Raw genomic sequence first — 263,048 nt, 5'->3', positions numbered from 1 at the left:
AAATGACTAGACAGATACTAACAAAAAAGTCAGTATTTGTGATATTAGTCCTGTCTCCTACATAGACTGGCTTTATTGTGCAAAAGCCCAGCTTTTAATGGTACTTTGAGCAGGGTACTCTGCCACTTGTCAAGTCAAACCCAGATACCTGCCAAGTTGCCCTCAGCATGCTGGCTGTTGTAGATACCATTCTGGAATGCTCAGCTCCCCCCTATAATATACAGGGAACCTGAGTTTGGAAATGAGCACAGTGGAATGTTTTACCTCTACTCAGCAGTCTACTTTCTTTCCCCATTCTGTACCTGGAGGGGCATAATGTGCCCATGTTTGCTACTCCACCACTACTCATTGATGGAAGCTGAAATCAATGTGGTGTTTAAGATAAGTGGGCTGACGAATGGGCATATTTTTCGATATTCCTAAAAAGATTAATATGGACAGCGCACCTTTGGGCATAGAAACTTGGAAGAACTCCTGGATCAGCTTATTTCTGTTTGAAGCACTTGAAAATTAAGTTAATGAAGCACCATGGGACTAGGCACGGAGCAAAAGCATATCTTATCTCTTGATTAATATTCTAGAGGGATTTAATCAATCCCAGTGGTTTATCGCCACACTTATTCAAAGTAAAATAAGATGGAAAGAAACAGTGAGGAAACTGAGATGGAAATATAGTCAAAAGTTTGGTGCTCTTTGTTCAGTACTCTGAAACTAACCTGCCCATAGCACTTAGAAGTTATGAATTACTGCTTTGAGACATTTTATAGTCTTCCAGTGTGCCTGCAGCTTGGACAGGACATTATGACTCCTAAACACACAATAGCAGCAGCCAAAGGACATAGGAAACCTTTATTCAAGAGTAGATTACAGTTATGATAAATGCATAAAATGCTATTCTTGTTCCTATACAGAATTGTTTAGGTCACTTTGCAGGCAAAGCCATTTCACTAAACCAAAAATGTTCAATAAACCAAAAGCAGGAAAAGTTAATGCTTCTTTTCTATGCTTTAGTGGAAAATCTTCTACTAATCAAAGTACTATAATTTTTTTTTCTTATTTCTGAGCTGGGAGAAATGTCTGAAAGTTTTTTTTTCAATACATTTGCCTGAATAAACAAACTGGGTTTTGATATGCAAATCTTAGGCAATGTTTTGGTTATGTATTATCCCTTCACATATAATTTATCATGACAGTTTTCCTTACGTCCAATTGAAACCAATTTCATGTGACTCTTAGGAGCTGTACTTGCAAGGTGTTGAGGAACCCAGTTGTGTGTTAAGATGCTGTTCAAACACAGATAGAGTAAGATCAACTCTGTGCTGCTTTCTTTTGATATACCTGCAGGATTGCTCCTTTATTCTTTGCTAGCCCTTCAGCATGTGAAAATGTTGTCACATTAATTTACACAAATAAGGGTTACAAATATTGTGGAGAGGGTTCTTGATGTACCTACTAAATGCATCCTGTGCATTTACTCGTTTGGGATTTGGGAAGTGTGGGGAAAAGTTGTCTCAGTGGCAGTTTCTGCAGTAGCATTTCATTCTTCTGAGTCACAAAGCTAGTTTGATAGGTGATTGGGACAGGAGTTTCCACACACTTTTGATTAGAGCATAAAGTGAAGAAGGTGAAACCAGTCATGTCATTTAAACCCACTGGAGGAACAGCCAGTTTAACGTGGAGGTAATGTTACTGTAGTGTCTGAGGACAGTTTATATAACTTGTCAAATACAGGTGTATTTACTTATGGCTGCCGGTCTCTGTTACAGTTTTAACTGTGAGAGAGTAGATGCAAAGGATATACTCAAATGCATGGAATTGTACCGTGGAATTGGTGATAGGCTGCCTGAGAGCCCATGTGTCAGGGTTTGAGAAGAGGCCAACAAGGGGACATTATGTCAGTCATCTGCTACTGACTGCTCTCTCGAGGTAAGAAAATGGATGAAACCTTTTTCAAACAACTAGAAGCAGTCTCGTGATTACAGGTCCTTCATCACGAGATTGAGTAAGCACTGGAACAAGCTGCCCCAAAATGTGGCATATACCTGAAGAAAGCCCTGTACAACCTTACCTAACTAGGATGTGAGCTGTTTTGAGCAGCAGTTGGTCTGGATTGACCTCCTAGGATCCCTTCTAACATTTACCTACAATTCTGTGGTTTTAATGGAGAGCTGCTTCTGGATTAACTCGTGGCCTACTTTATAAACGGTAAAGTCTGTGTTTCTCTGTTAGGGATTTGCCATACAGATGATAAAATGAAAAGACTTGCCTAGCTCCCAAGGGTTCTGTAGGATTAAATCATCTATTTTGAAAAAAAAAAAAAAAATAATGAGTTCCGATTAAATTTGAAGTGTTTCTGGTATAAGTTATTGTTACATCACGAGTGAATTACATTAGATGTATTGTTGTAAAGTGTCAATGCAAGAGCAGGAAATGAAACCTTGAAGACTTTTCACCTAGGAAATTTTCCTTACACTTTAGCTTTGTATTTTCAAACTATTCAAAATACCAGCTTCACACTTTTTACTTATGTAAGGCATGCAGATGTTTGCTTTGCCCTTTTGTATACTCTTCTCATTGTATTTGCAACAGACATTGCATACATAAAACTTTTTCAGGTGTCTAGAAATCATGCTGCTTTTTTCACAAGCTCTTACAGTGCTTCTGAAACATCCCATTCTGCAAGGTGCCACATGTGCCTATGTACCTGAAACAAAACTTAGTTTCTTAATATCTTTCTCCCTGTAGGTGTCTATATAAGAAGTTGGAATGCTGTCTCTGCGCCTACATGAAGCACTGAACAATCATAGAATAGTCTAGTTGGAAGGGACCTTTAGGGGTCACCTAGTCCAACCCCCCTGCAGTGGAACAGGGACATCTTCAACTAGATCAGGTTGCTCAGAGCTTCATCCAATCTGATCTTGTATGTTCCCAGGGATGGGGCATCTACCACCTCTCTGGGCAACCTGTGCCAGTGTTTAACCACCTGCATTGTAAAAAATTTCTTCCTCATATCTAGCCTGAACCTACGCTCCTTTAGTTTAAAACCATTACCCCTTGTCCTATCAGAACAAGCCCTACTGAAAAGTCTGTCCCCATCTCTCTCATAAGCCCCCTTTAAGGACTGAAAGGCTGCTATAAAAGCCTTCTCTTCTCCAGGCTAAACCACTCTATTTGGCTCAGCCTGTCTTCATGGGAGAGGTGCTCCAGCCCTCTGATCATCTTTGTGGCCTCCTCTGGACTCGCTGCAAAAGGTCCATGACCTTCGTATGCTGGGGACCACAGAGCTGAATGCAGCACTGCAGGTGGGATCTCATGAGAGCAGAATAGAGGGACAAAATCACCTCCCAGCACCTCCCTGATTTTAATTTTTGGTAGTTAAGTTTATTACCTTTCCATGTCGAGTCTGTGCCTTGTCCCTATGCAGTGTGCTTAGAGATTTGTGGAGTGATCATTGCAGTGATAACATTCCTTCAGCTGAGGCTCTGGTAACTGCCTGAAAAAGCAGGGGTGGCAGAGCTGTTTTCCTACCATAATGGTTCACTCATTTGCCCTTCCTCTGTCTTCTGAGTTCTTTTCGAGTCCTCTTTCCTCCTCTCCCAGCTCTTAAAACTCTGCAAGGAAATCAATTCTTATGCCCTAGTGAAAGTGGTAATGAATTGGCTGTAGTAACTACCTGCCCAGGTGTGCTGTGCTGTTGACTCCCTTCTATCTTTAATGGTGACCGCAGTTACTCTATCAGAAGTAATTATGCTTCTATCTTCCGGGGCTTGCTAATGAAATGCTGGAACCCTTTAGCTTCTACAGAAGTCATAGTAGTAAATATCCATCTATTTGCAGAAGGAAGTCTAGTTATTCAAATAATATAGCATTTAGGGTAGTACATTGTAGAAGAAGGTACTGTGAACTAGTGTGAAGGTTCTAAGGATCTGTGCTCCACAGGGAAAGACCTGAGATAATTCTGAATTGTAACACTCAGCCCCAGTGTTGCAAGATGCAGAAGGATAAAGCTAAATGAAGATGCCTGCCCTGATTTAACAGCTTGTCATATTGAATGAGGGAGCTTTTGCTTTTGCTCTTGGTTTCACAAGTTGGTTCTCTCCCAGTCGTAGTGCTCACTGGACTGCTCATGAACTGATTGATTGGGCTTAATCAGTATGGCACAGAAGAGTATTTAGTTCTCTCAAGTTCAGTTTCCATCTGGATTATGGTGTTGAATTGATCTGTGGAGGAGTCAGACAAGCTGCAGATATGGCAAAAGGTAATCCAGGGAGTATCTTCCCCTTTTGTGGCAGCAAAATATTAAATCAAGCTTCTCTGTGTTAATGTCACCGTGAGAAGATAAGTGGCTTGTTATTACTGTAGAATTAACCCTACATGTATGAACTGCTTTAAATGTTTCTATGGATTGAGAACAAGTTTTTACAGAAAGGCAGTTCCTTCTGTGGCTGTTTCCAGCTTTTTCCTTCCCAGGGCATTGATCTTTTGCATGTAGCAAGCACAATTTCTTCTGGCAAAGACCGGGATGTCAATGTGGAAAACAAGCAGAATGGAGTAGATTTAATGGAAATCCATGGAAATCCTTTCAGGTGTTAGGGCATAGCTGATGTTAAAATATGTGCCCTTCTGCTCTGAGAAATCAATAAATGCAATTTAGTCATGTTGCAACTGCCTTAAGATGAGCATTCTGACCATTTTTGCTTTCCTCCTAGCTGCACTGGAGCGCTCTGAAGCCTACTAATATCCTAGATTTTGCGTGCTACAGGAGAAAAGAATAACGGGGGTTTTTTCTGCGCTTACCCATACAGACTTGAATTGTATTTTCTGTTAAATACCCATCTTTACTGATGCTGAGTGTCAGTTAACCAATATGTATTCTTTGAATATTACAGAATAGTGGTGTTGGTGTGGTTATCACTGTTGTATATGTTTTGGCAATTTTGTGTGCTCCTAGCTGTTTATTCTTTAAGATCTTCTGTTGCAGCTGGAAGAGTTTTAGTATATGTAGTCAGAAGCAGGGAACCATTTCAATTCTGTCAGTGAATAAGACATAGTGGCTTTAAATTTTAAAAACAAGTTAAAAATAGGCACCACTGTTATGGACATTTGTGTTTGTTGTGTGATTGCATTGTAATGCAAAGTATGAAGCTCATTTTTTAATAGTTTCCTGTTGTGAATTTCATTTTCTCAGAAATGAGAGGCTAATAATTCTCAGTGGGATTTTTTTGTGGTCAGATGTAAGAACTAAATGTTTGCTCCAGAAGTTTACAATGGCTGTTTCAATTTTTGTCCTATTCAGGATAATTCTGTGGTTGGAGATTTCATGCTCTTTTATTTCTTTTATTATATGGAGAAATTAGAGTACTTGCCTTAAACAGCACCATTTCTCCTGCGTGGTTTGAAGCACTTTATGCAGGGTCCTCTCTGGGTCTGAAGTGGAATCTTTCTAACTTGTCTGAGGTCATTGTAGTAGACAGGAAGGTCTCTGATTTCTCAGCCCTGGGTCCTGACCACAAGACTACAAGAACTTCCCTGAATCCAAAGCCTACAGTATTCCTGAAGTCTACATCTGATTTTCAGATGATGAGCTAATTAGTCCTTGGTCTTTGCAATTGCTGTTAATGGAAAGGCAAATTTGACAAAGTTAGTTATGTACTGTGCACATGTAGAAAAAAATGCTACCAGGGAAATTTCCACTTACTGTATCATAATTTCTGCTGTCAGTAAAAGTGGCAAGGTTTTTTTCCCCCATTTGTCTGCATATTTCAAGCATTTCCTTGAAGAATATCCCAGTGGCTCAAATGAACTGTCCCTTAAACAGACACCTAAATACTTAGCTGATTTTCTGTACTGCATACAAATCTGTAGTGTCGGCCTGAATTACATGCGCGCTACTCTCTAATCTCTTTATAAAGAAACTGCACTGGTGTGAAATTGGAATGATACAGAAGTAAATCACACTCCTGAACTTTGTGTGATCACCATGCGAAGGACAAATTAAAGTACACCCATCCTCCAGATAAACAAACAAACAAAAAAAGCAATTGAGAGAGCAATAAAAGGATATGCAGCTGTAGAAAAAATATGAGCAAAGGACAGAGTTCAGATTAAAGACAGAAGCTGAAGAAAGGCAAGGCAAGAAATAAACAACTCTTTACAATAACTCGTGAAAGTCCTGGAGTGTAAGGGGGAAAATTCTTTCTGCTGCCCTGACCTCTAAAAAGAAGCCATCAGTTCTCTGAAATTCTGTGTGAAAAGGAAGTGCTAACAGCTGTTTCTCCATGTTCAGTCAGTGCATATGATGTTGTTTGAAGCAAGAAATTAACTTCAAGAATTCAGTCACGTTGGTAGTCCTACCCAGCAGTGTAAGCAAAGCCCACTTCTGCTGAGCCCTTTTATGTTGAAAATGCATCGTTGTAGCTGAGCTTAAAACAAGCACTAAACTAAATTGATTGAAAATAGAGTCTAGCAGATTGGAGGGTGAGTGAAACTGGATCTGTGGGGTCCACTTCTTACCTCAGTCACTACAAGATTAATTACTTCATTTGTAAATGCCTCTCCTTCTTCTTTTGTGAAGAGATACCATAATAATTCATATATCTCTGTGGTTCAGTTAAAATTACACCTATGTCTCAACTTCAAGTATCAAGTCAATGAAATCAGCAATTCTGAGGAGACCTCCCATGTTTATTTTTCCGTTTCTTTGTATGTGAATGGCAGGCATGAGAGGGCAGGTCCCATTCATGTCTTGGTCTGTTTTAATTGCTGAATATCATTATCATGTAAAAGATCTCCTCTCACATGCTTCAGTGGCTATGCAAGAAGGGCAAACCAAACACATTTCCTGCACCTCTGTAGTGGAAGACTGAAGTGAAAGGATGTATGGCAGTAGGTACGTATGGGGTACTGACGTTGACCATGTCCTGCCTGAATCTTACTGGTGACACAGACTTTAGCTCTGTTGATGTATTTAGTGTAACAGCCTTTAACTCACAGGTTCTGGCCCTTCAGCAGCTGGTGATGGTCAGTGAAATTGATGCAGACTTTAGGTTTTGTTGCTAAAAGACTACTAAAGCAAACAAGTTGGTGAAAACTTACTGGATCTTTCTAGGATGCTAAGAAAGACCTGCAAAGGTTGTCTGTATCCTGCAACCAAACCTGTAAATGTGATCATCTGAATAAAATTACATGTTTTCTGTAGAACATACATGACATTTCATATGCTATGTTATTAATTTGTGTTTTATGGGCACCTACAGCCTGAGATGGGGCTGGTGCTATGCATACATAGGGATGCCTGTGAAATACGGCACTGTGACTATACATACTTGACTGCAGGTTTTATATGAGTATTTTACCAAAATGTGTAATCATTTCTTCCTCACCTGAAGAGCTTAGATAAAGACAGCCTGACTTACTATAGCATTTCATTGAGTCCTCAGAGAAATTATGCTTTACATTCTGAACCCACAGGGTGAATCCTTTAGACAGTCCTGCAGAGGAGAGTTAAAAAAGAAATGTTGCCAATAGCAACTTGTTCTTCTGTTGGAACAAGCTGAAGTTATTTGAAAAGACAGCATAGAAATAAGGGAGCTGTGGAGAATGCGTGGAAAGCTTGTATATTGGTATTTTGAAGATATAAGTGACAAGGCCTTAAATTGCAGGGGTTTTGATAGGAAAATGGAAGTGAACATTCTCTCCTACATAGATTTTATAGAATTGCATCCTGACTAACATCACACTTCAGTCACCCGCCTTCCTCACAATGTCCATATTATCAGTCCCTCTTCTGATGCTCTTAGCCTCCTCAATATCAGCTTCCCAGACATGAAAATCAATCACCACCATCTGTTATTCTCTAACAATGTTGTCTAAATTCTACAGGATCTAGTGATGTGCTGGTACAGGGGTGGTGAGCGAGGCAATGGTCTGTAGGGTTGGTGTTCTACTAGGCAAAGGGTGAGGACCACATGAGAATCTCTTGCTCTTCTACATGCAGTTACTTTTAAGTCTTTTTAGAGCTAGTCTGCAGAGAATTAAGTTACATGAGGGAGAGTGCCATAATTGATGATTTCTGGAAGCAAAAGGTAAAAGAGAATAATTAAATTTCTGAGAATTCGCAGATATAGGTAATGAATCTTGGACTTTTACTTACATATTACTAACCCCGAAACAAATGACACCAGTGGTAATGCACGACCGTTCTTTAAAAATGCTAAGCAAGCACGCTGGAGAGGTGGGAGTATTTCCTTATTTTCCTGTACTATTTAGAATGAGCCACCAGATGGCAACCACAGCCTGCCCACCGATCTGAGCATCCCCACTTCCTATTTATGTAACTTCTATGACCCGAGTTCAGCATCCAACAGAGCCACTTTGCTTTCAAGGAAGTCAGCAAAAAGAAATACAACTGTAAAATTAACATCACGGGTTTGCTTCTTCTGATTTTCACTTGCTTTATATAAATGCAGCTACAGCATTTGAGAAAGTGAAGAATCAGGCCTGCTACATTCGTGTGTGTGCAAAGATGTGCCTGTGTAATGCATTTAAATCCACAGAGGAAATTAGTTCTTTGACAGCTACATTCTTCTCACAACTCTTTTTCTGGTCGCGTCTGGTTAGGTCAGGTCAGGTCCTCAGCTTGCAGAAAGACACAATGATACATATTTAATCGAGTTATATTGGCCTAAGCTTGTGAAAACAATAGTCCTAGTTTTACAGCAACTGGTGTCATGCAGCCTACCAACTACACTGACACTCGTTAAATTTCATACATTCAATGTGAGAGACTCTGTTTAACTTTCTTTACCGTCATTCATTCTTTCATTCTTTCTCATGCCTTCTTTCTTCCCCCATCAAGCCTACTGAGCAAGAGATACGGCAGTACTATAGCTTACTTAGAGTATTCCTCCTATGGGAACCCTGTTAGGATGCCATATCCTTGTTTCAGCCCAGCCTTCCACTCTTGCATACTAATGTTAAAAAAATATCTCCATTCTTCCACTCTGACATCATCAGTAGCATGAATGTTGAAGCCTGTGTTATGTACCTTGAAAACAGATGCTTAAATTCTTCAGTCAGATGACTGACAGCATTTTGCAGACATTGAGTTGTGCTGGACTGGACCCTTTGCAAATTTGTCATGGGACAGAACCTTAGAAGCAAACTTAGAATCTAAATACTGTGGGAGAATTATCACCAGGATAAGTAGGGAGACATCCAAGATCTTTTTCAAGACAGAACTGAGAGAGATCCCAGGTATTCTGGGTTACTGGCACTATAGCATTCACTGAACAAGCAATATCACTTCAGTCTATTGTTTTCCTGAGCTGTTAGAACTGTTTTCAATTTTGGTGTAGTGGCTACTTAATTTAGTAATTATTGTCTAAGGAGGGCACAAGAACAGCAACACAAGAAGCTGCCTTTTCCTGTGAGCTGCTAGATGCGTGCTTTGGATTTGGCTTTTATTTTGCCTGTGTGCTCTAGGTTGTTCTGAGCTGGCAGGGTCTGGGGAACATACAAAACCCTTGCATTTTTATACCTTTGTTGCTCCAGTGGATAATTTGGGTAGGCAGCTGGGAGGGCCCATAGGTAACAAAGATGTGCACTAACTAAAATGAGGCCTAGTGGCTAAATGATATTTGTTTATTTCCAGAGGAAATCTTGTTATATTAGCGTAGTTTTTCTGGATTTCCTGAATGCAAAGAAGGGTAGCAAATGGCACTCTAAAACTAATTGGACTTTGGCCAGCCTTCAGGGTATTAAACTAAACTGATTGTGGGATTTTTATTTGGTTCCTTAAACACCTTTTATCTTTGAAAGGAAAAAAAAAAGAAAAAAAAAGAAAGAAAATAAGCCTTCAAAGGAGGTTTAAATCCAGAGAAAAAGTTGCATGGCTGAGTGGCCGGCAAAAAATGATGCTAAAACTCCACCAAAACTGCTTTGTAATGTGGAATGGTGCATTGTGGGTGGTGTGTGTCCTTTCCTCTGTGGAACAAAAATTGAAACTTTCTCCACAGCTAGGGATTTAGGATGTGATGGTGACTGGGGAATCCTGGGAATCTTGCACTTGTGTAGTCTGAGGAAGTGATAAGCCAAGTAACATAATTTTATTTTATTCAGTCACCGTGTGATGTGGATGAACAAAGAGGGGGGTTTCCTCCTTGCTGCAGAACTACTTTTCTATAGATACATCTAATTACTCTCCAGCATGACATCCTGGCCATCAGCAAGCTGCTGGCTCAGCAGGCTGTAGTGCCACCCTGAGGTTATTCCAGGCTGATGGAAATCAAGTCATGTACAAGCTCAAATGGAAAATTGTATTAAAGTACTAGGATCACAGTGTCTCATAGTAGGACAGTGTGCTCTTTAGCAGGGTCCTGTTGGATTGTAAATCTGTAGTTGAAGTACAGTGCCACAGGCTTTTCTTTTGTTCTGTTTACCTGATGGAAAGGTGCAGCATGGTGGTGGGATGCACTGGTCAGCTAGTTGCAGCCAACACATTAAATCAATTAGCAGGAAGGAAGCTATGATGATGTACCTAGGAGGGAGGTGAGAGCCACTTGTATGGGTCCCTTGTATTTCTGCCCTTTCTCTTACACATTGAAGGAGAGTGCAAGAGGCTGAAGCACGGTGCAGTCTTGATTCTGCCAGCAGCTATTTCAGTTTTCTTATCCTTGGTTTTGATCTGAGGACTGGCCTTCAAAAGGGACATGCATGTGAAGTTGATTCCTACGTAGCCACTTGTCTCAGTTCTACCTTAAACAGAAGCGTACAAATTTGAAATGCTACATGGATGAGAAATCGCAGGCCCACTTCTTTCCTTCCCATGTATTTCATTTGCTGGTATCTTTCCTGTTGGGCTTTACCATTGACTGCTTCTTGACCTACTTTATTTCACATGTGTAGACTGGGAAGGATTTCAGCAGTTACGGCTCATTCTCTTCTGGAAAGAAAAGCTGGCAATACTATTTTTATTTTCATGTTAGAAAAAAAGAATGTTACTCGTGTCCTAAGGCAAGGTCATTTGCCTTCCGTTTAGGGTAATGTGAAAGAATGCTCCTATTAGAACTTTTGCTTTGAATATTAACTGCCAGTGCTTTACTAAAATAAAAGATGCTGCACCCTTATATCTTCAAGATGTTTTGGGTCCAACATGGATACACCCAAGCTTTCTGTTTCCAGTCCTGAAAATCAGGTGGTCAGTCTTGAATAGCTAAGCTACAGTTCATTTCTATTAGTGCTTTTGAGATTTCCTAATGTCTTGGAAAAAAAAACCCAAAACCAAACAACCGCCCCCCCCCCCCCCCCAAAAGCAATGCCACACAGCTGAGAGTATAAAACTGACCCTCTCTGCTATGAAACAATATCATGTTTCATAATAAAATAATTGTTTTTATTCAATTTAGTATTGCACTAGACAAGTGGTAAAACCTGACCTCCTAGAATGTATATTGTATAATTTATAGATCTGTAATTGCTGCTATATTATAAACTTCTTCACTTTCAGTAGATGGATACACAGGGAAGAACAAACATGTTATATTGCTATTACTTAAGAGGGACATAGACTACAGAGCACTGCAGAAACTGTAAATTACTTGCTAGAGTCCTTTGCTGCAAAACCAGTTACATTTTAAAAATGCATTTGCAATTGTACTGTCTATGGAATATTTATATTATGAAAGATCCTTGAGGTTGCTAAGTGCTTCGGTTGGGGGTGGGAGATATTTTTTTCTGTTGGATAAAGTACTCTTGCAATCTTCTTTACCTGGTATTTTGCTAGGCTGTTGGGATACTTTGTCATTTTGTGAACGGAGTCATTAGTAAGGATGATGCTGTGGTGCTTAGCCAGCCAGTCGCTTTTTACAGGAGAAATGTTTGTGAAGCTCAGTTTGACTGTTGGTCCTTGCCTTGATCCTACTGCTTCAGGAACTGGTTGTGCAAGGACTGTACCCTTGGAACTTTTTATGTGCTCTGTGCTGCATGGCAACAGAAAAGCTCAGTGGTTATTTTTACCAGCTGTTATACACGAGGAAATTCCATCCTGCATATTTGCTTTTTTAGAGTAGAAACATCTTGAACTTTTATTATTATTACAGAAGATATCTGTTTATATTCCAGTGAGCAATACTGGTACTACTCCTGAGATCACATGAAAATGCCCCTGCCTTTACACTCCCATCAACTGTATCCGCTACAATGTATGCTCTTATATCTTTGCCTGCTTCTCATATGCTACACTCGAATGCGTGTTGCGTGGAAAAAGTGTTATCTAACAACTGCAATAGAAACCTGTGTTAAGACTTTAAAAAATGGCTACTTATTGCAAGAATTCAATTTGAGAGAAAGCAAAAGACCTTATCTTTTTGTTGTTTTTGTTGCTGTTGTTCATCTGATTTTGCAGACAGGCATGAGAGTCTACTTATGGAAAATCAGTCTCTCTGAGCTGTGTGAAGGTTTGTATCTGAGATCCTGTCTTTACTCTGGCTCTGACTTGCTATGTTAACTAGAAAATGATCCCCTTTAAAAAAAAGCGTTATTTTGGGGGCTCACTCTTTTATAGAATAAAACACAGACAATTTTGTTCAATTTTCCGTTTCATTCCCATAAGAATACAAAGCAATCCTCAAATGAAAATCGTTACAGTGAAACAGGTCTTGTTTTTTTCACTCATTTGTACTCTTACAACTATGTAGAGGACAGCAAAGGGAGAAAGTGATCAAGCTAGGAAAGAATGACTGCTTCTGCAATCATAGTGATAGCATAGCAATTGTACCTACAAGATTCTTATTGAATAACTGAATTATGCATTGGAACAAAGGGAGGAGGCAGAAAATGTGAGGGGTATAACTGAAAGGGTCTTTTGAACAGCCTAGATCAACAACAGATTGGCTACTCAGATTCACTGCCTTGAATGTCACCCCAGCATAATTCGGAGGGTAGTTTTGTTAAAGGACTGCAGTGTTTTCTGTCTGTGATACCATAATGAAAGCACTGCAGTGTTTCAGACCAATAGTTTGGAGGGTGTGAATGGTGCTATGAGGTTTGTGATGAGCACTGTAATCACATGAGGTTAAGGAATGTTGCGCTGTTGCATATACCTGTTTTCTAATGTGTGTGTCTGGTTTCTAGCAAACCCTAGGGTACCATGAGCCATACACTCCTCTGTGTATGAAATATAAAAGAATTCAGCAGAAGGTGAAAGAGTCTCAAACCAGAATATTGCCCACTACGCTGTGATGTGGCATTCTTTCCTTCTACTACACAGTTCACCCTGTCCCATCTCCACCACTGCCTCTCTCAGAAAACAAAGCTCCCCCTACCTTCACCCTTTTTTTCCTCTTTCTACCCATCATTCACCTATATACATCACTGTGTCTTAGTTGTCTCTGCAGATTGTTCACAGGTACTCAGACATTTACAAATGAGATTCTATTCTATTCTATGTCAGCAAATCTAGCTAGGCTGTGGCAATTGCATTCCAGTTGCTCTGTGCTCCTGTAGAAGTTGCTGGCATAAAATTTTACATCAGGAAGATGAGAACTTACTCCTTTCCTGGCCACAATTTGTGCCATAGTATTTATAAGAGCTTTGAATAGTCTTATTAATTCTTCAAATGATTCAGGCAGAACTTCCCAATATTTGACTTTTAATTCTGTGTATATTCTTGTACTATCCTTGTCCCCATAAATGTCTGAACTCCTTTCAGTTAAAAAATAAGACTAAAGCCTGATGTCTCTGAGGCTCCCTGTTTTCTGTCCTTGGAGGAATTTATAGTTGTGTATCCTATGTGTATCCTATCCATTGGATCATTAGGGCAGCCATAGTATTCCTGAATTTAATCTTTCTTCACACACTGCCTTAGTAATGTCTAGTAGTATTGTTGCATTAAAACCTTTTTCTATAATTCCCACCCCTGCATTCTTGTCTGGATCTGGTCCTTTATTTTTAACAGACAGCTATGAAATTATAAACTTGTCCTCAAAACTGCCGCTTTGTATATCTCCCTTATAAAATTTGCGTTGACCTTTGGACATGTATTCTGATGTCATGCTTGCAGAAGACTTTTCCTGGTGATTTTCAGAGCAGCGATATTTGGATAAACCACCTTTTTTTTTTTTTTTTTGCAATATTTTCAAGTAAGGGTATGAAGACAGATGATGCTTAGTTGCCAGATCGTGTACCTTTGTTTGAGATGAGTCAGTTACATGGTTAGATGTCTGTCTTCTTGCATCATGTTTGAATTGTGTTTAGAGACTTGAGTTCTGCTTTTAAACTCAGCAACAAATCTCAAACTGTATTGAGAGTAAAGCTATACCTCTTTGTTTAGGACTTATTTTAGGATAGCTGCCAAAGCCCACAGACAATATAAAGAAATCTTAAGATGGTGTGGTCTGATGCCACAGTAGAAGTTCAGGTTCCAAATTTTCTTATCTGTATCACATGCATACATTTTCTTGGATAGTTTTAAAAGAAAATGGTGAAACAGTTTGTTTCATTAAGAATGAAACTTCCCTGTGCAGTGTTTGTAGCTCATAAATTGCAGTTCTATGTTCAGATGAGAGAAAAAAAGTGAAACTACTAAGGAACAAATGAGCAATTCATTTGTAACAGCTTCAAATATAGAATTGCATACTTGGAGTAAAATCAGTTTGCTCTTGACAAACTAAGAAGCCAAGGATTTTTTGTGGGATTAGAGCTCTACATTAGGAAATTCACATGTTTTCCTGTAAATTGTAGCCTGTGTGGGTTATCCTTCCCATTATTAGGGTTCCCTAGGATGTTTTTTCTAAGTTAGATAAGAGTTTGATCAGATTTGATAGCCTTTTTGAAGAGCAGGACTAATGGCATTTACTCTCCAGGATTAATGTGTGTCTCATGAGTAGTTTAAGTTTGAAGATCCTGTCACAAAGTCTCCATTATGATTAAAGCTGTCACTAAGTGAAAGCCTGGTCAATCTCAAAAAGATTTTCAAATATAATGTATCATGCTGCCAACATCCTTTTCTTGCAGGACATTTATACTTGTCATTATAGTAGCTGTCTGCAAAGAACAGCAGTAGTGATACCAGTCCTTTGTGAACATTGCAAAGATGTAGTACTTCCTGCTTTTCAGAAAGGGTAGCAAGAGTGGGAAGAAGTTCTTACTACATTGAGTTTGTTTTTTAATTAGCTTTTTTTCTTCTCTGGGTAGTGGGGCACATTGGTTAGTAAGAATTTAGGGACAATAAAGTGCCAGTGTTGCCATGTATAATGAAAAGACCTTTTTGCTGCCAAAATAGGTGTGAAAAATATCAATCAGCTTCCATAAGATGGTTAGACTCTAGATTTACCTGTTGTCTGTATTTCTGCTTTCTCCTGTTATTTTCCTTATTTTGCCTTGGGTGTCATACTAAACAACTACCTTCTTATGCTTCTTTTTAGGTAGCTTCTCTTCATTATTCAGCACAATTTCTACAAAAAATAAATAGAAATTAGGGGTTGACAAGAAATTGCTTGAATCTTAGGCCATTTCAACCAGCATTTGCATTCTGTAGCATTTTTCTCTCAGTAGTATCTTAACTAAAAGTATTGGATTTTGTTTACAAATTTGTTAAGCTTGTCTTGGCATCAGATGGTTGGGTTACATTTCCGTAATCGTAATCAAGTGCCATTATCTGTCCTCCTGCATCTCTAGCATTCAGCTATGCACATTGACTCAACAGTGCCAGGAGACAATAAATGATGATGGTTTTGTTCATGAGAGACCAAGTATCTGAGATTTGTTTTCACTCACAGTTTGAAATGGGTGCAGTCCTTTCTGCAGCAATGTCTGTCGCTGAAGGGTATGTCCAGGACTTTGCTGCCAGCTTATTTGAAGTAAGCTGTATAATTTGAAGCAGGAATCCTGGGGCCTGGCCATCCCTTCCTGGGCTTAAAATGGGTGTAAGGGAAAGACTTCAAAACAAGATGACTCTCTGCTGCACATTTGACTGATGGCATCAGACAGAGTGGGTACAAAAAGAATGCCAGTACGAAAGCATTGAGCTTATAGAAGTGCAGAAAGCAGAAATGATGGTAAACTTAGATAAACCCAAGAAAGAGCTGCTTATTGGACTTGAGTATCTGTGTGCGATACACTGTGTACTCTCTCTGTTACTGGAATGCCAAGGAGGCTGTCTTGGTCGGTGTTCTTGTGGGAAAGATAATCCATCACTGACTTTACCCTTTCTTCCTCTCAGTGTTGAAAAAGGGGCAGGCATCATATCGTGTGTGCATGTATATCTGGCTGAATCTTCCTCTGCAATGACAAACTGGTGGTGAGGCCAACACTGTCAGTGAGGCTTACAGGGCTTTTGGAGTCTGGTGCAGAAATCTTGCATGCACAGAAAGTCACCAGATGTGCTGCACATTTACTTTCACTCACTTGTCCTCAACAGCTGCTGTTAGGGCTGTTTTCTGCTGGGTCCTTTTAATGTGATGGGTCTAGGACTGACATGATCCACGACTGAAAACAGCACTGACAGACTGACTAACTCTGATATCCCAAAGCATCCAGGCTGACTGAAAAAACTCAATAATCACTGGAGCTCAGAAGCCCTCACCCCAGATATCTGCTGCAAAATGGCAAACCTGTAAAAATGCATGAAGTAGTTGTTTTACTCTTTGCTTAGCTCTTGGAGTTGGTTAAAAGAAACCTTTCACAGTCTCCCAAGATTTCTTTGGAGGAGTGTAGAGGAATGAAGGTAGTGGGTTGATTAGCATTGATAACATGCAGCTGTGGCCTTGCCTCAGAGGCAGTGGGTTGATTGACATGGATGATGTGCAGCTGTGGCTCGTTCTGCTAAGTGGTTAAATAGCCCTGAGGAGTGTGGGAGAGGGGGTTGGATGGCAGGAGGGGTGGTGTGGTCTGACCTGGCCTCTGGAGGAAGGAGAAAACAGCACGGACAGTAGAATCTGACTGATGGTAAAAGCCTTGTTGCAGCCTGGTAGTTTGTTTGTGGTACAACAATTGGTGCCCTGTGTGAGGCTGACTGAGTTGGACTCCGGCTACAGCAACTGGTGCCCAATGTAGCTGAGACAAGTGGGAGAGCCTGTGACCCTTACCACTGCAAGGTGAGCCGTTGACAACTAATCAATATGGGTGTATTGCAATATTTGTTGTCCATCTTAACTCAAATTGCAACTGAGGAGGATCCCAGTTCTCCCTTCGATGTACCCACAAAATGAGCAAGCCACTGTCATCGGGCTCTTTTACTTCTCTAAGGTTGGTATGGTGTTTATACAGGATATTAGATACCTTATGTACATACAACTTGGCAGTGCTTGTCAGTTTAGCTGACAGCACTTGAACAAACTGTGTGTATGCATGTGTATTTCCTTATCTGGTCTTCAAAATAATACTTGGGGTTGTCAGCATATCCTTCTGCAATTTTGCAGAAAGCCAATTAACCCCTCGGCACCCCTTTAAAAGGAGCCAGAAATAACTTGTTAATGTTCACTGAAGTGCAACTGCTGTACTCCTGTATCTTAAAATAACATTTTTAAATTCCTGTAGTTAATAGCTTCCTTAGAATGAAACCTTCCTTTAATCAAAATAGCATTACTGAAGCTTTGCAAAGTCATGTGCCCTTTATTTCCTCTCTGGAGCCCTAAAAATGTAAGTTGTTTTCCCCTGGCTAGACCACCTTAGGTAATGAAGCCCTTGGGTATTCCAGGGTGGGAAAGCTAAGCAGGTTTGTATTCTAAAGCTGGTTTCTATAGCTGTATTTAAACATAATATTTATGTCTTTACCCTTTAAGAACACTCATTTCAATAGAGACTTTCAGTCAGGTTTTTAATTTGGTATAGGTTCCTGTGTCATTCAAAGGCATTTTCACAATTTCAGTTTATTTTTTAGAAATACAATACACAAATGCCATCATATGCTATATTATGTACATTCTACTCTTGTGTATCCAATGTGAGAAGATAAGCTATTTTCCCATGTTTTTAATTAATTAAACAGCAATAAAAAGAAACTTCTTAAGTTGGTTAAGTGCAATACACCTGTATCTAAACAAAGGGGTCTTAAGGATTTAAGTTGCCTCCCAGTATTCTTTTTCTTCAAATATTTGCCAGGACTTTCTTAAGCAACACAAATTAACATTTCTCTATTATTTTCCCCTTCATAATTTTTTTGCTCAAAGTTTTTTTGACTTAAATCCCTGTTTGTTAACTGAAGCTGTCCAAAGGGAGCCATGCTAGGAGGAGAAAAAACAGAAAACATCCAAAGAAGATTAAAATTAACTTAGCTGAAACCACCTCATAACTTGGCTTGGTTACTAGCTCTCAGCCCAGAGCATTCAGAAATCTGTGCTGCTGTTTCGTTCAGTTGGGTATTTACTAAGAGGTGAACTTGGGTTTGTTTTTTTTTTTTCCTTTTGGCAGTCCAAGTGAACTGGTAATTTATGCAGTTGCCTATCTGAAGTATGTCACTATTCAGAGGTCTTCAGACATCATAAGCCCACATCTGAAAACGAATTAATATCTATGTTGTCTCCACTGCATCTAATTTTTTTCATGTCAAGGAAGTATGCCTAGTGAATTAACAACAGGCCAGTTGTACTAAATTGACACTATTCCATGTTACTATCTCCTTAGTTGCTTCAGCTGCCTAGCCACTAGTTAAAAGCAAAACTGCATGATTCCATTTGAATACCTTCAGAGTATGCTGCAGAGCTGTTCTAAAATCTGAGAACTGTTCTTGGCATTCAGGAATCTTTATATTGAAATTGGGGAAAGTATTAGACTGCTGCATCCTCTGACTTAGCTGAGATATTCCTAGCGTCTTGTTTGCGGCAGAATGTAGCCATCTAAAGTGGTTAATCTTTACAAGAGGCAGAGATTAATCAGGCAAATCAAAATAAAGAAGAAAATCACAAGTATGATGAGATGCAACTGCAAAATGAGGATGTTAGGTCAATGCTAATTAAGTAACGATTTTTAAAAGGCACATGAGCAATAATTTTAATAAATGCAACATGGTTTTTCTTACCTCTAACACCTGTTTATATTTGTGAATACATCTTTCACTAACAATCCTTGTCATCTTACATGTGGGAAACACTGTTGGCTTTTTTGTATATTGTTTGAAGCAGAAAGCAATATATGAAAGAAAGCTGGACAGGAAGAGGAAAATTCCTATTAAAAAAAGAGAAAAGATTTTAAATACTTTTCTTTCGAAAGATTAGAAAAAGCACATTTATAATTTAGGCAAGGGTGTCTTTGTTGAAATCATAATTTTCAAATGATTATTATTTATTTTTACAAAGTCCTTTTTGCCTACTTGAAAATGAAATTGTTCCTAAACCAAAGTCACTAGTTTTAGATAACCAACTGGGGGGGGGGGGGGGGGGGGGGGGGAAGAGGAATATAGTCTTCTTCAAGCAGAGGAGGGAAGGGAATCCTATTGTACAAACTTTTAATTGACCCTTAGTTTACTCTAGGCAGCAATTTCCAAAAGCTGGTGCTCAAGTGTTTTCCTGAGCCCGATTCAGAGCACACTGAAGTCTTTTAAGAGCCGTGGCAGCAAGTGGTAGTGGTGGAGATAGATGAAATGGGATAACTGGAACTTAACTGAAACTTAATTGAATGCCTTTGAAGCATTTCAAGTGATATTCACTACAATATAAATTGCAATGCTGAATCTTGAATTAACTGTATAATTCTTCAGCATAGACTTTCCTTGTTCCACCTAAATTTACCCTTTTAGTGAATTTTAAGTTGCGTATAAAGAAAAAACAGTAAGCAGCTCTGGCTCAGTGATTTCCTAAGTCAGAATTCATTTCAACCAGTGAGTGTAGTCTGAAGAAATACTACTGCGTGTTTGTCTTGTTACACTTTTCTGTTTGTAGCTGTTGGAGATAAAATTCTGGACTATAAGGACTCTTGAGTTGACCTGGTATAACTTTTCTTAGGGAGTCTAATTAATTCTCTCATGAATGAAAAATAGAAAGAGGCTATCCACAGTGAGGGCATAATCTCCTTTTTTTGGATGCTTTTAAGGACGGGTCACAAATTCATGTGCCTTTTGAGGGGAGAGGGAATGACTAAACAGGGTGACGGGCTCTACACTTCAGCTATACTTCGTGATTACAATGTCAAAAGTCAGGAAAATGTGCCAGAAAAGGGAAAGTGTGCTATTAGAAAAAACCATAAACTGAAGTATTTTTCCACTTGTGCCAGTGACATACATCAATAATCCAGCTACTAGTGAAAATGTGATAATGGTAATGCCATTGTGGACTGCATTTGTGTCACAGATGTCCACTGCTCATGGCCTGTCTCCGTATTAGAGAACAGGGAAGATGTGTTTCCAGGTGAGCTGATAATGCTCTGTCAGGCAGAGAAGCTTTATCATTCACTGAATAAGCAATAATATATTGATCATTCAGGAAACATCTCCTGTTGAGCTGCTTGCCCTGGAAAATCAATCTTTGACTAATTGATGCATTTTGTAGAAGCAGAATCTACAATAAGTCTTAAATCACTTGCATTTCATGTTCTGTACTTTCAGCTGGGTATGGTGTTTTCTTACAGAGCATGCTGAAGTATTTGTTCTCAGTGCACTTTTTAGTGTCAGAAAATTGTACTAAAGCCTTTTTCTTAGGTCTTCAATGACTTCAGATCTTCTAAGTTTCTCAGATTTTTCTCAGAGTTGGGAAGAAAGTGGAGCTTAAGTAGGTAAACTTCCACTTTCACCTTACCATGAGGAGCAGAGAACTGGAGATGGCTTCCAGTGGTGGAGAGAGAGACTGAGCATTAGGGCAACTTTGAACTTGTATATGTACTGAAACATTTTAATAAGCTATGTAAGGTACTGTAGAATACTTTCTCTTCTGTATTGGAGCGCCCTTCAGCAAAAATACAGTTTGACTTATGTTGGTAGAGCTGGTGACTGTCCTGCTTTTGATTAATGTTCTTCATAGTAGCTGGTATGGGGCCATGTTTTGGATTTGTGCTGAAAGCAGTGTTGATAACACAGAGTTGTTTCCATTATTGCTGAGCAGGGCTTATACAGGGCCAAGGACTTTCCTGCTTCTTATGCCATCACACCAGCAAGTGGGCTGGGGGCGGGGGTCACAAGAAGCTGGGAGGGGTCATAGCTGGGACAGCTGACCCCTACTGACCCAAGGGATGTTCCATACCTTATGGCATCATGCTCGGCATATAGAGCTGGGGGAAGAAGGAGGAAAGGGGAAGCATTTGAGGTGAGATGCCATTTGTCTTCAAGTCCCCGTTGCGTGTGACGAGCCCGGCTGCCCTGGGGATGGCTGAGCCCCTGCCTGCCCGTGGGAAGCGCTGGGTGAATCCCTTGGGTTGCTTTGCTCGTGTGCGTGGCTTTTGCTTCACCCATCGAACTGTCTTTATCTCAACCCACAACTTTTCTCACTATTACTCTTCTCTCCCCCATCCCACTGAGGGGAGTGAGTGAGCAGCTGTGTGGGGCTGAATTGCCAGCTGGTGTTAAACTACAACAGTGGCTGATTGTACTTTACAGTCATCATTCAAGGGTCTAGAGCAAATTGATATGTTAATAAGTCACCTGTGAACTAGGAGTATATAATATATTGCAGCCTTGCTCGTTTCCCAGAACTGATTCAGATGAATCTTGGCAGCTTGGGATTTTCATATCAGAAAAGTCCATAAACAGTTATGAGAAAGAAAACTGATAGAAAATTAAATAAGACTTTGAGTGGAGTTACATTTGAATTTTGTGCAGCAAAAAATATGGCAAGCAAGATAAGTATAAGAAATAAAATTGGCATAATCAAAATTCTGTGCCCTGACACTGATAGAGTGCTAAAATCCACTTATCGCACAACCCCTCCTAGATTTGGTATTTATGTATCAAAATAGTCATTAGGTGCAACTCCATAGCTACTTTTTTCTACCCAGTCAATGGGAATGTCTAGAGAATAAAAATGGCATATATTGGAGAGGCTGCAATTGCATTTCAGAGCCCTAGAAAAATCTATGACTTAGACATCAAACAATGAATCTTCAACTGAAATGCTTCTTTGTATTATCTGAAAGTGGTAAAGTTGGAAGTACGTCAGAACATAGACAGATGTCTAAGTGCCTTCTGAAGCAGACAGGGCTGCCTGAGAATGTTCTCTGAACCTGACTTAAAGGGAGGACTTGATCACAGAAAACAGTTTGCAAAGGAGCACAGATAAAGAAAAGGACAGTATACATGCAGGTATACCTGAAGTAGGTGTACATGGGATGTATTTAATTTCTGAAAGGTGCTGAACCAACAGTTCCTTAAAATCTTGTATGGTGGAGATTCAACCAACTTTGAGAACTTATTCCTGTGCTTCATTGTCCTTATTACTAGGAAGATTTTCTTTTCCATTGTTGAACAAAATCTCTACTGCTGTAATTTAAACCATTAATTAATACTGGTTTTACTCATGGTAGGCATAGAGAGGAGTTTATTCCCTTTCACTTTTTATGGCTTCATATTTGAAAGTCAATACACGTCTCCCTAGCCTTCCCTTTCTAGAGAAAACAGCTCCATATTTTATTTTCTTCTAGTAAATGTTGGTTATCTTTTTATTAGTGCTGATCCATGTATTTTCTGGATTGCCATGAGGAAAATTAAGTGACTTTACATACCAGACATATGAAGAGGTATCCTGGAAGAGATACAGATGGTAGGCAAAAGTCTTTAGTCTGACAGAATGGAATGCTCCCATATTCATGCATATAGAAAACTGAAATGCAGGCATAAGTGAAGCTGTGCTTAATCAGTGCAACCACCTGTCTTTGAACTTCATTAAAATCTGATGCTGCAGATAGGGTTGTCAGGCATTCCTAGATGATATATCAATTGCATGATGAATTCAATATATCTGGAGCCAGGTTCTGATGCACCAGACCCTTGTTAAGATGAGACTTGTGTGTTTTAGAAGGTATGAAGTAAAGTATGAAGTAGCTGCAATTTATTTTGAACAAGCTGTTAGCATCAATCAGCTGGATTACCGTGCTTTGGTACACTTGACTGAGGTAGCCGTTCTAACACAGAGACATCCCAGGTGGAGTAATTGGTGATATACCAATTTTATTGTTGATTCCCTTACATTTATTAGTTCCCTCACATTTGGTACTTTTATGAAACAACATGTATTTTGAGTTCAACAGCATAGCCTTCTCCTGGAAAATAAAAGCTTTTTCTGATACCTCTTAGAAACACCTGACATTCTTGTAAATTTACAGAACAAAAGATTCTTAATGCGATGTTGTGTTTGAGAAATACCATTCAATCAAAAGCAATGTTTGTTTGACAAGACAGAGGAGCTAGAACTGTGTTTAACTTTTTTACATTAAACTCTTTTACTGTGTAAACAATGAAGTACTTAAGTTTAAAAGGCTAAGGCAAAACGTCACTGAATCATTGTTTTTCATGTAAAATAGCTACAGAAGACAGTTGAGTGTGTATTCTGCCCAAAAGAAGCTATGATGGTATTCAGTAGTTAGCATAACCTCTGTGAAGGATACTTGGTGTGCACGAAACCGAGGTGGAGAAAGGAGAGGTTGAACTGAGGCTGGAAGAAAGAATCAAATCTAAATTTAGAAATGTGGAGAATGGGTTAGAAGACTGCTTGCTGTAAGCCAGGAAACTGCTTTTGTTTGCCTTCATCCCTTGTGTTTGAGAGGGTTCAGATGCTTATAAACCACCATCAGCAGCAAACATATGCTTTCACCTAGCTTTTCCACAATGTTGTAATCTGCCTGATTTTAAAGAAGCTAACTTAGCTTTTTTTTCTGGGCCAGAAGGCCACCTGAAGAATGAGCTAGTACTCGCCTACAATAATGTGGAACAAATAGTTCTTCCAGAACTTTAAACAATGCAAAGACCATTATATCTTTATTACCATAAAGAGCAGGAAAAATTGACATTTAGTTGAATACTCTTGTTAGAACAATAAATGCAAAATGTCTAGGCAGGCTGAAATTCACAATTACAGAAGTATTTTCTGTAATGATAGCAAAGCTTAGACAGAGGGTCATGTGGCCAGAGGTCAGCATGTCCCAGCTTACATAAAAACGTGTAAGGATAGCTTATTTTCTTAGTTCAGTATTGTAGCACAAGTAAATGACTAGGTGTGAAAGTATATCTTAATGGCCAAGGTAAGTCACCCAAGTCTAATAAAACTGAAGAATTTGTTCTCAGGCAAAAGTTTGGTCCAGAAGTGATGCAAGGTCCTGGACATGCAGCAGAAAGTAAACTAGCTAAAGCATGTCAAAAGCTAAAGATTGAAGAAAGTATCAACTGTCTCTGAGTTGATGGGGGTGAAATCTAAAGAATACCAAGGACATGAGCCAGCAAACGTGCCCTTCTGGCAAAGAAGGTTAATGGTGTCCTGGGCTGCATTAGACAAAGCATTGCCAGCAGGCTGAGGGAGGTGATCCTCCCCCTTAATTCAGCACTGGTGAGACCACATCTGGAGTAAGCACTACATCCAGTTCTGGGCTCCTCAGTACAGGAGAGATATAGACATACTGGATAGAGTCCTGTGAAAGACCATGAAGATGATGAAGGGACTGGAGAATCTCTCCTATGAGGAAAGGTTGAAAAAGCTAGACTGTTCAGCCTGGAGAAGGAAAGGCTCAAGGGGATCTCACCAACGTCTATGAATACCTGAAGGGAGGGTGCAAAGAGGATGGAGCCAGGCTCTTTCCAGTGGTGCCCAGCGAGTGGACAAGGGGCAATGGGTACAAACTGAAACACAGGAGGTTTCCTCTGAATATCAGGAAACATGTTTTTACTGTGAGGGTGACTGAACAGCTTGCCCAAGGAGGTTATGAGCTCTCCATTCTTGGAGATATTCAGAAACTGTTTGGATTTGGTCCTGGGCAACCAGATCTAAGTGACACTGGTTGAGCAGAGATGTTGGACCAGATGACATCCAAAGGTACTTTCCAACTTCAGCCATTCTGTGATTCTATGACACTTGGAAAATAGAGTTTGCTATGGTGCTGAACATGAGAACAACAGAAGGTGAAAACCAATCATAAGTACAGCTCCATGTCCAGGGAAAAAAAGATTCTACCCTAGGTGTTGTGGTTTAACCAGTTATACCATCACTGAACTATTAAACATAAAGGAAATTGGCAATGCAAAAATTAAGGAAAGTAATTCCTTTAATGCTGGCAGTGTAAAAAACCAAACCAAAACAAAAAAACTAACAACCAAAAAAACCAAACCAAAAAACCCACAAAAATCCAAACCTCTTTATGAAAAGATCATTATAAATGCAAGGCTGGTTAGCAGAGAGCATCAGAAATATCCAAAGAAAGTCTCTTTCCTGGATTGAAAAACCTACCAAGTTAAATGGATAGATTTGGAAGTGCAAGGAAGTCATTAGGTCTGCAGCTCAGTAATAGTATTTGGTTTTTTAAATGCCAAAAGGAGGAGGCAAACTCCAGAGAAACTCTTGGAAAAGGCATTCTGAAAAAATGTGGGAAGGGGGATGTTCAGAGCAGAACTGCTCTAAATCAAGTTCATGATCCAAGAACTTGCAGTCACCCAAAAATGGGATGTGACTACTCAAAAACCCAAGAAAGAAGTTTGTGTCATGGAAAAACTGACTTGCATTTTAGCATGGCTAATAACTTTAGAGTCAGTCATATGGCAAGTATCTGCAGATTTGGTCTGCTGAAATTTTGGTCTGCTTTTTGAAAATCTGGCACAGGTTCAAGCAATAGTTTGTAAGCAATTAGCTTCCAGGAACTACTCTACTTCAGGGGAAAGTCATTACAGAAACTCCACTTTCTGTAATTTTTCTGTACCAAAAGAAAAAAGGGATCAAGATGTAGAAGTGAAGAAACAGTGAGAATCATAGTGCTCTGGCTGAATGTTTGAGCAACAATAGTTAGGAAAAAAGATCTGATTATAGAACATAGGTTTTGGCAAAATCTGTACATTTGTTGAACACTGGTAGAAAGGAAAATAGGAGAGGGGAGAGGATGAAGGTGAAGTTCTAAAGGTCTGCAGGGAATTTGTTTTTGTGCAAAGCCATACGATTAAATGAGGGACAGCAAAGCCATCAGGATTTTTGTTTGGGAATTATAGTTTTGACTCAAGGATCTGTGTCAATGCTTCTAGTCCAACATAAAATTGCTAATGGATATCCCAACCCATTAAGCAAACTCAGACTTTATTGGTAAGAACAAGGAATTCTAGGTCACTTAAAAAATACCATGAAGATTTCATTGAAGTTTTAGTCCATAGTTCTGGTTAAGTAAAAGGACAGGAGCACCAGACTCCCCATAGAATTGGATGAAGTAATTTTAAACACTGCTTGACTGTAAAATAGATGATAGCCTGGAGGATCTAGTAGGTCATCGCAATGTCTAACGCAGTGCTAAAACTGAGCATCGGGAAATATAAAAAGACATCAAAGATGTTGGGTAGTAATTGTTTTTGTAGCAGATAACTTAGAGATTAATTTAGGGCTGCACACCTGTCTGATCTGAGGCTTTATAGTAGTACTCTGGTGGCCTCTTCAAGGTCTAATAACATTGATAGGTCTGAAAGGGGCAGGTCTGACTTATTTGATCTCCTGTGTAAGCAGAATTTTATTGCAAGCCCTTCAGAAATCAGTGTAATGACCTTTGACTCAACACAGTCCAGATCACTAAAGCCAGTATTTCACTGCTAAAAGTGGAAGGATTAATCCACATGCCATTTCCCCCCCCCCAGGATATTTATCCTAGAACAGTATAAAACTTCTGATAAAAAGTTGATGTATTTGTAGATTGGCAGTGTGTGGAGTTGAAAGTGGACAACGTGAATCGGAATCCAAATAATAAAACTGGGTTCAGAGTCAGGAGGACGAAGGAAGATACTTTTGCCAACAAAGAGATTTAAGGCTGTATGGAGCACAGCTCTCCATAAGCTGTTGGAATCTCTCAGCTCTCCTATTAAAGAAGGTTTGGACATTTTGAGGCTTTTTTTTTTTTGGGGTGGGGTACAGTTTTGTTATTCCTACGGTGCTGCATGGACTGAGCAAATCACTGCAGCAACTGACTTGATGGTATGTAGCACTTTCAGGTTTGAGGTCTGTGCACACTATTTCTGTTTCGGACTAGCTGTGTTTTAAAAACCTTTTCATGTTAGGCAGCACAAGCCCTATTAATTTGGGGGGAAGTCTTGATGCAGGAATATAAATTATTAAAAGAAGCAATTACTTGCAACATTAAGAGTCTAAATCCCCATGAGAGAGAACATTGAACCAGATTGATGAATTCCTAGAGTTGATTAATGAGTAGAAATAAACTTTGGTCATCAGTTTTGTGGGAAGAGCCTTGTGAGTAGAGTCCCTGTAGAATTTTGCAGGGCGATTTGCCAAATGGTTAAGGAAACTGTAAAGCTGCTCTTGCAGCCAAAAGCAAGTGTAGGCACAAGTGTGGTAACTCTGATGCCTTCTTTAAGGCTTAAGTAGAAAAGAAAGGAGTTCATTGTTCAAGAACATGCATACTCAGCATAAGAGTTGTCCCTTGCTTTTTATGCATATTTTGCAGAGGTGTAAGTGGTGCTGGCCTTTTGGCTAAGAACCTGATTGCAAGGCTGCCAGCACAGACTACAGTAATAGAAGTTTTGCAGAGGTAAAAATATATGCATATCCCAAGTCTGCTATAATGTAGATGCTTCTGTACTGCTGTTTGTGGAGCTTTGATTTACTAAAAGCAGCTAATACAATGAGTTTGCATATTCTCATGTCAGTTTAGGGTTTCTGATGTTAAAATAGGTGAAATTGATTTATGCTTTTACCTGGCTCTTCCTTGCCTCCAACAATCTGTTTGTTTATTTGTATGTTCACGGCCCTGCCTTATTTCTCTTCCTTTTTTTTTATATTCAATTTACCTGTTGTGATTTCCCTGGAATCTAGGAAAAACTGATCAGCATTCAGAGTCACACGTAGACCACTCTGTTAGAAAGCGTGTTGATGAAGAATAGTCGATGAATTCCCGGCACCAGATGTTCTGTCCAACTGCTAACAGTCAAATGAGAACCGTGCAAAAGTATATTGCTGAGTCATCTTTATGATCTAACAATATCTGGTTCATTTGCAGATGCCCTTTGCCTCAGTAGCATTATATTAAATCTGTGCATTGTATTGTAAATGTAACTATTTTGTATTAGGCTGTGGGGAAAAGAGCTGCTTTTGTCAGTAAATCAGTCTACTGCTAGCTGTTGAAAGAAAATGACTGGAAATAAACTCATTTATCTGCTGCTGTTTAGATTCTCAACTTCCAGATAATCCAGAAATTTCAGAGGCTGTTTTCTGCCTAACTGAAGTTTCCCCCCTGCACAATTGTTTAAGGAAAAGAAGGAAAAAAAAAAAAACCCAAAAAACCAATCCACAAAAAAACCCCACCAAAACCCAGAAATTAGGTGCACCATTTTGCTTTTGTTGATTTTACTATTCCTGCAGATGCAGTCACAAGTTGTTAATCTCTTGATTGTGAAATTTCATAGTTCAGGAATTCAGAAAGTTATGTTTGTGGAAGATCAGATAGATAGTAGAATGTCAAACTGGGACAAAATTTATCTGCAGTGCAGTACTTTGGTAGAGGGATATGAAACTGCCTTGTCCTACGCAATATTACAAAAGGGAAAACAGCATTGCTGTTAAATCTGTTCTTGACTGGCACGTGCACAAGTGATTCCCACTGCTGGCAGTCTGAGGCACCTCAGATTCACAACTTTGTGGTGCAGAATGGAGGATGGAGTAAAGGTCCCCAGGTCAGTCCTGGTCTCAACATAGTGTCTTCTCAAACATGAATTTTGTTACCCAGTTCATTTCTTCTTAGCTCCCTAGGTCCCATAGCTGATGTTGCCTCCCTTGTATCATTAAAGAAGGGAGCTACCTTGCTAGCACTGATGCAGCTGGTACCTTAGACCTAGGCAGTGCAATATCTTCTTCATCAGTGGGGAGAGCAGAGGGAGCTGTAGGACTCCAGAATTGTAGCTGGGGAGCTCTCTCACTCTAATGGGATGTGCATTCCTACAATGTGCAAAAAGAAAGGCTGCTGTGAGGTCTAATAGAAGATGTTACAGCCTCAACAATAAGCTGTTTCTGCTGAGAATGGCAACAACTAAAACATCCCTATTGCAGGCAATCTAAAAGTGACGCTATGTTGTCCTTTCCTTGAAGACAACTGAAAAAAAAAAATCTAAAATGAATTCTGCTTCTGCGTACAAGAGGCCAGATTAAATTTTTCATCAAAAATATGTGGCTTATCCAGGGTCAAATTTTGCTCGTGTTTATCATGATGTAAAGACTTTTTCCAGCAATCTAGAGATTTGCATCCAGAGATCTGATGGAAACACAATGAAATTAAATTCTTACTTGTTCATCTGAGCACTCTGCTTTAATTTGATTCACTTACTAATCTTCTAGATTAGTAGAACACAAGGTACCTCTACAAAGGGACATGCTGCTTCTTGCTGCTGAAATAGGATTTTAGTAGTCTGTTTATTATGGGGCTTACTGTGATATCCCTTTTATTTATTTTAATAGGTCTGTTCAAATACACAGAACTACTAGGGGTACCATAGTCTGTCCACTAAGCACCACCAAAATAATCCAATGAAGTCTTGGAAGTCTAACTTCATAACTGGTTACATTGGTGCAATTACACAGGTAAAGTTTCCGTCAACTGCAGTGGGAGCTGTATCTATGGGAGTCGATCTGAACAAATTCCAACTATGAGACGGTGAATACTGCTTGGAAAAATGAGCCATATTATCCTCTTTGGGAAGCATAAATGTGGTGTATATATGAGCTGCACTTGTCCAGCAAGCTGATCACTGTTGACACAAACATCTCCTTGCTGGCCATCTGGGTTAACAGCAAAAGAAATGCTCTGCTTAGTCCTGTTCCTCACTGTGTTGAAGTACTTTTTGTTGATGCTGCCTTTCTATTAGCCCAGTCTGGAGCGGTGTGGTTAGAGCAGCTCTCGTTGATGGTTGTTCTTCAGTTCAAACACCAAATAAAAGAGGCTTCTACGTAATTAAGCCTTTCAGCTCTGCAGTGAATATTGAGACTGTAGAGCAGTACTTGACATTGATGGTTTATATACAGAACTGTGTATGAGATCCAGCTTCTGCCTCATTTAAGGCATTCTTGCGGCAGTGTAAAAGATACTCCTTCCAAAGAATCAATTAAAAATGCACTGCCCTGTCTTGCTCTTAAAGCCCTTACAGACATCTTCATGGTAACATGATGCACTTTCTGCAAATTAATTCACAAACACCACAATGAAAACACAAGGTTTTCTTCTTTGCTTCCCAGAACTGGTATCAATTAGATCACAAGCTCTTTTTACAAGATGAGAGAGAGAGGAATTTGGATGTTTGCAGTGTTGAATGCCTGTTAATAGCTTTAGAAAGAGCTGTTGTCTAGATGGGTATCTTATTTGCCAGTATTAACCTGAAGGGAAAAGCAGGCTTTATCTCTTAGAAATAACAGAAGGAAGGCAACCCAATGTGATAGAAAAATCCATGAGCTGTTGCTTGGTGCTTTTTAGACAAAGAACTTGGTTGAAATTGAGAACTATTTCTGTACATTTTTTTCCATTGGGTATAATGCGTGTTCTGATTTAGGCACCTTTTTTTCTATAAGCTCCAGTTGTCTTGGTGTGGTTAGGGTCATAGATGGGATTTTCTCTGTTAGTGACTGTGTGACTGACTCCTGTATGCTGTTTCCAGGCTGTTTCACATTCTGTGGGGAAGCAGTCTGTCAATCAGCCTGTCCCTCAGCCAGGACCAGGGCTGTCACTCAGTCCAGACCAGCCACCAAGCTCTTAAACAGGGAAGTGGTGTAAAGGACCTCTGCTTTATGCAGTTCTCCTCAGAAAGCAATTTCACAGAAAGCGTAGAGATGTGTTAGTGTTGAACACTTTTAAATCCTTATCTAGAGATACGGCTTTGAAACTGGGCAGTGTTTCTATTTGTGCTGCATTCCACTCCCTGCACCTCCCTTTGTAGCAGGAAAGGACTGAGTAGCTTAAATGTGGGAAGATGAATATGAACGCTGTTAATTTTTGGAGCAAATGAATGGCATTATTGAGGGTTTTTTACTATTAGTGGTAGTGCTTTTTCTGTCTTGGGTGATATCACCTGTGGATAAGCATCCCTTTGTTTTGTAGGTGTTAGTTCCTGTGTACTCCATTTGCTTTGAAGAATTTTACTCTACTGAGTTATATATCTGAATTAGGATAGCTGACTTAATGCTGGGGTTTTTTTGTTTTATTGACTCATCAGACAAGAATAATCTAGACATATTTCCTCATAACTGGCCTATCTGCTCTGTAAAGAAGGGGAATTACTTTAACTATTCTATGTTCCTAAGTAAGTGTTCATAATTTCTTTGTATTTCTTTGGGGCAACCAAATGGACGTCTCCTGTATTGTCCTGAAACACCTCTTCCTATATAAGTTTGTTGTGTAGGTGACAAGAAAGGTTGCAGAACAGAGGACAATACTTTAGGGTTTTCTGATGTTCTGCTGAGATTTGGGTTTCTTGTAGATTAAAAAATTGTTGCAGTCATGAATTCATTTTTACTTTTCCGTTCTGCTTTCCTTCTTGGCTGATGGCGTGCTTGGTGATTTAAAGTCAGAGGATGGGTGCTTAAGTTTAAAACGAGTGTTTCACAAACCTAAAAAATCTTAATGCAAGCACACTCTTTCTTCAGTGTTCAGCCTCTTCTTTGAGGAGTAATGCTAACAGCTGATTTGTGATACTACAGTCTCTCAGAGCTGAAGAAAACACCTATTACTAGTGTATCAGCAGGGGCTGATGTGAATCAATAGTTCCCCTGCATTGCCTAGATGTTTCTGAGGTGAAAGCACACAGCCAATGCATGGACTAATGTGTTCAGCAGAAGTTGGGGACACGTTCCCTGCACATCTGTTTTGAACACGTGAGTGCTTTGAAATCTGGGCAGCAGTTTGGGGTCATCTCTGCTTTGAGCCCCGTGTGTGTTTGAGTTACTGAAGTGGATGTGAAAGGCTTTCAAGGTGTGTAAGTGTGATTTGGGAGTTCTCTTACTGATAAATTCGATAGCTTGCTTTTGGAAAGCAACTTCATAATGAAACTTTAGTTTTGTGGCTTTTGTTTTTGAAGCATTACTCTAAAATGTCTTCTTTAAGTATCCTCAGAAAAAGAGTTGTTAAACTGCATGAGGATGGAATTAAAGCCTTTCAGGTGTCTGTGACTGATGTTATTGTTAGTATTATTTAACTTTGGTATCTGCCTGAGTGGCCTTCTCAGAATAGCCATTTCCCTTTGTCATCGTTAGAAATTAGTCTCTTGCTGTTGCTAAAGATTGGGGTAAGGTTGTTTGGGGTGTTTTTGCTCATTTTTCAAGAGAAAAGATAATGAAAGAGTAAAAAGGCAGAGAGCCAGAAATATTGTCTGAAAACAGTATCTTTACTGAAATAACTGTTTCAATAAAGCTGTCTTTTCTCATTTCCAGAATTTAATTTAAATAATAATCCTATGGATAAAGCTGCTCATCTGGAGATTAGGCCAGTTGTCTGAGATGTGGGGAAATCCAGGTCCATACAAGTGCACTGCCTGTTTTAAATTATGTATTTCCCATCTCCCACGTGAGTACATTACTTTCATGGAAACGCTTCATAACTGAAATTGCCCTTAGTTGCATGGCACTTTTTAATTTCAGCTTCCAAAGAACTTCTCAATGCCAGCCAAGTTTCACAATCCCTGTTGTTCTGGAAGATGCAATTGAAATACAAAGCAGACAGTGTGTCTTGCTGCACTTTACAGGGCGTAGGACTAGAGCCAATGTCTCTTAGAAAGCCAGTTGTCTCCTTAAGTACCCTCAGTTTTCACACAGTTATTTCTATGCACAGCAATATTAACAGGCTCTTAATCTGGAAATTATCTAGTCTATTCAGAATATTATTCATGAACAGGCATGTTAGTAGGGCACATCCTTGTTTTGGATTATTTGTTACCTCTCATGGCAATAAGGATACTTGATTTGAAGATAAAACGTATGCATGGAAGATGTTGTGAAATTGCAAGGTCCGCGGGATCTAGTTCTGACTGATGTAATTTGGTTTTGTCTGAGCAGTTATTCCTGTGCCTTGGTTTCAGCAGTTCTGATGAATAAACTGTAAACAAGGTCTGGCTCAATTGGTGCTCTGAGGCTGAAAACAAAATAACTGTATAATGTAAAAAAGTGTCCTCATGAAGAAATTATTATCACAGAGCAAACAATGCCAGAGTTCTGTTCCTAGACTTGTTGTGAGACGTTGGGAAACTCAGATGTAATTACTACCCTGCCTCAAAGGAATAACTATGTGAGGATAAGTATATTAAGACTTAAATGATCTGTGATGGTAGAAATGGTTAGCCATGGAATGTCTACATGGAATTTGAAACCAACCTTTTGTCAGCTCTTGAACTTGATTAATCAGATATAACTTTGTTCAGTGTAGAAGTCCCAATTCTAATGTATTTTTCCCTTAAAAAGAAGAGACTGTACCTCATGTTTATAGAATAAATCTCAAAAAAAATGTTCTAAGTTGCTTAGATATTTAAATGTTAAAATCTGCTTTTTTTAATTACTCTTTTTAAATTGCATTCTTTGGAGCTGACTCCGGACATATTTTTAATGTTTGAGTTTGGCAATCTTCTACTAGCTGAGTCGTCGTCTAAAGGTAAAATCAAAATAATATTAACTCTTAAACAAGGAAAATGTTTTATATAGCAAAACAAGATTAAAACTGATGTCTTGCTAAATGCAATAGAAAGAGACTTGGATGTCACTCATTTCTGAAATTTCTTGGCAGAGTTTGAAACCATTTTTTTGACATGGTCATAATTTAACTACTGTGGAATTAGTCCCTGGTGCAAAGCAAGACTATTTCAATATATGGTAAAAAAAGAGATAACTAGTCTTCTTAACCTCATTTATCTCAGTAGTTCCCCAGTCTGAGATGCATCCCGGGGATGGCTTTTTGATTTAAATAATTACTTATTAATATATTTGAATTAACAAGAAAAACTGAGCAACTACTGAATTTCTGGATACAACAGACTGAATGCTAGTTTTAGCTCTGAAGTTCTGGTTATAACATGCTGTCCTGAAAATCAGAGTTCCTCTTTTAGGGGCTGATTTTACTGTTTGGGATATGTAGACTTTTATTCTTCTTGGTTGGGGGATATTCTTGTAGAAATGATGCAAGAAACTACCTGGGTATGACAAAGGGCAGACGTGGCAGTTTCCAGTTTCCTCCTCTAGCAGCCACACGTCCAGTTGCTAGATGTGCTTCTGCTGTTGAGGTTTTGTATGAAGTACCTCAACACTCTCAGAGCTGTCACCTTTCTTCAGAGAACAGACCCCAGGGGTGACTGGACTTAGGATAGAGCCTCAGTGGAAGCAAAGTTAAGTAAAAGGGAAACACTAGTAGCAAGGGTGAACATTCTTGTCCTTCTAAGATTGCTACACTGTAGTCTCTGAGGGATTACAGGTTTGCAATGAACGTTGATTAAAAGAAATGGAGACTATAGCTTGCCTCCAACTTCCTGGTTTGTGAAGACGCCTATAGATTACATGCTCCATCAAATATTGCAATGTGAGTGATGATACCTTTATACATGTGATTTGAGTAATGAACAGAATATGATTCCGTGTTGCAGCTCTTCAGTGTTGCTGCAGTCTAAATTAAGAAAAAATTTGGCTTGCATTCTAAACTCCCATGTATCTTTCAATGAAATGTCAGAGGGCTGGAATCTGTTTAAATGCAACTCACCACTTGGATCATGTGCTTGAGGGGAAAAAAACCTGCCCTGGGCTGTGAATGGCATATCACTCCAAAAGACACCTCCTATCCCCCGAACAATGAGGGAGGTCATGGTTCAGCACAGTGAGATGAAATGAAAGGGCTTACCAGAAGGATTCCCCACTTTCCAAAGCATACTTGTTTTGCTGAAAAGAGGCTGCCTGAAAACTTCTCTTATAAAATTTCTACGAGAGGAAGTTGGGTTTTTATCTCCATCGGTGTGTTCTTGCTTTCCAAAGCTGAAAGTCTCTTCCTCTGAAGGCAGAAGTTTGGTTACTTCCCTAGTCTGAGAGAAGAAAGTTATTACCTGAACCGAAATAAACCTGTGCCCATGGATTCACAGCGCTGGGACCATTCCTCGCTGTAGCCATCTGAAACCCATTAAGTGCCAAGATGATGTGTGCATGTACTGCAAAATCAACAGTGCACCAGAACTAGATGGCTTATTGCTCTAGTAAACAATGTTTAGCTGCTGTCTCAAAATTAGGCTACCGTATACATTAAAGCTCTTCTATAAGTCTTTTAGAAGAACATAAACATCCTTCCTACATGGTGTTTGTTTAGAATAATGAAATCAAAGTACGTGTCTGAATCATGTTTCATACTGATAACATTTGGAAATGTATTTCTTAGCTGAAAGCAATAACGAAGTCTATGCACTACCTAAATCTTAATTAAGCCCAGTGACACCAGACAGAAACAATCATTTTCATTTAGGCTTTATCAGACTACACGTACTTAACTGATTTATGCTGTGGTAACTGAGGGCAGAATTTGGCCATTTACCTAAGAAAAAGGGAACTTCTCCTTAGAGTGTATACATAATCATATTTTAGGGCAACAGACCAGAGGAAGAACTAACAACTGTGTACTGAAAGTAGCTGGGATTGTGGAGCTTGGGCACCCGGAATGCATACACTGAACTCGGGAGTCCAGCAATAAGACTAAAACCACAGAACAGTGTCTCTTGCTGCTTCTCTTCAGTGTTGTTATTTCAGCCCCATGTTACAGAAACACAAATAGTTCCAAGTGGAATTATTATTGTTATAGTTAATATTATCTACCATGTTATAATTTTCAGAAAGCTAAGCACAATAGGGATAACTGGATGACTGCTCAATTTAAAGATAATATATGAAGCTATATGAACGTGGCAATGCTGAATGTAGGTGGTGTCCCCTGATCTTACAGCTGGGTCTTGTATATGCCTACTTCATATAACATCTGTTTTCTATTATATTAAGTGTATTTTAGCTACCTAACTCCTTATAGTGTTTCCAGTTGTAAAAGTGTTACTTCAGCAAATAAAACAGTTTCAATAGGCACGTCTCTGCTAAGCAATGAATCTTGATCTCTAGGGAACTGGCAACAAGCCTTACCAACACCGACAAAGTTTGAGTAACAAGCTCTGTTTGCAGAGTGCTGAAGATAATTGCTTCCTTTTTCTGGACAAGGACAGCTTGCTTCAGTCCTAGATCTCTTGCTCTGCTTTCTTTTGCACCTGCTGTGTTTTGCTCCCAGTACCCACTTCAGAAGTGCTATTGACTTATAGCAGTGTGACCAGTGATCCTTCTGCAAAGGACAGGGAATGTATAATATTCCAGTTGTTGTTATATATCATAAGTAGTGAACATTGTAAGAAAGTGAAATTGGGACCAAATAATATTAATGGGTAAATATATGGGGTTTTGCACATTCAGTTCAAGTATTACACACTGATTGCATCTTTTCAGGATAACCTGTCTCCTGTCACTGGATGAGTTCTTGATCCGTAGAGGGCAGTGACAGTTTTGTTACTTTTATCAGCTTTATACAGAAAGTTAATGGTTTTATGAAGAGAGCTTGTGAATTCCTCTGAAGATGTCTAACACATCCCATCTTGTTTATAACTTTTCTACCATACATAGAGCAAGCAAACTTCCTAGTAATTCTAGTGATTTCTAACCTACTTGTGTATGGACAAACATTGTAGAAATGTCTTTATAACTGTATTTACACATAGGGAGAGCAGAATATGGCTCTCGAGAAAACTTGGATAATATGACAGAAATCCATGTAAATAGGAACGTACCCTCTGTTGCTGTTAGTCTGCTGAACAGGCTGGTACCTTTTCTCAGTCATTAAGTCATCTTTTAACAAGGTGATGAAAGACTTTGATGTTACTGCCTTTTCTTGGCAGCTTAATTAACCAAGAAAACAAAACAGTTAATTACAAGAGCTGCAACAGAAGTAAACATCACTTCATAAGTTTTATAACTTCTTCTATTTCCAGTATCGCTTGTGCTTGCATACTGGAATGGTTGGGCGAAAGGCTCTGTGTCTCACGCTAGGATGAGGACTGTACGAGATCAAATGCATTCCTACTAATTTTTAAAATGTATAACCTTAAACTACGTTTGTAATCTGCATTCACACACTATGAAGAAGGACGTACTCTGCACATCCCATACAGTAGCCAATTTAAACTTTGTGTTTAGAACAACTAATAAAGAAAACAGATTTACAGCTGTTGACCAGAATTCTTATGGCTGTCTCGGCAATTCCTGCGGTTTCCTCATTTTGCCCTCTCAGGGTTACAGAGGAGGAAAAGCAGACATGGGCAGTGTGTCTGCCACAGATTGCTTTTACTGGGGCTTCTTTCCAGCAAAGAGACAGATGTTTGCAGTGCAAATAGCACCTACCGCAATGGGAAGCCTACTCTGTTTGAGGTCTCTCAGCACTCCACAACCCATTTAAATTCTCAGCTCCACTCCATGTCCTTCTAGACCGAGAGGCTGGCCGCCTCTGATGCAAGCTGGGCATCGCCCTTTTTCCCATGGTATGGCAAGTTAATTTCTCATTGGCAAGTGTGCGAGGAGTTATATTTCAAGGAAGAGGCATCGGGGATGAAAGAAATACCATTTATGCTGGGATTGATCCTTGGCTATTTTGGATGCTGAGCATCTTCCACGTTGTAAGGCAGTAAAAGGAATGTCAGAGTGGAAACAAATAGCAGGCTGAGAGGAGGTGAGAAGGTGAAGTAGCCAAGCATGTATGTCTTAATATGTATTTTATTTTGCTTGAGAATTCACATCTGTGGTGTAACATGGTGGAATACAACTCATGGACAGCCTTGGTTTTTTTAAGTCTCATGACATATGGCCTAGGGCAGTATTGCTGTTACTTCACTATGCAAGAATCACAGCCATAAATCACTGTCAAAACAAAAATGGATAAGCAGACATGCTTTGGGAGGTTAGCTTTTTAACACTGGGCCCCTTTTTAAACTTGTTTTCTCTGACTTGATTAAAACAACTACTATGGAGCTATTCTATTTTGCCTAAACTTCATTTTCCCTGACACCGAATGCATGACTTCCATGATATGCACTGAAATCCTAGAGATTGAACCAAGAATATCCTATGCAAAAAAAAAAAATAAAAAAATAATTACAGCTAGAATTAAGGAACCGGTGTTTCAAGTTGGTGCTAGAACTAACATCTGTGTTTGGTGATTCTGGCCCCACAGGGAGTGATCTAATGTGGAATTAGAATTCTGTAAATATTTGGGGGAGAGGATAGATCTTAACAGGCTAAGTATTTTCATGAATTCAGCTGTAGTACTAAGTTCCTGTTCTATTTTAGATCTCAGATATTTGGTTTTTGGATCAAGCTTATTTAAAGTCAAACTGTATCAACATCTATCCTTTTATTTCCACATTTGATTAGTGCTAGTACAGTTAAAAAAGATTGTTTCCTCAGGTCATGTCAAGCAAAGTTTATGAAAATCTCATGGATCAAATGTTCTGCTGTGAATCTGTCAAAATCCACTGTGTTCTGAGTTGCAGGAAGGACTGACTTTGATCAATGAAAGAAAAGAAAAAGACAAATAGACCATTAATCATTATTGGTTTTGTACAGTCTTTTTCTTGAGTTCAAGATTCTGTGTCAATCTCATGTCTCCAAGGAGGCACAAATTGCTTATATGATTGTATGTTGGATTTATTCTTTCTGATATGCTTAGGAAGTTATTAATTATAAAATGTCACTGAAATAAGAACTTTTAAGGGATAAGTGACTGCCTGGCCACTGGATAATCACCACCCCCTGTAATATAAATATTTTTACCCCATTTACAAACTTCCGTATATACCATCCCAGGTAAAAAATTGTTTACATACTTGACAGATAAACTAATGTTTAGAAGGTTTATCTAAATTAACTGTATCTCACAAAAGCAGCAAGAGGGTCTACTTGTCATATACACTTTCTCTGTAATCACTATATATTTTTAATGGAACAGGACAGGAAAAGACTGGAAAATGTGAAGAGCTCATGTTATCAGTCACACAGATGGCCTCAGAATATTATGCAGACAAATTACATGCTGCCTGCTCAGGTCAACAGATTGCACATTAAGGATAGATAATCTGATAATGATTTAGGATGCATTTGTGGGCAGAGGGGAGCAGAAGTTCTGGCCAAAGTTGTTCCCACTGACTTGGAATAATACCAGTGGATGACAATTTATCATCTAGAGCCCATGGAACTGAACTGAAGCTAGCTAGTTGGATATGCTACCTCAACCTACCATGCCAGAAATGGACAGCTGTATAAAAGCCACTGCTAAATTGCACTCTGAGGATGCTCCGTGTTGGCTCTTTTCCATAGTCAGAATTGTGAAGGGCATGCAGTAAGTTTGCTACATCACTGTAAAGTCAGATTTGTACTTACCACTTTTCACATCGACGTCTGTTCCTTTTTCTGCAAACTAAATGCTAGTGCTAATGCTGCTTGCATTCCAATCCAGGTGACTGATTTTTGGTTATCTGATGCTAGTGCCAAATGAAATATTGCCTTTTAAACACAGAAGGCACAAAACAAGGGAGCACACCACTATCTAGCCTTAAAGTCCAGCTCCTGACTTTAATCTGTATGCTTGATATATAGCACTTGAGAAGGCAATTAGTAGTTTGCAATGAGCTAAGTAATGAAATCAGTAAAGAACTTCTCTTTGGTTCAGTTATTTTATATTAGTAAATATCCTTATTTCTGGGGTTTTTTTGCTTATTTCATTAAGTGTTATCTCAACTGACAGAGATGGTATTTTATGTTGTGTCTTTCTAATGCTTATAAGACCTTTGCGCTAAAGGTCCGGATTTATGCATTACTATTGAATATGAACAGTTATTAAAGTCCTTTTCTGTGTTGAAACTGAAGTATTTAAGTCATAATCCCAGAATGCTTTGCACTGACAGTTTTGCTGCAATCATGGTGTTAGCTGTTGCTGGCAGCATGTAATTCAAAAGACTGATCAAAATGAATTCTGAATGTGTTCCCCAAGCATATACTCTGTACTGGGGACAAAAGGTGGCTTTGAAACTGCATTTCTGTTTGGTAAGCCCTCTTCAAAAGGAAACAGGAAACTGGTAGAAATATTTTTATTTATATGCTATTACAGAAATGGGATATTATAGGTATATAATTCCTATATTTAGAAATTATAGGAATGCTGCAGTACTGAACTGTGCCAGGATTGGTAATGGATCCACGGATGCTTTCTTCCATTTACTAATGACACTAAAATAACTGGATCTGATCAGTTTGGCCTTCTAAGACTTTTGCTCTGTATGCAAAATAACTAATAGTCAGCAATTTCAACTTTTCAGGCATTCAGACATTATTTAATTATTCATACAGTGATAATGCTTACAAACCTCTGATTAGATTAGGATCCCTATGGGCTTGGTACTATACTTCTCTGTTAAACTGACAACCTAAATAACAAAAATACAAAAATATTGCCCTCTTACACTGTCTCATCGGTATAATATGATATATTTTTAAATATTTTATATGAAAAAAATTATAAACGCTATAAATCAAACAACCATTAACATCATAGCGTGGCTGAGAGAATTAAAACAATGACATAAAGAATGAAAGCAAAAAAAGACTTGCTGGCATCCAGGGAGTTGTGACTATCCTGTGTAAAAGATTCACTTGTCTAGACTTACTCTGGGTGTCTGGATCCTCAAAACATCCAATGTAATTTAGATAAGACATCTGAATGAACACAGCTTCTTTTGTTTCTAAGGGCTGTGTTCAGATTCGCAGCAGGAGAAATTAGCCTGTATCAAGCTCTGACTTACTATGGCTGGGCAGCCTCCCGCAGGCAAGCTAGCTCGTTTTGTGTACACGCAGTGGCGGAGTGCAATGTAGATGTGAGGCCGAGACCACAGGAATCCTTGCCTTGAAACTTGTGCCCAGAATCTTGAAAGTCTGGTCATAGAATTAAAAATCATTGGTTCTGTTGTGGTTTCTACCTGCCTGCTGAAGAAGGGTGATGATGGACTTGATAACCAGTGTTAGATGTCTGCAGCTGAGAATTAAGGTGCCTTAGTTTTATGACTAACATGAAATAAAACTGTTACGCTGCAGGAATAAAATCACTTTTGTATACATAGCCTTACCCAAGCTGTTCTTTTCACACATTGTATTGTATTTTTTTCACTACATACAGTAGGTTTAAGAACAGCACAATGTAAGTGCATATATGCTTTGTTGAAGTAGCACCTATCCTTCTCATTTTAAAAAAAGGATTGATGCTTTTGTTTTTAATATTAAATATAAAGGTAAAAGTTGCAGAGCTCCTTTTAAAGCATGAGACAAATCAGAAAATCTGTAAGAGAGCCAGGTATGATATTCAGCCAGGAGACACTCTTGGTAGCTTTGGGACTGGGAATTCCTGATACTAAATAGTTTCACATGAATTGTTTCTCTAAAGAAATCCTATCTTTGAGAATAAGGCAGACAGAAGATGACATTTAGGCTGACCTTCCAAGAAAACAAATTTTGTTTTTATTATTTTAACAAGAGCTACAAATGTTTATCTGAACATCTGCTAAATTTACCCTGATTTTAACTTTGTTACAACACATGAATGCTCAGTACATTCATATGAATAAATAATAGGGTTTTTTAAGTAAAAGGGAAGTTTTGACCCATCCTGGGTGGGCAAAGGCTGTAAACCCCTGACCTGTGCTTCATCATATTGTGAATCCAATAAAGTATTACTGTAATGTTAATGGCATGGCCTCACTTTAAAGTGTTAGTGCCTGTAGTTAGGAGTGGTTGGGTTACTTATTTCATACTGGTGTAAAATCTGCAAATTGCGGCACCCTTCAAAAACTGCATGAAAGCTAATCAGTGGCCTGGAGAATCACACGGATGCTTGTAAACACGAGTCATTCTGGGTCATAGTAACTGAAACTATGACTAAATTAATGTCAACTATTTTTTTCCAAAATGTGCCTGTTTAAAAAGGAAAAACAATTCTGATTGCAATCACAGCATTCCAGTCACCTTAAAAATAAAATCTCAATCTAAGAATGTGTTAAAATGCTGTAAAGATTCCCACATTTTATATAAACCCGTGCATTAACTAGATGGGTTTAGTTCTGCAACCTTGTGAATTATTTTAGTCATAGCAAATGTATTAATGAAATTCAGGTGTCTTAAGGTATTTCTGTGTGTGGGTTCCCTTGGCTGTCCATGGACCTACTGAAAATCACATAGGTCCCAAAGGGAGTGAGTCTCATAGAACAGAACCATAGAATGGTCTGCATCAGAAGAGATCTTAAAGATCATCCAGTCCCACCCCCCTGCCATGGGCAGGGACCTTCCACCAGCCCAGGCTGCTCCCAGCCCCGTCCAGCCTGGCCTTGAGCCCTGCCAGGGATGGGGCACCCACAGCTGCTCTGGGCAGCCTGGGCCAGTGTCTCACCACCCGCACAGGGAAGAATTTCTTCCTAATAGCTAATCTAAATCTCCCCTCTTTCAGTCTAAAGCCATTCCCCCTTGTCTTATCACTGCCTGCCCTTGTAGAAAGCCCCTCTCCAGCGTCCTTGTCGGCCCCTTTAGGCACTGGCAGCTGCTCTAAGGTCTCCCCGGAGCCTTCTCTGCTCCAGGCTGAACAACCCCAACTCTCCCAGCCTGACTCTATAGGAGAGGGGCTCCAGCCTCTGATCATCTTTGTGGCCTCCTCTGGACTCGCTTCAACAGGTCCATGTCCTTCTCATGTTGGGGGCCTCAGAGCTAAACACTAAGGCAAAGCTTGGGACAGCTAATGAAATTACAGCCTTCCATTGTCCTTTAGGCCCTGCCACACAGGGGATGGGGGCCCTAATGGTTTATCTCTGTCACTCTAAATAAATTAAGGTAAATTGGACTCTTAATGCATGAGGCTAATTAGTCATCGGGCCACCTAAGGGGTGGAAGAGGCAATGAAGCTGGAAGCAGTGACCTGGTCAATGATGGCGTTCCTGCTTTCACCTAATTAGCTGAGAATAATTTACCAGAGCAGCATGGAACTCGTTGCTGTACAAGCAAACAACCTCAGTCTTTGTCCTGCTTCATGGTTGAGACTGTAACCTTGTTGATCTCACAACCATTGTAGCCTAGCGAGTCTGGCAATGGGATTAAAAGTTAGAAATGTGTCCCATAACTTTAAAAAAAATATACTCATCCTGTATTACAAAGTGCATACTAGTAGGCTCAGTGTTGGTTTTGTGGGTTTGAGGGCCGGGGGTTAACTTTGATTTGCCACTGGAAGTTTACAGATTGTATAATTTACAAAACGGAAAAAAGGGGGGAAAACCAAAAATACACATATGCCTACAATTTATATAGTTTATGCACAAATAAACTGGAGGTCAAGGTCCCAGTCATTATAGCTGCTTGGTTTATTTATTAAGGGTAAGAGTTCTCTCTTCCATTCTGTCCCAAATGAATTCTGTCTCAGAAGAGTTTCAGATTCCAGAAACCTGTGCAATTAGCGCTCAGCAAAGAGTATGGCAACGGTAGGAAAAGGCATAGTGGCAGATTGCCATTTGACGAGTTGATATATTCCTGCTGAGAATCTGCTGCAAAGACAGATCAACAGCCTGCTGCATTTTCCTATGAGAAAAGACCTCTGCTGATTCCTATGTGAACAGCAGTCTTGCGGTACTTTTCCTGAGTAAGGACTACACTGATTAGGCTGCTTCTGGTTTTTCCCAGTTCAGAGCGAGGGCTGTATAGCAACTGACAAGTGGTAGAGCACCATCTGGGTTGAGGTGGATGCACAGCATGGAAAGAAAACATACCTGCTGCACCAGAAACAGAGAGGATACATCCTTACGTTCGCTCAAGGACCTGAGCCATTGCATGCGTAATTGGATAACATCCCATATTTGTTGCTGAAGCTGAAGTTACACTATTATTAACAAGGGTCAGGAAATGTCTTCTTTCTCTCTCCCTGCTAAAAGATAAAAGTATATAATTTTGGGATATGTTTGTTAGCTCCTCCCTTCCAAGGGATTCATGATGGGTTTAGTGGGATGCTAAATGTTTTGATTTATACTCTGGGGTTAATTAAACCTAATTTCAAACACAGGTTTGAAGATGACGGGCCAGATCTCTGAAGGGCACATGCCTTCTGTTCCCTCAATTAGTGTGAATGCATGTTAATTGACATATTGGTAATACCTCCTAGATCTGCAGTTTTAAGGTGAAGCATAGAATTGTCTATGCAATGTTGCCTGACAGGCCCTTTCGACTTATCAACTCAATGTGTCTGGAGTAAGAACTTTGGGGTTTTTTTTCTTTATGGTGCTTAGTGGCTGAACCTTAAAAATAAGGATTATGGGTGGTAACATCAGAAGATCATTCCATTATTATATAACAAATACAACAGGTTCCAGCTTCAGAGGATTCCAAAAAAAAGTGGGAACAAGTAGAAAGAAAATAAAGAATTTCAAGGAAATAGAGTTCGGTTCTCATCAGGCTTCTAAAAGCAAGGCAGATCCTGAGAAGGAACAATTCCTGATTTTTAAATACCACAGGATAACCAATCATAACTCTTAATTTAGAGCTGAAGAAAGGGATTCATATCTTGGTATGCCTGTCCACTGTAGGTTTATTCATCTGATTTGTCAGTATTTGTAGGAGTTTGAATTTCATGGAACAAGTAAGATCAGAGGAGGCTTGGATGAGGTAGAATTTTTCCTCCTTTGCTGGGAAATTTTTACTTTACAAATATGATAACAGAGCATGAATATGTCTTGGACCAGAACAACTGCTGAAGCAATTTTTCCTTCTAGTCCCGTCTAGGAAGTGACTTTGCAATATTAACAACACCCAGTTTTTAATGTAATAACTTTCATTAAATACAAAAAATCCAACTTTTGAAATCATGTTCTCTTTCTACTAAGCCAAACAAAGACTGAATGATCAGGAGATGGAACAGAATATTTTTATTTTTTTTTGTAATGAACTGGAAATTTTTCTCTTCCCTTCACTTTGCCCTCTCCACTTTGTTGGAAAGGATTGATCAGTATTGAAAAAATGGCAGAATGATCAGGGAAGAAAACTACCCAGCTGAAACTGTATTTTGAAAGAAAGCAAACTTTTCTCCTCCGCTTCATATTTTTTTTCCTTAACATTTTACACTGGAAAAACATGGGGAGTTGAAAATTGAGCAAATTGTGAACTCTTTTCCTTCTGAAACATGAATTCCTCCCTTCTTCACCCTTCATCTGCTCTAGTTAATGTGCAAGCTTTCTTGATGCTGTAGTATGATCATGATGGAATGGTCTAAATAGTTATTTGGGACTTTAAACTTAGTCTTATACTTTCCTGTTCAACTCCTCCAGTCTCACTTCTCAGCTGCTTGTCTCTCTGGAAAGAGGTCTGAGAGAAGTAAGCAGAGGAAAGCATGAGAAATGGCTTCCAGGACCACAGGGTGCCAAGCAAACATACATGGACTTGTTTTTAAAAGTGTTCTTGACTTTTAAGGCCTCATAACTTCTGAAGGTTCCCCCTTGTTGCTGAAAAAGAGTCACATTTACTGGCCTCATCCTCCTTATCTGAAAAATTAATCATTTGTGGGGAGGTCTTCTTGGACAGAGGGGATGTTTCATGGATAAGGTTGAGATGGGACAAGGGGAGCTCACTGCTACCGGGCTGGAGGTGCCATTGCTTGTTGCGCCCCTCACCAGCTCCCTGAAAATGTGCTCCTGCTGTTCCCTATGTGCTGTCTCAAGAGTTTGCCTGATCGACTGAGCCAGGTCTGTTCTGTAACTCCAACATTTCATGTGGGTGGGTGTCTTTTTTGCTGCCTTTAGTGAGCGCTACCAGCTCATGGTGAACTCAGGAAAGCGTAAGTACAAAGCAGCACCTGAACACAGAGGAGACAGGAGTCCTGGCTGCTTTTCAGCAATCCCCTAGATTTGACGAGATTAGCTGTAGCATAATTTTGACTTTATAAATTTGCATATTCAAACAACCACTGTGTTTTCTTTAGAACTGAAAGTTTTGGAAGGTGATCAATAGGAGCAGAGATGCATCAGCTAGACCAAATGCAAATGTAATAATGACAAAACTGGACTTTTTCTACAGTCACCTTCACGTTTCTTTCATGTTAATTGAGACTTCAACCCTCTTGCCTGTTAACTGAGGTAGAGGAATATGAAGAATCTTGCCTAAGGACACATAGGAAGGAACTAGTAGCTCCCAAGAGTCTCTGCCTTGCAACAGTGAACATCCCTGCTGGAATTAGAGGAAACAACAGTGCTGCTTAATTGAATTGGCATTCTGTGCACCACTCTATTCCCTGGAAACTGCGGAAGTCTAATATCAGTAAAGGCAAAATATTCCTGCTCTCTGATCCAGGATTTTATTTGAACCAGATGCCCTTTTTGGTCCCCAATGAAGTCTTATTCGCTTTGGGAATAACTCCTTGGCATATCAAAAACTGTTTTGAAGGAAATGCTTGGCAGGTCCCAAGAGGAAGCTAAATAAAGAGAGAGAGGGAGTGGGAGAGAGGTGATGTTTCAAAGCAAGGCCAGGCTGCCTTGGAAACCTTTTCTACCCTGCAGCTGAAGCCTCCATCATCTGAAATTTGGCATCCTTGGGTGCTGATGGGGTGTTTATTTATTTTTGAGTGGTATTTTATGCTTTACGTTTCAGAAATGTGGAGTACTTTGCAGATTACCCATGAGAAATTGTCTCTTTTCCCAGGCACAGCCCAAGAAGCAGGTTTGTTGTTTTGTTTTCTTTTTTAATATGACTGTTGGCTGTCATTGTTTATCTTTCACTGGCGACCTTTCAGTCCCAGTACTGCCTCCAATCTGCAGTTAGTTAACTGTGAATATATTTAATTAAAGCTGTGTCTCACAGCAGGGGAAGTATTAGCAGTCTGTATATCATTAGGGTTTTTTTGGTTTTATTACTCTTAAAGTGTTTTAGGACTCTCACTATGAAAATATCATGACATTCCCATCTGCTTTCTCTTGACAGAAGCTGTAGCCAGCTACAAAATGTAGACTTTGTGCAGTTTGTGAGCTAAGAGAAAATTGTTCTCTCATCAACCTTGTCTTAATTGTAAAGCACTGTGACTGTGTTCATGCTTTAGGTTTGTGTCACCAGGTTTAGTACTTCCTCATGTATCATACTTTAGTGATTGAAGTTATAATAATACCTAGGGAGGAATAAACCCAGGCACCAGCAGGGGCTGGGGGTGACCTGCTGGGGGGCAGCTCTGCGGGGAAGGGCCCGGGAGTGCTGGTGGGCAGCAAGGTGCCCATGGGCCAGTGGTGTGTCCTGTGGCCAAGGGGTCAGTGGGACCCTGGGGGGCACCAGGAGGAGCGTGGTGGCCAGCAGGTCGAGGGAGGGGGTCCTCCCCCTCTGCTCTGCCCTGGTGGGGCCGCACCTGGAGTGCTGGGTCCAGTGCTGGGCTCCCCAGTTCCACAGAGACAGGGAGCTACTGGAGAGGGGCCAGCAGAGATGATGATGAGAGGAATGGAGCATCTCCCTGATGAGGGAAGGCTGAGAGAGCTGGGGCTGTTCAGCCTGGAGAAGACTGAGAGGGGATCTTATCAACACCTACAATTATCTTAAGGGCGAGTGTCAAGAGGACGGGGCCAGGCTCTTTTCAGTGGTGCCCAGGGACAAGACAAGGGGCAACAGGCACAAACTGCAACACAAGCAGTTCCATCTGTATATGAAGGAAAACTTTACTTTGAAGGTGACAGAGCCCTGGCACAGGCTGCCCAGAGAGGCTGTGGGGTCTCCTGCTTTGGAAACATGCAAAACCCACCTAGATGCAATCCTGTGCAACCTGCTCCAGGTGAACCTGCTTTAGCAGGGGGTTGGACTAGATGATCTTCAGATGTTCTTTCCAACCCTGACCATCCTGTGATTCTGTGAACCCCTGTCAATGACTTGTGTCAGCACAGTCAACAGAAAATGGGAAAGAGGGATTATGAAACAGAGAAAAGGGCATATAGAGATTTGGAGGCACCAACCAAAAAACATCAATGTTACCATATAAGCTAACAATGGGAAAAAAAGATTTTCTTTGGAGATGTAATTACCTGACAGGACTTCATTTGCTTCCCAGGCCTCTTCCCCCCACCCTTCCAAACACACTCAAGGAATTGCCACTGGTGTTCCCTGCCTGGGAGTTGAACATCTACCTGCTGGTTTAGGCCATACTCTTCCACCTGTAAATCTCAGAATCCTTCAAAACCCAGGTATGCACCCCCGTCATTATAGCCTCTGTCTGTCTTCTGCTGCATTATCAATGAACTTTCATATCAATGAAAATATCAAAGAAAACACTGTCACAATATTTTCACCTTGTACTGACTTTGTAGTAGGACAATAAGAACATAAGCCATCCCCCACATTTACTGGGAATTTAGAAATGGCATCTAATGTGCTTGCAATTTTAAGAGAAAGTGGCAGAAGTCTAAGATACTGTTAGAAATTGTCATTGATATTGATGTTTTAAAACTTTATCTAGATGCATTGCTATGCATCAGATTTGTAATAGGACAACACTGTTAATATACTAAGATAAGTAAGTTTCTTTACAAGTCGTATCTGAATGTAATGGAAATTCAAAATGGTCAAATTGGTGCAAAAGTGAAGTAACGCTTTGATAAACCACAGTTGTTGTTTTTTTTTTTTTGGGGGGGGCAGGGGAGTCATAGTCTAATGAAAATAATAAACTCTTCTCGAAGGCTATAGACTTGACATCATAATTAGTGAGAGTCCTAAAGTACTCTAAGGCTAATAAAAACAGTAAAGGAATTCTGTCTGGTGGATGCCTGCAGAAATGTTGGCTATGAAGGGGTCAAAGTCAAGGAATTATTCATGTAGATACACTATTTCCCAGCTCTTTCTCAGGTTTGTGGTGTTCATCCTTTCCCTTTTCAGGGCATCTTTTTGTCAAAGCCATGCAGTGTCTGGGATTAGGGTAGGTACTGCTTTTCAGGACCACCATGACGTTTGAGTGCACCAGCAGGCCTTAATTGTCCTCACTGACCTCACCTTGGGACCTTCACCCCATGCAGCCCCTGTGCAGTTCTCCGGGAGCTCTGTTTAAGCTCAGGCTGTGTACTTATGCCTTGCCTGAGCTGTACTTTATGTATACATTTCTAGCCCTGTCTTTTGTCTGGATTTTGGACATATCTTGCTGACTTGCCTCTAGTCTTGTCTCTAGCTGCTCTGGACCCCTTATCTACGTGCTGGATCAGATTCATCACCTTCTTTTGTCTGGGACTGCTGATGGATCCTGTTATCAGTATCTTGCACTGCTCAGATGTGAGGGACTTGCACCATGCTTCTGCTGTGGCCACCTGCAGCTTCCAGCTCATCCTCCCTTGTGCAGCAGCCCTGCTCTTGCTGCTTCCTGACATGCAAAACATTTGTTTTCCTTCCTGAAGAAATTGTAAGTAGTAGTTTAGGTATTATCTTATGAACTGACAGAACTCAAATTCCATTCAGTCAATGTCTTGATTAAATTGGTTATGAAAATTAAAATTGCCAGAACTGAAGTGAAAGCTAATCTCAAGATGCTTAGCATCTAAAGGAGAGAGTGTATGTATGGGGAGAGTGAGATAATTATTCCAGAATTTTGTTACTCAGATTACATTAAACATGAATGTATTAGTGAGGATTATTGTCAAATGGGGCGGGGCAGGGAGATGGGAAAGAGATGTTATATGCAACTTTTAGAGAGGACAAAACAGAATTTGAATGTAGTTGACTGAAACAGAATTTGAATGTAGTTGACTGAGTTGGTTATATGAAAAATTTTGCTATGTAATTTGAAGAAGAAAATCCTTTACCAGTGGGATGGTCTGTGGGAAATGCAGAAAAAGGAACATGAATTTCCCAAGAGCAAAAAATATTCAGTAACACAGCCATTTTTCCTGATAAGATTTCTGGGTTTTGCTAAATAAAGGAGATGCAATAAATTTCCCCTATCTTGCCTTCAGTAAAGAATTTTAAAACAACAAACACAATGTTGTGATGTGTTGAACAACATATTTCCACCAGAGAGAAGGAAGTTTTGATGCCATTGACCAGGGCTCTGGAAACCTGTCTGTGATTGTGGTCTCTTCCCAGCAATGAGTCATAACTCACCCTTGATATTTACCTGGGATGCAAGCCTCCAGACTACCCCAGAGAACATCTCTTCTTTCATGTTTGGCTAAGCAAAGCAGATCTTAAGTGGCCAGGTGATGGTATTGGGAAGGAACAATTTAGAAAAAGAGAAATTAAACTGATAGAGAATATTGGAACAATTTCAGGATGGATTTCAGAGAACGTAAATACATTTAAGCTGGATAACAGAAGAAAGTATCTAGGTACCTGAAGAATGAAGCTGTATGATGATCATTCAGAAGTAACAGGAGCAGCAGAACTGAAATTAGAATGAAATTTAAGATGAAGCTTAATCAGTTTATGAGATAAACCTCCCTGAATGGTTCCTCAAAGGTCTGATTACACTGACTGAAGACGTTCCTCCCAGTCATGTTGGTTCTTTTCAGTGGACTAAGAATGGATTGATTTTGACAGAGAACAAGACTATTCAGCAGCTCTGACAACTGTCATTTCTACTTTATACTTGTATATGGTCTATTGTTTACTACTGTGTCCTTCAGTTTCAGACTATTTGATCTTCCCCTGGATAATGAGAAATATTTATGTTATGCTGAATTAGCTGATCCTGTTTGTTGATTAATGAATGATTTATGGAAAAAGAGATCTTCCATTATTGAGTGGTGGTAAAACTGTGTCCACTGTGATATCCAGAAAGTCAACCAATGCAAAATTATGTTCTCTTTTCCAAACAGATGATCATACCTATTTTCACAGATACTTACCTTAAAAATACTTTCCTGACTACCAGCCTCATAGAAAGTTACAACTTCTGTTGCCTTCTTGCAGCATTTGAAGAATTACAGCAGCAATATAGAGTCAGGACAAAGATTTAGAATGAGCAAAATTCTAACTGGCCCAAATGTCTCATTTTAATACACAGGCAAAGAAAAAAAAATGAACTTATAATTTTCTGCTAGGGAAAACATCTCTTCAAGTACTAACATGAGCTATGATGAAGAAGTATATCATAAACAAACCATGATGGGACAGTTAAAATTTTTCAAACCATGATTAATGTCCTAAGTAGTTGCAGTTTTTTTTAAATTCAAGGAACTGACATTTCTTTTAAAGCAAAGAAAAAAATATTTTGTTTCTTATTTCCATGAAATGAACCAATTAAGGTCCACAAAACTGAAATAATTTGTTTCACTGTCACCCCAAAAATTAAGGTCAGTGTGTGGTGATATACAGTGGTTTGACTCCTAAGTCTTGTGTGTGACGAACTTTTACTTATCAGCAGAACTTTCTGCTTTTGAACTACTGCAAAGAAACAAACTTAAAAAGACATTTGAGATCTTTCTACTTACATTTTTCTGCCTGTACTTGAACTCAACCAACAAGCTATCGATCCATAGGATACCACAGAAATATTGCTGCTCACAGAATTCTGCTGATAAGCCCTTAAAAGCAAATATAAAACCTCACACAGTTGCCAAGAATGGACCTATTAAAATGCCCAATATTAACAAACTGAGGTTTCTTTTACTGAAGGGAAAGTAGAACCTAGGTCCTAGTCTCTTGAGCCTGAAAATGGAACAACAGAAAATTGAAGCACAGTAAAGTGCCACATGAACTTCCACGAAAATGTGCATCATAGATCCAAAGCAACATTTTTTGTAAATGCTGAGGATCTTACAGTTCTTCTAGAGCCAGGAAAATATAGCTTGAACTCCCGGGATGACTTAGAGTTAATGATATCTACCAGGGAGAAGATTTATGTTCAGGTCAGTGCAAAAGTCTCCTTTGGTATGTGTGAGGGAGTATCGGGGATATAGAACACAAGCATTAATGGCCACAGGATTTGCCTGGCAGGGGAGGAGCAGAGGGGCTGGGAGCTGGAGCAGTGGGAGGAAGGCGAATTAACAACCTGCCTCAGGCACTGAAATGCCTCAGTACAGCTCTGCCACCTCTAAACAGAGGTATGATACCTCCTCTGTGAGAGGAAGAGAAGTGGAAATTATTCCAGCTCACTCCTACACCTTTGCAAGATGAGGGTGAGAGGGTAGCATCTCTGTGAAGGAACTGAGCTGCTTATAAAAGAGAAATTCTTGTAAGGGTGCATCAAGGTGTCTGGCACCCTGCGCTGCTCAGGAGCATATAGGAAGCAACAATCTCCCATTATATAATTAACTAATTATGTTTCTCAGTAGAATTAATTATATTTAAAATTCACTCACTCATGATCATAATTTTTATGTCTCTACATGGTAGCTATGATTTTATTCTATTACAGTTTGAATTATAGCACCGTAAATCTGCTCATTTTTCCACTTCTGATCACTTTTCATCCCTTCATGTCTTCAGCACAGCTGCTATTTCTGAAGCAAAGGCAAAAGGGGAATACAACATTTTCCCTTCTTTCTATGACTTCTCAGAACTGTTTTATTGCCCCATTGGGAAAAACATTTTAGCAAGGCTACACATTATGCATAAATTGTTTTCTGTTTTCTCTGGAGGAGAATGCTTTCTGCTTTATGATCTAGAAGGTGATTCACTGTCATTACTGAGCTTGTGTAACCTAGAAACCTTATGTGCAACATAAACCTCTGCCATTACATGCAGCATCTCATGGCTGAAGGCTAGTTTTCACTATTAGAGATGAGGATGTGATGAATGAGGTACTTAAAACTCTCAAGGGGTGGGGTGGGGGAGAATCAAAATGTATTAGCTAGTTATGCAAGTGCATTGAGAATTTGTCAAAGAATCTTTCAGTCACAATATGCAGCCCTTTTACCTTCACCTCAGCTACTATCTTCCTGTGAGCATATACCCTTAGTGCAAGACAAAAGAGATTTGGTTGCACAAGCATCCGTGTACATGGGAAACATCACCTAGACATTTGAAACCAAACTGAATTTCATTTGAACTGCGGTAATCTAGAGAAATATGAATGAGTTAAATTAAATTGATTTGGATTAGACTTTGGATTAGGCAACAAAATTTAGCTCAAAGCTTACAAATCTTTTCCCTAAATTACTATAATTTTTTTCACATGTAAAAGGCTACCAAGACGAAATCATTTAAATGCCACACAGTGTTGTCTTGATTTAAAAAATCCTCACAACCCAAAATCCCCAAATAAACACCTCTGAACTGAAATAACTTTTCATTTGTTCCTTTAACAGAAAATATTATTTGCAAACCTAAAATATTTTGGGGGAATAAGTTCTGCTATGGTGTTCTGTCAGAACATTGGAGAGAGCTTATCTCTGTGTTGTGTCCCCATGCTTCACTGCAACATGGAGAAAGATGTAGCCCCATTGCGGTCTGGAACCCCTGTGGTTTTCATTTCCTTTAAAAAAGGAGAATTCTATGTCCCAGCTTGGTGGAGAAATAACTTTGTGCTGGAATCAATGCGTGTGAGCAGATGACAGTTCTGGATGTGCATAACTACAACCAAGAAGTCTGTTTCAGCTAGCGCATCGTATGGCCTTCTCCCAGCTTGCTAGAAGGGTAGTCCTGGTTAGCCTGAGAAGGTTTTTATCGGGAAGCAGGTGAGGGATACAGCTTGTTTGCTGAAACTTAAGAAACAGCTAAGAGGAAAACAGATAAGTTAAGGCTTGGGACAACGTGGCAAAATTGACTTTTGTCAAGAGAAATAGTCAATAAAGCTGAATGCTGTGTGGAGCTTTGTGGGCTTGGGATACTCATCTCAGCATGCTGGAGGACAGGAACGAAGTGTATGAACAACGTAAGATGAATCTGCAGAGACACCCTCACCAGAAAATAACTTTTAGATTAGCACTTTTTTATTTTAGTTTAATTTTTAAAGCAGATTTTTCCTTTGTTCTCCTTAGAAGAGAAAGTCAAAGCAATATTCTTGTTAAATGTGTCTTAAGAAGAATACAGGCATTCAGGAGAGAATTTATTTGCTCTGAATTGTTCATAATTTTCCCTACTGCAAAAAATATCTTGGATAATTTATCTTACTGCTTACAGTGCATATGATGATATATTCCTTTATGATGTTAATCATAATTCCTCCTTAATATTTCTATGGGTGAACTAACCTTCTGGTCTCCTTTAATTTTGGTGCATTTTAAACTTCCAAAATATCCACTGTATTCATATGGAGGAAAAGGAACTGCATTACCCCTCTTAATGCTAAACTTGAGTTCTCCAAAGTGTTGCTGGAGCAGATTCATGGCCAGCTCACTTCTTACAACCAGCCGACTCAGGCAAAAATAGGATGAGGTCATCTCTTTCCAGTGTCTGAACATTTTATGCTGTGCTACTGTCCTGAGCACATCTTCTTTTCCCTGAGGTTCATGTGCATCTCTTTCCAGACAGGCAAATATTTTTAAAAAAACAAAACAACGAACAACAACAAAGAAAAAAACCTAAACCACCACCATCCCCCCCCCCCCCCCCCCCCCCCCTTAAAAGCTGGTCTAGCAAATCAAAAACAGAGAATCTTGCCAGGAAAAAAAAAATCTTCATTATTCAGTCTCTGTTTATCTCAGTTGGAATGACTGATGACTGTTTTTCTTCTGCTCTTTGGCTGTTTCCTCTTTTCAAACTTGAGTTTAAAAACTTCATAACAATGTTTAAACTTCAAGTAATAATACTATCCAAACATCCTAAATCTTGGAGTGCAAATACTCAAGATACTTAGCTTAGTCTTCAAAATTGCTCACTGGGCAAGTTTATTAACTTGCTAAGAGTGTCTCCAGGAAAGCAATGATACTAGTTACGTTTGATATATCGATAAATTTTAATTGTTTGAAGACTAGTTAAGAAACTACACTCATATGTGCATAAGCGTAGCATATATTGAATGGTAAAAATATTCTTATTTTTCTTTAACAAAACAGAAAGCATCTGATTTTTCCTCATGATGGTGTTGGCCCAGTGCTTCTGAACAGGTAATTATGGCTCAAAACATCCTCAAATGAACACACATGCAGTTTTCAAATAAGATGCAAGTTGGAGGACAGGTCAGTCATACCAGTAGGTTTCTACAGATTGATATGAAGTGTACCTATGAATAATTTGCTTCTTAATAAAGTTATAGGAAATGCCAAGGGAAAAGGTCATATACCTATGATGAGGAAGTATCTCCTGGAAAAGTGATTCTGAGATAGGCGCTGGGACACGATCCATAGCAAATCAAGTGCAAACTTCAAGTGTGGCAGTGTAGCTGAAGGTAAACACTGTGCTTGGATCTAACATGACAGGAACTTCAGTTAGAATAAAGAGGTGTTTTAGCCATGGGCAGAAGAGAGAAGACTACTGGAATATTTTTTCTAGATCTGGTTACTCTCTTCAAAACAGAAGTATCAAGCAATTCATAAGCATTCTGAAAATAAGTGAGAGATTTTAAACTTGGTTTCAGGTGTGATAACTGAGCCTAATTTGTTTACAAACAGAAATATTGCAAAGCTGATAAAGGTACCTTTTGAATATACCAACAGAAAAAAAGAAATCCAACAGGACTGATCTAGGAGAACAAGTTGTGCCCAAGATCCAGTCTTTAGAAATTGATGACATATCAATTCAGATTGAGAATGGAAACACTTGAACATGGAAGTTAATAAACTACTAAGAACTATTACCAATGGCTGTGGAAGATTATTTATTTATTTATTTATCACTTAAGTGTTTAAATGAAAGTGGGTATAAGAAATTGGCTTTGGCATTAGGTATTTCTTCTATATGCTTGCTGTAGGAATTGCTGGATGAAGTCTTTTAATCTGTGATACTCTGAAAGTAGGGCAGAATGGCCTTAATTGTACATTGCTTTTAAAATGCTGGTTTTTGAGAAGTAGTTGCTGTTGAAATCCCCACTCTTGTACATCAGGTTTGACAGAATTTCTCAGCTGCATCTCTGTAAACCATGATTGGCCAACAACGAATGGCATCTTCTGTTGGAGACTGCGATTTAAGCCCTTTCCCAATCAAAAGCAAAGAATTCCAATACTTCACAGCAAGTCCTAAAAGAACGGAGCTAGCTGTGGAAGTAGACTGGGAAAAGACCATTGAAACCCAGCTCTTTGAAGAATGTGAACATACAAAAAATTTTAGAAGAGATGTTTCCTCAGAAACATGTTGTTGGGGAAAAAAACCAACCCAAAACAAAAAACCTATGCATAATGATTTCTAGAAATCCCTGTTGATGCTGAGGGTACTGATATGTAGCCAGTATCATTATCCACTAAATTTTTCTGAGTGTAAAGTACTTTACAACATCTTAAGGTGAGCATTATGGACACAGCAAGTGGTGATTCTTTTAAGGCTAGTAAAGAAGGGAACAACTTGCTCTCTTCTTCCTCCTAGGTCTCCCTTAATGAATCCTTTTTAAAAAAAAATGTTTTCACTTGCCCTCTGCATGTCCTGGCTCTATTCCTGTCACTTGTGCATTGACCATTTCCTCTGTCACTGCAATAAACATGTGGCACACAGTGGAGATCCCACGAAGCAGAGGGAGAGTACACCTACAGCAATATGTTATTGCAATTGCTTGCCCCCCCCCAAAAGTAAGATGTCTTTTATTGGTAAGATTCACCTGAATTCATTTTAACTAGAGCTCAAAATGCAAACAGTTTGATTTGTAGCAGAGCAAGAGATTCAGTTCTTGACTGTGAAATTATAAACACCATTTCAAAAGAAAACCTCAGAAGTAAGAAGGCATAAGCTGCAGAAACATGTTGCTGATGTCTTGTCCCACCTGGCACTTGGTGCAGACTTGGACTTGCAGGTTTCCATTTCCAGGAGCCTCTGCACATGAGTGTTATAAGAAGGCACTAAATGCAAATGAGAATTCAGAGCAGTTCCAAGGAACGCACAGTTCTTCCTCCGTAACAATGGAGTCTTATTATACAATGACTTCTATTAACCTTATTCTTTGGGAGGACAAACCCACTCTTTTATTCTGGATCTGAACTGCATTTTGAAATGCAATTAGGCTTGGTTGTGTTGCTTTCTACCTCAGGATGACTTTCCTGTTATGAAGTCAATTGCATTATAATCTGATCTGATTTTTTCCCATCCCAATGTGATTTGCCTTGTGAAACTTTGTATGGCTTCAGAACAACTGAAGATAACATAAATATTTATCCATAGATTTTGATAATCTTTCAATCCTTGACATGTCTCTGGCTTTGCAAGAAGGACCCTCGTTCCAAGTTACCGATATAAAATCCAAGGCAGTCTTTAGGGTGGCTTCGCTGTAGTGTTTCAAGGTTTTCTCCTCCTGCCTGCAATTTTTGGTTGATTTTAGGGGCCAAGCCTGATGACTCGCTCTATGAACTTCTGCAGCACCCTGATCCTTGTTTTTATGCTTTCTGTGGATTGTTTGTTATGTTTGAATGTTTTACAGAATTAAACTTAATAAAATCCCATTTAATAAAGACAAGGACTGGGAGTTCTTCGTCTCCTTATTCCCATTTCTCATTTTTTAAAATGTTGTTTACCATTTTCCTTTGGGTTTTTAGCAGCTTCACATTCTTTCAGATGACCTTTCTTCTATTTGTCTTCAGATGTGGCTAAAACCAGCTCTGTTGAGATAATTAAATCATATCCATTTTCCTCTCTTTCCCAGTCCATGTTTAGTTATCTTCTGTGCAGCTGTGTGATTGGAGCTGTCATTCTGCAGCTTCTTCCAAGCTGGCGGTAACATTTCTCTTCTCATTATTTGCTCACATATTATTTCTTCAGCCTCTTTCATGAGATCCCCAAAGTACCATCCTTCTTCAATAATGTCTCTTTTCACAGTTTGTTTCTGCATTCACATACTTTTTGATGCTGCTTATTATTGCTAAGGCTTCCTTTTCTTTAGATTTTTGTTAGTTTCTCCTCCTGTTAGGACACACTGTACCATCCACTAAGTAGGATTCTTGATGGGATTTGACAGGTAGCTAAGTGGCTCAGTACCATCCAAAATATTTGTAACTTAGGTCACATCTTTTAAGGATTCCAAATCAGCTTAGTTTTATCACCTGCAGCTCTTTGATGTTACTTAAATGTTGATGCATATCTTTTCTAATTTAGTCAACATTTTAAAAAAAGGAAAAAACCCAAGCTTTTATTTTCTGTTGTTCATTTTGTTTCATAAATTTGAGCTAAAGTGTGACATTATTCTTCTGTATTTTCTGTAAAGTTTTTCTCTGCATATTTAGTACAACCTTTACACATTATTGTATTTTTTCTTGGTTTTATTCAAGCTTTAATTGGTCCTATTCTGACTAAACCTGACAATTGTCTTAGTTGATTATACAAATCTGTTGGCACTTCTAAAATTCTTTGTTTCTTCAGTGTAAACCTTTATTCCTTACATATATTTGAATTACAGAGTCCAGAAGCAATGTCAGGCCTCTGTTGAACCAATGCTACACAGTGTCCACCTCTTTCCAAAAGGTTATAGTACTACTCAGGAGAGCAACAGAGAAGGCAACCAATGTGATTTGAGTTTGAGAAATAACTTATAGCAGAACTGAGAGGTATTGTCCAGAAAGAAACATACCTTTGGGGAGGAGAAGACATTCAGGTCTTCAAAATCCTGAGTGCTTTGATAAAAATCAGTACAGAACAATTGCACTTCTAAAAGAATAAGCAGGAAATGTCAGATGAAACTGGTAGGTAAGTGGTCTTAAGCAGGTGAAGAAAATACTCGTTGATCTAGAGTTCAGCCGTAGAATTTCTTAGCAGTGGAGGTAGTGGACACTGAAAGTCTACATGGTTCTTAAAGTGATGGACAGTCAATGGAAGGAAAAACACCTTAAGGATTAAAATAAAAAAAAAAAGACTGACTCTCAGGAACTCCCTGGACCATGAATAGTGAGATGCTGGGTGAGTATTCTGCAGAGACATCCCTAAGACTCTTGCTGTTTTCTTCTGTTTTTTTCTTAGGCATCTGACCCTGGCCGCTCTCAGAGACAGGGCAGCATATAAGGCCATTTGCTTGACCTGGAATGGATATTGCATGCTAAAGCATTCTTTTCAGGCTTTTATAATCCGAACTTGGATGCTTGGAATACAATAAATAATAATACAAATTACATGTTGTCTTTCTGCATTTTGGCTCACTTAACATTGCACAGAGACTGGAGCCTCCAGGACAGTCAACTTTGAAAACTGGAATGGGTTTGCCGTGCTAGAGAGATGTATCTGTTATGTTTAGTCTACAGAAATAAATGTACTTGTGGGCTACAGAGCACATAGTCCCTACAGCAATTCCCTTGTGAACTGAATCTGCCTGTATGTTGCATAGCCTAGAGAACTATTTTGAAAAACTGGAGGCAAAGCAAAGGTAATAAGTCCGAGTCCAAACTTTCTTCCCCAAACTGCTGTTTAACTAATACTTGACACATGCCTGGCAAGATGGCCAGAACTGCAAATTCTTTCTCAATCTGTGTGGGAAAAAAATATCTTCTATCATCCTGCTTTGTTTATTTAGCACTGACAAGGCACAAAGATGAGAAGGGCTATTGGTCTTGTAAAGCTTGTAGTGTAACAAGTGGAAAGCCAACATAATCAGAGATCAGGAGAGGGAAAATGGAAGGATGTAAGAATCAGTAAGCATTTTAGGGGACAACCACTCTAGTTTCTTACCTGTAAAATGAGGACATGTCACAAGGCTACGTGCAAATTTGTGAAAGTTAGAGACACTTATTTTCTGCAGTAATGCACACAATAAAAAAGTTCCTTAGGAAGCAGAGTATCCAGTGTGCAATGCAATGTGAAGAAGTGTGAGACCACACGCTGGATGGAGAGGATTAAAAAAAAAAAAGAAACAAAGAAATAAAAAGAAAATTCCAAAATGCAAGATGGTTCATTTGTTAAGCACCCTCCATCAAAGGGTCTAACTTAAAAAGAACCCCAAACAACAAGAGCTATTAAAAGTAGACACAGTCTTCTGAAGACAAAAAAACCAGCCTGATTAACACATCTTGTCCTACAGTGGGTCTTAGTCAATGGTCAATGTGAAAGGATGGCATGTTCTTTTGGTTGGTTTCTGGATTTATTTTGGTTCAGTGTCCCATCCCTGCCCCCCCCCCCCCCCCCCCCCCCCAATGGAAGGGATTTGTTATTCTTTTTTTCCCCTTTTTAATTCTCTTAACTAGTCAGTCTGGTACCATATTTTTAGGGATATGTACAGTCTGTCCTCTACAACCTTGTGAGGTTTCTGAAGTCTTTTTGGACCTTGTCATGCAAATGTCTGTTCCCTGGAGCTGTCCCCAAACTGCATATTTTGTTGGTGCTGTGTTAGTTTGCTCAGTCTTTGTGGTTATGGTTCTGGATGCTGAACATATGTGCATGGCCCTAATTACCACAGTTCTGACTCTCCTTCCCTGCACAATAAGATGATATCTCCATATTATCTGAGCTCAGTCACTTATTCATGCTCTTTCAGATGCATCATTTTAACACTGGCAATTCTCAAGCATCTTAAAGGTTGTGCTTCTACCCAGGCCTAGGTATCTCGTTCCTAGCAGGAATCAAGCTGTCCGTTACATAATCTCCTCTGAAAATTTTAATGACAGCTGGGCTACATCTAGTAGGTTTTGTCAAAACTCTTTATCAAACTGGGGACTTTGAAAAATGCTATTGGATTTTTTTTCCCCCCTTTCAAATACAGAGTAAGATGATACCTGTTTTCATTCAGTATTCTGATGGTGCAAGCATACAAGCAAGATGCTGAAAGATTTAATGGTGAAAGTACTCCTCAACCACAGGAAATTAAACTCACCCTACACGCTATGTGGGAGGGTACTCTAACTACCAGGCTGTCAGGCAGGCTGGGCTGGAGGCAATGTCTTCCCTCTGGTGATGTTGTGACACTTGGCTCTTCTACAGAAAGATTGTAGGATTTTGTAGGGTAGAAGACAGGTCTCTGAGCAGAGGAGGAAAATCCAGCAACCTCATTTCCAGTCTTTGCTCTAAAGTCTTTGATGTCTAAAACATCTGACTCGTTAAACAGAGTTAGAGGGTTGAAAAAAAAATGTTGTCTTGTAGTCAAAGTAGGTGCTTATTTTTGAACTGCCTTTGACTGCTACATTAGTGAGACAGAGAACCAGTGTATTAATCTCACCAACACCCCCCCCCCCCCCCCCCGTCACCTGTTTATCTAGGTTTCTACGGCTCTGATCTCATTAGGATTAGTGAAAACAGTCGTACTTCCTGCATTACGTGAATACTGAAAGATCAAGGTTCTACCACTGATCTCCTTTTACAGACAGGATGCGAATGTACTGCAGCTTGTTCCTGCCACCAGTGCAAAGTTTTTGACACCGAAACTGTCTTTCTTCATATGGAAAATTCCTCTTTATTTTTATCAACCACTGTGGTGAATTGTTCCTTTTCACTGACACATCAAACATAAAATACTCGGGCTATGAAGTACCTTGGTGCTTATTACTTCTCATCTGCTATTACAGTGTCAATCACCAGCTTTATTCAGCCAGTACTGTTGACTTTCCTGGTCCAGTTAGTAAATTCAACAGCAAACATAAACTGGGCTTTTCCCATTTTGCCTTCCTTGCTAAAAGGAGCTTGCTGTAAAACTCTTGAAAGCCATTTCACTAACCTCCTTCAAATCCTCCAGTATCATGCTTACAAAAAAACTTGACCATGCTGGTGGGCTTGTATCACCTATTATAGTTATTAATGTCCTTGATATTAATTGCCTTGACTTTAGTCTATCTTCTTGTGTGTTTTCTATCTTTGGAAAGTCACAGTCAAGGATGATGTTAGCCACTGATGGTGATGTTCTTAATGTAAGTGGTTACTTAGATATATAACAAACACTTATGTCATTCTCCTCATGTATTCACTCATTGAGAATCTTTCTTTTAAGTGTGTTTTTTAGACATAGACTCATCAATCTTGGTGTAAACTAGTGATGCCTTTTTAGATACAATATTGTCAGACCTTTTCCATATTATGTTAGCATGATCATCTCTGGAATGAACGCAATTCAAAAGCAAACTTTTCAGCCCCCAGGCTAGGTTACCCCAAGGAACTGACATGTCTAGTAAGTTTGTTGTGCTGTTCAGAGTTACTTCAGATTTGTTCATTGAAATAACAGGAAGACAATTTTAAAAGTAACAAACAGGTTAAATAACAAATGACTCTAAAAGCTATATTACAAAATGGTTTTGGTTTCCTTTCTTTCTTTATATGGCTTGATACAGGCACTCATTATACGTCAGTTTATGGCTCCTTCATGTTTCTTTCATTTAAGTGGTTTGATAATCAAAGCATGAGAAATGTCCAGCTAAATTAGAATTGCACTGAGCATACTTCAGTACGTATCTGACACTACTTTAAAATATGACTGTCTAGGCTAGCTTAAAAAACAGAAGGGCAACATTTGTGATTAGAAATGCTATATAACACCAATACTTTGTCAATTATTCTTGCTGTCAGAAATTAGATGTGCTATATGAGTTGTGTGAACTAATGCGGAGCAGTATTTCAAATCAAGTATTTGTGTTATTGTAAAAAAATTCTACAACTCTGCACAGGTAAGGTCATTCTTGCTGCCTTTGTTCCTGAAGAAGGCAGACTGAGTGAGGAAGCACTGTTCCTCAGGATGCACGGCTATTTGCTTCCTTTGAACAATGGGGTTTCTAAATTCCAGTTCTTCATTTCTACAGCAAAGACAAATAATACAGCTTAATGGGAAACCTAAAGTGAAATGTTATCTTGGCATTCAGTAGGCAATTGTGAATTCTAGAATTTAGCAATTATATGGAACAACAGGTAAACAAAACATTCCCCAGTGAGAACGACAGTTTCTCTGTGGTAGGTACAGATTCTTTGATGAGAACAATTATATTCCGAAGCACTGTGAGTTCTTTATTTAAAAATATAAAGTGTATATATTTTTATAGCTACAGCAGTCATAAAAAGGCAATAGATACAAAAAGTGTTCCTATTAAGTACTTAAAATTTAAAATAATGATGTTTACAAATAATGTGGGGCATAAAACAAATGGATAAAAATAAAAAATGCTATCAGGATCTTTAAGATGCATTTTCCAATTTATCATTGCAATGTTCTCTTTGGTTTTGGCTATAACAAAGAGATGTTACTTTCAGTAAATATATATTTGTGTTTATACATACGTGCGCACATGTACTGTGGATTTTTATTGAAGGAGGTTGACATTTAGGATTGTGGCTATACAAACAGCACTCATATGATGCACAGGTTTGCCTGGAAGATGGGACGAACTGTTGTAGCTCTCCTGTATTAGCACTGCTCAGTGAGTGATGCCTGTTTTTGTGTCCTGGGAGATGTGGTGACCACCCAGGTGCTCAGCACTCCCATCCAGGTATGACTGTCACCCTTGCAGTATATCTTACCTGAGACCTGGCTGATTGATGCATAAACAGATGATGACTGCAACATCCTAGTGGAATTACTGCACTCTGCTAAAAGGATAAGTATTTGTGTTAGTGCAACAGATGATACTGTTTAATCTTCTATGAGATACACATATATTTATGTATTTAGTAATCCTACTAAACCTCTTAGAAACGGTTCGATAGGTTTTGAGGTGACTCTGGCTGTGCACTCTTCCCCTTCTTATTTCTTGCTTCCTTCTCTGCCCAAACTTGCTAAGACACCAAAATGTTCCTTGAGAGCTTGATCTCAAGGTAAAGGCTGTAGAAGGTTGCTGGACTCTCCGTTCCTCATCCACTTTCCTAATGTGCAGGACCATCCCCGCTCTGCAAGCATCTACCTTCTTCACTCGCTTTTTGAGATTGCTAATCTCAAATGCTCAGCAGCACCGCTCTAGGGAGCGTTATTCCTCAGGGAGAAGGGATGTGTGCTTTCCTTCTAGTGCAATCTCCTTCCAGTTGCAGGATAAGGAATTTTGTGCAGATACCAGAGGGGACGGCAAGGAGACATAGATGTAGCACGGGCAGTTGGTACAGAAGTAGAACATAGGCTGGAAGTCATGGATTCTGCAGTAGACTTGGAATATATCTATGCTGGTACTACTGCTACAACAATATTACTTTATTGCCCAATTGCCCACCACTGAGTTTTTTTAGAGGTTGTTAAAAGAAAGGAAAGGGGAGGGGAGGGGAGAGGAGAGGTCTGTTTCACAGAAAATATTGGTATTTTTAATCACAATGAAAACTATCTTCAAATTTGTTCCAAAGTGGAAATTATAAAAGTCTTGTTTTGGAAAAAAAAATAATGGTGGGTTTATTTTTTATAGTTAAATTTTGTAATGCCTTGTTAACATTTATCACATCTTCTTGAAAAATATCATAGCACGTCAGAAGAAACACAGTAAAATTCTGTGTCTGAAATTACAATAGTCATTGAATACTAATAAAAATATGTGATTTTCTGAATCCATCTGCTTCTACTGCAATAGTGTGGCATGTCACACAAAAGAAGGTAACCATCTGGTGAACTAATTTAAGGAGCAGCTTTTCTCAAAAAGTTGTGTTATCTTGTTAATGTGCTGCTCAGCAGCAATGCTAGGAGCTGGGACTGCAACTGTGAATTTATACTTTCTGTTCGTGTTCTCCCATTTGTGGCAGAGTCCAGATATAACTTGTGCTCTTAGTCCTTTTTGCTGCCCAAATTTTGCATCATTTAGTGCACTGGATGAGAGTTTCAATGGCATATCCACACCCTAGCCACCCCTGGAAACTGGTGGTAGGAAAATACAGGTCTAAATCTCCTTGGACTGAGGACAAAACACCTAGGTTCAATGTCAGATGCCACTCAATGATAGGGTCTAGATCTAACAATCATCATCAGTGACCTGGGATTTGCTCAATTGTTTTCTTACTTCACTACCACCATGAACTATGTTTTGGTTTCTTGGGATGAATTGAACATATGATTCAAAAGAAACCCTTCATGAAGGACCTATTTCCAAAAAGGAGCTGAAATGTTTTCAGACCTCAACCATTATAAATTGATCAAGTTGATGTATGTCTGGAAATTTTAGATGGGTACCAAAATCCTCAGTTTCCCTCAAGAGAACATGTCTTGGTACGAGAAGATGTATCCAGGTCAGTGTAGATGACAGGTAGTGCTACTACTGGTAGAGAAACCTGATGAGAATGTACCTGTGATTTCCTTTACTAACATGTAGCAAAACAAGGGAAAGAGAGAAATGTTGAGAATGAAAGTGAGCAGCAACCAGCTAATATAAACAATTTTCTGCTGAACTAGTTTTTTCCTATCAAAAGCATTAATTCTTGTCAAATAAAATCTTACAGATTTACATACTTTAAAATGCCAGTGCCATAGTATTTCAGCACTCTCCTTGTAGATGTTGGGGAATGTTATCTGATGAAAAACTCTGGCATTGAACTGAAAAATTTATTTCCTTTGGGAAGAAATTTAATTACAGAAAAATGTTTTTCATTTTCGCAGAGAGTTGACTATATCTTTTTTGTTTATTTCTTTTTGTCTCTGTTGTCAGTCAGTTACCTTTACTGGCACAAAAATGTAAATGCATTTCATTCCTGGCAAGCATATTTCACCTTCCCCTACTGTCTCTTAATCAAATAGAAAAATTTGCTTTGTATTAAATTATTGAAAAATTATGCTGTTTACTGACCTTTGGTTTTTAAACATCTTTATAAATCTTTCCACTCGAAAGTCCTTAAAATTAATTAATATTAACTGTTTAGTTGATACTGTAATTCACATTTTTGGCTTCCAAAGTACATGATGATAGCTTAAATTCCACTGAGGGTATAGGGTAATGAAAAGAACATCCAAAAATCTGCTCAAGATTACTTGGTATATCATTCATTATTAAAATGATTTAATGTGCTTCAAACTGTGTATGTGAGGGAATTTTTTTTTTTTTTAATAACATTTAAGGATTGAACCTGCTTATAGGCCACTAATTACCAAGTAAGGAGGAGTTACTGCTGTAATTCCAAAGGCCTAGCATAATTAAAAATAGATGTTATTAATCTATTCTAGTTTATAAAGTGTTCATAATACTATAAACATAAAAGGATGAGTTATGATAGAATTCTTACTTCGGGGAACAAGAACATTTTTTTCAAGTTAGTTATATCTTATATATTTTCCCTGAGATTAAAATTTGAATTACTGAACAATTCATTTTGAATGTACATGAATTGAAGAAACTTTGTCATTATCTTCTACAGTATTCCTTTATTTTTTAATCACTGGGGCTAGACAAGGAAAAAATGTTTGAAGAAAATATGTATGAAGAAACAAAGCACTTCCTGATACAATAAATATTTGCAAAAATGTTTGTTCATAAAGAATGTACATTTATATTTTCCTAACAAGGGACCTAGTAAAAAGAAGATTGTCTTTGTATGTGGTCCATGCTTTTTTCATCAGCTACAGATCTTGGTACTTTTATTCAAGGTGTCTCTGCTTCTGTGTTTCTTCCATTTATTTGTTTTGGGTTTAGCTTGCAATACTTTCATATGCAAAAGTAAACTTTGCTTTTCTAAATTGCTGTGTAGCAAACCCTGCCCTGTAATAAATTCAGCCTTGGCACACTTGCCTTTCGGAACAGTAACATGCTCTTTTCTGAGGATATTTCTTTTCAACAACCTTTTTCATTGACGGATTTCAGCGACTTCTTCTTATGCTTCTCTTCAATGAGAGAAATGAGGGCAGTGAGTTTGGTTATAGTCCTTAGTTTCAGTGAGGCTTAACACAATCCACAGTGGCACTGTTCTCAGGAGGAAGCCTTTGGCAAGCATATATCGGACCTGCAATATGGGAAGGTGACTGCAGCATATTTTTCAGAGTCACCACATAAATAAGGAAAAAGAGAACAGTGCTGTCATAAAACATGGCTGGGGAATACTAAACCATTGTGGAAATAATTCACTTACTGTGTAGCTGAGAGGTATGACTGCCATGCAAGAATATTTATTTCTTAGTTGCAGAATTGGTCTCACAAAAATTCAAGACCCACCTGTCATGATGCTGTTCATTGGTTCAGTTTAAGCAGTCTCACCAGAAACTGTGTTTCATTAATTTGCAAGGTCTTGTGGAATGCTTGTGGCACCAGAGGAATAAAGAACATTCACTTTAATATGCGTCCTTATTATACAATGAGGAGACCTTCAGATTCTTCCAGAAGACTGTCTAGTAAGAAAGCCCAAAATAGTTTCAGATAACTAAAACCTGTCCTAACTTTCTACCTAGATATTTTGCAAAAGAATCCCAGGGTCTGAAAAAAAGTCATAGCATCACTTAGTAAGCGTATCTATCTATGCAAGCAAATCATAAACCTCTAGATATTCAATAACAATTAAATGTGTTATTAAAACTGTACATACATATAAAATCAAGGTTTTCCAGCCAGCAGCATTTTGTGTCAAGCAGTTACATAACGGCCATCTCTAATAAAACTGGTTCTGCTTACTCAATACTGAGGGGAGAACAAGGAGAAATATACATATATTGTGTTCCCAGTCTAACTGACATAATTCCATGCATTTCAGTAATGTAGCTTCTCATTTACTCCTGTGCAAGATTAAACAAAGCGCTTACATACGTGGTGAAAGCCCTCTCTGAGTAAAGAAATCCCTGAACTGTAAGCAAAGTTAGACCAGACCTCAGTGCTTGAGTTTTTTTCAAGTTAAATGTGTGCCTAAGACCTTTACTGGATGAGAGCCTAATTGAATAAAATAAAGGATTTGAGTCTATCCCCAATAATCTTCTCCATAATGTTCACAATCTTTCTTCTCTAAACTATCTTGCCTGATACTGTTTACCTTGTCTTAGCACTAAATGCAACATGAGCCGCAGAAAGTTCTACATGTTGTTGGGCTTTATCAAACTGAACAGGGGGTGGGGATCCTCTAACATTGTGAGATTGCCTCTGTAGGTCACAGGAAGCAAGGAACAGGAGTTAAATTTGCAGTGCAGTTAATTGCCAAGTAAGAATATTAAGTATTACTTCTACAAAAATAGTTGAATCCTGGAGCATGGCCCCATAAATGTGACAATAATAGGCACATTCTCAACAGTGTTCAAGAGGATTTTAATTAAGAGAAAGAAACATTGTGTTCAATATTAAATTGAAAATAAAACATCAGAAATAACTTTGCAATTCTGACCCAAAAAACTGCCACTAAAAACGGAGGGAGTGGTGAAATCAGGACGGCGCCTGACTGTTGGGAGCCCTGGGGGGCAGTCCCCAGCTGTTGTAATGATTGGTGGAAGGTGTGTTTGGACTGGAAAACATTTTCTGAAACTTTAATCATTTAACAGTCTTCCACTTACTCTGGAAGATATTATACAATCCTTTTCATAAAACAATAGAGCTCTAGCATTTAACAAGTGGTTTTTTCCCCACTATTCTTAATGGAAAGCTGTTCCAGCACTTCATTGCACCTCATCTAGTTTCCAGGCTAATTGTAATCATGAACAGGGTATAAATATTTATCCACGTACTGGTGTTCCCCTTTATTTAACGAGTGGTAGAGTACTTTGCCTCATTAGCGTTTGCATTTTTACTGCCAACTGTAGTTGCTTGTTCTGACTGAATCTCAGACCATCATTTCTCTCCAATCTAAGCAGATCTTCCTTTTTCACCATACTTGTATTACTCCTCAGCTCCCCAGCAAGTGCAGCTGTATGGCACACTCAGCTTTTTTGCCTTAAGTTCATACTACTGGTCTGGCAGGTTCCAGCCATTCCTTATGTGTTGAGGTGGGTTTTTTTATTTCTTTTTTTTTTATTTATTTTCTTTTTATTTCTTTTTTTTATTACTTTTTTCTTTTTTTTTCTTTTCTTTTTTTTTTTTTTTTTTTTGAATTGGTGCTGTTACAACCTTTCCTCTTCATGTGAGCATTTGGACATTTTCATACCTCTGGCAACAGCATGTATTGCACTTCAGATTCCCTATCTGTACAGACAGCAAGATTCGTCTTGGAGGCAGCCTAAAGGCATCCTTCAGGAGGCAAATTTTTTTTAAGACAATGTCATTAGAGGAGAAGCATCTGAATAGCTCTTTTTTTGCATTCCCATGGGAATTTCTTTCTCAAATGTGGAGACAGCAGCGATCTTCCACAAAGTAGTCTACCTGAGTGATTTGAGCAAGTTTTACAAAGACAAATGTAACCCCAGATTAAATAAGAGTAGTAAAGTTGGCTGAGGGACTTTTATAAGAGGATTCTGATGTGTGACAATGTGAATAGACAAAGAACGAACTCTTCCTCAGCTAGGAATTTATAGTATCTGGGATATCTGACCAAAATATGGTAACTTTTAATCTTGCTGTATCGAAAGTTCTTTCCTGATTTAACTTTTTTCTTTCTTATCATGGATAAAAGTCGGCTTTACTTCTCAGAGCTCCTTTGCTAGCTTTGTGCCCTCCTTTGCCCTTGCCTTTCCAATTTTTTTTCCTGCCTCACTAACTGAGCACAAAAGCAGTTTGGTAGAATTAACACGGAAGAACGTGCCAATCTCGGATCTGCAGTCTTGATGCTTGTAACTTTACACTCTTTGGAGGAAATTTTTTTTCCAAGAATCGGAAAATTATGACTGTTTACTCAATGCTGATATTTATGATGCTTACATAAGTATGTTGTTGGATGTTGTACTGTAATCATTAAGAGTTTCTGTAAACTATGTTCTGTAAACTATCAGAACTGTAGTTTGTACTGTAGTTGTTTAAAATTTTTCGGTGAACAGCGACTGATGGGTTCTCAATGAGCCTGCTGGGAAACCTGGATATTGCAGATTATTTGGTACTGACCTTTGTGTCCTGGCACCACATCAGGATGCCCTGGCACAATGTTAGGATGCTGTACGTCACTGTGGGATGCAAGCTACTGGAGGTGTAAAAGACAGTTTTATTTCTTGTCTTCAGTTATTGCTGTGCACTCGTAACCAGCTCTCCCCTTCTATCTGAGAAATGACTGTGCTGATATGAAGCATTTCTTGCCCACTTTTTACTTATTTCATGGATAATTCCAAAACTCAGTTATTAACAATCCCACTAAAGCTCTGGCCTCCCTTTGAAGGGTATAACTTTTTTATTTTATTAAGTGCATATCACAAGGGATTGTTATTCAGTGGTAGTGTATTAGTGTGGATGTTCAGTAACTTTTTTTCCACACCCACTCTGTTCAATAGCTTTTATTCATGGTCTGGAAGCACCAAAAATTTTCAGTGCAGTGCTGTAGCTAAACTGGCAAGCACATTATCTTTGCCTCAGTCTTCACTGGCCAGTGCTCCAGCCACACCACCCGAGCTGCAGAAGGCAAAGGCAGGGACTGGGAGAATGAAGAACTGGCCACTGTAGAAGATCAGGTTAGAGACCATCTAAGGAACCTGAAGGTGCAAAGATCCATGGGACCTGATGAGATGCATTCACAGGTCCTGAGAGAACTGGTGAAGTAAGTGGATAAGCCACTATCCATCACGTTTGAGAAGTTCTGGAAGTCTGGTGAAGTTTCCACTGACTGGAAAAGGGGAAACATAACTTCTATTTTTAAAAAGGGAAAAAAAGTTACTCCAAGGGAACTAAAGGCCAGACAGTGTCACCTTGGTGCCCGGCAAAATCATGGAGCAGATCCTCCTGGAAACCATGCTAAGACACATGGAAAATAAGGAGGTGATTGGTGACAGCCAGCATGGGTTCACTAAGGGCAAATGGTGCCTGAAAATTTTGGTGGCCTTCTATGATGGGGTTACAGCACTGGTGGATGAGGGAAGAGCAACTGACTTCATCTAAGTGGTCTTGTGCAAAGCATCAGATGCTGTTCTGCGTGACATCCTTGTCTCCCAACTGGAGAGACATGGATTTGACAGGTGGACCACTCAGTGGATAAAGAATTGGCTGGATGGTCACAAACAGTTGCGGTCAACAGCTCAATGTCCAAGTGGAGACCAGTGATGAGTGGTGTTCCTCAGGGGTCCGTACTGGGACCGGTACTGTTCAACATCTTTGTCAGCAACACGGACACTGGGATCGAGTGCACCCTCAGCAAGTTTGCTAATGACACCAGGCTGTGTGGTGCAGTCAACACACTGGAGGGAAGGGATGCCATCCAGAGGGACCTTGACAGGCTTGAGAGGTGGGTCTGTGTGAACCTCATGGAGTTCCACAAGGCCGAGTGCAAGGTCCTGCACATGGGGCAGGGCAGTCCCAAGCACAAATACAGGTTGGGTAGAGAATGGATTGAGAGCAGCAGCCCCAAGGAGAAGGACTTGGGGGTGTTGGTGGGCAAGAAGCTCAATATGACCTGGCAACGTGCACTTGCAGCCCAGAAAGCCAACTGAATCCTGGGGTGCATCAAAAGCAGCGTGACCAGCAGGGTGAGGGAGGTGATTCTGCCCATCCCTCTACTCTGCTCTCATAAGAACCCACCTGGAGTACTGCGTCCAGCTCTGGGACCCCCGGCATCAGAAGGACATGGACCTATTGGAGCAGGTCCAGAGGAAGCCACAAAGACGATCAGAGGCTGGAGCCCCTCTCCTATGGAGACAGGCTGGGTGAGTTGGGGTTGTTCAGCCTGGAGAAGAGAAGGGTCTGGGGAGACCTTAGAGCAGCTGCCAGTGCCTAAAGGGGCCGACAAGGACGCTGGAGAGGGGCTTTCTACAAGGGCAGGCAGTGACAGGACAAGGGGAATGGCTTTAGACTGAAAAGGGGTGGGTTTGGATCAGATATTAGGAAGAAATTTACTGTGAGTGTGGTGAGACCCGACCCAGGCTGCCCAGAGCAGCTGTGGGTGCCCCATCCCTGGCAGGGCTCAAGGCCAGGCTGGACGGGGCTGGGAGCAGCCTGGGCTGGTGGAAGGTCCAGGCAGGGGGGTGGGGACTACGTGATCTCTATGGTCTTTTCTGACCCAAACCATTCTATGATAATATGATACAAGCTGAGGAGTATCCCATGATGTATTAAGATACTTGCGCTCTTACCTATAATAGTGAGCCTGGTTTTGGACTGTTGTGTGAAAAGAAGGGGGTTCCTCTTCAGAAAGGAAGATGAAATATCTACTAAAATCCCTCCACCTCTGGAAACATTGTCTTGGAGGGAATAACTAAGAACTAAATGCACAGCCTATTCAATTAACCAGAAAAAAAGGTAAAAAGGTGACTTTATAGTAAGTTACTTGAAACAGAAGAGGGATTTCTCAGGATAGACTAATTTACATGTAACAGCAAACTACATGATAATGCCAGTGCTCCCAAAATGGTTTTAGTCCTGTTTGGTCTAAAAATAAAAAAAAAAAAGCAAAGAATTATGAATTAAGGGATCACTTAGCTTGGTAGGTTTTGTGTTTATTTCCTTCTTCAAAGGTTTTAAAATAAAGCTAACAAACTTTTAAAATAAAGCTAACAAACTTTTGTTGTTTTTTTTTTTTTTTTTTTTTTTTTAAAGATCTGTTCAAGCTGAAACAGAGTTGATTGGCCAAATACAGAAATAATTGGTTGAGAATCTCTGGAATGCCAGTTTGGGGGAATATAATAGTTCCTTTGACTTCTACATTAAATGCAGTATACATTTTAAGCCCTGTACTATCCTCATACCTGGTCTCCACTCATAGAAAAATCAAGGAAAGGCCCACAAATTCAGTGGAAGATGGATTGGACCTAAAACTTTTTAGAAGGTGCAGGATGCTGTGTGTTAATCATCCATAGATATGTAGTTTAATTCTGTAATAAGTGTTCAAGAAAGTCTTACAAACATTGGAAAAATAAATATAACTGGCATTTCTCTCAAATTGTCACGGAATGCACTCCAGCTGTATTTATTATACACATTTTCCCCATGTGCTATGTGCTTGCATTCTTTCGTGATGAACGATGGTGCCGTGTGTTGGAGTTGTCATGATATCTTTCTTGTTCCAATCAGGGATGTGTAGGAGGTTATTTGAGGACAAAATACTGTAGGACCTCCTGTCATATTTTTGAAGTTGTAGCATGGGAAGTTGTAGCATGTAGCATGTAGCAGTGGCTGAATGGCTTGGTTTAGGAGAGAGTTTGTTTGAATTGAATCAAAACACAGCCTATTAATGCTGCCAGGGCACTTGTGCCTTGCTGCCCATTTTGCTGCATCTACAAGATTCGAGGATCAGATCCCCATCTGCTGTTGTCTGACTTTTCATTTGAAGTCTTTGGGCATAAATTCTACTTTTCTGGAAAGGTAAAGTGTGGGCCTGGGCCATGTCTGATATTCTTAGACACTACAGCAGAGTAAATAATGCATTATCGTGAATCATTGCAGCTTCACTGAAATTAATAAACTTGGCTGTCACCCAAATCTGGAGAAGCATTTCACCCTAGGGAGGCCTCCGACTCCATCAGGGAGCATACAAGAAAGCAAGTTGATCTTGTGGTATGCAGCAAATGTAAAGATCCAGTTTCAAAAAAGGAAAAAAATGACACAAGATGTAATGCCATAAAAACCATATGCCATTACACAGGATATTACTCACAAGGCGCAGATCTTAAGTGACATACATTTTGATTGTCATTTTACTCTAATGTTGTGACTACACACTAGAGTTATAGGAAAAATGATAAAGGCAAATGACATGTAGCTTAAGTCTAATGTTCTAAGAAACATAGGAAGTTAATCTGTGGGGAAACCTTTCTGATTCTGGTTTCTCCTGTGATTGCAGTTTTCTCCTGAACATTCTGAATTCAAAATCTGTTCCACATTTTTTCTTCCAATGGAAACAAAAAATGAACTAGCATCCCAAAATCTCCTTTTCCTAGATGATCTTTTCCATCCACCTAAGATGCATTCCTTAGATGCATGCTGCTGCCACTTGGCCAGCATCCCTTTCTGATTTTCTTTGACCTCTCTCTTGCATTCCTGGCTGCACAGTGGCTCACTTGGAGATTGTTTCCTTCTTCAACCCCGGTGAAAGGCAGTGGTTAGGAAACTTTCCTGGGATGTGAATACAATGGCTGCAGTTCTTTGAGAAAGGTCCAGCTCTCCCACTATTGGGCAAGTGCTCTAATCATACTTGGCTGTTATGCAGAAACCACACTTTTCCCATTCTCTGTAATGAAATTGGTGCCAACATTTCCTTCTCTTCCCAAGACCTCAGTGTTAAGGGTTGATACTCTAAGAAGTCATGCTGGATCAATCCCCTTAGGGATGCACGCAGAATTTAAGGGCCCATCTGCCTAAATCTAGATTGCAACAGAGCAGATCAAGGGCCTGGATCACTCCCCAGACTGGAAGGACACAGTGTTGTGCTCACAATATGTGCAGTCACTGCAGGAACTTGCAGGATGATTACGATATGCTGAGAGGGAGACAGCTAGGAGTTTAGGTGATTTGACTCTGGATCACTCCCAGGTATGTGAGGAAAATTTCAGTACCAGATATCTTTTAAGCTACACCTGTAACATTAACTACAACACTCAGCCAAGTGTTGTGAAGTACCTGAATAAGCTCTGGGAGAGTAGATTTGAACATAGTGGATGCTGACGTGAAGTAGACTTCAAAGGTAAGTGTGCGGTCAGGATGACTTTGCTGATGCAATAGAAGCAACCTTAGCAGATCAGTCTCTTTAGAGGGACTGCCTGCCTTGACATTGCTCTGAACAGCTGGTAGGACAAAGCACAGAGGTCATCATAATTGGAGTATGGATGCTCACAAAGCAGGGGAGACATGAGCTGGTTCTCAAATGATGGTTGAGATCATGTTATAATTTCTCTAATTATTCAGGTTATAACTAGCATCTATGGCCATTCTGAGTCCTCTCACCAATAAGTTTTAAACACGTGCTTATATAAACCATCTGGAATGGTTTAAAACAAAGAAGGAAGATAGAAAACTTCCAGAGATCCCTGGGAAGGCATGATTTAGCCACCTGCAAACTCAACCTTTTTGAGGAAGAAAAACTTGTATTGGTTGTTTCCAGGGAGAAAGAAAAAGGGGTGTTTTCTACAAAAACACTCCTTGCTCTGTACCTAGATATGATGTAGGATCCAATGTTGACTGAAGCATGACTCATATACTCCACATGCATTGCAGCACTTGGTAAGTGGGCAGTGAAGTACCGTTTCTGGCTCATGAGTCATCAGCTTCATGTGAGTGGGCAGTAAAATCCTGCATAAGCTGATTTTTCAGAGACATTTCTAAGGGTATTTTGAAGTATAGCATATGGCACGGGCAAATTATTTTGGTTTTGTTTGTGCTTGCTGCAGCTTCAGCTTTGGCCAAGGCCCCATATTATTAGGCCTGACATATCCTACAAGTTTTATTTTCTGTCATTCCAGCTTTGACATGCCTGTCTAGAGAAGTTTCATCATCTGGTTCTCTGTAAGCAGTTTCCATTTCTCTTTACAATCCAACAGAAACGAGCAAGTGAATGGAAATAGCAAACAAGATAAATAAACTGTACTATTTCTTCTGCTGTTAGAGCTGCTTTGGCATGAAACTATGGTTCTGGTGAGTCCTAAATTTGAACTATGTATGTTCCCTTTCACTATTCTCCTTTTAATGTCATTTGATGATATGAAATAGCTGTAATCCTCTGTCCTGCTGGTCCAAAACTTCACCTGGCGTGTCATACAACTGCAGAAATCCTGCCACTTTCTCAGACAGGGCTCCCACTGCAGCCACAATAACCCCAACCAAGTTTCACAGGAGCCATGCCCTACTTCTACTCTTTATGTGTAGGGCCACATATGGGTCAGACACTCCCTCCATCTTTAACTGCAGAAAGATGGTACGTAGCTTCATCCCAGTTTTCTCCGGACCCTTGGTACGTGGCTCATGAGGAACAAGAAAAACGCCAACTTTCAAGTTGTAAGAGAAAGACAGCCAGCTCAAGCTGCATTGGATGAGACTGCTCGGCACTGCTCCTTGGACTTGGCAACTCCTGGAAAAACAGCCTTGCTCTGCTGCCAGTTATCATTGCTGCTGCTATCTCCAGGATCAGCCCTGTGTACCACGATGCCTGGGTTGGAGTGGAAGCTCCCCTGGTGACTCATGAGGGTGTTGTATGTAAAAGCTGCTAGCAACAAGGGGGTTGTTAAAGCCATTCCTTAATATGAAAGTCAGCACCCGGGGCAACTTCCCCTCCAAAAAAAACCCACCCAAAAACCCAACACGAAGCCTGCAACAAAAAGCAGCCTGGTTGCAAAGCATAGCAATCGGGAGTGGGGACATGGTGGGTGCAGAGGTGCCCAGAGCATCCTTCCCTGTGCCTGCGGTACGGTAGCACCCGCCGTGCCCGCACACTGGGCACCGGCGCCTGCCCGCAGGGACACCTGACGGGGCTGGAGCAACCTCGGAACATCCCCGCCTGGCCCTTCCCAGCTTTCGAGGACCTCACGTACAGCCCCGACGGTAGTTCCTTGGACAGCCTCTTTGTTTGCCCCCGGATCGCAGCACAGTTGCGCGCACGGCGGCTCCCCCACTCCTCCTGCTCGCATTGCCGCCGGGGCGGGGGGCACGGGGCAACCCCACGGACGGGACCCTCCGTGGGCAAACGCGCTTTGCAAGACGGGGGCGGGGGGGGGGGATGCGCAGCCGGCCGCACCGCTCGGCGGCGGAGGCCCCGGCGATCCCGAGCCCCTCACGGGGGTGGCTCCAGCCGAGCCCCCGGGGCAGCGCCGCGCACAAAGGGCGGCCGGCGGCAGACAAAGGGGCAGCGCCCGGTGGCCGCGGCGGGGCCGGGGGGGGCCGGAGCGCGGCGCGGCGGGGCCGGAGCGCAACGCCCCGGCGGCCGGAAGACAGGGCGGGGGGTGAGGGGTGGGGAGAGGGGAGGACCGGCTCAGCCCAGCTGAAAAGGAGGGCTCGGCCGCCCCCCCACCCCCGCGGGTCCTGCCCCGCAGGCGTCCGGCACCATGGCTCTGTCCTGGAGGAGCTGGCTGGCCAACGAGGGGAGCAAACACCTCTTTCTGGTGAGGGGGCTGCCCCGGCGGGGAAAGGGGGGGTCCCGGCGGCGGGGCTGACCTGCGGGGAAGGCTGGGGAGGGGGGCGCGGGGGTGCTGGCCCGGCGGGGGCACCGAGGAGCCGCGGGGGGGCGCGGGCAGGGATGCGCGGCCGCGGTGGCTGGGATGCGCGCCCCGCGGTGCGGCTGGCCCCGGTACCCGTCCGTGCCGTGGCCCGGGGACGGGGCAGGCGGCCGTGTCCTGCTGCGGCTCGGCACGCGCTCTGCCGGCCTCCGCTCTTTGTTGGAGCCTCTGCGGGAAAGTTTGGGGGAGAAGATGCGGCTTCTTGGAGGTCAAGTTCTTCCTGCCTTTGTCTTTGTCTCTTTGTTGCTGGTTTTCATTCTTTGAGTCCTTAACCGCGGTACCTAACTGCAGATTTGGGGTAGCGTTTCCCATGCAGAGGGTTGCCCAGCTCTCAGCCCTCTTGGGTCACAAAGGTAAAGTTTCGTGAAGTTCAGTGAAAGTGAAAATCTCTCCCATAGAGGCTGTTGCTTTTAATACATTAAAACGTTCCACGCTTTGAGTTTGTTTCCCCGTTCCATTTACATGTTTATGAAACTGCAGGCATGTGGGTTTTATGAATGAAAGAAATTACCACTGAAAAGTTTGCACATGTAACTTTCACTTACAGTCTCTTGTTTCTGTTTCATTTTAGGTTTTCTGGCTCTTCCTCAATGTATGGCTCTTCGGGAAAACCTTTCTGCTCTATAATCAAGGGCTGCAGTATTATTATCTGCATCAGATGTTAGGGGTGAGTGACCCAGACAGTACTTTTTGCCCTGGAAACTGGGATGCTGGGAGATGGGAGGGGGGCAGAACGCATTTGCTAATCAGGGATGACACAAACTGCCTGTTAACTCTGCAAAGTGGGGAAGGATCAAGTCGGAAATTACTGGGATAGGGTTGACAGTTGTTTAGGAGTAGAAAGTGAACAGTGTTGAGAAGAAAAAGGAGCCAGTCAAGTGTGGGACAGCTATCCTTCCCCCTCCTCTGCTCTCCTCCCTCCCGGTGTTCCCAGCTGCTTGCAGGCTCACAGGAACAGAAACATGCTCAACAGATGACTGGAGCTCAACTTTTTTGTCATAAAAATGTTAGCCAAGCTTATGGGCTTGTGGTGGCAAATTCTTTCTAACCTCGTTTTTGTGATACGTATTTGCTGAAGGAATTCCTTTGATAATTCTTAGTTCTTTTCAATCTTTGTCACCCTCACAGGTCCTCCATTCTGTGTAAATCATTGTAATCTATGTAGTTTCAGTTTTGTTTTCTAATAACAATTTTTTACAATATGAATGGTTTGATGAAGATTTGGCTGTTTTGATTTAGCAAGGGTAGCATCCAGCACTACCAGAAGGACCCAGAAAGATAATTTGGGGAAGTGAGATACTGGTCTGTCTTGTGAAGTTACCCAGAGCTATGCCATTGCAGTTGTTTGAAATGATTTCTGTGCAAAGGGATAGATTAAGGCTTAACGGCTTTCTGGAGGATGTTTTAGGGTTGCTCAGAATTTGAGAACCCAGGAAAAAGTAGGTGAATAACATGATGCTTTGTAACACTGTGTCTTACTCAGGAATGGATTCCAATGGGAAGTTGACATGGGGTTAAAGCACAGATGATGCACAGCCTAACCTGTTGTAGAGCCTCTGAGTTTTATCTTTGGTAGATCCAGGATATATTCTTTTATATGACTGATATCATTGCCATAGCCAGCCAGTTCCATAAACTTTTGACCTGGTACAGGTGGGTTTTTTTCTTTTCTTTTTATGGCTGACTCAGATGTGTTCAAGAAATGAATCTTAGCAAAGGTAGTGCAAAAAGAAGGGAATGTAAATACTTAAATTGTTCACGATGATGGCAGGAAAAAGCATGAAACCATTTTTAATTATACCATAATCTCTAATGGCTTTGTAGCCCAGTGCATCCATTTGAAAACTGTTTGTTCCTGACAGAGCAAGTGGGTTGTTCATAAAGCAAATGTTCTTGGTCAACATGTTTGGCCAGATTGTCAGCTGGTATCAATCAGCAAAATTCCTCTCAATTCAGAAGACTCATCTGCCTTCTGCCAGCTCATTGTCTGGGGTGTTCTTACACTTCAAAATGAAAGTCACATACAAAATAATACAATGTGTGTCTAGAACCTGTGAGATTATTCAAGCAACAGATTCCTTGTGCTGATCAGGAGACGAGGACCAGAAAGCCATGTGTTTGAGTTTGTCTAGCTGTGTTTGCAACTGTGAAATACCAAAGAAGTTTAAAGACTTTCTACAATGAGGTGGCAAGTGAAGAGCTAAGTCTTAAGGATACTTTTGGTCAAAGTTCTGAAACTAATTTCAAAAGTTTGAAAATATTAAAGACTGTAAAACATTCTTGCAATTCACTTTTTACAGTTTGCCTAAATATCATCCCTATACCCCCAAGTTAGCTTTCTCCCTTCTCTATAGTATATTTGTATATGTGTATATTTATACACATGTACAGATTATTTTGCAGGGGTTGGGAAAGCTGAACCCAATTTTAGTTTCCTCAGGAAACAAAGTAAGCATATCCATGCTAGAGCTGCTGTTACCTTCCATGGGGATTTTTGCTCCTCTTCTGTACTGGTTTGTGTAGCCACTGGTCCGTGGCCCGTCGGCGCAGCCAGTCTCCTCGCTGTTCTGTATGTGGGTGAGTGGCTTGCAGAGTCTCTGTGTGCCATTTCTTGATGTTTGAAGATTTTGAGATTTAGATTAAAATTCTTCATTTATAATTCAACAGTTGATTATTTTTTTTAGTCTTAACAATTTTACAGGTGCTTGCATGATAATTGATTCCTTTTTCCAGCAAGTTAACAAAAAATGGCAAGAAGGAATGGCATTTTTCCAATAAAAAAACGTTCTCTTTTTATTAGTGAGGTCTGCTAAGGAGGTTTTTTTTCTCTCTTTGTACGCTATGATAGCCGAAAATTCTCTTAAGAACTGTACTTGCAGCACTGAAAGATTTACACAGGTAATTTTATTGTTTACTGAGTAACAGGATGGAGAACAAGAAGAATTGCTGTGTGAAATCAGATTGTGATATGAAATAAGATCTTGGGCTGAATAGCCTGCATATATTCAATATTGCCGTGTTCTCATGCCATGTATTTTCTTTCTGATGTGAAGAAGGAGAAAGAATGAGGTTAGTCTCTCATTCAGTGGTCACTGAGGTGGTTCACCTTCCTCCAGCCTTCTAGAGAAGAAGGAGGCTCAATTTTATGCTTTTCCAATTGCATCCACTGCAATGTTAAGCAAGATACTAAGCACAGGATTTTAAAATTATTTAGGTTCCCAACTGCCGCTCAGTCTTTCAATGACAATCTTTCTGATCCTTAATGCTGTAACTGTAAAAAGACACTAAGACCATGGTGGTGTCCTGGAAGTACAAAGAGAATAAACAAGTCAAAGGTACTGATGTGCTAGGAGGAGGTTAATTAGCCTATTCTATGCTATAAAATTTAGTGGGTAAATTTATGTTGTGTCAAATGTCACTGCTTTGCTCAGTTTGAGTCTTGTTGATGAGACTACAAACTCTTCACTGTGGAATCTCCATTCCTGGAGATTTTCAAAAAGTAATTGAGCAAAACCCTGAGCAAACTTAGTCTGAGTTTGGTGTTGAACCTGTTTAGAGCAGGAGGTTGGAACAGAGACATCCCAAGGTCCATTCCAACCAGAATAATTCTGTGATTATACGATTCTTGTGGTGTAAGGTCAACCAGAACCTAGTGGATGTAAACCACTTCCCAGTACTTTTGCCTTGATGAACCATCCGTTTAGATACTTAATTGCTTGTAACACTACAATCATACTCTTACTGCATGAATGCATTCATTGCCACTGGTTCAGCAACATAATTCAGATAAAAAATCTTAGTTTTTCATAATTTAGAATCATAGAATCATTTAAGTTGGAAAAGACCTTTAAGATCATCAAGTCTCAAAATAACATTTAATGAATGTTAAATTGTGGCGTTGCATTGCAAGAAGAAGATAAGCCTTGGAAACACCGAACAGGCATGAATTTCTTATAAAAGGAATATTCTCATCTTTATGTTCATGACAGATACTAGAAGATGTAGTAGGCATGAATTAACAGAAAGGAAGATTCATAAATCAGGTGATGTGACTCCAAAATATTCATTGTTGGAGGATTTGTGTCTGCTCGGTCAGAGAAATTGTACAGGTGATTAATTTCTTTGTAGACTTCAAGATTTCTCTCTTCAGATTAGCTTGGGTGTATTTTTTTCAACAAACTTGCTTGTGTCTTACTGAGAAATTCAGTCCGAAATTCAGTACCGGCCTTATTATAGAACTCAAATCTTGCTTTTAAAAGCATTAAATGAAATACCTGTTTCTTGTTGCTTGAGTTCCCCATGAACAGAAAGAGCACCGGGCTCATTTTGTCACAGCATAAAAGGTCTCTCTTTCCCTATTCCTTCTCTAGTCCCTGCGCAAATTAATGCAGTCACATGGTTGCTAATGCAAGAGATAAACTGGGTTTCAGACCAAACTGAAGAAAATGCATTCTCAGAAGGATCTCTTTGGGAAAAGATTGAATAACTGGAAATGGGACTGAAAAGAAGTGCTGCCTCACTTGTCTATAGAATTGCTGCTTACGGTGCAGTACTGTGCATCAGTATTATGTCATCTTTATTCACTACTTGGAATATGTTCCAGATGTTCCAGTAAGTTGCATATCTCTTCTGGCTAGTAATGATAGAGATTTTACTAATTGAGGCCAAATTTTGCTTTCATTGATCCTTACACAACCGCACTGCCGTCTGCTTCCCACACAAATAAGCATTGGAGGGAGTTGTGTATCTTGACCCTTTATTTTCCTTAATTCAGCATGGTTTTGCTATTTAATTGTCTTGTAACCAGGCAATTTGGGATCTGCTCTTTAGAGTGTTATATGTAGCAAAAATGTCTAATATTAGATTTATGTTGCTATGGAAGCTATACATATCTATACCTATGTGCAAGATCCCCTAATGAAGACTGAGGGTGTTAATCCACAAGACCTTACCTTGATAGTCCCCTTGAATTTGCAAGTAAATCTCTCCTTGCATTCGCTTTACCTCGTTCTAGGTTTTTGGTGTGCCAAAACTGTTTTTCCTTCAACCTTTTGGCCTTCCTGGACAGCCTACAGTTCAGCATCACTGAGCTTGTTGTCAGTTATAAGCCAATGAAGATCTAAGGCTTTGCACCATATAGCTCTTCTGTTTTGTTCCTTTCTCTTTCTTTCTTGTTCGTTTTCTTCTTTCTTTCTCTTTTTCTTTTTCTTTCTTTCTTGCTCTTTTTCTTTCTTTCTCTCTTTCTTTTCCTTTCTCTTTCCGTCTTTTTCACTTTCTTTCTCTCTGTCTCTGTGTTTCTCTCTTCCTTCCTTTTTTTTTCTCTCTGTCTTTTTCTTTCTCTTCCTTCCTTCCTTGCTTCCTTCCTTCCTTCCTTCCTCCCTCCTTCCCTCCCTCCCTCCCTCGCTTCCTCTCCCCCTCTCTCCCTCTCTCTCTCTCCCTTTCTTCCTTTCTTTCTAGCTCAAATGGCTGTAATCCTGTGGAGGACATCTATGTTATTACTAATTATGGGAGAACTTCCACCTCTGAGAAGTTCTTGTGAAACTGTCCGTACTGGAGGCTCAATTAGTAGAGGTACATCTGAAAAGATTAACTGAAATTTTTACTACCGTATCATGTAGGCTTGTGTTAAAAAGTGTCTTCTTGTTGTCATTGCTCCTTGTTCTAAAGATGATCACGGCATAATACTCTGTGTAGAGCAGAACTGAATTGCAGCCAAAATGTTTCTTTGGCATGTTATTAATTATATTATGTATTATTGCATGCTTCCCATGGTAGTCCAACAATGGCAGGTCTTAAAATAAAAATAGCTGCATTACACTGCAGAAGACTGGTTTTACAGACCATATTGCCTACTGTGTTGTGATAAGGGGAAATAATTCAGCATAAAGGAAGCCCTTAATAGCAGACATTGCATCACTTCTGTGTAACTGTGACTCAGATGTGACAATAAACAACTTCCTGATCTGGCCATGAGTTGCACTGTGTTGTGAATCTCTTGGGGGGACTTGGGTACCCTTAATCCCTTGGTTCATGACCAAGTTTGTGAAGGTTAGGTCATGCTGCATCTTGCAGGATTAACCATTCAAGCTCTTGTTGCTAGTTAATATGTAAAATACTGACACTTTGTGATGTTGTTACAGAAGGATGCTCTGGAACACTCAAATCTGGAAGATAACTTCAGTTTCCTTCCAGTCTGTGCAAGTATCGTTCTGTGTGGTACAAAATGAAACCTGTATCTCAGAAACACTGACAAAAGTATTTTTTAAAATTGCATTTCCTGGGGTCAGGATTCTAACAGATTAAATTAACTGTTAGTAGATTAACAAAGAAGAACATTTGGTCTGAAACCTTTTAAGTGAATATGCTTTGGAGATTATCAAGAAGTTGGAAGCTAATATTGAATTCCAGGTTAAGATCGTTGCGTTCTTCAGACTGAGTGATTGATTTAAGCAAAAGGAAAGTACACCTAACACAAAGGCACTGTGTATAAAATGAGAACATGACATGACTATGTGGACAGAAAGAGAGGGAAAACCTTCAAGGAATGCCTCTTTGGTGAGTTTCAAGTGACCAGTGAGAATATTGATTCTCAGTAGTGCAGGGAAGATACCCAGCACCTCATGAAAGAGCTAAAACTTGTTGTTTCTCCCTTTCTGTAATATCATACCCAACTTGTGATTCATATATTGAAGCAGAAGACTGATGTTGAATTAGCATAGAGAATTGGGCTGCTGATAAATCCTCTTGTAGAGAATTGCTGGGGTTTGTCGTGTTTTTTTCATAATACTTAATATACTTTGTCAAACATGATTCATAAATATCACACCATTGAGTCTTAATTTTTAAAGGGTTGCAGTACATGAGGTTGGGATTTACAGAGTCCTGCCTTGAAACCTTCCATCTTCAGGAAGAAAATCAAGTCAAACTTTTGTAGAAGTTTTCACATGCGTCAATGCTACCCTTGCATTTTCCTTCCTTTCAGCTCCTTCAGGGTTTGCTTGTGGTTTTTGGTTTGTTGTGGGTTTTTTTTTTTTTTATTTTTTTAAAGATATATATTCCCAGAAAGATTTGGCAGGCCAAGGGGGCATAATTACTATCTGTACAATTGAGATCTGGCCTTCATCTTAGATTATCTGTGCTCTGTTGCTCAAAACAATGAGTACTCTATGAAGAAAAGGAAGTCAGGTCAAAAGGATGCACACTGTGTGGCACGGTTTGTCCCACTACAAAAATATGTTAAGCTGCTCCAGTACTGATTTGAGGAGGTGGTCTGTGACCTGTGTCTACAGGGCAGCATGTGGCTTATGAGTCTTCCCACAACCTTTCAAGTTGCCCTGAACCATGGAAGATTGAAGAAGTTTAAGGAAAGGCCTCCAGAGAGAGCATCAAGTGTGGTGTCTCTACTGCGCCATGACCTGCTTAGGATTCTTGCTTGTAGGTGGGGAGGTTTTGAGAAACAGGTTCACATCACTTAGGTGTGCAAGTATTTATGGTATTCCAGTTTTTTTCCTACAGGGTGGGCTTAAAAGATGAGGTAGAACAGTATTTATTGAAGCGTTCCTGCATTCTGCTGTCCCGTATGTTTTGGAGCCATATGTAGAATATTAGATTTCTGTGCACAGCAGTTGCAGGTAACATTCATCTCTGTATTTATAACTGATGAACTGTGGTGAATTTTGTAGTACACAATAAGTTACGAGCCCTCAACGAAATACTGAAGTAATTTACCTAACTACAGAGAAGCTAATTTCCCCTGCTTTGCTGCCAGCAACACACAAAACATCTCATGAGAACTGACTTTTTGCTCCTCTGCCCTACTTTGCACGTTGTATGAGCACCAGGAGTCCATCCTGATTTCTGTGGAACTGTGCATCCGACAGGGATAGCTGGAGAACTTACATTCCTGCTGTAGCTCTGGAACCCTTTCCTGCTGCTTTGGAGAAGGAAAATATGTTGGTTGCTTTGTACTTGTCTGGAGGGAAAATCTACACTACTTTTTAGGGTCCAGGTTTGTAATGAGACCGGTTCCCTGCTATCCCTGCCACAGATTTCCTCTGTGAATTTGATTAATCCTTTAGCTTTTCTATGCCTCTTTGCCCCTCCATGAAATGTGATAACAGCGTGTGTGGTACTGGGTAGGCAGAGCATAGAAGGGGGTTGGCAGGTGCTCAGATTTGATAGCAGCAGAAGTGGATAGAAGAGAGTGTCCAGCAGAGATTTTGGGGGTGTTTTTTCCTCTCTGATTCTACAGAAGTTTCATGTGCTACTAACATGAAATAACACGTTGTGTTTTTTTTTTTTTTCCCCCTGAAAACAATAATAGTCTTATGAAGAAAAGAGGACTATATTTTTCTCATTTCTTAGCTACTTAATAAGAATATATATTCCCTTCTAGAACCAGTGAGTTGCCTTGGAGCAAAAGTCATCTTTTATTGTACTATTGTTTAAAAATCCAACAATACACTGTGTTCATTTGTTACTATGCCACCCAGGCAATGTGAGGAAGTCAAGAAAGAGACCACTTGAAAACCATTTGGAAAGGATTAGTTTCATGGGGATATTTTTAGCCTTTGCATATATGTTAAGAGTGAACTTAGTACTCTGTTATTCTTCTGGGTCGTGCATGAATTATGATTCTAAGCATTGCTAAATGTATTGCTTTACCATTGTTTTCAAACTGGTCATGGACTTCTTGCAGCAAACATTGCCCAAATTGATTTCTTCAGTATAAAATCTTAAATGAATCATTGGTGGAAATATTTCAATTGCATTTTCCTCGAAGTGCACTCCATATTTGAAGAAGTTGTTTCCTGCTCTTTCTCTCTCTGGTTATTTTTTTTTCCCTTTGTGCAGATGCTGATAAAACGGAATTAGAATTAATGTAAGGGCATTCTTCAGTAGCAATTGCGTTATGAATGAATATTTACTATTTGTTAAATAGTGGCATGGAAAAACACAATGAAAGGTTAGTAGGGTAGCTGCTTCTGCTCATTATCACTGTTTTGTATTTTTTGTACCAGTTGAATTGCTTGGCATTTTACTTATTTCTTACCACAAATTATTTCATTTATTTGATACCATACAGTGTAGAATTAATTCTGTTCTAGACTCTTCGAAACTAGACTGCTTTATTCAAGTTTTGTAGGAAGAATAGTTGTTCTGATAAAGGAATTCTTGGGTAACTGATATCATGCCTGGTTTATGTTTAAACTCAAAGACAACATAAATTCTTGAGAAAGTAATGATACATCATGTTTTTGGATTGCTTATTAATTGTATTGGAATTTCTTTCAGCTGTTGGGTGTTAGTCAAGAGCTACAAAACTGATTCAATTTACTTGTGGGTTTTGTGTAACATTAATTGTAGATAATTCTTGGGTTTTTCAAGTCATGCTCATTTAATCAATGAAATACTGTAGCAAATCAGCAAGCTGTAATAAAAATGCTTAGATGTGTTTAATGATTATGTTTTTGAAGTTACTGCTTTTATGAGGTGTATAGCTAATTTTTAGCTTCCCTTTCGAGGAATAATAATTAATGAAAATAGAGACGGTCTTGTATATTCAAATGGCACATTACAGAGACATTTTACTTGCCATTAAATCCATTAATCTAAGGGTATTGCCATTTTATCCGATAGCCCAACAATATTTATGATGTTCTGAAGTAACTTTAAGCTACTGTGGACAAGGATAGATAGAGAAATACCTATTTTGGTTGTTGACATACGTGTTTTTTAATAATACTTTGAAGTGGAAAGTGACATCAGCTTTCAGTAAGGTCGCAGCTGAGTTGCTGAGGTTGTGTCCATTGTAGCTGGTGCTCAGTTGTAGTCTTCGCACTTGGGCTCTGGACCAATTGTGAGAGTCTGGAGCGAGGAGGAGAGCACGATCCAATGTCGGAAGAACATGACTTGTGAGGGAGAAGTAGCAAGAATAATCCCTTATAGTGCTTGTGAACAGAGTGTGGGGTAACAGCTGAAATGGAAGCAAGGGAGGTTTTATGTAAGGAAAAAAAGAACTAGCAGTGCCTTAGAAGAAGTAGTGGAGGAGGTCTGGAGGGTGGGAAAGAACTAAGTGATGTGGTTCATTCCACTCTTGTTTTCTGTAATTGGGTAGGTTAGAGATGCCTGTGTTGTAAGTGTCCCTCCCTTTTGTGAGGTCTGCTCGAAGGATGTTTGCCAGGGATCCCACATTTACATGGCAGGGGACAAGTTAGAGCGCATTTTGTCGGGTAATTGCCCGGGCAGCTTGTGAGAGAAGGTGCCCTTGTGGCACCTTTGTTCTGTGGCAGCTGGTGATGTCTGGTGAGGAGGCCCCTGGCACTCATGTCTAAGTAAGTAATGTAAAGCAGGCAGAAGAGGAACGGGGTTTAGGGGGAGGGCTTGATGCTTCAGGTATATTGAACATCTTTACCTTCTGTTTGCCTTCTGGTTTTGAGCCCAGATGTACTGCAGAGAAGGTGGGTGTTACTGTGAGAACTGGCAGTTTTGAAGTTTTATAGTACTTAGAAGCTCGTGTCACGCTGTTGTGCTTGTGAACTTGCTAGACATGCTGAAGTTCAATTATTTTGTTTACTTTATTTTTACTAGTTTATATATTCATCCATTTCTGTGACATGTAGATACGTCTGTAAAAACAACTAATAACAGTTACAGATTGTGAAACTACAAGGCTTTCGTGAAACTACAAGGCCTTTCTAATAATTTTGGTAAAAAAAATGTTTCCAAATAAATAAATAAATAAATAAACACTTTGTTTCTCTCCATAGCTTTCTTGATAAGCTATGAATATGTGTTGCACTGTTGAAGGTTTTTTTTGACTGAGAAATAACAAATATTCTGTTTTTGACCTAAAGTATCATTTTGAAAAAGTAATAAATCTTCATTAATTTATATTAGATAATTTGTACCTGTTCAAATAATTCATATAGCTCTGCAGTATTTGAGTTATCTTATAGTATTATAATTTTTTTTATTATTTTTTTCAGGAGTTTAAAAACTTGGGCTTCAGAGAACATTGTAAGAAATATCCTTCTAGAAATCTGTTGACAGTCTAAAAGCCTCCTTTATGTAAGCTAGTAAAATGGTAATTCAGCCTAATAACTAGGAGAACAATGGCATTTTGCTAACTTTTAAAAAAATCATAAATGAATGAGAGAATATAATAAGATTTGAAAATACAGGGTTATGACATTAATGTGTGCTTTGTTCATTTATTTGACAAGTGTTTTTGTTCTAATTATGTAAGTTCCAAATATACCAGTAAAAGCGTTAATGAAATTAGATTTCGTTATAGTTCTCAGCTACTGAGTATTTAACTGAAGAAAAGCTACTTTTCTTTAGGTCAAAATATGGCACTGCATAGTGTGAATGGGTGAGGAGTTCCGTGCAGTTCTGTAAAAGCCCTTGAAACAATATTATCATTTCAATGTGATTGAATCAGTATAATTTTTTTAACATCCTTTTCTGGCTTGTTTACTAGAAAATCATTACACTTTACCTGAGTGGCTGTCCAGTGTCTTTACAGTATTTATCCCTCTTTCTTATTTAATTATGTCTGTTGAAGCTTTTGCGTAGTTTCTTGGCGGACACTTACCGTTGTCTCTGATACTTTGTTCTCTGTGGCTTTGATCACTAATGAGGATGTTGGTTCTTTCGGTAGAAAGGTGTCATTTGCTGGCATTATTGCTGACAGATTTAATATTGAATAATTTTTGATGCAAAGGTGAGAGCCGTTTCCCTTGGAGAACAGGCTAGCAAGCTGTGTGTACAGTGGTTTTTCCAGTACATGTAAAACATCATGAAGGCCTGAAGTTAAGAGAGCATGGGAACTGCTTAGTTTGACAGCAAAGAAAAGGAGGTTGAATACTGACACCTGAATCATTAGAGTGTCTTTTCTCCCTGTAATCTAACTCTTGCTATATTTGTTCAGCTAGGATTGTGTGTTAGCAGAGCTTCAGCATCTGTCCTCAATTTCAACTGCTGCCTGGTCCTTCTACCAATGTGCCGTGTTCTCCTGGCCTTCCTGCGAGGATCTCAGAAGGTAAGAACTGTTGTCAAAGCGCAGCAGTTGAGAAGGAGAGGGCCCTAGTCTCTGTTTAGTCTAAAAATAACAGAAAAACCCTGTTATATCCCTGTTTATTATACAGTATGTGCCTGCATGGTGCAAGTATCGGGAGTTCAGCCTAGATTCATGACTCCTTTGAAGGCAATGCCTTGGTTGGAATTAGTTTCCTTGGACCTGTTGTGAGGAAGGTTTCTTCAACGCATTTTTGAAGGACAGGACGTTGCGGTGGGACTGTAACCAGATGTAGTCTCCTCCTTCCTTCCCAACTCTAATATAAAAGATGTCTGTGTCCTCTCTACTGCTTCCTGGTAGAATCCAATAGAGCAAAAAGAACTTTGTCTCTGCGTGACCAAAAATGTCCTGCTAGAGGTGGCAGGACTTTAAATAAAAATACCCAATGGGATACATTCGTTATCATGGGAGAAAAAACGTTCTGGCAAAGCTAAGAGGGTTTCTTTTCTGTACCAGTATTCAGTAAATAGTTTAGCTTGTTTGTGATTCGCCCATTGCTTATACAGAAATATAAGTAAAGCTTTGAGGAACATCTGTGTTTTCTAGATGGTTGCAGATCGAACCTGTGAGTTCTGTTCATCATGTGACAGTACCTATGAGATTTGATGCATGTGTGTATGCAAATGTATGGAAATAGATGTACACATATATGTATGCAAATGGATCTTTCCCTCTGATCCTGCTCACTAAAGAGCCAGTGATACCTACAACTATTAGTGCTGGAACTCCTAAATTTTAAGGCCAGGAGGGACATTACTTTATGTGCTCTTGACATCTATGTAATACAGACCCAACTGTAATTTCTTCATTAAGACCACAAAACTTGTTCATTGACATAATCCTGTAGTTTTTAAATTTAGGTACTTCGCTTGCAAGGGTGTTAAACCTAGTAAAAGCTAGAGCTGCTATTACATCAGCTCAGTTGCTGTTATCTTTTTTTTCATTTGCTTTGTTTTAGAAGAGCGATTGCTTAAATTATTCTCTTAATAGGTTGCCAGCAGGAAAACCAGAAGGCTGCTAGATAAAAGTAAAACTTTCCATGTGACGTGCGGGGTTACAATATGCGTCTTTTCAGGTGAGATCTCACTCTGCTGAGCAGTAGCTTGTTTTGGAAACATATCGAAGCAGTAGTTTGTGGTTTTTCTTGTACAGTACATTTGGAGGTAGTCTTGCTCTGTGCTTCTGCATCTTAAATCGTGGATACTTTCTCAGATGTGTGTGGGTTTTTGTTTATTTTTCCTTTAAACACATGTGCTTACATTCTAATGCCAAACCTTTCCTTAAAATTCCACTTTCTAAAAGGACAGGTATATGAGATAAGTTCAAAATCTGACATTACAAGTGATCCCTTACTGTGCCTGAGCAATTTGAGCAAAGAAGCAGGGTGCTACAGGCTTACTTGCAGAACAGGGAGCAGTAGAGACAAATAGCAATCACCAATTTGGTGAAGAAGAAATATTCTTGAATGGACACCTTGGAATGTTGTCTCCCAGCTGAAGCATTGCAGTATGGAAATGATTGCTGTAGTGTTAATAAATACTAAAATACATACAGTGTTCTGCCATGAATATCTATAACCTGATTTACTTCAGAAAAAGAATTCCTTAGTCCCTGATGCATCTCATACAGGTGATGTGATTACAGCTTGGCATCTGGGTAGCCAGTTTTCTTTACTTCAGGATGACGTCTACCTCTTGTTTACGGATCTCAGCTTTACTCTCTTTTTTTTAGTCTTACATGTTGCTGCTCATCTGGTGAATGCTCTTAACTTCTCTGAGAAATACAATGAAGAGTTTCTGGCACTAAATGCAGCAAACTATCGCGGTGAGGTGAGCCAGCTGTCCTTTCATATTTTACTTTTGAGGATATAATTTAAATATATGATTATTTGTATATTCAGTTCAGTTGTATGATCCATTGTGCAATCTATACAGTGCAGCTGTTTTGTGCACTGAAAACTCACCATCATGTGGATTGCTGTGGATTTTACTTCTTTCTCTGAACAAAGCATGTATTAAGCACTTTCTGTTCAAGCCAGCAGGATTCAGTCCTGTTGGATTATGAGGTGGAGAATACGGTCGTCCTTTCACCTTGCACCTTGTTCTCCTGCTTCTCTTCTGCGTCTCTCTGTTCCTTGGATGGGCCTGGTTCAGACACTTCTGCTGCCATTTGGGAAAATACATTTTGCATTTTCACTATTTAGAATATAGTGCTATGTGATGTGTACTGGGGATTTGGGGACAGTGAGATTTGAGATTGATTTTGCATTTTTAAACTGCGATAGAAACTGCAGTATATATATGCTAAGAGTGGAATTAGTTATCTGCATAAACTGCACTGGAAGCTGATTTTTACTTATGAAATACTTCATTTGCATGACTCCTCTGACCGTGGCGCAGATATCTTGCAGGCACATCAGAGTCCTGGACCCCTCTCCAGGTGCTTCCTTGTGTATTTGGCACTGGAGAGATATTTGCAGATTTCAGGAGTAAGACCAGAGTCCAGGACTCCTTCTTCTTTGGGCTACAATCAAGTTCTCTCTTGTTTATATTCATTCTAGTCTCAAGTCTGCATTTCTTTTCTACCAGCTTCATTAGGAAAGATTTAGGATGACCCTATCCCATCTGCATCCTTTCCTGGAAAAAGGAAAGCTTGACTCAGCCCAGGCGCATAAGGACCAACAACCAAGGTCTTCCACTCCCTGGGTGAATGATCTAATCACCAAGCTATCTATGGCAGACAGACATGCCAACACCAGCTATTGTGCTGATGGTCTGGGCTGAACTCTAGTGTCTGCATGTGTTAGGAGTGGTCTGAAAGACTTAACTTCCTCAGGAACATTAGCAGGAGCTTGCCTCAGGCAAGAATGTGCCAGGGCGTGCGTGGCAGCCTGTAGTAAGCAGCCTTAGGAATTTTGCAATAGCAAATGGCAATAATAACAAGTTTTTACTAACTCTAGGATCAAAACTTCCCAGATTTTAGGTAGCTCTTGAACCTTTGTGCTTCAATTCCACTTAAACCTGTTTTTTTTAATTGTGGTGGGCAGTCTGGATGCTACTGTCATCTTCTGTATGTGGGTATCACACATCTGGATGCAGACAAGGTCAAGGAGAGGGACACTTCATTTTGCCTGACCTGTATGAAGATTGCTCACCTCCCCTCACTGCATTTACTGCAAGTTTTTTTTTTTTTAAATTATCCCCAGTGAAGACAATGTCACAAGGTGTAGGGCTCGGGAGGTGGGAAGCAGTTTCCTGTGAGGCTGACATATCCCCTCTTCCTTTCATGTGTGGTGAAGGACACAGGAACATCTGTTTTTATATTGGCAGCTCCTTTGTGTCCAGTCCTGCTTCACTAGAGTCCACTGGGTGATCTAACTGGCAGAAAATGCTCACTGCTTGTCTTTCATTTAAATTAAAAATCTCTCTTTCTTCTGCTGCCTTCTGACCTCCCAAAGGTATGAGGTAACTGAGTAAAATTAAGCTTTCAAAAAAATAATCATCTGTAAAATTATCTGGATCCTAGTTTTTCATAACAGATCAGAATTGTCTTCCCCGGGGGAATGCAAAGTCTAAAGGTTTTGTTCATGTTGAATTGCAGTCAGTGTAAACTGTTACCAACTACCAAACCCATCCCTGCATCCAGATATAGGGATTGCTTATGCCTTCGAGTGTGTGAGCTTTATGAGCTACTTATTACTATTACATTATTCATATAGATATAAAATCATGTATTTTTGTTTGTTTGTTTGTTTGTTTGTTTGTTTGTTTTTGCCTGTTGCTCAGGACCCGAGGAAACTGCTTTTTGCTACTGGTAAGTAGGTTGTGAAAGAGTGAGAAAGTTTGCTGCTTCTCATCATCGTTCTGGAGACAAAACATTTTGATCCTGTGTTTGCATGCTCCGTGTGTTGTATGTCAGCTAGGTTGAGATGTGTTGTTTGTGTTAATGTAACCTGGGTTTGCTTATCCAGTAGTCAGGATGGAGGAGTTATGTAAGCCCTGTAGTAGGATGAACAGCATCTTCAAAGTTGTTGTACAGATGAGTCAGTGGAAAATCATTAGTTTCAAACAGAGATTCTGCATAATATTAAACCCAAATTCCTAAATGATCCAATTCCTAAAAAAAGAAAGAGAACAAAAAAGCGGTCTCCTTGCTTCAGCTGGTTTATTTAAGGGTTGGTTTGACATAAGAGCAATCTAAACTGTTACACAGGAATCAGGCTTCAGCACTCATAAAAAATACATAAGCAAAGACATTTTTGGTGCAGGAATTTAGAAGGGAGCAATGTTTGGGTATGGAGAGGTAGGCACAATCCCGAGGTGCAAATGCTTTCACAAGCAGGTAAAGGTCCTTCCTGATGTCAGCTTTCACCTTTATTTAGATTAAACACAAAAATCCCAACTTGGTAGCACTTAGGGCAAGGTCCAATGGGAACTATCCAAAGGACAGCAATGAGTGGGGTTCTAGATCTGTCAATCCTGATACGTTTGTTAGAATTAGCAACCCGTGAAGTGCTTTCCAGAAGCCCTAGGGAACATTTAGATTAATTGAGAGTAGAGGAAGTGGGAAAGTGAAATCATAGAAATAGACACGTAAGTTAACTGCTAACTGGAAATAGGTTCAGTGGTGGAGGCTTAAAAGAGGGTAACTGACAGAGGAGGGAGTTGAAGGTGTGGAGGGATAATCAGAACGAACAGCTAAGAATTATATTTTATATCTTGGATAAAGGAGAAGGACTTGGGGTAGAGAACCAGTGCAGAGGCCCCATCAAGTATTGTCCTGGCTTCTGGGAACACCTTGAGATCTCTAGCTGCGCAGAGGACCTGCAAGGTGGAACTCCTTTTACCCTCTGACAGCCGTGAAAATCCTGCATTTTTGAAAGTTTGAGCACAATGCTGCAAAAAGCAGTGATTCTCAGTCATCTTAAATTTAAAAATACTCAGATCACCCCCAATCCTAACAACTGGTAACTAACATTTATTATTTGTGCTGAAGAAGTGCCCAGGCAGGGACCAAGATTTTGCTGCACTGGGAGTGGTGCAAATAGGCAAAAAATGGTCTTTTCCTAAACTAGTCCAGAACTAGTTTATCGGCTGATTTTTTTTAACACAATGAAAAGAAGGAATAAGGAGTTTGAAGGAGGATTTATAGCGCCTTTTCACATCAGTCCAGGAAAGAACCTCCTTGTATAAGGGTGTGAGGCTGACAGGGGGAGGAACAAGTGTTGAAGGTGGTAGAGGTAAAGAGAGGTACGGACAGGGAGGAGAGGGAACGCTAAAAATGCACTGATGAATTGGGGCCAGGTTGTGAGTGATTTCACGTTTGCAGTTTGATGGAGAAGAGAATTGAAGAACTGGATGTAAAAGGTGACCTGTGGCTTGACTGACAGTGTGGGAAGCTGAATCAAGTTCTATAATGCAATTGGATTGGAAGTATTTGATATATAATCAGAGGGGAGACTGATTGCACACTGCATATCAAATAAGATTAAGAAAGAAGAAGAGAAGAAGCAGGCAACAGAAAGAATATGCACGGGTTTTATTGCAGCTGTTTTTAATTGTAACCTGTCCATGAAAGGGTGAAATTATGTTTCTTATGCAGTCCATGACAAAACTTCCATTGATTGTGGGACCAGGATTTTTCCTACAGTTCGTAAAACTGAGGGGTGATTTGGGATGTATCAGACTTTTCAACAAGAGGATATTGAGAAGTTTATAAAAAGTTAAGATTTGAAATTGTCTCTTTGTTGCTGAAGAGTCTAAAATCCCAATTAATTATTTAAAAAATTGGCTTGTTCTTTACCATTAGGATATGATCCTGTAAAAGATTCTGAACTATAAAAATCCATGGTTTTGCCATTTACATCCATGAAAGCTGGTTGAGATGTTTATTTTCTGACTCTAAACCAGCACTTAGTTAGCTTTGTGCTTGGTGATTGCCCTGACTTTGTTTAAACCCAAACACTTGGCTTTTAGGGTGACCAGAGACTGTGCTTAAAAACTGTCATTCTTTTTGACGTAATGCTTTATGGCTTTTAGTTTCTGAATTCTTAATTCACATTTCTTAGTTCCTGGGATTCCAGTTTTGAAGATAAGGTGCTCAGAAGAAGTGGTAGCTTTGGGATTTTTCTAGTTTATCTTTAGGCTGATGGTTTACTGTGCTTTATGGGCAGGATTCTACTTCAGGGTGAGATGAATCATGCTGTAGAAATACTTGTAACTCTCCTTTGACTTAAAAAAAGCTGAGGATAGACTAGTTTTGGTACAAGTCTGCTTTTGAGAGGATGAGTCCAATCTTTAATATTGTTAACCTTTCCTTCTCAAATGCTGGCTGTAGATCCCTGTCACAGACCTTGCTTTGTGGGCAACTTCAAGCATGATACAATGCTATGGAGAGTAATTTCAGGCACTTTCTCATTCCAGGATGAAACGGGTTGGCAAACAATTGTAGTGACAGCTTGCATAGAAATTGATTTGCTTGAAATTCTGCCTCTGACCAGGTTTTTAATTGTTGTGTTCAAGAGAGTTTAGGGTTTGGAAAAAAAGAGATATATAGAAACTTGTACAGTCAGTCTTACAAATAAACAGTCAGTCTTACAAATAAACAAATAGACAGGATTTTTTCTTGGTGACCTGCTTAGAGACAAATGTCAATGTGCAAAAGATTACAGGAGCAAAGACTGATAGGAAATCAGTGATGCATGGTGAAATGCAAGGAAAAGGGTGGTTTTCTCTGGGAAGGTGGGAAGTTACACAACAGCTTTTCTTTCTTATCTAATTTAAAACATGAATTGTCCTCAAGAGGTAAAAAGATGCAAGAGTTTGACTGAGTCATGATTTGTATGTCTAGCAGCATCCACTTTCTTAAAAGGTCATAGGAGACGTACACCTCTTCGCAGTTCAAATGTCAATTACCTTATGTCCATTTTAGTTCCAGGTCTGACTGGAGTCATTATGGTGTTAGTGTTATTCCTGATGTGTACAGCTTCTACGTATGCCATCAGGTAAGGCATAATCTGTTCATTATACTGAAAAATGCCATTTGAGTAATCATATTCTGGTACTGATTAGAGGGAATGAAAAGTAAATGCAATACAAGGCAAGAATTATTTAAATTAGTGTTAAAAATACCAGTTTTCTTGCCCTATTTTTTTTATTTTTATTTTTACTAGCTTGAAGGTAAATTAGCACAGTGAATTTTGTATTCAGAAATTATAAAACCTGATTAAATTGCCCTCAGAGAAAAATACTGTGTGAAGAATGTGCTCAGTTAAAAATCTAGACCTTTACAAATTTAAATAGTTCTTTTTTTCCTCTTTGTACAGGGAGGCAGTAAACTAAGCATATGGGAAGTTCTGTCCAATGCATAAATTAAGTCCACTGGAAGTAAAATTAGATGATATTTTTATCTTAATTATTTTCACCAATTAATTGCAATAACAAACTGTAAAAGAACAGCGCCAAAAACCCCATCGACGAAACAAATCAAAACAGAATTGTGCTACTTAAGTAGAATGTTGCCTTTTTAAAGCTCTGTTTCTGGTTGTCAGATACATTCTTTTTCATGTCGGTTATAATTCGAAACAGCAATGCAGTATTGGCTCAGAGTAGCTGCTGGGGTTTCCAAAGGTTTGGTCCTCCAGTGGGTTCACATTCTGCACCAACATTATTGAACACACATAGTCCATTTGAGTGACCGCTACCTTGGAGGATCTAGCCCAACACTGTAGCCTTTTTAAGGCTTAGATTCTCCAATTGAAGCATATAAAATCCCCCTTGATGTTTTATAGCAGTCTCTTGTGAATTCAGAGACTGATTACGTAAATGCATCATCTCAATTCAGTAAACACTGAAGGATATTTTAATTCTGTATCTTCAGACATTAATGGTGCTCCACTGATGCAAGCTAGATATGTGGTTTTGAACTTTGTTGAACTAATTTGCCTTTCCTGAGTAGTAATATTATCAGGTGCTGATTCAAGAAAGTAGTTCAGCAAATACTTGTGCACTTTTTGTTGACAAAGGTAATTCCAGGGTTGAGACCTTTGTGAGGCACTGTAGGCTGCAGAAGTGCAGGATGAGACTTCTGCAGAAGATGTCAGACATGGCTGCATGTTACATAGTCCACACAGATGGCTCTACTTGCAAAAGAAAGCCAGTTTTAGAAATATGGAAAAATAAAACAATTACTTCACTCTGCAGCAGAGAGCCAGAACAAAATCCTGTTTTCTCCAAGGCCATGATAAATTAGAAGAAAAAAAAAAAAAAAAAAGACAAGAACAGCATTTCTTAATGATTGGGAAACTTAGGAAAGTATATGTAGTTACAAACACGTTCTTGGAAATAATAATTTTGGGGTTCTTGCACTAAGGTTTTCATCTTTCAAAGTTACATGCTTGTTATTTCCTTCTTCAATTACTCTGAGTTCAAGTGCTTTCCTGTCTTTCTGCCATCTAGCCTGCAAAATCAAAGCCCTTAAGACATCATCTGCATCTCCTGTTACTCTAGCTGTAATTCTTATTTAGAAATTTTATTCTGACTTTTCCCTCAGGCATGTGGCTCAAGCTTGTCCTTATAGTGTGTTTTCCTAAGGAAACAAGCTTCCACGTGCATATTTCTGTCCCTTTTCAGTCTCCTTCTCTGTGGATTCTCACATGCCTTATGATGGCTGTGGTCACACTATAATCTTAGGAAAACTAATTGTAATTGTTCACTGCTTGTCAGAATCTGTGCTTTTTAGAAAGTATTTCGGAGGCTATTATAATTTCTTGGGATTTCATCCCTAATCCGCTCTTGCACATTGACCTGCTTAGTAATTCCTTCTTTCGTTTGTTCTTCTTGAAATTTTTCTATGCATGATTATCCTGTTATTTTTGTGCCTTTACTTGTTCAGTAAACTGTGTGAATAAATATTAGGAGGATTGAATTAACTGCGGATGTTTTAAAAGGGGAAAGTGAGTATTGTTTGAAAAATTTTCTAAATTTATGTCCTGTCATACCTGAGAATTAGACCAACGTCTTTTATTCGGTAGTTGTTTGTTGGTAGGGTTATGAAGATATTAGAAAATACAATAAATCCTGTGAATAAATGTTGGCATTTTTACTAACTTTCAAATTAATGTTGATCAAGAGTATTTCCATTAAACACAATCTCTAGTGACTTTGAAAATTGTATATTTAAAGGAACATTAATTTATAGCTACTTCAGTGCCATCCCTTTTGTAGCCAAATAGTCCAGCCTTCACTTTCATCTTCTAAACCACCACATATACCCTCTTTTTCAAAACTAACTAACAGGGTTAAAAATATTTTTCCAAAACTGTCTTCTTACTGTGTCCCTTTAAAGCATGGCGATCTCCCCTTGTATTTTTCAGCAAGTTAACTCCTGCAGGTGTTCACCTCCAAAATTCTAAAGCAGGTTAACCAAAATTAAAATTAAATATTCAGCTTGCTTTGAAATTTTCAGGACTTTGTGTTTCCAAGAAATGCATTCATTTGGTCAGTAATGTCTATTTTAAGCCTTAAGAAGAAGGGAAAGAAAGTAATAAATGTTCTGTAAAACTGTAAAAATATATATGTAGTAGTAGGGAGGTTGAATGTATTCAAATACTGTATGTATCTGTAGGATACACGGTTTAAGGATACAAGTAAGAAATACATAATTATTAAAATGTTGGAAAATATGCTTCATGGTAAGAGGTTCAAGGATCTCCATCCCTTTGGTTTAAGGAGGTGAAGTTGAGAGGACTTCATTACCTTTAGGGAAACTTGATACATATGAGGAACCAGGATTCTGTAGTAGAGGTATCTGAAGGAATGCTGAAACAAGGATAAAATGCTCAACTGGCTGGAAGCTGACACTCAGACATATTCAGACAACAGGTGTGCAGTTAATTTTAATCACTAATAATAACTAACTGTTGAAAACAGCATGTCAGAAGCTGGGATTGACTTTCCATCACTGAAATTTTGAAAAATTGATACATTCTGAAAAAAAATGCTCAAGATCCAATATAAATGAATTCAGTGTGCTGCTTTTGGTGTTGTAGCAAGATACCAGATTTAACCAGAGCTGCAAGACCTGTTTTGGGCCTGGGGGTAAATGTTACTCTCTTTGTCCCTTCCCGTTGTGCTTCCACTCCCCACACCATCATCCTTTACTTCAATCTTGCTTATATAGTTCGCTCCCACAGCTCCTTACAGATAAAGATGAGTGACTGCATGGAAATACCTACCGGAGAGTGGGTAGTTGGAAATGGTTTGAGTAGCCTCAAGGAGGAAAAAGTGTTAGTGTAGTGCTGAATGGGGGAAGGATGGCAGGGGGAAGGGGGGTGGGGGGTGTCAGAGCCCCCTGCATTTGTTGGGTTCCTTAGAACTGCCCTTGCTTGGATTTTGTTTTGGTGGCCCTCAGATTGTCAAAATTATTTTTTCTGTCATGAGAAAGAAAATAAGTCCTGTATTGACAGAAACAAATGCGGGGTGCATTCCAGATATATTGAAGCAAGGGTAGTTTGCTTTTTATGTAAAAGGCTGTGTGTGGGGGGAAATTCTGAAAAAAGTTAGCTATGTCGGAGTAGCTTCTTAAACTATGTTCTCAGAGTTTAGGTTGTTTTTTTTTCATTTAATAATTGTTTTGGCTTATAAATGGGGGTAGGTTTTTTGGTTTTGGATGGAACTCTCCTACCATGCTGTGTAATGTGAAAGGTATGTTTGTGTGCTATGAAGTAGAGTATTTTCTTAACCATTTGGTTGTTGTTGTTTTTTGGTGACTATTTTACTCAAGCAAAAAACAAACAAGCTTAACAGAAAACAGTTCCAGATGGGTATTTTCTTTGGTCTTGATTCTTTTTATGTTACCTAACCAAGTACTGATGAAAGGAAGCCCTCTTTCCCCTTCGCCTCTCCTGATCCTCACAGTGGTAATGTTCTTCTTGCTCCTCCCAAGAACATCAAACCTAGAGTCCCACGGAATGTGGCCTTCTGCCCCAGAAATTCTCCTACCTGTCCTCTTGTTGCCTTTTGGCTGTAGTTCCCTTTCCTCCTATATCTCCTTCTACTCCATACCTTCACAAGTTTCTTTTAGCTTTGTCACCAGCCCTTCTCTTGCTATGCTACCTGTTTGTGTGTTGTACTGCCGGGACACATCAAACACTGCAGCCCTGTATTGGGGCAGGGAGGACGTGAGGAGGCACTTGCTGTAAAGAGACTGAGTTTTGAGCCTGGAGACTGAAGAACTGTTCTACCTATAAGGATCTGATAGGGTCTAAGTAGGACCTATGGAAGCAGTGAAGTCTTCTAATTGAGGAGGAGTTCTTTAGCTGGCTCTGTACTTTTATGTCCTTCGTCTCTCTTCCTCAGCTTTTTACTTCTGTGCCAGTCACCTGTTCTTCTCAACATTTAATTGCTGGCAAGCACAGTGTGCCTGTAGGAATACGTACTGGGCTTTGACTATCCTACATGACTGTGTGGGGTGTATAATGATGTCCTGTGTGCACAGATCTGCTTTTAATTAGCAGTGATTCCATCTGAGTGAAACAGCATTGAAACATGGTTTATTCTTTTCAGGGTTTCAAACTATGACATCTTCTGGTATACGCACAACCTTTTCTTTGTCTTCTATATGCTGCTGATGCTGCACGTTTCTGGGTAAGTAAATGGAAAACACTGTCCCTTTTCCTGAAGCACAGGCAGAAAGAGCAGTTCCCTGGATTGCTGCCTTTCCCAAGCTTGCTTGTGCACAGTGGGCCAGCTTCTTGACAAGATGATATTCTCTCCAGGTTTTTGACAGGGCTTTGTTTAAAACACGTTCAGACTGTAGGTTAGAGAATTGTGTGTTGCTACAGCCAACTAGCACAGATTTCTTCACTTTCAAGTTTATTCCTTGTCCATTTTACCAGTTTCTAGGGGGAAATCAAGAAAACATTATTGTTTCTTTTTTACTCCTCTTACCTGGCTGCTGAGAGGAGAACATGAAGCAAAGTTGCTCATCCCTTTCTCTTTCCTCTCTACCTTCCATTTTGAGTCCTAAGGAGAGGAAAGGAACGGCCTCACCCTAATTATCTCTTTCTCATTGCTATGATACAAAATTTAGTACTTTTTCTTCTTGTTTTCAAAAACATCAGACCAGTTTTCGTGTGCCAGGAAGCTGATGGTCAGGTCTGTATTGGGCACAAACAAGCCCAGCTCTACTGCAAGGTAGAGCAGCTTCCACAAGTTACACTGGGTGAAGATCTGGTCCATTAATGGCTCTGAAGTTTCCTTTGTGGATGTAGATGCAGACAGAGGTTGGTATAGGAAAGGGAAGGTGTATTTCAATGGCGTTTATTTCTCATGTTATCAAACATCTACTGAAACACAGGGTGCTTTAACGTCTGTGCGACACAGAGTACCGCTGCTTAAAGCAAACAGGGAAAGGTAATTAGGCCTAGCAAGGTCACGGTAGGAATACATTGTTGAACAAAACAAACTCAGCTTGAGGTCTGGTGAATTGAAATAATGAGGTCAAAACAATTGAAACTCCTGGACATAATTCCAGTTCTCTGTGGGCTGGGGGTTTTGTATTGTGTGTTTGTTGGGGTTTTTTTTGTATCTATGTTGTTTGTTTGGTTGGTTGGTTTTGTTTTGGTTTTGTTTTTTGTTGTTTTTTTTCTGTGGCATAGCTCTTGTTCTTAGCTGGGGAAGATGGATCTAACCTGTTCTCCCCACCCTGGGCCTGGATGACCTTTTACTGTAAAAGTTATTCTTGACGGGTGTTTGTCTAACTTCTTGAAAACATCTAGTGACCGAGATCCTCTAACCTCCCTAGGCAATCTGTTCCAGTGATTGCCTTCGGAGTATTTTTCATGTTCAGTTTAATTCATCTCCCTCTCTGTATTATCCTTTGCTCATTGTATTCCTAACGGTGTTGTGACTTCGTGAAGGAAGAGGTCTAGTTGGAGACATTTGCAAACCAAGGCTGCGGTAATACACTGAGCACTAAACAGGCATCTTGTATGCAGCCTCTTTAGTTTTGAATTGGAAAGTCTTTCAGTGCAAATCTGAAAGAACTGAATGTCAGTTAAAAGTGGGAGAAGTATGAGTCATGGAGAGTGGGAGTCAGTTCAAGATATATAAATGTAGGACTCCGCATGTTTTCTAAGTGTTTTTTTCCATTGTAGTCTAATGAGTGCTAATAAATACAGTCAGTGGAGCCTGAATGGTGCTTCAACCAACTTGCTGCTACAAAGACCTATGTTCAAGTGAGCTGCATTGATTTCTGGGCGCTGTTGGTGGTATTGATTAGAAGATCACTTCTGAGAAGAAAGGAAGCTTAGATAGCCACGCTTAGGTGCCCAAATGACTCCTGCATGGCATCTCTTAGAGATTTGCAGACTCATGGCCAGTTACTCCACAGAGCAATGCATCTCCTGTGGCTGAACTGCGCAGGCAGGTTGGGCGAGGATTTACCTGTCTTGGAAGACTCTCCTTTTCGGTATTTCACAGTATTCCTGGATTCTTGTTTTATTTCAAACTATTATGGGTATGTTCTTACAGTATCCTCTTCTTCAGGGTAGTCAGGTTCTTCTCAGCAGTGTATAAAGTGGTATGATTCATCTCTCATGTTACTCGTTTGTTCTTTCAACCCTACCCCAAGGGAGAGGAGAATCTATCAGGGAATTATCCTTAAAGACTTTCATTGCTCTCGTACTTCTTGCAATGTGACTTTCAAATATTTTAGTGGCTTAAGGCTTGGTGCATATCTACATTAATTTATCTGTATTTTAAGCCAGTAATAGCAACAACATAAAATTGTTTACGTAAAATAGAAGCTTGATGTTTCTAGTACCAATGTAAAGATCTATAAAATGTACAAAACATTTGGAGCCAGATCCTCAGTGGATCTGAATTTGATATTAATGTGGAGTTAAATGGGTTATGTTGGTTCACAGGAGCTAAGAATAAGACCTTTGTGCTGTCACTAGAGTTATCCAAAGACTTATTTTCCAAAGGCTGAAAATTCTTGTGATTCCACCCACACTGACCTTTAGCAGACCCTTCAAGCAACTCACCTTGAGCTGAGCAGCAGAAAACAGATGAGAAGATAGGAGCAGTGCAGTTCCCCATAAGAATACTTAGAACCATTGGCCTCTAGCTTATCATCAGAAAAATATGAAGAAATAGTGATATATCATTTCCAACTCCAGCCAGATGTGAATTTTGTCTCTGTTTTGGGGATGGAAAATTGGGGCACACGTTGACGTATGCCCATGCGAGTCTTGCATGCTGTGTTGCTCAGCTCCTATGACACTTTCACATGACTTATCCTTTTTGTCTCTCCAATTTTTGTTTGCTAAAGATGTCTGTCTCCTGCTTACTGACATCCACACTGAGTTTTAGGTATACAAGTGTTGCACCAAATAAATATATGAAGATATATCTTAGGCTCCTTAAGAGTTATGCAGAACTCAACCTTTATGGGAGCCGGTCTTGGGTGTGTAAGACAACTTGCCTTTCCTTGACAGCCTCAGAAAGGGGAATCATTGCAGCTGCTGTTAACAGGCAGGTTTGTCATTCCAGTTTGCTGCTCAGTTAGCATGTTTGTAATAGTTTAAACAAAATAGATATCACTGGAGAGAATGCTCATGTTTGCAGTTCAGCTATTCATGTCTCAAGGAAAACTTTGAATCCTCTTTTGGGATGTTGTGAGAGCAGAGTAGCTGTGGGAGCAGCTGGCAGGCATGCATACAAGGTTGATTGGAAAAATATCGCATGTGCTGTGACTTCCAACTAAATCCATGAGGCACTATATCATTTGTGGAGCAGGGAACTAGCCTAATACTAGGGGTGTCTGTCACTTTGTAGATATGCAGCGACCAACAGGGATGCCAGATGCAGGTGATCTGCATGATCAGACAATAAATGCAGACAGAAGCATGGGTGGAGGTGCACAGACACCTCCCAAGTGATTCTCCCAGGGCTGAACGTGGACTTCAGAGTGAGCGGGTTTAGCTTCCAAGCTGTACATTATTCACTGGACCATGCGGGAAGCATGTTACTAGCTGTCAGGACTGCATTTCAGTAGGGAAGATTGCCAGTAGCCTGTTGGAGCCCATTTAAGTTGGGAGTATTGCAGATGTCGTACTTTGCTTTCTTTTTGTGAGTTAAACTCTGTCGCCGCTGCTGCTGTGTGTGTACATTGAGGAGAGGAGGGGGGGCCATATGTCCTTATATTTGATTGCATACTTGATGAACCTTCACCACATGGCCTCACCGTGCTCAGAGGGCACGTCTCACCAGACATTGTGTCAGTGTGCATTATTTTCCAGCCAGCACCTCCTATACAGCTGTCATTTAGCCCTTTTTTTTTTTTTCTTTCCCAAAATATTCCTTCTTGTGGTTTTACTGTCATCTAATCCAGATTTGGAGGCAAGTAGTACTTCTGAGGATTTTCATTGCTAGCATTATTGTTTCTTCCTCACTTTCAGTGATTTGTTCATGTTTGAGATACCTCAAAACATCTCCTGTTTCCATTGCTTTCTTTATTGTTTCTAGCTGCAGCTGCAAAGTTCTCACTTCATTTTACTATAAATTTAACTTTAGCTTAAAACACGAGCACAGACCCCACAAAATAATATGCAAGAAAGGTTCCTTACCTACCATGCAGGACTTTCTTCTTGGCTTCTATTTGAGAAAAATGATACTCAAAGGAGCAAGTTACACTGTTGTGTGCAAACCTAATAAACACCAAGTAGCAGGAGCATTCCTGCAGTTTATGAATTGGCAGCTTAGGCCACTTGTGATACAGGTTGCCTTAAAAAACAGGGCTTGCTGACTGTAGGGAAGACCAGGAAAACAACCTGGGTGTGACTGAACTGGAAATGTGATTATTTACTTTTTTTTCAAGGCTTCCACAATATCTTTCCCCTTTCAAGCAGTATTAAGCTTGAGGCTGTTCAGTGGGGGAGTGCCAAGTGAGCTGGAAAAGTTAAACCTTGCCTCTAGTAACAGAGGGCTCTAATGTTGCAAAGCTTCGATCTCATTGAAAGTCTTGAAAACAAATGTAATAGAATTCTTACGGAAGATGAGCCTTGTGACCACTTTCTAAAACCCTCCCCGAATTAAGATAAGTTGCTTAGTTTTGACTGTTATTTCAGTGTCTTTGCTGTTTTTATTTTCCTGTAGGGGAGTGCTCAAGTACCAGACCAACTTAGAGGAACACCCTCCTGGTTGCTTTAATCCTAACAAAACACTCCGACAGAGTATGACGGTGCCAAAGGCTTTTGAAGAGCCATTTCCTGACTATACTACTGAGCCTTTCCCAGAGGACTTACCAGTACCAGAACCCTTTGTACAAAATAACTTTATGGGAATTTGTTCTGAGGAACCCAAGTTCCAGTCACACTTCCCAGAGGTCTGTATGATCCGACGTTTCAGGTATTACAAGCCATGCCAAGTCTTTCAGTCAGCCATAACCACTAATTATTGCTTTTCCAGACCAGATGTTTTAATAATGGAAAATATTATTAAAACCTTTTCAGGCGTTCAGAGATTTGGTGGGGAAAAAAACAATCTGTATTAAACCTTGAACTGCATTACAATGTGGTGCATAGAATAGGGTGGAAAAGCGTCAAGAGGTTGGCTGTAATGTTCTTTTTTGTTCAACATGATAAGAGATGTATTGGTCTTGCTATAAATGTGACTTTAAATTACAGCATAGCACTTCAGAGCAAACATTTATATAACATATTCATAAAGTCCCCTTTGTAAGCATTGTGAGGCGGTAGTTAATTGAAATAATCAAACTTCATTTGTTCTTTTTTTTTACCGTGAGGATGCAAGTCATTTCTGGGTTGCAGTTGGTTGTGGTTTGGCTTTGTATAGCCTGTTGTTTGCAGACAGGCTTGTTTTATATGTGGCATGGGTAAATGGGTATAATGACAGTGGGGACGGAAAAGCCTTTTTCTGTTTTGCCTTTTCCTTTTGTTTCTTTATGTTATGTGGCAGCAGATTTTTCTTCATCCAAATTTTCTCTTTTCTTTTGAGAAAAGATGAGCTGGGCTGTATTGGCAAGTAGCCTGAGGAAGTTTGGGAATAGAGAGTTCACAAGTCCAAGGCCCACCATTCAAGGTGGTCCCATAACAGACCTCACAGGAGTTTTTCTTTACTATTATCATTGTTTTCTGTAGAACACATATGTCCCTTACTAGCTGCAGTGGGAACCCATTTTCTATGGATTATGTAATCATAATAAGAAACAGTCAATTCTACATTCAATTCCTCCAAGAAATTATTTGGATTTGGTTTTTTAGTAATACTGCTGCATTACAAGCATCAATTTATATCTGGCCCCATATTACCCACAGGACATCAAACAGCCTTCTTAGGGACTTCAGAGCTTTTCAGAGGAAAAGAAGAGCCATGGAAAGAAACGGCCACTCAGTGTTCTCCTGGCAGCTTGTAACATTATTTAGAACTTTTTTGGATTCGGAAGTGTTTTATGCACTTAGCTATACCAAGTCTAAAAAAAAAATAGTAAAAAAAAATGAGGCCTTAGGTCTTGTGAGCTACTGAAGTTTGTAACACCAGAGGTGCTTGAGGAAATTAAATAATCTGCTAGTTGAAAGAGATCCTGATGTGTAACTTCAAACACGGGGGAAGGAAGATGGATGCGGGTCGAGGGCACTTCAGTGCTGTGGCTTGAATGACTGAGCACATGTGGAATTAGTAGTTAGCTCTGCCATAAGCTGTCAGTAATTGAGTCGTAGGGTCAGGATGGGATTTAGCTGAGCAGCTGCAAATGTCTCTCTCTGAGGTAGTCACCCAGGGCTCCCCCTATAATCAGTGCAGAGAAACGGTTATTTCCAGGGCATTATTTGCCTAGCGTACACATCTTCCACAGGGGCAAACGAGTGGTGATTCAAAAGTGCCCGTTTCTCTCCCTTTTCTATGATTTTACACTAGTTTAGTATAAGCATAAATTCTACAGCACAAGAATGCTTCTTTCCTAGGTTTTTGCTTGTACCCAAGGTGATTAGAAAAAGTTAATAGTCAAACAATATTGCAAGTCAGACAGTGTTTTTCCATAAAGGTTAACCAGTTTTACAGTACTCTGGTCTGTTAGATTTTGAAACAGTGTACGTACTGTGTCAATCACTGCTGAAACCAGTTGCAGTCTAACTACATAAAACCAGAGTAACATGGTTGCAAATGAGGTCATTAGCATTTTGTTCCTGATGAGGTTTATGATTGAAATTGTTTGTGCTTGTGGATGCTGCCGCTGGTTGGACTGATTAAGCCTCCATAATGCGCGTGGATTTCTGCATGTAGAGAGATACAGAGGTTACTTGTGACCAAAATGCTGTTCCACAATAGATGTGAAATTAGGTCCTGCAAGCACTCATGTAGTTTTGAAATTAGAAAACATAAAATGAAAAGTCCTTGAGGTAACATATTTTTGTTCCCCCATAGACCTGGTTTTGGATTTCTGGACCTCTGTGCTTGTACTGTGTGGAGAGGCTGTACCGCTACATCCGCAGCAATAAACCAGTCACAATAACGTCAGTGTTAAGCCATCCCTCCAACGTCCTTGAAGTAAGGATGATAAAAGACAACTTTAAAGCAAGGCCTGGCCAGGTGAGTTAATGTGCCCCTAAAAAATTACTGCTCTTTGCGTAGCGTTGTCTATGAGGATGACTTTCACTCTGTAGGTACTAACCTGTCGCTGAATGTTTTGAACATATTTCTTCTATCATTTTATTTTCTCTGGCTGATTTTGTTTCAGTATGTGATTCTACATTGTCCAAGAGTGTCTGCACTGGAAAGCCATCCATTCACCCTTACAATGGTAAGAAATACAGTTTTTTTCCATACTTTTCCTTTTATTTATATTTGGTAAGCAAATGGTCTTTATTTCCTTCAAGGTGAAAATTCCTTCCAGAAGAGCTTATGTTTTCATTCATGAGGGTACCAGTGAATTCAAAATGGGATGATTATTATGTATGACAGTACTCAATACATACTTAATTTTCTCCACTGTTGAAAGAATGATAATGGGAATTTTTTTGAAAGTCTTCCGTAATTGAAAAGCAATAATAAATAAATAAATAAAGCCCATGTGATTTTGATCATTGTTTCATTACAGAGGTTTCAGCCATTTTTATAGACCTTAAGACAGAATGAGCACAAATTGCAGTGAATTTTCTGTTGTCTTTCCTGTTCAGTGAAGAGATATTCCTGCAACTCTCTTTTCCAAAGTTAGAAAAACATCAAGATTAAAAAAGAAATTTCTAAGTGTTCTGCTTTATTTTTGTATTAAGAGATATATTGATGAAAGTGATATACCAGTGAAGTCATACAACGTTGGGATTATTACTTACTCAGCTTAATTGATCTAGAATGGGAACTGGACCCCCTGGAGACAGACTGGAATACAATGAAATTGTATATGAACAGACCTGAAGTCCTCCAGGAGTGAGCAGTGCAAATGCCTGGGAGATGCTACCAAAAAAAAATCACTGTGCTGCACTGGCTGTACTGTTACAAAAAGCAGAATCTAAGGTTAAGTATTAGTGGCAGCCTTTTCCTTCCAAAGGGAATAAAGGCTTTATGATTGCCTGAAATGGATATTCTTCTGCAAGAAGACCATGGAGATAAATGCTCACAGTTGATTTTTTTCTTTGGACTGATAACTGATATCTGGACAGATGACTGCTATCTGATGCCCACTGAATTGTACTTAGTGCTATGGAACGGCTGAGACATTTTACCTGAGATAATATGTGAAATTCAGAGGGCACAAGCAGGTCCTGTCCACTTCCAGTTCTTTGGTTTTGTGGGGTGTTTTGGTTTGCTTTGTTTTTTGTGGTTTGGTTGGTTTTTTTTTAGTTTCTTTACCTATGTGCCAAGCCAGGAGGCAGTTGCTGTCATGGGGGAACCCGCACTAAGTTCCACCCAAAATAAATTTCGTGCTATACATCTGGGATTGAATCTCACTTAAGGGAAACTGCCTCTGGATAGCTTGGTGAAGCAACATTGGCACTTGCATAGCCTGATTTTTGCAGTTTTCCTGGCTGTTCGCCTTACCAGTAGAAAGCAGAGGCGTGTGGTTTTTATCTGCTGATAACTCCAGAGGGCAAATTTTAAGCCTTCCCACTGTATAGTGCATAAAGATAACAAGGTGTGCAATGCTGAAAGATAGTGTGCATTGAGTATGATGGAATGCTAGCTGTTTTTTTGAGCAGAATGATTCAGTCAGTATTATTTACATTTTTTATTAGTTTAGTGATCAGAGGATAAATTTAAAGAACTTAGTGTAAGTCTCCGATTGCTCTTTACATTCATTTGGCCCTAGCATAGCTATATTTGATAAAGTTAGCCCCGTTCGATACCAGTGGACACATTTTATTTAAACATTAATCTCAAAACGTCATGTTTTTAATTTGACTGTTCAACTCAGTGGAAATTAAAATAATGGTAATAATTTGATCAATTAGTATTAATTTCACAGTTTGGAAACTATGGGACTGTATAAAGATTTACTCTTATATTATAACACTGCTAAAAGCATGGATTGTGTGATTTTGTTTTCCAGAAATAATGCCATCAAAGAATATTAGGCCAGGTTCAGTAATCTTCTGTGGCAAAACTTACTTGTTATGAGGAGAGGTTTTATCAGAAAAGAAACTGCTGACATGGACCTACTAAGTTAGATCATAGGATTAAGTTGAATAAGTTGTTTTATTGAAGTCAGATTCTTTGCATGAGTTGAGGATTTAATGTAATATTTAAAATGGCATACTATAATAATGCATGCTATGAAAAATTATTTTTGTATAAAACCTCCTAGATCTTGGAGCTATGGAAAATATATCTGATGTTGTGAGTCTGAGTTTTCTTAGTGAATTTAAGTAGCTCATTTATATTCAGATAATGTGCAGTATATCTCCGATACATAAGTCTAGTTGATAAATTACAGTTTGTGTAATTTTTACAGTCACGTATTAAATATGTAACATTAGAACTAGCAACGTTCACTCATGCACAAGACATTATATTTTAAGTATGTAATACTAGACCAGGCAATTTCTGTTCATACTCAATGCATCATACTTTAAAATACAGTGATATCCTTTGGCATAACAGCATATCCTTCAAGACTGCATATATATTTTAACTGTTACAAGATATGAAATTACCACTGAGTTTCAGAGCTTCATTTTTATTGCCACAAACAAACTTAAGTAGAACATCAGCTATGCTGGAGAAATGCTGTTATTGGGTAAATGGCTGTTTTACAGCATAATGAGGATTTGAAATGTCTAAAGTTTATGAGTCTTTTTGCCCAGCCTAAGCAGGGGCCAGTCATTTCCACACGTCTTTCTAGGTCATACAATATGCCTCGGGCTCCTGTCCTGCTTAGAAAGCTTTTCTTTTTTGTTGTTCAACATGATGCCAAACATGGGACTGTGCTTATAGAGTGTGTAGGCAATAGCTTAACTCAGTATTTGTTCGGCTCCCATCTGACCTACTTGTAGTTAGCAAACGATCTGGAACACTACTGCTGTTTGTTTTGTTGGATGATGACAATCTCTGGATTATTTTTCTAGGCTGTTGTAGGAGAGTGGGGCTTAGAGCCACAGTGAGAGCTGCATGAGAGGCACGTGGGGCTTCAGATACGGGAAGCGCAGTGCAGTGGTGACTACAGCAGAGCTAGGGGAAAAACCACAGCCGCCTTCTGGCGCTGTTGTCCTGCTTGGAGTCATAGAATGGTTTGGGTAGGAAGCCACCTTTAAAGGTCATCTAGTCTAATCCCCCTGCAATGAGCAGGGACATCTTCAACGAGACCAGGCTGCTCAGAGCCCCATCCAACCTCACCTTGAATGTTTCCAGGGATGGGGCATCCGCCACCTCTCTGGGCAACCTGCGCCAGCGTTTCATGACTCTCAGTGTAAAACATTTCTTCCTTCTATCTAGTCCAAATGGACCCTTTTTTAGTTCAAACCCATTACCTCTTGTCCTGTCGTAACAGGCCCTACTGAAAAGCCTGTCCCCAGGCGCTGTGTCATGGCCTGTTTAAGCTGATGTAGCATCTCACTGTACCTGGAGTATGCTTAAAAGACAAGAAATGTCCAGTTCAGGCATATCTTTGTACTCTAAGTGAGGACTATAAGCAAAAGTGGAAAGGAAAGGGTGAGTCAGCGTGAAGGAGTCATGCAGATATTTTACTAGTCCCTTCCCTGTTTGAGGTTGTGTAATATTTACAGTTTAGTTCAGTTTCTTACATAACACCAGGGTGGAGGAGAACACTGGGAGGCTGTGTAAAGGGCCTGAACCCACTCCCATTACACTCTGGCAAAGCTCCCGTGTGTTTCACTTGGAGCCAGAGGGAGCTCTGAGTCGTAACCAAGTGAACATAAAGAGGTAGGCATTGTTCAGAAATGTGTGCAGTGCCGTTTATTTTCTTTTTCTTTTTGTCATTTGAAAATGTTCTTCCCCCCCTGCTGATGGAAGGAATGAGCAGAAGTCATTGGTGCAAAATGCACACGGTAATTTGGAGAAGCAAAATCCATGTTTCTCTGAACTCAGAACTGCTAGTCTGGTTTCTTTGCTAAGCTGTGACCTGGCTCTACTGTCACAGAATCACAGATTGGTTGAAATTGAAAGGGACCCCTAGAGAGCACCCAGTCCAACCCCCTTGCTCAGACAGGGCCTCCTAGACTCAGTTGTTACTGAGGACCATGTCCAGATGACTTTTGAATATCTCCAAGGATGGAGACTCCACATCCTCCTTGGGCAACTTCTTTCAGTGCTCAGTCACCCTCACAGTAAAAAAGCATTTTCTGATGTTCAGAGGGATCCTCATGTGTTTCACTTTGTGCCCATTGCCTCTTGTCATGTCACTGAGCACCACTGAAAAGAGCCTGGGTCCATCGTTTTTGAACCCTCCCTTCAGGTATTTATAGACATTGACAAGATCCCCCTGAGCCTTCTCTTCTCCAGGCTGAACAGTCCCAGTTCTCTCAGCCTTTCCTCATAAAGACACGTTCAAGACCCTTAATCATCATCATGGCCCTTGGTTGGACTCTGTCCACTATGTTCATGTCTCTCTAGGAGTGAGGATTCCACTGGACACAGGTGCTCCAAGCGTGGCCTCACCAGTGCTAAGTAGAGATGAAGGATCGCCTCCCTCAGCCTGCTGGCAGTGTCACTTGTACACTCTGAAGTTCAGGCACTCAGAGATCCCAATTTTCCCTCATGATCTATGTGGAAGCTGGCATGGTTTTAACTCCATTTTTGAAGCATGCTTCCACTTTTTTATTAATTTTTTCCCCCGCTTTTTTTTATTCACTTTGTATGCACTTCTGTGATTCCTTGACTTGTTATCCATTGGGAAGGCTGGGAATGGTGATGAAGGGATGACCCAACACCTGAGATTCCTGCAACTGACCAGCTGGCCAGTTCTAGGTAGTTCATAGTGGGCTACTTGCTTCATATAGTCTTCATTGCTCCGTTAACTTTGATTTTACTTTAACAAAATGCTTTCTTTTTAACATGTTTTACCATGCTTCTTTCACTGGTTTCGATACACAACTGTACACAACTGTTACTATGCTGTGTAAAACGGTGAGTAACATTTTCAGTCCTGTATGCCCTTGTGTCCAATTTACTTACTTTAGATAGGACATTTTTGCATCTTAGGATTGAATCTGAGCAGAATACAGTCAGCTCCAAGATATTTTATTTTCTGTAAAAAAATATTTTAGTTAAGGGTTTGTAAAGGGACAAACTATTTTTGTGTGTTTCTACTTGATGCCCTTTTCAAAGGTGATATGTCTTTCAGACCGAGTGTATAGTATGGTCTGGAGTTCAGACCATCCAAAGAAACATCAGGAATTTTCTCTTTAGTGCTATGCTTCCCAAGACTGACATTTCTTCACACTTTTGTGGAAGAAAGTATGGATCTCATCTGCTGTGGAATGCAGTTTAAATGTCATTGTCTATAACAATCTTTAAAGCCCTTGGAAAAGAAAACAAGCTTTAGCAATAGTACAGATTTCTAGTAGAAAGGATGGTCCTTCATCTTTTTTCTTTTCTTTTTTTTTTCTTTTTTAACATTTTGGAAAGTGTTTGTTTCTTCTGACTTCATTCTGGTTGCTCTTTGTTTTAACCTGTATGAACAAGAAGAGACTAAGGCTTCCAGCTTACTATAGCATTGGTTTTCTTTCCATGTCCATGTTACATTTTCCATGTGGTGTTGAGTTCCCTCTCCTTCCAGACATTTAACCACACTACCGATTATTTGCAGCAGCGTGAAGCCATAGTATTGACCATTTACGGCTGCATGCTTCATTTTTTTCGCTAATTAATGACTTCAGAAGTAGTTTCCTATTTAGAAAACATGTTAGTGTCTTACCAGAGAAGTCACTTTTTCTGCTATGTTTTTGGAATTTCTTGCATTGGCATGCAGTGTTTGGCAGTAAGCCTCATGGAAGTAGCCTTGTGTTTTGCAGATGTTAAGTGCTTCAGATGTGCTGGGTCCTTTCATGCAGCCTTTGCTGAATCTACTACAGAGTCAATGCAAGCCACAAACTCTCGTGGGCTGCAGTTTAGGCAGCTTGGCTACCAAGAGATTGGTGTCTACTCCCAGCACCTCATAAACCTTGGTAACGTTGTTGTTTTAGTAGTGTTGATTTGCTGGTGGCGAAAGAAGGTACGAAACAATTATATCACTTCATGTGGAAATTAGATTGTGACAGACCTGGAAATAAGGACAAAACCAAGAGGTGAATTCTTCTAAATTTGGAGATGGCTCAGATCTGAGGTTTGGTGAAACTTATACTCTGCAACAACCATACACATGTACAGGATCAAATGATCTGTTATCCCAAATCCTGGACAGTTTTCGTTGTCACTGGCTGCTGTCACACCTCCATTTCCCTTTGAAGATCAAGTCTGTGTTGCACAATGATAGGAGCTACCGTTCTGCCGTTGTGGCGTGAATCAGAGCTTACTTAAACTGCTGCCTGAATAGCTTAAAGTTTAAAATCCTTCTTTCTGGTGCATGCATGGAAGAGTTCAAACTGTTCAAAACCCTTCTTTCGGTGAGGGCCATCTCTAAACTAGAAATACCACTTCTAAGGGGAAAAGAAAACTTAATCCTGATGGTACATGTAGTAGTGAACTAAGTCTTTCATCAAAGCTTCATTCCTGCTGTTTTTTACAGTGGTGGCTACTGAGGAGAGCCCAGTAGGTGCTGTGGTTGTTGAATGAGTCAGTGCAGTATCCTTTTTGCTGAAGTTGAAGTGCTGATGGAAAGGCTTCATTAAGTTTTGTTTTACCCAACAGCGTAGATCTGCTGTTTTGAATAGTAATTTATTTTTTTTCCCCAGCTAAAATATTTGGAGTCAAATGATTGCCCTCTTTCATTTCTGACAATTGTGTATGTATAATAAATTATCTTGTCAGGTATTTTGACACTTCACTGTAACAAGGTACCCAAAGTATTACTTTAATACCCAAAACATGAGATATCAGAGTTTTATGCATTATATGCAGACATTGAGACAAAACCTCCTCTAGACGGGCACTCGTGGCACGCAAAGCAGACGAAGGGAAGTGCTTTTGGCTACTCAGTACTGCTGTAGTATGAGGGTAAGAGACTTTTCCAAGAGACATTCAGGGCAGGAGCCAAACTTAAATCCTGTGAACCACATTATTCCATTGACTAGAGAAGGTGCTAGAATTAGTCCCTGGGAATCCCCCCTTGGATGCTGTAGGTGCTGGGGAGGAGGGAGTTGGGACTAGATGATCTTTGAGGTCCCTTCCAACCCAAAGCATTCAGTGGTTCTGTGATTCTGTGATGTAGATGACTGGTTATAGTACTGTACCTAAATGTCTCAGAGCTATAGCTTATTCATAGATTTTCTACCTTTAAGATTTTTGTTTTGTTTTGATTTGTTTTTTTATAGATTGAGTTTTCCTTGTTACCTCCTCACCTCTCTTTAAGTCCATTTGGTGTCTGGATTTAGGCATGATGGGATTAAAAAGATGATGAACCTGATCTATACATTTACATTTGTGGCCGTGATGCCTTGTCAAAAAGGTCTCAGCAAATAATACATGAGTCTAAACAATGTCACAAGTAACACACTGATTTGTAAGAGAAAACCAGTGGTTTGTAGAGCCAAGGTTGTCTTTATCCCTGGATAATCCAGAGTTTATTTAAAATCAGTGATGGTGTCAACAGTCTAGCAGTGAAGTTTTAACTCTAAGCTTCTTTTAAGCAATGTACTTTTGTACAAGGAGCAAAACTGGAGATGATGGAGAAACGCATGTCCTGTGCTGTAAATTTGAGAAATAAACTATCCACAACAGGAAAAGCCTAGGAGCCAAATTCTGAAATACTTCATTAAAAAAAATAATTGAAAAGTTGTTGGAAGTTTGCCTGAGTAAGAAGTATGTAAGGACATCAAGAGAGTTCATACTGACAGATAAATACAATAAAACCAAAATCTAACACGATGACATTTTAATAAGTTTTTTTTTAAATATCTTGTACAAATGGTTATGAAACTTGTCTTTATGAGATGATTTACAGAGCATTTAGGGAAATGCAGATATTGTGAAGTATCTTGCTGGCAAACTAAAATCCCTAGAGCTTGCTTGTTCTTCATAGAAGTAGAAAATCTAGCAGCTGTTTGACAAAGAATTCAAGTAAAACAAAAATAGAATAGATTAATATGTCAGATGGCTTTAGTACTTCCTTGCATTTGTTTGTTTGGTTTTTGGGGTTAAGGGTTTTGGAGTCTGTATAAAAACCCTAAATAAACCTTGACTTTAATTTAAACTTACAAATCTGACCCTTGGATCAAGGTAACGCAGAAATTGTTACATTCAAGTTCACTAGATCCTGAGTTGTCCTTCAGCAGATACTTTAAACAGAAGATCCCTCTCACGAGCAGTATCTTTTTCTGATGTTATGAAAGTAAATTTACAATATATAACAAGCATCTAGTGACTTTAGCAGAGACGTGAGTTTTCTCACATCAGAGGTGTTGCTTCTAGGGTAGCTGCTAGGTCAGGTTGGAGAAATGTCTAGGAAGTGCAGGAGAATGTCAAAATGAAAAACAAACAAACAAACAAACAAAAGAAAACCAACCAAGCACAACTTTTAAACATGTGTCTGCATACCCTTGGAGGACTTGGAGAAGCAGCCTTGGGCAGAAACATTGATCTTCTGGCTTTTACTCTTTCAGGGACAAAGCCTTGCGTCCTGAGCATCCTGTGAGGTTGTGGTTTGTTTTTTCCACTAGCTAGCAATTTGAAATGCATAAACTATATGGGTTGAATATTGCTAGGATTGAAAAATTTTCACTGTTATAGGGAATTGGACTTGATGATCTTTACAGGTTCCTTCCAACTTGTGCATTCTGTGGTTCTGTGATTATATGAAAATGTAATGAGTCTGCTGGGGTGGAAGGGTAGTCAGCAAGTTTTTGCCTTGGTTTTGCTGGAGTCAAATACTGACTAGGCTGTAGGAGTGTGTCTTTGTAGTGCATCTGTAGCGGCAATAGAGGAGCAGCTGGGCTATTACAGAATTACTGGAAAACAAATAAAGTAATTTCATTTGATTTATTTCCCAATTTATATCTGTTCTGCCACTTTATATGTATTTCACAGTTATAAGTCTGTTAGTCTATTTGCAGTCCTAAGATACCTATTACAGTAAAGACTTGTGTCGTCTTGTGGTGCAAGAGTGAAATCAAGGAACTCAAAGCCTGAGATAGAGACCTAAAAAACAAAAAGGTTGTTCTGAACACAGTGTAATTTAACAACAGAGACTTCAGGGAATGAAGTAGCAAATGCTGAACGACAGACTCACAGCAATTGGTGGGTGTGGGTTTGTGGTTTGTGTTACAGAAGAAGTTAGACCTCAGATGACCAGAAGGACCTTGACACTGCAGCTCACCAGTGATGCATCCTGAGCACCCCACAGTGTTATGGTGTGTTTTTTCCACTTAGCTAGACTGCAGGTGTCTTACAACCAGGAGTATAGGGGAATGGAAAAGTGAAAGGGAAAAAGTGTTTGGGATGTATTTCTGCAGCCAGGCTTCTTGCAAGGAGTCACCTCTACAACGGGAGGGCTCTGGCTGAAGCAATAGGTATTCAAGACATGGTGGTCTCTCCATCATTCAGACACCCTTGGTACTTAAATAGTGTTCCACAGTTAGGATTTCCCCACGTTCAGAGATGTTATAATGTCTGCTGATGTCTGCCAGTTAAGTTAGGGTAGCCGTAAGACAAAGTCTAACAGGGGAAAGTTTTAGACAGTATCTGATGTGTAAAGTAACATGAAACAGAAAAATAAACAAAGCCATTTCAGAGACTCTCCTAGCCTTTGAGGCAGAAATGTGTTTAAAAGAGTAACTCCTCTGATTAACTTTTTTTTCCTATGAAATTTGCTTCTTATGGGATTCATTAGTTAAAGCAGGGGTAGCCAGTGTAACAGAGTTCACCTCCTGTGAGTCAGACTAAGTCTAGCTACTATTTTTTGGCTACCTTTATATAGCGTGTCTGTGTTTGTCATCACTCCCCTTGATTTTCTAATGTTGGGATGAATCATTTTAAGAATGTTTATATCAGTTCTGTGTGAAACCAGACAAGCTACAGCTTACTGAGCTTCAGAGGTTCACAGCTGAAAACCTTTTCTTCTTCTTGCTGCCCCCAGCTTCAGAAGGGAAAGTTCAGTTCTTTTCCCCCCCCCCCCCCAATTCTGCTGCTGTCCCAAACATGCTAAGATTTTAATGTGTTTTTCTGATGTGTAAGGGTTCATCTGAGTCTGGAGCAAGGACGGGCTGATGACACAGGGTTCGCAGTGCAGCTGGATCACCCTGGCAGGCAGACAGAGACACGGAAACAGATCAGGGGCTCAGCAGTGGTTGGGGTCCCTGCCAGGATATCTGCAAATCCATATTCGGTTCATATCGTGGATTTTTCCCCCGAGATGAAAGCCTTCTTTGAAGGAGTTTCCCTTTATTTGAACAAACTCCTCAATGAGCTTTTTAGTTCCCCAGATCAGACAAAGATGAGGTTTCACTTTGTTCTTCCCGCTGTGGCACAGATCTTTGAAACCTTGGGCACTGTTCAGGCTACCTGCTACAGCGCCAAACACAGAAGCTGGTGTTTACTGTGGTGCATCAGCTTGAAAGCAGTATCTCCACATGGAACTTGTAAGGAGCTTTATTTGCAGAACCACATGGGGGTACATAACTTGGGCATCCCTTGCATCTCCTTTTTTTCTGATGATAGGTATTCGGCAGTGTTATCCTGGTGTATGCATCAGCGCTTCCGTGGCAGTGCTGTAATCAAGACCGAACGTCAAGAGTCTTCTCAGTTCTTGTGGTAGAGATGTACAAAACTGGAAACTTTCAGGAAATAACTTTCTATTTTCTTGCTAGATTGCTGTTGACTCATCCCAACTCCCTGGAACTCAAGGTCTAAAAAGAGTTTTTACAATATTTCAGTAGTATTTAACACCATTAAATTTCAGCAAGGCTTGTTCTGTTTCTTGATCTGGCCAGGATTCTTGTCTGGGAAGAGATACCAGTAATGTTAAATATCCAGGGTATTCTAAGATGGAAACAGATGCTGATAACATAGATTTCATTTGCTACATGTTGTGCTCTCCTATGCACAGATTCCTCAACTGCTCATTGCCTCCAATAGATTTTTAAACCAGTATAAATTGGGTGTAATAGTAACTAGTGCACTCACTTTGGGGTCATATGAAAGCAAGGCACAGAGAACAACTGAGAGTCATGTTCACAATGTAAAACTGATAAATAAAATACATTTCAAGTCTGTTTTAATCTAGTAGTGCATTAAACATAAAATAGTTAAATTATTAAGATTATTAAAAATTTTAATCTTTTTTTCTCATCATAGAGGTAAATAGTAGAGCTACAGCTACTGATGAGTGCAATTAATTTGGTGGTTTATAAGCATAAAGTCCTCCAGGGATTGTTGCAAATTCCTTGTGTGATAATTTGCATTTGTATTTCAAGTTAGCTTGGAAAAAAAGGAAAAAAAAATATGGAAAGGTGTTTTTTCATCAAGATATAGAATAATCTGTATTCCATAATTTTTTCTACATATAAAATACTATTCTCAGTGCTCTGATTGTGAAAATACATACAAACCCACAGTAAAAATAGGCATTGTAAACTTGCTCACATAGGATTAATAACTCTGAGAAAATCTACCAACTTTCCAATGCTGAGAGCGTAGTTTGGTTTCTCCAGGGGTGTAAATCTGCAGAGCTCTATTAAATTTAACAGAATTCCTTTGATTTCGAGTTGTTTTTGGAGGATGGCCAGATGCTGGCAGATAACCTGATTAGTGTAGACGTTCCTACCTGTAAAATCTTTTCCTTTTTAAAGGTATAGATAGCTTGAGGTTAGAATAAGATTAACATAGCTTCATGTCATTACACTGTCTGCCACAGTTAATTTGTGTACTGTAGCATTTTAATCAAATGACTGTGGCAAACAGGGTTCATTTAACTCTTCAAAATGCGGAAAGAACTACTGACAAATGCACTTGTCAACTTCTCTTTAACCATGTCTAATGTCCTTTCTCATGACAGACTTTTCAAGTTAGTGATTTACCTGTTTGGAAAACATTATTTAAGGTAAAGGAGCTAAGAGAAAGCCTTATATATATATATATATATATATATATTTCAGGTTTGCCTAATCTTTACAATTTGCTTTTGAGCAATTAGGGAAAAATAAGGGGCTGCATGCAGCTCTTGCCACAATACGGTTAATAGTCACTGGATTGTTTCTCAGGGCTCCCAGATTAAAAGGAGCAAGGGGAAGTTCAAGTATTATTTGCCAAAACACATTTTAAAAACAATTTTAATTGTTTTTGTTCACAGCTGCAGAGAGAGGACATCATGCATTGCTGAGGCCGCTTTGATACGCCTTTATTTGACCGAGGCTTATGTGCTTATTCTCATGTTTTCCAATTCAAGAGGGTGCTTCAGCTTATGCTTGTCTTCATAGAAAATAAATAGATGTCAGTTTAAATGTGTGTATGAGCTGACTGTAATAAGGATCTTGAAACAGCGTTTAGCTGTGCAGTGTTTTAAAGATGAGATGTGGCAAATTAAAAGTAAAATAGGTGATCAGGCACTTAGACATGTAAAATGGAAAAGAGCACCATAATTCACAAGTTTTTTGACACTGTTTCTCATAAAATCCTCATAGATAAATTGATGAAGCGTGGAGTAGGTGAATGGGCAGGGAAGTGAATGGAAAACTGCATGAACTGCCGGGCTAAAAGGATTGTGATCAGTAGCACAAAGTCCAGCTGGAGGCCAGTCAGAAATGGTGAAATGGTCAGAAATGACCTCAGGGGTAAATACTGGTTTGCAAATTATACAAAACTGGGAAAAATGGTTGATACACTAGCTGGTTGTGCAGCCATTAAGGGAACTTGAGAGTCTGGAAGATTGGGTGGACAGTAATCTCATGAAGATCATGAAAGGGAATTGCCAAATCCTGCCACTGATGAGGAGTAACCCCAGGTACTAGTACACGATAGGAACTGGCTGGCTGGAAAGCAGCTCAGCAGAGAATTGACCAGGAGGTCCTGGTGGACACCAAGCTGACCATGAGCTAACAATGTGCCCTTGCAGCAAAGAGGGCCAACAGCCTTCTGGGCTGCATTAGGCAGGGCATTGCCCGTAGGTTGAGGGAGGTGACCCCTCTCCTCTGCTCAGCACTGGTGAGATATATCTGGAGGTCTGTGCCCAGTTCTTGGCTCCCTGGTACAAGAGAGACATGGACATACTGGAGCACAAAGGGCCAGAAATGGAGCATCTCTTACATGAGGAGAGGCTGAGATAACTGGAACTGATGGAGGAGTGAAGAAAACAGAGCCAGACTCTTCTCATTGGCACCTAGTGACAGGACAACACAAGCTGGAATACAGAGGTTCCATCTGAACATAAGAAAACCCCCCACTTTTTCTGGGAGGGTGAGACAGGTAGCTCAGAGAGGCTGTGGAGTCTCCATCCTTGGAGACATTCAAAGTGCAGCTGGACTCTGTTCTGAGCCACCTGCTGTTGCAGACCCTGCTTGAGCAGGAGATTGAAGCAGTCAGTCTATAGAGGTGCTTTCTAGTCTCAGCTATCCTATGATTCCGTGATTTCATGAAGAAGGTTAAATATATAAGAGGATATTTTCATTGCACTTCATTACATATGCCCAGTGGTCTGATGGGAAAGTTTACCCACTTTCATGATTAAACTTCTGAAAAACTGTCTTTGAGTATTTTCTTAAGCTTCTGGAATATATTCTCTAACAGTCTGGAAGAAGCCATAATTTGGAGACTTAATTGTGTTTACAGAGATGAGAGAGGTAAAGTAAGCGTTCTGTACAGTAAAAACATAAATACAATTTTCAGAGTTAAAATTACAGTCTATAGGAAAGTCTTAAGTTGGACGAGGCCTCTGGAGATCGTATGGTTCAACCCTCTGTTGCAAGAGCCTTAGGTTAGGTTACCCAGGGACTTGTAAACTGAATTAGCAAGAGAAATTACACCATTTCTCTGGTTACCTATTCTGTGATGAAGAATATTTTTCTTATATCTAGATGAAAGTTCCCCAAAGGCACTTGTGCCCTTGATTTCTTGTCCTGTCACCATGCATGGTGGTAAAGAGAGCACCTTCGTTTTCTCTATAGATTTTTTTTTTTTTTGTATTAGAAGACAGGGATCTCCCTGAGCCTTCTCTTCTGTGCATTACACAAGCACATTCCCTTGTTGACCTCTCTTTGTGTGTCAGGTTCTTCAGTCCTCGCATCGTCTTGGTGGCCCTTCGCTGGGCTGTCTACAGTCTTTCTTTTGAGCGGGGGGAAATTCACTCTGTGTAGCCTAGATAATGGGCATGTTTCTTCTGGTAAGATTTAGCGGCACAATATGATTTTTCTAGAACTCTCTGAGGAACTCTCATATCCAGTTACAGGTATCAAAAAAGTCTTCCTAAAGCCTGAAGATAAATTAATCTCTTTTTTTATCGGATAATTTTTCAGAGTAGTGCAGAAAGGAGTCGGTCACAAGGGTGATAAAAAGGATAACGGGTTTGGACCTACTTTGGCTGGAGCCAAGGGGTATTCTGCTATAAACTTTTATGGAAGGAGGGAATGACAGACACTTTTATAGAAGGTATGCTGACTGGGGCTGTGCCTAGTTGAACTAAGAAAATCACTCAACCTCCTATGAACAGCAGAGAGCTCTGGGACAGACCAGACTGAAAATGCGCTCTGCCAAAGGCTTTTACGGAGGCCCCCAGGAGAACAGATGTTTTTGCTGCCAGTATGCAACTATCCGGCTGAGAGGCTGCTTACCTGCTATTATATGGAGAGCTGGTCTTCACAATTTTATTGGAAGACATTGCACCTAGCCACAGAAAATACTGGCCTCATGTGAGATTGGCCTGCATCCCTCTCTTGATGCCATTTTTTTGAAGCCTGAGACTTGCAATAATTATGACTGTTACGTTTGTGTACCAAATTTTTGTAAGAAAACTTGAAAGATGACAAGAAACTAAATATAAGTATGTCTAGTAATCAGTACTCTTAACAAGAATGCTCTTCACCTTCAGGAAAATGGAATGACTAGCAGGGACATTGTATTCCCTGTTCTAGGTTTGCCAAGATGTAAAGAAAACTGACCTTTTATCTGTTATGTTTATGCTGTTAAGTAAGGAACCGATAGAAACTGATCCTCAGCGCTGAGGCCAGTAGTTTCCCACTCCACAAGAAATTGTCTTGGGAATGCTAATCGTACTGGTCCGGAACAAAGCCAAGAAGTGTCTTCACAAGCGTGGTGGATAGTTGAGTATTTGGTGCCTGGATTCACTACCTGAGCCTCCTTTATTTATAATCTAGATGTGTTCCTTGAATTTAAGCCCTCTCCTCAGAATTCATATTTGTCTGTAGCAGTATTAAAAACCAGATAGGAGCGTCATCTGTTGGGTGTTGGGTTCATGATGGAGCTTGGATCATCTTTAGTATTAAAAGGTTCTAAGGCAGGCATCAGATCTCAGTATTAATATCTTCTATCAAAAGAAATGAATGACATTGCTTTATAGAAGGAAAGTGAACAATCTTGAGGAATAGTTGCTTGTCCTGTTTATATATGAAATTTGGTGTACCTGCAAAAGCTGTCCAGACGGCACATTTGAAATCTCCTTGTAGCTAACAAGGAATGAAACTGAGGAGGCTCCTTAGACCTTTGATATGGCTTAACTGGAGTATTTTAGATACCGTAGTGTGGATAAGATTGTAATTAATATTGTTCCTGTGTTGACAGCCACAAGTAAGTAGCCTTGAGGTGAGGACATAGGTGCGGAGTGAGAGAATGGTGGCTGCAAAATGATTTTTAGCATGTGCCATGCAGTCTGGTGTTTTTCCTTTGCAAACTCTAAACTTTTGAGAAGTGCAGCAAAATCCGAGTTTCCGTTTAGAAGAAAGCATGAGTTTTGTGCGAATGATCAGCTTGAAAAGATGTGCAATGATATTTAAGAACCAGAAGTCTCTTAAGCGCCTTGATGTGATGGAGAGTGATGGGGCAGTGCCTGATTTTGAGTGAGAATTGTCAATAACAGAGGGAGTATTTGTACTGTTGTATCCTCAGTTGGTATCACTGCTGAGTAATGCTTAGCGAAGTGGCTGTTCCAAATCACATCCCCAGACAAGCTCATCCCAACCTCCTCTGTGACCAGAAGAAAGGGTTAAAACTGAGAGGAGACTAACCATGCTTGAGTTCCTGACCTGTACTGGTGATAGGCCTGCTTTTTAAAGGGTATAGCTGCTGGTATGGCTGCTCAGGAATCACCTATTTACACCAGGTTCTGTCTTAACAACTGTACTTTGAATGCATTTTGTTGTTTTCTTGTTACTTAGAAGTGGTCCTTAATATATTTAATATTTTTAGTGCCCTACAGATACCAAAGCAACGTTTGGGGTCCACCTTAAAGTAGTAGGAGACTGGACAGGTATGTAGAAAAACAATTCCTTTTCAGAGCCAAATACCTTTGCTTGAACTGTTATCCCTTTCTGGCTTCAGCACAATTGTTCCTTGATTGTGGTGTATTCTCACTACAGATTGTTCATGCTTGTTTTCCCAAAGTTGTTTTTATTACATTCTTGATGCAACCCCTGCTTTATTCAGATGTGCATTTCTTCAGATAACATATTTTTCCAACTACTAACAGATCCTGTGATTGCAATGTAATAACTTCCAATGTTCCTCTGTTTCTGCCTCTTTTTCCGATTCTTTGATAGCCTGCTGCCCCTGTGCAGAGCAGTGCCTCTGTGCGTAGTAGTGTCTGCAGAAATCCTGAAATGTGCAGCTCCCAGATAAACGGATTTTGGTGCCAGCAGTTTGGGTGGCTGCCAGGTTTATTAATGCCTGTAGTACACTGAGATTACAGGTTGCTTTCATGTTCTTCCATGCTCTTCCATTGCTCTTTGAATGGCCTCCAGACCAGGGGTGTAAGCCAGGATTCCCTGCAGAGGAGAATGGTAATTTGCTGCTCCCTGTGACAACACTGGTGACAGTTGTATACTCAAGAGATAGTTGTTGTTGTTATTCGTTGGTGGCTAACTTTATTCCTTGCTTATCATAGCATTTCCTTGTAAGGAAGACAAATACACACCACCACCTTGTTCAGTTCCTATGTGGAAACATTTTCCCTGTTAAATTTGTATCAGCTTGTGTGTTTGTGGAACCGAGTCAAGTGAGTTTGCCGCCCTGAAAGGGATTTGACCAATTCAGGAAGAGTAAGTAAGTCCATGAGTATCTGTTGAACTTTTGGTCCGGCTGCATACATGGCTGTGGGAGTCACTGAAACGTTAATAGGCAAAGGCTGGGAGGGCAGTGCCATATGCACGTATGCTCCATAATCACCCTGATTTTACGCTCTTGCTTCAACTATAGGATGTTGGCCAGAGGCAGATTATGGACCTAATTAACCTCTGGTCAGTCGCAGTATGGTGTCTCTTTTGTTGTGGCTTGTTCCTACCTGGGAGAGTACAGTGGGTTATTGGGACAAGTGGGGTGGGGAAGTACTAGCTAAATGAGTTTTCTGAAAGAAGTGGCATCTCTGAAGGTTTTTTTTGGTTGCCTCTGTGGCATGAATTGTTCTCTCTTAGCATTTAAATGTTATTTTCCCAACTCAGTACCTATATTCTCCATTGAGGGGCAGATCTGCCCAGGTAGGACTGTGTAAGATGCAGGACACTGTCACATGACAGAGACCGTTTGTTGTATTAGCTTTGCTACACAGGGATCTCTTTCCCGGGGACAAACGTGCTGCTGAGAAGCAGGCAGTTTACCTAACCCTTGATGCCCCATCTGTACCGTGGAGCCCAGTTCTCACTTGGGTCTCTTAAGCCCTGTGACAATTAATGGTCTCTAACCCACTGACCGTTTGAGGAAGGCTTATTATATTTGCCACGTTCCTTGCAATCTTGCTGAAGCATGCTCTAATGGCCACTTCTGCAGACAGGATATCGGGCTGGCGTTTTTATGCGACATACTGTCATTTGAGCTCTTCTCATGACCTCTTCTCTCAGCCTTTATCCTATTTCTTGAAATTCGCTTTCGTATTGCCTTTTCCCATTCCTGACAGGTTGTGCTGATACCAAAGACAGTTAACAGCTTATTTCAGGGAACTCAGTTACAAACCTAAATCAAAAGGCTACAAGAAGAGTGCAGTGAGATATGCTGTGAAATGTGAAGAAGAACGGGTTAGTTTGAGACATTTCTCCTCTTGCTTGGCTTCAGCTGCTGCTGCCTGCACCTGGGAGATGAAGAAAAGTGAAGCAACAATTTCCTGCCATTAGCTGCAAGGACTTGAGGGGGAATACACGGTGCTGGCAAACCAATTCTGCCAGTTATGCTTTGGGTCAAGTCACTGACACAGAGTCTTATGTTTTGAAACCTTAAAAGAATATATCGTGGCCTTAGTGACTTTTTTTTTAGGTTGGGAAAGCAACTGCATATCAAGAGAAAAGATAAGGGGTAATAGATTTGCCAACTCCTGATGAGAAGTTGCTGTTAATGGAACTTTTATTGCTCATATCCCAATGCATATCTTTTTAGGTAGCCAAAAGAAAAAGCTGCAAGAAACTGCTTCTGAAAAAGCAGTCACTCTAGAAATAATTTTTTGCATAGGAGCAGGTATTTAGTAGGTCTTCAGGCAACACTGTTACTTGCTTTTTAAAGCAATTATTTGAATAATGGAAAATGTAGGACAGAAAAAGTAGGGAAGAGAGGAAGAAACCTCAGAAATGGTAGCTCTGAGACCCTTGCAAACTAAATGGTAATCCAGACCCCTAAGTGATGTATTTCTTTCTCTGTTGAAAACAAATGGCTTTATCTGAGGTTAGAAGAGCTGAGAACCTGCTGTTCTGAGACGGAGATTTGGATAAAGGCACAACATTACCTCCCATTATATAGGCAGCACCATCTTTAGATAAATTTCCAATACAAATCTGAGCTCTTTCATTTATTGTCCGCGTTACGGTGGTATTAGTAAATGTATTGTGCTTAGCTTTCATGTGCATCACAGAAAAGAGAGACATACAGTAGAGTCTAGATACATACATCACTACCTCAGAGGGAGGTAGTTTAGTTAATTGACAGTTCTTGTGATTTTTCCCATGAAAAGGTTTCTAACATGATTTTTCCATCTTTTGCTGTGTGCGCTGGGTATTGTGAGTAGTGGAACAGCTATTATAGACCTCTTTAAACAATGTTTTTTTGATAATGTAATTACTGTCTTTGTGCTGACATGTGACTAGTGAAGCCAGCACCTATTTATTAACAAAATGTTTCATGGCATTGTGGTGGCTCGTACTATTAATGCAATTATTTTGTGATATGACAGAGGTGAAACTATGGCTGTAGACCACAGCTTCGTTACCCTGTCAGGACTTAGACACTCAAGTTATGACGGGTTTGCAGTGGTTGATCTGTGGTAGTTGCAAACGTGAAGCCCTGCAGGTTGGGTTAGCCCTGTGGCTCAGAGCTAAGTCAGTGTGTCTTCTTCTGTGGCTGCCTGGCAGATGCTGCAGCTGAGCTGGTGGATGGCGACTTTAAACCCTACAGTAACATTGAAGTCCCTGCAATGGCTCGTGCCCGGATCAGAGATGTGAGATCCATGCATGTGCTAATAGGCTGATCTTGCTATTAGCCTGCCCTCTAAAGAGTTTTTTTTCTCTTTCTCTTGTGTATCTCTGTGGTCACCTATTTCTGCTTGAGCTTTGGGGAAAAAAAAAAAAAAAAGTTGGCTTAGCATGTACAAAAGGGATTTTAGAAAGTTTTTTTTGTCCCATGTACTGTCTAGTTTGTCCTTAGTGTTGTCATCTATCAGCCTTATGCTTTTTCTGTCCTTGCTGCTGCCTCAAGTGCTACTGCTTGTTTAGTTTTAAAGCCAACATTTCATCTGGCACCTCTGGAGGGAAAAAAAGAGGCTGTAGGGCACGCCTCGTGTCCAACCACTTGACAGCAGTGAAAAAAAGCCATGGCAGTGTATCAAGACAATGTGTCTCATTGACTAGACAGGCTCCAGGGTGTGAGACAGACAGTGATATTGATGATGCTGAAATAACAGACTTCTGAAGCCGTGCAGCATGTGTTTGTGGAAAGCAGACACACAGCACTCAGAGGTATTAAGGTGAACTACATGCCTTAAGGCAATAAAACATTGCTGTTAAATTGCATTGTGTTGCTGGTACAAATTGATGAGGGACCGTGCTTAGAACACTGCTGCTGTTCTGTGCTCTACAGTAATTTTTATCTTGTGGTGACATCACCCTGCTGCGTAGTTGTATACGATCCTAGAGACGTTCACAAGGCCCGTCCACCATTCTGAGCAGTATGGTATTTATTGCGGGGATGCTCTAAGAGCACTTTAATACCACCCTTTGAATCTGAGACTTCTGTTCTGTAGGTTACTAAATGTCATGGCAGCAGGAGGTGTTGATGTGTGTGGGGACACTCCAGCTAGAGCCAGAACAGATAGATCATGGAATACCAATATGCATCACCCTAGTAAACTCTAGGTCTCATCAGGAAACACACACCTTTGCTTAATTCTTCCTGCTAGAGATGAGGATATATGCTGTCACTAGGTCATTTAGGTACTGACTACCGTATTTTGAATCTGACATGATATAGTGTGAATTTTTGTCTGATGTCATAGTCCTTTTTCTGGAAGGTCCAGATTTGAAGCAGTTTCAGGGGAAAAAACAGCAACCCACCAAAATTTTTTCAGTTACAAACAATTTTCCAGAACATAGCAAATTTATGAAAGCGTGGATCTTGTTTAACTCCCTATGGACTAAAACCTGAGACAGCGAAGAGTACATGCCCCATAGTTCTTATTTCTAAACAGATAAAAATTTTAAGGCAATTCTTTGGGATTTTAGAGGCTGACTGAGGATTTTTTGCATGCTTACAGAAGAAAATAAACAAACCTTTTGAGTGACTCTAAAGGAAGAATGATCCACAGTTGCTGGGCTGGGAGGGTTTGTCAAATTGGTCAGGAGTATCTACATGACCTTGTTAAGCCCTTGCAGCTCCAGGTTTAGAGAATGCCTGAAGCATCCCCAGGTTTGCTGTGTACTGCTGTGCTTAGCTGGAATTTATCAGCAAGCATAGGAGCTAACAAAGAAGCAATATTTTCTTTTTAGTAACCCTGGGGACAGTTTTAGAGATACTGTAGTAGTGGATCATTCAGTTTGTATCTGCTATATTCATACCAGCTCTTAATTCAGACTGGAGGAATGTGTGAAGCAGAAGATGACAAGAAAGAATAATAAGACTACAAAGTCTGCCTGCAGGATGTGACAAGGTTGTTCCAGGATCACTATAACTGCTACTGATTTTCTTTAAAAATATCTAGTCACTAGCGATGAGCACTTGGTCAACTCTTTTGCTGTTACCTCAAGCTCTGTTTGATTTGGGCCTTTTGCATTCCATAGTAACGTGTATTTTGTTGTGTTTAGTTATTCCATGAGATTCCTGGCAGTGGGTAAAGACGTTAATGACGTGGTACTGTCAGTTTTTCCAGCAAAATCAACATGGCTTTGGAAGCAGAAGACAGAGATGGGATAGAGGTTATTTTCTGCTGTTAGATCTTATGACTACCAATTCCTATATTGTCAGTGAATCCTACTGACACTTCTGAGGAAGATACCAGAATTGGCTGCTAAAAAGGTCTAATCATGTTTCTTTACATAAAATTTGACATTAGTAATAAAACTAATACTGTTACATTACTGGGAAGTTAAAATGCCTTAACGATATACTCAGGCAAAGTGCCATAAGGAGTGCTAGTTTTATTCTTTATTGCCGTTAATGTTCATTAATTTTTTTAAATTATGACTGAAAGCAGGCTCAATAAAAGACAGGATTAAGAGAATGGAGAAAAAGGAGAACAGATGTAGTTTATTGGCTTGATGCTGGAAGCCCCTTTCCTCTGATTAAATAATTAATGCTGAAGGTGAACACATCTGAATTTTGGCTCCAGACCTGGATTGTTTTATGTTATTTGAACTCCAGCTGTCTTAGTACCAAAACCAGTATAACTTGAGTCAACTCTGATTTGAACAGTTGGTGAGTTTTGCCTCTACAGGGAAAAAAGATTTTTGGGTGAGAAAGTTGCCTTGAAGGAAATTTTCTCCTACTTTGAAGTCCTTTCTTCATGCATCCTGTTATTTCCACCTGTTTGTGTATCCCAGGCTCTTTTTAATTATGGAATGATTATTAAAAATGACATGGCTGAATGATGTAAATTCTTTTTATCCTTATATAATACGCACAGGATGTGTGGATGTTGCTGTAGCTAAGAACTGGTTCGGGAATACAAGGTTGAAGGATTCTTTGTCGTGCCTCAGATGTTTCGAGTACCCTTATGAACTACAAGATTGTAACTTGTGGAGCACATTAACATGTAGTGGCTGATGGGATCTAAATGAATGTAGTGAAAAAAAGCAAAAAGCTACTTTCCACTTAGGAAAGAGAGTCAGAAGATAGAAAAGCTCTAGGACAGATATTTGAGTTTACTGCCAGGCAGATTTCTGGTTTTGTAATCACTGTTTATATGCTGTGTTTATTTAAGAAGGCAAAGTTGCTGTTCTGGAGTTGCCGGTGTGTCACCATTTTTCTATTAATCCTTGCTTAGGGAGGGAAATCTTTGCTTAGCTTCACCATATTTCTTTTAGTCTTTGCTTAGGGATGCTTAGGGAAGTCCTGTTCTCGTGGTAGTTTCTGCGCAGAGGTACATGGCTGCTTCAAGCAATGAGTATACAAAGTCTGGCTGGACTTTCTGGTTCCTTTGTGTGAGCACCTTCAACAAGCTCAGGTGTGTAACGGTTTCCAGAGAGATGGGACAGTTTGTATCCAAACACCAGCTCTTCATGCATGCCTGCACTTCCCGGGGGACAATAGTGGACTCCTCTAGATGCCACTCAAGTTTTGCTGAATAATCGCTACCAAACATCAGCTTGTTTTGTTCCCAGTTCATTGAAACTGATTTGGCAGAACAAGAAAGCACACACTCCTCAGACTTGGAATTATGAGTTACCACAGTTTAACTAAAAAATATCTGGAAAGTAGATTTGAAAGGTTTCTTTTTGGGGATCCTTTTCTAACAGATTATAAAAGTGGTGTCGTTAATTAAGTAAAACATTGCAAATTTGGAAAATTTATAAAAAAAAACCAACAACTGTTGATATTTCTAAACTTGATGATCAGAAGAGACAGTTATCTTTATGTGCTCCCAAGTCTTGCATGATGCTTAGAATTTCTTACAATAAGTTCTATGCAGAAGTTAACATAAGCCAAACCCAAAACTTGGGGTTGAAATAGTCTGCAGATTTTTCAGCTTCAACCTTTGGGTATCCATGGGCTCTTTCTGTGCTGTTTGTGAAAATGAAGCTCAGCCCTCTTTACTCCTTCCTTTCAGGACACAAACCACCCCTGGGAAATGTGTGCATTTCAGTTGTTGCCTCTGTCTGTGTGCAGATGCTTACAGAACATGAGCGTGGTGCCTTTGTGCCTTCTGTTTGGTTCATCTGTTTTACCGAGTTCAAGTTTTGAGAACTTGCATTTGACTGACACGTTGCTTTCTTCACCCTCTCCACTTCTGACTTTGCTTTTAAGTACAGAAATGGGCTTGCTTTGCAGCGGAGGTCTCACCACTGATTTGGCCTGTGGTATGATTTAAAGTGTAGCTTTCTTCTGCCATGAAGACCACCAGCAGTGGTGATTGCTGGGCTGTTCACAAGACTACCTATCATGCTACCTTGTATTGTTCCTTATTCCTTGGTCTCTCCTACCTGTCTCCTTATTTCTACAGGTGCTTTGTCTGAGCTTGGATCAGAAGGGAGAGGGGCCATCAGTTGCTCAGAATTCATTCTGAGCTCAGCAGTTAACTTGCGTAGGAGTTAATTAAAACTCCCACAACATTGCAAATGTCATCATGAGCAAATAACATAGTTAAATGACATTTTCACCCTGTTTACACAGCAAATATTGTATAACTCCTTGTTGGCATTATATTAATGTTGAAGTTCTAGTTAGGATATCCCATCTCCTTTATTGCTTTTAAAAAAAATTATTATTATTCCTTAAGTATATTTACCCCACTTTTCACCAGCTGCATGTCCTCAGCCCGAACTTCAGACTTCCTTGAAACAGCAACTGCTTGCTCCAAAATCTTTCTGCTCCAAAGCGCATTAAAATCAGTGCTGTCCTTGTTCATGTGAAGCAAATCCTACACCCCAAATTTTAGCATCAATTCCCTGTAGCCCCTTGCAACCTAGCTTTGCATTCATGTGCCTCACACACCTTTCTGTTGCGCCATCCAGTTCTTTGACCGTTCTATATACGTTGTTTCTCTGATGCATCAGGCACTAGCTGGAGAATCTGGGGTTTACCATAAGGAAATATAGCCAGTGTGTGATCCAAGAATTTTTGAGGGGCATCTTGCCAATCAGAGCTTTTCTTTGCCCCAGTCCTCCCCTGGAGCTCTGTCCCATTAAGTCATAAATACCATTAATAAAAATCTGCCACCAAGCAACTATATAGTTATCAACTGCAAAAATAGGAGTCCTGTGAAAACAATATGGGTATGTGACAGCTGCAAAAGTATTAGTTCTTCCTTTAGGGAAACAACCAAACCTCAGAACTTGCCCTGAAAGAACCATGTTGTGACAGTGGGCCAACAGCAGGTTTCCACAATTTGTCAAAATTAGTATTTTGGTATCTGTTACAAACAGAATAAAAAAGTCTAGTTTAAATTTTTTTATGGCTCCGTATTTTATGCGTACTTAAACCACACACAAAAGTACATGCTAATCACAACTCTGTACTGGACTATGAACCTTGTGGTCCTGTGCCTCAAAAAAGGAGAATATAGAACACAGATGTGGGGCAGTTCCTGATGGGAATGGAGTCAGACTGCCAGTGCAATCCTTTTTTTAATATGAACACATCCTTTTGTGAGTGTCACTCCACTAATTAATTTGTAATTAAAACCCAATTATTTTATTTTTTATCAGGCTTTGAAATTTCAAAAAGCGGTGAGGCAGAAATGCCTAAAATATTCCATAAAATTTAAGAAGCTACAAAGTAAATGAATTTCTATTGCATCCAGATTCTGACTGAAATTTGAAAGGGTGGTTGCTACGTGCTGAACATGGCATTTCTTAATGAGACAAACGACTCAATTTTCTCAGCATTAACTATAGCGCTGTGAGGAGAAACTGTAGGAGGGAATTCAAAGGCTGGAAATCACTTTCCAAGATCTGAATGGGATTGCAGTCTTTCCCGTTGTGGTACGTGGAGTAGAGTGTGCCATGACAGCAATAAACGGTGCTGTGGTATGAGCTGCAGCAGCTGATGGGCAGGGTGCCGCGTGGATTTTGTTTCACTGACATTATAACCCACGTTTCTGCAGCTCAGGCATGTTCTTGTTCTTCCTCTTTATTTAAAGCACTTTTTGCTCATAATGGGGATAAAGTGACAGAGCTTGTTTCAGAAAGGATATCGCATTACCTCTTATTTATATGGTTTGTGACATTTGTAGCAGATTAGACCAAAGTACATTATAATGAAAATAATATTCCATGAGAGGCAAGTTTTGTAGGGAGCGGTAATATCTTTTATTAGATAGCTGAAACAGCCGGAAAAAACAGGTTGTCTTTCAGGCATGCAGTGCCTTAAGCAGGATTGACAAAGAGGCAGTGTAGCCAAAGCAGAGAACAGGGAATGAAATTACATTATTCCCTGTTACTTTATAAAGCAATTTTTCCCTTGGAAATATGAGCGATAAAATAGTCTGGTAAATTAATAGAAGATGCTCGCCTTTTTTTTTTTTTTTTTTTAAAAAAAAATAGAAGTTGGTTTACCTTTTCCATGAGAAATATTGTTTGTTTCCCAAAAAATTCATATGGTCAGAAATACTGTCTGAAAGCCAAAAATACCACTTGTAAATGCTCTCCTCGCTGCCTCTTAGGATTTGTATGTCTCCAGCTTTCTTTATCTTCTCTTGGGTGGCTTCCCAGTTTAGTGTATATTTGCTGTAATATGTCACGGTCTCACACTCTCCTGGAGAGAGAAAGCACTGGCATCACGGCAGATACAGTCTGGCTGGGAGCTCTAACTGGGAAAAAAGATGGGCATGTGGGAAAAGTGTACTGTGACTTGCATGAAGTGCCGCAGTGTATTTAGATATATATGATCACACACGTCCCTAAAGTTTCAGCATTTGAGTGTGTTTTTTACATTTTAATATTTTCTCTCTCTTAAAATCTTAATATCCTATCTAAAGAACATTTTGATTGAAAACGTTTGACCATCTATAGAGAGGGAAATTTGGACAATGCTGTACTCAAAGCATCACTGTGCTTTTAGTAATTTGCAGGGACCTGTTCTGTGTGTAGAAGCCGATAAACAGTGGGTGACCGCTTAGCTTTGTGACTTACCTGGAACCGGAAAATTTTAAGTTATGCTGTAGTAAATACCATAATCATGAGAAAAAGAGAATGTGTCTCTCCTGAGGATTGAGCCTGGAAAGCCTGTGGATCCGAACAGGCACATTTGTGTTTTTATGTGTGTTGGACAAGGGGGGTTTCAGTGAAGAGTGGCATTTAGCAAGGGTTGTTGACACATTTTTCAGTGTTGAAGGGGGATTTTGGGGAGAGCAGGAGTTTCAGAGATTATTGGCTATTTTGAGTTTTGATGGAATAGCTGCTCTGATGGTTTTACTGTACTGTTGGCAATAATTAGCGCATCTACAGCTTCCAAGAAGCCTCCTTGTGTTATGTGGAATGAAAATCAGTGGGCAGTTGGTGCTCTTCATTGCGATAAGCAGTTTTAAGGACTATCTCTTGCCATGAATTTAACATATTCCCTTGTTCATTAAGCACACTGTAAGTGCCATTTCCTCAAGGAAAATATCACAGACACCCACACAAATTTTCAAAGAAGAAGCTGTGATCCTTTGCTGTGCTTTGCCAAGTGGCTGGTGCCAGCCTGACGGCACAGGGCTTTCCCTCAAGGATTTCACTTCACTGCGTTAGCTGAATGTCTCTTGAGCTTAGCTGTGACTGGCTTGAAAAAGGCAAAATTTATAATTAAAGGAAGGCATTTTTATAATTTCTGTTATTTGATGTTTGCATTTTTTAATGTGTTGAGGGGATTATGCTAATTGTGCCCCATTATTAACAAGCATGGCAAATGAAATTTTCTCAGTGCAGTTTCCAAATAAAGGAGCATTTCTTTAATCCAAAAATTTGTTTAGAAATAATATTTCTTTAAGTGTCTCCCATACTTCTCAACACCAGCATGTGCCATTTCTGCATGAAGAGGTGTTATCATTTCTGTGCTGTTTTGTATTGCTGATTTTGTGATGGTACAAGGCCTTGCTGTATGCCATTACCAGCCATGACTGGTAACTAAAAGAATGAAAAGACAGATATTTAATGACAGCTTATAGTTATAAGAATTGGCAAAATTCCTTTTTCAGAAAAGTACCTACCAAACCATTTCCTGACAATGTTGTGAGGAACTTTGTGCTCTAAATCACCTTAAACCACTGATTCTTTGTTCTAGAAAATAGTTACCGATGTAGTGTATTACATAGTAACATTTTCAAGCTTCTCTCTCCCATTCAAGGCTAGGAATACTTTTTCTGTTGACTTGAGTAGCAACAGACTTCATGTCATGTAAAACCATGTCTATTTAGCATCATAGCATCATGATAGTTGAAAGATGAAGACAACAATCTGGTAGAAAATCCCACAGCATTTGGAGGAGAGTCTACACAAGAGCTAGGGCTAAGTCAACAAATATATGTGTTTTTAAGAAGTTATTAAGAGTAAGCGAAACTACCCAGACTAGGTTACATATAGTAATTTATATTCAGGGAGTGGGCTGATTTAAGTTCTCAAGAATGACATGTCTCATTCAGATGTAAAAAGAAATAACAGAATTGTGCATATCGGGGTGAAATTAAACGAAACTTTTGATACATTTCCTGATAGACTTGTGTGCATTAGGTTTTATTGCCTACCAAAAAAAAAAAAAAAAAAAAAGGAAAAGCCGTATCTAATGGCTCATTTCATTTGCCAGTCATTCACATGATTTCCTGCTTCAGTTTTGATATTGCCCTTTGAGAGATGTTAAAAGAAATGGAGCCTCAGATGTGATTAGATCTTTGGAAAACACGTGCATTTCTTCCCAGTGGATCATCCCCAGCTGACTAGCAAAACTTACATAGAAAATAGGATCCAGCTGAGTTCTGATCACTTTATCCTGTGTTATGCTTCAAGTGCAACTAGTGCTGGGAGCGCTTTCAGAGAAAAACTTGTGTGTTCTCTGAAAGACACAGGCAGCTGAAAACACAGGAGGAATGCTTTTTATATATAAATGGAGTCCCTTAATACCCCATTTTTATTTTTTTGTTTTAATTTTGTTGTTTTGTTTCGTATTTGGAGCCTTGTTACTGTTATTTCTAGCATTTTGGTTTAGTTAAGCAACAGGCGTTTCCCCCGCAGGGTGTATGTGTATCAGTGCTGTTCTGTCTGAGCACTGTTTCTAAGCGTTCAGCATATTTCAGCTTTCTGTCTGGCCCTCAGCACAGACCCTGAGAAAAACTTAGCACCTTCTGTGTCGGTATGCACACAACTTAGCTGCGAGGAAGGAAAAGTTATGCTTCATGACCTTACTACATCAGCTAAGCCTTGGTGATTAACAACACTGTTCACAGCTGCAGGTGGAGGGAAGAGAGCTGGGCGGTCTCACCGCTACCTTACATTACAAGGCAGAGAGGGAGGATGTGTTTTTCTATTTCGCAAACTCTTTTTTTTTTCCTTTAGCATTTTTGCTTTCCTTCCCATCCCTGCCCCAACGAAGAGAATCCAGCATTGAACCTGCCCAGCATGTACAAAGCCGATGGCAGGGCAGTGGCTTGGCTCCATGTTTACCAGCTGTGGGGACAGTTGGCTCCTAACTAGCTGCCTCCCTCTCCTCAGACAGACATCGGTTTGCTGTGTTAGCCAAAGGTTGCAATCAATGGAAACAGCACAAAATATTGATATTCAAGTTTGGGTTTTTTCCCCATAAGCAGACCTGCTGGTTTTATCTGTTAGTGAAATTTTGGGTGACTGTTAAGAAAGGGGTTGACACAAAGAACAGGGATATACTTGGCAGTGTTGTGTCCGTAGGGGCATCCTTTGCTATGTCAAAACCCGTTAGCACTTCTCTTCTGTTCTGTTCTAATGGAGTTACAGTGCTTTCTATGAGACTGGCCTGTTGTGTGTTCTGGGTATGCAAAGCATTCTGTGCATCACCCACCTCAACAGCAGTGGCCAAAGATAAAATACAATCTTATCAGCCTGAAATTGCCCCTTACGTTGTGCAGGGAAAAGTTCATTAGATCTTGAATGCAAGTCTCATGGCATGTAATTGTTCCCTTCAAAATCTTTTGTCCTGCTTACTTTTACCTGGCAGGGAATAAAGCAGACAGAGCCAGGCTTTTCTCACCGGTGCCCAGTGACAGAACAAGAGTCAGCGGGCATGAACTGAAATACAGCAAATTCTTTTTAAATGTAAGGAAAAACTTTTCCACTGTGAGGGTGGTCAGACATAGGAACAGGTCGTTCAGAGAGGTTGTGGAGTCTCCATCACTGGAAATACTCACCACCAAATGGAACATTGCCATGAGCAACCTGCTCTCATTGACCCTGCTCAGTGCAAGGGGACTGGGCTAGATGATCTCCAGGGATCCCTTCTATCTTCAGCTGTTCTGTGATTCTGCAAAGTTATTATGCAGTGATGTACTTGCATGTTTGAGTGTAATAGTGAAACTGTGTCTGTATTAGTAAGAGGGTGAAACGGTCCCATGCTTACAGTCTAAACTGAGAGCAAATATGAATAAACAAAAGCCCCAGAGTGAGTTCCCAAGGACTGGTGGTGATTTTGTTATGATACAAATTTCAGCCTTGTGTGAGATTAATTCCATTATTTTGTGACTGCCATTTAAAAACATTTGATTTAAAGTTCTTGTAACTTGTTCAAATATAAAAAAATAGATTACATTTGCAAACCTATTTATAGACCTGGCTAAAAATACCAGCGCATGTATGCATTTGGGTATGTACTGATGTTTAATATATTTGGTGACAAACTGATACACAGGGCTGGAGATGATGTGACCGTGACAGCCCAAGAATAACATTTTTGGAGTCATGATAATTTTTTCCATGAAGACTTCAGCTCTGTGCTCAGCAGCAATAAAGAGAAAAGTTATTAGGGGAAAAGCAGAGAATGAAGTGGAGGAGATCGCTCTGCAGCTGGGTATTTCTGTGGTGTTCCCAGGACTTGAATCCTGCGTGCAGGTTTGGTCCTCACCTGTCAGGCAGGATACTGGACAGGGTTCAGGAAGGAATGACAGTGAGCAAAAGGATTCCAAACACAGGACAACTGAGTATGCAGGGCCTTTTCAGCCTGGAAAAGAGATAATTCAGGGGGACATAGCAGTGGTCTACAAAATCATAGGTAACACTGGAAGAGTGAGTGGGTAGAGCATGACTATTCATGGTTTCTGCCAGTATCAGAACTTTTGGCCATCACATACAGTCAGAAAGACACTATTTCAGAGCAAACATAAGATGATGGGTCTTCATATGAGACACATGGAGGCATGCGGAACTCCTTATCAGAGGATGTTGGATAGATTAGGAGGTTTACATGGGGAACTGGGCAAATGCTTCAAAGAGAAGTCGGGGCATATCTAGTAGACAAAGCACCTTAGGCTAAGGAGACCCACTGGGATAGAAATGGTTGGAAGCTGGGAAGGTGACAGCAGGAGAGTCTTGTCTTCTGCTGATTCTTCCGTAGGTGTCTGCATGTGAAGCAAGATGTTAGGGTAGAGGGGACCCTTGGTGTAAGTCAGAACAGCCTGACAAACTATGCCTTTGCTCAGCTTTTTAGAGGCATACCCTGTGGAGCTTTGCAGAGCTGGATAGTATTGTGGTAATTGCATAGCTGGATAGTAGCTCCGTTTCAGTGTTAAAATACAATGTAGCGTTTGAAAGGTTGGGCATTCTCTAGTTTCTGTATCAGATTACAAGTTACAAAGAGAGAACCAGCTGAATTCCCCCCCCCCCCCCCCCACCTTGCATAATTGGAGTCTTCTTTTTTTTTGTGAATCTAAGGGCTTTCTAGATCAAGTGTCACAGCTTTACCTTAAAGCCAAAAAACTATATACTGGTGCCTCATCATTTTTTCTGACATGTGAAAGAGGAAAGTACACCACTAGTGAAGAAGGTGGGAGCTGAGCCTCCTTACGTTGGCTCATGGGGAGTTCAAACGGAGCAATTGCAGAAATCAGTGCTAAAAAAAATCTGCATAAATAACATTTGTTTCAAAGTGTATATTTATAAAGATATTTTTTTAAAGTTACCATTTTGTGTTGTTTCTAAACCCTGTTTTGCTGTTACACTTTCTAAGTGTAGAGTTGGGAAATGAACTCTACTGTCGTGACAGAAGTAGTCTGCAAGTATAGCAAGTACCTCTGAGAACAAAATAACAACAGTTCCTTAATGAAGACATCAGTTTTGAACTCCAGCAGTCCAGCTAATCCTCAGCCCTGCCAGGGAGTTGCCGTGTAACCTATAGAAGGGTTTCTAACAGTCCTGAGCATCGAGGCTGCTTAACTTTGATGTTATGTCCACTTCTCTTCACTGGCTGGCTGGGGAACCCGAGTCTGGCAGTGTAGCTCATAATTGGCAGTCTGGGTCATTCACTGCTGCCTTGTCAAGCTCGACATACAAAATGCAGTCTAAATATGGTCCTCAGCATCTCTCTTCCCTGGTCTGAAACAAGCAAGTGATGTTTTTTTCCTTCTCATCATTCATTTCCAAACTTTTAAGGTTCCTTGGACAAGAACTGCCTTTTACTCTGTTTCTGCATCGGCTGAGATACAGGTATACACACATAAATCATGCAATGTGTGATTATAGTGTAAATGAGGGAGGTGTAGTTAGAAATAAATCCGTCCAAGCTAATTTTTGACATAGTAGGTAGGACATTTAAAAGACAGAAGAAAACACCTAGAGTTCCAGCAGGGAAACGATCTGCTGATGCCAGAATTGGGAAGGGAGAATGATTTCCAGCTGGTAAGCACACAGCTAGAGAAAGAGAAGGAGCTGACTACATTTTAGGAAGCAAATGCAGGTTAAGAGGGAAAGCAAGGTCTACCGAGACTTTCTTCAAAGAAGACCTTCTGCAGGTCCAGAGTTACTGAAAGGTTCACTGCTGGCCTCTGTAATGATTAGTTGATTTTCCTATTTTTTCCCTCTGCTTAAATAAAGTAAAATCCCACAAAAGAAAATGTTGAACAGAAGGGTGATCACTGTTTCTTTTTATTTACCTGGCTTAGAAAATGAAGAGACCAGTTGCCTTTTTGTAAAAGCTTGTCTATTTCCCTGAAGTAAATACAAACAGCAAGGTTTTTTTATATAATTTTCAACTTTCTGGGTTGTTAATAGCTTTTAATATTATTTTTTTTTAGTACCTCTGTCAATGGTGGAGTCTGATTAGTCTTTCAGATGACGGATCAGGAGGGAAGGAAATAGTAGTGAAAACACGGAAGAATTAAACTCCATGAGGCTTAATGGACTGAGAATCATGGAAGTTCAAGCAGTCAAAAAGCCTGTCTCTTTGTATCAGCAAAATATGTATGTTTCAGGGGAATTCCTGGGCTTGTGATGTAATAATTTTGGAACCTTTAGCTCATCAACATTACCTCATCATTGTTTCCTTTCCTTTTAGTCTGATGGAGGTTATTTGTAGCACTGACTCTTGAAGAGGAAAGAAGTGACAGTTCCTTAATTTCAGAAACTTTGGCCATTAATAAGCCACAGGGCAAACTAAAATATTGGACGTTTCAGTTTGATGCCATCTTGTTGCTCATCATAATTTTATAGCCCTTAATTGGCAAAGATTTCTTCTTAAATGCCTGTTGTTTTTTTTTTTTTTTGTTTTTTTTTGTTTTTTTTTTTAACAAGGCACTGAGGAAGTACTGATGACAGCATTTCCAAATTTACAGAGCTTGAAAACAAGGCAGATCAAGTCCTTTCAAATGCCATTAGCGGTTTTAACACAGTTGATTTATCTATCTATCTATCTGTCTGTCTGTCTATCTATCTATCTATCTATCCGTCTATCTATCTATCTATCTATCTATCTATCTATCTATCTATCTATCTATCTATCTATCTGTCTGTCTATCTATCTGTCTATCTATCTGTCTGTCTATCTATCTATCTATTACCGCGAGATGCTGAGGAGCTATTCATGACACAGAAGGTGTTCTGGACCACTCTGCATTTTACATAAAACTAGGCAGATATTTTTTTTAGTTTGAAATTGCAGGGCTTGGAGGTATCCCATGTGGTGAAAGATGGAACTGAGATTTGTGTCTCAGTGATTGCCGAAGTGCTACAGGTACAGAAACATGACTGTAAAATGTCCCAATGCATAAGCGTGACACTATGGATAGACCTTTTGGTAGATGGCTAGGCTTCTGCACTGCAGTGTTCTGTACTTTATTCTATTGATGAGGCTTTCTGGTCTCCCATTTTCTGGTTGCTCTCTTTCATTTTATTCTTACTAAATTTGATTTAAAAAATAATCTATAAAACTGCTATTAAAAATCCTTATCCCATAGAAAGCAATTAACGTCAGCTTTACAGTGTTCTTAGTAGAGATGACTGCTTGCAGTTCAGCCTGTTTTTATTAAAAACAGTAGTATCTCAGACTTCGGTTATATACTGCTGTGTCCTCATAGTTACAGACCCATCAAACTCTGAAAGACCTAGAATTTGATTTTTCAAGACCCTTGGAATTCAGCGGAGTTACTTTACTGTTATTTTCAGTAATGTATTTTGTAACAAGAAGGAGCAAGGAAAGAAGAGCCACAAGACCTGACTTGTAAAAGCAAACCTGACACAACTGCAGCACATGACTTTTGGCATCATTTTCGAAGTGCTAAAGCAATAAGAGCTCCAGGGATGTGACAGCTTAAAAAAACAAGGGCAGTGCTCCCTATAATAGTGTCTCTGTCACAAAATGTGAATAATGCGTTTTAATTCAAAGGGACATTCTGTACAGATATTTTTCTTTGTTTTGACAGCCCCATATAGAGAAATACTATAATAAAGTTTCCCTTTGTCTCTCTTCCCACCTTTCTAATAGTGTGTCCTGGAGAAAGGAAACTGGACTGTGTAACCAGCTGGAATGGGCTTCAGACCATGCACCCATTCTTGCTCAAATTTTTCTAGCACTATTGTTGACTCACCAAACGGAGCACAACCCCATTCTGCTTGAAAACAGCAATGACATGCTTCTAAACATTTCAAAGGGAAAAATTCCCTCAAAATGCATCCTTCTGTCCTTGTAAATTGATAACTGGTTTGTCATAAGAGGTATTATAAAGGTGTTAGTGGGTGTTCGTATGACATTCCAGTAACTGACTTGTATGTTGAGCTGAGAGTAGAGAGGAGGAGTAAAGGGTAGAAAAGAAGGAAGAAGAATTAGATGAGAGACAGGGAAAAAAGGTATACATAAGAGGACAGATTAAATCTCTAAAGCTTTCAGTGGCAGACTTTCTGTTCTCCTTCGTAGTCTACAGCCTTCCCGATTTAGGAAGACAGGGCATAAGATTGTGTTATTGCATCCAGCCCTTGGTCATAGCAGGTGACCAAGCTACAGATTTAAGTAAACATTTATGATCCCAGTAAGACTGACTAAATTTAACTGAGGACTTCTCACTGATCAAGGATTTGGAAGGAACCGTATGTTCAAAATGAAAGCCAGGAGGAAGTGGAGACACCCAGCATGCTGAAAAGATAAATCTGAGCATAAGAACGTGACTGTGCACTGAGAATTTTGTCCTGTGGTAGACTTATGGGAGAGTCAGTGAGACATGTCTGCAGTGTCACACTCAGCAGAGTGACAAAAAAATCAATGGCATAATGGATCTCAGAACATTGTAAGAATCATTAGGAGACTAGCTAGTACAGACTTAAACTAATGTAAATTGCAAATTGGATAGAATGAGGGATAGAGAAGATAATTGCAGATTTTCAGAAGTAAGCCTCTTAAAACTTGGTTAAGTAAACGTTATTCATGTTTTGGTAACAAACCAGACCAACACCTAGACAAAAGCATCACACTTCAGGTACTAAACTGTAGGAAGTGATGGAAAAGACTCAATTTTGGGAGATGTCTCTCTAAGTGAGCCAGGTAATAAGATTGTGTGTGACTTGGTTTGGTTCTTTTGATCAACTAGTGATTGCAAATCAAAATAATGTAAAAATGCTCTAGTTGTTAGTTTCATCAGTTCCCAAGTCTTCAATATTGTTGTAACATGGATTAGAAAAGAATCTTAGTTTTTTGAACAATTTCCAGTCTTGGAAGGTATCATTGGGATTTTTTTCTTGCAAATTGAAAAACATTCTCTTGTCAAGTGTTAGGCTTCTGATACTTTTGTGAAAACACCAAAAGCACCCGTGTTCTGTCAGTAGCTGCCAAAGCTCTCATCACCTTTCTCATCACTTTGCTGGACAGTCCTTAAAGGCAATAGTGCCATTTGCACCAGCGTGACTTTTGTACTGTGCACTCATATATTTAATATGAGAATATCATAGAACTGAAGGGTGAAACATGTACATAATGGTCCTATGGGACAAATTAATCCTAAAGGCTTCTGTTCAGTGTGCCATTTCTCTTAAGAGAATTTTACAGGACAAGGAGGCTACATGTGCTGAAGGAAGTTGTAGGATGCATTTGAGATTACATGGAACGCTACCATATAGTGTAAGTGTTGCCATGGAAAAATGAGTGAAGTCATATGGTAAAAAGAAAATACATCTGCCTGGAAAATTTGCCATAGCATAGGGGAGAAAAATAAAAGTTGACTTTTAACTAAAACAAGATCCAGTAGGGAAGCTGTTTACGCCAATTTCAGATGCCATAACTTGGATGCTTTCACTCCAGTACTGGCCAGCTTTGTCACATTCCTATTCAAAATATTTTCAGGATTGTTGAATTGAGTCCTGGAGTGCAGTCAAGTGGCCTAGATCAATGGGAAAGGGCAGCAGTACAAGAAAAAGAGTCATGGAGTAGGCGATACAGACGGAATATGGCACCCTGCCATCCATCTTGGGCAGAACAATGGAGCAGGACATGTCTGCACCCTCACCGAGATGTGTTTTATCTCTCCCAGAGAGTCACAGGCCCTTTGCAAGATCCGCCAAACCAGCCTCACTCACTCACGTGTAATTATGTGGTGTTGTGCCGTATTGAACTGAAGAAGAGCATGTCTCCCCATGCTTTGCATTGCCGTTGAACCTCGTTGTAGGCCCTCAAACTTAGGTAAATCAGACCACTCCAAAGACAGATCCTTAGTCGTGGTGACTTGCATCATGTTCTGGAGGTCAGAACCCTTAGATCGTGGAAGGAAGTGTTATCATTAGTGTTTGCCATTGAAAACTTCCTCTCATTCCTCCACCATGCATGCATGAAGGCTGTTGTTCTTACAGAGCCTTTCTGTAAAGGGTTCCCAGAAATGCACCAGCAGCTTGAGTTGCCTTGGGAGATTCCTGAAGTAGGAGTGGAAATTAATGTGCTTTCTTTGAAACATACACAGTTGGGTATTTTGCACCAGTGCAAACTTCCTGAAGCCTCTCAGTACTTGTCCAGTGGCTTTTGAAAATCATAGCGTCTCATCTCTAAGGATGACAGGGCATGCCCGCCTACAGTGTGCTGCTGTGTACTGGAGGTCTGAGAAAAAAAAAAATCATTGCATCTTCCTGAAAACCAAAGAGGTAGAGAAGTAGCTGTAATGACAAGCTTTTTGACAAGACGATGAGCAGGCTGTTCCTTCCCAAAAGGTGCTCACTGAGTTTCACTTCCATTTTTACAGCATTGCATTTATTGTTGTTGGCTGCATCCAGCCTGTGACCTAGTTAGGTACAGGGAAAGCCAAGTTGCATGGTGAAGATGCAGTAAGAATCTTGGAGGTACAAATTATTCTTTCAAAATTGAATCTGAAGAGGTGTAGAAATAAAGGAACGAAGACACTAAGTATTGGCCCTTGTTTCTTTGGTAGATCCTGCTATCTTCTCCAAGGTGTTTGCAAATACATCTTAATCAGTGGAGGAAAGACTAGATCAGACCATCTGAGATAACTGAGCTTTAAAACGGAGTCCTTAACAAGAGGGTTATTCTTCTGAATTTATTATGCTTTCTTCAGAGTATTATAACTTTATGAAGTGTGGGTTTGGGGTTTTGTTTCCACTTCAGAGGCTCCATAGCAGAACAGTGTCCAAATTAATGGAAGTTTAGTTACGACGACATAATAGTACATAAAACTGAACGTTAAGAAAGCCATCATGTACTAACCTGTAGGAACTAAGAAAGCTGCTATGGTTCCTTTCTGGAGCTGGGAGATTCATATTTTTTCTCCAATGATTTTCTTTCCCTTGATTTCCTTATCTGTAAACCTGGGGTTAGAGGATTTTTTTTTGAGATACATAGGGATCTAAGGGGAGGAAGGATTACAGATCCTCATGTTCAGTTCCCAGAATAAAAACATATGGAAGAAGTAGCTAGTTTAGAGAAACCCGTAGTACAGCTACTACACACAACACAGGCTACAAACTATGGTTTAGCAGCTGAAGAATAAAACATGTAGCTGAGAACTTCAAGCCACAGTTAAAAGGTATTGGAGGAAGAGCAGAAGATGCAAAGGTGGGAGGGCATCACCAGTACCCTAGGTTTCTGTGAAACTGGAGGGCTGGTTAAATAAAAGTTGCAGGTGATGGAAGGAAAGAAGGAAACGGAGCAGGTCCCATACCATGGAGAGCTACAGGGTGTGCTAAGGGGATTTGACCTGGGTGGGAAATTTGCTTCTATCCTTGAATCAGGGTATCAAGTGAATTTTGAGGAGATTCCCATCTTCCAGAAATGGAGAAATTGACACTGATAGAAGCTTCTGTAGATCCCGCTTACATATTGCATCTAACCACCTCTAGAAAAAGGCATCAGGGAAAGGCAGCTACACACACCACAGCCACCCCTTCACTTGGTGGTTGGTGAAGCTAAATTACAAAAAACTTACCTACAGCAGCTGGTCCTATAGTGCAGGTTTTTTTAAATATATACTAGTGAACAAAAAGCGATCCGGTCTTCAAACCATCCTTGAAAATACCAGTGAACTAGTTACCCAAGGACTCATACTGTTTTCTAGTTTAGATTAATTAATTAATCTATGTTTGTTTAGAATACTGTGATCCTTGAGTGGCTGGTGAATTGTTAGTGTCTTCTTTCTATTTAGACTAAGCTCTTCAAGGCAGGGACTGTTTACGGCTGTCTGTGTATGATACCCAGAAGGCCTGTAATGCAGACCTCAGAAACTTACAAGCACTACTAGAATTCAATATTGAATGAAAGAAATTACATTTTAAAATATTATTAAAAGAGTTTGCAGGAAAGAGTGATTTCTAGCCTTAGCAGCAGTTTTGTATGAATATATAAATTTTATTCCCTATATACTTAGCTTTGCCCTCTGGTAAATATTGCTGGAGAAGAGAATTGACTGATATTACTGCTTGCTTACTTGTGGCCTGAACTTATAATGCAGAGTCACAGTCTGGGTTTGTTTGTTTGTTTTTTCCCCTTTTTTTTTTTCTTTGTCCTGACAGAAAGATTTCGGGATTTACTGCTTCTACATTCAAATCAAGATACAGAGATTCTGCCCATCTTTCAGCAGAGGCGCTATCCCAAGTAAGTAAGATTGTCTTCTTGGGAGAAATAAAATCTTTGTCTATTTGCAGCAAGGGAAAGTGAAGCATTTATAGCACTGTACATGCTTTTGGTGTGAAGTCCTAAGACAGAGCTGTCAGGGAGCCACACTTGCACTGAGCTTTGCAGTCTTTCAGCGGAGTCAGGGAGAAGCAGACGTGCTTTGCAAGCTTGCCCAGCTGTCAGTGGGGAGGTGGTGGTGGAGTGCAGACATTTAGTTGCCTGGATTAGTGTCTGGTGGAGCTTTGTTTCACTTGTTGCTGTGTTGACATAGGCAGATGTTTTGTCAGGCTAATCCACACTCTTGTCTTGTGGGATTCCATCATTTATGGTGACAGATTCCCTTGGATTTTAACGGGCTCCCCTCTGGAAGCCTGTAAGCACTATAAAACATTTTTTCTGCCCTATTTAGGGATACATGTGCAGGCAAATCAAAGGAGTTTGTTGTGTGTTTAGGAGGTCTTGCATGTATTGAGTATTCTGGACAGAACCTCTTCTCCTGAGTGACATACCTGAACGAAACAATAAATGCTCCTTGTTACTACATGGGTTAAAAGAAACAGTCATGCGTCTTGAAAAGAGGCAGTGAAGGGGAAAGAAGAAGAAATAGTCCTTGCATTAACCATGACCAGACTGAGCAATGAACGAAGGCTAGTGCAGGATGGACAGAGGGAGGAGAAGGAAGAAAGAATGTCAGGAGCCAAGCCAGCAGTAATGATGGAATAAGCAAAGTTAATTATTTTAGTTAATTTTGTTAATGGGTTCCTGAAATAAGAAGCCAGTGTAGCTAAATGTTAAATACAGGTCTTAAAATTTGATAATCTGAATTTTTTTAAGAGCAGGCAACAAACAGAGGGGCTAAGTGCAGAAAAACAGTCACCTCTTCACTGTGAATACTTGAAAATAAAAGCACTCAAGGGTGAAATCCTGATTCTGAAAATGGTGAAATTTTGCACTGACTTCAAGGAAGACGGGTTTTTATCCATCTGAATTTACTGTTTGCATTATCCATTGCCACTGTTTTTCTGGAATACTATGGAGGTACAATATATGAAACTATGGGAGGCACCTTACATAGGTGGACTGGTCTGTTTGTTTCACTAGGACTACCACAAATTAGGACTTTCTCCTCACCCTTTGGAGCATTGGAACAATTATTTTTCCATGGCAGTAGAATGCTTTACTTGGCTTAGATGTTTTCACTTATGGTATGGACACTGTCAGACTAGGCTGAGAATCTAGTTTATCATCCTTCCTCAGAGAACATTATTCTTATTTCTATGTAAGTCATTCCTAAGGTGCCTGACTTTCCATTTCCTTACAGTTAAATTATTGCTAGCATTCTTGGCAAGTCCAGTCTACTAGCAATATTACAGATTGTCAGATTCATGGGTGAATGAGTGCCTCTTGTCTTCCGTTCGATGGATGCTTCAGCTCTTTGAAGATCATACAACAAATACCTTATAGTATGGAGCTTTATTGCTATTTGAAGTTATACTGGCCTTGCATCACAAAACAATACGTGTTTTCAGCCACATTACTTGGCAAGATTCGACTGATTCCTCTAATAGACAAAATCAGCCAAACTTCAGCATCCAGCTGAAAGAGAGGTTTGCGTGTGTTCTTAAATCCATTAGATTTCGGTTTATAGCATCATTAATTGGTGCAAGTTTGCTTGCTTGTTACAGAAATTTATCCTTCATTTCAGTTGATTTAGAAACTGGTTGAAGACTATTGGCATGTGCTAATTTCCCTAGGGCTTGTCTTTCAGCTGAAGTATTTGGGTTCAGGAAGGTAGAAAACCTGTTCATAATATATTTTATCTTATTCCCATGTCAGGTTTTTTCCCTTCCCTCTGCTTGTTTTCCTTGAAAGGTCAGTTAACAGAAATGAAGGTAATGAAAAGACAGATCTCATAAATCAGTGTCCCTTCATTGACTTCAGCTGAGCAATGGCTGGTGTACTACATAAGAATCTAGGCAGTAAGGTCATTTTAATGAGACATCATGGGGCACAAGCTGGAGTTTGTAACATTGAAGGAAATCCTAAGAATATGGAAGGCTATAAATAGAAGAGAAATGTTAGTAATGGCTTAGCTGGATAGCTTGACTAAGCAGTGTTTAGGTAGAAAGGGCAAAAGTTTTCACATATTTAAGACACTTATGTCCAAAGTAAGGAGATTGGATAGGAAGATGTTAGCATCTCTTGGGATACTCAGAGTGATAGTAATAAATATTGAAGGCTAAATGAGCAAGCTGTAATCCATCAATTTTTGAAAGAAATTGAAAGCTTGATGTTCTGGCCTGAATTATGTTCTTGTACATTTATTATGTTAAGACCTGAACTCTTTCCCAGATAATTTTGGGTACGATTTCTCAGAGATGCCTGTGCGTTGAAATAGCTGGAAGAACTTTTCTAGAATATGCGTGCACATCGTTCTGGATTTGTTTGGACAAATGCATCAAAGAAACACGCTTTGCACTCCTCGTTGATGAAGGGAGAAATGCAGGATCTTTTTATGGTCCTTGTGTTTGCCTGGGTTTATTCTGCTGGTCTTGGCTTAACCAGGGAGCAAATACATACTCTGGCATGTGGAGGTGATAGAAAGGTTTGAGATTACAAAGATTAAGGATCGTAAAGGCACACAGCACAACACCTTGTCTTCCTTAACTTGCCACTGTGTGTCCACAAGTCGTGTGGCATCACGCGCACTGGTTTGCGTCGTGGCCTGTGGGCTGACACGCGGTCCTACGCCAGCACATCGGTACAGCATCCGTCCAGGCAGCCCAGCCTTCAGTATGCGCCCTCTCACTGTTCTTTACAAGGTTGCAGAGCAGAAGGAGCTTGGCTTTTATCTTCGCTTCACTCACATGACAATGTAACCGTGTGTTGAAGAAATTGTAGTTACTGGGGAAGGAGTATGGAATGATGTTCTTCCATAAATGCCTACGGTAGAGTTTCTTAATGAAACATCCTGCACTGCACGTAGTTACAAGTTACTGAGCTCGCAAGACCAGTCGAATCCAGGCAAGTCTTTTTGGTACCTCAAGTGACTGTCCCAGGATGAAGGGCATGGTTCAGAAATCAGATGTCACTAGACCGCCCCTCATCCACCTCATCAGGAAACCCACCCACCCACAGAGAGAAATGTTTTGAGGAGAAAATCTGTCTCCTAGCTGGCATGAAGTCATTGCTGTGTCCATGAGGATTCACATTCCTGAAACTAAGAATAAATCCGCAGCTGTGGGCAGCCAAGTGGGTTGGGGTGCGTAGCTGCCTCCAAGCGTACCCGCCTGGGAAGAGCCTTTTCACGCGAACCAGATCACAGACATTCTTGCAGCTTGTTCCTTCTCTCTTTCACTCCATGAGTGTGCTAAAGTCACCGAGGTGAGTTGCACCAACACGATCAGGCCTGTCAACAACCTAAACTTGTTGCAGTGAGTCTTATCCGGACTCATTACTTTGGCAATGAGCGTTAGGGCTCTCATGCCTCATAAAAAACTTTTCAGAGTTTCACTGTCAGCATATTTCTGCAGGAGCTTTTCTCACATTGATATCAAGCTCATGCTTTCCTTGGTTGCCCACTTTGCTGACGGCATTCCTACCGTTTTATCACACAGATTCGCTTATAAAATGCAAGAACTGCTAAAGTGCTGACACAGGGGATTGCTTCTGACGAAGACACTGTTATGCTTATTAATTGGACTGTAGGGTCCAGCTTGTGACAGGGTGGTTGGTGCTAGCAGTGGGAGTCTAGGTCGCACCATCCCCCCAGGGTCTTTTGGTCTTTTCCCGCTGACTCCACTCACAACTCGTGACTGCCCATGCTGCGTGCGCAAGGGAAGGATGCGCAACTGCCTTGGAACACCAGAGAGGAGGGTCTCTTGTAGCTGGGCCTGATAATGTGAAAAAGAAAAAAAGAAAAGGAACAGATTGATAAGGGAAATGATAAAAGACATGTGATAGTGAGGAATGAGGTTGGTGGGTGAAAAAGGCAGGAGAAAGGCTGACACTGCACGAAACAGTGCTTGAGAGGGAGACATCAGAAACAGTACTGACTTTAGAGCTTTTTAGCAAATTTTTCTGTGTACAAGTGATTTGACAGTTCAACTGTCAACATTGCTGAAATCCTCAAATAGGTATGTGGGTTATTTAGGGGGATTATTTGCTGCTTCCCCCCACCCCTCACCCCACTTCATCTTCATTCTTATCTGCTGTGGCTTTGGTGAAAAAGTTCTTGGATGATACACAGATTTTAAGAACAGAAGGAGCTGTTACGTTCCAGCTAATTTGAGTCCCTTCTTAACATAAGCCATAGAGCATTACCTGATAATCCCTGCAGCAAGCTTCTGGTTCAGCTGGAGCACAAATTTAGAAAGACATCCAGTCTTTAAATTGAGATGTTACAAACTGGAAAATTCACAAGCCTTTAGATCAGCATGTTTCAATTGTCAACTACTTCACATATATCACATTAATTTCTTTATCTTCAGTTTCCAGTCTCTGCCATCTCATTGTACCATTTTCTGCTAAACAGTAAAGTCCTGTACCATCTGAAATGACACCTGCGTAGAAGAGTATGGAGGTCCTTTAAAAGCTTACCCTTCTCTTGGACAAATTAAATAAATAAAACTTTCTTGCATGGTAAGGTTTACTTAAAAGGTCTCTATCTAATGTTTTGGGGGTTTCTTTTTAAAACTTTTCCAATGTTATTTGCCTTTTTGTTTTTTTAAACATGGACAGGAATTCAGAAAGTATTTTGTTAACTGTTTCCATAATGTGCACATAGAGAAATAACAGCACTTGTTTGTACTCAAATAGGGAGACAATGTAAATTGAGCACTGTCTTATTATTTAAATGGAGTGACAAAGTATTGAACTTCAGAGAAAAAAAAATAACTTAGAACCTAGCAGATACAATGAAATGACAGAGTATTCCAAATACTATCAGTCATAAACTTAGAACCCTTTCTTTGGCATATATTCCTAGTAAATTATAGTAGATTTTTTGTGTATGCACAAAAATTCTGGTTATTTTCATGGTCACAAACCCCCAGAAAATACAGGATCTTGATTTTTATATATATATGTATCTTCAAATGTGTATTTGTGAAGGTCATCTTTGAAAAGCTGGTGAAAGTCTCAGTTCAGAGAAAGCCAAATGGTGTTATTCAATTCTCATCATGGAGTAGTCTAGACAAATAGGCGGCAGAAAGTTAGTGCCCTAAACCATTGTGCCATCTGGTTCCCAATTGCTACTCATTTTAATGGTAATGGATCTGTAATGGATACATGCCAATTTACTACAGCATGAGATCTGAGCCAAGAAACCGATATTATTTCATAAATAATACCCCAGGAATAAACCTTGCATCTTATTTGTAACTGTCTTGAGAACATTTTTCTTTTTAGAGGGAAATGATCTGTGTCTAAGAAAAGTAAGTAGAGAGTTTGGGATTCTGAAAGTGATGATGCTCGGACAGTGCATCCACTCAGATTCCCCCTGAATCCCAGATTTCAGCATGTATGAGAGCAGCTAGCAGGACTATGGCCTAGAAATCCAATTCAGTTTGCATTAGAAACAAAAGCAACATCTTCCTTGGTGTTCGGCAAGGGGAAAATCATGACCTACACGTTCATCACTGAGTCTTCATTGTAAAGGCAGAGATTTTTAATTTCAAAAAGAGGTGGAGAATTTTCATGGAGTGATTTTCTATAAAAGGCTTTCTGTGGAGTGCTTTACAAAAGATGTTCTCTGTTACAGAGCAGAAACTGAGGCATGGGACTCTGATGTGAGTTACCAGTGTCATTCAGGAACAGTTCTCCTGGGGATGAGGCCAGAAATAGAAATCAGGTCTTCCACAGTCCTTTCAGTTGTGTGCAATTGGTGCTTTCATCTAAAATAACATCTATCCTGTTTTCCACTGCAAAAACTCGTGGCCTGCCCATATTGCTGCAATCAGACGGGAAAGTGCCAAGTGAAGGAGCCTTTCAGAAGTGCCCACACAAGCACTTTAAATGGTTTGTGTAGCATTGTACATTAAGCATGAAAATTACTGTTTTTGAAGCGCTCCAAGATTTATTTCAAAATGCAGGCTAGAAGCTAACTATCTCACCAGCAGCACTGAGCTCTCAGAAAACCTGAGTCTCAGAGAATTTTTATTACTTGATTAAAATAAGAGATTTAAGGAATTTGTAATGACATTTAAAAGAAACTCAGGGTGCTTATAGAGAAGAATGTTTATAGGATGTTTTAGTGGTTTGGGATTTTGTCTTTCTCTCTCTTTTTTTTTTTTTTTTTATGTGACTTGCAGGACATTATCCTGTAGACTTTAGACTTTTGCAGACCAGTGCAGGGTTGACTCCATGACAGTAAAACCTCCACTATAAGTAAAGGGCATTTTCCTGTCATTCGGGATTTTTACCAAATGGTAAAACCAACAGTGACGATGGGGTAAAGGCTTCTAGCTGTTTTTTTAAAAATAACTACCATGTTATAGGAGTAAGTATGTCACTAAAAATGCAAGAACTTAATCTAGATTGTGTTGAAACCATAATGAAAATGGGAAGAAAGAGGACAGTAATTCATACTGTGCAGTATGTGTTTGGGCTCAGATCCTACAAAGACTTGTGTAGACACATCCACGTAATATCAAACAAGACCAAGTCAATATCTTGAAATATTTAGGACTGCACATTAAACTCAAATATGGGTCATAAATTCCTTGAGACAGAGGCTGGACTTGTTTAGAGTATCAGTACAATGCCCCAGTAACTTCTAGTGCAAAATAAAGACACTTTTGTTCCCTCTCCAAAGGCCTCGAGTTCAAGTGCTGACAACACAGAGCAAACCAGCCCCCTTAAAGTCAAGGGGAACTTTGCTGCTAACTTCAACAGGGCTTAGACCTGAAATCTGAGAAGCTTTGAAGAAACAAGGACAAATCTTTCAGATGGAGAGAGATGTGGGGGAAAATGTGTTTCCTCTGAGAGATTTGTGCAGCAGCATACATGCAAAACTGAAGCTCTGTGTGCATATATATGCTTTTTTAAGTACCAAACAATCTAGAATGCAAGTTTAACATAGCTCTGTTTATCGTAGCATAGTTGTGGCTCGTTAGCAGTCATGAACTGTTGTTTTATGCAGAGCATTGCAATACTCCCAATTGAGAAGGGGAAAGAGTTGACTGAAAAGATGCCTAAACCTTGCAAAATATTTGGGAGATTAAGTCATTGCTTTGTTCAAAGTGAATGGTATAAGACAAAACGTTACAGACAGTTTTCATTCTGCTGTTTGGGAGCATGAGCGTGGTAAAGCCTGTTGATTTAATTGCTGTGTACTTGCCTACTACTGAGCAGCAGTGTGAGACTGGGGAGTTATCTGCCACCAGATGTCTTGAAGGTTGTTTTTTTTTTAAACAGCTCAAACAGATGTTGGCATAGTTTGATGCAGAAATTATTAGTGAAGTTCTTTGATTCATTATGCAATAGAGAGTTACAATGACCCCTTCTGCCCTTACATTGAGTTTTACCATAGTTTTGAAAATAATGTCTTCTACTAGTTTAAAAATAGTTTCACAATTATCACAGTTTTACAGAAATCCAAGCAGCAAGGCTCTTGAAGAAGAAAAAGAAGTGCTAAAGGGTTGTGGTTGTTGACAGTAGTGACTTCCTCCTTAACTCTATGGATAAAGGGAAGAGCATCATTCATTCACTTCTATACGTGTTATTCACTCCTGTACACTCCTAGGACCCATTAAAAGAGGCAGCATCTTTTGTTAGTTTTATGAGTCATGGTGAAAAAGGGAGAAAAGAAATTCCAGCTCTAATAAAGGAGGGAATGAACAATATTATGCCCCTAAACACATGAAATAACCAGAGAGGAGAAAAGGAGTTGCCTACCATGTTATTCTTTATATTTAATATAAGACATAAGCAAAAACTCTATTTTTTGGTCTCTAAGGAGGGCAGAGATCTAGCAACACTCATTGTTCTGGCTCTTCCTCAGACAAGGTTAGAAGAAGCAGGTAGACTGTTCGGTAACTGTCTCAGCTGTGTCCCAAGTCCCTCTTAATGCTGTTTAATGCTGCAGAAACCAGCATACACTGCTGCTGGCCCTGGGGCAGCAGAGCATAGACTATATATATAGAGAGAGTATAATTCCAGAGAGAAGGACAAGTCTTCAGGCCAAAAGAGACAGTTATGATGTTCTAGTTTTGCATTAGATGGGCAAGGATGGCTTGTTCTCATCAGAGAATGAGCCTAGATTTTTGGCAACCTTTTGGTGGGTGACACTGGTGGAGTGCCAGGCTCTTCTGTATGCATGAGGGAGATGCTTCACATTTATTTTTCACACAACAAGTTGGGCTTTAAGCTCTTGGTAATACTCAGGGGCAGCAAGAGGCCGATGTTGATCTAACAGCCGTCCCCTGCCTCTTCTGAGAAATGGATAGGAGATCTGGGCTGTGGGCTGCCAGCTGGACCACCCTGAATTGAGCATCCCCAAGTAAACATGTACGTCAACCCTATTTCGTGGAGGAAGATGTCTCAGGATCTAGGCTAGAGCTCAGCTCGGAACCATCTATCAAGTCTTAAAAACTGGCAGTGGTAGACAATCCATCTCATCCTATAATATGTTATTCCAGATGTTAATTATCCTCAGTCATGGGGACGGGAGTTGGCTGTTGGGAGATTGTGCCTAGTAGGCCAGTCCTAGCCCCAAGGAAAGTTCCTCCACGACCACGTCAAGTGGTTTGTAAGAATCACAAATGCGCTTGAACGGCCAGACAGCCAGCAGCTGGAACACATTGTTAGCAGCTGCAGAACAGCAACAGCCCATGATATTAACTGCCAAATTCTTTCCGAGTGTTGCCTAATCAGCTAGCTAAGGCTGCTCATGAGCAGAATTGGAGACTAAAGCAGGTAAGTCCTAACACAAAAGCTGTTTGAATAGAAGATACGTACTGAGTTGCTGGATGGTGAAAATAAATTGGATGATAGTCAAGAATTCCTCGTTGTTGTTTTTTAGTAGAAGAATTTGTGGATTACAGATGTGGCAAAAAAATTACCAGTCTAAGCATCTGCATCTAAAGTGAGGCATTACATGTGTTGAGTGAGGTGGATAGCAATGCTTTTCTTTGGTACCATGAATATAGTGATGTTTTTTCCTCCCCTGAAAGCAATGAGAGAAGCTGTGTTATAGGCACTGACCAGAAAGAAAAGATACTAAAATAATTTGCCTAATAGCTTTCATGTAACATTTTGCTTTATGACTTAATTTTCCATTGCTGTCAAGGTATCTTTGTAATATGAGGTTTAAATTAAGTTTGTGTACGGGTGAAGCTCGTTTAAAACCAAACTGCAAGGAACTTTCCTCATTCATCTGGGAGCTTGTATAAGGCAAAGTTGCTGCACACTCCAAAAATCCACGTGGGAGCAGGGTCAGTCTTCCTACTTCAAATCCACTGGACCAGTATGGAAATGGTAAACTATACTACAGCCTTTAGAGTTGTCAGTGTCGATGTTCTCTCTTTTCAAAAAAGTACTGAAACAAATCTTAACGAAAGCCAAATACCTGAGCACTTCTGAAGACCAGGCTTTTGCTTTCCTCCGCATGATGTTTTCTAAGGATATTATAGCTTTGTATTTCTCTTCACTGTATATACCATGTCTTTAAGACTTTAAATAGTATTTTAGATGCATTATTGTTGGTGGGTTCTAATACTGACGTTTGAGATATAATTACTTCCTGTTTTAGACAATTCACCATAAGAGACTGAATTTCTTTATTATATTGATTTCCCTCTGCTAAACCAATTCTGAAGATCTTAAAATAGATTAAATTATCCTTTTTTGCACAGATAGCTGAAGCTTCCTAAACAATATTTGAAATGTGGGCATTTATTTCCAGTGTTCTCTCCAAAACAAAGGTATTTGCATCCCCTCTCAAAAGACTTTGAAAGCTATTTGGTTTTTGTGCTATATTTTTTATGTTAGGGAAAATAGAGCAATGGAAGTGGTTGGTGACAATTTCTCCATCCTTTGTTACTATTATTACCAGAGACCAAAGAAATGGTGGCAGAATTGGGCCATACATTTTCTTGTGCTTGATCCCCAGATGTATTTTCAACTTGGATGAGGCAAATCATGTAGCTGTAATGTTATCTTGTGAAGGAGTCACAAACCTGATGTTCTGGGCATTTGGGCACTGTGAAGATGAACCGCTGTGATCTTAATAATACACCAAGAGTATCTCCTGCTACTGCAGTTTTCAAGGGAAGCAGTTCTAGGATTTTGGCTAATTGCTCCATCAGTAAGTTTGAAGTGTGTTGGGGAGATCCCACTCACTTTGCTCAAATCTAGGGAACTGGCACTTTGTTCAAGCTGGTATATGATAAAATGTAGCAGAGTTGTGAACTGGACTCGGGCTTCCCATAATTTTTTAGTATAAGCTGCAAGAAGGACTAGAAAGCACCGCAATTCACTATTTAGGGTGATGCGGTAGGCAATTCGGTGGCTATGCCAGTGTTTGGGAGTGAGAAAGGCAGGGGCTGCTGTCCTGAAGGATCACAGCTGATCTGAAGAGTGTAAAAGTCACTGGTTACATATTTCAGTTATGTCCAAGTGAAATGCTATGCTGATTTCCATCCAGAAAGAGCAGACTTTTTGTGAAGGACAATCATTGCGTGCCAGCCTCTCTGTCAGCCCTGTTTTGTTTCAGGGAGATGACGTGAAATTTTGCTTCAGCTCACAGATGTCAAACTTGGTGAACTGAAGGAAAAGAAGAAAAAAGCCAAAACCAACTCTTAAGATAAGTTTGGGTTCTGAATGGCTTGGAAGGGAGCAGTGATGTTGAATATTGTGTGGTCTGAGTGGGAGGAAGGGAGGGAGGGAAGGAAAAAGAGCTGGAAGGAAGAAAAGACAGATGGAGCTTTCTGTTTTGTGCACAGTCTGCACGTTACATGGAGAAAGATACCTTAATTCAATAAAACAGGATTATCTTATGAGGTCAGCAGAGCAAAATATAATGAGTTTGTTCAGCTGCACAGGGCTGCTGTGATTGTAATGAGAGCCTCTGGGCACTGCTTTTCTGACAGGCAAGTGATGCTGGCATTGGTGGGCAACTTGAGTTCCTTCTGTCTTGTGTTGAGGAGGAGGGTGTAAGGAATTTCTTGCCAATTTATGTGTGGGTTGCTGTGTCCCCAGGAGAAAACAGGCTGTGAGTTCAGCGTCTCCAAGGCTTCTTTCACCCGTGGTGCCATTACTATGCACCTGAGAATCTAATTCCAAGCTCTAAGTGCAGCAGAAGAGCTGTCCCCTCTGGCTCAGCCCCTGCTTCCCTCTTTCAGAGTCAGCACAAGCAGCATTTCTGTGATGGGGAGCTTTCCTAGCTTTTGCTGTCCCATCTGCAGCAGCACTTTGCTGTTTGAATGCAATTATGTGTGTATGTCTATATGCATTTTGCCTTCACGTTATTAGATGGCAGTAACTAGTTGAGTAGTGGGTGACGGTTAACTTTTCTTGGTGTAGATTCGCAGTACAAGTAAGGAATCCGCTTTCAGGGATTGGTGCAAACGGTGGTTATCAAAATTTGCCCTGGCGCGCTCAAGTCAAAATAGCAAAATAGGACAGGTTGGCTGTAAGCAACTCTAAAGAGCATCCCTGGAGCTTAAGAAATCCATTTCTCTCTGCATTGGCTATGGCAGGGATACATGGTCAGATGAACCCCCCTCACTGGACTGACTTTGTTGTTAGTTATGTGGCCCTGCACTCAGATTTTGGCACCGGTGGATAGCATCTGCACTGTGTGGAAATGTTTTGGCAATTAAGGGCCCATTAAATTTGGCTTGTTCCCTTGTTCCATCCTTCTTACGATGTCCAAGGGGAAGATTCATAACTGAAATATTTAACATCTATTAAAAAACAAAAGGGGTGTCTTGATTTTGCTGAGTCTGGGGTCTGTTTTTCTCTGCACTAAAGATCCCTTGGACCGTGAAAGTTCAAGGGAACCGTAAAACTTGTTCACAGAAAAAAGTATATCAAAAGTGCTTCTATATCATGTATAGTTTTATTATCATTGGGGTCACTGGTGGTGAGTTTAACTAAACTGATGAAATCAAATTAACAAGGAAATAACAGGGCTGGTGCCTTTATCCACAGTCATCTTTACCTTTTCTTTCACTTGTTTGTCTTGGCAAGACTTCTCCAATGAGATATGAAGCTATCGGTTGCCCTTTCTTAAACTGTGTATCAGTCAGGTCTCCAGATAAAAGATGTCAGTTGGACAGATGGAAACGGTAAAACAATGGATCTCTTAGAAACACTCCTTTGTGTAATGTTGTCCTTCCTTTCCTTTTATTTGCTTATTAAGTACTGTGATCCATATATTGATGGGGTTTGTGACCACTGTTATATATGTATCTATGGGCCTCATGGGCTTTTCATAAAGTCATTGCTGCAGTGCTCTTCTCTAAGAAATATAAATATTCTTGTCTAAAGGTAGATGCTGTCACATGGTGTCAAACTGACTTGCCAGAGTTTTCCTGAGGAAAGTATGACAAAGAGCAGGTTGGATCCCAGCACAGCACCCAGGCTGCTGCATTCATCCTTCCTCTTTGCGCTCCTTAGAAAGTTCCAAACCCAAGGGGGAAAGTATCTTTTGATTAGGGGTTGAGCACATCCGCAATAGGTGCAGCAGTAATGACAGTAGCAACATGTGGTGGTAGTTTAGCAAATTGTTAATGAATGCAACCATTAGGGAAAAAGTAAATGCAGTTTTCAGAATCTCATAAAGGAACAATTAGGAAGTATTCACCTGTCAGTCCAAGTTTTACTTTACAGTTTGTTTAAATTACAATTGTTAAGGGAACTCTTAAGCAGAAAGAAAGTAAATGGTATGTGGAACACCTAAACCACTGATCACAGCTGATGGATACAGAGTGAGTTCTTAAAAAACATGAGGTTTGCTAGATACACAGAACCTTGAGCACTGGGATTTCATCCATAGTGTGCTGCCTGTGTCCTGGTGTATTTTATTGCAAATATAGGTACCACAGCAGGATAAATTGTAAAAAGTAGACTTGGTATATATATATATATATATATATATATATGTATATATATATGTATGTATAGTGGATATCTGCTTAATAATATACCTTTCAGTCCTGCGGAACTAAATCCTGCTATCATGGAATTCAGTGGCACTTTTACCATTTGTTTTGTCCTGGAATCAGGTAATTATTTTTTTACCTATAGAGAATTTAGCAAAGTATTTTCTAAATAAGAATACATACTAAAACCAAAAAAAGTCGGTGCTGACCCATGGCAAGCAGCAATCAGTTCTTAAGCAGATGGTTTTAAAAGGGGTGAGGTATCAAATATGCAGCAGTTCATCTTGGGACTTGTTCTTTTCAATATGTCAAATAATGAATGACAAGGAAGGCAGTGTAAACACCAGGTTAATCAAATCCTCAGACGATATTGAACCAGAAAGGATTTTATATTTCAGAGTAGATGGAGAGAAATTTCTTAATGATCTGGAAAATTTCAGGAGGTGGATGGAAGAAAAGGAAGATGAGTTGGAATAGGCAGAAGTGTGAGTTCACCGAGAGAAATTATCATCATCAAAGAAGAAACAGTGTGTGGGGTGGGGGAAATGTTAGGATCATACTTAGCACTCCGTAACAGCCTTTTCTCTGTGTATATCAGAGTATTAGATATATTAAATGTAGAGTTCCTGGTCTTGTGGAGGGGAGGTCTGAGAAGGTGTTGCTTCCTGCTCTCACCAAAACCAGGAGCATTTCTGAAGGTGTAAGAAGCATTCTGGAAATGACAGTGGATCAGCATGAGGGAGATGGGATTAAAAGGCCTGACTTCTTTTCCTCTCTTAACTGATTAAAACCGGCATTTCGAGGTCAGACCTGAGGCACAGTCCTGTGAGCTGCATTTCACAGTGGCAGTGATCAGCTTGGCTGGCGTGGAGCTGCAGGACACTGGTTTTGTGCAAGAAACCTCACAATGCAAGATTTGCTGGATGTCTCTAGAGTGACAAGACCAGTCACACACCGTGGGGTTTCTCTGTTTGGACACTGAGCAACTTCAGGGCGGGCTGGTCAAATGAACTGGTATTGGACCTACAGGAGAAGCTCCTTTGGCTTAGCCCCTGACTGTGTTCCAGATGTATTCTGCTGTGATGTCCAGCCTCTGTTCTCTACAGTGCCTTATAGTCATCTTGCCCTACAGCAGTGTTTCATACCCAGTGGGGTGTCAGCCTCAGGATGTTTGTGAAAAGTAAGGATAGGAAAGGTTACGAGAGGAATTATATATCTGAGTTATTTAAACACCAGTCCCCTCTCTCTGTCTCTCATGAAATCACTTGCTCATCTGTCTTGTGCAGGGTCACCTGTTCTCTAAGCTTCTTAAAACTCATAGAAATATTAAAATTAAGACTCCTCCTGTTGTCATGGATATTCTTACGGCATATAGAAAGGTAAGAGCTTGAAGCCATTTAAAAATTAGGGGGATGAAAAATTATTTTCAATAACCTAAGAGGGCTGTACAGAGGCATCTTTGTATGTCTAGAGTGGTAGTAATAATGACAGTACCACTTATGAATAATAATGCCATTATATAGAGCCTTGGCAGGACAGAAATTTGAACACTGCAGACAATAATTGGCCGTTCACTGCAAAAAACTGAACTTAAAATAAGAAGTTGGAGCATATTCAGAGAAAAACAATGAAGAGGTCATGATGGTCAGGGCTGCACTGAGCTCACCTACGATGTAATGCAGTATATTCTCTGGTAGCTTGATAAGCTTCTGCCCATGAATCTGTATGCAGACTCAACTATAGGCTTATGATGACATCATGAATTCTTTGTCCAGGGTGGGTGATCTCATCCTTAATCTGCCATTTTACTGCAACTGTGTGTGGTTCACTCTAACGCTCGGCAGGTATTCTTCCTTTCCGTGTCAGCCTTGCCAGTTTTCTATATCCCTTTCCAGATAAGAGACTGTCTGACTAAGGAAATGAACTTGTCTGACCATCACTGAACATCTGGAAGCCATCTGAAGTTGCCTTATCATTATCTTGCAGAACTCCCTCCTCAGGTGTCAGAGCACTATTTAGAGAATTTCTTTCTAGACTTCCTGGTGGTCAAGTCCAAGCAAAGATATTTTACAGCCCCCACCCCCCAAGACCAGCAATTACTTGCTTTATGAAACCTCCCTGAAGGAAACCTACTCCTGTAGGCACATTCACTGGCCTGTGTAGAATGTGAGGCTCATGGAGAGTGTCTTTCCTTAAAGGAAGTGTAGCTGTGAGAGACATTTCCTTACAAAGAGAGTTTTCCAGAGAAAAGATGGGCTTGTGACTGGACTATGTCGTTTTGCTGATCCAGAGCACACCCTAAGACAGAAAAGAGTCAGGAGTGAGGCATGGCAAATGTTTCTCGGAGGTTTATTAAATTTTTGGTAGCATAGTTGTACTTAGGTTTACTATATATTAGGGATGACATTTTATTTTATTGCAGGAATTCATTCCATCTGCAGAATTTGTTGTGAAATTTGTCCTTTTTCTTCTTCTTTTTTTTTTTTTTTTTCCCTCCATCTTACTCTCTTCATTTTGAATTCTTCATCTCTACTTAATCTAGTCCAAAGAGCCTGAGTGGGCTGCCTTTGGAGGGGATCGTGATATGCCTGGCTTTGCCTTCAGATTGATTTGCTGCCAACTTTATCTTCCAGCACTCTCTACAGCTGCTTCTCTCCTCTCCTTTTGTCTCTGCAGATACCTACCTAGGTTTTTAATTTCTGCACTTGTCATCCTTGGGATTTGTCAGTAGGTGCCAATTTTTCTTTCCGCGGCCCTAAGGTGTATTAAAGCTTGACCAGGAAAGTCTACTGGCAGTGTGGATGTCTAGTTAGAGTGGTCTTCTTTTCCCCCCCTGCATACTCTATCAAAAAATGTATTTTGACCTTTGGTATAATAGGCCCCCTGAGTATATTTCTAAGTGCAAAGCAGCTGCCAGGAGTGGAAGACTACTACATCTGCTATATGTACTAACTGTCGGGTTTTCCTGAGCCCTAAACTCCCATGTAGACTTTTCACTTAAACTGAAAATACCCAAACCCTGGCTGAAGGACCTGCATTGGACCCTCCAGTGCTAGTTAATATGTAATAATTAGGGGTGTAAAAAACTTGAATCAGCATCTGAAATCTGCAATCCAGTTGCATCAGTATGCTTTGTTATGCTTCGGGTGCTTCAGGAATCCCATAATACCCTGAGATACTGATGCTGCAGCTATTTCCACTGATGTGGGGACATGGGATGTCCTGTCTTAGTGACTACAATTTACCAAGGGAGGAAGAGGGCTCACTAGTATCAGCACTGCTTGTGAGAAAGACCCATGCCGTCTGTTAGATGGCAACTCTGAGATGACCACCAAAGTAAGCAGTATAGGCAAGAAAAAGCTTCCTGCAAATAATGAAAGAGGCCAAAGGTCAAATATGAAAGTGGATTGCTCTAAAGTAGAAATACTGTTTGCAGTGAGATGGGCAGTGAATGAGTTGTGGAGAAAAACATGGTGAACCCAGTCAACCTGATTGTGATTGCTGGTCTGCAGCATCTTACTGTTTGATGTAACAACTGAATTTTCAATTCAAGCTGCAGTAGGTGGCGCAGGCATTACAAATACTCTTTATTTTACTTTATTAGCTGAGGCAAAATAGGCAGGAGACAAGTTTACAGAGAGGCAAGGCACTTCACAAAATAGATACTGTTATTGTGAGGAGACAAGTGGAAAATTTGATTTCTTGTTACAGTAAAATTAAATCATGTGTAATCTTTAATCAAAGGTATACATTGTGGAAGCATTTTATAAAAATGACAGTAAAAAGGCTGCCATGGAGAAGAACTAATACAACACTAATTAAGAATATTGACCCAGGAATTTGGTACAGAAAGTAAGTATACTTTCAGAGAATAAAGTTGTCTGAATACATAATTGTACTTGATTATAGTTCTTATAGTAGTTTTGCAAACCTTTTTAATGAAGTCAGTGAATAATCTAAATTGTTGCTTCTCTCACATGATAGTGAGAAATACGGGTTCTTCATAAATACACTGGGCAATATTTATAGGATTTTATTCAATTCTGAGGAAAACTAACTTGATTTGAGAGATTGCCTTCTAGGAGTCCTGAACGAGGAAGAGCAGTGCTTGTAAGGCTGTCCATCAGTTGTGCAAGTCTGTTTTCTATTGCCTTCCATGGAAGTTCTGTCTCCAAACTTTTTCAAAATTTTCATTCATAGTTTTGACGTTCTTTTCTCCTCTTCTACCAGCCCCCTCACTCCTCTGTTAGAAGTCCAGCTCCCCATAGGTAGCCGTACAACTGCTGCTGCTGTAGTGTTCCCTCCTACTACAACGGGATCTTCTTTTCCTTGAAAATGCACTGTGTCTCAAAGAAAAACATGGATCTCAGTTCGGGGTTTAGAGAACGAACCTTATCCATGAAAATGCAGTTACGTGCTCTGCTTTTCCACTTTCTTGCCCTTATCATGCCTTCAACATATTTTGTCTTGCTAAGAGTGTTATGGAAATGGAAATTCTTCCATCATCTCTGGGCCCCTGAGTTGAAGAACAGGTGATTTCATTTTGTTTTGCCCAGCCAGGGAGAAATAAATTGAACTGAGATGTTCTAAAACCAATGCATTTTCTAGAATTTTAAAAATAATTATAATTTGGCATGTTTCTATGAGAAGAAGATCTGGTCCTAATTGGTTCTATAGGTTTTTGAGCTATCTACGTTGTTACAGTTGGATGTTTCAGTAACTGATAAAGGAAGCAACTTCTGTAGAAGGAAGGTTCTGCAAGCTCTAGTATATATTTCATTTGAAGTTTAAAGGAAAAACAGTGAATAATCAATTAGAAATTAAACTCAAGCTGTTAAAAAAGGAGAGGATGCCTAATGATATCTGAATTAGAATCATAACACTTTGCAGTCTTGTGCAAAATAGTATATAAAGTTAATTGGACCCGCTGGGTTTTGCAGGCTTACTTGTCTGAGGGGCTGCTGTTTTCTGTAATGAAGCCATCATCCTTCACAATGTCAGGAGAACACATGGGAATCTCTGATCTCACATGCCAGATGTCACATTTTGTTACACTTTTAAACCTTGAAAGCCATTGTAGTTTCGGAAATCCATACAAACGAAGGATGATGTGCTGTGTTTGGTGGTGGTTCTTCGTCTGTTAAAGGCTGTTGGTACTGAATTTCTGTCAATAATCACAAGCCCTCTGGAAAAATATTATTAATTGAGGCTTAAATAATGACATAAAGTGTCATATGTTGACTTCAAAAGATGAAGCGGTTGTCTTGGTTTCTGCTGCAGAAGATACTTGAAAATCTTTGATAGTATTAAGTGCAGCTTCTTTGAAAAACAAAATCATGTAATTTGTAGCTAGATTTTTACTGAAAACTGTGAATCGAGCCTTGGACTCCAAGGTGGCCTGGAACACTTCTGCAGTCAGTTCTGTTTTCTGCAAGCCTTCCTTCTGCAAGATTCCTTCTGATACAAGGTTCCAAATTGGATGGTTTCCAGTGATTCTTTGCTTACCTGTATTATCTTAGTGCCCTGGAGAAACAGTCACACATCAGGAAGCCATCCCAATATGCACAGTCACACAACAGAGAGACTGTCTTGGCCCAACCAACTTTTACTAGAAGAACAAGAGAAAACAGGTGGATTCAATCAGCAAAATTCAGGGAAACCATGAGAGTGTACTGGGCAGAATATGACTGAGCGAGGGTGAGCCCATCGGCAGCCTAACTACTGTCAACTTCTGGTTCATTGGGTTTTTTTAGATATTAGAGGAAAGAGGAGTCTTGAGAAGGAAATTGAAAGGAGATGATGAAATAGCTCTGCAGATTTTCCTCCCAGGCATGAAGGTCAGTGTGGGAGGAAGATGAAGGCACTTGTTTGAATATTGATCATGTGGGGGTGGAGGCTGGTATTGTGAGTTATCAGAGGGAGGTGATAGCATCTCTCTGGTGCATAAGAGTTACAGCAGAAGAACAGCATAAGGAGACTGTGTCAGCCATCAGACAGCTGGTTCCTTGGAGTTCTTAGGCTGTATCTATCATGGCAGTACTGAGCTGTGGTTTTGGTAGGACAAGTTACAGAGAAGAACAAACATGAGAGGAGGGCTGTTAGTTGATTTTATTGTGATTTTGGAGAACTTTATCCAAAACCTATTGAGGTCAATGACATGGGCTTTTCATAGGTAATCGTGATGGGGATTCAGCTCCAGCTGAAGACATCTAAATGTAGGTGTCTGTGTGTGAGTTAGATGTCAAAGCTCCAGTTATCTCAGTGGATATCTAGGTCTGGATTCAGGTCCCTCAGGCTCAGTGTCCAGTGCCACTTCAGTTCTGCTTGGCCTTCAGCTGCCATTCCAGAGGGATGGATCTCTAAGGTCCTATAGAATTGAATGTCTACGGTCAGTAGACATAGGCTGTAGACACAGGCAATTCATCACACCCTGAATCTCTCTCTAGGCTCTATTAACTGTACTGACTGCATCTTCTGAGTGCATCGGGGGCCTACTCAGTATGCTTACACAAAGATACCTACACATGGGCCTTAGTAACAAACTGAATACTGCTCCAAGGATATAAAATCTCGTGCTGCTGTTGACATTGTTACGAGTTTAGTCACAAACTTCAGTCAGACTAGGACTTCACTTTCTGTGCAAAGATCAGCTTGATCAGCTTGCAAATGCTTATACTTGCTTAAATAAAATTTCCTTCAGACTTTTGAATAAACTCCCCTATCCATCTGTTATTCCACTAATATCCCAGGTAATGACTCACAGTAGCTCCCAAAGAGCCTGGAAAACAATATCAGCATTTACAGTTGGATAGTGAAGTACAATATAAACATTAAACTTTTCTAAGGGCACCTACACCCTGAAGTAGAGCACAGCACTGAGGTCCAAGTCAGACAGAGGTGTGAGCAGGTGTCTCCGTACATCACTATGCAGTTCCTTATGGAAGGTAATAACTTGGATCTCAAAAGCAGTACAACTGCCTGTGTCCCTGAGACAGTGTCCCTTGGTTTAGGGACAGCCCCATGTTAATTGCAGTTGCGTTGCCCAGCGCTGGAACAAATTTTCTTGGTGCTTGCTGGGATATTGCTGTACTGCTGTACTGTGGAACGTGGTTGTGCTTCAAATAGAAAAAAATGTTCACCAGCTATCTGTAAGATGCATTGTAATAATGTGCTCTGTTATTTCTTGTGATATATTCGGTTTGGAGGAGCTTTGTTTCTGTTTATGAGCAAAGAAATTTTGCCGGAATAACAGAGCACTCCTAAGACTGGAAATGAATACATGTGAAAAGAACAACTTGTTATTTGAATAAGTTTGCCTGAAGGGGGAATTTCTGAATTTTCAGTATAATTCCATTCCCTTCCTTCATGATAATTAAATTAAGGCTGGGGGATAGGAGAGCATAGTATGGTGGTGTGATGTATGTGGGGCACAACTAAAGAAACAAAAAGTGATCTTAACCCCCTTGGCTTGTCTGTCTTTTTATTGACCTCTGTGCAATTTCATTTGCAATAATGAACTGCTTTTATGCAAAACTTTTCAGCACTACCAAATGAAAGGAACTTGTTGACAGGAAGCGAAAGCTGCATGATCTCTGCAAGAGTCCGTGACTGAATCGCTGCTCTGTTCATCACCGTGCTCTTTGATATGGCATCAGGAAGTTTCTTTCTTCCACTGACTTGAATAAAAGAAGGATCAATTCTTAAATGACCACTTCCATTAAGACATCAGCCCTACCTTTATTTTAGTTATAAATTATCCCCATAGCAAAACAGGATTAAATACTGTATGTTTATAGCATCCAACAATATCGTCCAGGGAGATCATATTATCCTTGGAATCAGTCTTTTCAGGCAGTCTTGTGGAGTGGGTTAATGCAGTAGCAATATTTCTCCAACTTTTTCCCCATTTCTCTTTCTCACACTTGGAAGTGGTGACTTCTGGCTGTTCTGTGCTGGACCACATGCAGACGCAGCAGGAAGCTCTTGGCTTCTCTGACTGCATTTGCTGTCCAAACAACTGCTCCTCGCTCCCTCGGAGGAAGACACAGTGGGCAGACAGAAATATTTTGAAGGCCAGATGGGGCTAATGGCCCACAAATCAGAGCAATCTGACCAAAATACATACTTAATTGAAGGTTGTTTCTTGAATTTCTGGCATGGAATTATGCACCATGCTTGACTGGTTTGCGGTGACCAGATCTAGTTTTGCATGTTTCAACTCCTGATCATGTCAATGGTATTCAGTGGTGCTCAGACTTTCCAGGAATTACTTAGTCCCTTCTGAGATCAGACATACATAAATACATACTTCAGACAATCCTCAAGTAGGCTTAAGTGCAATTCTGCTAAGTGGCACCCCTACTATATATGACTATTGCCTCCTCCACTTTGGTAGTTTCTGGAAAATCTGCTTTGCTAGTTTGCTTTTGCTTTGTCTTCTTGTGTTTTTCCCCAAAAATGTCGGCTTTAAGTTTGTATCTCCAAATGAAAGTTAGTGCTGCTTGTGCAGAATGCAAGGAATTTCCCTCAGGCCTGTGCTTATGCCCCTCATACCTTCAGGAGTGATTCTCCAGATTTCACCAGCTAGGCAGGTAACACATGTATAAGAGGTATGCCAGGAATGACAGTGGACTTCTGTTGCTGGTCTTCATTATCCAGTTTTGTTTGTTTTTTTTTTTTCTTTTTGCCCTACACTGATATCCCAAAATCAGATCTGTTGAGGTATACATCTGAGACCCATCACATTTGTGTACTTCTCTCAAAATGTCCTCTGGACCAGATTAATTTCAAAGTAATGACCTGCTTCTCTGGATTTCCTCTGTTGCCTATTTAAATAAGAGATGCTCCTTTACCTCCTCAGTCAAATGACAGTGCAACATTTAGAAAATCTATTAAAGCAGCTGGTTCTGCACTCTGCATCAGAAGTGTTATAATTTCATTAGTGGAAAATACATCCTTGTTAAGCAAATGGGCTATAAAGTGTTGTGTAACAGGAAACATTTAATGGCAAGATACTTAAAGATCTGTTTATATTGTATGCGCCTGTCTGGTTAAGCTTTTCTTGGCCCCATTGTGCAAAAGAATTTATCTGTCCTAAGTAAGGAGTGAATTTATTTTTCTAGCATTCTCATCATGCTGGAACTAGCATACCTGATGTTGAAAAGCTTTGAGATTCTCCAAGAGGACATTTGTAAAATACTGTAGTGACTCCAGAATATAAAGACAGAAATAAGAATAAATGTATCTAGGGTACAGATTGCTTAGTTATGAATATCAGTGATGAATTTTGGTTACTTAGAAACATCTACTGCCAGCACTTCCAATGCCTTATGATGATGGCTGTGGCTGGCCTAGTGTCTTCTCCCTTTCTTTCCAGGTAGGACACCAAGATCCAAGAAAGGCCTTTATAAGACAGGGCATAGTTAAGGATCAGTCTGTTTGCCTCCAGACCCATCAAAAAGTAGGGTACTTAGCTGCTGTTTAGAGAAAACACTGTAGAAGAAGAAGCCTAACATATGAGGCATCAAGATGTCAGCAACAGCAGAGGTATGGAAGAAATTTCCTAGAAGGGATCGTATTTGCCAAAGACACCCAGGCAAGATGTTGTCTTGACTGGTAAGATGCCAAGGGTCAGACCACAAAACTAACACAAGTTGGATCAGACTGAGATCCTAAGTTATGGCTAAGCTCCAGCCCTCAAAAGGAAAGAATCAGATGAGAGTTGGAAGACTTTGTCTGGGAAAAGAGATGTCTCCTCTGCCTTTAATTCTCTGGCTGATGTTGTAAAGAAGCTCATGCTCTTTCATTAGACATAGAGTATGCATAGCTTAGTTGTGTAATAGTACCAGTACGTGTATGTATAAAACTAGTATATGTTGGAGCTTTTTTGTGGACTCGGGCCAAAGGTTGATCTCGGTCAGCCGAGCTGTGAGCAAATACCCAGTCACTGAGCTGCCGAACACAGCGCTGGTCCCACCACACTTCACTTTATTCACCAGTCACCTAAAATTTGGTGATTCAGTGAGGCACTCATGCACAGAATAGACCTTGACTAAATGTACTGCTCAAGTTCTCTTTATAATAGTTTCTAGAAATGAATCTATTACTGAAGTAAGATATGTAGTTGGTATATCTTGGTAGTAGAGATATTAAAGCCCGTAAATTTTGAGCTATCTAGGGATGACATTGGTCAGACTTTGAGAATTGTAGGAAAGATCTGGAGGTCAAACTTCTGAAGGTACCTTAAAGCTCATTTTTAAATTATAGTCAACTGACTTTCCATCAGTATCTGAAATACTCAAAATGGTTTGGAAACGGGACTTAGTCTCCTAAATGATCTTTAAAAACAGATGGGCAAAACTGTTATAAGAATGAGAGGTGTGAGTCAAAAGAGGTCAACTCAGAGATTTTTCTCCCTCTTCAGAACTCCTGTACAACTGGGGTAGATCATATTCCCAAGGATCATACTCCCAAGGAGTAGACAGATGTTGATTTGTTCCTCTTGCACATCACAGGATGGAGATGTGTCACCTCTTATTTATTCCTTGGAGCCTGTTCAAGAGCATTATGAGAAGCCAGGAAAAACAGGGTTTTTTTAATCCTTTGTACAACTCAGCTGTTAATGATGTTCAAGAGAAGAACCTCCTAGTCAGGCGTAGCCAAACTCTTTTTCTCCCTGTGTATGACCCACCAAGTTGTTGCTGTTTCCAATGCAGCACTTCCATTGCCCTCTAATACCAGACACAAAGGGCAATCATAATTAAGTCACCTCCACTTGTTTGATTAAAAAATAGTTTGTCTAATCATGCAATGTGCCAAGAGATTTTATATAACAGTTTTTCATACCACCTGTACATTGGTTTCTTTCCACATAAAGCTTTCCAGGAAAACGATTTGCACATTCTGCATCCCAAGACTAATAAAAAATTGAAACAAATTATTTGTAGAGTTTTCATTCCAGCTCACTTTTCCTCTCTCTGATTGTAGCAGCTTGCTCTAAAAGTTTTCTTTTTGCTTTTTCTGCAGACTGTATGTGGATGGACCTTTTGGAAGTCCCTTTGAGGAATCCTTGAACTACGAGGTCAGCCTCTGCGTGGCTGGAGGTATTGGAGTTACACCATTCGCATCAGTACTCAACACACTGCTGTGAGTAAACTTAGGCCTTTTAAAGCAATTTCCTCCCAATTTATCATAGCAGTGCATATCAGAAAAACTTTCAGAGTATTTAAAAACTTCCATTGGCACAACATAAGTGAATGATCTGTTGGAAGGAGGTAGGGGACTGGGATGTGCCATGAAGAGCATAAATCATCTCATAGAGGCTTTGTAAACCAAAGAGTTGTGGCAGACTTGTGCTGTTAATGCACCAGAGCTAGGACAGCGTCACTAGCCTTTATATCCTGCCACCAGCCTGGCCTGTGATTAATGTAGTCACAGCCCTTCAGCAGGTCTTGTTCCTCTAGTCCCAGCTTAGATGAGGCTATGGACCGTGATAGTGAGCTTTTCAGAGTCAGGAAGTTGTGACAGTCTTTCTGCTGGAAATGCAGGGCCAGCTCTCCTGGTCTGTCTGTAAATGTGTAAGATTAAGGTTTTAAAGCAAAGAGATCAGCTTGGATTCAGATAGCATTTGAGTGTTTAATTCCATTTGAAAAGTTTATATTGTAGGTATGCTTTTTTTTTCCTTTTCTTGTTTGTTTCTCTCTTTTCCTTCTTCTTTTTTTTTTTTTTTTTTAATTTATTTAAAGCCTTTGCCATTCTATTCAGACCAGACAAACCTTTTACCTCTTGTTTCTCTGGCACACTGGCAAAGAAGTTAACGTGGCTCCCACCAAATCTTACGCTGTGTGAGATAGGCTTGCTTTTATGATTGCTATTGATGTTTTGTGATTGGTTTGTTGGTGTTTTTTTCTCAAGTATTGAGTAAGAGCTCCAGTCAGGTTAAGCACCTTTGTTTCATAGGCACTGTATAAAGAGCCAACCAAACCAGCAAACCTTTTCTGAAGTGCTTGAAAGGCTAGCTGGCTTTGCAAGGGTTTCACAATGCACAGCTGAAGCGTTTGTTCTAAGACGAACATGCCAATGGCCAACTCTTAACTCAAAGGTGAAGTTAAAGCCTGGAATTTAGATGCTGTGCATGTTCTTCTGTCATTGATCTGGGCTGGACCTGACAGTGCTGTTTCTGAAAATTGTGAGTCCCACCTGTTGCATAGTGCTGCAGCCCTCAAAGACCACCTTGGGCTCCCTCATTGTCTTTTCCTGAGAGTGTATTGATCATCATCTCCAAAAGAGGGTAAATTTTTGCTGAAATCTGGGGCCTAGGTAGGTAAGATGACCATTTTCCTTGTCATGGATTATCCTTGGCAATGTTTAGCAAAAATGACACAAGCCATAATGATGGGCCAGCAGCAGGTAATGAGGTGTTTGCCTCTACCAGTGTGTTATCAGAGGCTGTAGGAACTTGCACAGACATTGCCATAGAGTGTTAGCATATACTTTTGCAATGTCCATTTATCTGGATAAAGCCATAAATTGGCCTCCAAGCAGCCAATCCCCTAACCTGCTTTTGTAGCTTATCTTCCCCTTCTGCACTGTACAATACACAGGGGAAACATTCTGTGAATCTGGGAGAAAGTAACAGTCTTAGCCTGCTTCCCTTTTCAGTATTTAAATATCAACAAAGCTCTGGTTTAGTGGATGATCTGCCTGTTGTCTTTGCCCTGGCTTACAAGCAGGAATTGACAGGTGCGATATGTGCAAACTGCCTTATGATGCCAGCGCTGCGGAGCAGCAGGGCCGGTCCTGTTGTGTCAAGGACATGCAGGTCGGGGGGAGATCAGACCCCTGTCAGCATAGTCATTTGTTTCCTGTTGTATGTACACAATTTAAGTCCTGGTCCTGCTCTTCCCTCCACTCAGCTGTTGAACACTATGCCCTATTTTTAAGAAAATATAACTTAATATTAAGGAAGGCTAGTAGCTTTCAGGTAGAAGGGTCTGTAAATAGTGGCTGTTATTATGGACAGTGGTAACGCAGAAACACACAAGTGTTACATGCATGTGGCATGTGGGTTTGGTTGGGAGGGGGGATTGCACCTTTGCTGCATGGTCAGTCCTGTTGGAGATGACCCAAGCGTATGCGTCTGAGGTGCTATTTTAAATCTATCCTTGTCTTGTTTCATGAAGTCTTGCAGCCAAGTCTCTTTTCTAGCTGCAATGTTTCATCACCGAGAGTTGTGTTTTGTAACTGAACTACAACACTTCCATACAAAATGCCTTCCATGTTTCTCCTCCTTTGTTCTTTTTATGGTGAAAGGCACTTACTCTCCCTGCTATTGCTCATGGTTATCTTGTCGCATCTGACCAGACTGTGACCCTTCCTAAGGGCTTGTCTTAGTATGAGCAGTCAGAAAAAGATGGAGGGAATTCTGCTCTGCAGGTCAGCAGTTTACAAATAAAGAAGCTGAGATCAAGGCTTGAAAGACACTGTACTCCTCAGTCTTAAAGCACTTTTTTTCTCTCTGTGGGGAGTTTACACGAAAGGTGAGTTCTCAGCCTCTACGTGCTGCTGAGAGTATTTCCATCCTTCTTCTCTGGCTGACAGCGGAGGTTACGAGTAGGGGGAGGGAAGACAGCTGTTGGAGCCATCACCAATTTAGATTTACTAATACTATACCCTTGCTGGATATGCTGACCACACTAGAGTTTGACGTAATGCACAGTGGGTAAGGGGAGGTGTATCATGAAACTTTTCAACTGGGGTTGGGTCCTGGGACTAGCGTTTGAAGTTGTCAGGATATGGCTGGCCTTCTCTATCTGAAAATTATTTCAGAAGGAAACAATCTGCACTGACCATTTCAGTGGTCAGAACAACAGAAACCAACATTGGACAGCTCAGAGGATACTTCCTGGATATTTGTGCTTTATGTGCACTCATTAATCATCAAGATCTTTTTCACCTCTGTTGTCTTTCCCAGTTCATTCCAATCCTTCCTTTGTGCTGTATTTGTGTTTCATTTGAATTAGAAATCTGACACGCGAGTCCTGTTTTTCTAAATGTAATGCCAGAATCTGCCCATGACTACACTTCATCCACCAGCATTTTCTGAGGACTGTAATACATCACACAGTTCCCTAACACAATAGAGCTCTGATTTGATTTGGTCTTCGTGATTTTACTACAGTATTAATTATAATCAACCAGAACTTTTCACATATAAAGGCAGAATTAAGTCCTGACATTATTGCATTTGTCAATATTTTCCTATTACGGGTCACGTCATAAGCCTGATAAATAATTGGCATAATGCACTTAGAATTTGTGCTTTACTTTGAAATAGAAGTTTGACGATGCATGAATCCATATTTGCTGCCCAAATCTTCTGTATAGCTGACAACTTCCTAAAGTGAAAAAAGTATCTGTGAAGGGTGTTAGCTCTGTGCAAGAGATTTAATATTCTCAGGATCATCCTAATAGGCTGCGTTGGTCATTTCAGTGTCTGATGTATCGTAGGGTGAACAACAACTTAGCAGTTAGCTTCTAATGGAAATTCACATTTCCACAAATATATATAAAGCTTCTTAATTAATGTTTTCTTTTTATATTATAATTTTTAATTTCCCAAACATTTTATTTTCAAGTGATGGCTGGAAATGCTACAAGCTCAGAAGACTCTACTTCATTTGGGTGTGCAGGGACATCGAATCTTTCCGCTGGTTTGCAGATCTGCTGTGTATGTTGCATAACAAGGTAATGGGGTGTTGTTGAAGGGATACTGACAACTTAATAAATGCAAGGTATGTCCCCACCGTGCAACTGGCATGCTATCGAGAAAGGCAGCTTTGCTCAAAACAAGCAAGCTCCAGCAGTACTTCTGCTTGTGCTACCTGACCCAGACTCCGTTTATTCTTGGAGTTGCGCAAAACGGTTCAAGTATCTGTCACCAGTATTTTACTGCACAGTGTTGCCATGTACCGGTAGTCTGGACACTTATCTGTGAGATTTATGAGATGTAAAAAGAATGTGCAGGCTGGGGGACCTGAGTGTGAGTGGCCTTTAGCCATTTGGCTAGTAGACAGATCAAGAAGGGATGGGGGTTTAAAATTTCAGGTGGATTTTAAGGGCAGTGTAGCTTCCTAAAATAATATTTTGTACACAGCTTGATGTGCAACATCCTGGAGTTCACAAAGGGGTGCTATGCAGGTGTGTCTTCTTCATTTAGAAGGTTACTTCACCGATGCTGAAACCCATATCCCTCAGCACACAGTAGGCACAAGTGAATTTACACCACCATTAAGAGAAGGGATATTATTTCATTAGCTGTTTTTTATCATCCTCCCAGCTTTGGCAGGAGAATCGACCAGACTATATAAATATCCAGCTGTACCTCAGTCAAACAGATGGAATACAGGTATGTGGCTAAACACTGTTTGTAAACTGAGCTAGACCTTGGAGTAGTAGACGATGCAAACTTGTCAGTCAAAGGCAGAAGGGAATTACTGCAGATGGTAAAAACAGGAAATGAGGCCATAAACTCAACTGATTGATTCATTACTAGGGCAAGAGAGCAAGTCCATCCCCACAGCCTGAAGAGAATGTAGTCTAGTAGCCTTAACTTGATTAGATGTGGGCAGAAATCCATATCTTCCTTTTCTAGGAAAGAGGTCCTTCCAGGCCAGGCCACGGACCAGACAGTTGGCTGTGTTTGATGGGAAATCTGCATCATTTCTGGGCTAAGAGTCAAAACAGAATAGTTCTAGGAGCTTGCAGCTGAAATCTTCTTTTCAAATAAATATTTTGAGAGAAACCGGCTATTTTTAAAACTTTTGGATTTCTTTGCCTCAGATATAGACAAAAGTTACAAATTTCTTGGTGACTGAGACTGGAAATTATACTGAACTGTTGATTGTCATGTATTGCCAAGCCCAAAGCTGGGCTAATTCCCCAACTCTTGGCATCTCCTGTAGCTATTTATGCTTACGATCTTCATTTTACATTATCTAGCACATGAGCCTAGTCCTGATTCTTCACCCTGCTGTGTCTGGAAGCTTTCTATTGACTGCAGCGGACCCAGAACCAAGCCTAACAATTACTACAAAACATCAAATGCAGTGAGAAACTGTTCCCAAAGGATTGTGATCTGCCTGGTATCAGGTAGAGAGAGCATAATATTCACAGCTCTGGTAGGAGCACTATGCAATACTCTAAATGATGTGATAGCTACAGTAGTTACGAAAGCACACCACATATTTAATGACTGGACAACGTATGTTGATTGAAATGAAGTGCTTGAAAATACCAGATTGATGAACCCAGTATGTAACGGTTAGGTTAAAATTTAAACCCAAAGCAGGACTGCATTGCAATGACACAGCAAGACTGTAAAAATAACTCAAAGCAAGTTCCCTAATATTGTGTATCAAGCAGCTACTGAAATTAAGTCAGCTTTGGTTTAAGTCTTTCTTCCATGGCTATTCAACAAAACTGGCATGAACCATAATGCTGCTCGTGATTTTTCAAGGGGAAATTAAACTCAAATCTCCATTGCCCTGCAGCTTCTGTGTCCACTGACGTTAGTCCAAAGTGCTGACTGCTCCCCAAATTAGGGTAGTTTTGCTTCGTGCTCCCTTTGCTCAGCAGTAGCATGCCTGTGTGACAGCAGGGAGCCAAGCCCATCCTTCGGCAGATGCCTCTTGAATATAAAAGGCTAACGGAGGATGAGTTAGCCAGTACTCTGTGCTTGCATTGGTATGAGCAATGTTTCAGGTTATTCAGCGGCAGGGTGGATGTGGGAGCCTAGATAAGATGGAATTTCTGCCTTTCTATCGCATGAGGACAGAACCAAGGAAGGGTAATGCCCTGCAGTGGAAGGGCATTTGACCATATGAAAGTGCTGGTGAGTTAGCATTGCTGGAATGGGTCGGGTTCCATCCAGGGAGCAGTTTTGGCTGCTTTCTGCTGTTACGGCAGCTCAAAACAGCTGGCAAACTACTCTCAGGGAGAAACGTAAGATTTCCCCTGTTACTTTTCCAGACCTAGTCATCCTCTACAAAGTTAAGAAAAGACTTCAGACAGAATTATGATTTTTGCATCAGCAGTGTTTCTTCCAGCTTAGCATTAAAAGCCAATGAGGGAATGAATAATAGAGCGTGGTTATTGTTTTATGGCTTAAGTAAATTGGTTTAAAAGTAATGGGGAGATTAATGAGCAGCTGCATGAGGAGCAATGTATAACGAACACCAAGGAGAGCCATTGAAAAGGTGGTGAGCAGAGGTATTGGTGCATGGAATGGCTGCAGTTTTAATCACAACTCTCTGATAACTTGTGCTTTTACACCTCAGCGATATGCTAAGTCAGCCAATGTCAGAAATGGGAGCCCTGGGTGATATGAGCCAATCTGCAAATCAGGCAGAATGGAATTTTTTGTTTCTTGCAGAAAATAATTGGTGAAAAATATCAAGCTTTAAACTCAAGACTTTTGATTGGACGACCCCGGTGGAAACTCCTGTTTGATGAAATAGCAAAGTGTAACAGGCGGTAAGTACCAGTCCACTTGGAGGATGCCACAGTTCAAAGACTGGGGATATTATCCGTTTCTAGCTACATTTGTACAAAAATATTTTTTGGTTTTATATTAGAGTGTAATGTTAAAGCTACTGATGTTGAAATTAGCTAATGTTTTTCTGTGAGAGAGCCTGTACAAACTAAAACATCTTTTTTACACTTGGAACAGTTCAACTTCTCATGCAACTAGGATGTTCAGTGGCCCAAAAAATAAAAGTAATAGATTTCCATCTCACTGCACAGGGGTTGCATATGTTTTTATCCATGGTAATGTCTTGCTTGCAACATATGCTGGTTTTATATACAAAGTTGCATTTGTTATAACTGTTGACTTCTCCTATAATTTTCATCATTAATATGCTGGTTTAAAACCAAAATGTGTAAGGAACAGTCTGACTGTCCTGTATTGTTTTTATTCAGAGGATACATTCTCTGGAGATTCTTGGCACTTTTTTATTCTTTTTTAAGACCTGGCAATGCCTTTTTACTGTGCTAGGCGGTCATGTTATGGTCTGAAACAAAACAGTTGTAAACCAGAGAAGACATACAATTAGACTATGGAATGTCTTTGTCCAGATCGAGCTTCGTTGGTTGAGTATTACCCCCCCACACTTGTGAGTTTTCTGCCTCACAAGCCGATTTGGTAGAAGGGATTGTGTGAACATTCCCTAATCCGCTTCTGGCAAAGTCAGCGGGGTGCGAGCAAACCACCTTCAGTAGCTGTTGATAGTAATCTGGGTGCACCAGGATGAGAGGCGCTCTCATGTTCACCTCAAGTCCCCTGAAGAACTTTTGGTCCCGTTTCACTTGCAAGCTAAACATCAGTCCATGGCTTATTAACTCTTCCTGTCTGAGTCTGAATATGCTGGGGGACACTGAGCCCTGGCTCTTGAGAAATAATTGAGTGCCAGCATGTATCACTGTTGTCAGTGTAAGCTGCTGACAGTGTATATCTTGGATTCAGGTCCTAGAGAATGTTGTGGACAGGGTCCCTTGCCAGGATGCTACAGAGGAACATCCCTAGTAGGGCTCTCACACTGTGGAAACAAGTACCACTTAGAGAAAAGTTTTGTAGTAAAAAACCATGGGGAAAAAAGGGGAAATAGAGAGATGGGAGAAGCAAGTTGACTCTCTGGCTCAGAGTCCTCTGCATAGAGGGCTGCTGTCCTTTTACACTCCATTCTAATGTATTTTTGTTTAACTGTGTGAATGCAGTTTTAAAAGGTAAAAATGATGAGGTTTCTGCCACTTCCTTGCAAGGCTGTAAGTGCACATAATATAGATGAAGATATTAGTGGTAGTCATACTTGCTTTTTCTTTTGTGCTTTCCATCACTTTACTCCTAATTAGATTTCAAGTACCATTTCCTCTGCATTTTCACATCAGGTCTTTAAATTGTGCCACTATTTCCAAGCAAGGTGTCTTTTATGGTACCTAAATATGTTCTGACTTGATTATTCTGCAGCTTGCTAAGATGTAGGCTTCCTCACCCTTTGTCACCCCTTTATCAGGGTTTACAGATACAGGTCTGTATCTATAGAGGTAGTTACACGTAACATAATGGACAGTAGTGTAACCTGTAACTCAGCTATCCCACAGAAATGCACCTGTTGTAGGTAAATATTCGCCTCATTTCCCTGGATGAGATGGGAACTTCAGTTTTTCTCTATAGTCCAATTCCAAGGACTCCTACTAGGCTTTGTTTGAGTTCTTTCTTCTCCGTAACTTCCAATCTAAATGACCCTGCTGCAATAAGAAGGCAAAAAAACAAATCCAGACAAAGAAAAAAACCCAAAACAGGGCAACCAGGTTGTTTCCAGCATCTGGAGCCAGTGTCCAGGCTTTTGCATGTATTTGCAATCATCCCCTTGAGCTTGTTTATGGGCAGCCAAGCTATGTTCCACGTTTTATCTTGTGATTTTTGTAAAAACTGTGCATAAACAAACATGCAGCTGGCAAACCTCTCATCAGTTCAGCCATCTGATGGGTTTGTGGTTTGTGAATTGTTGCTGTTGTTGCTGTTTGGGTCCCAAATAAACCAAGTACATTTGTTAAGGTCTGAGCTTTGCCAGAGCTTCAGAGCAGAGCCTTACATGGGACAGCACAGCATCAGGTTCCTGAGCTTTCTTCTGGAGGAAGCGGAGCAGCCGCGTGCCATCTACTGTTGATATTTTATACGACACCTGCAGTCACAGCGGTGTGCGTTGGGACGGTTTGTATAATTAATAAAGTACTGCTCTTGGTTTTCCGGGCTGTCTTTTGGGGGATGGAGCAGCAGCCTTGTTCCTGCTCAGTTGTGCCCTGAATGAAAAGCTTACACCATGCCTTGGCTGTCAGGCTTTCTCAGTTTCACTTAGATGAAGTGGACACATGCTTTTTTCCGGGTGGAGACCGACCTAGAAAAAGACATGAATATATGTAGGAGAGAAAGGCACTGAGCACCATGATACATTTCTTGTGCAGTCTAAAGGAGAAACGTCTCTCTAGGAATGAATGTGGGATTTGAAACTGGAGCATTTCGAGTCCTGACTCTGTCCTCTCTAGGTAGCAAAGCGTTCACCTCTCCGTCACCTCCCCCTGCTCATAAAATGGATGTAAGAATACGTTCTGACCTACTCATACCATAGGAACACAGGAACATAGGAAACAGGAGTTGTTTGCTTAGTGCTCTGAATGAGTAAAATTCTGTATTAATGTTCAGATTACTACAAAGTACTAACATACTATACATATATATATGTATAGTATACACATATATATATGCCTATAACAGTTTTCCTGATTATAAAAATGTTAGTGATATTATAAAGATTTTCAGACATAGCACTACTAGCTGCCTGTTTGCATCTGAGCAACAAAGCGAGCCATTGATTCAAACAAGTGATACACAATTAAAGCCCATCAGCTCAGGGTAGTAGTATGCTGCTCCACGTAGTAGGTGCTTTCAGCTGCCTGCCCACTTGTGTCACAGGCACTGGGCAGGAGACAAGCAAGACAGGGAGGAAAGTATCTGCAAGCAAGGAAGTGAGGGGTGTAGGTGGGGAAGGACGTGGAGCATCAGCTGTGGGAGGTAAGAGGCACGTGAAGGGATGTCCATAACCGCTGCTGACGGTGGGTGTCCTGGGAAGGAAGGTTGAGAGCTTCTGGCTCACCGCATAGGACAGTGGCTCAGCTGGGTTTCAGGAGACCTTCTTAGCCACAAGTCTCTTGTGTGACCTTAGGCAAATCACTTAACCTTTCTGTGATTCTGTTCACTGGCCAAAAATTTAGTGTACCTTGGAAAGATGTGGCCGGAATGGGAATACATTAACAGTGTGTGCTGCTTAGACATGTGTTGTGGATTAACCCCAGCTGGTAATTAAGTACCACGCAGCCACTCGCTCACTCACCCCTCACCCCGAGGGATGGGGAGGAGAGTTGGAAAGGAATGTAAAACTCAGGGGTTACGATAAGAACAATTTAATAATGGAAATAGAATAAAAATGAAAGAACAATAATAACAATGATGACAATAACAGTTACAATGAAAAGGCGAAGGGAAGGAATAAAATCCAGAAGGAACGGAAGGAAGGAGCACATGGTGCAGAACACAACTGCTCACCGCCCACTGACCGATGCCCAGCCAGTCCCTGGGCGATGATCCACCTGCCCTGGCCACCCCCCAGGTATATATACCAGGCATGATCCCCGTGGTATGGAATGCCTCTTTGGCTCGTTCGCGTCAGCTGTCCTTGCTGTGTCCCCTCCCAGTTCCTTGCGCCCCTCCAGCCTTTTTGCTGGTGAAGCCTGAGGAACTGGAAAGTCCCATCAAAGCCAAAACCCAGCCCCGCACTAGCTCCTGGGAATATCATTAACTCCATCCCATCTGAGACCAGGACAATGTGTATGTGCTTTGGAGGGTATATATATGTAATGAAAGGGAGAAAGATGGACAAACTTGCTGAGTTTTATTTATCAGTTGTCTGTACTAATTAAACTAATGAAAAATAAACCCAAAAACATTAATTCTCTCAATTAATTACACAGTAGAAGACAGATTCCTGCTGGCAGCTCATGCACTGTTTTTCTCCACTGTGCATGGATTAGAGAGTTTTCAGAGTCTGCAAGTGCTGAGGAATCTTATTTGAGAGCAACAACCAATAGCAATCTCATTATTTCTGCAAATCCAGGCACCAACACAACACCCCTTGCCATTGAAAGGAGTACTACCAGGACGGGAACGTTGTATAGATACACATAAGGCTGAGCAAAATACAAGTTACGAATGTTTGCCATGGATTGATATGAGAGATGTAAATGAAGGCAACTGAAATCAGTGTTATAAGATGCCTGCACAAGGACACCGTTGCAGTTACCTGCATAACTTTGTGATGCTTTTTGATGTTTTGACTCCTCAGTTGTACCATGCCAGTGTTGCTGCGCACTGGTATGGCATGGACTGCCACGGTATTTGAGCTGCAGCCTAACATCAGGCGCATACACTTCCATCAAAGTTTTCTTCTTGTACGTATTATTTCCTTTCTCTCACCAAACACATACACAGGCTGCTTTGTGAAATTGTGCATTTGATTATCCTGCATGTGATGAGTATTTTATATTAAATAGTCACTGGATAAAATACTGAAACAGTCCTAGAGGCGGGGACCGGAACTCAAGTCTCCAGCCTCTTGGTGAGTGCTGTAAATTGCAAGAGTCATGTTCCCTCTTGCATGCTGTTTCTCCATCCTGGTAAATCTTTAAGATCTTTCTCTGTAGTGGCACAATTTCAGTAGGAACATGAAGAATTATTTTTTCCCCCGTGTTATCAAAGAGACAGCACTGCATCCTCTTTCCCTGCTCCTTTCTTTCCCTTCTCATCTTTCAGAAAACAGGGAGATGATGAATATCATAATGGCTCAGGCCCACTGTTGTGGATATGCCCTGTTCTGATGCTGGCTACTGTTGTGAGCCCTTAGATGCTGTATGACTGTAAATCTGACTTACAGCCTGTGTTTAAAGTGACCAGAGAGCAAAGAGCTGTTGTCATTGGAGTGGTGGTGTGAAAAAGTCAGGTTAACTAATGAACGTAGGCTGATAGCTTTGGATGATGAACAAGTACCATATTCTGTATTTGGCTTTTCATAAGACTTTCTGATGTAGCTGTTGAAGGGCAGATTGCATGCTAATGTAAAACTAAAGCGGTAAAATTATTCTGCTGCTGCCAGAAATAATCACGGGTTAGTAGTGCTCTGTTTTCATTAGTGTAACAAATCACCGTTAGTGACTAGATCTCCTGCTGGTGTAAATCACGAGTTACACTAATGAAGTCATTACAGTGAGACACATTTTTAATAAAAAAATGATTAATCATGGAAAAAATTGGAGTGAGAAGTAGTAATTTTTCATCACTTGGTGTCTTGAGACTAAGATGTGGCACTTTTTTCTGAGAGTTGTCTTAGTCAAATAAGTAATATGTCTTGTGGTGGGGATACCTGGGAGATCTGGTGCTTTCGGTAATGCTAACTACACGATCTAGTGAGCTGTTCTCACCTTAAAATCTATGCGTAGTTGACTTATGTATGATAGAGTGAGGCCAGAATCCAATTCTGTCTATTGTTAGAAATTACTGTTTATTTGCAACATCATAACTTTTTTCTTTTTTTTCTTTTTTTCTTTTTTTTTTAAATTTTCCTTTCTTTTTCTTTCTTTTTTTTTTTTTTTTTTTTTTTTTTTTAACAGGAAGACCATTGGAGTTTTCTGTTGTGGACCAAACAAAATCTCTAAGATACTTCATAAACTGAGCAACAGCAGCAACTCTTATGGGACAAGGTTTGAGTATAATAAAGAATCCTTCAGCTGAAAGTCTGTTGGACTAGCAAGACTCTCTGGAAGATAAAAGTGCAATTTTTTGTTTGTACAACTTAAAAGTTCAGCTGTGGTTTAAACAGAAATGTACCAAAGAATAGCACAGATTTTCTTATTTATGATTATTTAAGACTTTGGAAAATGATGGATGTGGCAGTATACCAACAAATAATAAGTGCTTAAGCTCAAACCCAAATGCACTCGCACAATATTTGTGGCAGCGGTGATTCTTTGGAGTTGTTTCTGTTAATTAAAAAGTACAGAAGCTGGGGAGAGACACAATTGCTTTAAAAGCTGACAGAACAAGAATCCGTGGAACGTTTGAACTTCTTCCACTTCAGTCCTCTGAAGCTGGATCAGTAAACCAAACCCCAGGTTAATCCAAATGACAAAACATAGTGTATTGCAAAGACTATCGCTTTTGTTGGTATACAGATCTCATGGCTTTGGGGTGAAAACACTCTGTATTAAATATTTTATACATTGCAGAATTGGGATTCTGTATTTACAATAATGACTGTTACTCTCGCTAGTCTACTTCTGTAATGGATGTGAATATTCCCACCCCAAATGGAAGAGAGTGGAATATCGGGAAAGATGTAAGTTAACCTATGGAAAAGCGAGCACAACTGTGTAGTACCTGTGGGCAGACCCCTCTGTGATGTAAATCACAGCCTTCTGGTAAGCAGACAGCTGTATGTGGAGAACTCTCTATCTTGCATCGACTCAACATTCAGTGAGTTTGCAAAATCAGTGTGATTTAGGCAGCCAGAAAGATGGAACAGGAAAAGCAATTAAAAGGAGGAGGCAGGATATGATGTTTTATTATACCACGTGCTCAGTGTGGAAGTTGCACTCACTCTGCACTCACATGCCCTGCATGTCAAATGCTTGAAGCATTCAGATGGTCTTACTGATCATTTTATAATGCAACAGGTTTAAATACAATTTTAGAGGTCCCAGCGTGTATTTGGTTGACTGTGATCCTTTGAGTACCTTCCCTGGAGTCACACTTCTTTGCACTGATGTCACTGAAGGCAGGATCAGGCTAGATCTACAGCAGAGTAAGAGCAAAGCCCTCATTACTGTGGCTCTTTGCATCATGTGTGCAGAGGGAAACCTTCCAGGAGCTACAGTGTGCTTTCAGTATGTTCCAAAGGGATCTGAAACATGCACATTTAAGATCTTCTCTTCTCCTCACAGCTGTCTCCACTCTGCTCATAGTTGCCATGGAAGGGCTAGAGGTTATGGCAGGTACTTTATAACTTTTTGGTTCTGAGGAGCAAGGTTTTTTTCCTCCACCCAGTAGCTAATCCAACTCCTTTTATTTCTTCTTTACCCCCTTCCCTTATTTTGCTGAGAAGAGGGCATTTAAGCAGGAGTCAGACACTTAGCTGGCATAAATAGGCATCATTCTAGTGCATCTTAATAGGGCAGCATCACTTTACACATGCTGAAAACCTGCCCCTCTTAATCTCCAGCAGAAGCTTGGGAGGAGTACTGTGTAATGTTTGCAGCACACACAGACATAAGATGGCTCAGCACCTCTCACACCTGTGGTTCACCTGTATTTAGCACAGTGCATTTGATTTGGTTTGCATATTTCCAGTGAACATCTTGTTGTTTTAATAGGAAAGGCACTAATTTTCAGCTCACAACACAGACCCTCTACAGGGATCTACAAGTATCAGAATCTGTTCAGAGGGAAGCATTTTTCTAGTAGGTGGTGTACAGGCATGTTGTATGTGTAACTAGTGAAAATGAGTTTGGTCTTTGTCTTGGCAGCTTCTGCTCAGGAGTTGCCCTCAGTGGAGCAGCAAGGTAGAGGTGCAGCAGCGAAGCCATGTGAGGGTCTGTTCCTCAGTGTCCGGACTTTGCACTGAAGTTTTTACCTCTGGCTGTGCCCGATTTGAAATTCAGGGGGGAAGGAAAGAGCCAGAGATGGGCATACTCATACTGATGAGAATTCTCAAAGCAGCCAAGAGGGGAGAAGACAAAATAGAAATGGAGTGTGAGACGGGAGCCTACATTGCAGCTACTGATTTTAATTTCTTTTTTTTGAGGCTGGAAGGATCATTATTTTCCCATTGGATCTCGTTCATCCATCACTGTAAAACCGGAGGTATGCAGCAAAGGATTAGAACGTTTTAATCATTAAAATTATTTCTAATACTGCCTGTATGGGGTTTATTATAAACATGACACTGATGGCAAAATGCATAGTTATTGGATATTGCTGATGCTGCAGGCTTTTTTGTTTGCTGGCAGTTAACTTAAATTATGATTGGAATTGTGACTGTATCTATTAACCACAACCAGACAGTGATCTTCTTCCTCCTGTTTTAGGGTCTAGTATCTAATTTTTTAAAAAAAATACAGTTTAGAGTCATCTAATCACAATGTTGTTTGTCGTTTCACACCTCCTGTCTGATAGATGTCGGTTCCATTACCGTATAATGAGCAGCTAGTTTTGTAGTTAGCTCTGTGCTAAAACAGATTATATTTTCTGGCTCAGCTCCTATATAGGTAGCGCTTTAGAATTAAAATAGCAATACTAGTACTGTGCTCTTGTTCTGCATTGTAGCAGGAGCTGACGCTGTGTGTAGGATTGTTAAATGCCTGTTTTTACATTAAGCAGTGCTGTCAAAGTGAGATATAAGCAGAGACAGGATCTCCTCTTTTTGCCTTTGTCCTGTACCAGCCTCAACTGACCCACTTCTGAAACAGGCTTGGGACTGTCTACCTTTCTGGAGTGCTGTGAGGCTTAATTAATGTTTTGGGATCACTTCAGTGCACTTGCAGTGAAAAGTTCTGTCTAATTGCTATGCAACCGTATTTGTGTTTTGTTTTGTGTAAACCTTTCTATTGCCGATATAAGCAATTGCTAGACCAGGTGAAGGTGAGTTTTGGGGAAAGTTAAAAGCCTCAGTTGTGGTTGGCTTTTTTTTTTTCTTTTTCCTTGAGTAATGCGTTTTAGAGAAGCAAAAAGTTTTAGGGTTGGTGACTGTCAATTGGCTTCAAGAGTGGCAGATGTTATGATAAACGCTGTCTTCCTACAAGCTGCATTGTACTTGCTGTTTCTGAGTATGTCTCCAGCTTGTAAAACCAAACCAACCCCTCTTTTAAAAAACTCCATAGCTTTTTTTATCTGTAAGCCAAGCATACATGAAAATATAACTTGGTACCAGACAAGTAAGTGAAGGCTGACAGCACTTAATTCCACATTTGCAGATCAACCGGATTTATGTAGTTCAATGTCTCTTAATGCTTTAAACTGAGTCCTGTAAGTGAGTCTGTCATAAGTGCCCTCCTGCAGGGGAGGGATCCCACCATGTATTCTGCCACTTCTCACTCTGTCCGGCACAAAACTGCAGACTGCTCAGTGTTTGCTCAGTGGGATCTTTGTGTTTTAGTCATCAGAAGTGTTTCAGGACTCCAGCCCTTGTACAGCAATGTGAGACTCGAGGCTTTACACAGCTAACAGCTGGATTAATCAGATTTACCCGAGAAATCCTGTTCCCATAGCACTGAGATTACTTGTGTAAGTGTTCACTGCTGTAGCAAAGGACTGCCGAGGTGAGCCCTGCTGGAGCGTGGGAAGGCCTGATGAGGAGCGACCTTCACCTCTGTAGTCTGCAGTGCAGCCTGTCTCTCCATGATGATTATTTCAGCCCTGAGTTTGGAGCAACACTGCCCTATTTCGATATATGGTATTAATAGCATGCGAGTTCTTCCTTGGTTCTTTGTCTGTTCTTCTAGGAGACAGATCTGAAAGGAATACAAGAGATCACAACATGCAGCCTTGAACCTGGGCTGGCCAAAGGATACCAGTGCATACCACAGACGCCTAGCCCATGACTGCACTGCTTAGGCTAGAAAGTTGATTTTCCTGCAAAATGCTGATTGTTTAGCCACAACAGACTAGGGAACAGTTGTGGTAAAGGGAAAAGAGATAAACCCTCTTGCTGTTTGACAACTCCCGCCCACGCAAGCCTGATGTGGAGATGTGTATGAAAGCACTGCGCACATTCAGCTGCCACTGCATCCCAGTCGTGGGCTTACTCCCTCAGCTCTCAATCCCCATTGTTTCCTTTGGTTGCAGATCTTCACCTGGCTTGTTAAGCAGATGTGCTTTGCAGGTGAGAGAAGTGCTCTATGTACTTCCATCCATATGTAGTCTGATATAAGCATGGAAGCAACCTGTGAGCACACTGCACAGACAGTGCAAGCTAGTGCAGTTGTCCCGTTGTTTCTAATACTTCTCGCACACAGGTGAGAATGATCTGGAGCTGGCTGAGAAGGGGCAAATAGTACGAGTGGTGGACCACTTCACCGGGAACAGTAATGTAGCTGTAACAGCCTGACAGAGCAGAGAAGTGATGGCTTGGTAAGAGATTTGCTTTTAGAACAGCAGCCTAAGAGAAAAGCCTCTACTCAACCCTAATGTACCAGGTTACAGTTTCAGACTGCAAGACATCGCTTAGAGAAGCAGGCAGGAGGCTAACTAGTCATTGCCTATAGCAGTTCAAGCCCTGCAAGTCAGAGAAGAGACATAGTTATTAAAATGCAATGTTTACTTGTTTAAAGAAGAAAAGGGCTTCTAGGAAGATTAATTTTCACTTCACCCTGGCAATCATTTCATAAACATGCCAGTGTGATTTAAGACAAGCTAGGTCTGTTCTCCTCTGGATTGTGCATCTGATTTGTCTGCAGATTACCCAGCTCTCACAAATAAAACCAGTTTTTATTGTTTTAGCAAAAAGGATTTAACAGTAAGGTTTAATCAAAATGCCAGTGGTGCCTGTGCTGAACTGAGCTTTTCTATAATGAATGTACATTTTCCAGGAATGTATATAACATAGCTGATGACTCAACTGTGAACAGTGTTTTGGGGTTTGCATCGTCTCTGCTGCTGGTGTGTTTCTTTAAGGCCACTACAGTGATGCACTGGTGAAGTGCATGGAGCCGAAATGAAACTCTTTATTCCCATAAATAGCATGATATTTCAGTGTCTGTACTAAGCATAGTAAATCCCAGAAAGTGGAATTTCTTTTGTGGGTACAGTAGATTAATTAGCCAGCATCTTCTAGGATTGCACCCTGAGTCCTCTACTGGACTGACATGTATAACACATGCTGTTACACAAAGGTTCTGACCAACAGATGCTGCTCCTTTAAAGGGCTGTTTGAGTATTTGTGAAGGTTTACTATGCCACTAATGGTATCAGCCATGGTGTAAGAGAGAAGGGATCTGGTTTGGTAGTGAGGAATGCTGTGCAGTTCCTCTGATGTTATGAATATGTCCAAACTTGCAGTGAATGCTCAAGGTTTGCCATACCTGAAGAGTTACATTCTCTAGAAGGATCGGATTTGCAAGAGGCAGCTGCTGGAGCTGTGCAAACAGCAGTGGATCTGTCCCGTTGTTACAGGGGCATGGGGAGAAAGCTGGAGAAAGCCACCCATCCCAATTGTAGATTGCCTCTTAACAGAGCCTTTGGATTTCTGAGGGTGTCAGACCTTGCAAAAAATATTTACATGCTATCTGCATCTTCGTGGCAAAGTCAGTCCATCCTACAGCCCAAAATCTGCACCTTTGTCCTAATGCTCTGTACTGTTACAACAGGAGAGGGAAGCCAAGAGTAGCTCCTGAAGCTTCAGGTAAACTGCTGTCAATTGAGGAGCAAACCGAAAAGGGCAAGAGAGGATGATGAATACCAACAGTGAAGAGGATTAATTATTTTGAACCTGAGAGCAAAGGAGAAGGAGAGAGATGTTCTTCTTGGCTTCTCAACTTTAGAAATAAAAAGCAAGTCCTATTGTCTACATGTGGATACAAATCTCCCTGGGGTTTGAGAACTAATACATGTAAATACATCGCCTTTCTGTGCACAACTCCTTGCTAAAACGCAGAAGAAAACTACTATATTTTAGCATCTTGGAAATAAGCAATTTGTTTGAAATAAATCCACCACTGACTCTTTCGAGTTAACCTGTCTCAAAAAACATCTACTTCTGCAGCTTTGGGGCTGGGGATGGCCTGTTAACAACTTTTCACAAAATACTGCAGTGTATAGTTCTCTGTGCTAGATGTAAGTAGCTTTGACAGTTCAATAAATAAATTTTGTGTTTGTTGCTGCTGACCCTAGGTAAGGACAGCCTTGAGGATGGGAAGCAGTGTTACATAAATGTCTAGTGTACATAGCAACACTGAGAAGAGAGATGCTGCTGCATTGCTTTTGGTGCACCAGTCACACATTAAAATTCTGTCATTGCAAGGTCATGCTGCTCATCTCATACTCTACAGCCCCGGGGAAGAAATTTGGCTGAGAATTGGGGGAGGAAAAGCAAAAACTTCATTGTGCTATAACCAAGAATATATTCATCGACAGCAGGGCAGGGAAATCTTTTCATTTCAAAAGAGCATGTTATTTCTTTTTCAGGAATAACGGGTTCCCTCCTAGTGATGTGTAGTGGTGTTTGCATGTTAGAAATGTAACACAGTGGTAACGGGTTGTTTCTGAGTTGAATAAGTAATGCCTCTGAGCCTTTTCTTCTCCCTTTAATAATCTGAGAGAAATGCAAAATGCCAGAGCGCATATAAAGTGGACGGTGTCCCGAGCTGCACTCACTGCAGCCTGGTTAGGAATGCTGCACAGAAACTCTGCAAGCTGCTGGAAGAAGCGAAGTTTAAGGCAAAGAGGAAAACTGTTTTAAGGAGAAACATAGCAGTGATACATGATCTGTAGTCAGAATCAGGTCATGTAACAACATTGGCTGTCACATCTTTGAACAGTGCTGAGTCAGAGCCTGTCTTAAAGGTACACTTTGGCATCAGGGAAAGTCAAGGGCTCTCGGGTTGGGTCTGCAATGTGAGATGAAAAACAGGTTTAAATGCAGCCAGGCGAGCCACCTGTGTGCACCTTCCAGCTTGGAGTTCAGACCTGTCATATCTGAGGGTGAATTGTGTAGACAATGAGCTGCTCTGAGTCCTGAGTGCAGTCTCAGTTGTGTGGTTAGCTGAGGGTATGGGCATACCCTTTGTATTTCTGTAGCTTTGTAGCAGCACGTTGTTCAGGGACTGGGGAGCAGGGGATGATGTTGTACCTCGTTAGGTGTTAGTGCTTAAAGCATATACTGTCTGGAACAGATGAGGATGGTGAATGCCAGCTTCCACTGACAACTGAATATACCCTGCCTATGTTTGCACTATTGTTCATGAGGAATAAATGGCAAAATCTCTGCAGTGAAGATACAAGTGCTGTGTTTTTCCTTTATTGCATTTTTTATGCAAATTTGAGAATTAACTCTCAAAAAGTGTTTGCTAAGAATGTGAAAATTCACCTATGGCATTACTCTTTTTGATTGCTTACGCGCTTTTAACAGTTTGATACACGCTTTTTGAGAAAAACATAATGTCCCCAAGCAGAGCTTAAAAAAGTGGCTGAGGTGCAACTTTGCAAAGGGTCTCACATGATAGTGAGGTGTCATTCCCTGTTGGAGCTGGATGCATTGGTGCTTTTGTTAATCTTAGTCTACTCCCTCTCTGTAGATTAGCTTTCATACCCATCTCTTCCTTCTGCATTACCTCAGCCTTCATCCCGAGATGTGCCCTAACCTTTGGATCACTGGAAACATCCTCATCCATGTGTCACGGAGTCCTCCTTTGTGCTCTTCCTTCCTCCGTAGCACATGATGTGTAAAGAGGCTCCTCCCACCTTCTTCTTCCCTTAACTCGAGAAAACACCACTTTGGGAAATGCAGAGTTCCTCAATTTTAATCATAGCATACACCAGCCTTTATAACGCTCCTAGTGTACACAATCAATGGGGATCTTTTAGTCACTCTGATTAGCTTTAGGAAAGTGATGAGTTGCAACATCCCAGTGCGGGAGATGCTTTTTAGAACGAGATAAGGGGCAGTGCCACAAGGACAGCTGTGAAGAAAATCAAGAAAACCCATAACAGCAAAGATTATGTCATCTGCTGAATGAGAATCAGTGATTTGGTTTTGTGAAAGTTGGCTCATTTGTGGCCATCACTGAAATTAAGTCATGTTTCTGCTTTTACACATAGGCATTTCAGGACAGCGGGCAGTGATGGAAAGGATTGCTTTTTTCAATTACATTCTCTTATTTCCATACAGCCCCTAGTTTATCAACTGCATATAAATTTCTCTTTTCACTGATTAAATATTTCCTCACCTGGTTTCTTTGCTTCAGGGAGCTTGAGAGCTCATTGTTTATAAAGGTAAAGAAGAAGTATTGTGCTGTTAAGCAGACAGCTCCCAACACATATGTTCTACTCTGCATCTTTGAGAAGGAGGCACCGATGCTGTGGTCCCTGCAGAAAGGCAGAGCATTCACTGAGATTCAGATGTGACCAAGACCCTCTTCCAGGTTTCATATATTGATGAAGTTCTGGGCTTATTAATTAGCCTTTTCTGAAACAAGTAGCCTTAGCTCATATGTGCCATGTTGTGAAACCCTTAATCCCACTGAGATTTTCTCTCCCTGTGTTTCTTCTGATCACTTGCAAGAGCAAATTTGATCAAGCACATCTGGGTAAGATATGGTTGCCTTGGTCTGTGATAATTGAGAAGAAAATGCATAATTGTGACATTTTTCCTCAACTGTTATCCAAAAAGATATTTTGACTGTGCCAGCTATATTAGTTGCATCATGTGTATGGTTTGGGGTTTTTTTCATGTTCTATGGTTTTATATTGTTTATATAAATATATATATATAAATATATTTTCATTTCAGAACAACAACAGAAAAACCCCCGCTCTTTTTACTTGGGAAATGTTACTATGTTCAAAACATGTCTGTTTTTAAAAAAAATCTTCCAAGATGCTTAGAAGGACAGCGGAAACCAGGTGAAAAATGCTATTATTTTCTAATGGCAAAGCATTCTACCTTTGTTATTGGAAGGTACTGTTCAAACTAAGCAATATTACCACAATCTGAGCTTTGACAAATTAGTATCTTCCTTTTAAAGCATGTCTCTAGGATCATGTCTACACTGTCACTGGAACTTTCAAGGCAATGTCTGCAACAGGCCTAGACTTGAGCTGCTCCATAATTTGAGTCCAGCTGCTGAGCCAGCTGCTGAGAGCTTGATGGACTCTTGGGCACACACCAGCCATCCCAGGAGAGAGCTGTGTGTACTGAGGGCAGGGAGCACATTGGGCACTTAGCCTTCTTTAGCCACAGCTTATGTTATCTCATAATAGCTTCTGAGGTGATGAGGATATAGGGTTAGGAATTATCTTGGAAAGGAAGGAGACAAATGATCCATGTTTTTCTCACTTTGAGTAGTTATTTGGCCCTCGTAAGCCATATGAGAGTTTGACATGGTAAATGTCTAAGAACTGGGCACACTACTACAAACATGGGTATCCTGGAAAGAACTTAGTCTGTGATCCCACTAGTCAAAGGACTTCTTTGAACCAGAGTGCTACACAGACAGAAAATAATAAATTAAAATCCACTCTCGGGAAGGAAGATATGTACCCCAAATGAAATTGTTGCCATCCCTAAAATCTGGAAAAAGCAATAAACTTAAGTTCAGCTTTCCCATTCTTCTTTCAAGAAATACACCTTGGAAGCAGTTATTTCCAGTTAACACATATAATGTGACAGAAAAAATGAATGCCTTGTCCTTTCTGTAGTTGAAGGTCTTGACTTCTTCACTACTGAACACGTTCTTCCCTCACTGTTTCCTGTCCCAAAAGAAAGAGCCCAGAAAATTTGTTCTGAATTCTGTAATTGATTATTTTTTTCACTAGAGCTGAAATAAAAATAATGTATTAAAAAGAAGGTGGCATTTACTTTTTAATCTCTATACAATATGCAAGATAACCATTTTGGAAAGTACTAGCATAAAAGTCCACAATTTTGAGTACTCGGTGTTCTTTTCAGAGATGCCTGTTTACATTAATGTAATTTCAATCTGTTCTTATGGGTTTTTAGATGAGGATGTGGTACAATTCTTTGAAGAGAAATGTCTGTTTAGTTTCCAAGTGGAACAGAAAGCAAAATTTCATCCTAAACTTTCATTTTGGAATTTTTTTCCCTAGGCTTGACTTTAAGAAAAAGAATAGTACTTAGTGGGTTTCTGCCCATAACAAGTCATACTCCTGTCATGTGAAACAGCCCATTTTGTACCTTCAGCTTGCTGCCCCCCAACACAACAGAGGAACTATATTTTACTGGCTGGAAGGATTTAAATAGGTCACTGTTGTAACTGCATGCCTTGTGAACCCTCAAAGAGCTTCAATAAGCTTTTCAGCTCTTCCAGTTCCCATCAAATGAAGCAAAGCTTTTACCAGTTAGCTGTATAATAAGGCAGAGCTAGAAAACAGATCGTAAATAATGTTTGGGTTGTTTTTTTTTTTTCTTCTCTCTTTTTCATGAGTCCTTTTCTTCTCTTTTTCCTGAGTCATATGCAGAAATCTTTTACCATTGTGTCCCTTTCTTAATTATACAGCCCTGTGACTCCAGTTGCAAACCATAGGCTAAAAAAGGGATCAGACAGGGAGAAATCCTGGGGTTTATCCCACAGTCTTACAGTTTCCTTACAAACCAGTCACTCTGCCTAGGATTTTCAGAGTAACATGAAGAATTCAAGTTCGCTGAGGTTTTGATACCCAGCTGCATTAAGCTCCTTTCTAAAATCCCATGTTCTTTTTTGCCTGCCCGTAAAATGAGAATGGTCACATCTGAGAAGAGTTTTATGGAACGCCTGGCAAATAGTCCTTCACTTCAAATTTGTGGAGTTAAACTGCAAAATCTTGGTTGCAGTATGGAAAGGATGCTCATTTCCAAAAAATACTAGACTGAATTAACCATTTTATCTTAATGGCAATCCTGCGAAGTGAAGTATTTGGCTGCTGAGTTCTGTTGCTGTTCAGATGTTATTTTTACATTCTGTTATATTAGCAGGACACCCTAATGTGAGTGTATGTCTTTAAATGTATTTGACAAAGCACTGTACATTTATTCGTCATGTAATTATGGCACTGTACTCTCAAGGTATTTACTTTACAGGAAACTTCATGACTTTGGAATAAACAACCATTCCAAGACAGCAAAACATGGTTGAGTTGCTGTTTGTGACCTGGTTTTAATTAATGACATACTGCTTTAATCATGGAAGCATTGTGTATGTGCATATGTGCGTATGTATTACTGCTGGCAAGGGAGGCTGGGATTTTGCTGCTTTAACAGAGGCTCTAGCACTGTTTGAGGTGCCCTAAACTAGCTGAAACATTCACACAGGGTCAGCAGATACGCTGCAGGAGACCCAGAATCCTCGGGATGACAGCAGGAAGCCACGTAGGATACCCAAAGTATGAAAATTGTACTAGGCACCCTTTTTTAGCCACCCAGAGTAATTTTCTGACTGAAAACATTAGGCACATGCTTAGTTCATATGCCATCTCTTAAAATTTCTGATAAATCCAGACCATTCAAAATGCAGGACTGTACCAAATATATTGTGTGTCTGCAACTATGAGACCATCTCAGAAACAGAATATATAATCTCATTCTCATACACAGTCATCCCACCACTGGAACTCAGAACATCAGTCCTCTGCACTCTCTCTGTCTTTGTTTAGAGCACAGTGGGAAAGGAAAACAGGACCTGCCTGCCACTAACCCACCAAAATCAAGAATAAAGTTCCTTCCTATACAAGAAGTGTGCAGAAATCCTTCTCATTTAAGATGAGCACTTGAGAGCCTGACTGAGTGAAACATGATCTGGGTATTTGCTTTAGTCTGCTCAATCTGGTAAAGTATTTCACAGTGTGTTTTGTTGGAATTACCTGTTCAGACCATACTGCTTTCTATAGATCTTAATGGAGAGCTGATATCTTATTACAATCTTCAAGACGCTGCTGATTCTACAGCAAATCTGAAACAATTGTTTTAAAACTCATAATCTACTTCCCAGTAATGTCATTAGGGGTCTTTCAGGTGCACTGAGGACTACAGCACCCACTCGATCTTTCTACAAGACATTAAATGTCCTGGTAACCATCCACCTCATCATTTCTGCCTTTGGCAGAGTTGTGGGTTTGGGTTTTTTTTAGGAAAACTACACATGAAATATTGATTAATACAAGTGTGCAGACTTCTCTGAGATTTTTCAGAATTGCTGTCAAAAGTTCTGGGTATTTATTTATTTTTGAAAAGTAATGACACACAAACTGCATATATTAATCTCAGGATTGTATTTTTTGCTTTCTCATTCCAGACTTGTGTCGATATAATGATGGCAAAAGGTACCATCCTTCCAGGATAAGGAGTTAAACTAGAGAAAAAAAAAAAAAAAGAAAGAAAAAGAAAGAAAAAAAGGCAACCCCCCCCCCAAACCTGTATATTCCTTCTTATTTATCTTTAGTTTTTAGGTTAGAAACATGTAGAGAAAGTTAATGTCTCCACTTCAGAGAAGTTTGAGCAGTGGAAATGTAAAAGGTGTTTATACATAACACAGGGTCAGTGGCATGCTGGGTAGAGCTGTCAGAGAAAAAAATTATATTTTCAAAAAATATTATTATATTTTTCATTAAGAGCAATATCCTTTCCCACTCACCTTCCCCTGGCCAAGTAATGAGGTTTGGCAAAATGTGTTTTGGCTCATGAGCTTTGATTTTCTGACTGATATTTGGAGAGTTTTTATGGGAAATGATACATTTCACAAATGCATTTGATCAAGAGGGGAATCTCATTATTCTTATAAGAAGAGCAGGGGAAGGGGAGCACAAAAACTGGGGGGGGGGTATTTTTTTTTTTGACAAAACCTGGCTAAAAATTCTGAAGCAAATAAACTCTCCTTACACTGGGCAGCAAGCAAAGTATTGCAGTTCGCAGTTTTTCTAGCAGAAGAGAAAAACTGCTTCCTCCTCCCCACTTCAGTGCTACATGGGCATCGTTGATCATTATGAAATTCTTGATAGCAAGGTGAGCAGAAGGGTGGGCAATGGCAGGCAAAGACTGCTGCCACTAATAGATGAGCCTTTCTAGAGAGAAAAACAGTAGTTGTGGGCTGAGCAGCCGCTGTCTGACCCATCCAGGCACCAACCTCTCATGAATTTCAGTTATTCAATGAACCAAATGTCCTAAAATAAATGAACACCCTTCTCATATAAACAGTGGGGAGATGTGAAAGCCTATAAAGACCTCCAGGGAGAACTGATTGACCTGACTTGGATTTTTGCATTTCAGTGTACAAAGTCTGTTTCAAAAGCTCCTTTTTCCTTCCATTGATGTTCCAGGGAACATACTCATTCATTTGGAAAACACAGCACATTATGGGCTGCAAATGCAGTTATGGCTAGGTGTGAAATGGTTCCCAGGTCCCGGAATATCTCAGCTGAAGAACCACCTGCAAAAGCAGCGTGTTACAAAATTGAGACTGTCTGAGGAGCACACACAGGTGGTTCATTACCTGTTCCTGATTCTGAATTCTTGGGTAAAAGGGATAGGTACCCATTGCTGGTCCCACCAGTCTCCTAAAAGCTGGGGAGCAGTTGTGCAATCCAGTTAAAGCCTTGTTCACTGCAAGGAACCTGATGCCTTAAACATGCCTAAAGCACATTACAGCCACGTGGATGTTACAAGGGGGCTGAAGAGTGGCACCTTGGAATAATTTCTAATCAATGCAACTTGGATTGTTTCTCTTGAAATCCCATCATCATTTTTTATGAGAAATGACTTAAAATAATACGCACTTCTCATCCATTTCCCTCTTCCAACTCCTCCCAAATTTAATTCTCATGAATTTAATGGCTCCATGATTTATCATTACTCTTTCTGGTGTCTTATTTAGCATATGCCTAAGCATTAGACTGAGCTTAATAACTCTGCACTTTCTAATCTGAAATCGTGCATTGTGGACTGATGACTGATGGCCTGAATAACCAACAACTTGTCCTGTGTCCCTTCCCAAAACTGTTCTTCTGGTTTTCCTGAAAATTAATTTTGTTAAACTAAGTTTTTGATCTCTTCACAGTTTAATTTTCCAAATAAGCCTTCCTGTAACTTTTTACAGTAGTATGTATCTTTGTAGGAGAGTGTCACCTTAATTATGGTGACTGCAGTGATTCCCAAATCTGTCATCTGTACCCAGACTGCTAAACACAATTTCTAAGTGACTGCTTCCCTGCAGATATCTCTGTTTGGTGCTGCAGAATGCTATGGCTCCTAGGATGAGACAAAAGGCTGTAAGTTTTAAGTCTTGGTGTCTAGACTTGTGGTTTTAAGCATATTTGTTCCAAGGAGAAAGTATTTCTGTCTAGAAGTGATCTGATTTTCCAAAGTGACAAGTACCTTTTCTGGTAGCAGTAGGGAAGACAGAAATGCTTCATTTTCATTTAGGCTCTCAAACGAGAGTTGTCAAGAGCCTGATTCTCCCTGAATGTTAATAGGACATTGATGCTTTGACAGTCAACCCTCTGGATTAAATAAATGGGACCACAGACTATAGAATTAAAAGACTAAAGTGAATTTTAAAGCAGCATCTCAGGTCCATGATGGTGTAAAAGAGGACATGCAGCCTGGATTCTCTGCTTGTCTGTGTCTTCCATGGTCACTGTGGCATTAACTGACAAGATCAAAGTTAAAACAAATTGCTGCTGTTCCAACTTGACAAATCATGTGTTACTTTTTCTTGATATAAATGCTTGTAATGTCATCCAGATGAAAGGGGAGCTGGAAAAAAGAGTTCTTATAGGGCTTTTCTACACACATATGCACACATTGTACAACTTGTACTACTATAGTAAGAATGCAGTTACATAGTATCTCTGTTGCCATGAGTATATGTATTTTGCTGTCAGCTAATGGATGTAGTTCTGTCACTCTGGGATGTGTGTTGTGCTTCAGTTAAAAAAAAAAATCACATTTTCTCATAATTACACCAATAGACAGTTTTGTATATAGATAATGTCATGATCTTGGTCACTTGGTATTTTTTCAACTATCTAACCGCGTATATATTTCATTCTATATAGCCAGGTCATCTGACAATGAAGTCAGTCCATAGTAAATTTAGCAGAGCACCATTCAAGACCAGTATTTTCCACCCTGCCAATCTCCCAGTAAATTTATGAGAAGAAGTCCAAACCTTCAAGTTCTTATTTGCAGATCTTCCTGATGTGTTCAGCTCTGTGACAAAATAGCCAGCACATTACTGAAATGTTCTTGTCTTTGCATGAAGGGTTTACAAGCAAAGACTTAAGCTTTTAGCTTTTCTCCCAGAAACGTATTTTCTTCTGTGGTACGTATAGACTATTTATTCGCAATAGCTTGCACACAGGAGTGAAGGTGAGTAATGACATTAATGTTGTAGAAAAGCTCATCAGCATCAGTCACTGGTAGGGAAAAACAATCTGATTACAAGGAGCATTGTTTTGGTATGCAAGGCAAGGAAAGCCTGGTGCATGGCTCTGCCCTAAGAGTTAAAAGGCTCTGCAGACTACTTGCCTTTATTCATATTTATGGCACTGTTGTCAGAAGTACTTGGAAAGATGTACAGCAGTCTAAAAAGTAGCACAGTGAAATGGTTGTGTTTAAACAGGTAGGTGGTTTTATACATCCAAAGTTCCTTTAATATCTGTATGACACAGACAGCAGCAGTTTGGGTGTTACCCCTGGGGGCTGTTTTGTGTTGCCATCTCTATACCAGCCTCAGTAATGTGGGACAATTCCACCACTGAGCCCTTGAGCAGCCCTTTTCCTGATGGATAAAGCAGTGCAGCGTGTGGTGATAGGATAGGAGAGTCACGTAAGGCTGAATGAAATTGCATGCAGGGATATGATCTGAAGTGCCAAGCCATAGTTGTGGTCCAGAATTAATGTTTATTTCTGAGTTCTTCTGTCAAAGGGGATTTTGTCTGTATGCAGGGAAAGAACTGGTTTCTCTACATATTTTACTAATCTAGCAGATTTCCAGAACTTCCTGGCACCATGTGAATTCCACATGCCTAACACTCTCAAGAGAAGGAGGTAACAGGCAGACTTCTAGGGAAATATCCATAAAATGGGACATATGAAAGCCTAATGGATACAAGATGGATATGCAGTAATAAGTTGGTTTTCCATTGTTATAATGGCTACTTCATATCTAATTCAGAGCTTATTACAAAAATTACTGTAAAAAGCCATTTTTAATGACAAGGTCTCATTGCTGAAAATTTTCAGCTCACTCTGGAGACTGATTCAAAACTACTTGCATCCCTACACGTGTGTATACACAGATATAACTCAATGGAGAGGACAGGTGTTAAAAATACAAATTTGGGGAAAATGTGGGAGGGAGAACAGAACGAAAAAAGACTGACAGCTGCTCATTGTCCTGCCTTGTCTAAGTGTGACTTTAACAGTCCAGGGAAGAAAGAGAGCAGGCTAGAAAATGAAAGATTTTACAGAGGTAACAGTCTCCTGCAAAGGCCAGAGACGTACAATACTGCATACGTTGTAATAAAGCTGACAGGTATCCTGTAGAAGATTTCTGAACATCAGCCATATGATATTTTTGTTTATTATGTGAAACAACATGGTGCTGATATTGCAGATACGTCCCTGGATGCTGAAGCTGGTGGGATCCTCACCTAAGAAGCACTTTCAGAGAAGCCTAACTTCAATGCCTACTGGGGTCAAGGTTTATGTGATTGCATGGTCTAGGTACACAGGATCTAGATTTTATGGCACCAAACACTGTAATGCCCCATTTTCAGCACTGATCCTGTTAGAAGGATCTCCCCAAGCCTAAGCCAACTGCCTAATGCCAATTAGGGAAGTTTCTTGTTTCAAGTCACCTTGAGCAGAGGAAAAAGGAAAGGCAGGGTCATATTTAAGCTCTGCCCGCTCTGGTTCAATGAGATTACATGGCAAGCACCGTCTCATGGCATTACATTATTTCCAATTAAAAAATAAAAATAAAAATAAAAATGCAGGAATCGCAGCTCCCATATCAGGGAAGAATTTTGAAGAAAGGAGGTCCTTCAACACTTAACTTACATATGTCTGAGCACAGGAGTAAGCATAACCCTGAACATGACCCCGAGAAGAAAAATGATGTGTCGTTGCATTTGTAGCTGCACACAGAAAGCACATCTGTGTCAGTGCAGATGAGGTGTGCCAAGAAAACATTTAGTGCCATGGTGCCAAAAGTCCTCTCTCTCTCTCTCTTCCTGACCCATCCAAAAACTAGATGGCTTGTCCAGACTAACATGCAGGGTACCCGAAAAGTCAATGGGAAGGATTAGGCATGCCCACAGGACAATTTTTCCTGTCCCAGAATAGTTGCTTTAAGATTGGTGCAGTCAATCCCCACCTGGCAGTGGTGTTCACCCCCCACTCTGCAGGAACCTAAACAGCTTGCTCAGAAAGGAGGATCAGTTGGGTTTTCATGTGCTCAGAGTCAGATATACTTCTGAAGAGTTTAACTCCAAACTATCATCAGGCTAGTGGTCTTAAGCAGAAACACCACAACAATGGAGGGCACCGGCATGTGTTGCTTGTATCAGTTTTGTCCTGGTTACTAAGATTAATATACACGGTACTGTTTATTCCCTGCCACAGATCTGTTTGAAACAGGGCTACTGTGTTCACTTTCAAAGGAGATGTGGTCTCCAGGTCATATGGTGAGTGGGAATTAAAAGGGAAAAGTGCTTGGGGGTATGCCTGCAAGTATGAAGAGAATAGAAATTCCCATTCATCAGTTAGAAGTAGATTGGCTCCTCTGTGATGAAACTTCTTGGGGAAGAAAGCAAGCTTTTAGATCCGCGATTGAAGAAAAGGGAAAGGAAAAAGCTTGCCTGGGAATTGCTAAATGATCTCAGTAAGGCACAAACACACTTTTACTAATAGGTCATACATTTGGTCACAATGTATGAATTATACATTCTGCACTTTTGCGGAAGAAGGGATGATCAAGAGCTGGCAAAAAGTAGGATTTAGAAGACCTGGTGAGCCAAAGCTTCACTTTCATCCTTCCATGCATGGTGAGTTGCCATGGCCAAAGGAAGGAGGCGTGCTTTCTGCTGTGGATGGCATTCAATCAAGGACAAACAGGACATTACAAGAGCTGGAGGGAAAATGTGTCTGGCCTGGAAGAAAAATGTGTCTGTGGGTTATTCAGTCTACTCGGAGGCACCACGAGTTTTGCTCTCTAAACAAGGGTTCTTTCTGCTCAAACCCAGTGAATGTAGCACTGATGATACAGTCAAGACACCTCTCACTAAATCTCACATGGATTGGGCTGCGAGATTGGAGCCTACAGTTGTAAAAAAGCAAATAAAAGAGCAGAAAATTATACATTAAAACCACCAACACATGAGCTGCTCTGGTTTCATAGAGGCACTTCTTTAATCAAGCATGGAAAATACATGGTGTTCTTTGAGTGGCGTGGTAACTTGTGTTGGATCTGAGACATTTTTGTAGGAATGGATCTGATAAGATACTACAACATCAGAATTTACAAGAGGCTTGAGAAGCAAGAGTGCCCATCCTGCTTAGGCAGCACACCTCGACAAGTTATTTGTAAACATGAATCAAAACACCGCATGCTTGATTAGCACCTGAGTAACATCACTTAGTTACTGGAGGCCTCTAGAAATTGGACTGGTAAGTGACATTGTTATAATCTTCACTTTCTATGAGCAAGGGCTGTATCTCTGAAGAAGTTCCTCTTCTTTTCTTTCGGCAGGCCAGGATGAGCCCGGTGAGCACAGCAGTAACGATGCCTCCAACCACAGCTGCTCCAACCAACCAAGCCCAGATCTGACGGGCTTGTTCAAGGTAGGGTATTAAAAATTCCTGGAAAGAATCAAGGGCTGGGGAAAAAAAGAAAAAAAAAAAGAAAAAAGAAAAAAGAAAAAAGAAAGGTCTTTCAACCTGTAGAACTTGTATCACAGATTATACTGAAAGGCTGAGTAAAAAAGGAGACTACCCTGGTAGAAATTGCCTGAAGGTTACAAATAGTTTTAAACACATCTCTTTGGCCCTTATAGTCTGTTTCTCAGTCTTCATAATAAAGGCAGGAACAGAGTTATTTGTCCCCAGTGTTTTTTATGGTTTTGTCTAAACTGTAAGACTACAACCCAAGAAGTTTGATACAGTATGGCCAAAGGTCCTGCTAGCTCAGCATCCTGTTGGCAACACTAACTGAAGCAGAGAACTAAGAAGAGTTTAAGAGCAGGTCAAGCCTATTATAATCCTTTCACAAAATACTTAACCAGCTTCCAACATTTTGCAGCTCAGGGATTTCCTGAACAAGATGTGGTGTCATTCTATGTAATAGTCATTGGAGGATTTATTTTTTCTCTTTCCACCAGTTTTTCTAGCTGCTCTGAACTTTTATCACAATTTCTTGCAGCAAAGAGATCCCTGCCTTAACTACACATTCAGTGGGAAAAAAACTCCACTTCCTTTCACTAATTTTGAATCTGCCCCCTGCTCATCTCATTTCATAGTTCTTGTGTAGGGAGAGGCAGTAGACAGTGTTCTCTGGTCACTCCCTGCACAATAAATCCTCTTTCTTTGGTGAATCCACGGCAGCTTCTCACTGGTTTGTTAATCAGCTACCTTCTTGCTTTTTGATATGGATGTGTGTGTCTGTGTCTGTTTTTCTCACTATGGTTTAATGAGTTTTAAAAACCCTGCCATACAGGGCACTCAGTTCACAATAGAGGTTGGAAAGTGACCGTTCACAATGCATGCAACAACCTGTTGGCTTGAATTTGAGAAAAGGTAATGCCTGTCCCCTTGGGCCAAGGAGGATTTGTAATCCACATCTCTCAAGTACTAACTATAATTACTATTAGTAGCTGTAATTACTAGTTCTTGGGGGGGGGGGAAACATCTTTCTGGGCAACTTCTCTGCCCCTGCCCCCCCCCCCCCCCCCCCCCCCGGTGGTTTATTTTTGAATAGTGTTTATGCATCTGGACTGATTCAGATGTACTCAACCATATTTAGTGTGGTATATCCCTACAAAGGCTATAAATGTCTTCCTGCGCTCTTGCATTTTCACTGGTGCACAGAAAAGTAGTCCCATATGCCTTCTTGGATTTTGGTGCTTCTGAGTGTATGCTGTTACATGTACTGTGCTCTGGAAAGATGCTTTTGGTTTGCAGCATCTTTAAGGTTAAGCTATCCTTAGCACTTGATGTCTGAATCACTTTCTGAGATGTAATTCCAATTTAGGCTGTGTTTGGGCTGAATATAGTTTGTGCTTACAAGTCAGCTTCGCTTTGAGGAATGTTTGGTTGCTATTTCTCTGGTCCTTGTTTTGCAGTTTATCCAGCTTTGTATTCTGAGATAGTATTTGCAAGAGTTTGCATGTTCAGCCTTCTGCTTCTGACCTCATTAGACATATAAATGCTGTATAACACTAAGAATTAGAAAAAACTAGGTTCTTGATGTTTCAGAGTGAACTCCACAAACCGCTGGGTATGAGGTACATTATCTTTTCAATATTTCATTTCTCATCTGTCAAATGAGGGCAATACCACTCACTGAATCCTTTGTATTATGACTATAAATTGATATCTCTGCAGGACTCAGCTGCTGCAGTGATCAACACCAAAGAAAAGTGTTAGAGGAAACAACTTTAGGATAGCGTATTAAAAGTGTGCAATAAATCATACATTAGGCTACACATTACTTGACTGAGAAAATGAAAATCAAAAGTAAAAAGGATTGGACATCTGGCTCTTAATGAATGTTGTCTGCACTGTGTAATGAATGAGGTGGGGGTCTGGGGAAAAATAGTGTGCAATTAAGGATAATGCATATGTATAGAGGTGGAGGGTGAATTATGGCTATATGGTTGACTTTAATGCTGGCATTTCTTACCTTTGTGCACATGACTTTGTGACTGCAATGTTTTTTAGATCAACTTTTAAATGTTTGCATAGCAAATGTCTGAATTAGAAATAATCTGGCTATTTAAACTGGAGTATGCATATGATAAAAGAAAATTTTATCTTATAAGAAAAAGATACATAACAGGAACTTGATACTGTTTTAATGTTATGGAAAAGAGAATTATCACAAAGTTCTCTTCTTCACAGAATTTATCTTGGATATGAGGATTTTCTAAGTGATGTCTTAAATTTGTACTTTGTCCTTGAACCATCTCATTCCTCCATCAATATTATTTGGGGGGTCTGAGCTATCTTCTTCCCAGTAGAACATAACATGACTTTGAGATGATGAAATGTCACATTTCACAGCAGGCCTTTTCAGAAGGGATTACTCTATATTATTATACCCCAATTACCAGTCAAACATGCCCTTCTCTTGCTTTCAGCCTCAGTCTGTACAGCTTCTGTAATTAGCTCAAAGCCAAAAGCCACCTCCCGGCATCTACAGTCTGTGTCTTTTTTCCACACAAAAGGCGTTTGGCATCGCTATCCTAAATTTGCCTTGACAACTCTTGGGTGTCAAAGGATGGAGGACCCCAGGACGTGCTTATAATCTGTTAATCTGTGGCTCTAACACAACAGTAAATCTATGACTGGACTGGCTGCTCAGCCCAAATCATGCAACCTTGGATTTCAGGTATTCTGTTACCATAATTCTTTAATCTCTAATTGTGCAAGGTCCAAGAGTGCAGCAACTATGTTTGCTAATGACTACCTAGGAAGAGTGTCAAGGAAGTGGTGGTGGTGTTGGGTGTGAGACAGCTACTTTGTGGGAGACATTAGCCAATGCCAATTCCATTCCTTTTACACCACTGTTTAGAGTGAAATGATAATCCTCCCTGAAAGCTGCCATGAACATTGATTAAAACTGCCCCGTTTAGTCAATAGCTTCATGACAAAGCAAGAGGAAGCCAGACCAGGCTGGTGTTTGATACCTTCCCTCCCATTAGTGACTAACCGACTGTATCTTCTCAGCTTGCTCTTTCTGATAGGAAAACAGCAGTGATTAACCTCAGCCATGGCCTTAGCATTCAACTCTTGACATACTCTTTCTTCTCAAAGAGTGTTAGGTCTTGGTAACAGCAACAGATAATTTCTTACTCTTAATACATCAGATCATTCTTTTAAAATGTAATTTAAACATACCAGGCAGTCCATTTTGTGTTGGTTGCTGGATGTCATTGAGAAGGTATGAAACCACAACAGTGTAATTTTAAGGTGAAGCAATGTGTGTCTCCTGTATTTAGGGTAATAACGTGGACTTTTCACAATGATTGAAGAAGAAATATGCCATGGACAATCTATTAATGAGCATCCTGAGATCTTCCTTTTGTGCTAACACCAAACTACATTATTAATATAACAGAACCCAAGGATGGAAAAAACCCACATAATATTAAAAAAAAAATTTGAAAGAATATTTCTGTATTTTAGATATTCCTTCTATGTAAACTATAGGGTGGCAAAGTCTTTCCAGGGTTGATCCCACAATTTAGAAGTAAAAATTCTGGCCAACCAGGAAATAAACAAAACAAACTTTCTATCATTTATCTATTGCCATAGCCCCACTGATATGTTTGCAGACTTGCTATTCCATTTGACATGCTTTTCTACCTCTAACATGGGTAGTTAGTGGACATTAGATTTTGAAGCAAACCTTGAGGCAGCACACACATGTCTTATTAGATCAAGCTTGCAAATATTTTCTTATCCTGGTGAGTAAGTTCTGTTTGGTTTCTGCAGTTTCTTGTATGTGCATGGTTCACTGATTGTGTCTCTCTGGGTGGTCAAAGGAAATACCAGTGAGACTTCCACAATCAAATCTACGAAGATGAGCTGGGAGGGATTCAAGTTATGGAGTCCCTCGGTCTGTTTTAAGGCAGGATTATTTGTCTTTTCAGTGATGGGAAGTTCACAGCTCCCACAGGTTTCATCAGTGTCCTCATTATTGCAGCTTGGAAAGTCTTTTGTAATCTTGTCTTCTGACAACAGTAAGAGGAAGTCTGGACAAGTCAGCCATAGTCCTCTACCTTTGGACTGCAAGAGATGCCATGCAATGGGTGGTAGTGGGTTGTTTATGGTAGAGTTACAGTATCTATCGGTGTAAACTCAAGCTGCTCCCTTTCAGTTCTGTTTTCAGCCCAGGGTGGGTAAATCAGGAAACTACATCCCACCCTTCATCATGTGGTTGTCTCTAGAAACAGTGAGAATCAGACCATTTCTGCATGGCTGACAACAGGTTTTTAATTAATTTTTCAGTGCTGAAGTTGATCAGCCTCTTACTTCTGCATAGTAACATTGCTGTGGAGTCCTGCCCACTCACTGGCAATGACGGAATATCCACAGAGTGGGCTATGTGGCAAAAAATTGATTATTTTGGGGTACTGAGGGGAGATGAATCAAATATTCCTGGGTGTATTTATAAAGCAATGCTGTTTACTTTTTGTTTGACAACCTCAGTTAACACTTGCAATTCATAAGCAGTCTTTCACAGTTTACTTGTATAAATTTCTCAGAAAAGAGGTGAGATTTGACGATAGGATACCTGATATTACCACACTAGGGTGTTAATAACTCATCAAAACATAGTTTCCTACCCCTAAATGGTTCCCAGGAAAAAATAAGAAAAAACAAACAAACAAAAAACCAACCAGTTTTAAAATCCGTATTTCTGTTCCTCCATGAAACATCATTATATAACCATCAAAACACCTGCTCATAATAATATTTTTTCTGAGGAATATATTTTTGCATCCTGTTTTCTTTGGTTTTCTCCTTCTGTTTTAGTCAACCTTAATCTACACCCCCTTACCTCTGCCTGAAGAGTACCAGGGGCCAAAATGCTCTCTTCTCATATTTTATTTAATTCAGAAATGTAAACCACTTCCTAAGTCAGCATTTCTCAATTATTTGAGAATTTAATTAAGAATTAAATTAATTTTAATTTAATTAAATAAAAATCTTAATTTAAAATTAGATTTTTTAATTACACTATATTATTTAATAGACTTCCTAACAAGACAAGTTAGATGCATTTTGACAAGAAGCACTTTAACTTTTACTTTAAAAGAAACCATGATCTATATCTATCTTGATGATCGTGATTTTATATAATCATCAAAACTCCTGTAAGCAATACATTTTAATAGAAACAGGTGATCATCTGCTATCCCCCATCTGTTTGGGAAAATATACTACGTTCTGTTTTGTAGCACTTTGCACTACAAGTTTTTCCTTCAAAAGCAGAGAAAAAGATAAACACTTCAAGTTCTTCCTGTTCCAGACATTCCAGGGTTTTCTTTAATCCATATAACCCCTGATGGAGACAGCAACTTCAGATTTCAATGTCTGCAAAGAATCACTAACTGAATCTGGTTTGTTATTAGTCATAGGGTAAATGATCAGAATGAATGTGAGGGATGAATAGCAAGCACAGATAGACATCATCCTAAACTGTCATAGGTATTACGATGTTTTCAGCTGCCATGTAACCTCTCTCCTGGGAAACGTGCAAATGGATCTAATTTAATTGTCACGTTTAATTGCCTTCTATTGTCCCAGCATCCACATTTTATTGTTCATGTCACTGTTTTGCCATAGGCTCTTACATGTATAACATCACCCTTTCACATTACGGCCAATAGTGTGTGCTCCTGAGCTGGGAGACTCAGCAGAGTCCCTCCATGCTGGTATCATATTTGCCAGCTGCCATATTTTCTACTTGCCTGGAATGTGATTTTGCAACCAAATTTCTGAAGAGCCAGAAATAGAAATGAGCTGCAGCCTGACTCTGGATCTGAGCTCCCCTCCTGCAACACATGCATGAGCAACCTGGCTTTCTATGTTGTAATCACCATGCTCTTATCCCTTGCTTTGCCCTGAGTGTCCTAATTCCTTAGTTAAGGTGTCCAAAATTTGCAGCCCATGGTTAGAACCCTGAGTTTAGAGCTGCGTAGCCTGCTTTTCAACAAAAACTGTGAATCACCCAGCTACTCAGGTAGTGGTCGCCAAATAGTTCCCAATGAGAGGGGGAGAATTTCTGGGGAAAAGTCAAGGCTGTGTTTGCAAATTTATCTGTTTCCATTTCTGGAAGAAAAAAAGAAATGGAAAAGATTTAGTCCAAGCCCTGAAATGTAAGTGCTTGGGATAGCTCTTGCTGTAGAAAATTGTTTTGACAGCTATTGCTAGGTGGTGCCATTATTCTTCCAAATCTTTTTTATTGATGCTAACAAATGTTCATTTTCAGTAAGCCATATGGGTTGTGGTAGTTTTACAGTTCACGGTTCTCATGTCAAGGAAAGCTGGGTGTCTGCTCCAGTTTCTGCTCACATCAGATCCCCAGTAACTAGACTCTGACATGTGTCTTTGATTCCTGAGGGATGGATTTCCAGGCACACTGTTTGTGACCACTTCTGCTTCAGGGCTGTTGTACATATAAAAATAAATGAAGCTGCAATTAAAATTATATACTGTAGCACACTGATTTACTTTTCAGTGGAATGCAGGGCTCCAGGTATCAGCTTTTCCTCAAGGGAACAGCAATAATATAATTTAGCATTGAAATGCTGTTTTGTCATCAGATTATTCCCGAGTTTTATTTCTTGTAACCAGTGTCGTCATGGTCTATGTAGCCCTGCTTGATCTCTACCAGGTCGCTGGTGCTGTAACTCAGAACTGCTGCCCTTTCTGCTTTCCTCCACCTACTTTCTTTAAAAGCAAACAAGCCAGGTCCTGAGAATGGGATGGAGCCAGGTCTTGTGTGCTCATTCCTCACTATGGCCTATCCTCTTCCTATGCCTTTCCTCTTCCTCCTCATTTGGAAGATCTGCAGAAATGCTGCCTCTTCCGACCACCCACATCTTTACTGCCATGGTTTATGTATTTAAAAAAAAAATATCTGTGACTTTTTCCTATTTGTCTAGAAACTTCTGTCTGCCAGTCACAAACTTTCACTTTTTCTTTGAGTACATGGGAGCCTTCAGGGAGTGTCAGCAGGCTTTCTTGCTTCAGCCCCTCTACCAAAAAGTTTCTGTTTACTCCTATGTTCCTCAGAAGAGGAATCCAGCATTCCTATCTGGAGAAGAGTCTGAGTATAAACAGGAGAGTACCGAGAAAATCCATATCTGCATTTTGAGATTCCAACCACTTTCCATTTGGAACCTGTTCTTCTCTCCAGATAAGGAATAACTTAAACTCTCTTCTCAGTGAGATTAACAAATTGAGCAACATCCGATGATTATCTGGGCTTTCTAAACGAGGTTGAATTTCACTCTTTGTGTTGATCTTTCAAAATAATTAAGGAACTACTTTCCTCATCTTTGTGTTAAAAACATGGGCAGAATTTAATAAGAATTTCATTTTCTGAAGACTTTGTGCTCCTCTGGGAAAAGGGAAGAGACCAGGAAGCAACAGAAGTGAATTGTTGAAGGGTAAATAATTAACCATTTGCTTCCTGTTGCAGTACCAGTTCAGGAATCAGTATTTCTAAAAATCAAGGTATTTGGCACTTCTGAGTGGTATGTTTCTAGGAATAGAAACATATGTTTCTAGTTTAGGAATCTAATGTCTTTCATTAAAAGTATGTATAAATATTTCTAGGCTTGAGCAGGAATGAAATTATGACAACTTAGAATCACATAGTCCTTTAGGTTGGAAAAGACCTCTGAGATCATCAAGTCCAACTGTTAACCCAGGACTGCCAAGTCCGTTACTAAACCATGTTGCTAAGCACCTCATCTATGTGTTTTTTAAATACCTCCAGGGATGGTGATTCTACCACTTCCCTGGGCAGCCTGTTCCAATGCTTCACCATCCTTTCAGTGAAAAAAAATTTCTTAATGTCCAATCTATAACCTCCCCTGGAGCAGCTTGAGGCTCTTTCCTTTTGTCCTGTCACTAGTTATCTAGAAAAAAAGACCTACGCCCACCTGCCTACTTGAACAAAAAGGCAAAAATGCTACTAATAAGACTAAAATAATAATTTTGAGAATATATTTAGAGCATTTGTTAGATTATTTTCTGTCTGGGGTTGGCCAAGTCACTTATGGTGTGTTAGGAGAAATACTCACTTCTCTTTCTGGGTTATGGTACTAAAATGGCCTTAGACAATTATGCTGGAGAGTTGCAGATTCCTTTCATTACTCATAAAATAGTCAAAATCAAGTTTTCTGAATGACTGTAAATCACAAGCTAGATCTTACATGAGATGTGAACAAACAAGCTAAATGCATGATTAGACAGTTTATCAAGTGTGCAGAAACCATACAACCCTGTTAGTAACAAAGTCTGTCAGAAAAACAGGGATGCCCTGTTTTGATATTGTTTTGATAAAGACAAAAATCAAGCTATGAGAATGTTAGCACTGCTAAATCGCCCCTGGTGCTTTTTGCTATACAGTTATTGGACTTTCAACTTTTAAATGCCTTTTAACTGAAGAGGCATGTTCGCAGAATGTTTTCTGCCTCAAACAGGAAAAGCAAACATGCCCAGTAACCTACATGTTCAGTGGCCAGTACTTTGCAAGGATAACTGCATCCCACATCCTGGGTAGCTTTTGGCAGCATTGAACATGAGACATGTCTGGTCATCCCAATGGCCCAGTTTTATAACGGATTGGGCCAAAGTTATCTGAGCAATCCTCAGTTCCAGGCAACATTTTATCTTTAGCAGAATTTAACCCTTCCCTTATACATTAAGGAAACTGGTACTACTCAGGGGAAACTATGAGGTCCACTACTATGTGCATGAGACCTGGTTTACCTGAGGTTCACCATCAACTACAGCCCCAAGGGCCTCTGCCCTCCCTGTACCTGAGGATGCCCAAGATGCCCAAGTCAAAACTACCTGTGAACTGCAATACAAGTAGAAACCATTACTAAACAGTTCAAAATTCATTTGCACTGTTTAGTGATGGTTTCTACTTGTATTAATGAATAAATGATTATTAAATTATTATATTATTGTATTAAAGATTAAATTATTAAAGTGTGTTCACACAAATAACCATAGGGCAAGCACAAAGTCAATGGATCACTCTTTTAAGTGCTGCACAGACTTTGTGTTGGCCTCTGATACCACAGTGAATTTTACTCTGGGTATTTAAGGGATCAGATTTAATTTGTAAACCAGAAAGAGAGCTTATCTGCCCTCCTTTAAACTGCGTCCAGAAATCTGAAAATCCTGCTGGTTCCCATTTCTGTTCCACTGTAACAGATGAGCTGGGCAAACGGCAGACTTGAAATGCAGCACTTTTTCTCACCAGTTCTGATCATGAGCTGAGCATTTGGGTCAGATTCTGCTCTTAATAGACTAGGAAAGGTAGCATTGATGTCAGTGACTGAACTTGGTTGGAACTTTTCTAATGTATCATGCTGACTACATCAGACCAGGAAAGTGAAAACAAGCAGTTACAATTTGGGAACAGATTCAGGGAAAAATCTGGAATAAAAGGATTTTTTATTATCTTCTAATTTTATAGGCATATTCCAGGTTGTAGGCAACAAATTTGACAATTACCCAAAATAGGGACGTTACCTGGTTCTTGCAGATAGTCATAGTCATACCCCAGCTCTCTTGAGGGTTTAAAAAATTCTCCGTTTCTGTAAAGGGGGATAAAGGGCACCATGTAATTTTCTCGATTGTGCCCAATGGGTGCGTTGGCTGCTGGGTAAACTTCTAGCATGGGCCTGTGTCTTCTTAACCATTGCTCAAAAATGCTGTAAAAGAAATAGTATGCCAATTAACGGTGGAGTTTGACAGAAATTTTCTCCCTGAACATTAAAAAAAAAGTGTTGATGCTATTTTTTGTGAACCTTGGGGATAGAGTGGCATGTAATGACTTTTGTTTGTGTGCATGTAATGCTTTCCAAATCATTTGGGGTTAGCTACTTCAGTGCTGAGTTCCTGTGCAAGCCTACAAACAGCAAAGACCTGCAGTGCTGCAGAGAGGCTGAATATGCTTTTAAATTCCATAAATGCAATTCACTGTCTCGCTGTGACCTGACTGCAATTTCTGCTCAGTAATTCACATGGCTGTGAGCGATAGAAAGAAAAGGATTAAAGACTTCAATCCTTCCTCGGCACCCTCAGAAGCATTTATAGCTGGTTGTGATTGGTCTTGTTGCCAGCTTCTTAGTCTTGTTCCCCTTCCTCTGTTTTCTTACCAATCATTTTCATGCCTGCATTGAATCATGGCTATACCATGGCTGGTTTGACATCACCATGGGGGTGGACGCCTCTGAGGAAGAAGAGGTAAGCTATATAAGTCCAGAAACTTGACAAAGCAAGTCAGCTGTCAGGAAAGAGTCTTTCTCCAGCCACAGCTTCTTCACTGACCTTGGTGTCTGCATAGTTGTTTAACATATTATCAGTTCTCTCTCCCAGCTGCTGTTGTGCAGCTCTTTTTTTACCCTTTCTTAAATATGTTATCACAGAGGCACTACCAATGTCACTGATGGGCTCAGCTTTGGCCAGCGGTGGGTCTGCCTGGAAGCCTGCTGGAAGAGGCTCCATTCAACATAGGGACAGCGTCTGCTACCTTCTGACCACCCCTGCAGCCCCCTTGCTACCAGAACCTTGCCCCGTAAACCCAATACAAGCTGTTACCCACACCTCTGACCTCAGCTGCCTCTTTCCATATTCTCTGTCAAAGTTTCTCCCTTTAGCTGTCTGTCAGCACAGGGCTGTACGTCTGTTCTGTAACTTGGAGGCAGAAATCTTAAGGGCTGCAGTATGGTAAGAGGTTGTATTGACATTTTCAAATCAACTACCGGATGTGTTTGGAAAGCAAAATTTACAATTTTCCAAAACATTCTCAGTTCTCCCCCTTTGTGCCTGAGCTTTTTCTACTCAACTCTTCACATTCTTTCAGTCCTCCAATCCTTGCCCTGATGCCCTGATCTTTACACAGTGACCATGGCTTGTCAGCAAACACCTGGATGTGCCAGGCTGGAAACAGGGGAGGGAGCAAGATGCTGCAGGGGGAGCAGACGCAGGTATCTTATGCATGAAGAAAGAGGACCCTATGGTCTATCAGATAATATTGGTAAGAGGGGATTATCGGCATCAAGCTCGGGCAGGGATCAGTGGATTCATTTATCAGTTAAGAGGGATGGAACTAGTCTAAAGAGACCTGTAGACTGTACATTAATGGAGGTCTTGGCTCAACAGCTGCTCCTTCCTGACACTGGCCACTGACAGGAGGAAACAGACTTCTCTTCCTTGTTCTGATTAATAACCAGCTGTTCAGGGACTCAAGTTACCTCAGAAACGCAGACCCTAAATGCAAGTACTTAGCAGTATCCAGATATCTGCAGAGTATCCGAGGATTCTGTTGGTAGATTTTTACCTCTTGTCTTTGGGCAGAAATGCTGAGAAACACTCTGCTTACCCCACCAAATTAAATCCCTCTCACACTCATCAAAATAGAGGAAGGACCAAAGCCTTGGTTCTTTTTTTAAGATCAAAAGATTAAATAGATGAAAACATCACTATGTTCATACACTTTGTCGACCCCTTAACAATGCAGATATTAATCTTGATTAAAATCTTCTTTGTGGCTCTCTTCTTCAGTTAATTTCATCAACCCTGTCTAGAAAAATTCCTGTCAGAATAACATTTAGCTGAAGCTTTCAGATAGGTAAATGCAAACAATGATATCAAGACTCCAGCTGCAGTTATTACAAGAAAGTTTGAACAGAAACTGTAATCAGATTACAACTGTGGGGAATGCATAGCCAAATTCAATAATCATTAAAAAAGGCATAGAATATAAAGGAAACGGGGGCATTATTTTATCTTGAGGTGGTGATGGGGGTGCTGGACTTCAATACTTTCCCAGCCTGGCTTTTACCTGTGTCTTGGGCAGGGGACCCTGACTCTCAGTGCCTTGTTTTCCTAGCAGTTGTAGGTGACAGCTGAGATAGCTCTTCTCTGCAGCACAGGACAGATGTTAGAGGTACAGAGATACTTCGGTTATGGGAACATGGTAATATTTCAAGAAGAAGGCAGAAACAGGACTTGGATCAGCTTTTCAAAATCTGGTGATGATCCACACCCAAACATTTGAATGCTTGATCTGAGGTACTTCTTGGGGCCTGAGTTTTAGAAAATGCTGAGCAGCCATGTTCTGAAAATCCGGAGGGCTGATGAGCACAAGGTTCAGAGCTAGAGTTGTCATTTGGCTGAAATAGCTTCATGTAACATGCCCTGAAATGCAGCATCCTCTCTGGGTGACTTAAATGTTGCCATTTCTTAAGCAGTTTCAAGAAGAATCCTTAGGCCAGTAATCTTTCCAGCAGAATGCAAATGCAAAGCATTTCCATGGAAATGAACATATGTACTTTTGGATTCCTTCATTTGCAGTGTGGTTCCCACATTAGATATCAAGCTTTTCGTAGAAGCAGCAGGAGTATTGAATTGTCTGCCCTTGCAGCTGATCTTTAGATTTAGACACAATCGTATGCCTCTAATTACTGATATGATGAGTTGTACTGATGCACAAGATAAATGGCACAATTCACTGAGTTATTTATGAACAGTTGTCTCCTTCAGCCAGCATAAAATCATATAATCTTTACTGAGATCTGTTTCATCTAACATATCTATATGCCACTGCAGAAATCTCAGAAACATCCGTCAAGGTTTAAGAGTCACACTTCCCATTACTCCCTTTAGAATAGCTGGCCCTGTGCACTTATCTTGGCTTTTATTTTTGGACACTTTGAAAGATTATGATCATATTCTGCTTGCTAATAAAGCAATTGGTTGAAGTTTTGTTTATTCTTTCCACTTCAAGGTTTGTTCCCAGCTTGTTCAGTAAGATGAAATCACAACACTAATATTTTCTTGGCAAGATAATGCGTGATGCTTTGTATTTTCATGAAGATCTTCATTTTTTTCTTCTTTTGGCTGAAAAACCTGTCAGATTTAGTATGTCAGTAGTATTATTTACATTGTCAACTATTTGTATTTCTCCTTTTAAAAGGGGGGCACTGCCATTTCCCTGCCTTACTCATATTTTGTAAGAAGTTATGAAAGAAGGAACCTTACCCTTACCTTTCAAGAAAGATTTCCCAGCTGAGTGGAAAAAAAACCCCTCCCAACTGCATCTGGCTGGGGAGAAAATCCACGAAGAAGGTACAACAGCTATACCTTTGCTGTGATGTACAAATAGTTCTTGTTGGGCACCATAAGCCATTTCATATCAGAGAGTTACATTTTATGACTCCCAAGTTGAGGCTGTTAACTCCCTTCATGGAGTTTTAAGGGCAGCTGAAATCCTGAAGTCGCCTATGGCTTTTGCTATCAGCCAGGTAGTGACATTGGCACAGTGCTCTTATTCTTGGGAACTTCTCTTAACTGAAAAGACTTGGGACAAAAAAGGGCATACCTGGAGAAAATAAGCACACATTATTTTGTTTCAGAGTACTGTGACCACTGAATTACACATTGTGGGATACTTTTTTTTTTCCTCAAATAAGGTGCTTTCTCCATTCCTGGCTACCTTTAAGGCAGCATCAAATGTGCTCTCCTTCATGCAGTGCTATCCTTTCCTGTAGGCAAAGAGAACACATCTTAACAGCTATGATGGATCATCTCACAGTTCTTTCGTGTGCCTTGGTCTACAGACACAGTTGCTTTATTTGCTAACAGGCATTTGCTTTCTGTGACAGAGAGAAATCAGTGCTTCCATCATCAGATGTTGATTCACTTATCTGTTTACAGAATTTTTTCTTTTCTTCCCTTAAAAAAAGCTGTGTTGTAAGTTATTTCCTCTTAGTACCTTGAAAATACATCCTTGTTTTCTTGGGGCTGTAGACTTAAAGCTACACGCAGAGAGACAAAATGCTGATGCAATTAGTTGGTCCCTTCGTGGGCTGACAAAGTTCCTGGTAGAAAAGCCAGGTTTGAGGCAGAGCAGCAGACATCAGCTCCATAAATTGTTGGTTATCTGGGCAAGCCACTGCGATCATGTTCTCTTCGTATTAACTTCTGTGTCCTCCCCTGGCCCTGAGAGCCTAACAAAGCAGGAATATGAATTAAAAGACATCTGAAGGGGCTTTTTGTTCCACATTGCCTTCCTTTCTTGACATAATGAGATTAAAGGCAACAAAAAGAGAGCTAAAGACTCAGATTGGGGTTCTGTGATATCCATTCTTCGTGTTTCTTCTATTCAAAAAAAGTACTGAGGAGAAGTTCAGTGAGAGGGAAATCTGTCTGACTCCTACAGCGGTCCGGCTGGTTACTTTCTTCCTCAACATGTAGGCAAAGAGGGCAAGCAGATAATTAGTTATTTGTATAGGTAGGAGTGATATTTTCCAGAGACAGAGACTTTTTTAGCATTGCGATCCCAGCTAGACTGCCGTCATTTGGGAGATGTTGGCACAGCTGAAGAGAACAGATGGGATACGAACATGGTGAAGAAGACAAGGCGGGATAAAGGATAGAAAAAAGCTAATCAAAAGTCATCGGGAATCTGGGATCTAGCAGTAATAAACCATAAATCTTCCAGGGTGGCAACTCTTACCTAGAAGGGTCACAGGCAATTAGGGTTTAAGAAACAGAAATCTAAAATGTGAAAATGAACTAAATGAAACGGAGTTTAGTCTCCTGATAGCCCTAATGCCCTTTGTATTTTTTCAGTGGCAAGCAAAAGTGACTTGGAAGAGGTAGCTTTTATTTAAAGGCCTTGGACAGATCAAAAATTAATTCTATTTAGATTAGAGCAAAGACTGTTTGTATCTGGGAGACTTCTTACTTCACTTGAAGAAATCAGTGCCCAAAGTGCAGTCCCAAGTATGAGGCTAAGGAACCGAGAAAGGTAAGAGAATAACTTGGATTTTGAAAGGTGCCCTGTCTCACATTTAGAACTCAAAGAGGCTTGGTATGTCTATATTGCACTTCCAAGGGAGAAATTATTTTGTAGTGGGTGTATTATTAAAGAAAATAATTAAGGTTTTAGAATGACTAGATTATGATGATCAACAGTCTATGCAAAGACTATTTTTGTGGTAAGAAATGTAATTTTTATATTGTAGAATAGGTTGGGTTTAGACAAATTTGGGCTAAAATAAGGCTCAGTGTTGGTATTTAAATATTGACAAAACTGATCTAAGGACATGATAATATCACTATCAGTTAAACCCTCTGATTCAATCAGATGCTGCATACTTGATGCAGAAATAGCTTAGGCAGGTTATCTGGTCAAAAGGATTCCCAAAAAGTCATAAAGGGAAAGAATATTCTTCTTACATATTTGAGAAATTTTAGAAAGTGTTAGAGGCCCCATTTTACTTTAGACAAAATAGGCACAGGGTAAAAACGACTTGCCTGAGTTCATACTAGACATGCTGTGGTAGAGTGGGACGTCACCTCTGGGGCCTTTTTGTGCCTATCAGACTATGATACTTCTGGAGTTAGGTTATACCATTGCAAAGCTTGGAGTCTCAATTTTATTTAATTTAATTTTTTTTGCTATATATCTGTATACAGATCTCTCTGACTGTTAATGAGCTTAATACTTGTGTGTACCAGCACTGATAGGTCTAAAGGGTTGATAAGTGGTAAAAAGTAATAGATTTCCATCTGGTATGTTGATGCTTTGATAGTTAAAATTTTCACTCAGGGGAAATATAGTTTGCTTTCACAAAGAGTTTTAGTGTGGTAAGGTGCTTTTACAGAGAAAATTAAAGCCATCTGCAAAAGACATGGATATATCACTTCCATTTAATTGCATATAAATAGATTTGAATATTTTCCTTGTTCTGCTCCATACATACCAGATTATACGAAGTGAAATGAAATGAACCTTAGTGGAAAATTAATTTGAAAATAAAATCCTTGGTTTAAAGAGTGGGGGGAAAAAGAAGATTGATTTGAGGATGATTAAAAAAAGGCCACCAATATATATTTCTGAATTCATATTATTCTATGAATAATATATGCAATGGTATTATAGCTAATGAAAGGATGAGTCAAGAAATAAATGAGTTTATGTTGCCAGTGGGAAATACCAGGCAGAGTGTAAGAGCACCACTGAATATAGGCTGGATAACTTCATACTGCTCCAGATAGTGTTGTGTACTCTGAAAGATGCTGCTCACAGGAAAGAAATCTTGAAACCTAAAAAAAGTATAGTAACAAAATAAAAGTAGGCATTTTCTTTATCATTTTGGAAAGCATCTTTCCTAAGAGCCATTTCCCAACAGTGTGCCTCCACAGTTGTAAGCAGAGCTACACTTAAGCAATTACAATGGAAGAGGAGAAACTAGACCTTAAATATCTGTTATTAAAGATCTCCTCATATTGAGCCACCACAGAGACACTGACACATAGTGTACACCTAACTGGCCCTTCAGGAAAATTTCCCTGGAGAAATTTAATCCAGTGTGTTTTACCTTGCAATTAAGGACAGCTGGAGAGAGGGGATGGGGAAAGAAAAGGATTCAGTACCCCTATATGAATTCCTCTGCCACACAACCAGGAACATGAGTGACACTGCAGGTGTCCCCAGTGGGAGGACTGCAGTCCCCTTATGGTGAAGATTTGAGGTCACTCTGGGTCCATACCGCTACAGAGGACACAATCTTGCTTTCCTTCTGCCTCCTACCTTCCTGTCCTCACTTCCCTTGTAAGCATTTGTACAACCATGCCACAACCAAGATTAAGGAACTGCTTTGGTTCAAAAAAACCCCAAAACCAACACATCTGATTTGTTTTCATTTGTTCTGGGATAGCTGAGGTGAAATAAAGTCACGGACCTATTCATTATGCTTCTGCGTGATGGCCAGTACCAGCACAAGGGAGGAACAGAGGTGAGCACCTCTGAGTAGCATTAATTGGTGAGCAGAACTGTTTCTTCTTGTTAACCTATGTGCCTTGTTAAGCTGACTGAAAGCAAGAGTGAAACTGTGCCTTTTGTTTCTCAGTAGCCTCATAAATCCATGCCTCAGCTAAGCCCGCACACCATACTAACGGTTCAGCTACTAAAAGGCAACTTTGTAAGCCACTAATAAATTTATCTCATCCTAATCTGAAGCCATGGACTAGTTTGTGCCAGATTTGACACAGAGACTTTCATTCTACAGTTGTGAGACTGAGGCTAGATTAGACTGACCATGGCAGAAGGAAAACAGAACATTGATGCTTAGAGGTCATTTATACAATTTGTTTCAGTATCATGAGATCTGACATTGTGTAGAAGAAATCTGGCAAGGAACATGTATTTGAATTTGGAAATAAAGGGAAAAGGAAACAAATTGAGGGAAGCTGAAATGCTAGTCCAAGGACTGTGATTACACAGTAGTCATCACTTTAAAAGTTGGCACTAGGTAGCCGGTATTACAAAGTCACCTCAGGTAATTCCCATCCCAAGCATTTGGGAGAAACATCAGTGCTTTAGCCCTGGAAGAGCTGCTGATGCTGAGGTTGTAAAGTCAAGGGACTGTACTGTTTGCCAATGTATGCGGTTATATTGCAGTGTCCTTTTGCTTTTTCTTCGTGTTTTAAGTTGGCTAAAGACACTACAGAGACTCTCAGGAAAGTTGTAAACAAATCACACTGGTCATAATGCAAGTGTCTGATTAAAAATTAAGACGCTGCCCTCAATTACTGTGAGAAACCCATCCAAGGTCTCTGAGGCTATGTCTCCCTGACTTTGAATCACTGCTGCATACTGCCCTGGGTTCCAGTTCTCACTCTGTGTCTGGCCTCAGGAGCTGGGGAACATCCAGCCTTCCACCATCAATTTGAAGCACGCAGCAAGCATCCTTGGGCACAGTGCCTCTTCCACAAACCCTTGCAGTACCACTGTCAAATTACTTCCCTGCCAGTTCCCCAGACCAGCTGCCAGAGAGACATGTTTGTGCATGTGTGTCTGCTTGTGAGTGAGGCAACTGGGAGATCAGGGGATCCAGGGGCAGTTAATGGGTAGACTGGGTGTCTAAGGCCAGCTACTAGGGAATCTAGACTGTGTATGTATATATCTGTATATATGTATGCCTATTTTCCATAACAGGCTTTCATCCTGGTCATCTGAAGAAGGCAAGAGGATGAAGTTGTTAGTGCTGCTGGAATTTGTGTGAGTGCTGTATTTCTTATGTTGATCTGTGTAGCTGATCAAGCACATACACATATATAACTACTCTGTGTGTATACATCTACAGGGAATACATGCTCAACCTCACTACTGGTTGGACCCAAGAATGCAGAGCTATGGCAGTTTGGGCTTCTAGATTTGTCAACCCCTAACACTTTAAACACAGGCTTGAACAAAACAGACAAAAAAAAAGACATGTTTTTAGCCCAGTGGAGCTGTTCCTCTTTATAGTGTTGTGCTTCTGATTTTTTTCTTGAAGCATATATTCCCATATAGATCAATCATATGTCTGTGAAATATGAAAATTCATTTTCAGGAAAGATCTGGCCTACTGTATTGTTTCCTTTTGCTCCAACTCCCTTTGGTTACTTCTGAAGCAAAGTTTGTTTGTTTTAGTGGACCACGGTGGAATAGACCACCTGCAACACTGAGGGGCAACGTGCAGATAACATGAAGCTCTTTACGTATCCAGCCAGATTGATATTGGCTGCAGGCTGCCTCCTAAAGGACCGTTCTCTGGATAAGACGTAACAACGTGCACAATACTGACACCTTCCCACCCGTTACAAAGTACCACCAGAGCTGGGGAGCCATGTGGTGCCTGAGGATCTTGGCACTGCTCTGCTTTCCCATCCCACTACAGACATCTGTACTTCCTTCCATCTCCTTTGTTCTCATTTATGGCACTGCACAAACTGGGACTGTAAAACCAATTTGAGTATCCATAGCCATTTGGAGAAGATGCAGCTGGATCTCTCATTGCTGCTTAACATGCTCATTTGGGTGCAGAGGGCTACATAGCTTCCAGTCATTGCTCCAATAACGTAGTGCTCCAAGTGTTTCTCTTCTAGAATAACAAAGGCAGCAGCTCCTCAAGCCTCTGTTGGGAGAAAACAGCTGCTCAGGCGTCCTAGTCCTGCAGAGGATTCAGATAAAACAACCCTGAGGAGACACTGCTGCTGGTGGTGTAGACCTAAATGCTGCTCCTCTCTCAGAGAGAGCTGCGGAAGTCCTGTATTTCTATTCCACATTTGCTGTGCCGATTTCTTGGAGTCACATTGCAAAATGCCTAACTCTTCCCAGGAAACCCATATAGCTACTTGGGGCTTCACCCCATTGCATATAAGTCTGGGGCATGGCTCCGGTACCACAAAGCCTAACATGCTGGGCACTTTCCCAGTCGATGAACCTCACAGAAATATTCTTATTTTCTGCCTTCTCAGAAAATTAGGTAGAATGAACCAACAAGTGCTGAGACCAGCTTACATTTGATCAGTTGCTGATGGATTACAACATAAAGAGCTTTATTCCTACTGGAGAGGGAGATAATGGATAAGCTGAGCATGACACTTTGCTCACGATGCTAGAGGCAGGAGCCGTGTGTTGGAAATAGTGTAGGAATCTGCAGAGGAATGTCAGTATTCTCTAGTGCAGGACTAGGTAATGCCTCATTGTAACCCTGTTATTGACAAAGCAAGCGAACTCCTGCAGAAGCTTATTCTCCACCTCTGCTGGAAAGAAACTAGGAGTTTAGGTGAGGCTTACCTGGACTGAGATTCGGTCAGATACCGGATCTAAACTCTAGCACTTTTCTTAGTGAAGCCAGACTCTGTTTTACACCAATGAAAGTCGGCAATGACTCTTCTTGAGTGGAGCAGAGAAATTCTTATTCCTTAAAATAGCTGTCATCATGTGTATTGTTTCACCTCTTGCTGTCAAACTAGGGCAATGTTTGGCTAGAAACATTTGTTTCTCATTCAGATTTAGGTCTCCAATTGTGTCCAACACTGCAAAACCTGAGATATAGAAAATACACGATGCTGTGTCCTGTGTGCTTTGTAAATAAGGAAATATAAATGCAACTATGTGTTGCATGGGAAGAAATAAGTTAACATTTTCTGGAATGTATATCCCATGTTAACTTTCTCGGGTTCATCTTTGCCATGGTTTGCAGCTACAGAAAAACATCGCTTGAAGTAAGCGATAGTACAAATGCCAGCTGCTCCAAAGTTTAATAACTAATTTCCCCTCAAGACAAAGATAACAAGCAGATTAAAATGGACTGCTGTGGAGGTAGCTGGACTGACTCTATGTAACTCACTCCTGTGCTCTGTAATTCAATTCTTTTGAGACTGAAAGATTGTCGTTATTGAAGTTCACAAGGGCATGTAATATATAAATCACATCTACGGTAGCAAAGTGATAATTTCTTTTGATGAATAGAAGGTAGCTACATGTGGGTGAGAAAAGTACCATGTTTTCCTGTGATTTTTTACAATTTGAACAGTTACATCAGCTATTATTGCAGAAGAGCTGCAGGAAGGAAATTCAACACTGTGCTAGCTGTCTGCATCAGAGCTTGTCTTGATCGCTGTGTCACAGAGAGCTTTCTCCTCCTCCAGCATTAAGAGACTAGGTGAAGACTAACCATGTGGTTCTTGCAAAGTTTCAGGACAAAGTAACCTTTCCTTTTTAAAAAAAATACTAATTGCTTGCATAATATGTAGTGTACAAAGTGATCCATTCTGTAACTGCGTTGGCTGAACTAAAATCTTGCAGTAAGAGTGATATGAAACATGCACTTTAAATGGAACTATTTGAACTAAACCTCCTATATTACTGATTTTTGAGAGCAGAATGGGTCATTACAAACATCTAGCCTAAAGAATACATGGTGGGTGAGATGGCCAGCTACTGTATTTCACATGTAATCCAGAAGATGTCTGTTTAACCTTCTTGTTGCTGTTCCCGTCAATCAAGGTGATCAGCAGCACTATAGATTTTATGTATGGTTAATTGATAAAAAAGAACATTTATCTTCAGAGCCTGTTCATTGTCCTTATTTCTGCCACTGATCCTGTATGGTGTATTTTTGGATTGCCAGAGGACTTATTTAAGAGAGTGGGTTACTTTAGACCCATATGCAACCTCAAGTGTACTATATAGACTCAGCCCCTGTCTGTCCAATGGGCAAAGCAGGGAGGTCTTCTGGGGGAGGGTTGCTCTAAACCTATACTCCTTTGCTTTGGCTTCTGGCCACCACTCCAGCCATGGTATAGGCTAGACAGACCTGTGGTGTGACCCTCCGGAGCTGTTCCTACCTTTCTTTGGGTGCTTTGCAATTGCAGTAGCAGGAATTGCCCAGGCTTACTGAAATAGATGTTGGAGTCCAGCTCCAGTATCTTGGTGTATGATTTGCCTTTCAGCCCCAGACACAGGGATATCAAATGAGAGATACTGGGGATCTGTGTTTCTCGGCAACACCCCACTTACACTCTGTTTTCCGTGGATATATTTATGTGGTATTTTGCAGTAGATGTGAACTCACTCTACCCACATACTGAGCCCACTTCGAGTGAGTCAGCTCCATCAAACAAGCTGAGTAGCTCTGGTTAACATGCTACTAAGACTGAGAGGTTAAGAGGAGAAGGTTAGAAACTCTGGTTCAGGGCCAACTGAGGGCTTGTGGTAACAGAGGGAGTGTGTGTCCTCCTGCACTTTTGTAGACACCCCTAATGGGAAGCAAAATTAAAATGAATCCTTCCCTGCTTTCATTTCTAAAATTTTCTGTGCTTGAGTTTCCCACCCCTTCAGTACTGATCTGCTCTGTACCTCATGCTTGTTGTAGGAGTTTGCATGTGCCCATAAAGCTTGTGACCAAAGTAATTCTTGACCCACCCTCATATGAAGCGCTCTGCTGGAAAGCAGTTTTCTTCCTCTATTGCCCCTCCTGGTAAAACAGCTGGTTTCTGTGACATGGTGGCTTCCAGCATAGCAGCTGCTGGTAATGTGGTGATTTTGTTAAGCATCAGAGAAGGGTGAGAGCTGGAGCCTGCTGGTGGGATGTGGGTGTGTATGCTGATCAGGGCTCTCTTCCCAGTAGGAGTCATGTAATACACTCAAGACAGGGAGAAGAGGCAACTGCCACCCAGGATGCATTCCAAAAATGTAATTAATTGCCCCAGCAGCTTGGGAGGTGGGGACGTAACTTTTCCAGGCCCGGTGTTGTTACACATACAAGTAATGGGTCGTACACCTTAAGCATTACACGTATTGTGGCTGCTGGCATTATGGTAATTTCTGAACTTGAGTTTAAACAAACCCTCTGTGCCAAGTGTTATACAGAGATATAAAGAAATCTTTTGAGCGGACTCATCTGATCAAGAGACAGAAGTGTGCCTCAGCAGAGATACTTGCATCTGAGCTGGTCACTAGACTGTAACTGACTACATTCTTACTGACTATAAGTGGGGCTCAAAAGGAGATGTGTGCAATGCAGTTCAAGAAAAGCACAGCTTAAACAAAGCTGAAGGTGGGGTTCCTTCGAGGGAGAAGCCGGCAGCTCCACCGGCTGTGGCTCTGATGCAGGGCTACGTGGAGTCAGGTAGCCAGGTGTGAGCAGGTCATCAGCTGCAGTGCTGATGCCCTCACTCACCCAGGTGCCATGGGACAGGGGAGCTCTCTGCGAGGGGAGGACCAGGGTAATCTCCTACACAGTGTGCCTCTCTACTCATCGCACTACAGACAAAATGGTTTATCAGGACTTCTTTGGATATTGTGCTGCTGCTCCACAATGATCACATTTAAGTGCTTCTCCGGCTGTCCTTGGCTTCCTGCTGCCATCCCTGTCTGCCTCTGAAGTGTTTTTTCCCCTCCTTATCCATATTGCATGTGTTCAACATATGCGTACAGTCCCACTGAAACCATCCAGCTCCCACTGATTCCATCCCACCACTCCAATGTCTGCCACACCATGAACTCAGTTCTTTTTTTTTTTTTTTTCTTCCTGCAGTAACACTTTATAATCCAGACGTTTAATTCTAAAAGGCAACCTAGAGGTTATGAACATGTATCCTGAGTAAGAAATGACTGTAACACCCACCAGCTTCAATGAGATTTCACCCAGCTGTCAGATATCAAAGGATATATCAAGAAAGTGCAAAAGCTTTTAGGAGGTAAGGTAGTATTTGGGAGCATTAGGGGCTGTCCTGCCAAACACCATCTCAGCTCTATTCTGGAAATGGTGCAAAACATCCCTAGGTCAGGAGGAAATTGCAGGGGCTTCGCTCATAAAAGCTGTACTTGCTTACCCCTGGGCACAGCAGTAGCTCAGTGATGTCCATGGTTTCACTGAGTGGAAGAACTTTAACTGTGTTTCACCTTTGTACCAGGGGCAATTGTGGAGGTGACTTTACCTCACCTGCTGCCTTTACACAGGTGTTTGGGAGGATACAGTGCTGGGCACAGACTGTAAGATCCTGAGCTGACACAATACAGAATTACTGTGGGTTATACTCTTACTGTGGGAGGAGGTATATTGCTAATTGCAACCTCCTGAACTACCTTTGTCTAACAGATTTCATGTGGCTCCAAGCCATAGTGCATTCAGCTCCAGAAAAATATAGCTTTTAGGCTGTGTCATCATTTTTTTGCAAACAGAAAGCAGTAAGAGTCTTGCTGTGCCCATATCAAGGAAGAAAATTAATCATGCACTTAATGTTTTTGCAGCGATTCCTCCATTTTTACACCGCTTTATTATTACTTGATATATCATTTTATTACAATCTGCATCTCAGCTGTGTTTAAGTCACTTGTTTTGTTGTCTCTAAGTTTCCATACACCAAATGTGGAAAATAATTCCTTGGCCTCATGCTTTCTCTGTGTTTTCTCCCATTGGAGACAGTGCAGGATAAGGAATGACTGTTATTTCATGTATTAAACAAGTCTGGGAACCTAGTATTGCCTTACAAGAATTTATAATGTTTCTTTTTGAATATTTTCTCTCCAAATGTTCCAAATTCTTGAAGCAAATAGTTCTTAACTGCTAAAAAAAGTTCTTGTTTCCTGTCAACATTTCAAAACAAGAGAACAACTTGGTTTTTCTCGTGCCATTTTTTGGTTTAAAAAAACTGAGATGACATTTAAAGAGAAAATGAAAATGTTCTGTTTCAAAAACAGAGTAAAAATAAGAAGCTTTTATTTTGACATCTCCTGGGAGTGAAAATCAAATTTCCTCTTGTTAAAGTATTTTCCAACAAAATCATTTTTGACATAATGTTAAGGGTGGGGGTTTTTTTGTTTGGTTTTTTGTTTGGGGTTTTTTTTTTTTTTTGAGTAAAAGAAGGGACTGGCATGAAAGTGAGTATATGAGGTCCACAGGTACTGAAAGTGTCCATACAGTTGGCTTAGAGAATGGGACATTGGTGGCATGAAAATTAGGATGTGTAGATTTTGGGTTCTAATATATTCTTTAACAGATTGCTCCATACATGTTTTCCAATTTAACACTTTACTGATAAGCAATGTGATAAAGAACATTTTATTGTTAGATCTTCAGATAAGCCAGAGTCTGGCATTTCCTAAAGCTCCCAGCTCCATCCTGCCACTGAAGCAGAAGAGGTTATTTTAGCATCCTGCAGAGGAGTCCATGGCAGCTGATGTTGCTGAACAGCATGAAGACATTTGCCTTGATTAGGCAGAATCTGTGACATTTTCACTGGGCTCTGAAGCTGATGCGTAGGAGAGTTTCTTCTGCACCTGCTTGGAAGTATGCATGTATGTAAAGTATCTGTAAATGAGAGTGTCTCCATTCCCTATGTGACTTTATGCTTGATTTGGATTACTTTTAGCAGAGTGCATGTACACACACACAAATACACATGCACACATCCCCAGCCCTGGAGGTTTTGTCTCTTTGCTGCAAGAATTTAGTCCTGTGTGATAGCAAGCAAAAGAGTAACTGAAGCAACAAGATCAGCGTAGGGTTGTCTGACTGTCTGATGCTGTTGGCATGTCAGATGATTGTAAGTAAAGCAGTTGCTATCACCTGTGGCTTTAATATCTAAGACTCACAGTCAGAGGCTAAGAATATGACAAGCACTGCACAGACCAGCACAATTAGGCAATCCCTTAATGCCAGAGATTATAATATACACACAGGACAAGGGACAACAGATAGATACAAACAGATGGGAAGAGAACTAGGCAAACATATAGTGGGATGGCAATAGTCCACCCACTAAGTGAAGGTTTCGGTTTACTGTTTTTTGTAAGTGTCATGTTGAAGGGAAGAACAGTGACTGAATCTGTGGATGTGTAGGGTGAACAATGCCCAGCTAGGAGGGGTATGGAGGGACTTGTGTGAATGCCAAACAGATGTACGATAGAGATACATATAATGAACTTATTGGAGGGGTGAGTGAGTTCCTTGATAATGAATAAGGAATGACTTGGGGATGGGCAGTGAACAGCCTTGAAAACAGAGACCAGCAGTTCATCTGATGTGACAGAGAACAAAGGAATTGGAGGAGGGTATGAACAGAGAGGAATACCTGGGCAGAGCATTGGGTTAATGGAATGACAGTTGCAGCACTATTCTGAGCTGTGTGGTTCTCATGAAGGCTGGAGAAAAAGGTCCTGTAGTGGTGACATCACCACAACTGACAACCTGGCTCTAGCTGTACACGTATTCTAACAAGACCAGACTTTAGAAATGCAAGAGATTGAAATCCTACACCCTATGGTATGTCTCTAGAAAATTGGTTCTAAATTAGAATCACAGAATCAACGAACTGTTTAGGTTGGAAAAGACCTTAAGATCATTGAGTCCAGCCATTAACCCAGGACTGCCAAGTCCAGCACTAAACCATGTCCCTAAGCACCACAGCTACATGTATTTTAAATACCTCCAGGGATGGTGACTCAACCACTTCCCTCAACAGCCTCTTCCAATTCTTGACAACACTTTCAGGGAAGAAATTTTTCCTAATATCCAATCTAAATCTCCCCTGGTGCAACCTGAAGCCATTTCTTCTTGTCCTATCCCTTGTCACTGGGAGAAGAGACTGACCCCCACCTGTCTACAGCCTCCTGTCAGGCAGCTGTAGAGAGCGATAAGGTCCCCCCTCAGCCTCCTCCTCTCCAGGCTGAACACCCCCAGTTCCCTCAGCTGCTCCTCATCCTGTACAGGTATAATGTAGTATGGAGATATTTAATGGCAGCTTATTTTCCTGACTGCTATTTAGTTTTTCTTGCAGTTTGCAAGAGGAATTGTTGGAGTGCGATGTGGAAGTCAAAAAGAGGAGATGTACAGAAGAAATAAGAAGAAAGATGGAAGAAACATTCAAGGGACAGAAGTGCAGGGAGAACAGATGAAGGCACTATGAGGTTATAGGCATGGAGGGTCTGAAAGAGTCAGGACAGAGGAAGGAGTTCCTTTTCAAAGCACAGAAAACACCCTAGTGAGTTCAAGTGGGATTGTGGGCCCTTGTTTTCACTGCTTGTGCAGCTGCTCCTTCCAGCTTGAGTGGGTTGACTCCTCCCTTGTTATTCCCTTGTGCTGACTGTAGAGCATATCTGAATAGCAAAGAGATTTGCAATTAAAAGAAATACTTCAGAGAGCTAAAAAAGCTCTCATATTTGCTGAATGTGTATTTTGTTGCATAATTCTTTTTTTTTTGAGCCACTCAATTAGTAATTAATAATTTTCAAGTGTGGTCACCTGCTTTTACCAAACACCGAGGTCTTCTAGCTAGCAAGTAAGAAGGCAAGGAGCCTGATTTATCATTGCTAAGAAAGTTGTTGCCTCGGTACTTTCATACTTCTGCACTGCTGAAAGGAAATTACCTTAAAAAAACCAAAAACAAAAACAAAAAACATTTGTAAGCAAATGCTTTGCTTTTCACCTGAAAAATCTCAACTGTACTGCTGCTCTGTCCATCCTTTCCCCATTTTGTGCATCAGCCCCAGGAGGAAAAGCTGGGGATAACAGATCGGAGGCTGACTGTTGCTTGGTTTGGAAAGCAGTTCCTAACATTTGGCTCACACCTGTCAGCAAACTCCGTATACACTTGTTTATCCTCCTCTGTACCATATGTTTCTATGTAAAATCAGTTCCAATGATCTATTGCCTTACTTCTATCACTCCTATTATGGTCGTAACTGAGCATTTGACAGTCGTTAATGCATTTACCCTGACAGTGTCCGTGTTACGTAGGCATCTAATATCACCCACTTTACAGATGGGTTAGCTGAAGCTCAGATCAACAGCTCCTCAGAAGTCTTGTTGAAATCAACGGGAAGGAAACACATCTCCAGGAGGTGTGCATTTGGGAGAGCAAACTACATGCTCTGTTTCACCCAAGGAATTAGCAGTGGAGTGAGGCGTCCCTCTTTTGGGTCTTCCTTGGATGCTCAAAGCACTGGACCATTCTTGGTTTCATGACACACAGCTGTTCCCTGCCTTTGCAAGAACCAGCAGACCTGTGGTGCTTGTGTCCAGTCTTTTTACAGCCTTTGCCAGTAAACCCCTGTCTCACAACTCTCCGTGTCTTCTGCCAAGGCCTGGAAGAGATGCTGTCCTTGCAGAAAATGTAGTTAAAAAGTTAGTTTAAAGCCCTTTGGCCCAAGATAGTGATAGCAATCAGCTCAAAAGTGTTCTGCTCAAATGAGAAAAGTTGATAAGGACCAAAAAAAATTATAATAAAAAAAAGTGTTTCTGCTGCTGTGGAGACTGTTTCTCCTGTTTCCTCTATTCTTTGTGTTCTTGCTTGCCTCAGAAAAGAACTTCTCAGCCCTTCAGATTTAAAGTCTATGTAGGAGAGGAACAGGGTTTTTTTAAATGTACTGTATGTACCTATCAGTCACTTATTAATTATAACTAAAAGCATGATTAATCTGTCATGGATAAGGCTGCTAAGTAACCCTGATCATGCTAATGCATTTCTGTCACTTATACAAAAGGCAGCATTATCATCAGTTTTTACATCTGTGTGTACTAAAGCCCATACACACAGCAGCTGCAGAGCACTGGCAATATCCTTTCTGCCAACAGATGGGATGAGGTTGCATCATGGATATCTGTATTGCCCCCACAGTGCCTGTGCAGTGATTTATTTCCACAACAGTAGTAGGATTTAATGATGTTATCTTTCACAAATAGTTTTGCCTTCTAAAATGGATAGTAACTACAGTTATGAGAAGTGTTTCCAGGGGTTCGTAATGACTGTGACTGAAATTCCTCTGTGGGAGGGGTCACCATGAAGACCAAGGTGCTACTTAAGCCCTGCAATGAGTGGGAGCTAGGAGATGAGTAGGTCTTATAGAAGTGTGAATGTCTTAAGAAAAATGTTTCTTTTGATATGGTGGAGCTTTTAATGCTTTCTCTTCTGCGTTCCTTTCCTCTGAATATTCAATTGATCCATTTTTTGATAGCCTAGATATTGGAAAGCTAATTTCCAGGCACCAAACTCAAAATTTGTAACCACACCTGAAACCTTGTGCATCCATCCTGTCAAACAGTGAATGGGTGGATATGCTATATTGCAGCTAAACGATACTGTTTAATGTTTAAAAAGTTATGAAGAAAAGCTTTTCAAAGAAAAGAGTTTCAAAACTGACACCCCCAGAAGGCTAATTATACCCTACGGTATTAGGATCAGAAGACAGGTGGATCACCCTTTGAAGGAACCATTCCATGGATGGCTGGGTGAACTGCTTAGACTTGATGCGCCCTATTTCTTATGGGTAAAGTATGAAGAATACAACCATTAGGCTCATTAAATGTATAAACTGAGAAGAAAAAAGCCTGACTTCAAATTTATCTTTTTACACCTACTAGCTTTTTGGTTAAATAAGGTAAAGTTTTATATAAGAGTTTCGGTGTGAACTGCGTGAAACTGGAAAACTTCACTGCAAGATGATGCCTGCAAGTAGTAATCTGCACCCCTCCTGTGCTGCATGCCTTAGTGACCCAAAATCATTTTGGTTTTCATCCGAATAAGTGCCTTGCTGCTGCAGGCAGAGTCTCAGCCAGCAGGTTTCTGAGCATACAAACTTATGAAAGAGTCCCAAAAGTTTGTACAGGGTAATATTTTGTTTGTTCTAAGCATTGCATTAGCTAAGTCACAGTCAGTGCATGGTGGGAAAGTAGGGGAAGATTAGTAAGAAGATATAAATTGCTCCAGAATGAGTATTGTTTGTGTGGTTTTACATTCCTTTGCTTAGCTAACTTCCTTTTTATTGCTCTTTAGTCACCACAGTGGTGTAATACAGTCTATAGTAAATTCTTAGTAGCCATTTGCATGTGTTATAGTGACACAGAAGTTTTTAAGGTCACGAGTAAATCTTGGAATTCTGTCCTTAACAGCAATTTCACTCTTCTCTTGCAAAACCATTTCCCCCTACTCTTTCTTATTAATAAACATTATAGCCTTCTGTTTGCTTTCATTCTCTGCAGCTGTACTCTTTTATCAAGAGACAGTCACAATTTTGTTTGTCTCACTGAAATACATTTTTTTTCTTCTTTATTTATGAATAGCATGCTTGGATTTTCCTTATGGAATAGAAATTAAAACAGCACTGACATTTAGAATGTAAGGGAATTGCTCCAACTGATTATCGTCGTGTTAAAATGAGTCACACACTTTTAGTCCAAACTTCCTGACATACGCATCCATATATATTAATCACTATGACATCACTGAAGAACTATTTTTACTTTGGTAATAAAAGCTGAATGCATTTGTCAACTTGTCAAATTATATTTCATCCAGTGAACATACCGACAGGTTAGGAAAGACAGTTGCTCTCGAATAACAGCAAAGCTCAGTTCTACATGTCTGAAAATACTGTGCATGTAAAGGCATGTGAAGTATTTGCAGTTTTGAAATATAGGTGAAAAGCACACTGTAAAAACACAGAATAAATTAGGTTTACTAAGAAGAATTAAACTCACCTGTCAACAAAAGCGTGGTGTAGTACAAAGATAGGATCATTTGCAGAGCCTTGTACTTGGGACATGGAGCCATTCATGTAGATGTGAAGTGCATTATGCAAACCACTTTGAGATATGTTTGATATTGCAGTCTGTGGATCAGCAAAGCCTGTATATTCAAGAAGAAATCATATGCTGATATGACAATGCGTATAATTCTTTTTCCAGTAAGCCTGAAGATCAAAGTACCTACTTTCACTTCATTTGCATTCAGTTTTTTAGACAAGGGCTTAAGAAAACATGTAAAGGAGTGCTAATATATTTCAAAGGCATAGCAAAGATGAAATGACAATAAGCTAAATTAAAACTTCTGCCATGTAGCTAATGCAGCATGTCAGCAAATGTACTGCTTAATTGCTTTATATTTTTAAATTTCTTTGTCCATTGTGTCTGACTGCTAAAAGGCAACATAATCCCTGCAGACATTTTTGTGTGTACATTTATTTATGTTGAAAAAATGTATTCATTTTATTTTCCTTTTTGATCTCTATACTTATAGGTTCCTAAGATAAAACAGGCTCAGTCATTTAATATTGTTTCTATAGAACACAGAATTGCGGAATCACAGAGTGGGCAGAGTTGGAAGGGACCTCTGGAGATCATTGATGTAGGAAATTTCTGTGAATATTAACTGAAAATTAGCTATCTGTACATCATTCTGAAGCAACTCTTTCACTTATATCCAGCTGCATTTTAAGTATGTTTAAGGGAAGATAAACTTTATGCAGAGTCCAGGCAGGAGGCTAGACGATTTATATCAGACTCAGGATACTTCTTAAAATTTAATGCATTGCAAACACTTGATCTAATAATTCATAAAAAATATACAGAATACTTATCCTGGCTCTGGAGAACTTCTCATGGAACATCTGCTCATGAGCAATTTATCTTAATGATCAAAAAGTCTGTAACTGGAACAGCTTTAGCAACCCCACCCTCCACCTCCCAGTTAACTGGGGCACATTCAGTCAGTGTCAAAAGTGACATCATGTTTAACCATGCACATGAGAAGTTCTAATACCTAATTTCTTGCTAAGGCAAGTCCATATAAATTGTAAAGTTAGCAGGAAGAAACCCACAATGCGATGTCACTTTACTAGTCAGGGTCATATTATTTTCTCTCAGACTTCTCAAAAGGCTTCGCTATAATCAGCTATTCAGAATGACATGCTATGAAAGGGGGTAGAGCCAATTAAAAAGAACAGGTGAAAGAATAAGGAATTTTTTTGAGTATGGGAAGCTTTGCTGAGGTGGATGTAGTAAAATCACCTCTGCAGCAAATGTGAGGCTACAGCTCTAATAGTGCAGTGTGCTGAAATAAGACCTCCCTGTGTCTAGGTAAGGGGAACTCCACCACCTTCACGTGCCTTGCCCTGTGCTCTGCCCTCCTCTCCCACGCATTGACTGCAACTCGTCAGTCCTTCTGTGAACTGATGTAACTCACTAGTCTGGCAGTAAACTGCCCTGGAGTATGGGATGTCAGGTTTTTTCCAGGCTACTAAGATACACTATCCCGCGTAAGGGTACGATGAGAACCAGTGTTGGTAAAAAAAGAGGAGGAAGAGCAACTGGCTGTTGGAGACTGCGTAGAGAAGCAGGACTGTCCCTGAGGGTGGTGAGCTGTTAAATCATCTGGCCAGTATAGGAAGCTGTAGCATTCTGACATCCTTTTAAACCCTCGTTTAATTAGAGTGCATTAGAAATAGCCATTAGGACATACATCACTGAAGGGAATGGAATTTCTACCAGTGATTTCAACAAGAGAAAAATCGCATTTTAAAGAGATCATAAACCTGATTCTGCTTCTCCTTGTGGTGTTGCAAATTAGCAACAGTAATCAGTGTATTTGAATTAGCTTCACTGGAGCCAGGCCAAATTAAATCAGGTAGGGATTTAGCCCAGAGTTTATTATAGGAGGAGCTAACGGTGCCACACAAAATTAAGGCTGCCTGACAGTTTTTAGGATGAGATATAGGTGGCTCTCACTGAACATGCAGTTAGGTCACGTGCATGTCTTTTAATGGAGTATTTAATTATATTAACTGTGGATTTTGCAATCTAATAAGGGAGACCATTTAAGTCCATGTACAATCAGTGAAGTGCAAAGCTTTATGTATTGAAAATTGGTAGTTTTTTCCTCAGTTGCTCATCTGCAACAAGTGCTGTAAGTATGCTTAGCAGAAGGTATGCAGAGCTCAGAGAGCATTAGCATTGCTCAGTGCTACAGGAATGGAGGAAACATTCCAACAATCCTATCTCCTCTGATGATCTTAGTAGACTGCTTAACAACTGTGGCATCCTTAATATCCCTAAGAAAGAAGGACATTGAGGTGCATGTTCAGGGCAGGGCAACTGAGCTGGGGAAGGGTCTGGAGCACAGCTCTGATGGGGAGCAGCTGCGGGAACTGGGGGTGTTCAGCCTGGAGAGGAGGAGGCTGAGGGGGGACCTTATCGCTCTCTACAGCTGCCTGACAGGGGCTGTGGGCAGGTGGGGGTCAGTCTCTTCTCCCAGTGACAAGGGATAGGACAAGAAGAAATGGCTTCAAGTTGCACCAGGGGAGATTTAGATTGGATATTGGGAAAAACTTCTTCCCTGAAAGTGTTGTCAAGAATTGGAAGAGGCTGTTGAGGGAAGTGATTGAGTCACCATCCCTGGAGGTATTTAAAATACATGTAGCTGTGGTGCTTAGGGACATGGTTTAGTGCTGGACTTGGCAGTCCTGGGTTAATGGCTGGATTCAGTGATCCTAAGGTCCTTTCCAACCTAGGGGATTCTATAATTCTATGTCTGAACTGAACTGGCTGATCTAGTTACTTCCACTCTCCCTGATGATGATTTTTTCTTTAATAAGGATTTCACATTTTAGAGAAGTTCATGTCAGATGCACATAAAATAGAAAGCAAAATATAGATATAAGAATTTTAAGGCCATACCCCTTGCTAGTCTTTGAAGTCAGTGATGTTCTTCTGGTTAATGTTCGTGGAGTTTTTCTGCCATTGGCTATCTCACAGAATCTTTTTCAGGGTTAAATCTTACATATTTTCTAAAACAATGTTATTACCATAACCTCTCTAGAGTGAGGTAGCTGCAAGATCTGCAGAATTTGGCCTAGGGGGCTCTAGTAAATGAAAGTTTGGGATTATCTGATTTATTCCATGTCATCATCTCAGGCTTTTTTTATAAAATGTCTCTTGTAGAGCTTCACTGTGGTCTGGGCTGAATAGTCTTTCTTGTTCTTTAGTAATGACCATCTGCAACTTGACAGCACTTTCTCAATGTGCATCTAAATTTTACCCAGAGGTTGTGGTTTGAGCTGGTTAAGGAATGTTGGCTGTAGGCTAAAACTTTTTTTAATTAGAAGGGTTTTTTTTTGCAAACTCCATTTTGAGAAACCATTTTTCATTAGCTATATGGATCCCAAAATACTGAGAGAAATTTTCCAGATTAAAATCTCTTATTTGAGAAAAAAGAGAAAATGTCCTATCAAAATGAAATTAGATTTTGAAATGTTTGATGGTTTATTCTATCATTTCATGACAGAACAGTGGCAACAATACATAAGTGTGACAGACAGTGGAATGCTGTGACATGGCTTGACTTGATACTGTGTGTCATGAGTTAATTCATGAATAATGAAAATGATATAGTTTTAGAATTTTTTTAATGTTCTTTTGTCACTTTGTGCAAACCTTAGAAGACACTGATCTTCAGTTGAAGTTGCCATGAATAAAATAATTTAAAATGTGGAATTTGCTCATAAATAAAAAGAAATTTAAATTTTTCAGCCATCTCTTATTCTTAGGAGCTGGCTTTCAAGATGTTACACCAAAACTGAACTGCATAAAGAAGAAACAACTATTTCCTTTGCAGTCACCTAATCCATTTCTGATCTCACCTGATGCTTATAAATGAGACTGATTTTCTGTTCTCTTCTTGTATCCATGAAGAATCCAGTGAAGTCAGCAGTGTTCCACAGTTAGGGTCAAGATTCAACAAATCGTATTTAAAATAATTGCTTCTACTTCAAGGGACAATGTGCAAACTGCTTTTAACCTGTTGTTTTTCAGGCAAAGCTGAAGCTGGCCTGTCCCAGAGTAAGAAGGCAACTCATGTGCTCAGCCTCAGAGGGGTGTTGTTTTACTGAACGTGATCAACCTTTGCTGTTTATGGCTGTTGTGGTTATTCTTCAGTGATGTAATTTCTGACTCTATAGCAGCATTTGCTATTAGTCAAACAGATTCATCCTGTGTTTTTGGCATCTGCTCATAATGATACTGGTATCTATCCCTTTGAAGAGTAAAACGATGTTGTCTTTGTTCCAGTGCACTCAAGCACAGAAGAGCATAAAATTTTGCCCAGAAGGAGTTCTTCTATGTGATCAGTTCTTCTAAGAGATGACAGGTGTTTGCCATTACAGAACTAAAACTGAGAAGTAAATCTCACATCAGTGTAAATTAGGAGCCACTCAATGGTTCTGGTCATCTTTTGTAAATCTAGAGTAACTCCAGTAAAGTTAATGGACTTACTTTGGATCTAAAAGAGATTAGAATTTGACCTTAGGTCTACTGGCACAAAGTTACGTAAACAAGTACAGAAGGATTTAAAAGCTTTTTGCTTAGAAAAAAAAGTAAATGTTAGGAACTATAGAGTGTTAGCAAGTTTGTAGGAATGCCGTCACACAGAAGTGGGTACTGGCACAATAAATCCAAGCTGGCAATTTAAGCTTGGCCTCTGTACAAAGAAAAAAAAAAACAAACCACCAAACAAAAAAAACCCCTAAGCAGGCCATTTGTAAGAAATAAGCTAATACAATATGGGATTTTTTGGCAGTAAAACTTGTTTAAAAACTTTCCACCATCTTTTTCAACATTAGCCATGTATTCTTGGCTTTGAATTACAGTTCACTATCTTGTTAGCTAAATAAGTTAGTTGACAGAAAAGTTTGTGGTCCTGTAGTGTAAAGCTGAGTGTTGAAATAATCCAGATTAAAAAATAAAATATCCTAAAAAACCCAACCCCCCAAAAGTGCCTCAGAATAACACTGTGTGTGATGGAATAAGCTCTGTCGCCATAGTAATACAGGTAAATGCCTGCTGAGCCGCATCTGGCTTGCATTCAGACAGATCCATCACCAAAAAAACCGCCTTATCGTGGAATGCTGTGGACACAGTTTCATTTCAGTGATCTCTGGCTCTAATTAAATATTCTTATGGAAAGAAAGGTAACATCACTCTGTTGACTTTTGCTCTCTTCCATAGCAGCTCCTGAGCACTGTAAATCTTATTTAGCTAGGTTATACAAGTTAGACAATAATACAGGATCTGGTAATTGCACTGGGAGTTGGGCTATGAGCAAACATGATCGCTTTCTTAACAGGATTTCCCCTAAAATAGAGAGATTCTAATGTATGACTGTCCTGGTTTTTTGATTTCATGTCTACAGAGCTTCTGAGGAAAGGACACTCATTGCCTTAGTTTTACCCTACAGTTTTTCCTCACTGTGCTACAGCTTCCCAGGCTTCTTCTGCATGTATCCTAGGACTTGCAAATGTCCACTTTCACTGCCATGAGAAAAGGAGCTACTCAATCTCTTTTCTTCCCGTTTAGGATCACATAGGAGGGATCCTACAGACACTCTGAAAGGGCTAGGGTGCGTGTCAGGGAGGGCACACCTGGATGGATTTATAAAACAGGCATGTTCTGCCCCTGCACTGAGCTAACTTGATGCATCCAGAGGCCATGCGGCACTGTGACCAAGATAATATATGCTGCTTCTGTAGCCACCTAAGCTGTGTGTCTTCAGAATTGTATCTGACTTGCATATGTCCTGAAGGACATGTAGGTTTCCCCCAGTCTATTAGAAGATCTATCTAAATCACATGAAAACCATTAGAACCTATTGGTGGCAACCGTGAGATGTCTTGTGTGGCATGTGGAGGGCTCCAAATGACCACAGTGGTGAGCTAGAGCTTCATAACCTCATTTAGGAGGAAGATGAACACTCTTCATCTTCTGAAGGGCTGTTACACAGAACAAAAGAACTCACTTGGAGGAAAATTTGATCCAGCAGAGCTTTTTTCAGAGTGACATTACCATTATTCAGATTAAAGCATGACCCTTTTCAAGTGTGATTGACAGATGACAGTATGATATTAACAAAGACCAGCTGTGACTGTGCTTGCTAGCCATGAAATTAACGTGACAGACAGCAACGGAGAAAAGGTTTGATAGATTGATCAGACAAAACACTGATTCTGATTTTGAAGTTAAAATAAATTCTTCCAGGCTTTTTGAGACCTCTAAGTGCTTTTTCCATTGTGCATTCTGTTGAACATCTATTATTGTTGCCCTTTTTTCAAATAGCTGCTGTTATTTTCAGTTTCAAGAAAATGTATCCATTTGTATCGAAGGGGTGTACTTGATCTGTGGCTCTGTTTATCTGCCGGTTCAGACTTAGCATTGACAAAGAGCAGGTTTTGCCCTTTTTCTGCCAGTACTCACAGAATGATTGTTATTTAATGAGCAGCCGTGATATTGAAATTTAGGCTTTATAAGTGAGCGGTCCATTTTGACTCTCCTTCTCAGTAAACCTGTACGTGGCTCTGTGCAACTTCCATAGACTGTGCCTTTGGTTTTGATTACAATACCAGCAGCATGATAGTAGACCCTCATTATTTCATGACTTGTTTACTTAAATTCCCTTTTCTCTACTCCTCCTATTCCACCCTTTGCATATATTCACATGCTTTGTGAAGGAAAATGTGAGCAAACCTCTACTCAATGTCACCTTTTTCTTTCCCATACTTCATGTGGTTTCTGTTTTCAAGAGAAAGAAAGCACAGCTATGTCCAGAGCTGGAGTCATTTCACGTCTGGATTCTCTGTTGGATTCAGCATACAAATTCCACATTTTTGACTGTTTTTAGAGCAGAAACTTGTTCACTTCACACATACACACACCCCCTACACCCCACACACACGCCAAGAAAGTTTTATGGCATTCCACACTGCATTAAGAGTAATATTGAACATATTAAAAGCTTTGCTTTCTCATCTTTGCACCACTCCTCTATTGCATTGGTTTGGCCCTTGCATAGTTCCTTGCAAACAAACATCTCTGGGACATCAAAAGTAGATCACATTTGTTTCTGCTGATATATGAAACTGTGGAAATATTTATTGATAAGTATATAATGTGCTATTCTTGTTTATTAGTAATTTGGCAAGATTCAAAAGAGATCAGGTAGGCAGATAATTAAGAATAACTCCTCCTTTTAGCAAAGAACCCTTGCAAATCAGGAACATTCAGAACAGGTTGGGTAGTTAGATAATTAAGATAAATAGCTAAATTATTTTGCAAATGATACTAAGGGTCATATACTAAGGTAGAACTTGATCCCTAATCCTTGAAGTTTGGGGAGAAGTCTGCTATGGAGTTCACAGTGGCAGGATGCAGACGCAACATGGCAACTGGCAGCACCCTCTTTCACCCTTGTTGTCCAGCCTGGCCTCTGGAAGACAGTGGATTCCAGGGAAAACCTGTAACCCACATGGACATGGTTATGATCCTGTGTAAATAGATTATTAGATGTTCTCCTTTTATGCAGTGCTGAATTTCTTTGCTGTGTCTGGTGCTGACTGTAGCAGGAGACAATATCTCCTAACAGAGGGATTTAAGGTCTGTTCTAGTCTATAGTTTCTATTTTCTTATCAAATGCCTTTAGCATGGTTCTTTCTGTCTGTTGTTATTCCAGGAGTAAGCATAACTTTTTCTTTCTTTTTGAGTGGTGCTTCATGGAATCAGCTCAAACGGCCCAGAGTTTAAAGACTCTGACCTCAGAGAGAAAAAATTTACAGATAGGAATGGCATAAAAGAATAAAACATGTTACCTTCCAAAGTGTTTCGGAAACTGTAATTGGCCATTTTATCCATGGATCCAGATTCATACTGAGTCAGGGACAGGCAAAATTCAACTTCAGCTGAGGATGGGAGCCTTGGCGTCCTTGATTTATCGTTGTTCCCAGGATTTCGTAGTATAGGCCCCTCACTTGTGGCATTGCATAAAGCCTGTTGGCTGTTGTACTCTTCAGACCGAGTACAGATTACCTGTATAAACACTTTCTATTAGCAGAGTTGCAATTGTAAAAAATAGAAGCAAACAAAAGAGGTACCTTGATTAATATTTTTTTAAAGGAGCAAAGAGGATGTACAATGCAATGTTTGTTGCAAGAACATCTATTTTTTTTTTAATTTTATATGTATGATTTTAACATAAGCTGGGTTGTTTCATAGAAGACACCCCTCTACTACAGTTCACATTTTGAAAGAATACAGTAGTCTGTATGTGAAATTACCCATGTGGACTGAGGCATCAGTTCTCATTTATGCCCTTGAAAACTCACGGAGGCTAAATTCAGTGTTACCTACGAATGCAGCAGGACACAAATGGAGTTAGATCTGCTACTGCAGTCGCTAAATGGAAGCTTTTTGGCTTCAGCAGACTACTGAACAAAACCATAATAATCAGATTTTTCTCCCCACACAGTAAGAAAGGGAATTGTTGACTTGGAATATGAAAAAATGCCACCTTTATTCTGAAAATATCTGTCTGTGCTTTGTTAGAATAAAAGGACACTTAGTTTCACCATGTTTTGATGATGTTTTATGTACAAAATGGGAAAAGGCATTCCTTACTTCCCAGGAATGTTGCAGGGGTGAACATATATCACCAACTGAGATGCCATAGTAATGTGTATTGGGAAAGGACCTTAAAGAGAGAGATGGATACAGATATTAAATACTGTCAGAATCCAGCATAATTTATAAAAATGTTCTGGGTTCAGAGGCGAAGTCTAGTTAACGTGGCATAACAAGTCATTATTTGTTAGATGATCTGTAGAAGCTGCCAGTCCAGTCTGAGATTCCTGGAAGAACAAGGTAGTCCAATATAGCTTTGAATCATAGCTAATTTTGACTGAATCAAACTCCTTTACATTTGCTGTGGGTTAAAAGTGCCTACATAGACTGTATGTCACTAAGGCCCTGCTCGATATCTTTTTAAACCACAGTAACTTAGGTTTTACCTAAGGATGTGGGTCTTCTGGTGACCATGAGCTTTTATAGTAGCTTTCACTGCATTCACTGCTTGGCCAGAGAAGTGATCGCAGTGAGAGGGAGGATTTTTGCATGTTCGGGTACAAAAACCTACAGGGAGTCAGTGCAAGGGCAAACTCATATTTCTACTTTATATTCAAGAACTTGCCTAACATGGAGGATGGAGAAAAACATAACGACACAACAACAAGCAGAAGATCGGACTAGAGGGTTTGGTGGGTATGTGTAGTGGTATGGTTGATGGGTCTATGAAAGTGAAACAGAACAACCATTGTTCAGAACTCCCAGAAGACATTCTGTATCTCTTTCACGTGAAGCTGAGGCTCTGAACCAAAACTGCTGTCTATTGGTTTGCTTTTTTTTTTCCTGAAAAACCCACCGAAACAAAATTCCAAATCACCAGAGATCCCTTCAAAATATAAGACTCTGTGGTTAGCAGGGAATCAATGTAGTTAATGAGAACTTTGTGTGGAGAAAGTCTCATTATTGAGCCAGACATCATAGCGGAAAAAACACATAACACTAAAGCTCCCAGACTTCTTTCACCCTGGAGGTGTATTTCTAGTTCATGGATTGTATCAGTGAACAAAAAGGTGAATGAAAGCCATCATCTGTTCTGTGAATGGGGTGGAAGAACACGAGATTCTCTGTTAGTGAAGGAAGTGAGTGGGAGATTCATTTCACCAGTGCTAGTGGTGTACCCATTGCCAGCCTGAAGCAACACTTTAGGATGACCTCTGCAATCAATAGAGAGAGAGGCATCTCCTGAGTGTGATTCGGCCCTCCTAAGCCAGATGTCTGGTAGGTAAGATGTACTTACCTCTAGGGGTGCCTAACTCTCTCCATTGACTAAGTCAGTGAAATAAAATGTGTAAAAAATCAATGCAGAAACTGTCTCTGGACTGCAGTTAGCAAGGGAAGCAAAATTAAGAGTGTTCGACTTAATGTTCTGCTTTAGCGTTAGGACAGGATGGATCACACCCTGGAGGCACTGATGTGCCTCTGAAGTGACTGAAGACAGAGCCAAAGGCAAGTTGCTCTGCTGCCTAACGAACTTTTGAATGAGTGGAAGGAGATGAGATGAAATCTTTTCTAAGTCATTCGACCACAAATTCACAGAAAACATATGATGGAGCTGGTGATATAACCTAGATTCTTAAGAATCTGGAATTCTTAAATGATAAGTTTCTTATGAATATGAATCTCATGAATAAATCATTCTCATCTTTTTTTGAGGAAGTAAGAAAGCTTATCAGAGAAATTTATCCTTAGAGGCTGCTCTATTAGCTGAAATCTGCCCTAGTTTGTTGAAACTACTAAGGTGCCTTTGGAGGTTGCAGGTAGTTGTCCAGCAGTTTCCTGTGCACATTCCCCCCAGAAGCTCACCAAGTGGGTCAGGACTGTGCCTCTAAGAAGTCTCTTCTAAGAATCCCCACTGAGAAAGGAGAAGTAATGACAGGGAGGAACCTGTGGTTATAGCTATGGTACTTTTTTTTTATGACTGGTTTGTGTTACTGAGGGAGTTTATTCCCATTAGAAGAAAAATAAAGGGATGATTCAGGAGATGGTCTAGTAATATCGCTTATAAAAATGCACAGTCCTGTGTCCCTAGAAGTTCATTAGTGAAGAAGGCAAGTGTGTCTTGGCTGGCGGAGCTCAATACATTTCCCAGTTGGCATTTGGCTCAGAAACTACATACACGTGGATTTTCTGTTTGGCTCTGTTCCCTGTGGACTTTAGCTAGGTCCATATCTTCCTCTGACTTCTCTGCCCTGCCATCTCCTATCTTTTAATCATCTCCCTACTGCCCTGGGGATATATCCAGAGCCATTTATTGTGTCTTAAAGAAGAATAATGTTCCCTTCAAAGCTGGCTTTTCAAACAGGGAATCTTCAAGCATGAAGTCTCAAATATATCTAAACAGAGGAACATTTCCCCTTTGTTCTGTTGATCCATTTTGGTGCGATGTAATGCATCTGTTAATGTTATGAGGCTTATAAACAGTTAGAGTGCTAAATTTTTGTTTTCCATGTGTGTGTCTGTGTAGCCCTCACTAACTATCTGACTAATCAAATCCATGCTAAACAGAAGATGGATGTTATAAGGCATTTGACAACTCATGGTCAAAAAACGCCAACATAGGAGGCAGGAACGAAAATACTTGTCAGTGACTTTCTGCTGTTTTTTCTGGACTAAAAATTAAGGTCTGGCCATAAAATTAACCAGGATGTTTTTCCAGAAAGGTGTAACTTAGGTAAAATAAATTATGGGTGTATCCTGAAACTATAATTTGCTGTTCTATCAATATGATGTGTAAGTGGTAATGGGGCATAGGTCAGTCAAATGGTTCATTCTAGATGCAATCTGCATAAAGCACACACAAAATAGGTCACATCACTGCCACCTTTTCATTCATCGGGGGTACTTTCTACTAGAAACACGCTGTTTTAAAACACAGGTTTTTTTGTTCCTTTTCAGAACAAATTTCTCAGTTCACCCCGGACAAAGCTTCATATTCAACCTGCAGTGAGTGCCTGCTCTTCTGCATGCTTAAATTCACTGGCTCCAGCGAAATTTTAGGAAGATACTCTGAGGAAAAGCTTATGTAAGTAGTTAGCAGAGCAAATGCCAGTAGATGGCAGTCCAGAATGTGCAGCATCACCCCGGGCCATGTAGCACACAGCAAAAAAATCCCTCCATGCACTGCAGCTGAGATATTTAGCACAGCTTTTTGTATAATTTCTTAACAAACAGACTGTAAATGCACAGAAGCGTTGTTGCTGTCTCGCACTTTTTCACAAATGGGAAACCCTCTTGTCTTTTAGTTCGCAACTGCTTGTGCAGAGCAGCCCCTGTGCTTAAATAAAGTGAACTGCATTGCAGGAGTCTTCAGCAGTGTTCAGTCCTTTGTCTGCTATTTTTAAATTCAAAGCTTTGGGAGTTTTGATGACAAATTCTTCGTGTTTTTTTTGTACTTATTAGATTTGAGCTCACAGGGCCATGCAATACAGCTAATATATACCTGAACCCTTGGAAAAAGGTATTTTCTAGGGTAATGAAAAAGCTGCTCACATAGAAAGTTTGTTGGGGAAATATGGCCACTCAAAGGGTTAATCCACCCTTCTGCTTCCTTTAGAGCTTGTCCCTTGCTCTGCTTCTCTTCTGAGACCACTGAGCAGAAGTCTGCCCACATCCAGAAACTACCAGCATGTTTTCATGGTGTTATGCTCCAGGTTAAAATAGCTTAAAAGAACCATTTCAGACTACAGCCAGGGCAACTACATGACTTGCTTGTCTGTGGCCCCCAACCCAGCTCTCCTAAGGTTGTAATGTGGACACTTCATGGCCCTCCTTGACACACCCACATGTCCCTGTTGGTCCTACATGAGGTCTAGACTCCTGAACTGGAGTATTGGCTCCCATTATGTGGCCAAAAGGGATTTTCCACTGATCTGTTGCCTTTCTCTGTCCTTCTCCATTTATTCTCACATCTTTGCTTGGGAATAGCATTAAAGTGCAGCCCTCACACTGGATTTAAAACATTTGGCAATTGTAAAGAGGTTTAACTTTTAGGGTTTGGGCTGCATTAGGACCTGGCATAATCTAATCCTAATTAAGTAGCATCCAGAAACCCTTTACTCACCAAACTGGGAAAATGCAAGGAAATCCCCAAATAACCTGCAACAGAACAAACTGTACTTTGGAAGCTTGCTTTTATAGGCAGAACTTTAAAACGTGATGTATCTATAGCAGAACAAAAAGTTTTTAAGAGACTGTGGATATTTACATCTGTTTCTTCATGTACTCCTGAATATCAGCAGGGATTGAAAGGTAAAACAGGAAAAGGACTGAATGAAACGAAGAAAATTTGGAAAGCAAAGCTTCAAATAAATTGTAAGAAACATCTTTGTGCAAGATAAGGTCATTAATTATCTTTCTGACCCTTACAGCGTATGCATTAACTGGATGAGCTGTGAAACTCAGGCTAAAAGGGAATGAGACAAACATGAAGTGACAGCACTGAAACAAACCCAGGGCCTTCAAGGTATTTTCTCAGCCTTTAGTAAAAGCTGGCTGAGTTTCATCTCTTTGCTCAGAGGCAGCCCAGAACTGGGATTGGAGGGTGTGTGTGTGGGTAACATACACCCCATTCAGCACTTCAAAATGGTGGTAGGGTGGAGTAGGAAACTCCGTTATCAATTACTGCTGAAACATTCATTAACACTTTCAGGTTTGGCAGTCTGTGATTCCCCTGCTTTCTGGCTGTCTCCAAGCTGTACAGTTAGTGTTACCGTCTCCATGTCTACTACAAATTCACTAAGACACATTTCTCTACAGAGAGATGGTAATCTTCTTTTTCTGGTTAATTATTAACAAAACTATTACAAAAAAAAAAATAAATCCTTAGCCATTAATTTACACACCTTTGAAAATGTTTATCTTTTACACTACACAACTCTGGAGCAGTCATGGACACGTACTAGAAAACAACCAAGCATCTACAGGCCAGACTGCTGTCATTCACTCGTGATCCCATGGAAAAAGGGGAATTACTCTGAGGTTGCAGTGGCATAAAAAGCCCGAGCATAGCCGAGTGGTTGCTCCTGCTGTGCATAGATCCTGATTCCCTCAGGCTGTGGTAGTGAGGTATGGCATGTGGAGAGTTATCTTTTTGTAACAGGATATGTTTAAGATTTATAATCCATGTCAGCATTTCATTAGTAGACCAATCTTGATAAACTCCTCTTTTATGGTTACTTGCTCCATTTGGGTTGTTGCTTTTTAATTTACCAGCCTGTAGCTGGCACCAAAACCTATTAAGTTGCAATAAAAAGGAAGTCATTGAGTTCAAGAGATATTCGAGTGTCCACAAGCTGATGGATGTAAGACTGGGTGATTTTAGAATCAAGAAATGTTGGTTTCTGGTGTTTCTATTTTTCAAGATTTCCTACAGCTTTTAAAGGTGGGCATAAAATAGTGCTTGAAATGATCCCCTCAGATGATTCCCCTAGTAATACAGCTCCCTGATAAACTGTGCTTAGAATTAAATAACTGCATCTGAATAGCTGAATTTCCTATTTCTTATGAAGTCATATCTTCATGTAATGGATCTAAAGTACTGTCATTATTAGTTCAGATTATATCCATTTTCTGTTTGTGTAACTTGTTTCCCTTTTGTAGTAGCTTTGCATTTGTGGAAGTGGTTCTGCAGGGTGATACAGAATGAAATGCTAAGGGAAATTCTCCATGCTTGCAACAAAGAATTGGCTGCAGGCTTAGAGAAGCGCTTCTGAGAGCAGACAGCTCTCCACATCATGCAATTACTTCTCTCAAGTCACTCTTCCTTTAGGACACACAAAATACAGGAGGCTAAAGTTGGTGGTGTAGTCTGCTTACCACAGCAGCAACACCAAAACAGCATTTACATTCTCCTGTTTTACTTTCTTCATCATCTGTCAGGCACACCGTGGGGATCCCCAAACTGTTAACTACCAGCAGACAGATCCTGCTTTTATTTGCAGGCAGCTTTTCATGCATTTGCAACTCCACTGACTTCAGTGATTTCTCCAAATTAGTTCTGGTGCCGAGGAAAGCAGAATTTCACCTGCTACTGTTTAAGTGAGGCAAAATAGTTAATTTTTTAACAAATCCATTATCTTGAATTATTATAGAAATGGACACTAAACCTAAAAACTCTCAAAATGGCATGCACATCTCAATCTCCCATATAGCTTTCCATTAAGTCAACATGGAATTGCAAAAATCTGCAAAGCATTAGTAGGTGTCACGCAGTCCTAATTCTGAATGCAACCCTTGAATCATCACAAACAAGTAACGGAAAACATGAGAAAATCCCTCCCACCTACCCTAAAACATGAGCCAAGCAAACAAATAAAAACATTAAAGATTCCTGATAGTGCTGCTGGTAAAACCAGAGGCAGGAATCAGAAGTGTCATGAGAAAAAAGCGGACAGATAATTCACTCAGCTAAGTGCTAACAGCAGCACATTGAAGAAAAAGTAAGGCGAAAGCAAGAATTTCAGCATGTATTCATGGGTATCCATGTTGCCATGGCAACTTCTCAATGGAATAAAGTATTTTCTCCTTTCTTTAGGGATTAAAAAAAGAGAGATGCTGTTCTGCAAATAAGCATTTTACCTTTTTTTTAAATAAATCTATAACTGTTTCCTATCATAGCAGGCATTGTTTTATTATGCCTTGGAAGGAGACTTAAAATTCTAAAAAGGACACCATATTATAGATGTGATATTCAAGAGGTTTCTCTTGCCCTCTTTTTATTTTGAATGCTTATTAAAAGCCTAAATTCCTTCACATTTCTGGATCTTCCTCTTTCTTTTTTTTTTCTTTTTTTTTTTTTTCCCTCTTGCTGTTTAGCTACAGAGCTCAGATAATCGGCGTATTCTGCAGCAGATCTGTGGCTGTTTTCTGGTTCAAACTAAGGCTATTTTTGTTCCCTTTTGATTTTCTGGGGTGAGACTCTGATCTCTTACTTTGTCCTACTGGAAGGAACTGTATTGACTGTTATTCCATCACAAACAATTGTTTAAATTTAGATTCAAGTCTAATTAAGAAATACGAGTTTGTGTTGTATCTTCACCCTAGACTCACTGACTGAAAATGCAGATCTATTCAATCTTTCATTCTTTTGCTAGATAAGACAACAGAGATATACATAGATAGCAGGTGTTAAAGGGGAAAAACACCTTATGAAGCTAAAGTTATTGTAGTCCTATTTTTGAAATTTTGATAAAAGCATAATATTTCAAGAAGTGGATGAAAAATATAAGTGGTAAGCACCCATCTTCGGAAATTACTTGGAAAACTTCCACAAATTACTTAGGTGCTTTTACATACATACACTAACACTGAATAAGTTTTAATCATAGCACAATTTCTATTGTTGCACCTATTTAAGTTATACAGAAATATCTTTAAAAGCAACTCGTTTCATAAAAGAATTTATTTTCAGAATACGTTTGTGGGAACTGACTGTAAATGAGAAGTTATAAACCTGACTGTTTCTTAAGTCTATTCATTGCTACTTGTAGATTCTTTTGGATACTTATTACCAGGCTGGAAAAATTCTAAAAATCTGGATGTGATTAATAAGACCTTTGGAAAAAAACCGAGCTAAACATAACTATCTGACCCCCTCCAGGTCTTTTAGAAAATTCTGCTAGAAACTTGCTGATTCCTTTTTGCTACCTGCCTCCTACTACCTTGGTTATTTCATCCAATATACTGTATTGATAGCTCCACTTGACACATGTAACCAGTGCAATTCTAGTTTCGTTTAATCCACTGTAACATTGATACCGTTTTCACATAACCCTTTATTCAGCTTAGTGCAGAACATCAGATCCACTTCGTTCTGGTAATATAGTCTAATTAAGTTAGCAGAGTTCATCCAAATTCATACAGTTAGAAATGAGCAGAATCTTAGAAAATGGGATGAAAGGACATGTTTATAACTATTTTATGCTATATTTATGTATGTATCTATTTTATGGCTGTACCTATACTGGCAAATTAAATGTGGCCAGGAAATTTCCTGGGCACTGAGGCCAAATGACATGAAATAATCCATGTCTATGCCAGTAAAATCATCTTAGCCTCCCAAACAGGGTGGCAGCATGCAAACATTCCCCTGGGAATGGTCCCTGAAAAGTACCTTTCTGGGGGGGAACCAGTCTACACATACAAAACGTGTGTCAGAGAATGTCCTAAAATAGGTCTGTTACAGTATCTGGGAATGCTTGAATTTACAGGGACATACGTGGCCTATATTATTCAGAGGACACACATCAAGACCAAATACAGTACAACCAGCCCTGTAAACCCAGTTAGTTGCTGGGGTTTTTATGTCAGAATATCACAGAGCTGCTGGAGCTTCTCTCTCTTTCACTTTCCATTAAATCACTAAAACTGTCCAGCCTTCATTTGGGCTGTTGCTGCAGAAATAAATAGAACAAAGATAGATTTACACCAATATAATCATAGATTTCAGTGCCAGAAGCGACTGTTGCTATTGTCATGATGGAGTGTGTCTATGGAAGCTAATAGACCTTTGTCACTGTATTTTAGGCAATGTGGCAGTAATGAGGGAGAGACAAAAAAAGTCTAGACACTCTCAGTGTTAGAACAGCATGGTATAGTTTAGTTATATAAGACAACATCACCCATGTAAATATCTAAATTTACTTTGGTTTACAGTCTAATTTGCAGTGCTTTTAAGTGGAAGGAATAGCTGTTGGGTTTACTTCTTAGTTCCTTTGAGCAACAAAGATTACTTCTTATATTTCTTTTGAATTACTGATGTGAATTACACAGCTGTTTCTTCTGTGCTCTAAAGATTTGTTTTATTTGCTTGTTTAAATTGAGAGCAGATTAGCATAATCTGATAGTTTTTAACTCTTGGGTGGAGGAATTCACTGGGAGAGGGGTAGAGCGTCTGAAAACTCTTTGCATCTATTTTCCATCATTCAGTCACCAGTTCTTTTTCCATGGTTGTGTGCTATAGCAATTTGTGCACATAAATCCTGCTTTTCCACACCTGGCTGCCAGCAGACCCAAGCTTATTTAGTCTGCTAAAAGCCATGTTTGCGCACAAAGATGTAACTTTCCTCCTTCCATCTTCATTTTAGGTTCCTAAATTTAGGTGGCCTAAATCCTACAGTCAGAGAAAGAAGAGACAAAGAGACAAACAAACTGCTCTAAATTAAGATTAAATCCACATAAAATCTGATGTGCTTTCTTTTTCTAAAGTGCCTGCTTTCTCTCCAGGAATGTCTAAGGGAATGCAGCACGGCTAAGCTCCCAGCTTATGTGCCACACTTAAGTGCCTATCGTCAGGTAGGACAATTCCATTCCCTTTCCCCTTGGCCTGTCCTTACCTGCCACGAGGAGAAAAATGATGCTGGGCTGAGTAAATTAGGGTTGGTGGGATGCCTGCCACCCATGTACTCATCAGTGCAGACCACACACTCCTCTGCATCTCTCCAGTCCCAGTAGGGGATGGTGAAGTTCTCATCACCTGTTATCTTCTGGATCTCGTGTTCCCACATCAGGAGAAAGACTCGATGCCAAGGCAGAAATCCAGGGGCTTCGTGGGCGAAGTCAATGTCCTGCCACACATTGGACCCACCTAAGAGTGTGTCTCGGGAGGCATAATAATGCATCCACACAAAGAGATCATACACATTGATGTTTCTGAACATGGGGTTGGAGCCATTGTTCATCTGAGTGTATGTGCCAGTAGCAATAACATAGTCCCGGCTAGGGGTGTTCTTTGCCAAGTTAAGGTAGGCAAGAAACCTGTCCTTCTCACTGATGGTGAGCTGGAAGATGTTTCTTCTCGTTCTCAGTCGCCTTTCAGTGCAGTTGACTCCTGAGAAACCAAACTTGCACTCCCCACAGTTGAATCCCATGAAGTTGCCTTCGCATTTACACGTTCGGTTGTAAAATACAGAGGGCCAGTCCTCTCTGTCATCCACTCCTGAGAAAGGGAACTGTGGTCCCAGCGGAGCCTGAGAGAGAAGGATGTTCTGGCAGGAGCCTCTTCTGGAAAGCTCCCCACAAGGGGACCCATCTCCATTCCAGGGGGGACAGCACTCCTTCCTCAGCAAGCTCTGCACATTTGCACAGGCTCTAGGGAACTGACCGGTGGATGGCTGAAGGCTGACTAGCAGAAAACCCATGGCAAACAGCGACATCCTCACAGAGCAGCAGGAGAGCATTGGCGTTACGCTTCAGTGCATGGAGTGCTCTCTCTGACCCCTGCAAAATCCTGGGTGTGAAAGAAATTTCTCCTTTCCACCAGGAATGCTTCACTGCTGACTTCTCTTCTAGTGGACCCTCCAATGTCCTTCCGCATTCCTACCCTGGATGCATTTACACACAAAATACACTTCAGGGTTAATCTTGTTATCACATGTTCTGGGTAAAAGCCAAGTGACATTTTCCCCCACCCCCTACATGTTTCAAAATACAGGCATTTATTATAGACCTTCATCTTCTGCCTAGCACATGATTGCTTTCCTCTGGCAATTGGAGAGGAAGTAAAATTAAAATTTGGACTCAGAAACAATTTCAGGCTCTTCAAATTCCTTGTTTGATTACATGCTTTAGAGTAAATGATTGTTTAAAAAAAGACCCAGAAGGATCTGGTGAGTTAAATAAGCACAGTGAACCTAAAAATGAGAAAATAAACAATTTGGGGGTAAACTATCTCTTTTCTTAAGATAAGACAAATATAAATTGATGTGGTCAGATTAAGTGTGAACATAGGGCACAACCAGAATAAATGGCCTGGCTTGGCGTTTTTGTATTTCAATGTAAGCTACCTTTCCCACACCAACATACGGCAAAGTAACTTCACAAGGGAAGAAATACGTTTTCCAGAAAAAATTAAATTTTTGTTCCCCTCAAATCCATAGCACTTTGACAGTTAATGGCACACCAAAACCTGCACCCAAATCCCCACAGAGAATACTGGCCACCTGCCAAGAGATTTGCAGAAAGCACTTTAAGCAGATGCCTCTGGACCTGGAAAACAAACCTTGACTCCTGTTATATTCCCATCAAGCCGTTTGCAAACACCGTATCTGTGTTCTTTGCTCGGTACATTACCGGGCAGCCTCCAGACCACCCACTCCTTTCTTATACATTAGACTGATCAGAGCTAACAGAGCTGCATGGGTGGCATCAGAAATTATATATTCTGTGAAGCTGCCCCTTGGAGCAAAGGGACAGCAATTCTTTTATTGCTGGGCAAATTGCACCTGAATGATGCAGTTTCTTTTAGCTGCCACTGTTATTAGTAAAAGTGGTTTTGTTGATATTATTTTTTTTTACTAAAAGCATTGTGACTGATTTCCTTATGTTTAGGGAGAATCTCGGCAGGGCAGGAACAATGTATAGGCAAATGAAATAACTTTGCTGGGAAATGGTGCCTTTTGCTGGGATCAGCAGGTCATCACATGGCCATGCTGAGGAGCACGAGGTGCCTTAATCCTGCTGGCTTCTACGCCTCAGGTATTCCAGGAGATTATCCCCGAGTCCTGCTGCCAGGGAGCCTGTGATGGGGGAGCTTGGAGCAAGAAGGGCAAAGGGAAAAGCATTGATTTTAAAAAAAAATATTTCTTACCACGGGCTGATGTTAACTATTGTTTGACTGATTCCTCTGGTTTCCATGTCAGGTGTGTAAAACAGATTTCATCATAGAAATGTTACATGTTTGATTTATTCTATTTTCTCTGTGCCTAGTTCTTTGGGAAACCTTTGCAATTTATTTAATTTACTGTTCTTCCTGGGGAGGCTAGTGCAAAACTACTACATGTGAAAAGGGACTTATCTCTGAGGATAACAATATATATTTTCTAATTTTTACTGAAAAGCTACAGGGATTAGGAAAGGCTTGTGCTAGAGCCTAAGAGCAAACCAGAAAACCCCTCAAATATATATTTAGGCAGACAGTCATACACACAAGTACATTCAATACTCTGTTTTTATATTCAAATAAGATTTTATGATCAGTGTTAAAAAATAATTTAGAGCCTCAACAGTTGTCATGTGACAAGTTTCTGAAGCAGCCGGTTAACAGATGAATCCCCTGTGAAAGGGCAGGAATGAGAAATGTGGCCGAGGAGCAGCACGCGCCCTTCCTGACCTGTTATTGAGCCAAGCCCTGTTTTAAGTAACTGTTGGTGATTCAGACAGTAGTTGGGAAATTCAACTTTCCATATATCAACAGCCATAACCATTAAACAAGTAATAAAATACGTGTTCCTATTCCCATGTGCGACACTAGAATCACCAAAACATGAGACAGTCACACCTCCCATGCTGCATCTGGGCAAAATTCCCTTCATTAAAAAAGCCTCAGGGGACTCTCCACCTCTCCTGTGTTCCAGCTCAGCACTCTTTATTTCATTGTTCATCTAACAGAGACATCATACCTGCATGAAGTTTGCGTGTAAGTTGACATTAGTCTTTTGGACTGAGAACTCTTTCCCTTGCGTTCTGCCAGTGGGTTGGCATCATGTTGTCGTATGCTCGGAGAAGTCCTTTTCTCTTACCTGGGTCTTTCCATTTGAGTATGGACCAAGACTTATTAGTTTAAGGTATGCCAATCCTAGGTGGACCATAAGGTCAGCATGGCTAAGGCACACCACTTTCTCTATCCAAGAACATGGAAGACAGGGGTTTGGTGGCCATAGCCAACTTTCCTTGCTTCCAAAGCATAAATGACCAGGAATCACTTCACAGTTGGGTCTCATAGAGGCAACTTTCAACAACAAACTAGCATGAGGTCTGCCTCATGTCCCCGAATCTTAACTCCACCGCAAAGTTTGCAACTAGATTAAAGTATCAGGTTTTGCCTAGTAGGCTAGCACAGTAATGACAGTATCTAAAATCTAATTTGTGTTTTCATTACAAGGTCCTTAAGTGCTTTATAGAGATGTCAATAATTATTGGAAGGAAAAACCCCAATCACAGATTAGTGAGATGTGTTCCTGAAATTCACTTGCTGGCTTGCTTATGGTGTTACGATCAGATTTTCAGCACTATGCTGCAGTGCTAAACCAACTTCATATAGGTACAGCCTGTGGCTTTCTAATGTGGATATGGACAAGGAAAAGAAACAGTCCAAATAAAAAACGGTATTGAGTCTGGCTGAGTCCCATAGCAGCCCTCATAGTTCTGTGCTTGTACTGGTAGCTGGAAAAGTGGTGATAACATACCAGTGTTCTGGCTACTGCTGAGCACCAAGGCTCTCTCCAACCTTCCCCCCCTGCCCCCCCCCCCCCCCCCCCCCCCCCCAGTAGGCTGGGGGTGGGCAAGGTCTTGGGAGGAGACACGCAGCCAAGACAGCTGGCCCACACTGACCAAAGGGATATTCCATATTGTATGACATTTGCTCAGATATAAAAGCTAAAAGAAAGGAGGAGGAAGGGGGGGACTCGTTATTTATAACATTTGTCTTCTAGAGCAACCACTGCACATACTGAAGCCCTGCTTCCCGGGAAAAGGCCAAACATTGTCTGCTGATGGGAAGTAAAGAATAACATCTTTTGTCTTCCTTCACTTCTGCACGAGCTATTTAATTTTGCTATTGCTTCATTAAACTTTTGTCTTGACCCACAAGGTTTTCTTCCCATCTTATTTTCTTGCCCCCTGTTCTGCTGAGCAGGAGACTGGTAGAGTAGTTTGGTGGGCACCAGGTGTCCAGCCAAGGTCAACCCACCAGAAAAATAATGGCATTGAAAGGGGGTTATTACCTCATCAAAATAATTCTTGGTCTCCTTAGATTTGACTGGGATGATCTTCAAAAGACCATTTCTTCCTTTTGGAAAATGTCACAGGAAATTTCAATTCTGGGCTGCTGATACTGAGGCAATCAAAGTTTCAAGTAATATTAGCAGGTTTGTAAAAACTCTGATAGCTGGATAAGATTGCAAAGGAAGTATCTCTCTATACTGCTTATTAACACTTTTTAGGAATTCTGTGGGGATTTTAAGGTCCAGCTGTCTATGTTTAGTGGGGGAAAAATGAAATCTGGGACAGGAAAATGGTGAATAATTTTTAATTGCAATTATTTTAAAAGCCAAGTATAAAACTGAAGAAATACAGGCTGGGTAGAAAAAGTTGGCACAGCTCTGTTCCAGTGGAAAGAAAAACTGGTAAGAAAAAAAGAGGGGGGAAAATGGTTATTTGAGATGGATAAGTACAAGGACCTTTTAACAATAAGAAAGCACTGATAAATGGAAGGAAAGAGTGTGTGAATCAGCCAGGAAATTTGCTCTGACAAACCAGTAGGCTCTGATTGTGCTCTCTGATCCCTACCTGTTACTTGCTGTTCAGCATCAGCATCCTTATGCATTGCATAAGGCACTTGGTTTCAGATGTTTTCCTGAGCTCCTGCTGAGCTCACATTTCATGCAGCAGCAGAACAAAGCATCATTTTTTTTCCCTTGCCCCATGACCCGTGTGCCAGATGGAGCTATCAGACTCCTCAGTGGTTTGCCAGTGAGCCAAGTCTGGCTCCTGGCCCCCAGGAGAAAGAAAACAGGAGTAGATGTAGGACAGTGACACATGTTATAGATACTATGTTGTGGTCAAAACCAGAGTGAAAAATCTTCTCCTGGTTACTGATAAATGGGGAGGGGAAGTTTAAGAAGAGTCCTGCTTATCATTAAGAACCCTGAAGCAGCTAGGCATTTAAACATTACTCAAGTTATACTGAAATATATTTAATTTCAATACTGAATATTGAAAATATTCAGTTTCTATTTATAGTCAAGCTTTTATCCTTCAGTGGAAAAAAATCAAGTTTCTGATTAGAAAGTAAGAATTTAACTAAGTTGACTCTTGTAAATCGAAACTTGTTACTAAGAAGTGGACTAGAAATTCCCACAAGCCTTTTAGCTTAAGATAAAGACCTACACACCTTGTGGCATGATATTTGAAGATACAGCTTAAACAACCATTTGGATGTATGAGAGGACAACCCCAGGCTCTAAAATGATTCTAAATGCTGTAAGTAACCAACTTGTAACTCAGGACCAGCATACCTAACGTGCAGTCCACGCAGCTGATGGTCTGGCAGATGTAACCATGGACATATTCAGCCATGAGTGTGTTGTTGGCCTGTTAATCTGAAATTCAGTGCCAGGTTCAATTCAGTTGTCTTCTGCATCAATTCAAAGCATTCCTGTCACCCTAGCTAGCCTTAGTTCTTGCAGAAAGAATTCGCAGGTGTCGTTGGTTTCCCAGTTGTGTTATCACAGTTACAAAGAGTGATTTTTGCATTAGCAGATCAACCCCCGTCCTGATCCTAATGTATTCTGGTCCATGCATGAATCCCCAGTCTCAGTGCTGTTGAATCAGTCAGAGAACACAAGGCCAGCGCTATCATTTTATGCAAAGAGGAGAAATACTTCTAGCAAAAACGTAAAGGTGTGAACAGATGATATTTGATCGGTCACAAAGCCTGCTGGCAGAAAGTTAATCTATCCATTTTAGGAACACTGGACCAGCAAATTTTACTGGGTCAGTGCTTTTATCATGTGGCCATGGTATTTTTGATCTGATACTGGGAGCCCTAGACAGAGTGCACCAGAAAATAGGTATGCAAACTGGTCTGAAAACATAGGCTAATTATTACAGGCAACTGTAGGAGTAAGAAAAAAAGTCACTGATCTGCAGTCCAAAGCAAGGGAAAAGAAGTCCTGATGCCATCAGAGCAATAGAAGTCTAGAAACGGCCGCAAAAGACATTTTTCCCCTGTTACAGACTGAAGATAATATGGAAGTAGTTACATTACTAACCTATTAATCTACAATCTACATGATTTGGGTTTTTGCTGCGGGCGACACAAAACTTATCTGATATCTATCAGTCCTGATGACGGGAAAATGTCTAAGGGGATGCTGAAGTAATATTGTCTATAGTTTTGTTACACTCCACTTACACATCACCTTTGCTTTCAGCTCTTTGCTGAAAGGCAGCTCGGCTTCTGGATTTGGGGACCATGCTGGGCAGAGTGGAAATTTTGGTAAGTGGGTCTGAGAGCTTCCCTATCAGCTTTCCGAGGACAAATATCACACAATTGTTTACTACTGTGTGGCTGATATGTGACTTTGGCCTTGATAGCAGGCTAGGGCCCAGGTTTAACTGGGTGGATAATAGCGTGCTGGTTCAGGAAATCCCTGCCTCATCTAACAGCTTGCTGAGGCTGAAAGCACAGGAAGTTTTTTTGGCAACCTACAAGGAAACCATTAATATTTTTTTTGCTGGGTTAACGTTCTACTTATTTTCCAAGGGGAACTGGCCTGCTGAGGGGTCAGACAAGCACTTTAACTCCTGCAGAAGTAGCGGTGGAAACAACTAGGGAAGAGGCAATGCTCTGCTGGAGCTTTCTTGGATGGACTCACCTGTTTTGCAAAGCTGCATCCTTTGCCCTTGTGGCAAGGACCCCACAGCTGTGTCTCAATCGACTGCAGGGTCTTACTCTTGTGGTTAAAAACCTGTAATCTTCCTCCCCCCTTCCCAGTGTCCCCTGATAAAGTTAACTCTGTTCAGGCTGACTGTGGGAACCCTCCTCGCGGGCTGCCTACCATACTTGGCTTCTTTTCAGAAACAGCTGTGTCTAAAAAGTGCCTCTAGGCCTTTCTCACAGACTTGTCCTGCTCCATTTGTCCAGCTCTGCAGAGGCACAGAAGAAGAATAAAAAATCCTAGTAGCTGTGTTGTGGGTTTTGGTTTGGTTCTTTTTTTTTTGTGCGTATGCAGGCTTTGGAAAACAGATAATCAAATAGTGTATTAAAAAACTCATGCGAGTGACATCTATCACAGAGTGGGTCTCAGCAGGTCCTGGTGGAAAGACAAACATGGCTTTGCAGTGTCAAAAACTGAGTTTAGAAAAGGAATGAGGGAATCAGTTGGGACAGGTACGTGTGCATACACCACCTGGGACCCTCTGAGGCTGAGGTCACCTCATGTAGCCTCTTCTGAGCCAGGAGCAGCTGGGCTTCCATGAAACCTTGCCTTTGCTTGTAGATAGAGGGGGGACCTGTTCATCAGATAAGCAGTTCACATGCATATTTTCCTTTTAAACACACATTATTTCAGTCATAAATTGGTCCTTTAAACATACTGTTAAAAAAACCTCGGATGGATTTCCTCACTCAGTTTTCCTCACACATTTGTCCTGCCTCAAAGATGATGAGAATTCTGCAGTTGTTCTAAGGTGTATCCCAGAGATTTGCTGAGGTAAATATAAACTTTGTGGGTGGGAAAAGATGCTGATTTTTTAATATCTATAGAATATCTTTCAAAATAATAATAATAAAAAAATAATAAAAAATTAACACCAAAAATGTGATTAAATGTGGCTACTTCTAGTGGAAAAAAATATGCACAGAAGAAATTAATCTCATATGCTGCATTCAGACTCTCTTTTGAATGCTACCCTAACCTGCAGTCAGTTTTACCTCCTTTTGGGATTGAAAAAGAGCTTGACTGGCTAGACTTGCATATACCTCAGAGAACCCCTTCAACATCATGACTTTTTATTGCTAATGGGTTCCTAAAGTTGCGGCTTTTACTCTACCTGAAATCCCCTTATCTTGGTAACTCCAACAGAAGGAGCAAATCAGATAAAACGAGCCTGATGAAGACTACAATATACAGACATTTTCCATGAGACACAATAGGAGAAGGAAAGCTGTGGAAAGCAAACGTTCCCTGATCTCCCAGACTGCTACCTGCGTGTCTGTTTAATATAGCAAGAATTTCAAGTAGGGGCCTCCTGTGCTGCAATGGGCAAGAAAGAAATGACCTATGAATCCAACGTGCCCACGGGAGAACAACACACTCCCTTCTGCTTCCCTGGCTCTGCAGAGTGAAGAAGATCATGTGGTTCTTCAGTCCCAGATCATTGCAGGGGGAAAATGTAGATAATAAACCAGGCAATTATAATAGCTCCACTCACGTTTCTATTAATTTAAACCTCTCTACAGCATATGGAAGATAAGGGGAAAAGACATACATTGTTTAGAATTCAAAAAATGTTATTAACCTTCCATAACTGTCTGACAATACTCAAAGGCCCAGCTTCACAAAAGACTCAGATATTAGATGTAGTGTCTGATTCCCCCCCACCCTCCACCAGATGATGACTGTAATGAAGAATCAAATTGTATTGAATTAGACTTTCTCTGTAGAACTTCACTAATTAATCCACAACTAAATAAATATATAAATAAGACCTTGACATGCAATTTCACTTCAATGCAAACAGCGGATCCAAAACTCAGTTTCTCACGCTTCAAACTCTCTGAATAAAGAACAAAATGTCTTGGTAAGACGTTAAGCATCTGGGAAAATGGGGGGAAAAAATCCTTGCAAAGTAATGTGCAATGATTCTGATAATAGCTGACAGTTTTGAGTAACACAGAGAAGGTGAATTACGAATGATTTTTCTCATTTTTCTCCTTATTTTTGGCCATTAGGATGCAGTATATTTGGTACAAGCAAAAAGAGATTTTTCTTCCTACAAGTCACAGTTAAGCTGCTAGGTCCCTTGTAGCTGAGAATTTTCATGGGTTCAAAAACTGGCCAGACAAATTTAGGAATAAAAATTATCAAGTCCTGTTCAGTATGAACACACCACCTCTGGATCCAGAAGTCTCTGAACCCTAAATCGCTTGAGGAGGGGAGATCACTCCACGGAAATGTCTCCAGAGGCTTGTTCTGTTCCCGGATCCACAGTGCATCTGCCGTGGTCTGTTGTGGGGGCAAGATACTGGACAACATGATCCTTTAGTTTGAGCATTCCTATGACAAAAGCAGATTATGCATTGCTCAGCTGCAGCCAGTTGGTATGTGCAGCACAGTTGTCGCCAGGCAGTTCCTTGGCTGTACCACAAAGCACTGCAAATATTACATCTATCTCCTTGATATTCGACAGCAAGGTTCTCAGAGCAGTTAGAAAGCAGAATGCACAAGGATTTGGGGTTTATTTTACCAATTAAAAAGCAGGCACTTTTTTTCAACTTAAGAGCTAGATGAAAACCAAATAGATTTTGTGACCAAGACGACAGATTTCTTCAAAGTTATTCACATTTATTTGTGCAACATTTATTGGTCCTGGGAGAGTTCATGGGCGTAGAAAGACCCTTCAAAGAAAGGAATGGCCAGGTATGTTCCTAGAAGTCCTTTCTTCCCCCCAAGCTGGAGAACATGCACATAGAATATACCAAGAAGAAATAGTTTGGAAAGCAAGTGACACATCAGCTGGGCAGGGTACTAAGACAAATTGAAGAGGTTTATTTAAGAAGATATACATTTACTATTTGACATAAGTGTAAGAGATTCTTGTGAAAAGAATGTTTAAACTAACCTTAAATTATTCCTAGTCATACGAGAAGGCTTGGCCTAAGCAATTTTATTGTTAAAGTGTTTTTGTTAAAATATAGTTTTGTTTAAAAAAAAAAAAACACAAACAAAAAACAAAAAACAAAACCAGTAAAAAACTTTGAAAGTCTTGAGAGGAAAGGCCAATTTCTGAAAACGTGAAGGACTGACTGGGTTCTGAGAGCAGTGATTTGGCAGATCACTTGGGAGGTGGGAGAAGCAAAGGCTTCAGAATGAGTTCCCAAGGGGACTTTTGTACCATTCATTACATTTTTATAAGAACACATAAAAATACTAAAGGACCTCACACTTATGCCAGAATCTTTTTGTCACCCACTCGCTCATCTTCAGACACAATAGGCATGACGTGCCCATCTCCCTACAAGAGATACTTACCTACATTATAAATGCAAAGGTGTTATTTTGCTGGCTGGTTAGGGAAAACAAACTGGTACCAAGTGGTGTCATATGGAAAAAGGGTATTGTTTCAGTGACAGTGAAATTTTAGTGGTTTGCACTAATGTAAAGCTGGGCATTTAGAGAGATTTGGACTGACACAACAACAACAGTGAATTGCCACACTTTTAAAATAAATTCAGTGCCATACACAAAAAAAGGTTTTGTTAGAAGAAGCTTTGTGTATGCTAGTAAATTTTAACCTGATCTAGCATTAAATACAGCCAAGTTTATTTTGAACTTGGTCTTCCACTCACAAAAACCACAAAGCCACATTGAATGTTGTGGTAGGTAAAAACGCTTTTAAACATGTGGAAACTGCAGGGCAATATCGTGCATCCTGATAGCATGTGCCTACCAGCATGACCAGAGATAGCTTCTTCACTAAGGAGTGATGAGAACAGCGTGAGAGAAGTACTGAAAGTGGGTCAGAGTGTGAAAATTACTGACAGTGTGCATATGGTTAATCTTAATTGCCCCTGCCTCCAAAAAATGACCAAATAGCAATAAAGAGAGAGCTGGACTTCAACCTCTTTTGCATGACTTCTTTCTTGAGGAATCTTTTTTTTTTTTTTTTTTTAGTATTTTATGATTATTTTACACATTGTGCTTAAAAAGCAAACGCTGTTTCAATGCCATGAGCTGATATCAGATTCTCCCATAGAAAAGATATAAAGCTCAGAAAATCCTGAAAACGTTTTCTTGTAGCTTTTCTATATGGCATGATGTCTCAAGTTTTTTAGGTCTGATATTTTGGGATGGATCTCCCAGAACTAGAAGTAAGTGTCAGTTCTGCTCTACTTTTGGGAATGTCTTCATTTCATGGGGGCAAATCTCCTGTTTTCTATTTCAGTGCTTGAAAAATGTCAGACTTCATCCTTACTATTTGGGTGAGTGATGTTTTACAGGGGATTTACTTTTATAGGTGACTTTTTTTTCCCCGAAGTTTGTTATCAGCTCTCTTATTAATAGACTTATTTACATGGACAGGGCAAGGAAAACGTAATAAACATCAATCCATGGGCCTGCCACATTTTTAAACTGTCTTTACATGCGTTTGATTTCAGTGTGATCAATATGCTTTTATGTGGAACGTCTTGGGCTTTGAATACTTTATTTCACCCAGAGAACTGCAAATGGTTAATGTATTGGTATGACATATAATTAGCTATTTTGCCTGCATTCACAGGTAAAGAAAATGAGGTTGAGAGAGAAAAAGCAGCCTGTGGCAAGGCCAACAAAGCCTATTTTTATGTGCTTCAGAATTTGTAGCAAAACTACAATAACAAAATTAAATTTTCATGAACATAAACCAGAAGAGAGCTGATTGCAGTACTACTACCAATTTCTCCATCTCATCATTTAGGGTAGCTTGAGAGTTAAACCAAGTTCGTGTCACATAGGAACTTGTCACATTTCCAGCACATCAGTCTCACTCTTAGGTCAATAAGTTATCTTTGTTCTATGTGCAAGAGAACCATTTGTCTTCACTAATGGACTAAACTATGATGAAGAAAAAGTCTTACAAGAAAAAGGGTATACATAAACCCCATTGTTGTCAATGGAGAGTCCACCCTATGTGTTGTATTGTTGTAATCAAATGTAACTACCTGAATCTGAGCTACTCAGCTAGACTGATGCACAGTTATTGGAGAAAATCTTAGTTACTGAAGCTTAGATACTGGAAGGAAGCTACTGAACAGAAGTTACTGGAGAATCCTTTCCTTCTACTCAGCACTGGTCAGGCTACACCTGGAGTCCTGTGTCCAGCTCTAGGCTCCTCACTACAGGGGAGACATGGACATCCTGCATGGAGTTCAGCAAAGGGCCAAGAAAATGATGAGGGAACTGGAGCATCTCTTCTATGAGGACAGGCTAAGAGAGCGGGGACTATTCAACCTGGAGAAGGCTCGAGGGGGAGCTCATCAATGCCTATAAATACCTGCAGGGACAGTACAAAGAAAATGGAGCCAGACTTTTCAGTGGTGCCCAGTACCAGGACCAGAGGCAATGAGCACAAACTGAAACACAGGAGGTTCCCTCTGAACATTAGGAAACACTTTTTTACTGTCAAGGTGACTGAGCTCTGGAACAGGTTGCCCACGGAGGCTGTGGAGTCTCCATCCTTGGAGACATTCAAAAGCCATCTGGACATGGTCCTGGGCTACTGGCTTTAGGTGGCCCTGCTTGAGCAGAGGGGTTGGACAAGGTGACCTTCAGAAGCCCCTTCCAACCTCAACCATTCTGTGATGCTGTTATCCTGTGAAGCAGAGAATTTTAGGATGTAAATTACCTGAACCTAAAGCAAAGCAAATACCTAAAATAGTTTAAATGAAGTACTTATTCCTTTGCATTTATTATTATGGGAGCTTAGATTACTCAGCTGTACAATATCTACACTGTAGAAATCTAACATTTGGTGAGATGTGGCCTGTGGTGCATGTTTTACCTTAATTATTCAAGCCTTTTATG

General features: G+C 40.2%; 2 protein-coding genes across 2 annotated transcripts; one reads left to right on the top strand and one right to left on the bottom strand.

The window, feature by feature from the left end:
• Positions 1-77,046: 77,046 nt before the first annotated feature.
• On the top strand, positions 77,047-194,542 carry NOX4 (NADPH oxidase 4). Its single transcript, XM_056329241.1, has 18 exons — positions 77,047-77,130; positions 77,816-77,911; positions 89,177-89,287; positions 90,314-90,398; positions 91,055-91,152; positions 93,109-93,136; positions 96,254-96,326; positions 100,888-100,968; positions 105,484-105,712; positions 107,770-107,934; positions 108,083-108,145; positions 124,303-124,363; positions 146,655-146,736; positions 170,889-171,008; positions 174,500-174,608; positions 175,201-175,269; positions 177,295-177,395; positions 183,141-194,542. The coding sequence occupies exons 1-18, from the start codon at positions 77,074-77,076 to the stop codon at positions 183,259-183,261; spliced, it is 1,749 nt and encodes a 582-aa protein (XP_056185216.1). The 5' UTR covers positions 77,047-77,073; the 3' UTR covers positions 183,262-194,542.
• A 7,080-nt stretch (positions 194,543-201,622) lies between these two features.
• TYR (tyrosinase) lies at positions 201,623-250,968 on the bottom strand. Its single transcript, XM_056328852.1, has 5 exons — positions 250,098-250,968; positions 239,958-240,174; positions 232,030-232,177; positions 211,733-211,914; positions 201,623-202,107 (listed from the first exon to the last, which is right to left on the bottom strand). Exons 1-5 carry the CDS (start codon positions 250,938-250,940, stop codon positions 201,884-201,886), a joined length of 1,614 nt encoding a protein of 537 aa, XP_056184827.1. The 5' UTR covers positions 250,941-250,968; the 3' UTR covers positions 201,623-201,883.
• Between the last annotated feature and the right edge of the window lie 12,080 nt (positions 250,969-263,048).

This window comes from Falco biarmicus, chromosome 2 (genome assembly GCF_023638135.1).
Source record: "Falco biarmicus isolate bFalBia1 chromosome 2, bFalBia1.pri, whole genome shotgun sequence".
Taxonomy (NCBI): Eukaryota; Metazoa; Chordata; class Aves; order Falconiformes; family Falconidae; genus Falco; species Falco biarmicus.
This window is presented reverse-complemented; position numbering and strand designations above follow the sequence as displayed.

Bases quoted from the DNA above. Each gene is read 5' to 3' on its own strand.
- NOX4 (XM_056329241.1), top strand. From the start codon at position 77,074: ATGGCTCTGTCCTGGAGGAGCTGGCTGGCCAACGAGGGGAGCAAACAC. The intron at 124,364-146,654 runs GTATGTAGAAAA...TTGTCCTGACAG, and splicing joins AGTAGTAGGAGACTGGACAG to AAAGATTTCGGGATTTACTG. The intron at 146,737-170,888 runs GTAAGTAAGATT...CTTTTTCTGCAG, and splicing joins CAGCAGAGGCGCTATCCCAA to ACTGTATGTGGATGGACCTT.
- TYR (XM_056328852.1), bottom strand. From the start codon at position 250,940: ATGCTCTCCTGCTGCTCTGTGAGGATGTCGCTGTTTGCCATGGGTTTT. The intron at 211,915-232,029 runs GTGAGTTTAATT...TTTCTTTTACAG, and splicing joins CACCACGCTTTTGTTGACAG to CATTTTTGAGCAATGGTTAA. The intron at 202,108-211,732 runs GTAACGTCCCTA...TTTTTTCCCCAG, and splicing joins TGACTATCTGCAAGAACCAG to CCCTTGATTCTTTCCAGGAA.